Below are 248,125 nucleotides of genomic sequence, written 5' to 3' on the forward strand. Positions count from 1 at the left end.
ACATCATGTACAAATAAAAGAGATACTAGCTCTAAATGTTGATAATGAATTAATCCAAAAACGACAAATACCTAACTATGTGTTTATTTGAAGAGCGCAATTGTAAACAAGGGAAGTATCCCGATTGGGGAAGTATCTCTAAATCTAAACCGTAGGTTACACACAATTTATTTCCCCTAATATTAAATGTAATAAATAATAATAATTATAATCCCACAAAAGTTAGCAAAATGGTTAAAAAAAACTAATTATACAACAATCTTATTTTACAATTAACACTGCTAGACTGGTCTTAAAACTTTCTTTTTCAAATTGTTATCGAATCGTGTATATAAATTTTATATTCAAACAATCAACGGGTTCTTATATTTTATAAATACTATTGCTGAATCGGTCGTTCAACAATAGCACGCGTTCTACATCAGATTTTTTAAGAACCAATACCATGTGTAACCTAAAATGCCTAGTTTTAATAACCTTTTTCAGTGTAGGGTCAATTCATTTTTCATGCGTTAAGGCAGTGGTCAAGGCTGAAGGACGAGAAGTAACAGACCCATTTCATTTAACAATATAAAATTAAGAAATTCTTAACATGATAACCATATCAGCAGAATGCAATACATTCTTTAAACGTGCTATACATGTACTTAAATTCATCAGTCTCGGCTATTATCCGGGGCCTACTTCATGCATTATCCGGTGCCAGCAATCGACACATAAAATACATGTTTTTTCTACAAACTAAACCGTCACTAATCATGGCAATGATTTAACAATAATTATGCTGCCGTTTTCATCAGGAATCTAGCTCAGAAATTTGAATTTCATTGTTAATATGGACCAATATCTGCATTTTACTTCCGTTTCCACAGGTTTTGTGCATAAACTGTTGGACAATATAGGTTCCCACTGCAAATTGACGTTTTGATACTGAGCACGAGTATACAATTTACTGAATGAATGTCTTAGTTGTTCCGTGGAATATTAGTTTGGTGAAAAATGTTAACGTAAAAAATAGAATATTGAAATAAAAGAACACACTTACCTCAAAACAGTCAATATATTTCTGATATGATCCGATGCCGTTTCGGGTATTATCCGGAAACGTTCAAATGTTTCCGACATTATCCGTATTGGTTAGGCACCGTGATCCATAAAAGAGAATTTGTTTCAATAAAATTACCATTTGACTATTTAATAGTTTGGCCAAAGTTGTGTTAAAAAATCGTAAATTACGACCTGCTTTTGCTCCCTTCTAGCATTCAATGAATGTCAATCTGGGATTTTGCAAACAATAGGCTGCACAAATAATTGCGATGGAATTTGTTTTTTATTAGTCCTTGATATATATTTTTTTAATCGAATTCGCCCATCTGACCTGTAGATATATTTGTTTCAAGGAATTACCTTCCTTCCAGTAGCTGAGAATGCATTTAAGACAACTTTGGTACGTTAATTTTGTAAGGCAATTGAATGTTTGTGATTGACATACACATGAACATGTTATTTAGATGCTTATCAACATATTTTGTGTAGTTAAATTCATAGAAACGAATTTAATACACACCGTTAAAAAAATAATATATAAGGTAACTAAAAAAGGTTGTTTTAAAAACGATTGTCTGAGCTTTTATTAGTCATAGATTAAAGCATTTGGTCCATACGCATATCAAATTCACACAGCTTTCAAAGTTTGTGAAATACCTCAAAAATGTAATTTTAGGTATATCTAGATTGGTGATATTTTTCGTATCATATATCCTGCTGGAAATTGGCTAGGCGCTTAAATGTTCTTCACTGAAATGTTTGCAGACTAGACCATAGTGCAATTTAAGGAATTCTATAGTACTAAGTGTAAAACGGAACTATGAAATTGTCTTAGATTTGAGTTAGGTTTTTAATAATAAGCAGACTTCTCGTCGGCAGAATAACAATTGTTTCATCTAAAATATGACTTTTAAAGCCACACACTTTGCCTCTGACCTTGAAATGAAATACATGTTAATCAATACATATAGATGCAATTTGAAAGTGTGCGCAATTGTCATAGTATGCCGATTTACAAGTCCACACACTACACTGAGCAATATGCCGGACTTTACCAACACTTGCACTGTTTGTATGCGAAAAGGAAATTATATAATCCTCTGCCGGAAGCCGGTTAATTCACGAATGATGCTGAAGAAATATGGCGATAAACGATATATACCGTCCGTTTGTCCGACCATCTGTAACACATGTATAGGTTTAAATGGATCTAGTTAAGTGTGAAACATCAAATGAATTGACTTTACTTTGGCGATTTTAGGGGGAGCGTACGGGCTATATTTCAAAAACTATGTAAGATTTCTGAATTAAATTCATGCGTGTATATACATCAATTACAAGAACTGCGATGCTTAACAACCATAACCCTATATTTGCTTAAATTAGAGTTATTGCCCTTTGTTGTTTGTGCATGTTTTCCGTCTGTCTCAAATTTTTTCAGGGCTGTCTCAGAAAGTATGTTTTACCGTGATACTTCATGGATGTACACATAATGAGGAAAAGTGCCATACAAAAGAACCGTTACCCTTCAATTTCTTAACTGAGAGTATTTGTCGTTTGTTGTTTTTGAATGATGTTCGTCTTGCAAAAAAGTTTCAAGGGCTATAGTATATCTCGGACACTATGTAAGATTTTAACCTCAGTGTGTAGATATTATTTAGGAGAAGTGCTATGCACAAGAAATATACTCAAACATTTACTTAAATAAGAGTTATTGCCCGTTGTTTTGAATGATGTAACTTTTAAGTGCTTTATCTCAGATAGTACTATAAAAGATTAAACGTTAAACTTCGTGGGTTTATATATATCAATGATGAGACGTGCAATGCAAAAGAACCATAACCAGTTGTTTCTTTTATAACGGCACATTAATCGGTCCAGTTCGTGTTCTTCTTTTTATGAGAAATAAAATCTTTTTGGGGCGAGCGAGAAAGGACCTCGTTTTCCCAAGATAATGTTTTAAGAACTACATTATAATTCGATACACGTGTTTTTATTTACACTCTATCCAACATTTTCTTCGACCCGCTGAAACGGGTTTGAAGCGCGTGTTTTGGCATACCATACATGAGGACACAGGCTTCAGAGGGCTCATAAATACATTTGCAAGACTGATTTATTTGCCTGCCGTCGTGCACTTTAACAAAATATATGCGTTCGGCCATTTCGCTGCGCTTTTGTTGCTAGATTCAAATCAATTTAAATTAAACATATGAATATCATTTACTTTGTCTAATCAAAAGATTTTTTTCGCTATCATTTCTTATGATGAGTTAGAGAATTCTGGATATATACGTAGGGTTAAAATAAACTATTATTAACATATTAAAGGCTGAAACTAAATAAACACTTCCCCACCGTGAAAAGAGATTTCATGACAATGCCACACATTTAGCTCGACTACTAACATTGCCCTATTGTAATTGTCATTAGCATTTGTCCAAAAGTTACGAAATACAATACGCCGGAGAAGTTCGGTACCCAGGGGCGGTTTCAGGATTTCTAATTAGTGGGTAGATATTGAAAGATTTGCTGCGGGTCCATGGGGCCGCTAGGGCCCCTGGTGGGTGCAGGGCCAAGCCCTGCTAGGGGATCCAGGAGGGCGAAGCTCCCGGAAGCTCCACGATAAAATAAGTGATTTTGAAGGCTTTGACAGCCACTTCTCGAGCATGTAACGCCTTATGTACTTTCATCAAAGTACTTTCTTATAATGCCAAAAAAGTGCATAGTTTATACGTAATACGGATGGATATAGCCGGAAGAGATGCTATAAAGAAGAACACACTAACGGTTATCAGGCTAGGGAAATGTTGTGTACGAAAAAGAAGAAAATTGAGTTTAAATAGGTTATTTAGATCTAGTTAAGTGTGAAACATCAAATGAATTGACTTTATTTTGGCGATTTTAGGGGGAGCGTACGCCGCGTCCGGCCCCCCCCCCCCCCTTGGATCCGCCTATGGTACCAGCATATTGATATCACGAAAATGCCTAACTACCTTATCGATTTCTCATATGTATGAACTTATTATATATAAGATTTGAAGTGTATATCGTTCAAACAGTCTTCTGCATTTGCCATAATTAGTTGAACACGTACATTTAGAAATATTATACAGAGTAGCAAAGTTTAGAAGATCGCCGTGGCGTAGTGGATATGGTGTCCGCCTATAGATCGGGAGGTCACGGGTTCGATTCCCCACTGTGGGAACGTTCTTTAGATCTCCCCCATAGACACCATGGAAACGGACTCGAGAGCGTTTCATATAAGCTTAGGCTTGTTATGCAATCGAGCTTAAATAAATAGGTTTATAAAAAAAGTTTAGTAAAAATCCCGAATTTTGGCGTGAGAGGTACGACATTATGTTGTCCATGCGTTTATGCAAAGACCTAAACAATACATGTATATGATAGGTCTTTGGTTTATACACTATTTATCAAAACATTTTGTGCACGCGTTTTCTAAAATTATGAATTTCTATTTAAAATAAATACCACTTAAAAATGCGTGTAATATTGTAACTGTGATAATCATCATCGATAATATTTAAGTCCTAGATAAGGGTTCAAATAGCAGTATTTCTTTCGTTTATTTGTGACTTTCGTCTTTGTTGACGATGCTGCTTGTCTAAGTTATCATATCATAAACAATACTTCACAATGGCGACCTATGAAATAGACCGAGCAAGTCCGATTGAGGTAGCTAAATTTTCTCAATCGGCATACCTCGCTGATTATCATTGATAAAGGTAAAGGCAGCTTGGTTTCTCTTTCAAATTTATGGAGAGGTTCGGAACAGGAACCAGACACGAAACCGCCAGGTGGCACTTCAAACGCTGTGACGCTGGGAAAACCCAAAATGCAGTTATTTTTAGATTTGATCGATAATGTAACCCGCTTCCCAGTTTCGCTGAATGGGTTAAGGTTCCCACGGGTACTACTTCCCCGTACCCCGTTTTTTTTTCGCACCCAATTTTTTTTTCGTACCCATTTTTTTTTCGTACCCATTTTTTTTTCCTTCCCAAATTTTTTTTCGTACCCAATTTTTTTTTTCGTTCCCAAGTTTTGTTCGTACCCAATTTATTTTTCGTACCCATATGTTTTTCATACGTTTTTCGTACCCACAATTTTCGTACCTTAGTTTTCGTACCCATATACACAATTGTGGTGATGTATATGTAGATAAATTTAAATTGATGCTTTTATATCCATCCTCTTCAAAAACATCGTCACATCAGTACTGTCAGTACTTTGATTGTAACTCTAATATACGAATAAATAAATAAATAGCCATTACTGACGCCTTACAAGTAGTAATAACAACAGGAGGTTCATGATTGTGTAATTGGTATATATTAACAAAACATTTGTATATCTGTAACACATTAATATGTTCAATGGTTAGACAAGAAACGCCCATATACACTTTTGTGTGCATCAATGTAGCATTCTGTATTTAATTTACATTATAACCCCCACCAAGCTTTCAATATCTAGATCAAGTCTGATTGTTAGATAGTTTGACTATTTTTATTTTTCTTACGAATAGTAGACGTATATCTTTTTCTATTTACAACATTTTATAATAATGGTATAACCAACCAAAACCCTAAAAGAAATGAAAAATCATGTTCTCGACGCACAATCTTACAAAGGAGTTTATCAAATGAAACTGTAACGTTATGAACAATTATAAATATATTTAACTATATAAATTGAAAATTATAAATGATATTATACTTTCTTTTATTTTTACTATATGTCTTATTATAAAGAAAATGAATTTATAATAACATAATTGAAATGTGCTTAACATATTTTGCATACACAGACAACCCTTTACATGCGTTGTTAAAATGTTATAGATCAGTAACTTGAACTAAACAGATAAAATAGGTGATATCGGCAAAAATAATTGCAGTAGTAAGTTATAATCAAGTCCGACAATCTACATGTCCGTCGAACTGACCAAAGGTGATAATTATAAGTGCAATTTGGATGCCTCAAGCGTTATAATCATAGTCAGCCATCGATAACAAAGGTCGAATGTCAATAATGTGTCTACACGATTCCTGCATCATTGATTAAGTACACTTACTGAACTTAGCGATTCAACCAATCAATAATTAGCACGTGTGGAAACAGATACTAATAGCCCATCAAAATTATAGTTAGTTTTATGCAAATTAACCTGTAAATAAAATGAAGTTGTTTTGTTAGAATAGAACACTCTTCGCTTAGATTTTGAGGTGAACAGATAAGGAAAGATCCAATCATGTAGTTGTCAGACTGTATTTATAAATCTGAAAAAAAGAATTATATTAGATATTAAATTGGACTGGAATTCCACGTTGTAATACGGATAAACTGACATTAACGGAAAAGGGCGGACTTGCCCTATTCGCCATGTAACAAAATGCAGTTAATGCGAGTCACGTCATTATGGCGATATGCGCATGACGTGAAATCGAACGAGTAGGTGACAAACCCATTTATTTGCACATGTTTGTGCTCCTTACAAAATACTTTGTTCCTGTTTGAAAGTGCATTATAATGGGAAGCCCCGGGTGCGATTGCGGCGATGGAGCCCGTATTTGTACCTTACAATGGTCCCTGTTATGTTTACCCATGGTAGACATATGTAAACTCCCAACTTACCCGCAGGTATTTGACTGGCACCATCACAGCTCGATCAAATCCGTGCGGTTATAACCAACCACGCGATGAAAGCCGAGCCACGTGGTACAATAATTTTCCCGTTGTTATTTATACTTATTTTTAATTTAGGTTAAGTATTTTTTATGAACATAAACAGATGCACAATTTTCAAAATATAACAGAAAAAGATTTTAATTATATAATACTTAAAAAAATCCTTTCAAATCTAGTAGGATTTTCTTGTGATGGTAGAAATTGTATGTGAGAATATCGAACGACAACTGCGTGGAGATGCAAATTCAAGTATGTTTAATCAATATTGTTCTTCCGACATTTAGACTAACCTTCTAGTTTGACTGGCATGCTGGGAAGTAATCAATGACAAACATTAATTTGCGAACAGATTTTCATTCTCAAAGATACGACAACACATAATCCAATACTTGTTTGATTATATCATTTTTTGATTAACGGTCGGCTTAAGATAGATACATATAGGAAACTATCAATAGCGTTTGTGTCCAAATTAACACATACGCAAAACAAATTGACTATGAATTAGTAAATATATGAAACAAACAACGTTACGACAGCATTGAATAACACTGACGCCATGACGTCTGGTAAATAAATCTAAGAATACGTTAACAAACGCTTGGTCCACAATAAAAACATTCATTTTTATATGTAATATTCAACTTTAGTAAATGTTTTTCTTTTAATTTAAGATATCAATGAGTAATATATCGTGTTGCAGCGGAGAAAGGCTAAAATCTATTTCAGTAATAAAATTACATTTTAATATGCATTTTAAATATGCATTATAATGTTTTAAACCTTGGTTTGTAGCATTTTTATCAGTTACAACAGTATGTGTTATGATATATATAATCAATGATGATATAAGATTAAAAAAGAAAACAATACTAAAAATAATGTATGGAAAGATTAACTAACATAAAGAGAATAGTATATATATATATATATATATATATATATATATGTATATATATATATATATATATATATATATATATATATATATATATATATATATATATATATATATATATATTATAAGTGGGCAAGCATTATGGAAGAACTCTAGGGAGCCCAAATCACCTGCATACATGTGTTTTTTGGATGCACGCCAAGCGTTTGACAGGGTGTGGCATGATGGCTTATTTTACAAGTTGTCCTCTCTCACTTCTGATGATGACGCACATACGCCAGCCATCGACGCTAACTCGTTAGTGGCTTTTCGTGATGTGTATCAGAATGTTACAAGCATCGTGCGTTACCAGGGACTGCTATCAGGGCCACTTCCGGTACGCCAGGAAACTCGCCAGGGCGGAAAGAGCTCGCCGCTATTTTACCTCGTATTTATCAACGGTCTCATTTCAGAGCTGGAAGAAAGTGGGAATGGAGTGTGCCCATATGACATAAACATGTCCGCAACAACTGTTGCCTATGATATGGTTCTGGTGTAATACTCACGAGCTGGACTTGACAATATGCTCCGTATTTGCACCAGTTACGCCAATAAGTGGCGATTTTTATATAATGCAAACAAATGTTCTGTTGTGATATATAGCAATAAGACTTAAATCACTCGAAAGGAATTTTACCTCGGGTCAGAAACTATTCCTGTAAATAACAGTTACATTCATCTTGACATTGAATGTAACTCATGATTGTCAACAGGCAACTGCATTCAAGAAGAATGTTTGAAGCTCAGAGGGACATATATAAGCGTGTGAGCTAAAGGTATGGGACCTTAGAGACTAAGCCCTATCACTATGATATTCAATTCTTCAGTGTTACCTAAGGCTATCTACGGCAGTGAGCTTTGAAATAACTATTCATCAAGTGACCTATTGAAATTGCAAATTACTCAAAACTTCTGTTTCAAACACATGCAAGGATACCAGAAATGCATTTCTACGGATTTCTGTCTAATAACAATAAATGCTATATCAATAGTTTATATACTCGAGTGTCAGAAACTCAAATTACTATGACAAATTTGCAGATTAAATCCACAGTATCTTGCAAAAGATCTATTCAACAACTGACTTATACGATTCCTTGATATAGACCGTCAATGTTTCGACTTTATTCCTGATGTGTACACAATACTTCAAAGATACAATCTTACCAACTATCTACATTCATATGTTGAACACGGAACATTCCCTTCCAAGGGACAGTGGAAGCAAATCATTGAACGCAATATCGTGACGCGTATCAACAAAGACATTTTAAAACGTTTAAAAGCTAGAGACCCATGGGGCGTAACGGCGCATGTTAAAGAAACTAACGGTTACTCTCCTTTATGGTTAATTGCAAAGGTCAATAAGAAATTCTTAGCCTTTTGCAAAACCCTAATGAATGACATCGGCTTATTAATATCAAATCAGTTCATGCAGATCTGCAAACTTTGTAACCTCAGAACGGGAAGCATGATTATCCACAAGTTGTATTATTGTACTGCTATTGAAGCCGAACGTGAGAAATTGTTGACACTCATACTTGAGATTTGTGGGATTGAAGACTTTAAACGCTTCATCCAGATCAGTGCCTTTGAGTAATGTGTGAACATATTAAAGTTGTACAACTCAGAAACATTTTTACACCTTGGTATTGCCGTCTCAATTTGCAAATTGCTTCATTGATACAGCGATGATGCTGCCAATGATTAGAAATGTCCAGATGTATTATGTTGTTCATTTTTTAATGTTATCTCTTATGCGTATTTGATTGTCCATAACGTATACTGTGTCTTTATGTACATGTAAACGTATATATTCTTATGCGTGCGTGCGCGCGTGCTTGCGTGCGTGTGTGAACTTAAATCATTATCATTGACTTTATCATTGACTTTATTCATGTCATATACCTAACAATTATTTTTATATATACTCTAGTTATGTTCCTTATCTTTGTAAATAATATAATGTATGTATTGAGTTGCTTCAATTTGTTCTCTTGTTTGTGTATATACTGGATTGTATTTAATTGTTTATAATCTGTATTGTTATGCTCTTCATGAATGGAGGAAAATAAAAGTCTATCTATCTATTTCTTTCTCAATCTGGATTTTTCATTTCAGGATATGTATAAAACAATTAAAATTTTGTATATTTTTTGTGTATTTTATGTTAAATATATATTTTTTTCATTAATATACGAATTAAATTCACAATATTATTACCGTCAATGGATTTTAACGAGTTTATTTTAAAACTAACATTTAAGAAGTATAGTTTAACGTTTAGTTGTTGTTGGCCAAGAAAGGATGTCAACTGATCCCAAACAGTTTGAATGTATTTGCACTCCCAAAATAGATGTTCTTTAATTTCGATATTTTCACCTTAGAAGTGAAGTAATTTAGAGTTAGATAATTTGCATTTAAAAAGATATTTATTGGTCGCGATTATTCGATGTAGGTATTTGAACTGAAAGTTTCTAAGTGTGATGTCGATTGTTGTTTTGTACGACATAATATATATTTCTTTCCAGTTTAATTCATGCTCCTTGAATATATTTTGCCATTATATTTGGTATTGGGGTGGTTCGTTAATGATGTTTTTTTATTTGTATTCTGTATGTTTGTTCGGTTTTTGTTTTGTTGTGATTTTTTCGAGAAATTGTGTTCTAAGAGACTCACTAATGTTACGTTCAACTATTAAAGAGCCACCATATTTGGCAAGTATGTGCACATATACTCTTATTTGTGGTATCTAATATACGTTTGACCCAACTGGATTTGATTGCATTTATGAACGAATAAATGTCAGTCAGTTGGAGATCACCAAGCTCAACAGGTTTTATTTATTGTATTCGATTTATTTTGTCGGATTTTCCATCCAATAAGAACTCACAAATATACGTTTTTATATCATCAATGATTTTATTATCTGGGTTTGGAAGAACGATTAGTACATAAATTAATTTCGGTATTGCAAATGTTTTTAATACAGTTATATTCCAATTAAGGTAAGTTTTCGATGTTGTCACGATTGAAGACAGTTTTTGAATACTTGTAGTTTGGGTAATATGTTTTTAATATTGTTTCAGTTTTATTGTTTGTGAATGTAATGCCTAACGTTGATGCCTCGTTTGATGTCCAATGGAAGTTAATTTCCGTTTTAAGATGAATTTGTGTATGCCAATAATTTCCTACTTTCAGCCCAGTGCAGTCATGATACGGTTCTAAAAAGGGTAAGTGATTGTATCAATTTGTTAAAGTAGCTAGGATTATTATTGCAAAAATAAGTGGCGCAATCTGCGAGTATTGACTGTTTGATTTTTTCGCCTGGTTGAACGACTATACCAGTTATATTTGGGTAAGTTTGTATATAATGAAATAGGAATTCTTTACATTTAATAAATAACGACGATGAGACTGGACATCCATGTCTCAACCTCTTCCGATATTAAAACTGTCAGAGAAGAATCCATTGATTATAATTAGACTACTTATGTCGCTATAAAAATGTTTCACCCATTTCATCATATTTTCTCCAAAGTTCATTTTCTCTAAACATGTGAACATAAAGGAATGATCGAGTGAGTCGAATGCTTTTTTAAAGTCTGCGAAGAATATACGACCCGATTTATTTGTGTTATTAAAATAATAAAGTATAACGTTTATTCGATGATTATCGTTTACCGATCGAAAACGAAAACGCGCCTCCTGTATACAGGGAAGAAAAATAAAGATACATGTATATATCAAACGTATATGTCTTATTTACTTATTTTTGATATTAGCTAATTGAAATTATACAATTTATTTATTTATTTATTTACATTTAAGGTCAATAGCACATACACATATATGACACATAGAAATTATCACAGATTAACATAGAATATATCACAGATATCAAGGAATTAAGACTAGGCTGGGTTTTTTACAAGTAACAATTTAAGAGCAACAAATAAAACGCTGTTACTATATGCATACTTTTAACAATACATGAGTTTTTTTAAACAGTAGTACGTTCATATGAGCATGAATGCTGAGGACCTATGGATAACCCATTAAGCTGAAAGCTTCTTTCCAATGGGGTCCATAAAACAGACACTGAAAAAGAAAAGTGATACATAACCATATGAACACAAAAACATCAAAAATTAACAATTAAGATTTTGGTACAAAACGAGATTATTAAGAGTATGAATTCATCTTATTATGCGCAATATCACAATTAAACATGGATATTCACAGATGAGTGTTGCAACATAAGTATTAGTAAAATAAAAAAGTCACATTTACTTTCTGATACTTGTTGTTCAAGAAGTTTCTTTTTCACTAATTGTTTGAACCTGGTAATGTTTTTTACACTTTTAATATTGTCAGGGAGAGAGTTCCAGTCTCTTGGTCCAGTATATAAGAATGTCTGTTTACAAGAAGTATTATGGACACTAGGTAAAATAAAATAAAATGGCTTAGATGCTCTAGAGCTATTAACAAAGTTTTCCCTAAGATATGAAGGACATGTCTTATAATAGACTTTATTCATGTGATTAAGCCTTAGCTGTTTTACTCTATAGTTAACATTTAACATATACAGATGAACATAGTCCTGCCAAGTAATAGATCATCTTGTTCTGGAGAATTTAGAGTTTAGATTTTAGACCTTTATTTAGATCTTCGTACCCGGATGAACAAGAATAATCGAAATGACACTGTAAAAGTGCAGATGATAACAATTTATGTGTGTTAAAATCCAAACAATTATTATGTCTATACACAAATTTAAGTTTACCATTGACCTTAGGGATAATGTTTTGTACAATAGCTTCACCTGATAACACTACTGGAAGGCCCAAGTACTTAACTTGTTTAGTACTATTTATCTTATGACCATTACAAGTGACTTGTGTAGACTCTTGCTTACTTAAATTTCGTTTTGGGCCGAAAATAATATATTCAGTTTTCCCCAAGTGCAAGGATAACTTATTATCCAACAGCCAGTCCGAGCAATTTTCTAGAACTTTACCAAGTTTGGCAGATATAAAATCAGTGTCCGTATGGCTAAACAATATTGTGCTGTCATCAGCGTACAATATAAGTTTACAATCATTATTAATGCTAGTGACCATGTCATTAACGTAACATAAAAAAGCAGGGGGCCAAGTATACTACAATATAAATAAATCTGACACATATAGCACAATCTCTACTTCTTTCTGTCAACAATACAATTACTTATTGTAATTTTTGCTCAATGTATCGTCTTGTTAAACCTTATTTTAAAAAAACAACAGCTGAGCATGTTCTAATCGGGCGAATTCGTTCTGTTCAATCCAACAGGTTTCTCAGGCTGAGCATGTTCTAATCGGGCGTATTCGTTCTGTTCAATCCAACAGGTTTCTCAAACCCAGCTGAGCATGTTCTAATCGGGCGAATTCGTTCTGTTCCATCCCCCAGCTGAGCATGTTCTAATCGGGCGAATTCGTTCTGTTCAGTCCAACAGGTTTCTCAGTCTCTGTCTTCCTTTTCGAAAATGTTGATAGAAGAATCCATTATGGCCACAATCAAACGGGCAATGCACGAACAGATTTTTATAAAAGTAGTTATAAATACTCTGTAGCACGACTCTTGATGTAAAATTCATGAAGTGGGCACCACTTCAGACTAATAGTTGAAATGATGGGTTTATTTGTATGCAGACGCGTCCTTGATAACATTTTCAGAGATTTTGTCTTTTTCTGCGTGTTCCTCTTCGCGAGATTCAACTCATATGAAAATAAAGAGAGTTTTGTGGTGACTGATCTGCAGAACTCTGCCTGAACGTTTGTTACAGCAAGATAAACCGTGCACACGTTTGTATATGGTTTTCTAAATGAGACATAGTTTGTTGTATACAAACATGTATGAAATAGGGTCACATCAGAAGTTTCTGTGGTACTTGTGCGTGTTGAACGGAAGTGATAGCATATAAAGCGATTAAATTAAACCCACTTATTTTTAGCTCGTTTGCATAGAAAGCTTAAGGCTTATTTGAAACGCTCTCATGTCTGTTTCCGGTGACTAGAACCAGTACTTGGTGCCTATGGGGGAAATCTAAAGAACGCGCCCACAGTGTTAAAATATACAACATAAATTAACCTTACAGATAAAGCAACATCTCCCTTTTCTTTCCGCCAGCAACACAACTTCATATTTTAATTTTGAGAAGATTGAGAAGACTAGTAATAAACCTTCACGCATCGAACGTTATGAGAAGCAGACAAATTGCAATAGGTATCTTCCTCTGCAGTCCTCCTTTGCGGAAATGTTGATTAAGATTCGATTATTGTCCAAATCAAGCGGCCTCGCGAAAACAGATGGTCCAATAGTATTTAAATATGTGATGACTTAAGGTACAATAGGCATGGAGTGAGCACCAATTCAGACGAATGTAAAAATGATGGATGTATATATAGCCTGCAGACATGTTCTTGTTTACATTATTCGGTGACTTTGTCTTTATTAGGACATGTGTTCATCTTAACGATATTCAACTCATATGTAAATTAAGAGAGTTGTGTTCCTCTTCACGAGATTCAACTCATGTGAAAATAAAGAGAGTTTTGTGGTGGTGACTGATCTGCAGAGATCTGCCTTAATGTTAGTTGAATAAAGTAAGTTACACCGTACACACGTTTGTATATGATTTTGTGAATGAAATATACGTTTTTGTTTACAGCTGTAGGAAGAAATGTCTCGAATGATCAATATGATACCATATTCATCGCCTAAACAACATTTTATAGGAATTTTAAACTTAAAACAAGAGATGAGTTTGTTAGAAACACAATGCCCCAAAATTCTCCGCTTTGATTTTTTTTACATTTGACCTTGGAGGATGGCCTTGACCTTGACCTTTCACCACTCAAAATGTGCAGCTCCATGAGATACACATGCATGCCAAATATCAAGTTGCTACGTTCAATATTGCAAAAGTTATGAAGAAAGTTAAAATTTTGGTTAAAGTTTTGGGACACACACACGGACACATACAATGACAGACAGGCCAAAAACAATATACCCCCGATCTTTCGATCCGGGGGCATAAACAAATGAACAATTCTCATTTCTAAATATTCCTAGAGAACACAACATTATTCGCAATGATATCAGTAAAAATATATAACAATTAAATTACAGTGTACTGCTCTCTTCCATAGAGCAGCGTCCTCCAGAAATATCGATTTAATGCATTTTCTGCCCGCCTCAAGTCTCAAAACAGTCACACTTATGTTCGTTATGTTGAGCATTATAATGCAAACATTATTTTAGTCTCATTTGGGTAAGCTTAACGTATGCCTGCCTAACTAAAACAAGAAATTCGGGAGTAAAATTCTGATTGATATTTTTTTCAACACCGATGACCAATGTTCAACGCCGTTTCTCTTATAAGTGAAAAGGTATAACTATTAAATATGTTAACTCTAAATAAGACTTAACGTTGGTGCAAAAATTAAACTTCCTAAGGTATTTAACGTGATAGTATTGCGTCAATGTCAAAACGTTCAGCAAGGATAAAAAATTAAGTCCAACTCATTTGTTGTTTGATTTTATTGTGATTTATTCAATTTAAGTCTCGTAACAATAATATTTCTGTTTTGACATACGCTACTGGATTCGTGCAAGTGTTAGCAAAAATGAATATAATTAATATAAGTTCATAACAAGACCTGCACGTTCTATATACGACCATCAAACATGGACGCCAGAAAAGTAATAAAATTGTTTGTTGAATCGACAAAAGCACAACGAAGATGTGAGAGCCAAACCATTAGCAGTATTTTTCCGTGTACTATAGCTTACTACGTCTGGATAATAAAGGACAATAACAATGTCAAGAATGACTTGTAAGCTATCGTACATGTGTCAACTGATTTATCTGGAATAATGTGCGTGCACAATTAAGTCGTAGATGAAATTAAATTGAGCTGTAAAATGAATTATTGCAAGGCATTTCACGTAACGTGTTCAGTCAATCGAAGTTGAAACGCCTGGATCCTACGTGGAGATGACCCAAGAACCAGGCAGTCGTGCTCTGTGAAAAGAAGGTTTAATGCATACATGCGTACAGTGTCGTTCCAGATTAGCCTGTGCAGTCCGCACATGCTTATCAGGGACGAAACTTTCCGCCTAAACTGGGTTTTTGCAAAGAAAATACTTTTTGTAAACGAAAAATACCATAAAAGCGGAAAGTGTCGTCCCTGATTAGCCTGTGCGCAGTGCACAGTCTAATCTTGGACGACACTTTACGCGCATTGGTTGAACCCCATTTTCACAGAGCGCGACTCATAACCATTATTCAACATTGTTTCCATGAATTGTCATACTAATTTCTGACCTAATGAAACTAAGTAGTATTGACATGGAGTATCTTGCAGTCGTGTTCTCATTTAAATGGATAATATGTTTTTTTTATACGATGACATATTATATTTTGAACAATAAATTAAATTTTAAACACACAAGACATGATACCAGTTCAGTATCTATTCTTCAATTGTTTAGTGTTTTACGTTTAAACACGAAGTATAATAACCTTATCTTAACATTTTCCAAGTAATATTTCATCACGGTTGCAGAAGAAGTTACCTCAATGTTTCTTTTAAACTAGCAACTTATTCCACGTATTCACAAGGCATATGCGGTCATAATTTTGATTAGTCAATGAATTTTATAGATGCCAAATATATTCAATATATCGATATCCGCTTCTTGTGTTTGTATTTTTGAACATTTGAAGATTGTCAATTTTCCTGTACATACGGTAGTAAGTCACTCTTTCTTTACCAGACATCCATGCAGTCCGCGAAATTATGTTGTTATGAAATACGGTCGCTTTGGGTCAACTTCATTTTTCTTTAGGGAATAACAGCTCCAGCCATTGACGTCAAGCGGTGAAATTGTGCTTAATTTAATGAATAGTTCGAGGGTAACTTTCTGACGTCAACAACGTGACAATGTGTGCATATTATTAGTCCAGTTTACTGACCGCGGTGGTAAGACTAAAATACTGTTTGAATTGGAAAACAAATCTAACTACCCACGATAATTACAGGCTTAATACCTGAATACCTTGTAACTTGTCGACAATTACTATTTTATTGTTCTACACATTATCATAGAATTTCTGAATATTTATAGAAACTATAGATTACTGCCTGGTCGTTTTGTAATAAATCAGACAAGTCTTCTGCAGAAAATTAAATGTTACAAACCGATTACACAGCAACCTGTTTTTCTGTTTATCACAACTCAGTGTCCACTGTTTAGATAAGGAATTAATGAATCTTTATCCATAAAATGATTTATTTTTAGCAGAAATTAATATGATATTTTACGTTTGACTTTTTAATAATTTCCCAATGAGCATTGAGCAATTGCGCTTTATATCTGTCGTTCACGTTGTCTTGTTTTCTTAACAATTTTAAAGCCTCTAAAAATAAACGAAAATTTCGTAAAGTATTTCGTGACATAATGTAAAACCTAAACAATCAATGCCACAATTTCAACGCTAGATGTGGTATGATATTACATAGATTTTTGTTGAACAAAATGCTCGTTTTTATTTATTTGTGACACAATTAATCCATTTTAATTTACCGCGAATATATCTAATCATACGACACACGAACACTAAAGTGGTAACCTGATGTTGTTCATGTGTCGTATGAATAGATATCGTTGCGGGAAATTATATTGGAATTAAATATGCCAAATTTCGGCAATTGCCAAAATGAACACTGATTTTTAATAATTTAACTTTATTTTACGAAATATTGTACTAAATATTCGTTGATTTTGAGTAGTAATCGGGCTTTAAGATTGAATTCGGAAAAAAACCAGGTCAAACGTATGTGACCAAGTAAATTTAGAAACCTTTTTAAGCACCCTAGACTTATGTGAGACCTAACTGCCACGATACGTCTGCTTGGTGTTTGTCTTAAATATATCTAGGCCATCTAGGCAAATTACTTGTTGTGAAGTCACGAACTAGGACAACATGTTTAAAGTTAAAAAGCCCATATGCACTCAAAGTCAACGCATATTTTGAAGAGTATTTCGAAAAATAAAGTTAACAGTTGAATAATCAATGTTCCTTATAGCAATAGCCAAAATGTCAACGCTATATTGAAATGCCCCAGCATTTCTGATTGGCTTTAAAGATGTTTTTTTTAACAATTCTTACCTTTTGATGTTGTTGTTTTGTCATCTTAAACAGGCACCCAACGCGAGTGGTCACGTCCAACGTTGTTTTGTATAAACTGTGCTTATCAAATTTTATTATTTTATAAGCACAATTTTACACTTAATATGTATTTTATCCTGGGCTTGATTGTGTTCCGACTTTACATTGCAAGTAACATTACGACTCGCGAAATTTCATTACACTGATCCTTAAAGCATATATTCAACTTCTTACTCACGTTTGTGAATGGTAATATCCATTGCATGTAATTAATTTCTACTTAGTCTCCTTATATGTTTGTTCCTTTTTTGCTTAAAATGCCACTATCCATTAAGAAATCGTAAAACTCCTCTGAGTGAAATCACATTTTTGTCAGCCGTCAGCCATCTTACTTCCTGTGTTCGTAACGGTTGAATTGTTCCAAGTCAAGGATGTCGGCAACGAACAGAAAACGCCCACACTATTTCATGGTATAATACACCGCTCTTGTAAATGTCATAATTTAACTGCGCTTTATGTTTAATTCTTATTTTAAATCCAAGATGGCTGCCATTTGTCTGTTTTACTGAGTCAGTTGTTAAGTTGACGTTCGAATGTAGCTAAGTCATAATGACGTCATTGACCAGTTATTTCGTCACCGACCACTTTTGCCCATGTATTTTTGGTCATTGGCCGATAGTTGGTACATGACCACCTTACGACCATTTTTCGACCGCTTTTCGCCCCAGATTTATGGTCGATCCCATCTCAGAGTATATAAGGAGCCAATTTTTTGCTCCAAGACAGTCTCGCTCAGTCTTTTGATAGGAACCTACTCCACGTCATTTTAACAAAAAAATCTAACTTAAAAGTCTTTCTAGTACGTGGTTTGATTGCTATAACTTTTAAATGGTTTATTTTTTTTATACTTAATACTTTACTAACAGTCTAACATAAAAAGTAACTACTTAAGCGTAAGCCGTATGTATTGTATTAATGCACTTGTGTGAATTGATCTGTCTTTGATCAGCTGTTTATATTGAATATTTTTTAATATCGCCATATTGGGAATAATCTGTATCTGTTCAAGAGGATCAGTGTAAACAATACGCAGAATTTGTTAGCCAGTGGGTGCCTGTGTACGTGTATTATCAACTTTAATTGTATAATGTTTAAAGTTGAAGGTGAGCGGAAATAGTGAATAAAAAAACAGTTTTAAACGTTTATTGTCTTAGTCATTTTATTAACCATCCAGAATTTATCTGTAAAGTAACACTAAATAGATCAACGCAATCGGCAGAACGCTACATATTTATGGCGGTCAGCGGTGGAATACTGTTACATTCCTATAAAATCAGTATTCAGTGATTTGTTCCTAGTCTTCGAGAAGAATAAGAACGCTACCGAACCTATTTCGTTTATTTTAAAGGTCTGGTTTAGTAACACACAGTTAACTAACAACAACAAAGAATATAACTTTAATTGTGAACAGAAAATTGAACTCTTATAATTTTAAATCATTTATTGAGACATAAGATTAAACAACATAACATAAAATGGCTAACAGTGACCCTGAAGTTCAGTTCAATCTCCCTTACAATGAGGATGGCCCGGTTAATGCAGAGAGTCCAGGCGCCGGTTATATCGACCCGGAAACAGTATCAGAAGCCTCTGATAGCGATTCTACACACCGACCCATGAGTCTAAGCAAACAACCATCTCGCCGTAGATCATCTCGTGACCTCTGGAAGGCCGTAGATACGCTTCAGAGTTGTATCAGGGACCTTGCCACTGAGGTTAAGGCAGCTAAGGGGGCTCACCCAGAGGCATCGGCCAATGCGCAGACTAGCACCAGAGCTAGGCCGGTTGGTGATCGGGGTAGTTCATTGCAACAGCCTGCTTCGTCCCTCGATGGCACGGCCCTGATTAATGTCAACATGTCCGCCCTTAGACCGGATGCTCCAAGCTTCCACGCAGGGGGAGATAGCAATCAACCGTGGGCAGCACCTGCAAACCATCAGTTTACTCCGCCACCTCAGCGGGCTCCTCAACGGGTATGCATGCCCACCAACGAGCGGATCAAGGTGTCCCCATTCACCGGCAATGAAAACTGGCAAGTTTGGATTGCCAGGTTCGATACCATTGCAGACCGCATGGGTTGGGGAGACGAGCGAAGGCTAGACCATCTGCTGCAAAACATAGAAGGGCAGGCGGCCGAGTTTGTCTTTACGCAGCTTCACGCATCGGTGGTAAGCAACTACCAATCCTTGGTATCTGAGATAGGGGGGCGATACCGAGTGCTGGAGTCAGCACGCTCGTTTGCTTCTAGATTCAACCATCGAGTGCAGCAACACAGCGAGTCCGTAGAAGAGTACGCGGCTAATTTGAAGATGCTTTATGACAAGGGACATCCGCATCGGGATAGGCGCACGCGTGACGAAGATCTGGTACGCCAATTTTTAGATGGTCTCCTAGACCAGGACGCTCGTTTTGAAGTCGAGTTTAATAAAGAGCCATCCAATATTGAAGACGCCGTCTTCTATGCCGTGTCCTTCTTGCAAATCACTAAAAGCACCCATAAGGGCGATTGGAAGCAGCGACGGCCTACCAGGAGAGCAACAGAGTGCATGGAGGCGGACGACAAGCAGCGACATCGGGACACCAGGCAGCACGACAGTCCGTACAAGAGGCAGTATAAGACTATTGAAATGCGTAGTCCCAACACGGAGAAACAGCATTGGTCCAGCGAGTCGGCGATTGACCGCCAGGAGGCACTAATGCAGCAGATCCTTAAAAGGCTTGAATCTCTAGAGGCACAGAAATCGGAAAGAAGACCCTGGTTAAAAAGGGAGGTCGAATGTTTCAAGTGCCATGAGAAGGGTCACTACGCTAGGGAGTGTACAGCCACTAAACAAGGTTCGCCAAACGTCAAGACCGAGTTAAGGAAGACAGCAGACAACCATTTAAACGAACAGGGACCAGCCCTTGCGGCCAAAGGGAGGTCCCATTAGAGAGCTGCAAAGGCCATGATGGAAAGGAGGAGAAGCAACAGATCCGTAGCCGTACGGATGAAGCCGCTACCAAAAGGGATGTACAGAGGCCAAGGAAGTTGGCAGAAGGGGTTTATGTACACGGCAAGGTAAACGGTCATCCGGTAACGTTCACGGCAGATACGGGTGCTTCACGGACCATTATCTCGACGAGGGCATTTAATCAGTTGCCGGTCACTTCACGTCCGCTGTTGGACAGATCATCCCGATTGGTTGGTGCAAACGGGGCACCAATTAAGGATGCTGGTGAAGCGATTATGGATCTTGAGCTGGGCCCACTTTTACTGTCTGAAAAGGTCATTATTGCTGAAATAGAAGACGAAGCATTGCTGGGGTACGACATTCTTAAGGGAAGACACGGAGAACCAGCAGATATCTTGTTAAGCAGCAACAAGATCCTCCTCGATAGGCTCGAGATACCTATATTCCAGGTGGGCAAGTCCAACAGGGCCAGGCGCGTTACGGTAGCAAACGACATGATACTTCCTGGTATGGCCGAGGCAGTTGTAAGCGTATTTGTGGAGCGCTTCACAGACGATGACGAAGACGTCAACTCTGACTTCATAGTCGAACCTGTCCAACAGTTAGAGGACATGTATGCACTTCGAATGGCAACAACGTTGGTCAATGTCAATCAATCACCAACATGTAGTATCAGGATTTTAAATCCTTTCTCCACGGAAGTCATGCTTCGACAAGACACCGAAATCGGTAGGGCAGAAAGGATCGAGCGCATCGTAAGTGTGCTGGCCAAAGAAGAATGTACTGAAGACAAATTGAACCATGCACCCATCCGCCGAGTGAAGACAAGCCAAGAGTCTGCAAGGTCGGATCATATCAAAAGCATGCCGATGTCAGCGTCAAAAGAGATACCGAAGCACCTGATTAACTTGTTTGAGCGATCCACTTTGGGGAGTAGTCATCAAGAAGCCCAACAAATAGCAAGCCTTCTTATCAAACACAGTGATACCTTCTCAAAAGATGACTGGGATCTTGGTCTGACACATCTGGCCGAGCACGCCATAAACACCGATAATGCGGCACCTGTAAGACAAAGGCCAAGGAGAGTCCCACTAGCGTATGCCGAGGAAGAAAAGCAAGCAATAGAAGACCTCTTGCAGAAAGGTGTTATCCGTGAGAGCACCTCTCCATGGGCAAGCCCAATAGTCCTGGTGAAGAAAAAGGACGGATCGGTTCGACCTTGTGTGGACTATAGGAGGGTGAATGCTTTAGTCAAGCAGGACGGTTTCCCGTTGCCAAGGGTGCAGGATTGCTTGGACGCAGTAGCAGGATCGAAGTACTTCAGCAGTTTGGACCTTACGTCAGGTTATTTCCAGATTCCCTTAAAGGAAGCTGATATACCCAAAAGTGCGTTCGTTTGCAAGTTCGGGCAATTCGAGATGACCCGTATGCCGTTTGGGCTCAATAATGCTGCTAGTACCTTTCAGAGAACGATGGAGTTGGCACTCCAAGGCCTGCAGTGGTTGACCTGTCTGGTGTACATCGATGACATAATCATCTACCACGCTAATTTCGAAGGTCATATGAGCCGGGTGGACGAGGTGCTCAGTCGGCTACGGTTAGCCGGATTAAAGTTGAAACCAGACAAATGTCACCTGCTACAAACCAAGGTGCGATTTTTAGGACACATCGTGTCAGAAGAAGGTTTACAGCCAGACCCAACCAACGTAGCCAAAATTCTTGACTGGCCAAAACCAAACACCCCAAAGCAAGTAAAGCAGTTCGTGGCAACCGGGTCCTACTACAGGAGATTCATAAAAGATTTCGCTCGCAAGGCCCGTCCCCTGATACAACTCACTTGCAAGGACGCAGTTTTCCACTGGGATGACGCGCAAGAAGAAGCTTTTAAGGCCATTAAAGAGGCACTGGTGAGTCCGGAAGTGATGGGCTATCCACTCAATGATGGCGGAACATTCTTGCTTGATGTAGATGCATCTGGCCTGGGAATAGGTGGCGTACTGTCGCAAGAACAAGAAGGTCGTGAGCGGGTCATCTCTTACGCAAGCAGAGCTATGAACCGTGCTGAAAGAAATTACTGCATCACCGAACAAGAGTTATTAGCTGTAGTTTACTTTGTCCAGTACTTTCGCCAGTATTTGCTAGGTCGCCATTTTGTTGTCAGAAGTGATCACCAAGCCCTTGTTTGGCTCTTCAGTATGAAAGAGCCAAGCGGTAAAATCGCGCGTTGGATCGAAATTTTATCGCCTTTTGATTTCAGCATAGAGTATCGCCCTGGCACAAAGCAGGCACACTGTGATGCACTTTCACGGTGTGAGAGCCCTAGAGACTGTTCCTGTGACCAGGTGGACATGAGCGAGCCCCTTAGATGCGGTCCATGTTCGAAGTGTCAGCGCAGAGCGGAAATCATGCTGGCTAGCTGGAAACCCCATATTCTCGAAGATAGAGCAGAGGTCAGGTCAGGTGAAAAGAGCAGCGATGGTAGCACCCCGGGTAACATCTCAAGAGTGGTGACAAGAGCCAAGGCCTGGATGGAAACATACTCTCCACAGGAAATGGCAAGGCTTCAAAATTCTGATCCCTGCATCGGTCCTGTAAAGTCCTTGTTCAAAGAACAAAGAAGGCCGTCCAGAGACGATACAGCCTACTGGAGCCCTGAAGCACGACACTACGTTCTGATGTGGGAGCAGCTCCACCTAGACGATGATGTGCTGTACCTCAAGTGTCCGTTCAATGGAGTATCCGTCAAACGTTTGGTGGTGCCCACTCAGCTGAGGACCAATCTGATTGGCCAGATGCACGACACCGTTGTAGGAGGACACCAAGGTATCAAACGCACAAAGGCGAACATCACCAAGGTGCATTACTGGTACGACCTCAAGACCGACGTGAAGTTGTATGTCCAGCAATGTGATGTCTGTGAAGCAAATAAGAAACCACAGCGTCTACCTCGAGCTCCAATGGGCCACCTGAAGTCAGGAGCTCCATGGGATCTTCTCTGCATGGACTTCCTGGGTCCCCTGCCCGTAACATCTAGAGGTAACCGGTTCATCCTGGTCATGAGTGACTACTTTACGAAATATGTTGAGGTCATCCCCGTAGCCGATCAAACCGCGGAAACCTGTGCCAATGCGGTCATTGAGCATTTCATCGCACGATGGGGTTCGCCGCTGCAGATACACAGTGATCAAGGTGCCGCATTTGAGAGCAACCTCTTCAAAGAGCTGTGCAGTATTCTACAGGTTACCAAGTCGAGGACCAGTGCGAGGAATCCCAGAGGAAACGGACAAGTGGAGCGGTTCAATCGCACGCTAATCAAAATGGTAAAGTCATACTTAGCGGGGGAGCAGGCAAGCTGGGATCAGCACCTTGGCAGTCTCGCTGGTGCTTACAGAGCTACACCCCATGAGGCGACAGGTTTCTCTCCAAACATGATGGTCTCGGGTCAAGAAGTCCGTCTGCCAGCTGATCTCGTGTATGTCAGTCCTTCCCCCAATGTCATACCTGAGCAACAAGCCGGCTACATTGGACAACTACGAGAAAGGCTGGTCCGTGTCCATGAAATTGCCAGAAACCACCTAAAACAAAGAGCAAAACGCAGCAAGGCAGTGTACGACCAGAAGGCTTCACTCCAAGAATATAAAGTGGGCGACCCAGTGTGGTGTTTGAACGAAAGTCGTAAAGTTGGATCTTGTCCTAAACTCGAGCAAACCTATGAGGGACCTATGCTTATTAAAGAAAAGAGATCCGCAAATAACTTCATGATACAAATTGACAGAGATGGTCATAATAGACTTGTGCGTCATGATAAATTGAAGCCGTACAGAGGCAAAAACATCCCAGCTTGGGTGTTAAAAGTGCAAAATAAACTGAAAGTGAAGTGCAAAAGTAGTGTAAATTAGTTAATCAAGTATCGGTTTAGCAAGTGCTTTAAGTTTTACTTCGTTAGTATATGATTGTTCATACTGCAATTTGAATTTGTTGATACATGTACAATGTACTCTATAAAAATAAAGAGAAAGTAAAAAAAAAAAAAAAAAATATGATAGAAAAGTATGGTTTATAGCCAGTCCGTTTATCACAGACATGTGTATAAGAATATTAACAATAAACAGAATATTAACAATAAACAAAAAACTCAACAAATCGGCGTCAACTATATCACAGTCATAATATCACAGACACTTGGCGAGCTCGCAAGACTTAAATTAAATATAAAAATAAGTAACCTAAATGTTAATGGTATCACAGTCATCCACAAAAGTTCTTAATTCGTGAAAAAAGGTACCATAAAGTCAGCGTAATTAAAGGGGTCAAAACAAAGTGTTTTTGATCAAAGACAGATTGGTTCCCTCAACTAGACCGGTAACTCGCCCTTCATTCCATGATGCTATATTTGCAGGATATGGAGACAGCAAAGAAACCAAGGGTGCAGTACCGCTGCAAAAAATGTCAGAAGACCGACAGAAAGGGAAGACTGGTGGGCCATTTCTTCAAATACCATGTTACTTTTGATCAAGTACCTTACACATGCAGCCTCTGCAGCTTCAGATGTCAGACACAGCAGCACCTTCTGGATCACGTTACGAAATACGCACCCCATGTTAAGGAGGCGAAGATGAGGGGCGTAACGGATTTACGTCGTTATCTGAATAAATCAGATAACCCTTACATTGTCTCCGAGTTGGACATTGAACGTTTGGGAGACCCTGTATCGGAACCACATGCGGACGAAGCAGAAGAAGGGTGGTTTGATGTCCCTGAAGAAAATCCAATACTACCTGATTGGCTTACACCTACTCAGGCGCCTAAACTCCAGTCACCCGTCATGGCCGCGCCGACGGGTCTGAACATGTTCAGGCATCAACCCTATGTGCCCAACCATCTGCCGCTTCAGCTTCAAGATATCTCGAATGGCTGGTTCATTCAGAACCATATTTCTAATGAAGTCCCGGTCTACAGGCCTACACCGAAGGCAGCAGGTCAGGCCCAGCTATTCCAGCCTGCGAAGACTCCAAATTCTACTGCAGGAGCCAAGTTCGTCAAGTCGGTTGTGACACCTGGAACACCCATCCAGGATGAGATCGTCCTGCAACTGGATGACACCTCAAGCTTGGATTTCCTGGATGAAGAGCCTCTGGAGTTGCTGGCGCAAAAGGTGTGTAGTGGGTCAACAACGGCTAAAGGGGTAGATCCCGATGTTCAGCCTACTCCAGCCAAGCAGGTCAGACAATCTGCGTCTCCCACTAGATCCCTTCCGAAAGTCCCCGAGGAGCGTGTTGAAACAGCAGTGCCAACGTCCCTAATCCTGGGGAACATCCAAAAACTAACCTCGGATATGGCTGCAGGTGTAGAAAGGATTGTGACAGAAATGAGCCGTCATACCCGGTTGTTGGAGAGGCAGAACGACTTGCTGCACAGAGTAACCACGGCCGTGCTCCAGGTAAGGGACGACATGGACAGGTTGCGGCGAAGAGAGAACCGCTCATCAGTGAAAAGTGTTTCTAAAAACATTAGAAAGTGACTTTAAACACTCAGTACATGAACATTGTTTTTAATTATAATCTTTACAGTTTAAAGTTTAAATTTACAAAAAGACACTTGACAATGAAGAAGTGCCATTGTCAGGAAGTTCATATGAACAATCTGTTAATGTACTGTTTATAACATTACTTCAAATTTTAGTTTAAATGTTTATTCATAAAAGTTCAAACATATTTGAATACAGTGAAACCTCGCTATTAAGGCCACCAATATACTTTTGAATGTATACTTTCATTCATGTTTAAAATGAATTGAAATTGACATTTGTGAATTGGCTCAGGAGAGCCAATTTTGTGCGAGGGGGGTAATGAAATGCCCCAGCATTTCTGATTGGCTTTAAAGATGTTTTTTTTAACAATTCTTACCTTTTGATGTTGTTGTTTTGTCATCTTAAACAGGCACCCAACGCGAGTGGTCACGTCCAACGTTGTTTTGTATAAACTGTGCTTATCAAATTTTATTATTTTATAAGCACAATTTTACACTTAATATGTATTTTATCCTGGGCTTGATTGTGTTCCGACTTTACATTGCAAGTAACATTACGACTCGCGAAATTTCATTACACTGATCCTTAAAGCATATATTCAACTTCTTACTCACGTTTGTGAATGGTAATATCCATTGCATGTAATTAATTTCTACTTAGTCTCCTTATATGTTTGTTCCTTTTTTGCTTAAAATGCCACTATCCATTAAGAAATCGTAAAACTCCTCTGAGTGAAATCACATTTTTGTCAGCCGTCAGCCATCTTACTTCCTGTGTTCGTAACGGTTGAATTGTTCCAAGTCAAGGATGTCGGCAACGAACAGAAAACGCCCACACTATTTCATGGTATAATACACCGCTCTTGTAAATGTCATAATTTAACTGCGCTTTATGTTTAATTCTTATTTTAAATCCAAGATGGCTGCCATTTGTCTGTTTTACTGAGTCAGTTGTTAAGTTGACGTTCGAATGTAGCTAAGTCATAATGACGTCATTGACCAGTTATTTCGTCACCGACCACTTTTGCCCATGTATTTTTGGTCATTGGCCGATAGTTGGTACATGACCACCTTACGACCATTTTTCGACCGCTTTTCGCCCCAGATTTATGGTCGATCCCATCTCAGAGTATATAAGGAGCCAATTTTTTGCTCCAAGACAGTCTCGCTCAGTCTTTTGATAGGAACCTACTCCACGTCATTTTAACAAAAAAATCTAACTTAAAAGTCTTTCTAGTACGTGGTTTGATTGCTATAACTTTTAAATGGTTTATTTTTTTTATACTTAATACTTTACTAACAGTCTAACATAAAAAGTAACTACTTAAGCGTAAGCCGTATGTATTGTATTAATGCACTTGTGTGAATTGATCTGTCTTTGATCAGCTGTTTATATTGAATATTTTTTAATATCGCCATATTGGGAATAATCTGTATCTGTTCAAGAGGATCAGTGTAAACAATACGCAGAATTTGTTAGCCAGTGGGTGCCTGTGTACGTGTATTATCAACTTTAATTGTATAATGTTTAAAGTTGAAGGTGAGCGGAAATAGTGAATAAAAAAACAGTTTTAAACGTTTATTGTCTTAGTCATTTTATTAACCATCCAGAATTTATCTGTAAAGTAACACTAAATAGATCAACGCAATCGGCAGAACGCTACAATATGTGGTCTGGTGACAAAGATTTTACAAGATACAAAATTATCTTTTTTTTGTTTTTAACAATATATTACACACATGTTCATGTACCAAATTAGTTTCCGTGTGTCGTATGAATATATATCGTTACGGGACATTGAAATGGAATAAATTGTGCCACAAACAAATAAAAGAGAGCATTTTGTATCTCGTTAAATCTATGTTACCATACCATGTATAGCGTTGAAAATTTGACTATTGCTATAAGCAATCACTGATTGTTTATGGGTTAAGTTTATTTTACGAAATGTTTCGAAATATTCGTTGATTTTGAGAATTTATGTTAGTTTAACAATTATTGTTCCAATTGAGAAACTCAGTACTCAGAACACTCATAATTCCCATCATGGACCTCTTATAACTGTTTGTACCAAAAATATAGTAAGACGGGCAACATCCTTAAAGTGAACGTGATAACTTGGGAAAAAACATAACTCAATTAAATACGATATCAGTAAAAACATAATATCAGTTTTTTCCCCTTTGATCTCAGTGGAGCGTGCTCATTCGCTATGATTTGTTAATAACCAATTTTAATCTGCATACATTCACGCCATTTATTAATTGATTAGTTAATCAGCTGTCTGATAGGATGCAATGAGATAAATTGTGATGATATTCAAAAGGATAAATCAATGCGAAATAGTATAAATACTACTGAATTATGATTTGTTCATTAAAAATGATATTTTCTAGAAAACGAAAACACAACAGAAAGACGGTAAGAAATAACTTTACATGGAATGTCAGGCACTTTAAGCTCAATAACGATTTACTTTTTCGAATAGTTTATCTTAAAAATTGCATTAACTTCTAAAATACAATAACATTTTTCTGCACAAAAGTGGTTAAAGTAAAAAAAAAACTATAAGTTTAGACACAAATGAATTTTATTTTTGACGACTGTTCATTTTCTTTTATTTGATAGGGTTTACATGGGGCTTATCTTGACTTGTTTTGATGGGAAGTCATAATTAGGGGAAAGGATTTTCAATCCAATCTCTTTGAATAGGGTTTACATGGGGCTTATCTTGACTTGTTTTGATGGGAAGTCATAATTAGGGGAAAGGATTTTCAATCCAATCTCTTTGATGGACAACACATAATCCTTTAAAAATTTGACTTCACAACAAGTGTTAAAGTGTCATTATCTTCTAATGATTTAAATATGCAATTATTGTCTCATGTTCAGTCGTGTACTATGAGGCGTAGCAGACCTGTATAAGGTATATGGCAATCGTCTTCCATGAATTAGCAGACAACTGAGTCATTGAATGTCATCAGTAATGACTTCTACATGAGTAAGCTTATCTCAATAAGCTCATCTCAATAAGCTCATCTCAATATTGTGTCAATTGCTAATAGAATACAATGAGTATCTGTTTGGGCTGTGGGATCAGATATATCAAGCATACATGCGTTTTTCATTTGCTTAATAACATGCTAAGATCTGAAAATTTGTACTTATTACTAGGATAAGGACTACACACAGTTAAAAATTAGTGCAGATGCTTTACTGACGTTTTCTGTTGCGGAACCTAAACTTGTTTTTTCAATGCCATTTAAATTCCCGCAGCGTAAGTCGTATTACAATACTTATCGGAGTATCATGTTTCGAAATTGTTTTCGTTTTATAATTGGATGATTAAAAAACGAGGTTGTAAACAGTGAGTTTAAATTGAGTATTATAAAACATTCTTTATGTCACATGAACGTTTATGTTTGAAACCTTAAGGTGAAACATTCAACGATGACCAGAAACGATCTACCGTCCTTCTGTTTTCGCACGTTAATTGTTTCTTTAGTTTCAGGATTGTGCTATTTTCCATGTTGATTGTTTCACTTAATGTTAAACCTTATAAAAACTAAAGTAAATTTTTCACGTTCGGAATTACCACAAAAATTGCAAGATTAAAATCGCTTAGCTTAAAAATTGCTCAGATTGATATATTGATACAGTCGTAGCATAAATATGCCCTCCCCCAATGATAATATCTTTTGATCAAACTATTCCTGACAAAACAAACTCCTACACTCGGCTTGTATATCGAAATAAGGAACCATTAACGACGTTCTTGATGACGTTTGTGTCCATATGTCAAACAGTCAATCATTATTATCAGTGAATCAGTCATATATAAAAACTGTTTCTACAACATTATATTACACGAATGCATGACTTCTAATAAATAAATATAAGAAAACGTTAACGACTTTTCGGTCTTAATTGATAAATATCCATTTTAATATGACACATTCAACCTTTTCTAAATATGTATTTCGTTATGTTATATGCGAACGGGTGTAACATAAGTGAAATTAATAAAATCAATTTCAGTAATAACATTGCATATGTAACCGATGTACGATAAAACATATTACAATTAATCATTTCACATGTATGTTTTAAAGTATAATTGAATGAGCTGGTAAACCTTTCCATCGTTAAGTATCGTTGTTTAAAGACAATAAAACGAAAACACCATTTATATACGGGGGAAACTTCGAGTTATATACATTTATGTATATTACACGTATGTATATGTCCTATCTACTTATATTGAATAAATCAAAATACACAACATAAATAAGTATGACATTCAAGTCTTCATACATTTCTGTCAACACTACAATACAATGACATTCAGAGCTAAGTCTCCATACATTTCTGTCAACAATACAATACAAATCGTTTAATTTGGCTCAAATTATCGTCTGGTAGTAATATCTAGCTTTTTTGCACTCAGCGGACCATGTGAGAATCAGACACATTCGTTCTGGACGACCAAACAGTTGTCGGTCCTCTATTGACCCTCACTAAAGGGTAATAGCACAAACAGGGTTTCAACTACTATTTATACATTCTTTTAAACACTACTCAATATACAGAATGAACGGATTGGGTACCACTTGATACGAATGTACTGAAGTAGAAATAATGGGTTTATTCACCTGAAGACATGGTCTCATATACATTATTCAAAGACTTTTTCAGAATATGTGTTCCTTTTAACGATACTGAACTCATTTAAAAGTAATGGGTACTTTGGGCGGTGAATGATCTGCTATGATTTGCCTAAACGTTGGTTAAATATAGTAAGATAACACGTTTACACAGATAGGAATTTCTAAAAGAAACATTTCCTGATGTTTACAGTTGTTCAAAGAAGGGTCGCAAAAAGTGTGGTACATGTTGAACCAACATAAAACCATTTTAATCGATTAAGCAACAATCCATAAGTATGTTTACAAATTCCAACTTTACATAAAAGATTTCTGTATGTCCCCGATCGAACACACAAGCAACCATGTCGACACCAGTTAAGTTATTTAAAATGAGAATTTCAGTTTTTTTCGGATAAAAACCTTATCATTTGGTTAATTAGTGAAAGTATTTTTCGTTTAGAATATGTATTTGTGTAGACATAATTCTTCGCCATTATATGTACATGCATATCTTTAAAAACCTTTTCACGATTTGGTAAATTGACAAAATCGTAAAAAAAATGTTACAGATTTGCAAATTTCCGCTGTAGTTTTGATTTTTGTTCGAGGAAACAGCAATACATAACATTTACCGTGCTCACAAATATCAATTGTATGCATCTTATGACGATTTAAGAACTTGAAAATTATTAAGCGTCACAAACGCGAAACGATTAACTTATTTGGAGAATTTTGTTGTTTTCGTTATTGTTTGTTACATTACGGGCATTGCTTATATAATGTATAAAATGCACATGTAACTATATGAGAACCGATGGCCGAGTGGATTAAGTGCTAGATGCACATGCTTATCTGGGACGACACTTTACGCACATGCATAAAACCCCCTTTGCCTATAGCACGGATCAAATACATCCGGTGGTCTGCTAATATCAGGTCTATCCGTTTTCATTTGGTAATAACGGTATTCCACTGGCCCAAACTACAGCGTCATCTAGACAGGTCTAACGAGAGACACACTTATGTTCATTTTATTGAGCAATATTACCCACAAATTATGTGTGTCAAATTTTTGTAAGTTTGACATATGCTTATCTATGTTATTGTTTTGCTATTGTGTTAAATTCAGATTGGCGCCATTCACATCACCGTTGATCAATGTTCAACACCATTTATGTAGAGGCTAATAGCTTATTTGTTCTAGTCATTATGTAAACTCTTATAAAATTAACGTCACAATTCAGCAAAGAACTAAATCCCAATCCATAAGTTGTTGCAATTAAATGTGATATGAACAATAAACACATCTGAACACAAAACTCGTGTTGTGACGTTATCTGGATTTTATGAAAAGTGAGTGCCGACATGGATTTTAATAAAGTTAAAATTCCATACAAGACAAACACGCTGCATGTACGACCATTCATACATGGACACCATGGAGGTATTTGCATTGTTTGCGGTACGAAACAACATAGAAGATGCGAAGGCGGAAAATATGCCGTATTGTTGATTTTACTGGTCTGTGTATAACTAACAAATCACGTTAATTCTTTTCTTACAAGACATTCCTGCACCCCGATTATTGTATGATGTCATACAGCCACGTTGTGTCAATATGTATTTATTTTCTTTTTGGGACTAACAACTCCAGCCATTGACGTAAACCGTTGAAATTGCACTTTTGTCGATATTAAGTAATAGTTAAGCGTTCTCAACCTCCGAGCAGAGAATTGACTAGAATCAGCATAGCTGGATTGACAACTCTGCGTAGAGATTGAAGCTTTCTGACGTCAACAACGTTCCAGTCAGGGTGTTTTTGCATGTAAATTTATTACTTTTTAATTTGTCAATTAATATAATGAAGGAATAAATAAGCTGTCAGTTACATGAAAAGGTGTAAGCGTTAAATAGAGAATAACAGGTTACTTCCTGATCTTTTAGTTATATATCAGGCAAGGCTTAGAATAATATAACTGGGAGGCTTGCCTGTTTTTCTGTTTATCATACCTCTACGTCCCCGATTTTAAAGAAATAAGTATTTTTTCATTAAAGTGCAACCGAGCGTTTGTAATATGAAGTCCCCACACTGATCCGACATTTTTATAACCGTTCAAACGCGCGATTGCACTTTACTATAAAAATGCTTATTTGTCTAAAAAGATCATGATACCTATAGAAAACTCTTACGAATGAGCGGGTTCTCTATTTTATCCCATTAAAAATGGTGAAATATTTAAAAAGAGATCCTTACAAATGTTAACTGGGTCGCGTTTTATTCTCCCAACACAGGTCAGAAAAAGTCACGTGGTATAGGCACATATTAACCAAAACGAGTATTTTTATCTTACACATGTGTAATATACTTTTTAAGCGTTTTCATAGGCTTATTTTGGTTCGATTGACGAATCGCATTTTGTTATTTGCTAAAATGACGGTTCAACGTCAAATGACGTCATGAAATTTTAACAACATTCGGGATTTATCATTATGTTCGCGTAAATATTTATTTAATTTGCTCATTTAAAAGCATGTGATAAAAAAGATCTGACACTCGTTGTCATCGTACCATATTTTATTTAACTCGTTCAAGAAATTCGTAAGTAAGCTCGCCAAAGGCTCGCTTAGAAACAAAATTCCTGAACTCGTTTAATAAAATATGGTATGATATGACAACTCGTGTCAGATCCTATATATATATATAAATAAAAAGGATTTAAAATATGCACCTACGCCGAGGTTCGAAACCTGGACCTCTAGAAGTAAAAGAGCTACCACAATATCCAGCAGGATTGTAAAGGTGGTTGGTAGTTTAAAGGTTGGTTGGTAATTTACTTTTTTGCTTAATTATCGATTAAACGCCTTACAAAGGATTAATTGTGTTTGCGATTAAGAAGATCGATATCAATAAATGAACACTTATTTTCAACATTTTTCTTATGAGTATTATTTCGCTTGTTTAAACGTCTGTTGATGACGTCATTTAACTTCTGTAGTGCGGGCTGTGGTGATTTTTTTTTAAATAAAGTTGTTGTGATTTATTGTTTGTTTTGTTAAACCTGATTCATGTTGATAGAAATTGTTGACTATTACAAATCCCACGTAACTCTAAACATTGACTGATATAAGAACTTCCTGTTGACCATAATAAAAAATAATATATATCAGGCAACGTTATATAAGGCAGATATCAATGCGGTGGTATGATAAATTGCACTTGTCCTTTAATTGGTCTCTCTATAAATAGCTTACTACGTATAGTTATTTAGACACACCAACTATGTCGATAATGACTGCTATAGTATCATGTATGTATCTACTTTATTATGATAAAACTGTTTGATGATACAATGAACTCTGAATCATAGCTAGACTTTGCAATGCACGTGTGCAATTAATATTTTATATATGTGCGCAATGAAGTTTCAGAGGAAATTAAATTGAACTGTCTAATGAATTTACAATGCGTTACAGTCCGACAATCAAAGACGAGGCGACAAAATCCCATTCGCCTGTGGTGATTACAAGACATCAAGACAGGAATAATATCTATTATACAACAGGTTCGTCGTGAACTGTCATTGTGAATATTGACACCAATAAAACAAAGTATTTTTATTTTATTAGTCCTTGCAATCGTGTTCTAATTGAAACGGAGAATATTGTTTTGATACAACGACAAATAAATATATTAATTCATGATTAATTAAACTTGTAAACATCAAAACATGTGTAATCAGGTTTTTAAGGTATAAAAATGAAATATAATAAACTCTATTATTTCGTTTCCCGCGAAATAGTTTATCTCGGTTTCATAAGAAATTACATTTGATTCGTTTTGCCTTAAAACAGTATCTCGTAATCACAGGACGTATCTGGTCAAGCTTATAACGATTCTTAAATTAATGCAATCTAATTGATTCACAATTTAAAAAAATGACCGCGCTGTTTAATAAATCAGTGTCTGCCCCGTGTGTTTGTATTGTGTGTAGATTAAAAGGTTCTCAATTGAACTCCAAATATAGTTATTATTCACCCATTTTGTTGTACAAATTATATGTAGACATCTAATACAGTCACATGTTGTCAACGTAAGTTGTCTCCGGGGAATACCAGCATCAGCCATTGACGTCCAGCGCTGATCTTACGCTATATATTATTTATAATTTCTGACGTCAACCACGTTCAAGAAATAGTGTTTTAGCATAAAAGTTTAGTACAATCCCGGGTTCACTAATTTGTTGCACGATACATAAAAAGTAAGCTACATGAAACTTGGTCACAATTTATTGGCCAAGGTCTCAGTTTGTAGATCACGGGGTCAAGTAATGGAGACAAAAAAACACTGAAGTGGCAACCTTTATGATTTGTTTGTGTGTAAAATTTGTTCATAATGTTTATCATCATAATATCTAGGTAAATGCTAATTTTACGTCACAACTAATTATTGATACGGTAATCAGGAAACTCTTTGATATATAAATAACACCTTACATCTTTGTTCATTTTCTTTATAAACGTTCACTGATCAGGACCTATACCTGTGGCCAGCTTTAAAGCATGATTATGGCCATGTATGCACGTACACAAATCAAGTTAAGGTGTCAATGCAAGATAACACTTTTGATAGTTCTAACAACAGCGACATTGATGCGTACTCATTTTGCCATTAATGCAACCCAATAGGTCTACATGTCATTTAAATATTGATGTTTTTCATATATGTGTGTAAACATTTTGGATTGAACAAGTGCATATATCGTTACTACTACAGATATTAAATTGCAACTTCAAAACATTGGTAACATCATGAAAAAGCTGGATGTTTACATGTAAAAATTTAAAATATGTTACATTACACCTGTGTTTTTGTTTCTTGCATTTTATTCTGAAACGATGTATCGTTCATGCACATTAATGTCTTCATGAATATCAGGTGATATCCGATTAGCAATATTGAAATATTTATTCATACTATTGATAGCTACCTTCTGTGGATGCCTTATTGAATTTTACTCTGAGGATGCCTCGGTGATTTGTTTTATGCATGTAATGCGTTATTTCATTACATACGATAAGGCCAATAATAAATGTAATGTTTACGCGAAAAAAAGAGTGCGAGGAGACAGCTCTCGCAGCTCTCGCAGCTGTGTAAACTACTTTTGTCGAAACATTAACATTGGCTTCCGAGCTGGCTTTGCTGATAGTGCATTCCGCAAACATATTTATATTCGTTCAAATTAGCTTTTACTTAATACTATAATATAGACAATTGATCACATAAGACATATGATAAAACACTGACATGTGTTGAACGTTCTGATAAGTAATTTTTAAATAGAAATCAAGCGCTTTTGCATGGATTTCAAGGATGAACAAAGTACATTCTGTTGTTAAAATGAATTTAATTTAAGCTGGAAAGTTGATATTCAACAACAAAAATGTGATGATAATTTAACTTATTGCGACAAATTTAATTCCCGATGAATACGAATACTTCCACGTTACTATAAACAATTCAGTCGATAGAAAATCTCGGAACATGTCATACAGGTATCATGAAGCAACGTGATACATCACGTGACCGCAAAGCATAAGTGATTAGCACTTTTTCTCGCCGGCCGCCGAACAAGATAAGTGACCCTACGAAATAACATGCTTTAAATGTGTTTACATTTCCATTTCGTCCGAAATTCTTTTTGATCGTCTATATCCGTTTTGAGTTCGTCAAATGACAACACGAGGGCAATTGTTCCACACCTGTCACAAAACGATTTTGCATGACTAATTTATTTGCATGCAGACAAGCGATTTCTTTAAATATTCATGCGTTCGGCATTGTCGTCGTGCGTTTTAAGGTATACTCAAAGAAATAATTACAATTAATGTCTTGAAATTGATGTCACGTTAAAGATAACGAACTTCCATTCATGTCGCATTCTTGATATAAACGAAAGATGACTCTTCAAAATATGATTACAATATGTGAAGCTGAAACAAGGCAAATACCCCCACTGTCCATTTTGGCGCGTTTGTATTGTGTTTTTCAACAAAGATCTGTATTAATTTACAGATCTTGTTTCTGTACATAGAGTGTCCAAATTGAACGGATGTATGGTAAAATGTCCCGCATTTACCAGAATAATTGCAAGATTAAAATCATTTACAGTGGTCATTAGGATCATGACACAAATATTGATCCAGCCTAACCATTAATAGTGAGGTAAGTCGGAACTTACTTCCAAAATGGCGCCGTTTTCGTTATTTTCGCCAAACAGTAGCGTGTATTTTCATATGTCAAGCCACTTTATATTAATTTATATGAATACGTCCTTTTAGCTCTAATGAGCTTTTTGCTTTACTCGATTTTTTGTTTCATTACCGTAGACGTCGACGAGGAATAAAGAAAAATTGAAAGAAAACAGTTCACAAATTTGCTGTTTAATATATTTACCTTTAGAATTTTGAATGAACGATTATCATTTTCACTGTGCCTATACCACGTTACTTTTCAATATCTGCGTGGGGAGTAAAATATAAATTAAAGCACGACCCAGATATCATTTTCACTGATTACTTTTTTAATAGTTCAGTATTGTAATAGGATAAATTGGAGTGCCCGCTCATTCATGAGAGTTTTCTATAGGTATAATTCTTTATTTTTTAACAAAAAAGTTTTTTTCAGTTAAGTGTATGCGAGCGTTTGAACGGTAAGAAAAATGTATGATCCGTTCATCCTTTATATTTTTTATTTCGACACAAAACATCACCTCTGGTGAAAGTTAGCAATAAACGTTAACGGCGAAGCTTATACTATATCATTGTGTATGCATTTATAGTTTTCTGTTATACATTTATGAAAATAAGTTCAGGAATAAAATAGTAATATTATCAGTGTGGTTTAAGTTTTTAGAAGGATCTGTGTGGTATCCGTTTCCCTACAATTTACGGAAAAGGCATTTGACGGTATTAATTACACAATGTAATGTGCATATGTTAATTTTAACACATATGAACAAATAATTTCCAGGTTACAAAACGCCAATTATAGACATTGAGGATGCCAACATTTTAATAAGCGTTAATAAGAGTGTACTACTCTAGAGCGAAAGGTACATGACCCCCCCCCCCCCCCCGCAAAAAGCGCTTAAGTACCACGCAAGTTAAACACACAGAACAATCGCATATTGCATACTTGCAATATATGTGTAATGAAGTTCAAAAGGCAAAGCTGGCTCGATACCATTACATGCTCGATGAGACAAATAATATTTATATTATTGTGAATCAGAATACCTGGAGCGATTTGGAATACCTGACGCGAGCTGTAAAGATGAATATCAGTATACACTTTAAATTCCGAACTTACATATTTCAAGTTTATTGAAAACAAATTACATTTATTGCGTTTTGCAACACCGATACTGATACATACATGCAACTTTGATGTGACACATTTCGAACGACCTACTTTTAAACAAGTTCTGAAGATGATGAAGATGTCATAATATCAAAAAGTGACTTTTTATAAAAGTTTATAGAAAGATTTGTGCAAATGCAATACAAATTATTATTTCAGTAGAAGTGATCAATATATATACATGTACATGTTTATTATTACTCCGTTATATAGATGTAAATACATATTATTTAATAGAAGTGATCAATATATATACATGTACATGTTTATTATTACTCCGTTATATAGATGTAAATACATATTATTTAAGACTGTTATATTGAGGAAATATATTATTGTTTGCCTAGATAGGCTGTGCCATTTGCTCGTATGATTGTCTGTTAACCATTCGTAATCTTGTTATGTCTAATGCATAAGAAAATCATTCCGACTCAAATGAAATTAAATATTATGTATACCAGTGCTTCGTACTCTTAACGCTTATGCTCAGACATCGTTGGAGGAAATGACGTAGCACTATACAAAATTGTAACACTGTATAAAAAAACACTACAAACATCAGAAACCCGTTTCTTTCTGGCACATTCTATATTAACAAACCCTGTGATCCACGAATGGGAAATGATAACTCAGTCCTCTATTTGTAATTCCTTATTACGTTAAAGCCCCCCCCCCCCCCTGGAAATGATTTATTTGCCTTTAAAGACATAATCTGTGTGGTGAATGATCTGCTAAGATTTAACTTAACGTACGTTAAATACACAAGCTAACATAAGTACAATGTACGCATATGTTTAGGATTTTCTCAATGGAACATACTGAGATATTACCAGCTGTTGTAGGTTGGGTCAGTTAATTTTTTTGTGACACATGTTGAGCCAACATGAAACCCTTTTAATCTAGTAAGCAACAATCTACTATCATGTTAAGTAATTCAAACGTTCCAGAACTCATTTCTAAATATTTATGATCAAACACAAAAACAACCGTATTGCCATCAGAAAACATTATTCTAAAAGTAAACGTTTTCTTCGAATAAAACACGGTTTCTTCGGATAAATTTGTGTAAGTGTAATTGGTTTATAAAAAAAAATCGTTAGGTATACACATAGATAAAATAAAGTTCATAGAGAAAATATATATGCATTGAGTTATCTTCAGAAATCTTTCATGATTAGTTATTGGTAGTTATGTACATTACTATACATGATTTTTTTTATAGAAAACATTTTTTTCATTTCACCAAAATACGTATACCTGTATACTTCAACAATTATTCTTTAGTTATAACACATTTTAATTGAGACGTCTTATCTGTTGTATAAAGATGGTCACTCTCTTTTACTTTTCGCAATGTCCGTCGAAACCTTTTAACATGTTGTTGCCATAAGGTCGTATAACGTCTTTAGTTTAAGGTTGTATAAAGTGTAAAACGTTTGCCGAGTAAGGTCCGGTTTTAACAAAAAATCTCTCGTTAGATTCCACGCAATGCACAAGAAATGCGTGATGAAAAAAAAGATAAACAAACCGATGTTTGCCTGTCTTGATAAAATATATGAATACCGTTGGAATCAAAGCTTTTTCAAACACACTCTAGTGGTCGAATACGAACCACTATAATTATAAAGGTTATTGACACAAGGTCATTTACTCGCTTCACATGTTCTGGAATAAAAATGTCGTCTGTGTAATGCCTACACCTTGACATAGCGTATCGAGGCGAAAAGTCACAATTCCAAGTCATTCAATGTTATTATATTACTCACGACCTTTAATTTCAAGGGTTCATGGAAAATCCACGTTAGCTCACATTTTGAATTCATATATAGCGTTATGACATTTGACTTAAAAGCGATAACAATAAATGAAACGTGTAATATATTAAATACGAAATGATAAATAAGATCGAATTTATATTTTCTATTAAATCTAGACAACTAGTCAAACGGTCAGACTGGCACGCATTTATAACACATTCCTTTGGCCCGCTTACAACAAGCAATCCAGTTTCTATGGTAATTTCAGCGTTCCACTGATCCCCAGTGCTGTGTCCTCTAGGCACATTTGACTTATCTGTCTATAACTTGCTATATAGTTACGTCTTTTTATTTTACAACTGCAAGTTAGTAAAATTAAAACTGGAACCACAGCTATAATTGGTTATGCACATGTGCAATAATATTTGATGTATGTGTAATGAAGTTGTTCATAAAATTAAATTGAACTGTCCTGTGAATTACATTGCTTTACGAATAAAATACCTCGCCAATCAAATGTGATACGACTGGATCTCATGTTGAGATGACACGACAACAAGACACACACAATATACATTATGCTATTCGTTTTACGTGATCTGTCACGTTAACTATGTAAATACGATGACATATTTTAGATTCATAGATAATTAATTACTCTTAAAACTCTTAAGACATGATGCCAGTACGAAATCAATTCGTCTACTATGTACAAGGTTTCTACGTGTTAAAAGCAAAATATAATAACCGTTTCGTAAAAATTTCCTAGTAATATTTCATTTCGGTTTTATTAGAATTTACTGTATGATACTGTGTTGTTTTTCACTCGTAACACATGTCTCGTTTTCTAAGGGCATACCAAATCTCCTATATATGAATGATTTTTACGTGTTAAAAGTAAAATATTATAACCGTATCGTTACATTTTCCAAGTAATATTTCATCTCGGTTTCATTAGAATGTACTGTATGATAGTGTGTTGTTTTTCACTCGTAATCAATGTCTCGTATTCAAAGGGCATATCAAGTCACTCGTAGTATGATTTATTTATTCATTGAAATCAATTAATGCAACATTTAATTAACGTAATGAATGCACTATTTTATAAGTCGGTGTCCGCTTCGTTTGTATATATTTTATGTACATTTCAAGTTTGTCGAAATTACTGTCAATATGGTCAAACTTTGTTAACCAGACATACTTACAATCCGCGAATTGTATGTTGTTATCTCATACACTAACTTTGTGTCAGCGTAAATTTCCTTTCTGGAATACCAGCTGCAGCAATAGAGGTCAGGGGGCGACATTGCTCTGGATTTAATATGTAGTTTTGGACGACAACAAAGTGCAAGTCACTGCGTTTTGGCATACAAGTTTGTTACAGTTTGATTGCAGCTTTTTTGCACGATGATTAAAGTGTCAGCTGTGTGATACATTTTAAGAATAATATTGTTTTTAATATAATCTAAGTTAAAAGAAATTGAGGTAAAAATAAATAATTTAGATAATGGAAAAAGTTAAGGCGTTAAGTGACATTCAACACTAATTAAATACCTGAATATAATGAAATAATCTTATGTTAACAACATCAAGCTTAAGATTATAGAGTTATAGATGTAATTTGTGATTATACGTTTCATGTGTTTTTAATCTTTCTAATTAACTGCCGTTTTAACTCGATATTACTCTCAGCCCTAACATATTATGTAGTTCAAACTTCACATTAAAATCCAATATTATTATTTGCACAATACATGACTTGGGTAGTAAACATTCACACACATCTGCGACTCGTGTATACACCACATTACAAAGACGAATAAAAACAATGTGTCATGTGTCAATGACCTCGTGTTGATATCCTCTATGAAGTCGTTTGCAAACTGATATAAAGCGTGGGTTAAGAAGAAGCTTGTATTCCAACGGCTTTGGTAAGTGCAGTATATACAGACAAAGAAGCTTCGGTTTGTTTTACAAAATGTTTTAATACATATGGTTTCGTCGTAAAGCAGGCTCTTGCTTGGCGTTTGGTCGTTAAAACTCTAATAAACCCGGATACCGTATAACACAGACCTCAATCCACTTGACTTTTTAGTATGGACTTAAGGCGATTTAATGCACCCTTAAACAAAAGAAATTTGAGGACCTTCTTACAAGAAACTGTATACGAAATTCGACTGCCACGAAATGTCGTGCGTATCTGTCAAAAGAAATAAAACGGAGACTGAACATTTTAATTCAGCAGAAGCGACAACTCAATGCATATTTGGTACAATTGAATCGATGTCTCACTTAGAAACGCTGGACATTTATTTTAAATCAATAAAAGGGTTTTGCAAATGAATTTTGATTTATCTACATAAATAGAACATACATTACTCAGACCAAATAACTCAATGTATAGAATATCACTCAAGACATTTAAAGGCCCTATAAAGGTGACAAATCCAATTATTATGCATATAAACTTGTCTAATTTTTACCGGATTACAATTACTCTTGCATAAAAATTCTAATAACACAGCTTAGGTGCAACGTATTCAAGAATTATGGAAGATATACCCGTTTCATAATTGGAAGAAATGTTTACAACTTTACAACTAACGTGATGTGTAGCCACAAAGCGGTGAAGTATGCTAAAAATAGCCGAAATAAAATTCAATTTTAATTCTATTTTAAACAACTTTTTACCAGCAGAAAGTAACTTATTAGATCACTTCAAACGTTTGAACCATTTAGAAGAGACCTACTTTGTGAGTGATACCGGAAAACTTTGAAAATCAACGATATATTTTTGTTGACCTGAGTCACTTTCACTTTCACTTTCCCGAGTAAACAGCGATGTAACTAAACTGATTGTTTGTAAATACAATTGACTTGAAGGACACTGTATTTTGAGCTCAAAACAAGTTGTATTGCTTTTTTTCTATGGTAATTTCCAATAGCATATACATATTGTTTTTTGATAACCTTTATAAATAAAATATGAAAAAAAATATTTAAAAATCGGTAAATTATTACGGATCGTTACCTTTATATGGCCTTTAATGTTTCATTAATTTTTATAAACGTTTACCAAGTGTATTTTACCGAAATTCTTAAGACATGTATTTTATGGCGTAAACATCTTTCCACCAAAATGATATGTATTCAAAAATACACTCACACTATTGTGTTAAATAAAACGTATCGATGTAAATATTTTTCACTGATGTCGAGTCAGTTGCATTTGTGTTTGATCGGAAACATTTATAAATAATTTCAGTAAAGTGTGAAAATGTGATCATACCTATGGATTGTTGATTTATCGATGTTTTTGGTTACATGATTGTTCAACATGCACAACAAACGAATTTGCAGTGTCCAGACTTCCTCCAACGGTACACACCAATTCATTTTACATATAATGTACATAATTGTGTACAGTTTAATCAACGTTTAGGCAGATTTATGCAGATCAGGCACATCCACAAAGCCCTCATTAATGTCAAACGAGTTGAATCTCGGGAAGAGGAACACACATCCAGAAAAAGACAATGTCCCGGAATAATGTTCAAGAGAACATGCCTGCACTCAAATAAATCATTTCAATACACTGTGTGAGGGGTGTATAAATATACCTAAATATTAAAAAGCCGTGGAAGGAAGTCATTAATGGTTCCTTATATAGATATACCAGCTGGTTGTATGAGGTAAAGTGTCAGAAACGAATTGATCAATAATATAATCAGTGGGTGAGGGAAAATTAATACTTTGGCTGGATCGATATGTCATAATGATCTCATACCTTATGTTAATGCTTTATATATACTATCTTATACATGTATATTTATATATTTTTATTTATATGTATATTTATATTTATATTTATTTATTTTATTCTAGTGAATTCTTTTTCGTACCAGGCCCCTTTGATTGAGATCATTATGGAACCTTTCATCACAATTTCAGCACAGGAGAACAGAGGACAAATATAACTATTGGATCGTCCAAAACTAATTTCTCTGATTCGTATATGGTCCTTTGGGTGATGGTTTGGTACATATAGTATAGCCATACTCTTCATTGAGTCCAATTATAATATTAACTTGTACTGTTGGCAAAGGGGAAAATATTTCCTTTTTACTGTATTTGTCAGGTTGATCGATTTTGAAGGTTTTGATTTTGCAAATATCTAATATAATTAAATAAGACATATGCATACGCGTGATATATACATATCTCTCATTAAGTTTTCCCGTGCATAATGATTGTGTTTTAGTGTTCGTTTCTTAAAACAATACCTAAAAAAGCAAAGCAAAGTTTATTTCCATATTGTATCTTATACATTATTCTTTGTAATGGTTGCGTGCGTTTTTTTATCGTGAATTGGTGAACAGTGTTATTTTATTAGTGAAATAGATTTTAGTATTTTCACTGCTAGAGCACAAAAGATCGCCTGTCTCATTGAATTTAACCGAATTCATATGTCGAGGTGTTAAATTAAACATTAATCAAGAAAGAAATACTAATGAATGTAGAACAATCAGCCGTATTCCACGAGTTATGTATTACAGCTTTATGTGAATTTTGCCAAATTTCCGTGTAAGGAAATCATTAATGGTTCCTTATTTAGATATATCAGCTGGTTGTAGGAGGCTAAATTGTCAGGTATGAATTGATCAATAGATATTATCAGTGGGTTAGGGAAAATTTAATACTTAGGCTGGATCGATATGTCCTAATTATCCTAATAACTCATGTTAATACTTTGAATCTTGAAACTATTCTCTTATTTTGAACGTGAACATATAACTTCAGTTCTGTAAGAACTGTTAATGTTCTCATACCATTGGTGAGAGAACAGAAAAAGAGGAGGATACTGAATGGCTGGAAATCTCTTAATATGGAATCCATCTGTGTCAAATTTTGATGTTAATAAATTATGCCTTATAGAAGTAATGTAATATAAATCTCACTTTTTCTCACCTCGATTATTATCCAGTAATACCACATGCTAAAATTTATTATATATTCCAGGTTGATTTCGTCATTGGCATACGACAGACGAATGAACATTACCTTTTTAACGAGGGAACTTAAATAGAATTACACAAATATGTATTGCCATACAACCAAAAACTAATGAAATATATCTGCAGAAATAATTCGTTATGTATAGTCTTACTCCCTATTATCAGTACACTATTTAAGACAGACAGACAGACAGATTCTTTATTCAGACTAATAGAAAAGTACATCGTCTTAATACACAAATATACACATGATTCTCTGTCACGTGACTACGAATACCAATAAAGCATTACATAACATATATAATCAATTTAAAATGCAAATACAAAAAAAAACAATTGATGGTGAGAACACAGAATTTCTATCTAGCATTACATAGCATATATAGTCAATTTAAAATACAAATACATATTCAAATAAATACACACAATCGATGGTGAGAACAAAAAATTTCTATCTAGCATTACATAACATATATAGTCAATTTAAAATACAAATACAAATAAACACACACAATCGATGGTGAGAACACAGAATTTCTATCTAGGGGTGATGAAATCTTTTAAACGATATTATTAAGGATGTCATTTCTTATAACTAAAGCTTCTTTTATGTATTTACATACATTATAAATAATATCTGCCAGTTTGGATCCTCAACGGGTGTGCAGAAACTCTTAATCTTACGAAAAATAAACGAAGACGTCTGGGTAGTAAGTCCAAGTATTCTTCATATTCCAAAAAGGTTTTATATAGATTATACATATCTAATACAGGACTGTTATTTATTTTACCGAACCACTCTTGTTTAAAATTGTCTACAAGTCTACATTTGAAATCACTTATAAAACTATTTATTTGCACAACGTTTGGATTTTCAAATACATAACCAAATCCATAATTATTTAACATATTCTTGACATTTGTGTGACAATAGTTATAAACTTTATTACTATCGTTTAAGGCTTGTCTGTATACAGTTTGCATAATAATATTGTTATTGTTTATAACTTTAAACCAATATTTTATAATTTTAACAAATCTATTTATATACAATGCATATCTACCTAATTATCCATAAACAGCAACATTACATGTATTTATTTTAACCTGAAGCAATCGTTTGCAAAATTTTTAATGTATGCGTTCGATATCATCTGACTTCGTGAAACCCCATAATTCTGAAGCATAATTTAATGTAGAACCCACAAAAGAGTCAAACAACTGGCAGAAAATGTTTGTCACAGTCGTGGCATTTTGTCAATAGTGTATTCATGGCGTCAAGGGCTTTACCAACCAAATGTTCTTGATTTAATTTAAAACTTCCAGTATAATTCAGCACTGTACCTAAATAGTTAAAATTATCAACAACTTCAATAACATTACCATTGTATGTCCATTTTTCTTTTTTTTTAAATCCTCCTTTCTTCCTACAAACCATTATTTTTGTTTCTGCAGTGTTAACACTAAGACCCCAAGAGTTACAGTATAAATAAAAATTATCCATATGGGATTGGACTTCAGCAGATGACTTGCCTAAAATAGCCATGTCGTCAGCAAATAATATTAAAATCAACACAATATCATCTATACTCAATCCAGAGTTAATATTATCTTGTAAGTAAAGTTCAAGGTCTTCGACAAATAAAGAAAACAAAATCGGCGACATTACTTCCCCTTGTGTCAGTCCAACCACATAACTAAAATAATCTGAATTAGATGAACATGATTTACCACGTGACTTCTGAGCAATTTGCCTTGAATACCAGACTTAAACATTTTCAATTTAAAGATGAGCAAATATGACAATCATAACACCTAATATGTGTGACTACCAAATACAATTATGTTTGTTACAATCACAACAACTAATATGTGTGACTACCAAATACAATTATGTTTGTTACAATCATAACAACTAATATGTGTGACTACCAAATACAATTATGTTTGTTAGCATGTAATTATACTACCTAATACAATTGTGTTTGTTACAATCATAATAACTAATATGTGTGACTACCAAATATAATTATGTTTGTTAGCATGTAATTATACTACATCTAGACTATTTAAAGTCTCGCCTCTAAGTATGAACGCTTCGACCAAAAAATGTGCAATGTTTTTGAGTTTTAAAAGATTAGTACAAGACATCATTGGTATGTATTTATTTATGATAGGCCATGAGGTCCGGATATTATATTTTATGCGTAAATCGTTTTATAATGGACCACATAATAAAAAGTGATATTCGGATTCACAAACATTCTGGTTACAGAGTTTACAATTGCGTTCTATTCGTGACAACCTACAATATCTACCAACTTCTATTTCTAGACAACGAGAACTTAATCGAAATTGGCTCATTTGGATTCTCGACTTTTCATTAGATGTACAATCAAGATATTTTTCATATTCGAAGCATTATTTTAATTTAAAATAGAGTTCCATTTTGGACAATGAGGCTAAAGTATCGCTCCACTCTTGAACAAATTGGTCTTTAATTCTTTGGTCTATCATGTCAGTAATATCGCACGTGAAATCAGTTGTATAAAACATTTAACCCAAGCCAAGGTTTTCTAAAGTTGACAACAAAGCGTGACACCATAAATTATTTTTCGTACAATTGAAATTGGTTAAAACATTCATCTGTTCCATAAAGACGTTGTATAATAAAGAATGTTGGTTATTAACAATTTTCATCCAATAACGCAAAGCTCTAATTTTACATAGAACGGCTAGAGGGAATCGACCCAATTCACTAAGAACAGCTTAGTTAGAAGTAGATTGTTTTACACAAAGAATATTTTTACAGAATTTAAAATGTAATTTATCTATATCTGAGTTATCATAAATTCCCCAGACTTCAGAACCATACAGTATGATTGGTGCTACTAACGAATCGAATAGAGCTAGTTTGGTTTTGGCATCTAGTTTTACACGACTAAAGATAGATACAAGATGATGATATGCGCTAAGTGCCTGTTCATTTAATATCTTTACAGTATTAGACATATTTCCTGTGTAGAGGAATTTTATACCCAGATATACAAAACTGTCGACAATTTCAAGGCACTCGTTATTTATTGACCACGTGTAGTTGCATCTGCTTTTTCGTTTTTCAAATATGCATATTTTCGTTTTATTTACATTAATTTTAAGACCCCATTTAGAAGAGTAAAGGTATAAATTGTTAAGTTGGTTCTGAAGGCTTACTGGGTTAGTAGTAAATAATACATTATCATCAGCAAATAACAGCATAAAAACAGATAGCAAATGCAAATCATCATTTGTAAAATTTTGTACATTAATACAATCTTTAATATCATTTATAAATAGAATAAAAAGTAGCGGCGACAGAGGTTCTCATTGTTTTACACCAAGCGAGACATCAAAGAAATCGGAGTATGACATATCCTGGTTGTTTTTTATACATGACTTAACATTTGCATATATATATTTAATCATTTTTATCATTTTGGAACTCAGACCAGACTCAAATAATTTTATCCACAATGCTTCATGAATCACTGTATCAAAAGCCTTTTCATAATCAATAAAAGCACAATATAGCTTATGTTTTTGCAAAAAAACATTTTGTATTATACTATGTAGGATAAAAATACAATCCGTTGTACTACGTTTGTCTCTAAAACCAAATTGAAAAGGATTAAATAAGTTTTCGCCCTCACACCAACGGTTTATTCTGTTGCGTAGACATAATGAAAATATTATTGAAATTATATTAACCAGTGTGATTCCTCTATAATTGGAAGGCTCTTTCTTGTCACCTTTTTTTTAAATAGGTATGATTGCACATTTACACCAAGAATCTGGATAAATACTACGATCGAAAATGTAATTAAAGATTTTAGTAAGATATGGTGATATAAAATCATTAGAATCAATAAAGAAATCGGCTACATTGTTAAACAAGTCACAGTTTTTATTACGCTTCATTTTAGATATTATTTTCTTACTTCTTCTTCAGTAAATGCACAATCGAGCGTTTCGATTGAAGGCAACGCATTCAGGTCATAGGGGTCATTAATATTTAATGTACTGCTATGTAGTGTATTACATGATTGTTTAAAATGGTTTAAAAATTGATCAATGTTGATATCATTACTTTTTGGAACAAGTTTCTTTTTTTGTTTTATTAATATATCGCCAAAATTCTTTTGGATTATTTGTGCTTAGCTTAGCTAATGTGTTCTTTTCTTTATTGAAATATTTACGTTTTGTCTCCCTTTTAACGCGGCAATATTTATTTCTGGAATTTAAAAATCTAATCTTGTTAGCGTCACATGGACATCGATTATAAATTCGTTTACATTCATAAAACTCGTTTTTGTTTATTTTACATTCTTCGTTAAACCACAATGATTTCTTCGCACATTTAATTTTTCGCTGGTTACCGCCTGTGTGTACAGTTTTACCGTTAAGCTGAAATGAGATATCAAAATAGTTGTCGATAAAGCATCTATTCAGTTATCAATATTGTCACGGTCCGATAGCAATGTATTTGTTACTTCGTCGAAAATGTGTCTTTTATCTTCTAATTTTTGTTTTAAAAAATCTATGTTATTTTGTTTCCAATCTATTTTTATAAATTTGTGCCCTTGGTTGGTTGATGTACGTACATTTATCACAAACTAAAGTAAATTAAATCGGGCAGTGATCGGAAAATTCGGTCAAATCAAGTACATTCATATTACTTATACGCGTGTACATATTGTAGTTAACAATAATGGTATTCTCATTGCAAAAAGATTAAATAAGTTTGTTTAAATTCGTGGTAAATAATTTTGAAAAGCAACTCACTAAAGTAATCCCTCCATAGTTATTTACATCATTTACATCACCTTTTTTATGCAAAGGGATTATAATTCCTTCTGTCCATTTATCGGGAAAAAAGCCCGATACAAAAATACCGTTAAACATATCGCACAAATGTGCAGACAAAATATCACTACATTCAAGAAAATATTCATTCAAAATACAATCACTACCCGATGATTTATTGCGTTTTTAATAGTTAATTGCATTGTAAACTTCAACTGATATGGGTACGTCAAGTTCTGGGAATGCAGAGTTTTCCATGTTAAAATCATTATTTAAACAAAAACCTTCGGCTTCATTATTACAAACATCAGACATGTTACTACTGAGGTTTTCAAAAAACTTTGTAAACTGTTCAAGAGATATTATATTTTTTATGGCATTTTTTTAATTATTTGAAGAATCGCCAAAAGTCGCATGGTTTGTGCTTTCGTAAATTTTCAATTTCCAGCATTTTTTGTCTATAGCAACAGGCTTTCTTCTTGCGGACTAAGTCCTTATAATAGCTCTTACTTGAACACAAACGTTCTCTGTTCATAACAGTTTTAGCCGTGTTAAAACACGGAGAGCATCTTGGTACAAAATAAGTGCATTATTGCACTCTTGATCAAACCAATCAGCATTCTGTATACAGTTATTAACGTTGAAACTATGATTTGTTTTATAAACACATTGTTTAGAAAATAACGGGTCAGCAACAGTGCGAATGGTATCCGTAAATCTATTCAACACTTCATTAATTGACGTTCTACTTAAATAATCAATATGTTGAACAATAGTATTAAAAACAGGTAACATACAAATAATACCTGAACGAAACTGCCCTCGGAACGTATCATTCCATTTATAATTGACATCGGTATGACTGATAATCAGGTGGGGCATTGTTACATAATAACGAAAACTGCAACAGGGTGTGATCACTAAATACGTTTAAGTCGTGCACGGTAAACTCTGGTGTATTAGAAAAACTCTGTTCGCTTGTCAATAAATAATCAATAACAGAAGTACCGTTATGTGAATAAAAAGTTTCTTTACAACTATTGCCCACTCGTCCATTAACAATACGTAGACATGTAGATTTACATAAATCGAGTAATCTTACTCCATGACTATTCAGTGAGCTATCTACTGAGGCCCTAACAGAGACATTATCTGGGTGGTAATCAACATCATCATTAACAGTATTAGTTCTATCATATATATAATCGCATTTATTACCAACTCTACTATTCAGATCACCAGTGACAAAAACTTTACCAAAATTCCGAAAAATAAGTAATATCATTTTCTAAAATTTCGAACAAATCTACATTAAAGGTGTTATATATTGGACTCTCATGTCCCCATATGTACGTTGCACATATATAAAAGTCATATGAAGTATTAAAAAATATGTGGTCTAGTTTTCACCATATAATAGTGTCATAATGATTTTTAACAATAACAATTCCATCGGCTTATTCTTTTTTAATATATATAACAATACCACCACTATTTCTACGAGATTTTTTAGCTGGAATTTTCTAAAAAAAGTTGTAAGACAAGTATTCACTCAAATTAATATCATTACCACTATCAGTTCAAGATTCATACAAAAAACAAATATCATATGAACTCAACATATCTACAAATAAAGGATTGCTTTTCTTACAATTAGTAAGTCCATTGACATTCCAGGAAAGAATGCCAATATCTCCCCCGTCGTGCCCCTAGTCCCGCACTGGGCGCCCGTCGATGTAAAGGGTATCGTATGCGATCCATGAACGCTTCCCTTTCGCTTTGGCCTCCTTCATCTTAGGAAACAGCTTGCGGCGCTTGGAAACCACTTCCGGCGGAAACTGCTCAAACACATTGAATCCGATTCCATTCAAGTGCTTCCACTGGCGCCGAACTGTTTCCCTGTCCTTAAAAAAGGCAAATTTTGCAGTTATGGAGCGGGTTTTTCCAAAAGTGTGTTCCCCCGACGATCGATGGACCCTCTGATAGATTCAGCAGTTTCCTGAGCTATCCTAAGGGCGTCTGTTAGATGTTTCCTTAGTATTTTTCCGTGGTCTTAGATGACTCGTTTTCCGTTTCTGGCACGCCCGTTAAGATTAAATTGTTCCTTATACTCTGTGATTTAATATATGTGAGGTCATCACGTAGGCTGTCCCGTTCGCGCTCAAGCTCTAACCTACTTGAGACCTGTGCCGCTGCTATGTCGGCGCCCTCTAAGAAGTTTTCGAGTTTTGAAACGCGCTCATCGACCTTTTTTATACGATCTTCGAGAGTAACCAAAGAGATTTAATATCCTTTTCCAGACTTGCCATACGCTGGTCCATCTTATCAAGACATTGACGTTTGTTTTCGACTGAAGTTAGTAGTCCTATAATTCCTGCTAAGGACCTCATGACGTCCTGTAATGTTGGTTGACCTCCCGCCATGGCGCTGCCGTGTGGTGAGTTGCAGGGTTCGCCGCTGTTAAGGAAAACGCTACTATTTTTTAAATCACTATCTTCATCGCCGTATAGAATCGAGTTTGTTAGTCCAAGTATAACACTTACTGCAAACGAATTGTCCGAAATCTGGGCCTCACTGGACGGGCCTATTTGTTTTGGTATTTTTGTATTGTTCTGGTTAACACTATCACTTCCACTACTATAACGATCTTTTCTTTTATTATTTTTATGTCGCCCCAACAGAACTGACTTTGAAAGAAGAAATCCACTTACTTTGAGTTTTCAAAACACCGCGAACTTAGCTTAAATTATTTATTTTTTACAAAATCCGACAGAGAAAAAAAACACGTCCTTTTCCCACGCAATCACGTGACACACGTATTTAAGATCACCGCACGTAATCAAACAGATGCGAAAACAAAATTATGTTTTTATATATTTGATCTCACAGCTCAAACAAACAATCGATGTATTCCCTTAACGATTTCGTACCCTACATTGTGCTGAGTGAAACCTAATACAAGGGATTAATTGAGTCGTGTTCTGAGAAAACTGGGCATTATGCATGTGCGTAAAGTGTCACCTATATTAACCTGTGCAGTCCGCTTAGGCTAATCAGGGACGACACTTTCCGCCTAAACTTGATTTTCGGTAAGGAGGGACTTCCTTGAAACTAAAAATGCTATAGAAGAGGAAAGTGTCGTCCCTGATTAGCCTGTGCGGACTGCACAGGCTAACTGATTAGCCTGTGTGGACTACACAGGGTAATCTGGGACGACACTGTACGCACATGCATTATGCCCAGTGTTCCCAGAAAACGGCATAATTAGTAAGAACTATTTATGACTCAATCGTCAAGTCATGGCAGACGCATGATTATGTATTCTTTGGGTCTGTTTCTTCCTTATGGTAAAACATTGAACATATAACACGAATTGCAAATTTCAATTACTGCAGTGAGGCAATGTTTATACTAAAGCCATCGTTAAACATACAGTGATACAATCAAATCGTTGCAGGATCAATGTATTGTCCTTTCATAGAAAATAAAAATTCGTTACTCAAATAAATTGCTGTCATTGATGACTTCCAAGCACGCAAGTCAAGATCAACATGAACCACACTTGGAATTCATTTAGATCAATCGTGCAGGAGCTTCATGGCATACCCAGCGGCGATTGTGATCTCGGGACTTCCCGCCCAGTTTGGGTTCCAGACAAGATCAAAGTATTTTGCAAAGAGCAAACCCAGGTGTGGTTTGATTTAATAAGCGACTTTGCTTGGGTTAACGTAAAATACATGAATATTAAATGCTTTGAAAATTTCGGTGAAATGTATAATAATTATTATAAAACTTTCCTTTTTAATAAAATAAAGTAAAGATCATGCAAAATATTTATTTATAATTAATTGAATGTAGCTTCATGTGCGCACCTACAATTCCGAACGAATGAATATTTTATAAAATTGCTTATGTGCAGGCAAATATATCAGTCGCGCAAATGCATTGTGTGACAACTCTGGACAATGGCCTCCGTGTGGTGTTTAAAATGACACATTGAAAACGGAAACAAGTAATGAAAGATAACATTGGATGTTATTTATATGTGTCGTGCTGTGTGGAAATGGGTTTAATGCATATGCGTAAAGTGTCGTCTCAAATTAGCATGTGCAGTCCGAACAGACAAATCAGGGACGACACTGTCCGCTCTTATGATACTTTCCGTTTCAAGAAAGTCTCTTCTTAGCAAAAACAAAATTTAAACGGAAAGTGTCGTCCCTGATTATCACAGGCTAATCTGGGACGACACTTTACGCACATGCATTAAAACCCATGTTCATAAAGCGCGGTTCGTATCTTAACTAACGACATCTTGTTGAGAGAAAGTATTACATAAATGGGCGTATCCGTTATCACGTACTACATTCCTACGTTTGTTTTTATATGATATGTGCTTTAATTGTTGTCACCATATATAATTGTTAACACGACACTATCACCTGTCAATTATACGATTATATCATGCTTTATACTGATCATATATGAAAACAAACGTACATGTATATGACAGACCTCATATCGTATAGTTCTATTTATCTTAATTAGCGTACGTGAAATCATGTCGGACGCTATTATTAGTCATTTGTTATTCTTTGAGCTAACGAATAAACAATAATTAACCACCTGAAGGCCGGAAATCAACATAAACAACTTAAAGCATTTAATAATGGATTGCGCAAATTTTGTGTTAAGTCCACCATATTACTCTGTTTGATTTTTGTGAACATTAACAACGTTAAGCATTTAATAATGGATTGTGCAAATTCTGTGTTTAATCTACCGTCTTTCTCTCTGTGATTTATGTGCATTATGAAATGGGCTCACTGCTCATATTGCAACAGAACTCTGGCGTAAATGTGTTGACGTACTGTGGAATCGACCGATTGCTTCTTTGTATTTGGACAAGTTATGCACATCCAGACGCATGCAAAACGTTCGTTTCAATAAAAAATAAACCACCTCGAATATGTCAATAAGTGAACATTCACACTCATAATATGATCTTCACTTTCTGAATTAAGTATGAATTCAACACTTTCACCAAAATACTTGCACTTTGCTTTTAATGCATGCGACGTTTTATTAAGCATTATGGCAAATAAGGGTCGTAGACTTCTCTTCATCAACGAATGCATAAACGCATAACAGCTCATCCCAGTCAAGCCATCGCTCTCACGGGGTATATTATTACCTTGTTCTTGGTGACAATACTATTACCTTGTTCTTGGTGACAATACTATTACCTTGTTCTTGGTGACAATAGTATTACCTCGTTCTTGGTGACAATATTATTACCTTGTTCTTTGTGACAACACTATTACATTGTTCTTGGTGACACTACTATTACCTTGTTTTTGGTGACACTACTATTACCTTGTTCTTGGTGACAATATTATTACCTTGTTCTTGGTGACAATAGTATTACCTCGTTCTTGGTGACAATATTATTACCTTGTTCTTGGTGACAATAGTATTACCTCGTTCTTGGTGACAATATTATTACCTTGTTCTTGGTGACAATACTATTACCTTGTTCTTGGTGACAATACTATTACCTTGTTCTTGGTGACAATAGTATTACCTTGTTCTTGGTGACAATACTATTACCTCGTTCTTGGTGACAATATTATTACCTTGTTCTTGGTGACAATAGTATTACCTCGTTCTTGGTGACAATATTATTACCTTGTTCTTGGTGACAATAGTATTACCTCGTTCTTGGTGACAATATTATTACCTTGTTCTTGGTGACAATACTATTACCTTGTTCTTGGTGACAATACTATTACCTTGTTCTTGGTGACAATAGTATTACCTCGTTCTTGGTGACAATATTATTACCTTGTTCTTTGTGACAACACTATTACATTGTTCTTGGTGACACTACTATACCTTGTTCTTGGTGACACTACTATTACCTTGTTCTTGGTGACACTACTATAACCTTGTTCTTGGTGACAATACTATTACATTGTTATTGGTGACAATACTATTACCTTATTTTTGGTGACAATGGAAATTAGCGAAACTATTAGTACTATTGAATCGATATTCGGTCATACATTCAGCCGTTGTTCGAGGAATGTATCGTATCGTATAATTCATTAATATATGTATAACTTGTCAACATGTAGATCTTAAGAACGTAAGAGATGTTTAATCTCGGCATATTTATGTATTACTTTCAGTCTTTGAAACGTATGGTATAGAAGTAAATGCAGCAATGTACACGGTGTTTTATTTTCCAAAGTATCAACACCTATGGCATACATATTTCGTTCATCATTTGTATTTTGCCTGACAATCTTTCATTTTGCAATGATTCGTTCAAAATCGTCTTTCGATAAGAAACTGTCGGTAGGTTTGAAGTTGAGAAAGAATTTAGGACAAAATTAGGAGCGTAACTGGCATCTTAGTCAATTACAGTTATGTTGAATTCTTATAACAATTAAGAGCTTTCTATTTTAAGATGCTATAAACGGTTCCCGAATTTGCAACTTGAAAACTTTTCTTTTTTTAAAATAATAACGTATACATCATTTGTCTTACGAATAAACAACATTTTTGTATACACACGTGACAATAACATATAGGAGCGCATTTGCTAATTTAGCGATCCAAGCTTGGATCTGACACGACGATTGATCAAATCATACGGGATCATACACAATCATATACAGACGGTAGTAGGGTTAATCTCACGTCATTTAGTCAACGTTCATGCAAATCTTAGCAAATCAGTTTTCACCACTAAGCCCTCGTTTATGTTCAATTTCGTGAAGAGAAAAATACACCCTGAAAAATAAAAGGTCTCTTAATAATTTATAATAATAAATCAATCATTTCTATACATTCGTCTGAAGTCATGCCCATTGCATTTTATATAATTAAGGCCACTCGGTCAAATCGTGGACATGTTGTGTTCCTCTTAAACTCATCGTGTCACTCTCTCTTTGAAACTTTCACAACTGTATCTTCGTCGATGACAGAACTCAGATGAGTGGTTTGGAATGCGTGTTTTTTTAACACTTTTATAACATTATATTAAAATAAGGCAACAATCCTTCAAGTCTCTCTGACAAATTGGATGTTGGATGCAATTCTATTGCAACTGACACCAGCCCTTTCCCGTATAATCAAGAACTATACTGAAAAGCAATCAACTTAAAAAAATACCACATTCAGTCCAATAACATGCGTAGTCCATCAAATGACAGAAATACAAGATGTTTTTGTGAAACACAATGTCCCCCATATACTTAACGTTTGACCTTGAAGGATGACATTGACATTTCACCACTCAAAATGCGCAGCTCCATGAGATACACATGCATGCCAAATATCAAGGTGCTATCTGCAATATTTCAAAAGTTATGGCCAATGTTAAAGTTTGACGCAACATATATTTGACCTTTGACCTTCAATAATGACCTTGACCTTTCACCACTCAAAATGTGCAGCTCCATAAGATACACATGCATGCCAAATATCAAGTTGCTATCTTCAATATTACAAAAGTTATGGCCAATATTTAAGTTTGACGCAAATAAACAAACCAACAACCAGACAAGGCAAAAACAATAGGATCCCCCAGTATAGACTGGTGGACATAATTATTTATTTTGTTCATTGTCTTAAGTTGAGCGTGCGCATTGTTTGTAACTTCTTGTTAAACGAGAAAATCGTTATAAATTCATATTATTTATATTGACTGTCATTAGTACAACCTATCATACTGTGACGTGTTGTCCTCTGCGATTATTAATTGCTAAACAATGGGATCAGTTGCAATGAAGTCTGATAGGAAGCAAAGTGCAACAAAATCATAAACTGGCTCAAATAAAATATCTTTGTAAATAGCTTAAACTTCGAGAAATGCAAAAAAACAATCAATGACAAAAGGGTGTTATACGTTATACGTTTGTCACACATACAGACTCTGGCCTTTTATTTTTTATTTTGACTGTCTGTATTTGTTATTATCAAATATAACTATATTTTAGTTTTTGCAAGATTTGTTTTTATTAACACGTTTAAAACAAAAGGTATTTTTCAATGGATTTGGTACAGTGCCACAGTACACGTATGCATACACGTTTGTCAACCAGCGATCCTTCTGACCAGTGACTTATTTTAACAATTTAATAATAACTTATAGAACAAACACAAGTCGAACATAGTTAATTCTTAAACGCACAATTTTCTTCAAACCATCAATGGTATTTAGCAAAGCTAAATGCATAATTCATCGTTCGAGGCAAATTATTTATGACATAACATGTATATCTTCAGACAAAAGTATTTTATGATGAGCTGCTACATAATTCACTCCCTCCTTTGCAATTTAAAACTAATGAACTTAAGAGTAGAAGTTGATATTATTGGTATTATCTCAAATGACGTAGCCCATACCCCTCAGTGATAAACATAAGCTTTAAACCTACACAATCGTCATTCCGGTGATATGTAATATCGAAGAGTCAGCAAGTGCATTTTAAGAGCTTTGGAATATCAATATGACTTGCTTAACTTGTCAGATAATATAAGTTATGAGTTTATACAGTTTCGGTAGGTTCATGTGGCCTCCGCCCAACTTGACTACTTGATTTGCCCGAACAACAAATGAGTATCCTTAACTTGTTTAATTAAGTACATGTATTATATTACAAAAAATGACTTTGACAGACCTTAACTCCTGCATTAAATTTAACAATTATAGCATGTCATTGATGGTGAAATATCACACTTTCAATCAAAATGGATGAATGTAAATGCCGTAGGATAAATGCGTAAGATAAATGGACCCATAAACTATTGAATTAATAAATCACGGGCGCCACCTCTTTATTGCGATGCATTGATAAATGACCTCATAATACTTCCGAAGTGGCGCTAAGGACCGGATGTAATGAAATGTCACGGATAATTCTACATAGTGAGTTAGTTTTCTATGTTGTTTTCCAATATATTTAGAATTATTTTTTTTTAATCCGGCAATGTAGTGCGATTAAGCGAAGATTTATTAACCCACACGTGTACAGAAACATATAAAAATTAAAACGTGATCACCTTTATAAGATATGGCATGGAGCAGATTTTAACAGAAAATCGACGTATTTTGCGTGTGTGACTAGCACCGATGAAATCGCTTACATCATCAAACCATTGCTTTTAACATGTGTAAGTTGTTTCATGCACACAAACATTGGCTGTTGCCTTTAGCCTTTTAGTTAATTAAGCAATTGGAATAGGGAAAAATAGTCGTTTCGAGCAGAAGTAACCCCTATCATTTTTATTTTGAGAATTTAGTTATTTGATTAATTGAATATTACATTATTCGTATTTATATCGTACAGTAAGTTTTCTTTGGGTTATTGACTTCTTAATTGAGTTGGTTACTTATATATTTACGCCATATTGATAGAATTGTTATTTGTTCTGTTTAGATATGGGTTTAAAGCCACGCACCTTATTTGGCATAATAAATTTAAGTATAAATAAGAAACACATTTTATCTGTGCCAATTATAATATATGGTTGTTACAAGGTAGAAATCCGTCTTTTTTGCGCTTTAAAACTTTAAAATAATCGCGTTTGTCAAAATGGACGTATACGTCTAGAAATCCTACTTTCAGTTTTAAAAGTAGGACCGTTCGAAAAATAATACTGTAAAATTACTTGCTAACTAGGCTATAGATTTAATTTTATCTATGCCAATAAGAATAAATCTGGTGGTTACAAGGGAGAAATCCGTCATTTTTGCGCTTTAAAACTTAAAAATAATCGCGTTTGTCGAAATGAAAGTATACGTATAGAAATCCTACTTTCGGTTTTAAAAGCGTACCTACCGTTTGAAAAATAATTAATTTCTTGCTAACTAGTCTATAGATTTAATGACAATTTTGCACACTTTCAAATTGCATCTATATGTATTGATTAACATGTATTTCATTTTCAAGGCGTGTGGCTTTAAGTATTTTCGCTTTTAAAACGAAATATAAAAAAGGAACATTATCTTATATAATTCATGTGATGATTCATATATCGTGCATTGGCACCACCTCATGTCCTTAGCTCCACCTCTTCGACTTTGGCTTCACTCTTTTGGAAAAAAATTAAAAACATATCTATTAAGAAGTATCTGCAAGAAGCTAATGTGTTTGTGCATGTAGAAACAAGTATATGTTGAACGCAATCGTTTGATGTCGTTCGCGAATTAATCCGGTGGACATTTGCTCGTCACAAAAGCATAATACTATCGATTTGCTTGCAAACACTCCACCATGTCAAAACTTATAAAGGTCATCAAGTTTCCAAATGGGTTGTGATTGCATGTTTATGTACATTTGTGGATGAATTAATCTTTGCTGAGTCGCACGACATTGCCCGATTTTTTTAAAATTACAAATATGTTGGAAAAAAACATATTAAATTTACTCATCCTAAAAAATATTCCGTGAAAATTCAAAACATTCGGTCCTTAGCGCCAAAACGGAAGTAGCATTCGCTAATTTATTAATGCATCGCAAAAAAAGATGGCGACCGTGATTAACGGCCGTGTAAATCGTCATGGCATGGAGTGCATCTGCATTTTACGAAAACAGTCTATATGACCATGAATAGAAGAAAACAACAATGCAATATATTAAATGTACATGAAATAAGACAACTAATGTGAGATTAGTCATCGTTATTTTGTTTGCGTGATTAAAAAATGGATTAGTTGTCATAAACATGATATATTGTTGCGCAGTTTGATTTTGATGTTATACAATACAAAACTTTTTATAAGTTTGACAAGGCTGTAAATGAACATACAATCAATTTACAGCTATAAAGTACATTTTTATTAAAACACTCGTGTTAACTTATATTTGGGCCGTGCTCTGTGAAAAAGGAGTTTAATGCATGTGCGTAAAGTGTCGTCCCAGATTAGCCTGTGCAGTCCGCCAGGTTGACACTTTCCGTTTTTTTATATTTCCTGTTTAAAGAAAGTCTCTTTTTAGCAGAAATCCAGTTTAATCTGGGACGACACTTTACGCACAGGCATCAAACCTCATTTTCACAGAGTACGCCTCATTTATAATTGCTCGTAATTTAAATTAGTGATAGGACTCGGAATGCGCTAGGAAGGCAGTATCAACTTAGCGATAGACCAGCAGCATCTAAGGAACACCGAATAAATGCAATAAACCTTTTGCAGACATGCCTGATGACCTCAACAGTTATATTTAAGAAGAAGAAAAATATTTAAACAAAAACAACATATACGGCATTGATACTAATTGCTTTGTGTTGGTAAAAAATAATTGTCACTAAAATTAATAAGATCAAAGATTAATAACAAATGTCCATAAGCTCTTTTTACTATTCTGGACCGCATTATATCTTAATACATTTAAATGAGGAAAAACGTAGTACTACTTAAAATCATATTCGAGACCCTACCTTGAGCATGCAAACGATTTATAAATTTATGAAAACAACTTGGATATGAAAATGTTGTCTTCTACTATATTTATCAATCGGATTGTCCATCACAAAACTTCAGCGCGCCAGAAAATAACTAAATATTGGTTCATCCGATCGAAAAGTACCCATGTGTGACGGCTTTGGCCGATCAACATTGGCATTATATTATTTATGTACGCCTGGTTTCACAACTTAATTGGCACACATGAATATTTAACATAAAGTTTTATGTTTTAGAGGAACTTAATATATTTGTTCGAACTAGCAGGGAAACCAAATTAGGTTCTGATGTTGACATTATACCCTTTATTAACCTTATAAACTTATCATGTAGCTTACAGTTTATTTTACTGTCCAAAAAGTAAATGTATATTATTATTAAAATACAATAAACGTAAACGTCAAATCTAGTACAGTCCCTGGGCGACTCCCGTGTGCAAAAAAGAGTGAAAGCTGATTTATATATATAGTTTTTTAGGTAAATGTCTGAAGTGTCAGAAAATTTTGAGTGGACGTGCCGCGTGATGGTACGTTTTTTGCAATCCAAGATGGCTTCCAAGATGGCCGCCAAAAATGATAAAAAAATCCAATTATCTGTTTTTCAGTCTAAATTTTCTGAAATTGCAGTAGATTTTTATTTTTCATGAATAAACAATGGAAAATATGTTCTTTTCGCAAAATATGTCACTTGCTGCCATATTTTTTGGCAAATATTTTAAAAATGACAAAACAAAAATATCAAAAAAACTCGAAAAAAGGCATAAAAATTGAAAGTGAGTGCAAACTTTTATTTCTGTTGATTGTAATTTTGTAAATTATTTCAACTTTATAGCTGTATAGTGTACGAGCATCAATATTCTTTACATGGATGTTATTTGCATCTAAAACGGACACGGCGTTGTTGTTTTATTCCCATTTAAAGGTGGGTGGGGTAAATCAGAATTCAACAAAAAAATACATAACTGTAGTAGGGTCAATATATGAAAAAAAAACTGATACTGGTAGGGTAGAAGGTCCTTAAAAACATATCGAAAGTTTACCACAATCGGACTTCCGGAAAGATGTTTTTACAAGATGGCCGCCAAGATGGCCGCCAAGACCTATTAATGATCATAACAATGTAACTATACAATCAAATTTGATGAATTTGGTGTCTATACATAGGTTGCAAGGGGCAAAGAACACATTAAGATCATCAGACATTGTTTAAGTTTACAATAGTACACACAAATCCAACATGGCGTCCAAAATGGCCGCCAAGATGGCCGCCAAAACCAATTTATGATTATAACTATGTAACTATCCACTCAAATATGATAAATTTGGTGTCTATACCCAGGTTTTAAGGGGCAAAGAACACATTTATATCATCAGACAAAGTGTAAGTTAATTATGTTATACAGGAATCGAACATGGTGTCCTAAATGGCCGCCAAGATGGCCTCAAAAACCTATTAATGATCATAACTATGTTACTATCCACTCAAATTTGACGAAATTTGACGATTTGGGTGTCTATACATAGGTTTCAGGGGGCAATGAACACATTAAGATTATCAGACATTGTTTAAGTTTATGATATTGCACACAAATCCAACACAGCGTCCAAAATGGCAACCAAGATGGCCGCCAAAACCTATTTATGATCATTAAATATAACTATGTAACTATCCACTCAAATTTGATGAATTTGGTGTATATACCTAGGTTTCAGATAGCAAAGAACACATTAATGTCACATTAATATCATCAGACAAAATGTAAGCTAATTATATTACACAGAAATCCAACATGGCGTCCCAAATTGCCATCGACACAATACGAAGGACCACAAGTCCATAACTTTTTACTCAAACGCTATGGTCGTTATGTAAAAAGCCATAGTTTAGGAGACAGGGAACACTTTAATCGAATTGAGGTTTACACTAAGAGGTTGAATAATCATAAAATCCAATTTACGACATTTGGAAGAGAGAATGAACTAGCACATGACTTCATGATAGGATTAGGCTTTACTTACTTATGTAGACTTCATTGTTTACCGTTGCTAGAAAATAATTGAAGATTAATTACAGCCTGAATAAGCATGAGTTCTTTAAAAAGGTTAATATTATACACTTTGCGTTCCTTTGAATATTTATTTACATTAAAGCGGTAGTAGATGGTCCTATTGTCTCTTTCGGAGTAATTCAGAGTCAAGATGAGCAAATCTGTATCCTCGCTCACCAACGTTGTGGTGCTACGAAGGGATCGTTATACTGTTGCTTGAACAATTTTAACGTCTGCATCCCCTGAAGACAGAACTACATAACATTCCATTTCAGTCAGATCAATCATGCCGGCGTTGTTTCTGTCACGAGACAAAAAGTCTTCTTTTTTTACATGAGCATTCTCTTTCTTTGCGGAAACTCAGAATATGATTCACGTTTGTTTCATCGTCTCCGGTGCGTTTTGTCTTTGTTATAATGACCGTCTTCGTAGCCATCGAACCCCAGTGTCGCTTGTCCGTAATGCCTTTTTCTGAATCTACATAAGACTCGGCTATTGCGTTATATGAGTCGCCCTTCTCCATGGTCAACGATGCAGCAAAGTGCCACCATCATGCATCTGTTTCATGAATACAGTTTATCACAACCTCACATGATGTGTCTACAGCATACTCTCAAATTGCCTGAGCGATCTGAGGCTTATCTGCTGTACAAAGTATGTTCTTGGCTGCAAAGAAGGCAGCATGATGGGAGCTCAGTTCATAAGACAATACGACTGCAAGGGAAGGATCTCCAGATTTTGCAACCAACAGAAAACGCTCTTGAGTTTGATCAAAATCGCATAACATGTATCATCTGCTAGCGTCGTTTTGCCCCTAAGAACGGACGAGTACAAATCCTTGGCATGCAGGGGCGTAGGTAATGGGGCGGCATATTCCGGCTAGTCGTCGTTATATAAATAAAACGTAAAATCCCCCAAAATCGCAGCCCCAAAACCAGTATTTTTGTAATCACGCGTCGTCAGTGCAAAAGCCATGTGTCCCCTCTCCGTCTGCTTCGAGGTGCCAATAATGAAGTGTCAATATCCCTTGTTAAGTGTCATAAACCAGGGACCCGGGTAAATGTCATTGCGTTAATTGTTTTATTGTTCTTTTCCGTGACAAAAACTGTCGGTGTTTTGATTTAGGACAGGCTATTCTTTTAATTTTAATTGATCGCTTTATTTCAAAGGTAACTGCCACTTATAACAATTTTGAGTAAATATGCGCGTGATAAACATTAATTTGATTGAAAATATGTTTGTTCTCCAAGTATAACAGTTATGTTTTTATTAGAAGTCATTGAAACAATATCATATATGTAATTGCATAATGTTCAAAATGAGAATTCCTAATCAGCCTCAAAATGTTGCTTTTCCTAAGCGTACATTCGGGAAGAAAAAGTTAGAACAGCGTTCATTCAAATCTAGTTGGTTTGATTCGTTCACATGGCTCCACTACGATGAGGAATGTATATTAGTATTACGAAGGTGGACGGCAGCTTCATCAGTGACGGCTTCTCCAACTGGAAAGAGGGTCCCGTGAAGTTCCGGAAGCACGACGGCAGCGAGTGCCACAAGCAGGCGGTCGAGCGACTGGAGACGCTTCCCGCCACAACGTGTGACGTGGGAGCGACGCTCTCAGCGGGGCACGCTAAGGAGAAGGCCGACAACCGGAAGCAGCTGCTGCAAATCCTACTCAGCAAACTTATTGAGATTTCTGGGTCGTCGAATGGCGGCATTGGACAAACTGATTTCATGACAAACTGAGAGTGAGAAAAAAAAATCCAGCATTTATATCAACATGGAAGTTCCCCCAAAACGCACCATATTAATTGTAATGGTAAAATTGTTTGGAACCATGGGAGAGGACAACCCTCTCAAACGAACGCCTTTATGTTCCCAGTACAGAAACTGGACCGCCGCCCCAATGTTTGGAGGTTATATACGCCCCTGGCATTATCCAGCAGTGTCTGAATGTCTGGATCTTCCTGGGTCATTTCGGCTGAAAGCTGGCTGTGTATGCACTTTGCAACAAGACGATGGTCCCGTGGAGCCCTCTGGACAGCTTTTCGTGTCACTATTAGCACGATTGCATTTTCACCATAGGCAGCCTCAATTTCATACGTTTATGAAACATCCCATATTCTGAACAACAGTTTCATCTAATTTGTGGCTCATCAATCATGATTTTGGCAGCCTTCCAATACATGTGTTGGTCAAACGTTACAATGGTGTGAAGAATGTTGCAAGGTTGCAAACTAATGTTTATGTTGACAGAATGCACGCTTTGTCCCCATTGTACATATTAATCATATGCAAGAAGTTGACTGACAACATCCCAGTGTACTGGCGTTGCTGATGCAAGATACGCATCATTCCCTGCCAATTTAGTGATGCCTGAAGCTGAAAAATATCGATTCTCTTATCAAAATCCAGAAATCGCGGCAGGTCCAAACTAATGGACTTGCGGTCCTTCGTATTGTGTCGTTGGACACAATGTGAGATTTCAGTGTAACATAATAAACTTAAACTATGTCTGACAGTCGTAATGTGATTTTACCCCTTGAAACCGCGGTATAGACACCGAAATAATCAAAATAATCAAATTTGAGTGGATATTTACATAGTTATGATAATTTATAGGTTTTTGCGGCCATCTTGGTGGCCATTTTAGACGCCATGTTGGATTTGTGTGTACTATTGTAATCTTAAACAATGTCTGATGATCTTAATGTGTTCTTTGCCCTTTGAATCCTATGTGTAGACACCAAATTCAACAAATTGAAGTGGATAGTTACATAGTTATGATCATTTATAGGTTTTGGTTGCCATCTTGGCTGCCATTTCGGACGCCATTTTGGATTTGGGTGTAATATAATAAACTTACAATGTCTGATGATCTTTATGTGTTCTTTGCCCCTTGAAACCTATGTATAGCAAACAAAATAATCAAATTTGAGTGGATACTTTTAAAATACATAGTTTTGATCATTTAGGTTTTGGCGGCCATCTTGGCGGCCATTTTGGACGCCATGTTGGATTTGCGTGTACTATTCTAAAATTGAACAAGATCTGATGATCTTAATGTGTTCATTGCCCCTTGAAACCTATGTATAGACACCAAATTCATCAAATTTGATCGTATAGTTGCATAGTTATGTTGTGGCAAACTTTTGATATGTTTTAAGGACCTTCTACCCTTCCAGTATCAGTTAAAATACCTTTTGTAGCAACTTGTTGGTGGTTGAAGGTATTTTTTTCATATATTGACCCTACTACACTTATGTAATTATGTAATTTTTTGTTGAATTCTGATTTACCCCACCCACCTTTTAATGGCAATAAAACAACAACGCTGTGTCCGTTTTAGATGAAAAATTGCATCAATGTAAAGAATATTAATGCCCGTACACTATACAGCTATACAGATGAAATTATTTACAAAATTACAATCAACAGAAATGAAAGTTTGCACTCACTTTCAATTTTTATGCTTTTTTCGCCTTTTTTTATACTTTTTTGTCTTTAAAAAAAATATTTGTCAACAAAATAATGGCAGAAATTGACATATTTTGCGAAAAAAAAACAACATGTTTTCAATTGTTTATTCAAGAAAAATAAGAATCTACTTCAATTTTAGAAAATTGAGACTGAAAAACATTGGATTTTTAATCATTTTTGGCGGCCTTCTTGGAAGCCATCTTGGATTACAAAAACGTACCATCACACGGTACGTCCACCCAAAATTTTCTGACACTTCAAACATTTACCTAAAAAATGATATATAAATCAGCGTTCACTCTTTTTTGCACACGGGAGGTGCGCAGGGACTGTACTAATCGCCCTGACCTGTACGTTGTTGACGTCAGAAAGCTACCATGAGACTATAAATTAAATGCATAGCAATGTCAACGCTTGATGGCATTTGCTGGATGAAAGAAAGAAGAAAATAGTCTATTTCATTGTTACATGTTACAAGTACAAACATGTATCCAATCGATTTTGTACGGTTATCTTATTTGTTTTAAGTATTTATGACTTGTCAATCTTATATCACCTGATCGTATAAAAAAACTCGATGTCAAAGTGAACACGACTATATGGAACCACATGTCAAAACTACTTAGTTTTATTGATGTCAGTAGTTACCATGACAATTCACTTGGAACTCATTGTATAATGGATATTATGACTGTCTGGTTTTCGGGTCACCTCCACATGGGATCCAGTCGCGTCACTTTTGAATGCCTTAACTTGTTATGTGTTACGCCCTGTAGCTAATGAGACTCAATTTAATTTCATCTACAACTTCATTGCGAACACTTATCAAATATTCAGTGCACACGTGCCTACGTGCAACTAACATCAAGCTATTAATCAGTGTTAGTTGTACCAAATTGCGGTTGTACTAATATTAAGAGTAGAGGGGAAACTAGGCTTCTGGGACAGAACCGTTTCCCTTCCGTTTTCCTTCCGTGTCCCAGGAAATTCTATATATAAATGTATAGGTAAATAATATCTTTTTCAAGATATTATATATCCTTCCGTGTCCCAGGACATTCTATATATAAATGTATAGGTAAATAATATCTTTTTCAAGATATTACATATTTCCGAAAGGTCAAGCTCGGTGCAGCATCCCATTCGCAAACGCGGCGGCTCGAGGACTTTTGACCACTACCATTATTCGTGCATTTTACAAAAATAAAAATAAAATGAAAATGACTTAAGTATTTTTTTTACTATATAAAATGGATGACAAAACGGTACAAGAATTGATTCAACGGCGTATTCAGCAAATTGAAAATCCACCACCAAATGAGCATCTAAATAAATTTTTACAAGACTTAAAATTTACACAAAAATTATTTAATTGCAAAAAATGCAAAAGCCATAAACCTGTTAAAAACAGTTGGATTTATGATGAACGTGTTATGGATTTAGTAGATTTTAAAAAGGATTAAGGTCCATTTCCAAACCCTCACTTGGGTATGAAAATGACTATTACAAGTCTATTAGGTTTTTATTGTCAACCCATGAATTAAACGATTCGGGATATCCAAGCCACTTGACTAACGACTTGTCCCCGCGTTTTCTAATAACTTTTTCTATTCTATATACTTCTTGACTTGTTTTTTGAAGTTCTTGTTCATAAAACGTTCCCTGTATTTCCTCATCATTATAATCAGTGATTTTATACGTTGGCGGATCTGTATATTGAACTTGTGACACTGTAAACACCTCCTCAGTCCATCTCGGTGTATATCCTTTTTCAAATATTCCCTTTTTCTTAGTTATTCTTACCTTATCGCCGACTTCAAATATTGGCTTACCGTACTTTTGTGGGTGTTTGGAGTACAAATTTACCCAAACAACACTTTCATTTTTTTTATCACTAGCATCATCAGGTGTCATTTTGATTGATGAATGCTTTGTGTTGTTATAGTCATTGACCATTTCATCTAAGACATCAACATATTTTTTGGTAGAGTTGGCTGAAAAGTATTTGAACATTTTTTCCTTCATTGTTCTGTTCCATCGCTCTACCACGGAACTTTTCTCTTCGTTTTCTGTGGAATACAACTCGACTCCCAACGCCATAACGTTTTTATTGTAGAACTCCTTTCCTTTATCGACCCACAACTTTTGAGGTTGTCTGTTTTTAAATATTTTGTTAAATGCTTCAGCAACCTCAACTCCGGTTTTACTCTTTAATGGAACAATCCATCCATATTTTGAAAATACATCAATAACTGTTAGCAAGTATTTTACACCATTATTAAACTTAGCAAAAGCTTGCATGTCAACTAAATCCGCAGCCGATATGTTATCAATGCCATGGGCAACGACTATTCTTTTTCTAAAACGTTTTACAACGGGTCTATGCAGTTCGACTGCGAGCTGACCACACCATTTTATTTCTTTAGCCACGACTTTTTTTCCCATTATAACCCAACCCAAACTTTGCCTTGGTAGATATTATCGGCTTTATTATACTACGCTCAATTCTTTCACGGAGTGTTGGGTCTTTAATAGCATCCATTTGTTCAAGCATAATTTGATCAGCTACGTTTCTACCTGCTGTATCTGGAAAGTGTTGGTAAGCTAAATCATGAAGGTATGCGGCATTATCAACTCGATCAACTGGTTTACTCCAGTCTTTATATGCGCCAGTTGAAGTTAATCTCTCGTTTAAATTAGTTCCAGGTCCTGCAAAGTTCATTCCTGGAATATGCATTTCACCGGGAAATTTAGCCCACGGAAGCTTGACTTTACTCGTCACCTTATTCAACGTCGAAACCAAGTCTCCGCCAGTTTTAGTATGCATTTTTACAAACTGTGTTTTAACACAACCGCAAACGGAGCACTTTCCGCGAAGCATTGGTTTATTGTTCTTACTGACAACATTTTTTACATCAACTGTTTCAGTTTTGCTTTTGCACTTTACACAATACATTTTTTAATGAAAAAATAATTTATATTTAAAATGGAAGTTAAAGATCTTTCGTGGAATGACGTAAATACAAAAAGATACAACAGTAGACTTTTACCGAGATCAATACGAGGTCTTATTATTGGTAAAAGCGGATGTGGAAAAACTATACTATTGTTAAACCTTTTACTTCAACAAGGCTGGTTAGACTACAACAACTTGCAAGTTTTTGGCAAGTCGCTTTTTCAGCCGGAGTACAGAATTATTAAGAAAGCATTTGAAGAAAAGCTACCTAAAGAAGAGATTATAAAATTGTTTAACGAGCAAGACTATATAATGGAGAATGACGTTTCACCAGCTCTTTTAGTTGAAGAAATGGCTAAAATTTTAGATAAACCAGCTGATATTGAATGTAATTTTTTTTAAACGTCTGATGATGTACCTGATCCTAGAGACTTGTGCAGCTCTAAAAAAATCTAATGATTTTTGACGACCTTCAGTTGGAAAAACAAAACAAATGTGAAACTTATTACATAAGAGGACGGCACAGCAATGTAGGCTGCTTTTATCTTGCACAAAACTACTTTAAACTTCCGAGACAAACAATACGTGAAAATGCAAACTTTATTTGTTTATTTCCACAAGACATGAAAAATATTAATAACATCTACAACGATCACGTTTCAACTGATATGTCAAAAGAAGAATTTAGAAATTTTTGTAAAGTAGCCTGGGACCGTCCTCATGGATTTGCTGTAATAGATCTTACTAGTAAAAAAAATAATGGTAAGTATAGATCGGGATTTGACTGCTTTTATATGTCCGAATCAGTGTAAAAAAATAATACTAATATAAAAATGGAAACAACGCTATTAGAAAGAATTGCAAATAATACGGAAACAACTGCTAAAAATACAGAGCCAAAATCTTCGTTTTACATCTTGTTGAGTGAGAAAAGCACTTGCATTAAGACTAAATTTAGACCACTCATACAACTAGATAAAAACAAAAAGTATGAAATGGCGCTAGTTAATTTAGAAACATACTATTCATTTCCAAATATAGACTCTTCAAACAATAACTTTCGCTATAGCCCTAACAACGGAGATGATTGGTATGATATAAATATTCCCGAAGGCTCATACGAACTTGAGGACATAAACGAATACATACAACGAATAATGAGAGATAATGGCCACTACAACTCTAAATTTGATAAGTACGGCATAACACTAGAGCCAAACAACAGCACGCTCAGGCCTGTTCTAGAGATTAAAGCAAAGTATCAAATAGACTTTACAACGCCAAACTCTGTCAGAACGGTATTGGGGTTTAATGCAAAAGTATACTCATCAGGGTACAATGAATCAGAAAACATTGTTAATATAATAAGTGTCAATAGCTTGAAAGTAACTAGTGATATAATTGGTTCATCATATTCGAATGGTGTAACTGAAAACATTATATACAGTTTTTTTCCATCAGTTGGACCCGGCTATAAAATTATTGAAGTTCCAGTTAATTTAATTTATTTACCTATCACTATAAGCACAATTTCGTCAATGGAAACAAAACTTACTGATCAAACCGGTCAACTTATAAATTTGCGCGGTGAAGAACTTTCTATGAGGTTCCACATACGAGAAGTTTAAACTAAAAAAATTTTTTTAATCATATATAAAATGAGTCGTTTCGTAAATATAAAAGTAAATATTAGCGAAGGTCAGAGAGAAAAGATCAAAAAAGCTATTCAATCAGGAGCTCCCGTGTCTATTCGCCTATCACACGAGGATTTATCTGGAGAACACGTGCTAGCCCTCACTCAAGCACAGATTAACAAAATGACAAAAGCGTACCAAAGTGGTAAAGGAGTGACGATTAAAATGTCAAAAACACAAATAGAACACAACGCAAAAGTTGAAGGTGGATTTATTGGAGCTATTTTGCCGATGTTGGCTACCGCGGGTAAGTTTCTTATGTCAAGCGTTTTACCAGGACTTGCAACCGGTTTGCTAACCGGCGTAGGAGCCGCAGCCGGTAGTAAAGTTGTCGACAAAATTAGTGGATCGGGTGTTTTGTATTTAAAGAAAAACGGAAGCGGTTGTAAAGTAACACAAGCAGGTAAAGGATTGTATTTAGCTCCGTGGAGGAAAGGTAGTTCGTTAGGAGAGGGATTATACATGAAAACCGGAAAAGGGTTGTACATGAAAACCGGATCAGGATTGCTACTAGGACCTAATTCACCATTTAGCAGTATTCCAATACTAGGAATGCTGTTGTAAATATAAATAAAAATATTTACATATATAAAAATGCAAAGATCTAGTATGCCAATTCACAAGTTTATTCACAAGTATAAACAACCACCACCAGCGTCAGTTAAATGGTTGCCACACGAGAATCTTGCGCATCCTGCAGAACAACTGTATGGTAAATGGAGTATTTTAACGCAGCAATCGCTTACTATTAAACCGAGAGCAGCACTTACTATTGAATTAAAAATAGGTTTACGGTTATTTCAAGGTGTTTGTTCGGTATCGCTCAAACAAAGTTTAAAGGAAAAGAAATGTAGTTTACAAGATGGAATTATTGCTGAATCTGTTGACGACATAATTGTTACAATTCAAAACAACTCAGACGTTGCAGTTAATATTGTTGAAGGCGAATCTTTATGCTTTGTCACACATCAGTCGTTTTAAAAATATATTTTTGTCAATATAAAAATGGAGTATAAAGATTCTAAATGTAACGCATACGGTACGTATGCTAATGACGCTAAACTATATCCAGCTCTACCTGCTGTTCCATCGGCTCCTGAACTGATAAGAGTTGAAGGAACTGCTCAGTCATACAGACTTCAAAAGATTAACGAAATTCAAAAAGAAATTGCCACAGAGAGAGACAAGCGTGCTAACTTGTCTAAAAAGTATCACAGAGCAGTGAGAGTTATAGCAGGAGTGGACAACGTTTTTGTTGTTTTTTCAATGGTGTTAGGTGCTACAGGGATAGGGGTATTGAGTACAATCATTGCAGCGCCAATTGCAATAGCAATGGAAGGTGCTGCCTTAGGTATAGGACTATTGTCTATCGTTGGAAGTCAAACCAATAAAAAGCTATCAATGAAAGCTGAAAAACACGAAAAAATTAAAACTCTTGCGGATGCAAAGTTGAACACAATAAGTGATCTTATATCAAAGGCGTTAGCAGACGATCGAATTTCTGATGAAGAATACTCATTGATTCTAAGTGAACTAGACAAATTTAATCAAATGAAAGAAGAAATAAGATCTAAAATAAGAGTAGGTTTAGACGAGGAAACAAAACAGTCTCTTATTGCGAAAGGACGTGACGATGCAATTTTATCGTTTCAAAACATGTTTAGTAAATCGAAAGAGACGTTTATAAAAAAAGACGAACACCGCTCAAACAACGTATGACGTACGACGTAAGACGTACGACGTAAGACGTGAGACGTACGACGTAAGACGTGAGACGTACGACGTAAGACGTTACGAATCACGTTTTAAATCACGTTGAAATCACGTTTAAAATCACGTTTAAAATCACGTTGAAATCACGTCTAAAATCACGTTGAAATCACGTTTAAAATCACGTTTTAAATCACGTTGAAAATCACGTTGAAAATCACGTCTAAAAACATTATTATTTCTATTTAAAAATGTCGTTTTTAAAGATAACAGATCCGCAAAAAAGAGACTTTCTTGTGAAGGAGTTTCTAAAGTCAAAGCATAACATTCGTCAAAACTCTTTATCTGAAAAGATAGGAGATATAAGTTTACAAAGAGAACTAACAAAACTCTACAAACCTATCACCGACTCTCAAAAAGAGTTAAAAGAAGCAACGTCAAGTGCTATCCAAGCGCTACCTGCAGCATTAACAGCTACAGCACCTTATGCAGTTAGGTTCCCTCATTATCCAAGCATACAAGCAGAAGAGGATAAAGGACCGAAAGAAAGCTTAATAAAACTTGGTCCAATAGCAACGGAATTCTTGAAATCAATGGCAAGCAAAACACAAACCGATAAAACATTTGGTTTGTATGATAAAATCTGGTCCTTTTATATAGGTGATTCTAAGGTAACACTATCAGGGGATGATATTATTTTAGGAAACACCAAATATGAGGGAACTCCTGGACTGTGGGAACTAATCACCTCCAAAACTCCTGATTCCAATATATATTCCTCTCAGGATATTGACTCCTACGAAACAATTTTACTATCCACCAATGCAATCATAAATCCTGATACGGGAAAGGTTAAATCTAGTTCAGGAGAGAAGTATAAAAACATGATAAAACCTGTATACGAAAAGTATGTCAAGCCTACAAAAATTCCTTTAAGGACTCCGGAGAAGAAAGGAGAAGGAATAGCGTTAATGCCTTCTGATCCGAATACACTGGTTAACATGCTTTCATTACGAGTTGCAAGTTATAAAGCGGGCAATACTGGAGTAAAAAATGAAATCATAGACCTAGCAGATGATTTGTTGAGACAAGGGGTAATAGATAAAGAATATTAAAAAACTTTAATGTTGCTTATTTAAAAAAATGATTGTTACAACTAAACGAAGATACATAAAAAAACACGTTATTGGTGGTGCTGGAATATTTGACACTGCTGCAAATTTCGTTAAGCGAATAGTAGGATCAACGGTTGCAAAAACTGCTGCAAATGTCGCAAAAACGGTGGCTTCGAAAGTGAGTAGCGCATCAAAAACAGAACTAGGTAAAAAGGCTATCACAGCCGGAAAATCGGTTGTAAAAGAAGTTGGTTTAAAAGCTATCGATGTTGGAAAAGATGTAGCCATAGCTAAAGCTAAGGCTTTGATTGATGGATATAAAACACCTACCAATCAAGAATTAACGCAAGAATCGAGGGACGCGTTAGCTTCTCTAATTAATATGGGTTCCAATGAAGTGGACATTTACAATAGGTTTGCGGGTTCCGGCGTCGGGGTGAAGAGAGCCGCCGCAATCTCAATTCAAGATCTTGTAAAAAGTTTGAACACAGGCTCCGGTCTTCGTCTTGCTTAAAACTTTTTTCTTCGTTAATAAAAAAGTAACAATGTCAAGCGAAATATTAAATTTTACAGAACCTGCAACAGTTGACGAATCGATAGAAAAATATGAGTGTCACGAGTATGAGCCTGTAGCTCGTACGAATTTAAACTCAGCTGGTGAAATACGTATCAACATTGAGTTGCAAGACCTCTTTACTCATCCTGCGGAATCATACTTACAATTTGAAGGTCGACTGACTAAAGCCAACGGGGATCTATACACAAACGCAGACGCAGTAGTGATAACACACAACGGACTTATGCATTTGTTTTCACAAATAACGTATTCGCTTTCAAACCAAGAAGTAGAATCCTTGTATCATCCGGGACAGGCCACAACCATGATTGGATTGCTAAAGTATCCTGATGAGTTTTGTAAAGCACAAGGACTCAATCAGCTTTGGGCTAAAGATAGCACTGCAACAGCTGTTGCAGACAACCTATGATTTGCTGCTCGACATTTACACCTAATTCGAAAGCCAACCGTTAAGGGAACATTCTCATTCATTGTCCCGCTGAAACACATTTTTGGATTTTGTGATGACTATGACAAGATTGTGTATGGCTTTAAACATACGCTAACCCTCGTTAGAAAATCAGACGATGACGCAATCTTTAGAGCACATACAGCGGATGGAGTTCATGCTGCTGGTAAAGTAAACATTGACAGAATTTCATGGTTTATGCCTCATATCATACCTGCAGATATGGAGCGAATGCAGCTGTACAAAACAATTGAGGCGAAGGCAACATTACCCGTTAGTTTCAGAGCGAGACAATGCGACACTATTACAGTTCCAGAGTCTACTACGTTCAGCTCTCGACTAAGTGTTAAGACATCACCCGAAAAACCGAGGTACATTTTAGTAGGATTTCAAACTGATCGTGATGGTAATCAAGAAGCAAATCCATCACTTTTTGATCATTGCGATCTCAAAAACATGTACATTATGATGAATCAAGAACGTTATCCAGCTGTAGATTACAACTTGTCATTCCCAAATCAACAGTTTGCGAGAGCGTATTATGAAGCATCTAGATTTGGTGAAAAGTTTTATGGGATGGATCCGTTGATAACGCAGTGTAACATTACACCTATGGATTTCAAAGATCTGTATCCAATTATGGTGTTTGATGTTAGTAAACAAAGCGAAAGACTAAAGTCGGGAGTTGTAGACATTCAAATAAAAGCAATATTCAATAATGCAGCGCCACCAGGGACGGAAGCGTTCGCAGTTGTGATTTCAGATAAAATGTTAAACTTTCAATCTGACGGAACTAAAATGACTGTAGTGTATTAAGGAAAATAAAATGAAAATGGCTTAAGTATTTTTTTTACTATATAAAAAATGAAGTACACAAAGAAAGTATTAATTAAAATGCTAGAAAGTATTGACGTTCCTGCTACGACTGATCAAAGTATAATGGAGTTAATGTTGATTGCAAAGGAAAACGGACTAGATTGGAAACGAGAAGATGTTGTTATACCAGAACCTAATGAAAAAAGACCGCGAGGCAGACCTATACAGTTTTCACCTAAAGTAATTGTTAAATTAACGAATATTGAAACTGGAGAGGAAACAACCTATTACTCAAAATACCAAGCAATAAAAGCGCTTGGTTTTAATATAAAAAAGAGAAACAACGGACAAGTGGTAAATGGAATGAGGTATGAGGTCATGTTTTTATAAGCAAAACACATGCTTATAAAAAAATGAATTGACCTAAATATTTTTTAATATATATCAAATGAATAACAAAACTGTAAAAGAGTTGAAGAAAGCCGCAAAAGATCAGGGTATGTGCGGATATTCGAAACTCACAAAAGCTGAGTTAATAGCGAGGCTGAGCAGACGCAACGATGAGGATTCGGATGATGATGTTTGGGAAAATGCAAGGGAGGATGCAAGGGATAATGATGTATGGGAAAATGCGAGGGAGGATACAAGGGCTGAACCAGCTAAAAAACCTACTATGATAAATAGGTTATTTAATTGGGCTGTTAAACCTGTAAAGACTGTAAAGACTGCTGTAAAGACTGCTGTAAAGGTTACATTACACTAAATCATTGTGTATCCCTCCGTGGTCCATTCGAAAGTAGTGCCTATTTCTAAAAAGTTCCTTTTCTCTTCTTGAATATAAGCCATTTAACAATGTGAGACATGTCTTTTGTGGTTATTTGTAATATCCTGTATGTGTCTGGAGTACTTTGATGCCTTGGATTGGAAGCTAACTTAAAAGATGGACTTTTGAGGGTGTGTTTTCTATTGTGTGGGGCTTTTGTCGAAATTAGGATTCCGAAACACGTTTTTCTACGGTGGGTTCATTCGACAGCGATTTACTTTCTTAGAAGTTGCGAGACGGTATGTTTTTGATTGCAATTATTGGAAGAGGACAGATCCATCTTTAAAATGATACCAGGTTCGGAAAAATTGATACGTCGAAAAGGCAAGAAAAATGCTGTGAAAGTTGTCAGTTTTATAATGGGACCCTATGGGAATCGGAATTAGTGTAATATAACCTTAAAAAAGCACATTTACTGCAATGTCAAGGTCACATGGATTCGTCTGCAAGCGAGACAAGTAGAACATGAATTTTAATGAATGTTTTGATGATTTGGGTGCTAAAATAGATGAGAGATGTCAATATTTTGGTTCAAATGGATGTTTTAGGTGGTTTTGGACTGTTCCGGATGGGAGGGGGACCTGGTATGGACAAGTAAGGGTTACATTTCCAACAAATCTTGAATGTAAATATCATATGTCCAAAGATTGAAGTTTCAGGTGGAGAGCAAGATGAAAAATATGCCAAATCACATGAATGCAACCCATATATGCCATTTTTCTCTTTGTTTGTAGGCCTGACCATTTGTCCCTTGAGCCGCAGACGGTCAACAATCCGCTAGCTGTCTTGCTCTGACTCGTGCACTGGACATGATTTCAATGAGAGTCATCATACTGATTGTTTAATTCAAACATGAATTTCAGTTTGTTCGTTAAAGTACTAACTTAGCTGTGTATTTACAGTGGACGTAGTGGTGCGTCGCATGAGGTAGACTAGGTATTTCCATATATACACTATGTTTACAGAATTGCGGCCGGTGGAGCAACATAGCTGATGAGTTAATAGCGCTAGTTCTTCAGACAAATAACTTTATTTTCAACCTATAAAGCATATTTAGCTGTAGGTGGGGCCATTAAGCTGTAAGATCTGGCTTTGGTTCTGTTAAGCACTTCGAGTAATGAACTTCAGAGTGAAGACCATAGCGCCTTTTCCTAGTCAAGTATCGGGCAGCTGTATGTCTTCAGAAATGCACATGTCTTCTTTAGCATGTCATTGTGATTGCTTTTAATAAGATAGGCAATAAACTCATAACCTTTAGAAAAAGGAGCATCTGTAAATTCAGATTTCACTATTTCAGAGTCAGCAAGACCATGATTGAGCTTAAGGATTGTGCTGCGGATGCGGCCTGTGCAGTTCCGGGAGAAAGTCACTGTCTTGGGTATTGCGGTCTGGTATCAGGTAAGCACTATTGAAAGCCTCACTTTTTTGGGGGGTCTGAAGCCTTGTGCTGTCAATGCTATCTGGTTCAAGTACAATTAGAATGCATTCTTCAAGCAGTACTTCATCAGATATGGTTATCTCAAGCTTACAGTTCTCTGGCAGATATGACTTCGATGTGTTCTTGCCAGCAGAACCCCGACAGGCCAAACTATGCGTTAAGCACTATTTTCCACAGCAACCCTTGCAGACAAAAAACAATACTTGAAATTACTTCTGGCATTTAATTTCTAATTTCCATTACATCTGTTTTGTATGTTTGTTTGCTCTTTTTAACTCTGACATGCCATCTTGCTCGGATTGATAGAGCATACCTGTTTTGTTTAGAGCCGAGTCCCCAGCTGCTCGAGTTTGCCGTGTCAATAATGATAAAGCCATGGCATGATGTCTCCTTTATGTGTTTCCTTATCTCAGTGTTGAACATAAATGCCAGTTTCAGGGGCCTTAACATTTTATTTTATTAAAGGTCTGGATGATCCTTGCCTGACTCCGGGCTTGTGTACACCTCAATCCGACTCCCTGTCCGGTACCGAGGCCGCAGTGGTGCAGCGCTTGTGGACGATCCATCAACATCCTGAAAGGTCAACACTTCACCAAGCTGGGAAAATTGATCCTGATAGTCATCCCCAGGTAGTGAAATGAATGTACACTGAACTACAGAGGAATCACACCCAAATGACTTTTCCGACATTAGTGTGGCCCCTCGGGCAGGAATTTCTTAGCAAACATGCTCTTTTGCATGGGGACTGTGGCATTTTTGCAAAACTTAAGCTTTCAACACTGGATTTTAAAGAGAACACTTAAAAAAATGTAGCCAACAGGACTTATTTTTATGAGAGAGACTACCTGGATGAGCAACAAATGTCACATTGTGTCGTAAGCTGTTGAAGGAGCGATTTGCGCCATTTTAAGTGTTAATTTGGGGTAGCAGGCTTGTATCGGCTTTAAAGCTGCAAATTATTCCTCTCATCATAATAGCATTAATTATTTTAATTGCAATGTGTATGTTTAGATTGTAAGTGAAGCTTTTAATAATAATTTTCTTGAAAAACATGATTTTATATGCTGTCAGTGAGTTTTTTTTGTGAAAAAAGTGCTTAAAATTAAAAAAAAGTCTCCTTTTTCATCAAGAAAAGTACACTGATTCACAATCAATACATTTAATTGGGCCTTTTGCTGATATATTGGTGAATTTTGCATGCAATGATACCAGTTTTTGCCATAAAAGTTACGCGTAACAATAATTGGAGACACAAAATCAGCTGTCGTCACTTAGACTAAAAATCATGCATTCCGACTCTACTGCGGCCAATTTAGTCAACGCTTTAAATGGCCATTTTAAGGCCTTTACCCCCATCCGTATGCACTGAAATTGCATATTCATGGTGGAAATAGTTCAAATCTCATGTGGAGAAAGTTTGAAAAAGATAGGACAAAGTTGAGTTCCCTTAAAGGTTACATTACACTAAATCATTGTGTATCCCTCCGTGGTCCATTCGAAAGTAGTGCCTATTTCTAAAAAGTTCCTTTTCTCTTCTTGAATATAAGCCATTTAACAATGTGAGACATGTCTTTTGTGGTTATTTGTAATATCCTGTATGTGTCTGGAGTACTTTGATGCCTTGGATTGGAAGCTAACTTAAAAGATGGACTTTTGAGGGTGTGTTTTCTATTGTGTGGGGCTTTTGTCGAAATTAGGATTCCGAAACACGTTTTTCTACGGTGGGTTCATTCGACAGCGATTTACTTTCTTAGAAGTTGCGAGACGGTATGTTTTTGATTGCAATTATTGGAAGAGGACAGATCCATCTTTAAAATGATACCAGGTTCGGAAAAATTGATACGTCGAAAAGGCAAGAAAAATGCTGTGAAAGTTGTCAGTTTTATAATGGGACCCTATGGGAATCGGAATTAGTGTAATATAACCTAAAGACTGCTGTAAAGACTGCTGTAAAGACTGCTGTAAAGACTGCTGTAAAAAATAGCTATGATTGGGCTGTTAAACCTGTAAAGACAGCTGCAAAAAATAGCTATGATTGGATAATTAAACATACACCAGAGCCTTAAAGGAAAGCGATAAGCGAAAAGGCTGATGCGTTTAAAGCAGAAGTCGAATCTATTTATAATAATTACTATAAGAAGCAGCAAAGAAGAGAACGTGATATTAAAATTAGTGAAAGTGCCATAGTAATTAAAGAAAGTAAAACTGCACTTAGACGTTTTGCAAGGCAATATGTTATTGATGGGGTTGAAAAAAACTGATGCTCCAACATTTTTAGATATTGTTAAACCTGAAGTTGTAAAGTTTATGAGCAAAAATCGTCAAATAAAAATGAATCTAGTGCTAGTGTGTGAAATGGAGCGGCATTCCATGGAACATGAAACTGGTGTAATCGAAAAAATACCCTTTGTTTCGAGAACTGAAATAGTATTGGAGGGAACTGATGTTGCTGAATTATTTATCCAAATGGTAGATAGGATTTTGGAATCGTTTGCAAATTTTCAAATGAAGGGAAGCAATTGGAGACTAAAGTCCGTCATTAGACTGGAAATTAACACCGGTACGTATAAGCCATTAAAAGGTAAATCATACATTCCATTGCCGAAAGAGTTGGCTGCTAAAAAGGCAATTATTAACATAAAGAATGAAGACGACGAATGTTTCAAGTGGTGCGTCACGAGAGCATTAAATCCTATTGTAAAACATTCCGAAAGAATAACCGAACAATTAAAGGAACACGCAAAGTTGTTAAATTGGGCTGGAATTAAATTTCCAGTTGCAGTGGATGAAAATGTAATAAGTAAATTTGAAAGAAACAACAACTTGAGCATCAATATATTCGGTTATGATTCTAAAGAAAAGGATATTTACCCACTAATAATAAGTAAAAACGAAAGTGAAAAGGCTATTGATTTATTGCTAATTTCAAATGGAAAAACAAAACATTATTGCTTGATTAAAAATTTTAACAAATTAGCTTCGGGACGAACTAAAACCGGTCACAATAAAATGTATTATTGTAAAAGGTGCTTAACAGGTCATCGAACAGTTGAGGGTCTTCAAAGACACAATGAATATTGTTCATTACACAGCACACAGAAAATAGTGATGCCAGCAGAGGGAACCACAGAGTATTTCAAGCATTACTGTAGATCAATGAGGGTTCCGTTTGTAATATATGCAGACTTCGAATCGTTTATCGAGCCTATTAGTTCTTGTAATCCGAATCCTGCGACGTCGTTTACACACAAGTTCCAGAAGCATACGCCTAGCGCGTTTTGCTATCACGTGGTATGCTCTGACGGCTCATTGTATAGTCGAGAACCTGTTGTGTATTCAGCTAAGAATCAAACAGATGATGTCGCGCAATTATTTGTTAACTCTGTTGAACAAACCACTAAGGATATTTACAACACATTTAAATTTTCCAAGGAAATGATATTCACAAAAGATGATCAAGCTGAATACGATGCTGCGACCACATGTCATATATGCGAAGGTGATGAAGGCGAGTTTAGATTAGAAGGCAACACTGAGAGCTATACAAAGGTTCGCGATCATTGTCACTTGACTGGAAAGTTTAGAGGAGCGGCACATTCAAAGTGTAATTTAGGGTATAAAATCCCTAAATTTATTCCTGTATTACTACACAATCTATCTGGATATGACTGTCATCTATTTATTAAAAAGTTAAGTATTGGAGGACAAATTAGCTGCATTCCAAATAACGAGGAAAAGTATATTTCGTTCTGTAAGAAGGTTGTTGTTGACACGTATAAAAACAAAAAAGGACAGGAAAAGCCTATTTATCGTGATATTAGGTTTATTGATACCTATAGGTTTATGCAATCGAGTTTGGATGCTTTATCGGGAAATCTTGCCGATGATCAGTTTCGTGAATTGGCTAAGGTCTATACCGGTAATGAGTTTACACTCTTGAAACAAAAGGGCATCTTTCCATATGATTATGTGAGCTCTGTTGAAAAACTCGCAGAAACGTCATTGCCCCCAAAGGAAGCATTCTACTCAAAGCTCACGGGTAAGGCTATTTGTAATGATGATTATGAATTTGCAAACAAAGTATGGAAGGCTTTTGGCTGTAAAACAATTAGAGACTACCTTGAACTCTACATAAAGAGTGATGTCTTGCTGCTAGCCGACGTTTTCGAAAACTTCAGAGATGCTAGCAATAAGTATTATAAACTAGATCCAGCATGGTATTATACAGCGCCAGGACTATCTATGGATGCGTGTCTTAAGTTGACAAAGGTAAAACTTGAGCTTATAAACGATTATGACGTGTTGCTAATGTTAAAGCAAGGTATTCGAGGTGGGGTTAGTACAATTTCAACGCGTCTTGGTATTGGAAACAATAAGTATATGGGTGATGATTATGATGAAAGCAAAGACTCATCGTTTATCATTTATCTGGATGCTAACAATCTCTACGGGTGCGCGATGAGTAAGCCACTTCCAACAGGGGGGTTTAAGTGGATGAATGAAAATGAGCTTAACGATTGGAAAAACATGTTATGCACAGAAGGACATGGGTGTATTTTAGAAGTTGACTTGGAATATCCTGATGAATTACATGATCTTCATAATGACTATCCATTAGCCCCTGAAAACATTATACCTGAGGGATCAAAAGTTAAAAAGCTTATTCCAAACTTGAACAACAAAACCAAGTATGTAGTACATTATGAAAACTTGCAGCAGTACGAAAAGCTAGGGCTCAGAGTTACCAACATTCACAGAGGAATTAAGTTTGATGAAAGCCCTTGGTTAAAAACATATATCGACTTGAACACTGAATTGCGAACAGCTGCAACTAACAACTTTGAAAAAGACTTCTTCAAGTTGATGAACAACAGTGTGTTTGGAAAAACAATGGAGAATATCGAGAATCGTGTTGATATCCGATTGGTTAATAATGTTACACAGGCGGAAAAGCTCCTTGCAAAGGTTAATTTCGACCGCTTGACTATATTTGATGAAAATTTAATAGCTGTACATATGAGAAAAACCAAGTTACGTTATAACAAACCCATTTATCTTGGAATGTCTATTCTAGACTTAAGCAAGACAATAATGTATGAGTTTCACTATAACTACATCAAGGCTAAATATGGACAAAGGTCAAAGCTATTGTTTACGGATACAGACAGTCTTGTCTACGAAATTAAAACTAAAGATTTTTATGCAGACATTTCAAACGATGTTGAAAGACTGTTTGATACGAGTGAGTATCCAAAAGATCACCCCTCCGGAATTAAAACGGGTGTGAACAAAAAGGTTCTCGGAATGTTCAAAGATGAGGCAGCTGGAAAACAAATAGAGGAATTTGTAGGACTCAGAGCTAAACGTGTAAAATGTATGAAGGAAAGGAAAACAAAAAGTGTAAGGGGGTAAAAAAGAGCGTTATCGAAAACACCATTACACACAACGATTATAAAAACACGCTGTTTTCTCGCCAAGAAGTGCTAAGGTAAATGAACGTTATAAGATCATACGCGCATGAAATATATACTGAAACGGTCAACAAGGTAGCTCTTAGCGCAAATGATGATAAGCGTATTATACTAAAAGACGGTATTCATACAATGGCTTATGGACATTACAGTCTTAATAAAAAATAATGACAAACGTTAATAAATTAATCAAAAAGTTTAAAAGCGTGGGAGGACGTGTTGTACCCAACGTACCCATTTACAGTACGTTCTCTTCCACATCACAGCTTATAGATGCTGCTAAGCAAATAAAACAAGCAAATGTTAGAGTAAGGTATGTACGTGACAACTATCCACGTCATCCAAATATGCCGGGTACACACTGGACTGCGTGGATAAAAAACGGTCATGAAAAAATATACTTTGACACTTTTTCTTTAGAGCCACCTCTTGAACTTGTAACCTATCTAAACGAGCGAATGAACGCAAAACAATAATATATAAAATGAGTTTTAATACCGTTAAATATATTTGTGTTGAAGGGGTTGTATTACCAAACGAACCTCTATCCAATTTTCAGTTGATAGATGCTGCTAAAAAATTAAAGATTACAAACTTTAGGGGTGTCTACCTACGTGATGAACTTCCTAAACAACCTAAAAGGGTAGAATGCGGAATTTTAAATTTGGGGAACTCACAAGGAAATGGCACACATTGGACTGCGTGGATCAAAAACAATCAGCGTAAATATTATTTTGATAGTTATGGTTTAACCCCTCCCCAAGAACTAGTTAGCTATTTAAACAAACCTGTGTATTATAATAGCGAAAGAGTACAAACGGATGGTGAGGTATTTTGTGGTCACCTTTGTCTTTACATTCTTAAACAATGTGAGAGCGTAAGCTTACAACATGTGATAAACTCATTGTATTTTAAAAAAAATGTGTATATAAAAATGTCTGTAAACATATTTGGTAAAACAAACGTCGGATCGTCGCAAAGAGTGATTTCAGGAGGGGTTACATTATCACAAGCCATTAATACGTTCTTAAGACGAGATGGTAAAAATGCAGCTGCTGAAAATATTAATATGGATTCTCACAATCTAATCAATGTATTGAATCCTATTAATGCTCAGGATGCTGCAACTAAAAGTTATGTTGATAAGCATCTTCCATTAGCAGGTGGTACTTTAACTGGTATACTAGAAATGAGTTCTAACAAAATAAGCGGTGTTGGTGATCCTTCTACTGATCAAGATGCTGCAACTAAACATTATGTTGATACGCATATTAGCGAAGCTAAAGAAAACATAAGTGTTCCATGTTTAAGTGGATATATTCCTATTTTGGAAGGAAATGTTAGTGTAACTGGGTTTCGTGTTTCTTCAAGTGCTATACTAGGGGATACATTTCAACCATACCACGCTTTTAACAATCTTACTGATAATGGGTGGGCTACTCCGGGTTCGGGAAGTCTTGAAATTGAATGTCCTGAGTCCGTAAAAATTTGGAAAGTGGCGTTAATGGCTTTAAAGGGTAAAACTATTACAAAATGGGAATTTGAAGGTAGCAAAAATGCTAGAGAATGGCGTACTCTTCTTCACTCTAAGGATAAGCTGTATGGTACTAGTTCTGCTGTTACGTATTTTTCTATTCCACCTTCTACAACTATTGATGATTATACATTTTACAGACTTACTATAAGCTCAAGTATATCTACTGAGGAAATTGGTATTCAATATATGCAAATGTATGCTTTATCAAACTAATTTAATTAAATCACCCTTAATATAAAAAATGAGATTTTATCCGTTTTTTCTAGAATGTAGTAAGCGTGAAACTGATAAGGAAAATAAGAGGTATTTGGAGCTTCTAGGGTTTGGAAAATGTGGTATGATTATTGACAATGACGATGGAACGTCAACACTCGTTAAAGAAAAGGGAAAATTCAAAATCCCAATAACATACAGCGTCCAAATGCATGATGAACTTAATCAAATGCTCTGGACTAAAAACAATGAGTTTGAAAAGCTGGAAGCAACCATTAAAGAGTCAATGAAACAGTGGATGAACGTTAAAAAACGGGATCAACTTAGGTTGATTGATAAATACGTGTTAAAATTAGAGTGTGATATGAAGGAGAAAAAATATCGCAAAGGTGCTATTACCACGGCCTTCTTACTCGGAATGATCAAACCAAACGACATTGTTTACCAAGACTTTGAAATTAAACATATAAACACAATATTTTCAAAGGCCTTCACGAATAATGGTAGTGGTCAAAAGTCCTCGAGCCGCCGCGTTTGCGAATGGGATGCTGCCCCGAGCTTGACCTTTCGGAAATATGTAATATCTTGAAAAAGATATTATTTACCTATACATTTATATATAGAATGTCCTGGGACACGGAAGGATATATAATATCTTGAAAAAGATATTATTTACCTATACATTTATATATAGAATTTCCTGGGACACGGAAGGAAAACGGAAGGGAAACGGTTCTGTCCCAGAAGCCTAGTTTCCCCTCTACTATTAAGAAGACACATACATGATTTCAGAGCACTATTTCTGGACATATTTAGAGTTTATAGACTATAGGTAATTGGCTTGTTATACATATACCGGTGAACGAAAAAATACTGCATACTTTCCGCTTTCACAACCGCTATGTGCTTATTCATACCACAAACAATGCAAATACCTTTATAGTGTCCATATATGATTGGTCATACATGATTCGTCTATGTCTTGTTGTCATGACAAGTTTACTAAATTGTATTTTTTCTGCAATCCCGTTTATGTATTTCAATTGCTTGTGTTTATAGTTTATACAAATAAATAATTTAGTCTAGAGATTGTTATTTTATGTTTCACATAACAATTAAACAACTTATGAAATGCTGACCAGTGACATTGGCGCAATACTGTCATCTAAAATTACTATGGCAAGGCTCGCTTTTCACTAAAATAAAATCATTTTTTAGTTTACTTTTTTATATAGCCTTTCAAGAGAAACGGTGTTGCACATCGGTGTTTAGAAAGGTTTCAACTTAATTTAACAACAACAAAAAACAACAAACTTACAAACATCAGCCTGTCTTTACCTGACATTTATTACACTTGAACTTATATTTGGCTTAAGCTAAATAAAATATATGTAAGTATATCTGTTTTGAGACTTTTTACCGACGAAAAGAACATAAGATAAATGTGTCTATTGGACGCAACTCTATGGGCAATTGGTGACAATGTACAATATAGTTCGTCTAGACACTACCATGTCCATGCATATACATTACAAAGACGTCGCTTCTATTTCAGAACATTCACTATGTGTCAGATACCTAGTGTCGATAACATATATGTGCCATGCTCTGTGAAAAAAGGGTGCAATGCATGTACGTAAAGTGTCATTCCGGATCAGGGACGACACTTTCCGTTTTATGATATCGGTCGTTTCTTTTATGTTTTCTTTTCGTTTAAAGAAAGTCTCTTCTTAGCAAAAAATCAAGTTTATACGTAAAGTGTCTTCCCAGATTAGCCTGTGCGGACTACACAGGCTAATCTGGCACGACACTTTATGCACATGTATTAAACACCCTTTTCACAGAGCGCTACTCATATGTAGTCGTTCCGATCAAGCTGTATTTTCAACTGTATTCTTACAACATATAAAGATATATTAGCGTCGGTGTGTTTTATAATTAGGTTTTATTTAATCGTTTTATATGCTTTAACTTCAGTTCAACACGCACATGTAGCACATAAACTTCTGATGTGACCCTATTTTATACAGCTGTATACAACAAAGTATGTCTCATTTAGAAAATAATATACGCACGTGTAAACGGTGTATTTTACATTATTTAACCAACGTTCAGGCAGATCTCCGCAGATCAGTCACCACCACAAAACTCTAATTATTTTTATATGAGTTAAATCCCGTTATGAGGAACACAATTCTCTTTATTTTCAAAATTGTTAAAACTCGTGAAGATGAACCCACGGCCTGATAAAGACAAATTCACTGAATAATGCAATAATTTTTAACAAGAACATGTCTGCATGCTATATATACATCTATCATTTCAGTACATTCGTCTGAATCGGTGCTCACTCCATGCATTTTGCATCATAAGTCAAAACATATTTAAATACTATTTGACGATCTGTTTTCGCGAGGCACCTTGATTTGGATCATAATCGAAACTCAATCAACATTTCCGTGAAGGAGGGCTGCAGACGAAGATACCTATTGGACTTTGTCTGATTCTCATAACGTTCGATGCGTGAAGGTTTGCTACTTATTATATTACTAGTCTTCTCATAGGGCAACATTAAAAGATTATGTTGTTATGTTGGCAGCAAAAGGGAGATGTTGGTGTATCTGTAAGGTTTATTTATGTTGTATATTTTAATTTTGTAAAGACAAGTATATTCAACAAGATGGGATACAGGCTAGTTTATTCCATGGGGTGTTATACGTTAATGTCGGTATACAAATGGGATAAAAGTAAATAAAAGATATGTCTAAGACACATATTTACTTGTATCTCAGCCCCCCCCCCCCTCTTATATTAAACGCGGGTTTTCGTCTTTGTTTATTTACATAATGATAATTACAGATACAACTGCAACTAGTTGATTCAATTATGTTTGCGTATTTAATCATTTACATGTACAATAAAGTAATTATTAATTGTGATATCTTAGCCACGTGATAGGATATTTACTTTACCATTATCGTGTATCTGTGAAAGATATATTTTGTAATAACTGAAATAAGTTTTACCATTTTAATTGCTGAAACACAATATTTTACCCGCTTTTATTTTCAATATCCAAAAACAAGAATAACAGACGTTGAATTTAAGAAAATTAAAAAAAAATTTAACGAATTTAGGCCGATCAGTTGATGAGTTGAAGTAATGCTTTGTTAAGAAATTTACCTATTCATAGAAAAATAGTTTTACTTTTTGTATATTTGCAGACAAAAACCATTTTGAGAGTCATAAATTGTTCCTTTGTTAGGTGTATCAGCTGATTGTAGGAGGTGAAATTGTCAGGAATAGATTGATCAATTGATAGTATCGATTGGGGAGGGTATTTTAATACTTAGGCCGTATCAGTATAAATAGAAGGGCAATAATGACGATCATGTTATGTTTGATCTAAATTATTCAAATTGTCGAGTAATGAAACGAACGAAAATTAAAACAATATTCAATGCCCGATGTTATGATTTGTGTCAGACAAATATATGGATGGGACGTTTTCGCTGTGGGGATTTAAATGGCAGCGAACAACACAGTGATGTCACACACCAAACAAACTTCAGTAAAGCATCTGCACACATTCTTAGCTTTATGATAAGGTCTACTCTCTATTATAAATACATTATGGGAGACCGTCGAATGTAATTCAGCATATGACAAAAACACAATTATGTTTGCCATATATAATCACACAGCTCCAACAAACAACAATACATTCTCTGAAACATTGTTGGCCTCAATATTACGCTGATTGTACCCGTATAAAAACATGTATTCCTGATTGTTTAACAAAATGCATTCATGACAGACGCGCCTCATGTCATCTACGGGTCTGCTATTTCGCGATGGTGCAATATTAAACATATGATAATAATTTCATAGTAAATCGTTAAACATAACGTGATGCTATCAACAATTATAGGATCATGTATTTTCCTATGATGGAGATTACAAATCCGTTCCACAAGCTAATTGCAGTCATTAATGACATCCCATCACGCTAGTCTAGATATGGGTCTTGTCGTCGGAAGCGCGACATAGATTAGCAATATATTAACGTTGATGTTTCCTGGATATGTACCATCAATGTAAGACTATTCACCAGAACATTCACCCTTCATTTACTGTAGTGAGCAGAGCAACGACAAAGTTCAAATGGATAAAAATAAATAAATAACAATTCAGTAAGTAAGCTTACTTTTAATAAAATTATATTGGGTTATCATACAAGAATATACATGATCATATGAAAAGCGCTGACAAAGAACAACTTACGCTCCTTTTATTGAATTGGGATCTGTTGATTTGATTTTTAGTTATTTTGTTCTCGTCGTTTTAAACGTTGTTAATGCCTATCCCGGCGGTCTGTTTGCTTGGTCAGCTGAATTACCAGTACTAAATGTACATACTAAGTTGAGTAACTTCCAAATGCTCTAAAGGGGGAAATAAGAGAAGAAGAAAAATACATACAATACAGAATTGTTAAATGATCATTAAGTTGCGCTGTTTTAAGGAAACACGAGGGAACTAGTTCGAGCTTCCGACGCTGCCCGCAGCCAATCTCGCGTTTGCTAGTAAATATTCGGATATCATAGCTGGAATTTCACATCGAATGAATTGTCACACACAAAAGTAAAACGAACATTTCGTATCTCGTTAAATCTATGTTACCAGACCATATCTTGCGTTGAAATTTGGCTATTGCTATAAGTAACACTGATTTTGTATATGTTAACTTTATTTTTTTCGAAAGCGCGTACGAAGTATTGTGGGTGTAAATGGGGCTTTAAGTATTTTGTTAAAGTGTTTAGAAGATTTAATAATATATAAATTAACTGTTTCACAAACTATTGTATGTAGCTTAATGTTTAATAGTAAGAAGATAAATACTTTTTACCTGTTTTCGTAGCTAAACGCGGAATGCCTTCCGAAGTCCTTAAATAAATTTCATAATATTTTATTTTTACCACAACTCTGTTAAACCTTATTGATATTATATGCATAATTTTACTTTAGAACTTATCGTGTAGCTTTCAACCAATTTATCGTGTAAAAGGAAGTTGAAATGAAACGTACTAAAACAGTATGCCAAAACGCAATTAGTTGACGTCAGGAGCTATAAATTAAATTCAGCGCAATTTCACCTGTTGACGTCAGTTCCTGGAGCTTATATTCCACAAAGGAAACTTCCGTTGACACACGGTGACTCTATTAGATGATGACAAATATTTCGCTAACTACAAGGACGTGTGTTTAACAAAGGTTTCTATTTTTACAGTTATATTTACAACCTTACAATGTAAAAACATACATACACATGAAGCAGACACCGACATATTAAATATCTCGTTCATGAAGTTTATTAAATTTTGCATTACTTTAAATACATATATTAATGTATTGTATTAGGCGTGACTCATTTTGCTTTGTACATACGAGGCATGGAATACAAGTTAAAAGAAACACCCAAATGTAACGTCTAATTCAACCGAAATGAAATACTACGTGGCAAATGTAAAGAAAATGTTATTTTATTTAAATGTTACACTTAAAAAAGTGTTTGGAGTACACGAATCGATTTCATACTGGTACAATGTCCTATTTGTTTTAAGTGTATTCTCGAAATTGTCAATTCCTTTAAATACTTAGGGGTCAATTTCTTTAAAAACGGAAACTGGAACAGAACTCAAAAGAACATCTCAGAACACGCATCAAAAGCTATGCATAAATTATTTTCCGTGTTCAATCAATATGAATTTAAATTAAAAGAGAAACTCAAATTATTTGATGTATTAATATCCCCAATTCTCAATTATTCTGCTGAAGTTTGGGGTAATCATATGGCAAAAGACATAGAACTAATACATTCAAAATTTTTACGCAAATTATTGTGTGTAAAAACATCAACCAATCTTGTAGGATTATACGGAGAACTAGGTAGGATCCCGATGCATGAACACAGAAAAATTATTATGTTCCGATATTGGATAAAAATCTTAAATTTAAATGAAAATAGTATTCTAAAACAAGTTTATCTCCTATTGAAAAACGACGCCGACAACGGAATCAATTATAACAAAAACAATTGGGCGTCACAAATAAAAGAAATGTTAGAACAATTAGGGTTAACAAATTTATGGATTAATCAAGAACGTATTACTATATCATTAGAGGGCATAAAAATTAGAATATTAGATCAATTTAAACAAAATTGGTTAAGTAACATTAATCAATCTGGCAGACTTAGCACATATTGTATGTTTAAAACCAAATTTGAATTTGAACCGTATTTGCACATAATCAAACAAAATAAATATAGAATAGCACTAAGTAAATTCAGACTATCATCGCATAATCTAGAAATTGAACAAGGACGTTACTATAATATAGAGAGAGCAGAACGCAAATGCAAAATATGTTGTACAAATTTAATAGAAAACGAATATCACTTCATGTTAACATGCCCACTATACTCACATCTAAGAAGAAAATACTTCAAATCATATTACTGTAGATGGCCAACATTAACCAAATTTAAATCGCTCATGTCAACTACAAATAAATGTGAACTACTTCAAATTGCAAAATATATTTACGATGCAAGTAGACTAAGAGAAGAACTCGTAAGCATGTAACTTTCTGACAAAAAAAATAATTATCATTGCTTCAAACGTCAATGAAAATTGAATTACTAATTGACTTAACTAATTGTCTGTATATATGTACATTATTCAACTTTTCGCATCGATAACATACATCATTTTTATTTGTTGAGAGTGTATGTGAAATACTAGTTTTACTATGTTAATGTATATATATATGTACATTAGTCAACATTTTTCATCGATAACATGTACCATTTATGCTATGCTGTATATGTGAAATATTGGTACCATTAATACTACATTGTATATGTGAAATATTGGTTTTACTATATCGATAGTAAAAATAGTTTTCTCATTATGCCAAAAGCATGCACTATTGTAATATTTATATATTCTTAATAGTTTTCTCAATATACCAAAAAGCGATTTCGATATATTATGTTTATGTTAACAAATAAATATTTAATGACCATCAAGCACTAACATTGCATTCACGATCTTTGACCTGTAATACTAATATCTTTCTTCCTCTGTATTCAACTAACAATCACAGCAATCTTTACCTGAAGAATTACCATTTGCTTTATCTAATTGTAGGCTAGAAGCTTATTTGTAGCTTAATTGCCGAAATAAATGTTGTTGTTGTTGTTGTTGTTGTTGTATTTCCTTGTTTATAATTCAAACGATATGACCTCGTTTCCAAACAACATCATTGATTTCAATTTTAACGCGTCTGCAAGGAACCATTTACACAAACTAATTAGTTTCATTGGTTTCAGTAGATACCATGGCAATTCACGTGGAACATTTATTATAATGGATATTATGATTTTTTAGTTGTTGTGTCAACTCAACGTATGCTGTGGTCTTATAACCATTGCTTGCCTATACATGTTACGTGAAATGCAATATAATTGATTCATCATTTCAATTTGATTTTATCTACGACTTCATTGCGCTAACTTCTCAAATATTCATTGCACGTGCGGATATCAAAATCCAGCTATGATTCAGTTTTGATTGTACCAGCTTGCAGTTTTATCATTATTAGGAAGACACATACAATGTAATGCTATTGTAGCAGTCAATCTACACATATTCAGAGTCTAAACATATCACACCGTAATAAGTCAGTAAAATGAGGCGTGTTACAAAGTATACATAAATGAGCCTTGTTCTGAGAAAACTGGGTTTCATGCATGTGCGTAAAGTGTCATCCCAGATTAGCCTGTGCAGTCCGCACAGGCTAATCAGGGACGACACTTTTCGCCTAAACTTGATTTTCGGTAAGGTGGGACTTCCTTGAAAATAAAAATACCATAAAAGAGGAAAGTGTCGTCCCTGATTATGCCCGGTTTTCTCAGAACGCGACTCAAATAATGGAGGGGAACCTGTTTGTGCGTGGATCTTTTGATTTTGAATCATAAGGAACCTTAATTCAACAAGTCCATTCACGAGGACGGAGGATCGTTTCGAACGATTTTTTCTGATTCTCACAATGTCCGATGGTTGAACGCTTCCTACATTTAGTATGACCAAACTCTACATTGAACCTACGGTAATTATAATATTTTAGTAGTATTGTTGAAAGCCAGAAATGTAGTGGTTTTTTTTGCTGTATTTGTCATTATGTTGTATGGTTCAATTTTGTAAATATCCAAATAAGTAAATAGGTCATGTATCTACGTTGTGTTTGATAAATATTTATTGTTCAACAGACAATAGATATTGGTCATTATTTTTTAGGAATAGATAGAGAAATAAACATAATCATTGGTGACGGCATATTTATACTTAAACTGTATCATTAGCAATACGTGCGTAATTGCTAAACTATATTCTTGTTATCTTGAAATTATTGTGGTCATTTGGGACGCGAACAGTTTACTTCAGCTTTGTTTAGTTTTGATACAAATATAGTGGATAAAAACAAGAACTGGTTATTAGCACGGCCCATTGCTGAAAGAACAGAAAGAATCTTTGGAAAATACAGTCGAAACCCGATGGCTCGAACTCGCTTGGCTCGAATTTCCGGTTGGCTCGAACTCGCATCAAAGCACCGATTTTGTATGCCTATATATTCATATACAATTTTGTCGGATGGCTCAAACTCGCTTGGCTCGAATTATCGGATGGCTCGAACTGTTTTCACAGTCCCGACTACAGTTTTCACACGTTCTTTGTTTGTTCGGATGGCTCGAACTCGCTTCTGGTCCCAAAAAGTGATATTCGATTAGGACCGCTTGATTAAAGACACGCACAAATTGATTTAACTCCGATCGCATAAACTGTAAATCGATTATGACCGCTTGATTAAAGGCAAGCAATTATTGATTTAACACCTGTTTGCTAACATGTCATCGACTCAATCGTTACTTGATTTGAGTAAAAGGTGGCATTTGCATAAGACATGACGTTCTTGTAGATGCTTTATCATAATGACTGCAACGGCTAAATTGCTACAAAGCTTCGTTTTTCGACGACTGCTACGGAACGCAACACAGACGGACATAATGTCATTCTTAAAAAAATATAAATAAATAAAGGAATATACTTTTGTCTCGTATGTAATGTGTATATAGTGCGGATGCATGTTTCGTTCTATAGTGCTCTTTGTTACCTTAAAATGTGCTACGCTAAAACGTGCTGATAATTTACTAAATGATATTTGTTAATTGTATTTGTAACTGTTTTAATTATTCATAAATTAAAGTATTAAGTATATATTTGTTTCTTATTAACTTATGAATTCAAAAACAGTAAGTTGTGCGAAGTAGTACGGAGTTTAAGCAATATGTGTACTCTTCAAATGAAAGTTAAAAGGTACTGCAGACTTGTTCGTAAACAAAAGTTTATAAGAAATCGGATGGCTCGAATTCCGGATGGCTCGAACTATTGTTGCCGGTCCCGACGAGTTCGGGCCATCGGGTTTCGACTGTATAAGGTCATAGTGTCTCTATTGAGTATCGTTCATTGCGTGGTATATCTGCTGCAAATAAAGACGTTAATATGAAATATATACGTTAAAATAATCTATTTCAACTCGCTTTGTACAAACTTGGAAATTAAATCCTCCGCTGACAATAGAGAATGTACATTCAAAAATATGTCATTTCCGGTGTTATTATTGGTATATTACAAACAAATAAATGCAAATGTTTATTTCCGCCGTGGGAATGTAAGTGACACTGAACAAGGAAATGTCGCACAGCGTATTAACGTCTGTGAAGCACCTGCAATAATACTGAATCATGAATGGCCTTACTCCTTTTGATTATTACAAAATTAAAAATCCTCGGAAACACGTTGATGTTTGATTTATATCTTACCCCCCCCCCCCCCACACACACACACACAAGTAAGATGAGTGTATCCACATAAAGTCACGCATAACGGAGGACTCGTTCGTTGGCTACGTTATCGCAGGCGACGACGAGTCTCCTCATGCCTGATGGTAAAATATTGAAAATATTACAATAATTGTCTATTTCAATCACCTGCATTTATGACATTTGTATAGCAAAGCCGATCGTTTAACATATAGTCATATTATCAAACAACTATATGATTAAGTATTGTCCTAGCATACAGGCAAAATCCGTTCCGCAAATTAAAGGCAGTCATTTATGAAATCCCAACACGCAAGTCAAAATACGTACCACGCATGACCAGTGCGGATGTATATATGGGCTAAATTTTGGGTTTCATATTTAGGCCTCAACGTCAGAAGAGCAATACTGGTTTACACTATGGATCCAATGTAATACATTCTTGTACTGGGAATTCACAGCGGTCTAACCGAGTTATGACCTCAGTGAGATACCGATGCGGATCCCAGCGCAGGAAGGGCAACAGGGGCTTCATATGCCGATTTTGAGTCCGAGACAAACACGATCTAAGAAGTTAGTTATAAGCACGCACAGGCGTCAATAAATGGCTTGACTTGATACAGATTTTTTCGGCGTAAGCTGTATTAAGCCAGCTTTTCACCCTGACTTGACCTTTGTAAGTGTCCAATAATACTCAAATAAAATTTCCCGCGGCTAGGTACGAATGAATACACTTCATTTATTCGATTGGCTGATTTGAGTATAACACCAGAACATTGGAAACATATCCGCGTCTTTGTAACACTGTTTTTCTGCATGAAACAATTTTATCTCTTAATGAAAAGGCTCAATAGATAGAACAGTTTTACAATCAATTTTCGGCATAAATACAGTTTGTGCGTTCACCTTTTATTTTCAGAGAATTACCAGCGCAAAAGCGTTTATACTAAAGGCTATGTTGTCATATTTAGTACTTACTTGCATTGCATTTCAACCCGCGAGGTTTCGGGTCAAGTCGCGGCCATTTGTGAAAGTCAGAGTTTATATACAGTTCATCACCGGAGTTCGCAGAAGGGGTTGCGATCATTGTGTTACACCGGTCTTACTGACAATAACGTAGTGACTGTAATGCATTGCATTCCAATCCGCAAGGTATCAAGGTCAGTTTGCGGTCAGTTGCAGAAATCTTTATATAAACGCCGTCTCGTAAACTTTGTGCACTTGAAGTCTGTTTTGATCAGAGAGATACTAAATAAAGATATTCGGCGATATTATTGTGGTATGTCAATCATCGATTTTTAATATGGTTTCAACCATGATAAGGACCAATTTTGATAAAATTAACTAGAAATATTTATCCATTTAGACCAGTTTATTAAGCAAGAGCACAATAATTCACTATACTATAATTATGCAATTAAATAAGATTCGAGTATTGCCGGCTGACCTATATGCACTCGTTTATTTTCATGTTTCTTGTGTTTTTCTATTATGTAAATATAGATATCTAAGTAATAATATCACATAAAGCAAAATAAGCCACGAAATCTGGCGCAACACCCCGTAATTGATTTGCTTATGATGTAGCTAAGAACTGCGCAGAAAAAAGGCATCCGCTACTTTTTGATCTTTTGATCGTTCATAAACATCGACCACAATCAACGCCGTATATCTTTTTTAAAGATATTTCTTGTTTCATAATCGTTAAATACGTTAAAAGTAATTTTTTTGAGAGTTTCGGTTGACTATAATATTATTATAAAACGGTCTAATTTAAAAAGATATGGTTAAAGGTTTACAACACGTTTGAAAAAATGAAACTAAATATCTGATAATCGGATGTGCAATAAATGTAGCAAGCGTTGTTTGGGCTGTAATGTTGTATAGTTGTATAGCTGTACACATATAAGTATATTGGCATTTAATGCCTAGCCAATAAATGTATTGATTTCTTACAGATTTTTTATACACATATGCAGCACTTAAAAAGTCGCTTAAATGTTTGTATATACCTTCATACATCCTTTTAAATTAGATGTGGGCAAAAAATATATACATACGTCTGTAGTATGTGTTTATTTATTCGTTTATTACATTTAAACAAAAAGACAATATTAAAAGAATGAACGAAACAAATACTGCAGGTTAAACGATATTCAAGATCCTGAATACTATTTACACGCTGATAATGCGGATAATTGGATTACCGATAGCATTTCGATAAGAGACAAAAACATAAGCCACGCGCGCGAGGTAAGTTTCACAGTTTTTTAAGTTATATTCTATAGATTAGTTTGTCAGACAAGGCACATGGTTGAGTTGATCAATGGTGTATCCTTTTCTATTGGGAAGAACAAAAATCACGGACAAATGATAGATTCCCCCCCCCCCCAAAAAAAAAGAAAATTCGGTCCGAAAACAGCATGAACTGGATAAACAGTACACATTTCAACAAAATAAAAGAACTTTGAAATATTGCAAGAAAGTGTTTGCTATTTCAGCATATCGAGTTATCAATATGCTTTATATACTGACATTTTGATAGTATTCAATTAAATATAAACGAAGTTAGAGCATGCTTTAATAGGTGGTATTCATGAAGTTGCTTTGATTCCCGATAAAGGCCTCTTCGGTGACAGAGACTTTCAACAACCTTGGCACTCTGGTAACCGAGTTTTATCTTCTTCGTGAAATGCATTTATGTATATTATGGCTATTCTAACCAAAAATTATGAAGTACGAATGCATGTGCATAGTTAAGCGCGACACATTAGGAATCTATGCATAACTTCATTACAAACACACGTGCAATATAAACGATGGCGTTGTTCGTTTTCAATATTCACATAACTATCAATGTATAATATAAATATTATAATTGACATTTTAAAATAAGATTAAAATGCTTATTTCTGAAGAAATATATTTCAAGCGACGACCGGAAATAATTGTCTACATAATACACTTGTTTTTTAGTGATAACTTTAGATTCAGCGAGATGAAAATACAACGGCGTGTTTAATTTTACTTATGGCAGGGCTCAAAAGCGGGAGCGAAGGGGTCTTTAGGAGGCAGATATACGTCTTTATTCCTCATTAAATCCTATGTCGGTGCAGCTCATTTGAATTGCATCATCAGGACCAATACCAATGCGAAGTCACACACTTATTAAAGGGATCTTTTCACGCTTTGGTAAATTGACAAAATTGAAAAAAGTTGTTTCAGATTCGCACATTTTCGTTTTAGTTAAGATATTTGTGAGGAAACAGTAATACTGAACATTTACCATGGTCTAATATAGCCATTATATGCATCTTTTGACGATTTTAAAACCTAAAAATTATAAAGCGTTGCAACGCGAAACGATTGAATAATTTGGAGAGTTCTGTTTTTGTCGTCAAATTTTGTGAAACTACGAAAATTGCTTATATAAGGTATAAAATACGTCAAGTATGTGTACTCGGCGGAATAGCTCAGTAGGCTAAAGCGTTTTTACTTCAGGACTCTGGCAGGACTCCAGGGGTCACTGGTTCGAAACCTGCTCCGGGCAATGTTCTTTTCCTTTTTTTAATTTTATTCTTGATTTTTTACTGGAGCTTTTACGATCCAACGTTTACATTTATCAATATAAAGCATTTAATGAATAAGTTAAAAAATGCCAAAATCTGTGAAAAGGCCCCTTTAAGACAATAGAAAACTCCCTTTATCTGGAGCTCTGCTTATATGGAGCACGTACTTTAACGCAATGGTAACGTTAGCTTACCTGACTCTAAATCACTTTATGTTTTTAATTAAAAGAATTTCGGACTTGCATCTCTGCCGATATTTATCTCTAAGTAGCAGTTTTAGCAGAGTGATGTTATGATATATGAGATTAAAGGACAGAAACACTTACTGATGGGCAGTTCCCAGCTGATGAGACAATGGTTTGTGCTGTAGTATCTGTATTCTACACATCATATTTCTGGGCAAACAGTGACTTCCATGAAAGACAAGATAACGATTGAGAATAGAACAGTGACACTGGATAGACAGAGGACACCAGGAACAGACTGGGCCGGGACATGACCAGGTAGCATCCTATATTGCAGTTTTCGTGAGAAAAAAAAAACATTATTAAGCTACAGACTCCGATATAGAAGAATATCTACAGAGTCTCCTGAGAACGGGGGGGGGGGGGGGAAGGGGGGGGGGGGAGAGACTCGATCAGACGGATTTAACGACAACAACACGGCTAGTACAACGGACATTAACCGGCACCAAAATGCAGAGGTGAAGTTTAGATGTGGACATGTGTGCAACAACCGTACAGGCTTGCGTATTCATCAAGGGAGGACGGCATGCGGGAGCACGGCAAGGCAGCGGCAACGCTCGGATTTGACATCTGGTAACAAAGATGACAGTAATAATGTTCATTATACCACTTATGTGCATTTCGTATTTGATTTTTATAACATAAATGATGTGGCGACAATGCGATAGTACGATTGCGACAACGCGATAGTACGATGGCGACAATGCGAAAGTTATATCGTACTGTCGCCATCGTATTATCGCATTGTCGCCATCGTACTATCGATTTGTCGCCATCGTATTGTCGCACTGTCGTCATCGTAGTATCGCACTATCGCATTGTCGCCATCGTACTATCGCACTGTCGCCAGCGTATTGTCGCACTGTCTTCATCGTATTATCGCATTGTCGCCATCGTATTGTCGCACTGTCGTCATCGTATTATCGCACCTTCGCATTGTCGCCATCCTACTATCGCACTGTCGCCATCGTATTGTCGTACTGTCGTCATCGTATTATCGCCTTTTTTTCCATCGAATTGTCGCACTGTCGTCATCGTATGATCGCACTATCGAATTGTCGCCATCGTACTATCGCACTGTCGCCATCGTATTGTCACACGGTCGTCATCGTACTATCGTATTGCGCCATCTTACTATCGCGTTGTCGCATTGTCGCCATCGTACTATCGCATTGTCGCCATCGTATCATCGCACTATCGCATTGTCGCCCTCTGGATTTTACTGTGTTACCACGATGGCACTAACGGTATTCCGTTACAAATACTCCATGAGCACCGTAACACGAACAAGATATTGCTGTGCCTCTGACACTCAGTTTCGGGATTTATACGAAAATTAAATACACAGTATTATTCTTCTAATTATACGAGTTCTACTTATAATGGCTAGTACTCACGACTATTGAAACGATAAAACTCCCATTATTGTATATTACAATTTTATTGATATGAGAAATCGTATAAAAAATGTATTTTCTTGAAATAAATGTGGTGGTAGTAAAGGTTTAATTGAATTAAAATGATTCAGAGTTAAATGCCTCGTATGGCTTTCTTCGTGTCAAAATAAAAATATAACATGACTGACAACTGTTGAGGGATATTGTAACTTTTAGACTATCTTTTTGAACATTGCAATAGGCAATAGTATTATGTTATAAGTGAAATTAAAAATGGTTTGATGAATTATATTGATTCATATTTTTAGACTGGGAAAGTTGTTTCATATTTTCAGCGTCATAAATGTTAATGAAATTGTTCAATCACCTTACGTTTTTATCCAGAGTTCACTCAAACGGAATTAAAAAATGGTGTTTTTTCGATCAGTTAAAATAAACGGCCTTATTTATAATGATTTGAATCTAGCTAAGAAAGAACAACGTAAACGCCAGACGAATGAATATTTTATAAAAGTACTTGTCTACAGGCAAATAAATCAGTCACGCAAACAAATTCTTTGACACCTCTGGAACAATTGCAAGCGTTTGTGGTATGTCAAATGACGCGCTGAAGACGGATTGATGAGAACATAGGATAATTATTGCGTACGTCGTACAATTATCGTGGGAACACGAAACACAAAGTTCTTCTCGTTCGGCGGCCTACGTGCCCGTTTTAAGTTTACTCACCCGAGATGTTCCGAAAATGCTTGCGACCTCAACGTTTGTAGTAACTATGAAAAATTTCTCAGAAAATACGAACGCGGTAAAGACCAATTAATTCGCCGTAATAAATGGAATTCAGTGCTTAACATGCTCGTCGATATAATTTTATATTCTTAATTCGTAATTATCAAGTGGTCGAAAGAACTTTATATACTTTACTTACAAAGTCTATGTGTGAGCCATTATTGATAAGATGGTCTGAAAAGTTTCCTTTCATTACACTCGTACGTTGCATACATTATGTGTGCTTACTTTTTGTCACAATGTGACATTAGTTACTTGACACTACCGCCTGCCAATGATACCATTGTAGTCTGCCCTATATAAATGGCAGACCTTAAATCGCTTACTGCTATTTTTCCTGTAGCATCGTTAGTGAATTCGGTATGAAACCGTTATTATTCATCGCGAATGGACTGTAGATTCTGACTAAAAATGAAAAAGATTCCGCCGATGAAGTCGATCTTTTTAACGCTCTTCTGTATTTTGAAGGGCTATATCAGCCTAAGTTTAGAAACATTCAAGCACGATTAAGATTATCTGCTCATGTCCTATTTATAGAAACTTGTAGGCACCAAAACATTCCAAGAAATGAACACATTTGTAAATGGTGTACACTTAATGAAATTGAACATGAGTTCCATTTTGTTTTCATATGCCCTTTGTATGATAATTGAAGAAATACACTTTTACTTCAAATTTTTATAGAAGAAAACCATGTATGTTTAAACTTTCACAATTATTGAATAAGAGCAGAAAATCTATACTAATACCTCTTGCAAATTTCTGTATTAAAACATTTAACCAAAGAGCCGAAAATATATAGGGAATATTTTTTCCCAGAATTGCAATTTTGTATATGATATATCACTGCATATTTTTTTCTCAATCAATTACGGATTTGTATCATTCACTTAACTTTGTAAAAAACTAATAAAGAGCCTTGTCTTGCATATAACATTTTCACAACAAGAGGGCCTGAAAGGCCCAAAATCGCTCAGCTGAGATAACACGATATCATTGGGACAAATGTTCTGACCAATTTTCATGAAGATCGGAAAATAAATGTGGCCTCTAGAGTGTAAACAAGGTTTAACTATAGCCATATAAGGAAAAATGTCCCGCCCCCTGGCAGCCATGTTTTTAAACCAACCGGCATCATTTTGAACTCTTCCAATATATTATCAGGATAAATCTTCTGATCAAGTTTCTTGAAGATCGGACAGTTAATGTGGCCTCTGGAGTGTTAACAAGATTTTACTATAGCCATATAAGGAAAAAATGTCCCGCTCCTTGAAAGCCCTGTTTTTCAAGCAAACATAATTATTTTCGAACTAATCCAAGATAACATTGAGACCAATCTTCTGACCAAATGTCATGAAGATTGGACAATAAATGTGGCCTCTAGAGAGTTAACACCGTTTTACTAAAGCCATATTAGCCATGTAAGGAAAAATGCCCCGCCCCTTGGCAACCATGTTTTATATTATTTGGATGAATCTTCTGACCGAGTTTCATGAAGATCGGACTATAAATCTGGCCCCTAGAGGGTTCACAAGATTTTACTATTGCCATATATAGCCATATAAGGAAAAATGCCCCGCCCCTTCACAGCCATGTTTTTCAAGCAAACATAACCATGTTAGAACTCATCCATGATATCAATAAGACAAATCTTCTGACCAAATTTCATGAAGATTGGACAATAAATGTGGCCTCTAGAGTGTTAAGAAGGTTTTACTATAGATATACAAGGAAAAATGCCCCGCACCCCTGGCGGCCATGTTTTTCAACCAAAGGGCATCGTTTCTGAACTCGTCCTCCAAGATACTATTGGGATGAATCTTCTGACCAAGTTTCATGAAGATTGGACAATAAATGTGGCCTCTAGAGTGTTAACAAGTTTTTAATATAGCCATATATAGCCATATAAGGAAAAATGCCCCGCCCCTTGGCAGCAATGCTTTTCAAGCAAAGGTTACCATTTTGTGGCCTCTAGAGTGTTAACAAGGTTTTACTATAGCCATATAAGGAAAAATGCCCCGCCCCCTGGCGGCCATGTTTTTCAACCAACCGGCATCATTTTCGAACTCGTCCAAGATATTATTGGGATGAATCTTCTGACCAAGTTTCATTAAGATCAGACAATAAATGTGGCCTCTAGAGTGTAAACAAGATTTTACTGTAGCCATATAAGGAAAAATGGCTCGCCCCTTGGCAGCCATGTTTTTCAAGCAAACGTAACCATTTTCAAACTCATCCAAGATATCATTGAGACCAATCTTCTGACCAAATTTTATGAAGATTGGACAATAAATGTGGCCTTTAGAGAGTTAACAAGCCAAATGTTGACGGCGCACGACGGACGACGGACAAAAAGCGATCACAAAGGCTTACCATGAGCACGTTGTGCTCAGGTGAGCTAAAACGCATATATGAATAAGTAAAATGCATAAAAGCATTGTTATTTTGACGCAGGGGTATTTTTTTTATTGCCATATTGTAATGTTGAGGGTGAGCTGTATATGCTTCATTCGTAAATAAACTGGGTTGGTTTTCATGTACCTTTCGCTTTCTATAGAGTTACAAACTTAGTAACGCTTTCTTATTTAACCTTGGCATCCTTCATGTCTATAACTGGCATCTTGTTAACAGAAACAAGTTTTAGGCATATCAAAAAATGAGTGTGTCCATGTATGTTAAAGTAAACATGTACGCATAATACGTGTAAAAAAACCTGCGACTGCCTTAAAGAACGCTCACCAGATGCTAGCGCTAAGTAAGTGAGATAATATTTAAGACTATGTTTACCGGTATGTTTCATTTGAGCTAATGACTTGAAACTAATTAAGTCATCATACATAACACACTGGGTCAACTGCAAACGAATTTAAAATGATCATTTTTTACCTATAATAATGAAAGTTCTTCAAAACACTCCAACGTCTACGATCTTGAATTAAAAAGAACGAGGAAACACAAACATCGTAGAGCTGAGTTTAATTAAAATGAAATTTCATATTCATTAAAAAAAATAAAGTGGTAAACAGGATTAATATACAAGCTACTCTTTAGCGAAAATCACGAAAACGACGTTATTTTGTAAGTCAGTGCAAACTAACCTATCTTAAACACAATCAGCTTCCTTAAACGCATGCCAACCTAAATATGTGCCTATGTAGCTTTTCAATCAAAGTCTCAGCTTTAGAAGAAACCGTTGGTAAGTGGCAATGGGAGAAAGAAGTCCGCTCTTTATTATGAATGTTACTCACATCTCAGACAATGACTGATTAAGAGCAGGTTATTAACGAATGCTATTTCTGTTTTTGAACTTCCAATTTGGAAAAGTCTTTCTTGAAAGTGTTAGAGTCTACACCATTTATAGTTTGAAGTAAATAGAGAACACTAGGTTAGCGTTGAATACAGAGAAGTTTATGTTGCGAGGCTTAGAACACCTATTGGGCCGAGCAACATAAACTTCTCTCTATTCAACGCTAATCCTAGTATCCTTTTTATCCAATTGATTTTTTTTCAACGTGACATTTAACATAAATGCATCTAATAATCTTAACAATAATTGTATTTCATTTTTAAAAACGCTTAAATTCTAACGAATGTAACAATGCGTAGTGATAAAAAATGTATTTGTTCTGGTCTTAAAAACTTCACACAAAAACTGTAAAACGAGTAAAAATATCACCATATGCCTCGATTCAATTTTACGCAGCATGCAAATTGTAACACATTACGACCGCAAAAAGAAGATATTACTTTAATATAATTCATTTTATTTTCGTAAGAAAATGATCAAAATCCAATATGGCGGCGATTGCTCCTGACAACATGATGTCGATGTCAACAAACATGTACATGTAGATTTACACACAGAGTCGTTCTTAACATAAATTATTTAAAAAAAACTATACTCTCCTAATTGTTCATGGACGCTGCAGATTTTGATGGCGTCTAGATCTAGCCTTCACATACTGTAATTTGTGACCCAAACACGAGATAATCCGTAATAATTCTATTCAGCTTTGAAACACTAATCGAGGGGTGAACGGAAGACTGTTGTAACTCATATTAATTAAAGAAGGAAATACAACAGATTTCCGTTCAGCCCTCGACTTTTTGCAAACGGGTTGTTCTTACTGAATGGACTTACTTTAATAAAATAACAAAGACAAAGTTTATTCATCAAAGAAAATACCCCTACGTTTACTTACATCCAAAGCAAACCAATTCGAATAGACTACTGAACCAAAATACACACCCATCAGTATGTTCTACACACACAATTTCACATCCAAATAGGCACGCACGCACATTCTGAAAATCAATAAAACGAATAAGCTAGATCTACATGGAGATCTAAATCCTTCGTCTCACCGGTTCCATCCGAGGTAAGTAGTCCATAGAATATGCACATTTTCAGTATTACATCCAGGATACATTGACACGAAAAAAATGGCGCGTCTTCAATGTTTTATTCCTAGACATCGCATACAAATTAGTTTCGTGTACACCAAAAGATGAAATCACATATTTTTGGAAAATGACGCAACAAGCATGTCATTTTATGATGCCATCAATCAGCTGATTCATTATACAGGGTGATAAGGCGATTACCACAACTATTTCGCTCACCGTCAAAATTTTATACTTCTGACAATTGCACCGTATTCTTCTGACGAAAAGAAACATAGCGGACGAAGAAATATCAAGTGGGTGACAAAATGTTTTATTATAAGACACTGCAAAATGATTGCCACTTGCGAAGCACTCCATCGAATTTCTGAACAAATATGTCGTCTATTTAAAAATTTACCAGTCGTGAAATATTTAGACTTTGAAATAGTGTTTACAAAAAGTCGTGTCGCGCTCGACACCATTCGTACTTGTGAGAAAAATGTAATCATCAGATGATTGTCGATGTGTCAGACCTGATGTGACAGACTTAAATCATTGTATATATAAAAAGAACATGCCATACGAATCTGTTGTTTTCAATATCTGTTAAAGGCCTAATTTTTTGGTGAAAACATGCATCACTTACATTAATATCGATGCACCGCGATGCACCGCGCAACACTGATTATAAACACCGTATTTATATTCCGTGTCACTGAAATTCGTGGCACCGCTAACTTCTGCACATGGTTTTAAATGATCAGCTAGAACAAGCCATCGTGAGCTAAATTTATTTACGATAATCTTCCATTTATAAAAGTTACATGTCCGAGAATTGATCTTGAAAATGATGGCATGCTTGCCCCAAAAAAGGTTCACCGGGATTGTCTTGCTTTTCAGTACGTGGAGGACACATGTTTAAGTCTCATGTTTCGAGTTATCTATACTGTTGTGGTAAAATTCAATCATTATTGATAATTATTATTTATTGATTTCAGCTTAATAATCAGTAAAATTTATGTCCAGCTGCGATTATGGATAGGTATAAGCAAATGTTGGTGTAAATTTAACCGAAGGAAATAATACATTTAGTTATGTATAGTGTGCAAAGTGATGTTGCGTTGGTTAAATTTACTAAAATATAATTTTGATGTGTGTGGCCAAAACCAAAGATATATATCAAAGACTACTTATATCAGAAACAAAGGGGTTAAAATTATTTAAAAAAATAAAAATTGAGACTGTCTATAGAAGCCTGTGAGTGCTTGTCTGCATAGAAAAGACATTAAAGCGCGGTCCGTTTTAACGAGATGTAAAGGGTTCGAATCATATATAGTTATTATCGTCAAGTATTAATCAAAGCGCTGAAGGCACTGAAGATGTTCGCTATTGCATAATTGAACACGCAATTCATTTTTTAAAATCAATCGCACGTTTGAAATGAACACACGCCATTCAACTTTATAAAGTGTGTGTCATAGCGCACGGGTCGAGTTTTGTGTGCATTTTTATCATCCTTATTATTTCATAGAAATAACTTAGACAAAATAAAAACAACATGCTTTATGGACGTTCTGAAAGCATAGAAAGTATGATGGTAATGAGAACTTAATATAAAGAAAATTTGCAGTCACCATCATATTAAAGGAGTATTTTTTCTAATATCAAATAACTATCTCACCAAGAATATAACTTCATAAAGTTCCGTGTACAAAACTTTTAATTTTTGACACCATATACAAATTCAAAATATACAATAATATTTGTATCTTGTATATGGAGGAATAAAAGTATAAACACATTGCTGTTTATGCTTTTCTTGTTACCCGAGCAGTTCACACGGTGTCATTAACGCTGACATAAACATAGCTATAGAGCACTAATGCGCTTTCAGGCGTAGCCGTTTTACTAAGTTTTCATCTTAGTGACTTTTACATAACGCCAACAGACACGCATGAATATTTTCGAATATTTAATTAGCTGATTCGAGATACAATCTATGAATTTTTGCTACATCACTGCGTATGTGCTCAATTCAAAGGATGTAGCACTGTTCAGTGTAAGGAATTCCGGACTACTCTCTGTATGCTCAAACGACACAAATTGTGGCCCTGTTACAATAACGCGTTACAATCCATCTCGCATAATTTCACTTTTGCCTCCAAGATGAGAAAACAATCATTAGCGAAATAGTATAGTGTCACGATAAGTAAAAATCGTTTAATTATCATACCACAATGTTTGCCGTACTTGGTCAGCACGTCTGGAAATCATTCCTTAATGTGTGTATAGGCTGCCATTATTAACAAGTTTGCTATTTTGGATTCAATTTTGTATCAAAAAGCATTGTTCTTAAACGTGGCATTTTCAATTCGCAATGAGATTTGTAATGACCCTCGTCATGCGAAAATAGGTCTTATTCCATATGCGCCCATCATATAAATAGCCCACTCAGCTATCTATCCTTCTGGTAAGAAGAACATAACATATTGAGTAAGTTTATAGCGAACAGCATCGCCTATGGCCTGACTGCGCAAAAGCACATAATGGGATTAACAAACGCTTGCCGAAACGCATAAGACCCATTTTCGCATGACGGCGCTATTGACGTGTGATTTAAATGTGTCGAAAGAAAACTGCGTTTAAATCAAATATCAACATACGATATATTTCGATAGTGAAGAAAGATACTCATAACAAGGCATATGAGGACACATATGAAGTCCTCTCCCGTAATATATTTTTTATCTACTCACACTAATGTGTGGTTTGACAATGCTAACACACATTTTATGCGGTGAATATGCAACTTACAAGTGAAAAACACAACACAATAGTATAACTTTTGTTTAATTGTATATATATATATATTTAGAAAAGTAAATTGCAAACTTTATTTCAAAGTCAGCGTATACGCCGACTACATTTTTAAAAGATAGTTATTAATATAAATATATTTAATATAATATATTTAGTTGTTTTCAGTTTTAGCGATTATAAAGCATTTTCGAGGTTGCCTATAGTATGACTGTAGTAATTGATGAACTCATATCCAACTGTCTATGTATTGAGAACTGTGAATATAAACAAGCTAAACCTTCTACTAACCTTCTACTATTGCGTTGCTAGCATCCGTGAATACAAAAGATCGCCACTATCTGTTGAGAACCAGGAACGTTTTCCAGAAATACCCGCTGTAGTAGCATGAACGAGGTTACGAAACAGGTCATTCGTATTATTATTATAAATTGTTTGTTATATTTGGGTTTAGTGATTATGAAACATTTTTTTGTTTTTGTCTATCGTATCGCTGAAGTTATTGTTGAACTAGTGCTCAACGTTTTATAAATTGATAATATAAATAAGCGTTAACTTTTTCCCGAATCTATTAATAGCCTCAATTTACGACCTGTACTACGTCATTGAGGTGTATGTGAGAGCGTAACCTATTGCGTTGTTATCGCCCGTGGACTTTCCTTTGTTTATCGACAGGCGCATCTATTAATAGCCTCATATTATGAATGGACTGAGCAAAAATACTACGTCATGAAGACGCTGCAGAAAGTAGACTATTTTATTCATTCATAAACAATCTCCTCCGTACAATACGATCATTGTTTATTGATTCTTTTCTATAAAAGCACCGTTCGAAACTATTGCATTTAACACGATATTAATATAATGCTTCCATTTGTGAATGAATATAATTGGAGAACTCAAACCTCTTGCATAAATTATACAACTCTTTCTCGCGCGGATACGCGTAGTAAGCGGGTATTGGGCTCCTAGTAGCTAAGCCGTATCGACCTGAATTTTTGACTAACCACCTTAGACGGTCGCTAAGCGACCATCAAAAAAGAACGCATCACTAACCGTTATAGAAAGCGAAAGGTACAAACCCAGCAAACAAAACCAGATTACGCACAAATACCACGCCCGTGAAACACACAAAAACAATGGCACAGACGTCAAATATATGTGCATTGAAAAACAAAAATGTTCGATACTATTACAAGGTTGATGAGACAAAAATATTACCAGTATTGTGATTCGAAATAAATGAAGCGATTAGGAATACCCGACACGAGCTTAGAAGATGCATATCAGTTGATATTTTTGACGATGCTGCGAAGCATCGTCTAAGTTAGTATATCATGAACAAATTCTTCACAATGGCAACCTATGTAAAAGACCGAGCCAGTCCGATTGAGATAGCTCGATTTTTCTAATCGGCATACCTCGCTGATTATCATTGATAAAGGTATAGGAAGCTCAGCTATAAATAGGACAGCATATTCTGGGAAAATATTTAATAATAGTTTGAAAACGTTAATTTTAAATCAGTTATATTCCGTCCATTATATGTTTATAGATCAATAAAACAACTATGCATTTTCTGTATTGTATTTGACATTTGTCGTGATGCAGTAAATGAATTGCGAATTAAAACGTGTATAATTAACTTTCAACGCGATCATGAGCGTAAAGAAAACGAATTATTTCGAACCTGTCATTTGTAAACGTTGTAGGGACTATGGTATATAAACAGCATAATAGCCGAATCATATTCTGTGATACTCGCTCTTCTGCGTGCATTCTCATTTTGCACATTTTATAAACTTTTCAACCATAAATTACAGAGCCACGTCAGTGCACATACTATGTTTGACAATTCATTCGTTTGTTGGATATTGTTTGCTGTTTTAAACACATATTAGGTCATATCGCGGAGATTTAGTTAACCTTACCATGTGTTCATGGGCGAACTCACGTATTCGAGTGCTCTTACGACTATGTGCTCATACCCACTTTCGATCGGGAATCATCATTAAATTATTGCCGTTCTTAACGAACAAACACGCCTAAGCTTATTGAATTAGAGAAAAAGAACAATAATCAAAAGAGAAAAAGTATAAGTTCATGCACATGGGATTGTGAAATCACGTCCGTACACATAGCATCATTAACTTAGAAAAGGAAACAACGAAATATAAAGTTTGGTATGATATACATGTGAAATTAAAGAGCATGGTGTAATTAAAGAGCATGTCAAGTTTTGAATTTATATGCTGAAACGTAATGTTATAACCCACAAACGTTTTACTGTAACAGACAGTTTTTTAAGATAAGTGGTACAGAAAATACACGTTGAATACCTTTTTAAGGTATTTCTTGTTATATTTGATCATGAATGTAACCCGCCTCCCAGTTTCGCTGAAAGGATCAAGATCCCCACGGGTATTACTTCCCCGTACCCCCAATTTTCTTCGTACCCTACATTTTTCGTACCCAATTTTTTTCGTACCCAATTTTTTTTCGTACCCAAATTTTTGCTCGTTACCATTTTTTTTCGTAACCAATGTTTTTCCTACCCAATTTTTTTTCGTTACCAAATCTTTTTACGCACTTAACTTTTTTGGCATAATTGTTGTACTCAAAATTTTCGTACCCATTTTTCCTACCCAAAATTTTCGTACCCACATACACAATTGTGGTGATGTAGATAAACTTAAATAGATGCTTTTATATCAATCCTCTTCAATAGCATCGTCACACCAGTACTGTCAGTACTTTGATTTTAATTGCAAACTAATATTAATTGTGTATTGAATACAATGACATTACACGCGGTTTGTCAAAACGGTACTGATATGCATGTATGTATGTAACTTTGATGTGACACATTTTGGACGACATACTTTTAAACATGTTCTAGTTAATGAATTTATCTTAATTTCAAAAAGTGAACTTGTAGTGGATGTTAAGATTTGTGCAAATGCAATGCATGATATGATTTCATTAGAAGTGATCAATATATACATGTATTCTTTTTCTATTGTAATCATCTGTGAATTAAGGCTGTTGTGTTGAGGAAATAAAGTATTGGTTCACCTGGAAAGGTTATTTCGTTTGTTCCTAACATTACCTGCTCATCTTAAGTAATTTTAATGTGTCCAATGCATAATGAATTTATTTCGACCCAAATTAATTATTTTATCATGTATGTAAGTGCTAAGGACACTTGAAAATGTATGCACAGACACTTTTGAAAAAAAAATGACGTAACACGTATAATGGTTTATTTTAATATAAAATACACGTACGAAACTATCATCATGACATAAACGGAACGGAAAGTGTAATTTAGTAGAACTACTAGAAATTATATGACAGACTTGTCTATGAAGACGTTATTATAAAAACACTACAAACATCTGCTGTACATGAATTTGATGGTGTAATGTGTCTCAATCTGCTGCTTAAGTCAGGCTCTGTTGACGGATTCTTTATGAAATAGTCTAGTTAAACTTTGTGGTTCCATGAATGGGGAATTATATCTCAGTCCTCCTCTATTTTTAAATTCTCAAATACATATACTTCAAGGAAAGATGCCCTCATTATCGCCCTCTTAGGCATGCATCATCTGAAAATACGGTAATATAATGGTTAAACAAAAGCTCATATTTGAATATGGTCGGCACGTCATAATCTCCATTAAATATTACTGAAAGGGGTTGATAAACATTTTTTATTTAATGCTTTCCGGTGGTTTATAGAGAAATATCAGTGAATTAAAACTGATAATTTCACTGTTTCAAACAGTGAAAATTATCAGTGAGAATTATCGATAATTTTCATTGTTTACTGTGAAATGACGTCATTTTTTTGACGAAATGACGTCATTATCCCAGCAAAATTCGTTAGTTAAACTCTTGAACAATGTATATAAACTGTGAAAAATGCATTAAATAAAAAGAAAATTTGTTGGATTCGGTGGATTATCGACTTTAATTCACTCGTGATCATAGAAAACATATATTTTCACTCGTGGCTGCGCCACTCGTGAAAATATTATTTTCTATGATCACTCGTGAATTAAAATCGATAATCCACCGGATCCAACAAATATCCTCTATATTATCTCGTATACCAGGGACCCCACAACACATCCTCTTGAAAAAAAAAGTGAATTGATTCAGTTGGTCGGTAGTTTTTTTCGTACAGCATTATTATCATTCATTAAGTAACTTCTTTAAGACAACGCGTTTATTGCACCACATAACATGCCATATTGAACATATTGACATGACGCCTTATCAGTGATCGCTCTGCCCACTTAATCACGTGGCTCAGCGGGAAGAATACCTAGACAAGCTAACACCAAAATGGCTTCTTTGCCTATAGACTGCATATAGATTTACACGATATTCCGGATGATTTTATGGACTTGTTAAACACCATATTACACTAGAAAAGGGGTTGATGCCATTTAGTTATTCTGCAAATGCAAAAAATATACGATTTAAGAGAACATCAGCTATTTATAACGGGTAAATCGGTACATTAAACACGCTCTCAAACGCTTGCGCGCTTACCGAAATCGAACCCGTTATTACGTGTTATGGTGGTATTTGCAAAAAAAAACAACAACACTTCACCGGTATTTACCCGTGATATTAACAAAATTATTACCGAACCATTCGTCCCTACCCGTGTATTTGACACGAAATAGCGCTTTATAACTGGGAATTCTTCGAAGTTTTACGCGCTTTCTGACGCCGGGTGGGTACCTCAATCCCACATGTTATTGCGTATAAAAGTGATATTAATCATATTAAACATTGCTTATGGGACTTTTATCAATCACTATAATTTAAAGGGCAAAAACAACACAGTAAGTTTGGACATTTTCTGATATAAAATTAGCGTTGTACGAAATGGAATACGGTCAGGCTATTATAAATTAATAAGGCTACCAATATCAGACGCTCGCGCAGGTACCGACTTCCCCGAAGTTATCGCATTTATTGGTTAACTAATATCAGTAATAATAACTCTTTTACAATAGCATTTATCGACACGTCTTTATTAAAATAATAACAAAATGGTTTTCACTTGTTTCTGACACACACAGAAACGCGATTTTTTACGGGGATTTCGTAAAGTTACACGAATTGGGTACCAAAATTCTCAATTATTTTACATGCACACGTGACATAATACATACGTAATAATGCTTAGTTATTGCTTATATGACATTTCAAGTTTGTGAAATAAATTAATGTTCTATAAAGGGGATCTCGGTAATTCTTGAAGCTTCCACTCGCTCTTGTCAAGACCGAATTGCCGCGTTGGAAATGGTATAAATTTAATTCATCTAACTTATCTTTCTGGATACAAATGTCAGAGTTGCTTTAACCCTTTTGACACCGTTTTTGCCATATTTCATTTCCGTTTTTTAATCCGAACAAAATAAACGAAACTCGTTTAAAACATGAGATCTAGGCATTCGAGCTCCTAGTGTGGATAAAAAGCGTTTATTGGTGACACCACATGAGTGCAAATGTGTAGTTACCGTTAATAAGATAATATATCACATGTCACCTTCAAATAACATGTATGATGTCAATTAAGTGCATTACTATCAGAGTAATAAAACAGAGCATGAATGAGGCTCCATGCTGGGTTTTATTTCTCTTTAAGTAATGCAGATGAACCTCGCTTCTGACCTAGTAACTGATAAAACTATTTTTTTTTAAGTGAAATAGTATGTGATAATCAGATCGATAACATAAACTATTTAAATCTGCTAGTATATCCGATAAAAATATATTATAATTGTCTTTGACAGTGTTGACGTTCAGTTGTTTGTGGTGACGACCGCATGTATTTATGCATCTCTTACACTTCTCAAGATCTCTTTTCGGCTTTGGAAACGATATAAATTAAATGTCACAATCTCATCTTTCAGGATATCGATTGTCCGAGTTACATAATCCCCATTGACACCGTTTAACCATTTTTAATCGTTTTTTTTAAGAGGAAAACAAAAGAAACTCGTTGGAATAAAAGTGAACCTAAACATGTAGCTTGTCTATAAAATGGCGGACAGGTCGTTGCTAACGAGTGCGCCCGATTAATCGATCGCTGATTGGTGGGTCAATTCTAGTGGGCGGAGCGATCATAGACAAGGCGTCATGTCAATTGAAGTACGTGTATAGACTTTCGTGTCAAACCCTTTAACATGGGAAAAGCTGTTTGTCATTTGAAAGTCAGGTCCTAAAATGAGCTTTTACAAAAGTCAGTTCCAAATAAACGGGGGGGGGGGGGATAATCATTATAATTCGACGCTAAATGAATCAGTAGACATAAACATGCGTCAATAATAATATAATCGCGATTAGTGATAAATTTTGCTGTAAACATGCACAAATACTTTTTATTATACAAGAAAATGATATTCGAACAGAATCTCGAAGGCCAAGAAATTAAACAACAAATTTGTGGACGGTTTTGCTTCAATACATTTTTATTTCGACGTCTGTGGTATTGAAGCAAAAAACCAAGAGAGAACAAAACCGTCAATTTAGTTGTATTCCAAGCTTTGCGGTCTTGAAACAAAATAACGATTGGAGAACAAACACCGTAGAGCCGAAAAGCTGTATTCATGAAAAAGAAATATGAATATAAAGTGGCATACCCTTTTGAAAATATTGGCTCCTTCACGGAAAACACAAAACAACGCCATCTTGGACGTAAGTTCCAGTCTACGCATGCCCCCCCCCCCCCCGGTTTAAAGCTATACAACATCGTACGCCTAAATCATGTGCGCCCTTGTAACATATCTGTTCCATAGGCGCTCGATGTCAACGACAATGTTGTTTGTTTTTATTTATTTATTAGTTACCCGTTGTTTATTATAATGCATACACATACTAAATTAATAAAAATCTTCCAACAAAACGTCTTCTTAAAAAAGATAGTTCGTCTATATACATAGATATTGACAATATCTATACATACATAGTCGAACTATCTTTTTTTAAGAAGACGTTTTGTCAGAAGATTTTTATTAATTTAGTATGTGTATGCATTATAACAAACAACGGATAACTAAAAAAAAAATAAGTCAATAAATTAAAAAAAACATTGACATCGAGCACCTATGATCTGTTCTAGTATTCACCCCGTGTATAGTCGATTAGTATGACTATATAACAGGCTATAGAGTGGAAAATCAGAAAACGTCTCACAGTCAGGAGCGTGTTTTTGCGAAAGTTAAAATGCCCGGAAGTTGGCAGACGATATAGATAGCATTTAGTATAGGTATTATGTTTCGCGACTTGTCATGAAAGTTTGTGTAGCGATATGGTAGCGTATTCGCTCACGGTAGCAGAAGACAGGTTCGAATCCCGGCGAATTCAATTTTTTTTCTCAACTTTTTTTCTAAGTTTAAATTAGTTAAGACTATTGAAAACATGACGGATTTTTTTGTAAGCAATCATATTTATTTTCATATAAAATATGCCCAAATCTATGAACAATTCAACTACTGGTAAGCAAATTATGATTGTTGTACATAAATATGACATGTTTAATAAATTTATGCCACAACTAAAATCACCAATTGCAAATTGTAGAATGGTTGTATCAAATTCATTTGCGTGTGCAAGTGAACCTGGAACTTAAATTATTATTTTCAATCAAGGATACCTCAGAGAAAATTTCAATGCTCAAACTTTGTATTTTCTCTTCCTTTATTTTTCGAAATATTGTTACACCCCATTTGCTACCAAAATTTGTTATGGGATGGTGGTCAAACAAAGGGTAAAGAAAAGACGGTTGGCTACGTCGAATGCCTGATGATTCTTAATAATCCGTGTGTTTTTTAACTTTGATTGTGACGCGGGATACCATAGCAATAGAAAATATGTAAAGAAAAACAGACAATCAAAATGTCGTATATATAATAATACCTCTGAACACTACATGTATGTAGATATAATCAAAGACCTATCAATATACAAAGATAAGCGTTATCGGGTTATCGCGGATTTTCTCCCGGAGGGAACGAGATTTAGTCACGTGGCCAAAGGCTAAGTACAACGAATAGTTCGTCTGTAACGAGATCGTCAGTAACGTGTCGATTGATTCGCAAAATATGAACGGTTATCAAATCAAATGAACGTAACTTGCTGGTGTCTTTGGTGGTACAGAATACTGCTTTAAATAATTAAATGACCGATGCAATAAAAATAATCTTTATGGTAATAAAATTATTTAATTAATTTTAATGTCACTAATTCATCGGTTCAAAGAATCATCAAAAATTATTTATTCTAAATTTTAAGTCAAATAAGCGTCCAATTTTGCAGTCATGCATGCGGGAAATATTGTATGTACGCTAAAAAGAAAAATCTTATGACACATTAGTAATTGTTGTAGTTATTAGTAGCACAGATCTATCCTTAAACAATGTTTATTGGTGGATATTTCCGTAGAGATTCATTGATCTATTAATAAACATGTTTATTTAAGATCCGAGATTAAACAAAGAAGACGCCTAGAATATTGTAATAAAACGAAACGAGTAGTTAAAAATTCTTGTTATTTAAATCACTTTTCAGACATATTGAAGGAGCATTCACGGTAGTTTAGATTAAAACCGGCGCCAGTTGAACGTCTACTGAAGGAGAATCTCGGGAAGTTAGCAGGCCAGTGTAGCTTCAACAGGTGTCAGATTAGTACACTTGCATATTAGGTTGACAGATTTCGCACCTTGTTTAACATGATTTCCCAAAATAAGGCCCCGTGACCCCGGGACAGACCCCCGGGTTAACCTACACAACATTCCTACAAACGTATTAGTTTTAACATAAGAATATCATATCATTTTTCATGTACACCATATTCACATGGCAAAATATAACAAAACCGATTTTTTTTCATGGGATGATGATTTAGACCTCGATGAAATTTTAGGAGAATATACAGCAGACGAAGATGCTATTGATAATTCAAATGGGAAGCAAATTGCAATTTATATTTGTCCAGAGTGCAAAATGGAGTATAAAAGTATTTCCGGGTTCCGGGGTCACGTCTTGAAAAAGCATGACACAAATCTCAAAGGTACGCTATAACGGGTTTCCATGTATCTCTTTAAAATTCAGAAGTCGAAACAGCGGTTATTAAAATAGTTCTTGTTTTAGGAAATAGACCATTAAAGTAAGGAAAACAGGAAAAATTAAATACCTAACAATATACTGATACGTCTTTGGAAAAACGGACAAATTACGTAAATAACTTAAGCCCCGTTTTCCTATGCTTCTTTCGCATTTTGTAGCCTTACGCACACATTTAAATTCTCTGTAGACATTCAAATTATTATATACGTTAAAAGCAATAAAAGGTGTCCATGCTGAATTGCATTGAGCAAAAGTATACCGTAGTACCTAAGCAGAACGTATCCCCCATCGAGGGTAAACGTTGCATAGAATTAACAAACGAAAAAACGCATGTAAATTATTTGATAGTTTAATAGCATATTTAACAACATACAACATTACACAACAGTTAATAATAAATTAACGAAATACCTTTTTATTGAAGAAATGTTTCATTTCACGAGTGGCGTTTCGAGAAAACTGGACATAATGCTTGTGCGTAGTTTCATCCCAGATTAGCCTTTGCAGTCCACCAAGGCTAATCAAGGACGACCCTTTACGCCTTAATTGGTTTTTTACTAAGAAGAGACTTTATTTAAACGAAAAATGTCATATAAGCGAAAAGTGTCGTCCCTGGTTAGCCTGTATGAACTGCACAGGCTAATCTGGAATGACAATTTACGCAAAAACATTATGTCCAATTTTCTCAGAACGAGATTCATATAATGAAAGAACAACATTTCTGTAACATTTTTGTGTTAAACAGGTGACCAACGTGGATACTTTGCAAGATCTGTACAGATTAAAACAAAATAAATACGGTCAAGTCTAATACATATAGTTTATTCATATTAATTACTTCTTGCAGCTGCAGACTACAGAAAGAGTTCACAGCAAGTCTCCTACAAAGTTCCATTATCACAGAAACCCTGTCAAATAACAATGGCAGATCTGTCCAAATGACATGACTACGAGTTACTGGTTTTCTATGCACGAACAAATTGCATTTGAAGTCAGAGTGCACCTCTATGGACAGTTTTACGGAGGCAGCATCACCGTGCGAGTACATCTGCATCAATGTCAATTTGCTTCTGTCTTTACGAACCATGAAATCCTGACTGATATTTTCCTGAACTTCAGTCTGTAGTTTTAAAAAGTCAACACAATCAACCTCCACCTCCTCAATGTCACATTCCTGATGATTTAGTGTCGTTCTCCCATTTGCATTCTGTTCAAAGTCTTCCAAAAATCCACAATTCAAAATGTCCGTCTCATCTTCCAGGTTCATTATGTCTGGACCATTATCAATGAATCCTGTATTCAGCAACCCTGAATCATCATCTAAACGAACACAGTATTCCCCTCATCACAGGTTTGGACATAAACATTACTACATGTTGGACTGTTGCCAGAACATGAATCATTTGACAATCCCGATAGAGCAGGGTTTTTTTCTTCGATAGAGCAGGTATTTTCCATAGGTACTTCTGTGTACAAAAGCCCTTACTGCGTTTCTTCCACAGCATCCTGCAAAAAATAAATGTTCATATAAATGTACATATTATATGTGCAGATATGGTTTCATCAACATAAAGTATGCGTGAGAGAAATTGAAGTATGAACATGTAATAATAATCGTCCACATACTAATCGTAATAATAACATTAGTATCCTCTTAAACAAAAATGAGAACAGAACTTATTCATTTATTCACAATAAACAGTTTTGTTTTTCATGTTTAGCAGAAGCATAAGAAGAAATATTTATAAATAGTAGAAGAAGTAGTAGTTGTAGCAGCAAAGCAGCAGTAGCAGAAGAAACATATTTGCAGTAATAATTGTAGAAGAAATTCTGACGATTCATGATTTTTAGCAAAGGTTACTTATTAAATACTTAATGGTTAGGCCTGCGCTTTTAAATTATTGATGAATAAGCAATTGACGCAACTTACTATTGACCAAGGTTAAAACAATATAACACAGATTTCAATAAACCATAACGGTGTTTCGCAAAGACATATCGCTCCGATTCGCTCGTACCATATAACAAAGCGTTGCTTTTAATAAAGAGGAAATTGTATCATAAAATGCAATCTACGAGGATCAACCACTACATATAATTTAAAATCAACATTGTTATAAAGTGTAAACATTTCAAAGGCCGATCTTTTATCCTGGTCCGAAACTTATGTTTTATAGTTCATTTACATGTAATATCTGTTTGATCGGAAATTATACCCACTGGATGAACCGTCTGCTGAATCGACATTTAAAATTACGCATGCATTGTTATTCACTTAGCACCATAAAACTTTAGTATTGGTATTGTTAACAATACTTTTAAAGAGACATTTTATTTTCTTATTTGACTAAATTCGTTTTAATCGCTGATTGCCAATGTAAGAAAACCTTCAATAGGCGTATTTGATTGGAAAGGTTTTATTACAACCTTTGTGAAGATCAGAGTTCACTGAACCAGCGAGACCATCTTTCTTATTGTGTCCTGTTAAATCCACTTTTTACCTCCATATCGAATGTTGTTACATGCATATGCTGACGTTTGTTTTATTTATCTGATTATGCATTAGACACGATGTGTTTTTTTTCCGGTTCAATGATCAAAGCCAAATGATTTTTTTTAATTTAGTTATTTGTTTACTTTAAAAAGAGTGTAAAAGTGCACATTTATTCAAAATATACTCGCAAAATTCTCAAGACGATTTTATTGAAATAAGTCCTTCAGTCCTTAATAAGCAAAACATATTGAAGTAAAACAAACATTTTACAAGCTCAAAACAATCTTATTATGACAATATCAGAGAAACCTCTGGGAAAAATGAGATTAATGCGTGTGCGTTAAGTGTGGTCCTTTATAATCCAAATATTAATTTAAAGCGAAAATGGTCACCCCTAATTGGCCTGTCGGACTGACCATTCTTATCTGGGATGACACTACACGCATGCATGTCCGAAACATTTAAGTATATGTAATACAAGAAGAGATATCCAAGTGTTCACTAAATTAAGTGCTATGAGTTAAGTCTACCAATGTAGCAATATGAAAATGAAACAAAAAAAGGCTACAATTAACCAAATCTATCCACAAATAGCAAAGTTATTCAAAAAGGCGTCCAAGCTATTTTTGAAGTCTTCCCTTCTCAATGTGTAAATGTATGAAACATGTAAGTGTATGTCTTACACAAAGAGATATTCAAGTGTGTACTAAATATAGTGCTATGAGTTTAGTCTTCCACTGTAGCAATATGAAAATGAAACAAAATAAGTCTACATTTAACCAAATCTATCCACAAATAGCAAAGCTATACAAAAAGGTGTCCAAGCTAATTTTGAAGTCTTCCCTTCTCAATGTGTACATGTCCGAAACATTTAAGTATATGTCTTTCAAGAAGAGATATTCAAGTGTGTACTAAATATAGTGCTAAGAGTTTAGTCTACCAATGTAGCAATATGAAAATGAAACAAAATAAGTCCAAAATAAAACAAATCTATCCACAAATAGCAGAGTTATACAAAAAGGCGTCCATGCTATTTTTGAAATCTTCCCTTCTTAATGTTTCAATGTCCGAAACATATAAGTATATGTCTTAAAAGAAGAGATATTCAAGTCTGTACTAAATATAGTGCTATGAGTTTAGTCTACCAATGTAGCAATATGAAAATGTAACAAAATAAGTCTACAATTAACCAAATCTATCCACAAATAGCAAAGCTATACAAAAAGGCGTCCAAGCTAATTTTGAAGTCTTCCCTTCTCAATGTGTACATGTCCGAAACATTTAAGTATATGTCTTTCAAGAAGAGATATTCAAGTGTGTACTAAATATAGTGCTAAGAGTTCAGTCTACCAATGTAGCAATATGAAAATGAAACAAAATAAGTCCAAAATGAAACAAATCTATCCACAAATAGCAGAGTTATACAAAAAGGTGTCCATGCTTTTTTTGAAATCTTCCTTTCTCAATGTTTCAATGTCCGAAACATTTAAGTATATGTCTTTCAAGAAGAGATATTCAAGTGTGTACTTAATATAGTGCTATGAGTTTAGTCTACCAATGTAGCAATATGAAAATGAAACAAAATAAGTATACAATTAACCAAATCTATCCACAAATAGCAAAGCTATACAAAAAGGCGTCCAAGCTAATTTTGAAGTCTTCCCTTCTCAATGTGTACATGTCCGAAACATTTAAGTATATGTCTTTCAAGAAGAGATATTCAAGTGTGTACTAAATATAGTGCTAAGAGTTCAGTCTACCAATGTAGCAATATGAAAATGAAACAAAATAAGTCCAAAATGAAACAAATCTATCCACAAATAGCAAAGTTATACAAAAAGGCGTCCAAGCTATTTTTGAAGTCTTCCCGTCTCAATGTTTCAATGTCCGAAACATTTAAGTATATGTCTTACAAGAAGAGATATTCAAGTGTGTACTAAATATAGTGCTATGAGTTTAGTCTACCAATGTAGCAATATGAACATGAAACGAAATAAGTCCAAAATGAACCAAATCTATCCATAAACAGCAAAGTTATACAAAAAGGCGGCAAATATATTTCTGAGGTATTTGCATGCAAAACTGCAACTACAAAAAAACTTTCAGAACATTAACTTAAATTTCAAGTATATGTTTTACAACAAAAAATAAATCATTCTCAATATAAATAAATCTATGCTTGAAATTACTGTCTGTTATCCAAAAAATAACTGAATATTGCAATTTGTTTAATTTCTATTTACACTCAACAGATATGTACTGTGTGTGTGTTTTTTTTTTTATATTAAATACTCTTTCACAAAAAGTTGAAAAACGAACATTATATAAATTTATAACAAAGGCTTTTTATGGCGAAGACATTAAGTTAAATACATTCAAGACATTATTTAGTTTTCAGTTGTTTTAAGCTTACTCGTAAATGACTATGGAAACTAGTCGAAAGAAGCTGATTTGCGAAACCTTCCCCCACCCGCTTGCCACTACGTTGTATTTCAATATAGCGATATAATAACCAAATTATCTGCACAGTTACATCGTAATTAGATTAATTATTGACGTTTACACTTATTGATACAATACAGCGATGGGTGGTTAATTGATATTCGATAATACTAACCTTAAAGTCAATAAAGACAGGTGTGAAAACGATAACGATGATGGCAATTGTTTACACGACTCGGCTTCTAAATGGCGTCGTCTGCTCGATTGATGTCACGTGATCTAGATCTCGATTCCGCCGCTCGAATTTCCGATAATTTCTATTGGTCTGATGGATGTTACCAATCTTTGTATATTGATAGGTCTTTGCATAAAACGACTTGTAATTTCCTTCGAAACAAAGAATTTGCATAATTAAAATATATGTTCGTAACCTGTTTTGTACTTTAAAATGTGTAATGTACACTGAATCGAAGTAAAATGTAGTTTTATTTAATTTAAGTTACCGTAATAGGCTATTTTAACAGAATAACCACCTTATGCATTGCTTCAAATCAAAATATTTCGATTTTAGCTCAAAATAAACTTAAAGGTTGCAACTACGCGCATTTGTTATTAGTTTGTTATTGAAAATAAGTACCTACCATTACTGGATGTTCCGTTCTCTAATCCATAAACACCAGAAAATATGGAACTCGCCTGATTAAGTAGTGTATTTACACCATGTTTTCGTAGTAAAACATATACCCGACGTCGTAGCGAAACGGACTACGCTTTGACCTCGTCAGCCCCCAGTGAAATCGTAGTTGCAATAATATCAACTCCCAGCTTTTGAGCAGCGAGTATGTACGTATCAAAGCTCAAATAATTCAGGAACAAGTTGAAGATGGAAGGCACTATTCAAAAATAAATTTAAATCAGTAAAGACAATTCTTAATAACTGTGTAAAAAGGGGTGTACACAAACAAGCTGCAGTTTATATGCATATCCTTTGGCTATATAATAAAACCTATTTACTTTAAGCACCATTTTCTTCTATATTATGTAATGTTCTGAATTTTACAAACACCAGGTATATTGTCACCGACAACATGTGTTGCCGTTTTTAATTGGTCCATATTTCATAACAAATAATCTGATTGGTAAATACGATATAGGAAGTGGGCTGCAATCTAAAGGTAAACAATTTGAAGGTAAAATTTTATTTTTTGAATCTTCCTAAAATCGTAAATGTCATGTCATTCCTAGTAAATATTTATAAAATAAAGGTATCTGTTATCATTTTACTTTTAATATCTACATGACTTAATTGTTCGTTTGGAGTTAATTTGAAGTAAATTAAATTGAATATGTAATTCGGATCATGACATTTCGGATACATAAATATATTTTTACATATGTACAGTGCCGAATGATATTGCCATGACAAGCAGCATTTTTTGTGTCTTACATATTATATGCTACAGGATATAGAGGATATTTGTTCATGTCAGTGTAAGATCATTTGTTATTTCACTCTTGATCGTAGAAAATATATTTTCATGAGTGGCATTTATAAAAATATTCTTTTTCTATGATCAAGAATAAAATAACAAATGATCTTACGCTGAAATGAACAAATTTTCCGTTTCTTTGATGCCCCTTTTTCAAGAAAATAATTAACATCTGTTTCCCTTTCGCTGAAAAGTTACCCTTTCTCTGAGTTTCTCCTGTGGCGTGCCTCAATACATTTAAAAACACAAAATGACGTCATTAGTGTGACAAAATGACGTCATTATACCAGCGAAATTCTCCAGTCAAACTCTTTTATAATGTTAATAAACGGTGAAAAAGCATAAAATAAAAAGAACATTTGTTGGATTTGGTGGAATGTCGATTTTAATTCACTTATGATCATAGAAAATAAATATATAATTATTTATGATAATCTAAAATTATTATTTATGATAATCTTTCACCAGTGAAAAGAACAATTTGTTCTTTTCACTGCTGTTATTTCACTGCAGAAATGTCATATTTTATCATTAGGTATAAAAGAAAACATAATTCTACACAGCTGCAATTTATAAGCTTACTATAATTGTGTCACCATTATAATAATGTTGAATTGCTCATTAAGTTTTTGATATGTCATATCCAGAATCACCTTTATTGGATAGGCATGTCAGGCAATTTTTAAGATAGACTTGTATCTGTTAATCTAAAATATAATATGCTCAAATATACTCATAAATCTTTATAATATCAGAATGTAAGCTACTAAAACAGTTTTCTTTTGAGACAGAGTTGTGGGGACTTTATTCTCAACTCTGTGTATGTAGTCCACTTTTATGTCCCAAGAACCAAGTTTATCCCCCATGAATAAAAATAAAGAACACTACAAAAACGGTTTTGCTTTTTTCCTTCTTTAGCATGTGCCTTATTCAGGCTACTTCCCATAAAAGAATTTCTTTACAATGATGCTATTTTCCCCAAATTTCATGCTCACTTTGGGAAATTTCTTCACCTTTTTTAGTTTTGTCGATAAATTTTCCCTCAAAATGGCAGGCAAGGTCCTTTCCCCAAATCAATAAACAATCCCTGATATTGTGGACAAATATTATTACCTTTAAAGATCTTTACATATTATTTCCATGTTGTTTTACTTTTTTACTTTTAGGATGTTTTCTTTTTTAAATTTAACCATCAATAACAATCTATATCTGATTTATGACAGAAATAATAACAAAAATTGAAGTAAGATATAAATAATGTAACTTGTTACATATAAATTTAAAACCGCTGTAAAAAAACATGGTTGTGTCAGGTTAACTCTTTCAGTGCTGGAACCGAATTTTGAAGGCCTTTGCAAACAGTTTGGATCCAGACTGTTTGCTATTCTGATAGTATTCTTTGAAAAAAGTCGAAAAAATAATAATTTTATAAATTTAGCATAAGCAGACGACATTTTAGCAGACGACAAATTTCCCAGCATGCAAAGGGTTAAGGCAGTGGTTGGTACATGTGCCACATGGGTTCAATATTTGACAATATCAAGATTGTCCAAACACATGGAGGCTGAAGTCTTTGTCCAGAAACACTGAAGCATTACTTTTAACATTTAAATCTTTCCTGTGGTACTTTATCATGTAAACAATCTTGCTTTAGTATTGAGATTTTCTATGAAATAGTAGTTTCAATAATTAGTTTGTTTTGTTTCTGTCAGTGCCTTCAAGACATGGCAGGGCAAGTCCACGATCTAGAAGTCTGCGACAAAGAACTACATGAGAAGGAAGTTGAAGAGAGTGAAAGACATTTAGCAATAGTGCTGGAAGATATTTCATTTGAGAAACTTTTTCATTATGATTTTCTTAGGAATTCAAAATTTATGCATGGCTGGAAAAATGTCAGAGAAAGTGTTAACAAAGAAAAATTAGTGGAATCGTTTATAAAAGCTCAGGTATTCTTCTATAATAGGTAAGTTCTATAATAGGTAAGTATTCACATTGTAAGTAAATTGAAATGTTATGTAATACACTATTACATGATGAACTATAATTAAAAGGTTAAATAACATTATGAAAATAATATGTACATTTTGTATTATAGAATATGAACTGGGATGATTTGTTTATAAATGTGAATAATTTTGTTTGTATTCTGGAAGTATGTGTGTAAACAGAAGCCTTGCCATTTTCATTCGTGTTAACATTGCTTAGCATGGTGCAAAGTTCAAATAGCAAGTGATGTGCATATTTCAGCAGAGAGTTGCAAGCATGAACCAGGTCCTTAGGTCAAGGGTCAAGTTCACAATTATAAGTCAAAGGTCAAATTGAACATATTTTACATGTGCTTTCACTTAGCCCTGAACATAATTTTGTTATGGCTGGATTTTCAAATAGTTTGGAAGAAGTGATAAGCATGATGGGACAAAAAGGTGAAAGTAAACATATTGTCAAAGATAAAGTTTAAGAAATCAGTTATGAACACTTTGTCCTGAGCATAACTATGGCTAGCATCTATGGATTTTGAAATGTCTTGGCTTAATTTATTGTAAGCATGATCGGCTTGAGTGTGGTGCACAAGATCCAAGCACCCAAGTCTGAGGATAAGGTCATGATTCAAGGCTAAGGATCCAGGTAAAGAAGTTATTTAAGCACTTTTCCCAGAGCATACTTTTGTCCAGTATGCATGGATTTTTAAATGACTGGGCAGAAGTGTTTGACATGATGAGTCCGATGCTCCAGCTAGGATTTGAAAAGGGCATTTATTTTTATGTTATTAATAATAATTGTTAGAATATATTATTCCGATTATTATTAATCCATCCAAATAAAATGTCTATCATGAGTTATAAATTAATTACAATGAGATTTATAAATTATCATCTGTCAAAAAAAGATAATATAAATAAAAGGGCAAGGCGGGGCCTCGGAAGAGCAGGGCTGGGCTTTGGAAGGGCAAGGCGGGGCGCCCTTCCATTTAGGCCTAGCTAGAGCACTAGAGTCACAGCGTCTTGCAAGAACCTGCAGGTCTCTAGGTCCAATGTCAAGGCCACAATTAAAGGGCGAATTAAGGTATTTTCAAATGACTTTCCAAAATCGTTTTAATAATTAGAAGGAATTTTATGCTCAGTTACAAAGATCATAGGTCCACAGTCAAGGTCATAATTCAAGTTCAAACGTCAAACTTATGCAACTACTATTTTCTACTTTTTCTACTTTGTCCAAATAATAAATATGCCAAGAATGGACGTAATTTCTAATAATTTATAAAAAAAACTATGAATAATATCTTCAAATAACTGTAAAAAAGTGATCTGCATGAAGAGAATGATGGTTGTGCAGGAAAAACAAAAAAGGGTCAAGATCATAATTTAAGGTCAAATTTCAAATAATCGAAATCAATTTAGAGACTTTGTCCAATCGTTTGCTGAAACCGAACTTTATTTGTGTGTGTATCTTTGTGACTATGGCCCTCTCTTGTTGTCATATAAGGTTATTATTATTCCATATCATTATTATTCCTTAATTGTAAATGAGCATGCTGATTTGCATTCAGTTTTAGATTATTTTTGCTATCTTTGATAGATCCATTCCTTTAAAAACTGCTGTTGTCTGTTTGCAGAGAAATTGAGCTAGTCAACTATGAACGTTATGTGAAGTGGTTGGCTGAGAATAAAAGAGATGTAGAAAACACAGGTACTACTAGATATCAATCATGAGTCACGCTGTGGGGACATCGGGCCTAATGCATGTGCGTAAAGTGTTGTCCCAAATAATCTGTACAGTCCTCACAAGGTTATCAGGGACGACAATTTGGGTTATAACTGGACTTTAGTAATGAAGAGATGTCCTGAAACCAAAACTACAATAAAAAGAGGACATTTTCATTCCCGAATAGCCTTTGCGGACTACTCAGGCTCATTGGGATGCTTTATGCACATGCATTAAGCCCTGTTTTCCCATAATGCAGCTCATTATGTTAGTAATGTAAATTACAAGAGCAGCGTTTGTGTAACAAAATGCCCCCTACTGAAAATTTGAAGCCACACAGCAGGTATATACCAATGGAAAACATCTTGACAAAGTTACATTTTATTGATATTTGATACAGTTACAACCCTTGAACAGTATCGGAAAGTGTGTCGGAAAAATTCTGGACTTGTTATTTTTAAGAAAATTCCATATTCCTTTAATAAAAAATCAATGGACTGGATCAAACTTGATCATTCAGTCATGAATGTAGACTCACACATTAAAATCAGGTCCATATCTGCAAGCACTCTTGACCAGATGGAAACTATGGACCAGATGGAAACTCGAACTTGATATTTAAGTCATGTAAGAAGGCTCACATACAAAAAATCTGCTAAATATCAGAAAGCGTTTATTAAAAAAACTCTGAAAAACAGTTACTATAGAGAACATTTCTTTGTCTAAGGCCCATAACTTCGCCCAAAATCAAAGGACCGGAATGAAACTCACAGTTCATCTGTAAGTCATGTAGGTAGACTCACATACCAAAAATCAGCTGAATATATGAAAGCGTTGTTTTTTTAATCAGGAAAACGGTTATTAAACAGAATAGTTTTAAATCACACTTCATCTTTAAGTCTTGTAGGTAGACTCACTTGTTGCAATAATTTAACTCTCAGCTTTATAACCCAAAGGGTTGCTGAGATGCCCTAGCAAAAATTAGCTAAGGCTCTGGGAGTTTGTTTATATGGACTAGTAGATTTACATACCAAAAATCAGCTAAATATCTTAAAGCTTTTCGGAAAAAATACCCCAAAACAGTTATTATAGAGAAAATTTCTTTGTTAAATGCCCATATCTTTGCCAAAAATCAATGGACCGGATCTCGCACTTCATCTGTGAGTCATGTAGGTAGACTCACACACCAAATATTAGGTCAATATCTGAAAGGGTTTAGGAAAAAAGTCCAGAAAATGGAATGCCTGATGGACAGTGCAACTGCTACTAGTATATGCCAACCTACCAGGGGCAGAAAAAGTACCAGAGTAGTAAATTGTAACAATTATAGCGACACTTGTGCTGAGACTTATCTAAGAATAATAATAGGAACTAATATAAGCATATAGCTTAGATTAATAGTTTGCAAGCTAGCATCTAAAGTTGTCCTTTAAAGTGTGTCATAAATATTCTTTTGATATTTTTGAGTTGCTTCGTGCGAAAATATGTCTTATGTCATATGTGACCAGGGTTTCTCCAGACCAGCTTGCACAATCAATCAGCCTAGTCAGGAGCTATGATATCCACTTTAACTTCATACAAGGCTTCGTGTTCTCATTGGTGGAAAGGGTTGCTCCGGACTAGACTCCACGGATGTGCAGCTATGCTCTCCGCCTGCTGCCTAAGACCTATTTACGCATGACATGGCTAATTTATACATTTATATTTCTTACATGTGCCTAATTGCTCATTTTATCATTAATTTAGCTATATACACACAGAAAAAAATGTTTTACCTAATTAGAATAATATAATTGCACCCACTCTATACTTGTGGATGCCTAACCCAGCTTAAACCGTATTTGATTTTCAGTTCTGTTCAAATTGTGCACAGAAGAATCCCACCCTGAGACTTCAGCATCAAACAGTGAAGACCTAAGCAGTGAATTAGGAAATTATCCTCAGAGCTTCATGGAACTTGTTGAAATGATTCAAAGGGGTGAAAAACTGCCGAACACTGAAGATTTAGACATTGAACCTTTGAATATTGACCCAACCCCTGCCATTAGAGAACTGCCTTTAAAACCATGGGAAATAGAAAAACCAAGCTGATGCATTTCATTAGCCAAAAAGCGGTGTTTTTACAATTTAAGTATAGGGTAAACACAGGTTTTTTATAAACTTAAAATTTGCTAAGCCAATTAGTACATATCCAGAAAACAAATTTGCATCTTTTGTTGCAGAAACAAAAATAAAATTGAAAATAAGGCAATATCCAAAGTTTGGCAAACTTGGTGATAAGATGTACATATATAAGTGTCAAATACAGAACTATTGGTCTTGTAGCTAAAGTTATCTATTCAAAAACTACTTTCGCACAGACAAAGAGGAAATATTTTGACAAATGACATGCTGTTTCATTCCACACAAGTTTGAAATCCTTCAATGTATTATGAGGTTCAGAGACGTTCAGGGATGGACAGATTGGTGGGATTATATGACAGAGGCAAACGCCCTTGATACAACAAAATGGGGTTCCATATACCCTTAATAATCTACAAGTACTTGTTCTGCCCCCACTTTCAGAGGGTGATTGGGGATTTGCTCATGTCTTTCTGCCCATATATCAGTCTGTTGGATGTTTTATTAACCTGTAACTCAAAAACTCTAGGAAAGGACTACAACTTGCGCAGATTCTTATTTTGGTGTTGGTGTTTTAAACTTAACAGTAGTTGTGTTCCCTTTGTATGAAAAAAACATTGCAGCTTGTTTCATGTGTATCTAGTCTATCAAGTCTTGTTGATAGAGGGCTACAAATCAACAATACCAGTATGTAACCTAGAGCACCTCCATATTTTTGTTTGTTTTAATACAGGATTTTTTGTTAACCCTTTACCACTAAGAAACGTATTTTGACGCATTTGTAGTCCCTTAGAAAGTTAAATTTAACTAAAGACCTTTCTAACTATATTCAAGTTTTAAAAGCTTCATTTCCAAACCTTAGATACTGATGAGCAGCAAACAGCATAAAACCTGAATAGATTGCAAGTTACTGGCAGGCTGTTCTGGTTTTATGCTGTTAGCCATGTTCACTTTGCTTCTGAGTGGGAAAGGATTAACTTAAGTAACATATTAACCTGCATGTGAACTTTTGCAACTCATTTTGTTCAGATGTTCTTGATCAAAGTTATAGCCCTATTTAAAATAAAATGGGCACAGTTTATCGGATCATTTTAAAACTTAGTGATAATGCATGTGAGCATAATATTTCCACCAAATTTGACCTGCAACCATCCAGCCCGCCAGATCATTTGTTCGCCTGAATTACGGGTCTTAAATCATTAACAAGATGGCCCTAATTCGCTCACCTGAGAGGAGTCGGTTCATTCGATCTTTACCTAATGTCAAACTTGACCTAGATATTAACCAGACAAATATCCTGGTCAAGTTTCATCATTATTGATTATCGAACCAAAACTCTGGCGTAGGTGGTGTTTTTGTTTTTGTAAGATTTGAAATGGTGACCTATATTTTTAGTTGACCCCCCTTACCAAACATCAAACTTTGCTTACAAGGATTTTTTATATTATAATGAAAATTTGGACAATCTAAGGGCAATAATTATGGCATTAATTATGTGATTTGCTCATCATCAAACCTGACTGAGATCTTTCAGCAACTTTGATAAAGAATGCTTGAGAAATGTGAATGCTAGAGTGTTTACAAACCAATGTGGACGAACGGACAGCGCACTAAGACCAATCCTAAAAACTCACCTGATCAATCAGGTGAGCTAAAAAGTGTGTTTCACCGATCTGAGCCATTTTCCAACTTGTCCAAGAAATGACTAAAACCAATGTATTGACTAAGTTTCACGATGATTAGGCAAAATATGTGACTTCTATAGTGTTCGATCACAAGGTTTCTCTCTATATAGTAACATTTTGAATGGTGAAAGGTCAAGGTCATCCTTCAAGGTCAAAGATATAGCTTCAAAGCGGCGCAAAAGGGGACATAGTGTTTCCGACAAACACATATCTTGTTTTAAATATCATAGTAAAAAGTGTAGAATATTTATAATAACATGTTATATTTTTGTTGTTGTTTTTTAACATAAGCAATTAATTTTTTATTTAACAGTTTAAATTTGAGTAAAGAATTTGTAGTAGAATGTACTAAGTATATGTTCATAAAAAACAGTATTAAATCATGGTTCACATTGACCATTCAATGGTGCTGATCCCAGATGTCCTTATTTTATGTTTATAGTTGGTATTCTGTTATAAAAGAAGTGGATAATAACAATAATTTCTCTTCTGATAAGGTTTCTTCAGTTTCAGTTTTTGCTATATTAATTATTTTCTTACAACAGATGCAAAAGGCCGAAGTTGAAGGAAAGGGAAGATGTGAAAGAAAGCATACCAGTAGATGTTACTACAATTTCCCAGGACCATAATTATTACACGCATGACTACAGGGCTTATGATGACATTGATGCTGAACTACCAACAAAATCTAGTATGCTACAGAATTTTTTCAATTATGCTTACTTTAATACTCACACGAACACTCTATTATGTGAAGTTGGAATAAGACATCAACTTGGGAATAAATTGTGTTTTTTCAACTGTGCATAATATACAGTTTTACATGTTGTATTTATTTAGTTTGACAAATTATGATTAAAATAGATACTTGCATATATAATAGCTTCATTTAAATTGATTTTACTACAAAACTGGATTTTTTATGAATTTTTATTATAATCCTCATAAAATAAGACTGTGTCCATGCCGCGCATGAACACAGTTTTAAAATACAGTGAAAATGATCAAAATGCAATCACTGTTAATGAAAAAGTCATGGAAAATTGCTTTTTAAGCTTGAAGTATTGATAAAATAAATTCAGATCTTAAATGATTAGTTTTGTTTGAGAAAATCACTAAAAGGATATCCATTCTCAGTTTGATGTCTTAATCCAAATTCACATAATACAGTGTTCGTGACAAGTGATTTTTTTTTTACAAATTTTCTAATCTGAGTCCTGGGACTCAATAACTGGCAAATCTATGAGCCCCAGAAATGAAAGAATGAGTCCAATGATTAAACGATATTATTTTTTTAGAAATTTCAATGCATTTTTTGGACCCACATAATTCGAAACTTTGCATCTCTAGAGGTTTTTGTGATTACAGGATGCAGGACTTGGGTGTAAAAATCACTGATTTACATTCAATATACAGCAACATCTTAATAATAAAAGTTTTCATTAATTTTTTATTTGCAGTTCAAGAGTTAGAAAGGGAGATAGCCCGTCTAGAGGGTGAACTTGGCCGCATGAAATTGCGCCCATCCAAAATGTCGGTTCAGGACATTATTGGTGACAATGATAAGGTATTTGTTTGTATATTTGTAAAATGTACTCAATGAAAAAATACATAACAACATATATCATTCATTCATTCTGGATATAATACAAGTTTCTTTTTTTGTAATTGTTGTTCCATTTGCAATTCGGTACAATCCATCATTTCGATACTGTGCACAAGTATATGAATGACTTATTATGCCCCCAGTAGGGTGGCATATAGCAGTTGAACTGTCCGTCAGTCAGTATGTCAGTCTGTCCGACCTTCCGAAGAAAAAAAACTTAAACGTTGCCCATAACTTTTGCAATATTGAAGATAGCAACTTTATATTTGGCATGCATGTGTATCTTATGAAGCTGCACATTTTGAGTGGTGGAAGTTCAAGGTCAAGGTCATCCTTCATGGTCAAAGGTAAAAAATAAATAAAATATTTCAAAGCGGCACAGTAGGGGGCATTGTGTTTCTGATGAACACATCTCTTGTATACTTATAAGTGTATACATATAAGCTAATTGCTTTTCTTTTTAAGTTGGAACATATAGAATAATTATATCACTGAATCCGAATGATTTTTTGTTACACAAAATATGGAATAAAGTCAGTGGAGTACAAATGTAATGTTTTTTGTATTAAAAAGCTTTATTTGTATATCATATCTAATCCTTTTTATTTCCTACCACAGTTAAAACATTGCTCACTCACAACTCAATATGTTCATGTCACACTGTTTTATTTCAGATGCTGCTATACACATCTTTTCCTGTGGATGTCTTCCAAGTCCTGGTGGGTGTTCTGAAGAGGTTAGCTCCTTTCAACTACTATGCTGGCTGGACTGTTACCTGCTTCAGCCTAGAGGATCAACTATTAATCACCCTTATGAAATTACGTCTGAATTGTAAGGACTTAGATTTGGCAGTTAGATTTGATACAAGCAGAGGAACTGTTTCGAACATTATAAATACATATATTTCTGTGCTTCATGAAATATTGTTTGAAGGAATTTTACTTAAAGTAGGAATTCCAAGCCAACTCAAATGCAAGGGATCCATGCCGAAGTCATTTGAAGACTTTAGTTCTGCAAGAATTGCAATGGATGCTACAGAAATTGTGCAGGATGTTCCTTGTAACATGAACCATCAAACACTTTCTTATAGTAATTATAAAAGTAGACATACTGTAAAAGCTGTTACATGTGTTGCTCCAAATGGTGCATTAGTTTTTTGTTCAGATCTTTATCCAGGCTCTACATCAGATGCAGCTATTGTTGATCACTCGAAAATATTAGAGCAACTTAAACCAGGTGACTTGATTTTGGCTGATAAGGGCTTCAATATTTTTGATAAACTTCCTGCTGGAGTTTCTTTAAACATTCCTCCTTTTCTTTCTAGTAAAGGTCATTTCACAAAAGAGGAAGCTTTACTTTGCTTCAAAATTGGAAGGAGCCGAATTCATGTAGAAAGGGCAAACGAAAGGATAAAAAATTATGATATTTTAGATCATATTCCTGCACAATACAGACATTTATCGACAAAAATTTTTCAATTGTGTTGTTGTCTTGTCAATCTTCAGGCTCCTCTTTTAAAGGAAATAGCAGATAAATATGAAATTGATTCAAACTAGAGCTTTTACACAGTAAAATTGACCCAATGACCGAGTTTTTGACCCGGCACGGCCCATGTTCGAACTTGACATACACATCATCTAGAAAAAAATTCTGACCAAGTATGGTGAAGATCGGATGAAAACTACTTGAATAAGAGAGCGGACATCATGCTGAATGTTAAATAACGCACAAAGTGACCCTATGACCTAGTTTTTGGCTCAGCATGGCCCATATTCAAACTTTGCGGCGAGATCATAAAACTTCTGACCAAGTTTGGTAAAGATATTGGATGAAAACTACTTGAATAAGAGAGCAGACAACATGCTGAATGTTTAAAACGCACTAAATGGCCCAATGACCTAGTTTTTGATCCGGCATAACCCATATTCAAACTTGATCTAGACATCATCTAGATACAACTTCTGACCAAGTTTGGTGAAGATCGGATGAAAACTACTTGAATTACTTTGTGTACCTGAAAAATTCCTTCAAACAATATTTCGTGTAAATGATGCTGTATTCCTAAATCTTTTTGTAAAAAGAATGGATTTAGTTGTGACTTGTATGTACCATAAAGAGTTGATCCTCTTTGCTGAGGCAAGTTTCAGTCTAGCTAGCATAGTAGTTGAAAGGAGCAAACCTCTTCAAACACTCTGAAGACAGTGTGGATGAATGGTTATTACATTTCAGTTGGCAATTTGTATTTCTAATTTTAGCATATGCTTATGCCAATTTTATATGGAATGCTTGTATGCCTGTGAATTTTTGTGTGTATTGTTTATATCACAAATCATGCACATTTGGTTGTTCTGTATTTTTATTCCATAAACATCTAACAGACAGAAAGTATGACTGGTATATTCCACCCTATCGGAGGCATAGTTTGTATTTCTAATTTTAGCATATGCTTATGCCGATTGTATATGGAATGTTTGTATTTTTATGAACTTTTGTGTGTGTTGTTTAAATAACAAATCATGCACATTTGGTTGTCGTTCTGTATTTTTATTTCATAAACATCTAACAGATGGAAAGTATGACTGGTATATTCAACCCTATCGGGTGGCATAAAACACAAAGAAACAAATAAAAACAATTACATTTTATTGATTATGGCAACTCAGTTGACCATGATAAAGCTGCTGTTGAAAAGCATGCATTACTTACGACTTGAACAAATGAAAACGAGCGATGTGTTTGTGAAACACTATGTCCCCATTTATTTGACCCTGAAGTATGACCTTGACCTTTCACCACTCAAAATGTGCAGCTCCATGAGATACACATGCATGTCAAATATGAAGTTGATATCTTCAATATTGAAAAAGTTATGGCAAATGTTAAAGTTTGCACAAACAAACCAACCAACCAACAGACAGGGCAAAAACAATATGTCCCCCAATATAGTGTTGGGGGACATAAAAACAACATTCTGCTGAAAATGTAGAATTAAAGAATATCTGTACTGTCACAAAATGGTTCAGTTATCTTTATATAAACAATATATAAATAACCAACTAATTGGTAGTACATGTATTAACATATTTCTTCAAAGGGGCCTTTTCACAGATTTTGGCACGTGTTGAAGTTTGCCATTCAATGCTTTAACATTGATAAATGTAAACTTTGGATCTAAAAAGCTCCAGTTACAAAAAGATGAATAAAAACAAAAGGTGTAGTCCTCAACTGGGATCGAACCACTGACCCCTGGAGTCCTGGAGTAATAACATCTCAGATTTAATGTAACCTTTATTCGTATAGTGATGGTAAAAAGCTCGAAAAATAAAAATCAATCATTTTTGACAGATTGACCGACCACAAATGATCCTTTGCTATTCTGATCACTTGCAAGTCTTTATTTGTCCACACAACAAGATCGCATGTATTAGTTCCCGTTATGTGTAGCTGTCCTTGAATCTGATGCCAGTAGTTGTGGGCTTGCTTGAGGGAAAGCCGTCCATCAGAAGATTGATCTGAAATGAGTATGCATCCATGTGTAAGAAGGCAATTGTAACCTAGTAGCAGGAATTTCAATTGAAGCACAATCATGCTTTTTTATGCTTTTGATTTTAAAATTGATGGTCTTTTGACTCCTGCAAATAATCTGCATAGCATCATTTTGACACAAATGTAACAAAGAAACTAACTTCAAAATATATTTCTTATCATACAATTATTGTTTGCATAGTATTTCATTTTAGTATATGCAAAACAACATTTACAGACTATATAAAAATTATTCAGGAACCGATAACTTCATTTTTTGACCCCTGATTATTTTATTTGACCCCCGAAAAAGTCAAGCATGGGGTAATTTGACTCCTGGTTTACACAAATCTATTGAAATCCCTGTAGTAGTGTTATATACATAAAGAGATTGTAAAAGCAAGACCATCTTTTACATCACACTGATTTTAATTATAGGAATGGATGTAATTGCACGCTGTATGCAAAATGGGTAATTGATGCATATTTTTTAATTGTTTATACTATAAATGCATTACAACATTGAAAATGTAGAAATAATAGTTTTACCTAGGTAGAAATCCTTGATAGATGAACACGCCTCCTGGATAGTCATGTCTCTGGCAGTGTAGGGGCACTTTACTTCTATGATGTCTGCACTACATGTTGCTTGTCCATGTTGTTGATGAACTAAACCCCTAAACACGCCTTCGACAAAACCATCTGGTGATGCACCCAAGACACCAGACTCATGCAGCCAAATTCCTGTAATAAAATGATAGAACATAAGATATGACCTTAAAAATTACTTTTATTACAAAGCATAACTGCATTAACAGCTGAATAAGCACATTATGAAATTCTATTACAACTAAAGATCAATTCAAACTTATAAAAAACACATTTTTCACTTGCCTGTCGGGCGTACAGCGACTCCTCCAACCTTACAGTATTCAGCTATGCACACCTGCTCATGTGTTACCCCCCACTGCACAGGTGCCCTTTTTTCCAGGTTATACGCGCTCAGAAGTCTTTTTTTCAAGGACACTGTCAGTCTTGAAAAACATATACAAACACTTATTTATCTTGTATGTTTATTTACATTAAACAACAGTATAAGTAACGCTCGATTGGTCATTGTCGGCTCGGGTACTACTTACATGTACCCTGGGTACTCTTAAGTATACATATATGTACCCCGGGTACGGTAAATATACTTAAAAATACCCAGGCTATTTTAGACTGTACCCGAGTTGTTTTCCTGCCCAAAATCTGATGTCGTCATAAATGCTACCGATACCGTTAAACGATATTGTTTATCTTAAACAAACTTCTCTTCAATTAACCCATTCATGTCTAGCGTCCTGAAAAGAGGACATTGCAAACAGCGTAAACCCAGATGAGACGCCGCATGATGCGGCGTCTCATCTGGGCCTACGCTGTTTGCTTAATATATAGAAATAAATATACTTAACATCCCTAATTTTGGAAATAAATTGATCCAACTTAGAAGGATGGGATAGTCCACTAGGAATAAATGGGTTTAAAAAAACACTACATCACCATGCTTTTTGAGTATGAGTTTCGATGATATATAGGCCATTTAACAGAAAATAGGCACTTATGTTAACATAATTAATTTAACAAAAATAGTCAACAACGACCGATTTAGCGTTCAAATTCCCGGGTATGTTTAAGTATATTTACTGTACCCGGGGTACATGCAAGTATACTTAAGAGTACCCGGGGTAAATGTAAGTAGTATCCGAGCCGACAATGACCAATCGAGCATAAGTAACTGCAATGCATTAAAAACATGGCATAAAAAGTAAAGCAAGTCTATTTTGTAATGTCGAGAAACATGTATCAGAAGTTCATATTGACCACTTAGTTTAAATTTATATTAACTCACATAAAATGAAGACATGTGCGTCATATATATTAAAATTATAGCAATATGTACTAGCACTTACTTTTTTTTGTCAAACGCTGACAAGATATGTCCGAAGTTAGAGGCGGTAAATCTCAACTTGCGAACAGCTGCCCATAAGGCATTTTCCCTCTGTCCAATAGTTGCTGCAGCTGTTTGGTTGACCTTTTCGTGCGACACCAGCAACTGTCGTCTCAGCCATGTGCGGGGGTCCTCAGCTCCCAGATATTCAGGATGGATCATCAAGTCATCCAGGAGAGGCACTGGTACATCCGGTGTCTGTGGCTCCTCTGCCATAATCCAATGCAGAGCTTTAAACATAAAAAAGAACAGGTCAAATATTAGCAAAAGACCATTAAAATAATGCTCATGTTTTTTTTTTAATAAACAAGACCATGTAGTATTGATAATTTTTGACATACCAAGGATTTTTTGGAATTATTATTTATAAGTCATACTATCACAACTACATAATTGCCAATGAGATAGCTTAATAAGTAATATCTCACTATTTGTACAGCATATTTTTTTTACGTGAAAATTATTGCTTAACATATACATATATATTCAAACGCTTTAAAGCACATACCTGAAATACTCATACTAACTGGAACCGCTCAACAGTAACCAAAAATGCTAACAGGAAAAAATCATGATAACAGGAACAAAACATTCTAACAGGGACCACTTATGCGAACCTGTAAAGCGACCCAACTGTCCAAGTTGTTTATAAATAAAAGTTCTGTCATCATCTGAGACAGATCTGTTTAGAGCCCTGAGTAACGAGTAAAAAAAGGTACATTGCATTAAAAAATAATTATGAAAACAATTATTCTCATGAGTTAATGAATAGATCTAGGATGGTTCGAAAAAGAATTATATACAGTACACAATTTTATTATTTCAAAATAATAGCTTTGAGATGACATTTTTTAATCATTTTAAAATTCTTTTGCTCTTTACCTGTATCCAGGCTGATTTGGTGGATACATTTCAGCCATCGTCACAGTTTTCTTGGGTGGTGCGGATTTCGGACGCTTGATCCAGGAACACTTAATGTCAGTTTTGCTCGCTCTCTTGTATCTGTATCATGAATTAATTTAATAACAACTTTTAAAAGCTTTAAAACATACAAGACATAATTAATACTTATAGTAACACATAAGCATTTGCCTCTACATTCCCTGTGAGGATATTTGTGTTTATTATGAAAAACTTACAAATGTAATTGTTAGCTGAAAAAAGTATCATGATTAGTAAACAGATAATTATTTTCTCTGAGTATATTTACAGCATGTTTAAAACATAAACAATACAAATATATGTAATTTTATGCATTACCCAAACAGTAAAGCAGCAGCCACATGATGACATTTGAATTCCCTCATTGGACACTGACACGTCGATGATTGTATCACGCCATTGTCCTCTGGTTCAAGGTGAATCTAATGAAAAACATAGAACAAAATCAGAATGAGAAAATAAATAGTGTTTAAACCATTACGAGTACGATTAGCATTTTACTTTGTCATAGTAATTCGGATGTATATAACTAACCTACTCCTATAAATATGAGGTCGATTTGCATAAGCGGGGTAGCTTACGTCTAATTATTTGGACGGTTTATGGACGTTTCGTGCCACTGCCAGTTCGTGCCACTGATATTTGTGTGGAAAAGGGGTAGACGTTTCGTCCCACTGATAATATATAGGCAGATAGGTGTGAATAATGCCATATAGGTGTGAATGATATTGGGGTGTACATTAATGTAGAAAATTCCAACAATGTTAACAATTATAATTATAAATAACAAAAATAAAATGATTTATTGTTAGTATACAAATATGTGTACATAGTTCGTTATGTTCAATAAATATAAAACATAAAGTGTTTTTAATTTTTATGCATCATGTGTACCGGGTATGTGTATGTAAAAATAAAATAAAATAATATTTGTGCATAGTTCATTATGTTTAAAAAATATAAAACATGAAGTGCTGTTATTTTTTATGCTTCATGTGTATGCACTATATACATAAATAATAATATAACACAAATGAACAATAATACATTTTATTCAATAAAGACCTAATAAAATGAAGTTGGTCTTTTACTTGTAGGAAAAGCTTATGCTTTACTATCGACTCACAAACTATCAATTTGCGGTAAGTGCCTTTAAGTTATTAGCAAACAATGAATTACCGACTCGAACCAATTAGTAAACAACTCACCGCTTTAATGATGATTCAAACTGTGTAATGAATATAATGTTAATTTATTGAAAATGTTTTAATATATTTATGTAATCAATCTAGATATTGTTAAAATGTATGTATGCATTCCCTTTTGATATTGTTAATGTATAATATAAAAGAGTATAGTAAATCTTGTTTCGTTTCTTGTAATAATATACCGGTAATGTAAATTTATTGAAAATGTTTGAATATATTTATGTTATCAATCTAGATATTGTTAATGTATTATAAGAAGCATGTAAATTGACTCTTAAACATTTTTGTTCATGTAATTAAAAATAAATCTTGAAATCGCAGAATACTTTTAAAATGAATAAATAATCTTGAAATAAAACAATGTTGATTTAACATTGAACAGATGTTACAATCAAAGGTGCGAAAGTTACCCGTTATGATTCACACCTATACGGTATTTTTCACACCTATCCGCTTATATATCAGTGGAACGAAACGTCCAATGCCCTCCTACACAAATATCAGTGGCACGAACTGGTAGTGGCACGAAACGTCCAGCACCCATTTGGACTAATAACTAACCGTAACATTGTATGATGTATTTTTCATTGAAGCCTGGACGCTGGCACGGATTACACGCAGTTCGTCCATAAAGAATTTCAATACCCTGTCGCTTTCAACCGATGCTTCACTCTTTCGACTTAATTTAACGTGCGATTCAACGTAGTTAGACCAGTACATTATTGATATAGCCATTCTGATTTTTTGTATGTACCCGGAAGTTGGAGATCTCGTGAAATATCGGTGGTCACATGACGAGACTTACATACCCTATTGGTCTGATGGATGTTACCAATCTTTGTATATTGATAGGTCTTTGATATAATCCGGCAAGTAATTGTTCTGGAAGAAAGACTTGCATCATAACTCTGTGATTGCATTGATTTGAATGACGACGTTTTTTAAATCAACAAAAACTGATCAACACCAAGGCAGTACATATTTTTCTTAAGTTATCTCTGTTTTCCCCATTATATCGCCAAAGTTAGGGGAGGTAATACTGCTTGACATTATCTTCTTTGCCATACACAAGTAATTTCCCATTGATAAGGAATTTCAATGACAGATTTTTCAAATCTCGATTCCAACGTTGTTTTTTGTTCATGTTTAAAATCGTTTTGCAACATTCTTAAATATTTAAAATAAACTCAACCTGAAACACCGAAATAAACGTAAAGGGTCGGTCGGATAAGTTGAGGCAAACAACTCTTTTTACGTCTTAAATTAAAGGGACAGATTTTGGCATGTATTGAAGACTGTCATTAAATACTTTATATTTATAAATGTAAACATAGGATCTTTAAAGCTCCAGTAAAAAATAACAAGAATAACATTTAAAAAAAGAAAATAAACGTAACCATCAACTGGGCTCGAACTACTGACACCTGGTGCCCTGGAGTAAAAATCTATCGCTTAGACCACTCGGCCATCAGTGCTCATAAAAAGAGTAACGTATTTTATACTTTATATAAGCAATCCTCGTAGTTTCATAAAATGTAACGACAACAACAGAACTCCTCAAATTATTCAATCATTTCGCGTTGCAACGCTTTATAATTTTCAGGTTTTTAAATCGTCAAAAGATGCATTTAGTTGATATTTTAGAACATGGTAAATGTTCAGTATTAACTGTTTCCTCACAAATATTATAACTAAAACGAACATTTGCGAATCTGAAACAAGTTTTTTTATTTTGTCAATTTACCAAAACGTGAAAAGGCCCCTTTAACGCCGAACACAGAATAAATTATTTAAAGCCCGCCATTGATTGATATTTACAAAAAGGACAGTAAGTTTGATTCCCAGCCGGCCTACGTTGGTTATGAAACTATTTATACAATTATTATCTCCGTGCCTATGACTTTTAAAAGTAGAGCGGTTGTAATTATTAGTATAACTTTTGTTTATACAAAGTACTGGTAATTCGTCCATAGGAAGATACTCTGCCACCGTGAAACCGTGAATCGAACGCCGTAATATGACATAACATTTATCAGTCTCACTTTATTTTACGTCGTTGCTCCTTTCGTAACATGACATGGTTGCGTAAGGGGAAAATGACCCAAACCAGTTTTTCGACGAGAATCGTGAATTTATATCACGACGAGAGTCGGTATTCGTGTTACAGATCAAAAAGTAGTATTCATCCAAGACACATTCAAATGGAATGTCAAAATAAGGTGTCGCTTATCGCGGGACCGTGCTACCGTGATCTCGAACTGTGTTGGGGATATATAAATTGAGTAGTAAGGACCGAACACACCAGTATTAATTGCAGTACTAGTTCGTCGACTGCCAGTTCCACTCAAAATGAAGGTCACCATAGTTGTTCTCGCTGTTTGCATCGGTATGTAAAAACTATTTGTTCGTTCAATCGTTCGTTCAATCGTTCGATCATGCGTTCGTTCGTTCGTCCGCTCGTAGCTCGTAACCCCACAAACGGACCCAAGGCTTGTCAATAAAACATTTTTGCCGGATGCATCCGTTAATGTCAAATCCATGTATTTACTGAAACTTTTGTTATAACTTGTTTATGTCTCTTATTCGTCTTTTGGCGAAAGGCGCTTTTCGTTTGTATCATGGTTATGACACTGCTTGCAAAAAAAAAAGAAAAATGATTCGTGGAGTTGTTTCATATTTCAAACCATTTCAGAAGTGTCATTGACTTTAATGAGTCAATTATGTATCTCTCTCACGAAAATCTTGTCGAAAGAAAATTTCTCTTCGTCCGTCCGCCTCCCACCTGTAATCCCCTCTCTGTGTCGCATGATCGAATAGTGCCGACCGAACCAAATATGTTGTAGTTTTTTAATAAAAATAAAATATATCGTTATACTAGTACCTTACAAAGGCACTACACACTCAGCTCAATCTCGTTTCAGCCCTCGCCTATGCCGAGGAATGCCGAGACACCGGTGACTGTGGTCACGTGACGTGTCCAGAGCAAGACTACGTTCTGGACTGTGCACACAGGCAATGCACGTGCACACACAGTGAGTAGTCGGGTTTAGTTAAGACCTATTTATTTTAGCTCGTTTCCGTTAAGAACTTCAGGTTTATTGAAACGCTCTCGTAACATGAGTAGTACTTGGCGTCTTTAGGGCCGATCTAAAGAATGACCCCACACTGGGGATCGAATCCATGACTGGTTTGAATGTGATGATGTAAGCCCGTATATACTCGGACTAGTTATTGAACGAAGTGTGCAACGAAGTAAGGATCTTCATGGGTTCTCACTTGACCTACGTCTGTCTGTAAATCTTTCCGGTTGGCCATTGTCTGTTAACAAAAACGTATCATTTTTCAACGTGCAACTCGTATGATAGCATACATAAGTATTGGTTTGATCGAAATAATGACATGAATTGCCTCTTTAATTACGCTTGCTTAGTTTATGATGATGTTAATGATGCTTATCTGGATGTTTAAGTTGACGCAATCAGCCCTCACGTGCATTATCATTTCCTGCTAAATAAACCAGAACCATATAACATATATATTTAATATTGAATTGTAGCGACCGCCAGGTGTGTTGCCGCTCGTGACTGTTCGGGCCAGTGTGACCGCGACTGGCACTGCGTTGACGGCCAGTGTCGCTGCGGGTTCGGATTTGGAGGTGGTCCCGTGGGCAAATAGACAAACACGCTTTTTTCTGGCGTCACCAATGCATTTCGTGTGTAGTTTGTGATGAATGATAGTCATTATTATAGTGAACTGTGAATTAAATGTGTTGTTTTTATGATATAAAAGATTTGTCAATAGACGTTTTATCTTCAGTTCCCGTCGATTCTCGCGGCCTCCGGGATTTCAATCCCTCGAAAATCCAGGTGGTCGGTTTATTGCACGATCTTTGTTTCTAGTGTTTAATAATGTTCATGTACTTTATAATAGACACACGACTGTTGGTAAAACGTATTATATTAATGCCATATCTCAGATTGCGTGCATTTGATTATGCAAATCTGAACCACCGGTTTTATTATCCCAAATAAAATGTATGTCGTGAAAAACGGGTCGGGTTTTAGGCATAACCAGAAGAAATATAAACCTGTTAGTATTTTTAATTATTTTGTTAAGCCAAGCGAACTCTCATATTAATGTGTCCCAATTCCATGTATAACCTGGCGCTCAATTGACCATCGTCGCCTCAGGTACTACCGGTACTTTAAAGTTCCCCGGAGTACCCGGCTTCCTAATTAGTTCCGTTTTGCGACAAACAAGCAAGCTTACATGCGCCGGGATCGGGCATTGAGCCAAGGGTTTCACAACGGAGAGCCGCTTAGTATGTGCGTTAAGATCGGCTACCGTATACTTACCCAGAAAAAGTGCGGATAGTTTAACTGACCGCCGCGTTATAATGGATACACTGTTAATCAAAGCGCTGAAGGCACTGAAGATGTTCGCTATTGCGTAATTTAACACGCAATTCATTTTTGAAAATCAATCGCAAGTTTGAAATGAACACACGCCATTCAACTTTATTAAGTGTGTGTCATAGCGCACGGGTCGAGTTTTGTGTTCACTTTTTATCATCCTTATTATTTCATAGAAATAACTAAGACAAAATAAAAACAACATGCTTTTTGGAAGTTCTGACAGCATAGAAAGTATGATGAAAATGGTAATGATAACTTAATATAAAGAAAATTTGCAGTCACCATATTAAAGGAATATTTTTTTCTTATATCAAATGACTATCTCACCAAGAATATAAATTCATAATGAAAGTTCCGTGTACAAAACTTTTGATTTTTGACACCATATACAAATTCAAAATATACAACAATATTCGTATCTTGTATATGGAGGAATAAAAGTATATAAACATTGCTGTTTATGCTTTACTTATTACCCGAGCAGTTCACACGGTGTCAACAACGCTAACATAAACATAGGTATAGAGCACTCATGCGCTTTTAGGCATAGCTGTTTCAGTTTTCATCTTAGTGACTTTTACATAACGCCAACAGACACGCATGAATATTTTCGAATATTTAATAAGCTGATTCGAGTTACAACCTCTGAATTTTTGCTACATCACTGCGTATGTGCTCAATTCAAAGGATGTAGCACTGTTCAGTGTAAGGAATTCCGGACTACTCTCTGTATGCTCAAACGACACAAATTGTGGCCCTGTTACAATTACGCGTTACAATCCATCTCGCAGAATTTCACTTTCGCCTCCAAGATGAGAAAACAATCATTAGCGAAATAGTATAGTGTCACGATAAGAGAAAATCGTTTAATTATCATACCACAATGTTTGCCGTACTTGGTCAGCACGTCTGGAAATCATTCCTTAATGTGTGGATAGGCTGCCATTATTAACAAGTTTGCTATTTTCAATTCAATTTTGTATCAAAAAGCATTGTTCTTAAATGTGGCATTTTCAATTCGCAATGAGATTTGTAATGACCCTCGTCATGTGAAAATGGGTCTTATTCCATATGCGCCCATCATATAAATAGCCCACTCAGCTATCACTCCTTCTGGTAAGGAGAAACATAACATATTGAGTGATTTTAAAGCGAACAGCATCGCCTATGGCCTGACTGCGCAAAAGCACATGTTGGGTTTAACAAACGCTTGCCGAAACGCATAAGACCCATTTTCGCATGACGGCGCTATTGACGTGTGATTTAAATGTGTCGAAAGAAAACTGCGTTTAAATCAAATATAAACATACTATATATTTCGATAGTGAAGAAAGATACTCATAACAAGGCATATGAGGACACATATGAAGTGCTCTCCCGTAGTATTTTTTTATTTTACTCACACTAATGTGTGGTTTGACAATGCTAACACACATTTCATGCGGTGAATATGCAGCTTACAAGTGAAAAACACAACACAATAGTTTAACTTTTGTTTAATTGTATTTAATTATTTAGAAAAGTAAATTGCTAACTTTATTTCAAAGTCAGCGTATACGCCGACTACATTTTTAAAAGACATTTATTGTTATAAATATATTTAATATAATATATTAGGTTGTTTTCGGTTTTAGCGATTAAAAAGCATTTTCGAGGTTGCCTATAGTATGCGTAGTAATTGATGAACTCATATCCAACTGTCTATGTATTGAGAACTGTGAATATAAACAAGCTTAACCTTCTACTAACCTTCTGCTATTGCATTCGTATTATTATTATAAATTGTTTGTTATATTCGGGTTTAGCAATTATGAAACTTTTTTTTGTCTATCGTATCGCTGAAGTTATTGTTGACCTATAGATAATATGGGTCTTTGATATAAATAAGCGTCAACTTTTTCCCGAATCTCTCATTTTACGACCTGTACTACGTCATTGAGTTGTATGCGAGAGCGTAACCTATTGCGTTGTTATAACCCGTAAACTTTCCTTTGTTTATCGACAGACGCATCATGAATGCCAAAACAACCGTGAAAAAGAACCACGTGACCAAATAGGACGCAAAACGCAAATACCATGCGACTACGACTTTTATTATGTAAGAAAGCTCCGCAATTCCTTTGAAGTCGTAGCCTTGTGATTGCTATTACTTAAATAATTGACCTCTAACTGAAGTAAGCAAAGGAAACGCAGCACCTTATTGACCCATTCCTTCTATGTGCGAAGGCAGATTGAATTTTACTAATGTATGGTTTGCCTATTATAACACACATTATAATGCGGTAAATATGCGACTAACAAGTAAAAAACACTATAATTAAACTTGTGTTTTGAATTAAGTTATTTAGAAAACAAAATTCCAAACCTTATTTCAAAACAGCAAGACTACCTTTTTTAGAGAATATTATTGTTATATTTAAATGTTTTTTTAACAGTTTCAGCGATAATGAAACATTTTTTTATGTTGTCTATCGTATCCCTGTAATAATTGTTGAACTCGTGGTCAACGTATTATTAATTGAGACCTGTGAATATAAACAAGCGTAACCTTATACTACTGCGTTATTCTCACACGGACTCCCCTTTGTTTATCGCCAGCCTCAGATTTATGAATGAGCTGAGCGAAAATACTACGTCAGTCACGCACACGCAGCAGAAAGTGGACTATTTTAATCATTCATAAACAATACCTCCGCGACACGTACAATACGATCATTGTTTATTGATTCTTTTCTATAAAACACCGTTCGAAAATATTGAATGTAACACGATATTAACATAATGTTGCCATTTGTGAATACACATAATTGGAGAACTCGAACCTCTTGCATAAATTATACAACTCTTTCTTGCGTGGATACGCAACCGGGTATTGCGTTAATCATACCTAGTCGTATCGACCTGAATTTCACACTAAGCACTTTAGACGGGCGCTAAAGCGCCCATCTAAAAAAACAATTGAAAACCAAACATTTTCAAAGAACATTGTAATATTCAGCATCCGTTGAAAAAAGTCTCCTTTTCTTGTTTTTTTGGTTTGTTCAAACTTACATTTGAACGTCTCTTCCTTCTGAAAGAAAAAATATCAGAATAAAGCGGTGCCAAAAGATCATAAAGATGCGGTGCTTTTACGGACATTGTTGAGCGGTGTTCATATTTCTATAACGTCAGTGTTGAGCGGTGCATACTTGTAAATGTAAAAATCTCAGTTATATTCAACAAAGCATGCCATAATGTGTTGTAAATTGATTCTTCTACCATAAAATACCGTTTAACAAAAAATCTTTCATTTAAAATGTTTAAAATCAGCAAAAAAACACACTATTTTTCGCGTCACGAAAGTCACTTCTTTCACATGCTCAAGTTGTTTTTACTATTTTGAAATGAATATCGACTCAATTTTGATGCGGTAAACGGCAATTAGATGTAAAGTATATACTTCGTTCGATGTAATATCTTTGTATTACAAACTTACCTTCTTTTCTCGTTTTTTTCTTTCATTTCTGGACTCGCCAAAAAGTTTGCGGCCATGTTTTTGACAGAAGGATACGGTGCTCTTGTCAGAAGTATAAAATTTCGACGGTGAGCGGAAAAGTTGTTGTATTCGCTTTATCACCGTGTTATACGGATGGCAAAAATTATGTCTCTTGACTAGATCTAAAGGTTGAAGGTCTTATAATTTGAAGGCTATTTAAGTTTTCTCGACTCTAGAGATTTCTTATGAAAAATCATTAGTAGTAGAATAAAAAGTAGTCCGTGCACGCGACAGGTATATTCAACAAGGTGAGATACATGCTAGTTTATTCCATAGGGTGTTATACCGTCAATGTCGATATAAAATGGGATAAATGGCGATCTACTATGCACATGTTTTATTGACGTACAAACGAGCGACTCGGCCAATTGAAGGCATGATATTTGGCATACAAATACGTAACCATTAATACAATTTGTGTGTATTTTAACAGACGTTGAGCTGTGTTGTGAGATGTGGACGGACCAAACGGTTTTAAGCAGTGACACGTAATTGCTTACACAATAGTTTTAACAACAAAATTAAGTAATACATTGTATTTTATTAATTGTTACAAAGTGTACATTAAATACGTTCCCAAAACTACGCATAACAAATGCTTATCAGCAACTACATAACATGTATATGGCGAACAAAAACATTCAAAGACATTACAAAATTTACCACTGTTGTCTATGGATGCAATCTAAACTACACTAACTAAAGTAATTCTTTTAACAAAATCTTAGATGAATTTTTAACGGATGCGGGCATCTCTCGGTAACAAATTCCAGTGTAATAAATTGCGTTGTGTCAACGATCCAAATGGTCAGTTATTGAATTAAAGAAGAAACAAAAAAACATTGAAAGCAAAATCAGTTTGTAACTTTCCATTCTCAACACTATTTTCGATATGGTTTGTGACAGCTAGGAGGCGCAGATCAGCAAATAATGTATAACCAAGCCTTGCTCTAAGAAAACTGCACTAAATGCATTTGGGACAATACTTTTCACCTTGACTGGATTATGGTTTAGAAGAGACGTCTTTTAATACTTTCCCCATCAGAAGCAAAGTGAAACCAGCATAAAACTCGCAGTCTGTTCAGGTTTTATGCTGTTTGCTACTCATCATTATCTAAGGGATGGAAATGAAGTATTTAAAACTTCAATATATTAAGAAATGACTTAAATTTAATTGGATTTTCTAAAGGACTTCAAATGCAAAATGCGTTTATAAAGGGTAAAGGGTTTAAAAAATTGTCCCAAAGCGGTACCTATCGTGCCTGATTAACATGTGCAATACTGAACGCTCATGCATTGAGCCTGGTACCTATCGTGCCTGATTAACATGTGCAATACTTAACGCTCATGCATTAAGCCTGGTTTTCCAAGAGGAAGGCTTACTTTAATGGATCTCATAGGCAATTGAGGCTAAGTTATTATTTACATGCATAACATCAAGGCAACTGGGTGTAAAACATTAAAACTTGAAAAATTACATTGACATTGGGTTACTTTTGGCATTAAGACAAATTTGCTATGGAAATGTTAGGATTGTAGAGGATGTAAATATCAAGATAAACAGATAATTTGTATCAATTTTTAAACACTGTGTACTCGATTATTTTCACACAAAATGGCACAATGATGTATCACACTTTAAATCGATGTTATTATAATAAACGTAAGTAAAGTTTTCTTAATAAAGAACAAGAGATGTGTTTATCAGAAACACAATGCCCCCTACTGCACCGCTTTGAATTTATTTGTTACTTTTTACCTTGAAGTGACCTTGACACTTCACCACTCAAAATGTGCAGCTCCGTGAGATACACATGCATGCCAAATATCAAGTTCCTATCTTCAAAATTGCAAAAGTTATGGCCAATGTTAAAGTTTGGGACGGATGCACAGACTGACAGACAGACAGACGGACAGACAGACAGTTCAACTGCTATATGCCACCCTACCGGAGGCATAAAATTAGTAAACAATTGAAATTCAACCAAAAAATATACAATTGCTTTGTCAACATTTTCAGGTTATCAGTCATATTAGGCAGAAATAATTATTTACTAGTACCAAAATAAAATAACTGTTGGAATGTGTCTGAGACTTGAAGTATCATGCATTTGACTTCATTTTAATAAATATATATGTCTTGTTCTGAGAAAACTGGGCTTAATTCATGTGCGTTAAGTGTCGTCCCAGATAAGCCTGTGCAGTCCGCACAGGCTTATCAGGGACGACACTTTCCGCCTTGATTTTCGGTAAGGAGGGACTTCCTTGAAACTAAAAATACCATTAAAGCGGAAAGTGTCGTCCCTGATTAGCCTGTGCGGACTGCACAGGCTAATCGGGGACAACACTTTACACATATGAATTAAGCCCAGTTTTCTCAGAACAAGACACATATATTGAAATAAGATTAAGATAAAATTTATCCTGAGCATACAAAGCTTTTAAAAGAATGAAATGCAAGGAACAATAAAACCAGAACCTTGTTATGCATGTCAACTTTGTTGTGTTAACTCTCAAAATTCAGTAACAATTTGTATAAATTGTTTTTATTAAATTTGTATTGTTTTGCATTATACGTAAATGTGACAGAGATTGTCTACTTATAGTTTCATATACTTGTTTTATTATATTGACATCTATTTTTGGCCGGAGGCATTTGTTAACATATGGTAATAAACAAGTAAAAAGAAACAAAAACACAAATAAACTGGTGATTCAGTGGTAAACAGTGAACAGATTTGCATTAAAAAATCTTCCTATACCTGTAACCGATTTATAACCAGAATGGAGAAAATCTATAATCTTTAAGTAAATGTAATGCCGTACGTTTGATACTGTTTTAATGAATGCTGAAAACCAATTTTAAAATAATTAAATTATACACTTCCGAAAGGATGCTGTGCTGCTTCTATCCAACATGTCATAATAATACACAAAATATTTAATGGGGTACAATTTGACTTCAAACAAAGTAACAAAGAATTATTAAAATAAAGTGAGCAGACGTTTCAGTTAAATGATACCAAAATCAACATTTCCACATTGGTGTATTTGGAAATAATCATGCATGTGCTACCTGTAGATTGGTGAGAATACCAAGGACAATTGAACTCCTAACTGTATGATTTCAATGAATCTACCTGTAGATTGGTGAGAATACCAAGGACAATTGAACTCCTAAATGTATGATTTCAATGAATCTACCTGTAGATTGGTGAGAATACCAAGGACAATTGAACTCCTAAATGTATGATTTCAATTAATCTACCTGTAGATTGGTGAGAATACCAAGGACAATTGAACTCCTAAATGTATGATTTCAATGAATCTACCAGGATGAATATGCACATGCACGATATTTGATAAAATTGTTTGCTTTTGTTTTGCAGACCAAAACAATACATAATGCCGCTATAGCTAATGATATAGTTTAAAGTATATTTTCAGTAAATGATTACATATTATAATGTAAGACTACAAACAATTGAACTCCTAAATGTATGAAATTTATGAATCTATCAGGATGGAAATGAACTTGCACGATATTTGATACAATTGTTTGCTTCTGTTTTGCAGACAAAACAATACATAATGCCGCTAATAACATAGTTTAAAGTATATTTTCAGTAAATGATTACATATTATAATGTAATATTATCATCAATAGCCATGTTATGCAGTCCTTTACCAAATAGTGAAGTACTTTGGTTATATAAAGGGCAGCTCTAACGAGCAAGGGGAACTCTATTGTTTTTAAAACAGAGAGGAACTCTTAAAGAAAGTCGTATGAAAATGTAAATACATTACTTATTTTCAAACAAATGAGTTAATTCTTAACATACAAAAATATATTCTATTTAAAAAGATTTCAAAGAAACATCCTGATATTTTTTTTATAAAATCAAAGAATTTTCTCCTAACTGAGATTTTTGCTATCCAGTTTTGGCAAATAAAAGCCGATTATTAAAATGTGCCATAAAATGTGAAAAAGTGGTAAAATGCATGTGCGTACAGTGTCCTCATAGATAAGCCTGTGAAGTCTGCACAGGCTCATCTGGGATGACACTTTATGCACATGCAGTAAACCCCCTTGTCACAGAGCACGGTCCAAATATATGTTCAATTTCTGACTAGATGGATGAGGCTGTAAATGATCAAATTGTGTGTTTTCTACAACTTAAAAACTTAATTTAAATATTGAATAACATTTTAAAAACTCCAAAATGCAACATACATGTAATAACTGTTCATACATTAATTTTAATCAACATGGTCTGATAAAGCACATTTAAAAATGAGGATTTCTTTACATTTGCGATTTAAGTACTTTCTTGCCAATGTCTACGTATTTTATGGTACGCTTCATAACAATGAATAAATTGAAAGCATAATTATGAGGAAACCAATTTAACAAGTTCATGTATATATGATAACAACTTGCTACCCAGTCATTTGAAATATCCATGCACCTGTTTCACTAATGGTAACAAACAGCTGACAGTTTGCTTTTTTTTTTCAAGGTTTGAATAAGGCCCTTTAAAATAGGTCATTTCTTTTCAATAACTTCGCATAAAAAAAGGTACATTGTTAGTAGAACTGCTTAAATTTCTGTTGTTCACGTTTATTTTTAATGATTTTCAATGTAATATGAATTTCCAATGGCATGATGCATTAATCTTCCAAATTATTTAGTTAATTCAAGAACAAATTAGGGTCAATCAACTTGAAGGAACAAAAAACCTTCTGTTTATGCATCATTGCAGAAATCATAACAGAATACATGGTAAAGCATTTTTGTCATTTTAAGTATATAAACAACAAAATGTCCTTGTGAACGAAGTAAAATAGAGACCATTTAAATTAACAACTACATGTTCGAATAAATATACATTCAAAACTATGGTAACTATCACAAAATAATTCATCATGCACTGCACCAGAATCTAAAAAAGATCTGATTCAAGAATGTATTAGAAACAATAGGAATACATGTAAGTTAATTGCACTAACATAATCAAAGATGATATGAAAGGGTTTGATGTAAGAATACATCATGACGGAATAGGTAAAGGAAGGAATATGTCACAGAACAAACATAAAGAAAACAAACCAAAGTTTAAAGAAAAATATATAATACTATGTTACTTGCAAAATATTGTAAAACAATTTATAAACATATGACCACACACATGAGCACACAAATGTTTAATGTGTCAAAAATCTATTGGCATTTGCTAATACTTAATGGACACAAACTGCTACACAAAGCTATAGGGCAGATCAGTCGTCTTCCATGGTACCCATACAACTAATAATAGTGCATACTTTCAAATGAAACAGTTACCCTAATGTATTTTGTCAATGTACATGGTCAGGTCAGATAAAACATGTTTTTTTAATCAGCACATTTTATATTCCAACTGTGAACTTGGTTCAATTGAAAAATAATCACATAAACATGAGCATGTCAAATACCATTACACACATTAATAAACACCAATAAAAGCAGACATATTATTTGTGAATTTTAACACTGCACATCAATCAGTTTGAACAACTATGTGTGTACAAATTAACATAATAATGGCCCATTTTTAATATAATTCACAACAAGGGACAAAATTGTCACAAAACCAGGTTTTCATTGTGAAAAAAAAATCTGATAAAGGGAGAAAACTCAAACTGAACTTTTGAAATGACCAAAAAAAATTAACCCCCTTTGTAATTTTTTTTTTTTTTTAAATCTATTTTTAGTCGTGGCGACCTTGACATTGGAGATATTGACGTGATTCTTTCGTGGGACACACCGTCCCATGATGGTGAACAAATGTGCCAAATGATTTTAAAATCTCACAATGAATGACATAGTTATGGCCAGGACAAGCTCATTTATGGCCATTTTTGACCTTTGAACTCAAAGTGTGACCTTGACCTTGGAGATATCGACGTAATTATTTCGCGCGACACACCGTCCAATGATGGTGAACAAATGTGCCAAATGATTTTAAAATCTGACGATGAACGACATAGTTATGGCTCGGACAAGCTCATTTATGGCCATTTTTGACCTTTGAACTCAAAGTGTGACCTTGACCTTGGAGATATCGACGTAATTATTTCGCGCGACACACCGTCCAATGATGGTGAACAAATGTGCCAAATGATTTTAAAATCTGACAATGAACGACATAGTTATGGTCCGGACAAGCTTATTCCGCCAGCCAGCCAGCCAGCCAGCCCGCCCGCATTCGCCAATCAAATAACCAGTTTTTTCCTTCGGAAAACCTGGTTAAAAACCTATAAGGTCCCTGCAACTAGTATGTTGATGATAAAATGTTATACCAGTTTTATAGCTCACTTCAATCAAGCAAGTGTAACTTGATAAATTACCAGCCTTCATGCCAGGCTTTCAAAGCAATCAATTGCATGAAAATCTCTCTTCTTAAGTATCTAATACAGAGAGAAAACGGAGAGAAAATGTTAGATTACAACTTTAAAACTTCTATTTTTGAACAGATTTAAATTTCTCCCCACAGAATTCTCAGATAACAGAACACAAACCAGTTTGATATTGAGCCATATTAGCGTTTTATGAGATTCTAAGACTTTGAGAAACTGATACATGTACTTGTGGCTATACAACTTGATTCTAGCAATTTTAAATTGATTTAATCTACATGTCAATACCTTTGACATTAAGTTTATAAATTACAATTCATTTTTCATTTTGTAGCAAATGAGGCATTAAAATGATACTTGAAAGCTAGCATGAAATGCTCATGTTTGAAAAATATAAATAATCACTTACTTGTATTACAACAATATTTAATTATTCAAGAAGTAATGAAATGCCCATTTTATGATTTTCACTACAAAATGTAATACAGCAACGAATATAAATAATGACATAAACAATAATTACAGAACAGAAACGACAATTGAGATTCTACTGTTATATGCTTATTCCTAGTCTAGAGACAGGCTATTTATTGTGCACGTTTCCAAACATTTGTCTATTAACTGTTATAGTGTCAATAGAAAAAAAGGCTATTGCAAGTATTTGAATATACATAACATTTGCTTTTCAAATATCCAATCCATACAAGGACATGGCTGTTTGAAGTACTTGAGCCAACAGACAAACCTTTGTTGGTTGTAGTAGTTATGTCCACATACAAAACTTGGTTGATTGTAGCACTTAGGTCCGCATACAAAACATGATCTTTAAAATATTTATGTCAACACGAAATATACTGGTAATTTTTTGAAGTCCATGAGTCCACAGACAAAAACACGCCTGTTTTTGTCACTAAGGTCCACAGAAAAACCTGTCTGTTTCTAGTAACTGAGTTCAGTAAGAGAAACTTGAACTAAGTCACTTTAGTCTAAGATAAGAGTCGTAAAATTAGCACATTTGAAAATTTTCCTTCGACAATATACATATTTGTAGAACTTGAATCATAAAAAAAACTTGACTATGGACAGTACAGAGGTCCACAGAAAAGCTAAACCAGAATAACTTAATTCTTATGAAAAACGTGTCTACTTGAAGTACTTAAGTCCGCACACCATAAGGAATTTTTCGATGAAGATTTCCGAGTCTAAGACGGCAATATGTGCGGCTCTACCAATGATGGTGTTTGCAGTGCTGGGCAGGGCGTGGAATACGTCGTAACGGATGAGCTTGCATTTCGGGTTGTTTACGATAGGCGTAAGAATGTTGGCGACCATTTCACCGTACACTGAACCTGCCAAAATGATTAACAAATATAAGAAATCATGCAATTTGTTACAAACTTTGGTGGGTGATAAGAGAGACATTCTTGAACATCTGCAATGAAATCAGCCATGTTCTGGATGAATTGGGCTGAATGCATGTGCATAAAGTGCCGTCCCGGATTAGCCTGTAAAGTTTCAACAAGCTTATCAGGGACAACACTTTCCTTATAAAGTAGATTTTTTTAAAGAAAATACTTTCTTTAAAAGAACAAGAGATGTGTTCGTCAGAAACACAATAACCCCTATTGCGCGGCTTTGATTTTTTTTTTTTTACCTTTTACCTTGAAGGATGACCTTGACCTTGAACTTCCACAACTCAAAATGTGCAGCTTCATGAGAACGCCGCTTTGAAATTTTATAAAAAAAATTACCTTTGACCTTGAAGGATGACCTTGACCTTGAAGGATGACCTTGAACTTCCACCACTCAAAATGTGCAGCTTCATGTTAACGCTGCTTTAAAACAATTTTTTTTTTTACCTTTGGCCTTAAAGGATGACCTTAACCGTGAAGGATGACCTTGACCTTGAACTTCCACCACTCAAAATGTGCAGCTTCATGAGAACGCTGCTTTGATTTTTTTTTTTTTGTTTTTTAACCTTTGACCTTGAAGGATGACCTTGACCTTACACTTCCACACTCAAAATGTGAAGCTTCATGAGATACACATGCATGCCAAATATCAAGTTGCTATCTTTAATATTGAAAAAGTTATGGCCAATGTTAAAGTTTCGGACGGACAGACGCCATATATTTGACATTCGTCCTTGAAGGATGAACTTCACCTTCACCTTTCACCACTCAAAATGTTCAGCTCCATGAGATACACATGCATGCCAAATATCAAGTTGCTATCTTCAATATTGAAAAAGTTATGGCCAATGTTAAAGTTTCGAACGGACAGACGCCATATATTTGACATTTGACCTTGAAGGATGACCTTCACCTTCACATTTCACCACTCAAAATGTTAAGCTCCATGAGATACACATGCATGCCAAATATCAAGTTGCTATCTTCAATAGTGAAAAAGTTATGGCCAATGTTAAAGTTTTTTTCGGACAGACGGACAGACTGACATACACACATACTGACATACTGACTGACGGACAGTTCAACTGCTATATGCCACCCTACCGGGGGCATAAAAATTCCATTAAAACAGAAAAAGTCGTAAAGGACAACACTTTTCCCTATTATGATATTTTTCGTTTTAAATGAGATCTCTTCTAAAACGAAAATCTAGTGTAGGCGGAAGTGTTGTTCCTGATTAGCGTGTGCACAGGTTCATCTAGGACAACACTTAACCCTTTCAGTGCGGGAACCGAATTTTGAAGGCCTTTGCAAACAGTTTGGATCCAGATGAGACGCCACAGAACGTGGCGTCTCATCAGGATCCAAACTGTTTGCTATTCTGATAATATTCTTTGAAAAAAATCGAAGAAAATGCTAATTTTAGAAATTCAGCAGACGACATTTTAGCAGACAACAAATTTCCCAGCATGCAAAGGGTTAAAGCACATGCATTCACCCCATTTCACATAGAGAGGCTCAAACTTATGAAAGGATACCATTGCAATGTAACTGTTTCATTTCATGGACCATAAATTATAGGGGTTACAATTTTATATTTAGTCACCCTCTGAGAAAACAGGGCTTAACCCTTTACCACGTAGATATGTATTTTCACGCATTTGTAGTCCCTTAGAAAGTTAAATTTTATTTAAGACCTTTCTTACTAGATACAAGTATCAAAGGCTTAATTTCCAACCCTTAGATACTGATGAGCAGCAAACAGCATCAAACCTGAACAGACTGCGAGTTACTTGTTCTGGTTGTATGCTGTTTGCATATAGCCATTTTCACTTTGCTCCTGAGTGGAAAAGGGTTAATGCATGTGGGTTAAGTGTCGTCCCAGATTAGACTGGTCGGTTTGTTAATTTTGGAAAGGAAATTGAAAAATATGGCCATAGATATCCAAATGAAAAGAACATACAAAACCAACACACCATGGTGCAAAATGCTTATTTTTAAACATATCTTGACTGATGAGAATAACGATGTAAACCAAATACAAATTGACTGAGTCTTCAGAAAAAGCATCATGCAATAAAAAGGATTGCCCCTGATTTGTATGTTCTGGTATAAAAGCAGTGAGGAAATGGTAGGAAAGATAAATTGAACTGTCATAAAATATTATCCAAATCAAATTGTGTTATAGATATAAAATGACAGATTGCAAATTAATTACATTACAATTAATTACATTATCTTCAGCACAAAATCAAAATAAAATAACCTAATTCCTGTGTAAGTTTGAAAAGTGTTTGAATAATGATTGAAATGTGTTGTGATATGTATAACAGATTACATGAAATGTGTTGTGATATGTATAACAGATTACATGAAATGTGTTGTGATATGTATAACAGATTACATGAAATGTGTTGTGATATGTATAACAGATTACATGAAATGTGTTGTGATATGTATAACAGATTACATGAAATGTGTTGTGATATGTATAACAGATTACATTATAATATGAGTATCATCTGGGAAAACTGCCCTTAATGCATGTGCGTAAAATGTCATGGCAGATTAGCTTTTGCAGTCCCCACAGGCTAATCAGGGACAACACTTTCCCCTTGTATGTAATATTTAGTTTTTAATGAGGCCTCTTCTTAAACCAAAATCTAGTGTAGTCCAAAGGTGTTGTTCCTGATTAGCCTCAGCAGACTGCAAACGCATACTGGGACGACACTTTACGCACATACATTAAGCCCAGTTTTCCTAAAACAAAACTCACATTATATCAAAGGAAGAGGACTCTTGATGCAAACACAACATACCTAGTCCAGTGCTGTCCCTTTGAGCCGCTTTGCACATCTCTATGCGAGAGGAATGGTATGGGACGTAACGGTCCTGAGACGAACCGACCAGTAGTACATGCTTGAAAAATTCTAGACCTGAAAACAAACAGAACATTATCATTACATTGTGATCCATTAAATCCAAACAACAAACATTTAATAATCTTCACAAGACAAATCGTTTCAACGGAAAATGCTGCCTTAATATGTACTTTTTTTCTTCAGTTTTAAATAGCACATGATTCTAAAAAAGTCATCTTCAACTGATTTGGTAATCAGTTACGGTGAATTAAGTAGGATGAAATTGAATGCTTACTGTCTCAAAGGACAGGTTCTTGCAAATACTTATATTATTATGAAGAGATTTCCTGATAGAAATGAAACAAAACACTGGCACTCATGTTAACCTGCAGCACAATCATTTAAATTAGTTTGCAGTATTCACCAGTATTCCAGTCAATGGCAGTCAGGTAACCTACCCACACTGTTTAGGGGCTAAGCTAGTTTACCAATTTAAACTGTACCTTCTTTCTGTCCATTCTTGAATCAGAGGTAAGGATAGAACACTTGTATTACCCTTAACCATTCCAATATGCACTTTTGCACTTTTGTAATTCCCTAGAAAATCAGACAAAATTTAAGACTTTTTTTACTAGCTTCAAGCTTTTTTAAGCATTTCCAACCCTAAGGTACTGATGAGAAGCAAACAGGATACAATTTTAACAGACTGCAAGTTACTCACAGGCTGTTCTGTTGCATATAGCCATTTATACTTGGCTCTGAGTGAGAAAGGGTGAATGACCCACTTCCACACAATTTGTATGGCCAGGCAGGGAATCTTTTAACACCAAATCATCCCCAAACAAGATGCGTTTGTGAAACACAATGTCCCCCTATATTACGTTTGACCTTGGAGGATGACCTTGACCTTGTGAAGGATGACCTTGACCTTTTACCACTCAAAATGTGCAGCTCCATGAGATACACATGCATGCCAAATATATAGTTGCTATCTTCAAAATTGCAAAAGTATTCATAAAATAAGCGATTTGGGCCACATATATTTGACCTCTGACCTTGACCTTTCACCACTCAAAATGTGCAGATCTATGAGATACAAATGCATGCCAAATATCAAGTTGCTATCTTCAATATTGCAAAAGTATTCATAAAATGAGCGATTTTGGCCACATATATTTGACCTCTGACCTTGAAGGATGACCTTGACCTTGACCTTTCACCACTCAAAATGTGCAGCTTCATGAGATACACATGCATGCCAAATATGAAGTTGCTATCTTCAATATAGCAAAAGTTATTGCAAAATGTTAAAGTTGGGCCAAACAGACCAACAGACAGACAGGGCAAAAACAATATGTCCCCCACTACTATAGTGGGGGACATAAAAACTCATTGCCCTCAATTTGAATGAAATGTGTTATTCCAGGAGTCTTCCAACTCGGCTAGACCATTAAACAACTCACCTGGTTTCTGACTGAGTTGATAGAGGAAGGAGGCACGGGGGTCGGTGCTGTCCTTCAAAGACAGCTGCAGCAGGGAGCCAGACTTCTTCCACTTCTGCATGAACCACATACCTGTGCGGGAACCAGACATTGTATGATTCTGTGGTCTTTTTCTGGTCATTTTAGGATAAAACAAGAGATGTGTTTGTCACAAACACAATGCCCCTTACTGCCCCGCGCTGAAGCCATATATTTGACATTTGACCTTGAAGGATGACCTTGACCTTTAACCACTCAAAATGTGCAGCACCATGAAATACACATGCATGCTGAATATCAAGCTGCTATCTTCAATATTGCAAAAGTTATGGCCAATGTTAAAGTTTTCGGACAGACGCACAGACTGACAGACAGACGGACAGTTCAACTGCTATATGCCACCCTACCGGGAGCATAAAAATGCAATTTTGGATTTGGGATTGTTTTTGGTGAAAAGTCGACTGAATTGGGAATTTTTTTGGGGGGGGGGGGGGGAAATTAGGATTCTTTTACAACTTGTGTTTATGCATGGGTCTTGCCGACATCTTTTTCTGGGAACCGGCGATTGTATGATTTTCTTCAACCAGCCCAGTGCCCCAGATAAGCTGCGTATCTGCGTCTTTCACCCTATTAAAATGTTTAAAAACGCAAAGAAATAAAATATCATGCGTATTGGAAACGCAACCAAATTGACGTTTACGCAAATTCTTCAAATTTGATGCGTACGATACAATAGCTTCGATCGGAAAATGCTTTGCTCATTTTCGTTTTTTTTTTTTTGGAATTATTATCGTAACGCGGCGACTCTTTCATTCAGCAAGCACCAGGATGACGGAGAAGGAAAACAGCTACAGTTATTCAAACGCTCTGCAGACTAAATTTCATAGTTAAATAAAGTGTCTGACCAAATCATTTACGACAACATACATCCGTTTTCAATCTGACTTAATCCGTTGCTCATTGTGCATGTATTTGTAAAGCGTCTGTAATTTCAGTTTCTATTACTATGCCAAATAACAATTTCAAAGAGAGGTCGAGGACGTCCGCGATTGTTGCGCAAAAATATCAGGCGATCGCAAACTTGTTTGAACCAAGAAAGCAAGAGTCAATAAGTGCCGAAACATTCATTTGATCGATTTTGATTATATGTTTGACAGTTACACAAATGTTTTAAGTTTAAATTATGTAAAGTTTCAAGGATTAAATATGTTATGAAACATCAGTTTATTTAAGTTAAATAAGAAAGTTTACCGTTGTATTGAATCAATGCAAGTGTGCAGCTTCATCAGAAGTAAAGCAGTAATGATTTTAAGGTATGCATTTTAATAACTCATTTCACCCTATTTCAAGAATGAAATCACCCTATTTTTCAAAATCAATGGGTGAAAACCCTATTTCCTAAATAATTATCTGGGGCACTGAACCGGCCATTGATTTATTTTGTGGGAACCAGACATTGCAATATTTTGTAGGAAACAGCTATGGTATGGTTTTGAATGGTTGAGGTATTTTTTGTATATCTGCACATTAAATTACTTTTCCAAACAAAGCACTCTCACAGATTTTTCTGTACACAGAGAACAAAATCATCCTTTTTAAAATAAACAAAAAACAAAAGAAACAGAAAGCTTACCAGTACAGTCCTGAGCAAGCAAAATACAGTTCTTGTTCCATTATCATTTTTAAAGAAACGTAATGTTGAAACCAAAATCACATTCATATTTTCATTTATAATCTGCCAACATCCTTGTGGTTTAACTTATACCAATCAGACCAGTAAACCATCATTGCATATAAAACAAACTCAAAACAAAATAAAAAATCTTTAAATACTGAACTGACATGTGGAAACCAATGTATACCTGCCGTTATTATTACTGACAGAATTACTAACTAATATATAGCTCATACCGTGCAGTGCTTCTAGTTTAGTTTCAACCAATTTATTTTAGCTTGCTAGATGCATCCAATGCTTTTGGCTCATTATATAAATACTTTCAAGTCCATTTCCTGGGAAGAACAAGTACTCGAGAATGCTCCCCTATTGAAAGTAAGACCTGGGACCTCCTAAGTTCTAAGGCAGATTCCACATAAAAAAGACCATTGCAGCCTTTTTCAACCCAAAACATATAAGCCCTTCGCGGGGAAAAACTGGCTAAATGCAGGAGTGTGAAGTGTCCTCCTATATTAGCCTGTGCAGTCTACACCGGCTTGTCATGTACAGCCTTATTCTATGAAAACTGGAACTTAATGCTTATGTGTGAAGTGTCTTCCCACATAAGCCTGTGCAGAGGACAACACTTTCCGCCTTGACTGCGTTTCCACTAAGAAAAGACTTTCTTTAAACAAACTAGAAAGTGTCACACACATACCCATGTTTACGAGGCCACTAGTACACACACATACCCATGTTTACGAGGCCGCTAGTGCACACACATACCCATGTTTACGAGCAGAGCTACAGATAACATGCCTATCTGCATATTTATGCATTGAAACATTATAAACGCTTAAAAAATTGGCCTAGTACGTAACATTATGCAATACAAATCTTGGTACGTTTTTTTTATCAATTAAAGTGCGTAACCGGTTAAACAATCAAGTTTAGTGTTAAGTGTAAGTGCACCTTTAAATCAAAAGAAAGGAAATCAAAAGAACCATCAAATAAAAATAGCAGCCCATCATGTTCTAGGTTCGAAAAAGGGACGTTTCAAGCCAACAGAGGCTCCTGCAGGAAGTAACTGTATATCACAATATGCCAATAGAGATATATCTTATGATGCTTTTAGACTTGTTAAAGTAATTTTAAGCGATCACATTGTTGAAGAAGTTTATAGTTAACTTACATAGACGACAGGCAGTGTGACTTTATTTCAATTGCACAAGCAGTGCCATAACCTAATTAAATTGCATGTACTATGTAAGTTTTTCATGGAAATTGAGAACAGCTCTCAATATTTCTAAATACCCTTTATGGCTGAAACAAAGGAGTAGAATACCATTTAAACATAATATCAGGGGGTAAAATACGCTTTAGACTTAATCCTTATCTGGAGCTCTGTTTACAAGGCTGCTAGTGCACACACATACCCATGTTTACGAGGCCGCTGCTGTTGAATAGAGTCCCCAAGTGAGGCCCAGACAGGGAGAGGAATGTGTGCAGCCTGGGCAGCAGTGGGAACATATCCTGATGGGTCAGCGCCGACCTGATGATGATAGTGCCCAGAGAGTGACCGATGAAACTGCAAACACATGAACATAATATAGTAGAGCCTCATGGGCTTAATGCTTTTAGGCCCACGTCCTCACAGCCAGCCTCATTTGTAAATTAAGGAACAGTGCTTCATGTGCCAGGCAAAAGGCATGCAACAGTTACTTTGTGTCATAAACTTATAATGTGCAAATAGCCAATCTTCTCATTGTTGATAAATATACTATTCATACACTACATAATTATGACAGTGACATAAAAACACAAACAAATAGTGCATTTATTTTATTTGAAACTGAAATGTATTTGTGTTTACGTTCAAGTTAGTTGTAGAAAATCCTACTTTATTTCAATCAAAAAACAAAGACAAGAGGGCCAAGATGGCCCTAGTTCGCTCACCTGAGAGGAGTCGGCTCATTCAATCTTTACCAAATGTCAAACTTGACCTAGATATTGTCCAGACAAACATCCTGGTCAAGTTTCATCATTATTTAATCTGCGAGTCATGATCAATATACATATGAAGTTTCATGATCCTAAGCGTAAGCATTCTTGAGTTATCATCCAGAAACCATTTTTCTAAGTTGAGTCACCGTGACTTTGACACCCATTGTGTGAATATGTGAATACGTTATTTGGCACTAAGACCTTGACCTTTGACCAAGTGACCTGATAAAAAATAGGGGTCAACTGCGAGTCATGATCAACATACCTATGAAGTTTCATGAACCTAGGCCTAAGCGTTCTTGAGTTATCATCCAGAAACTATTTTACTATTTCAGGTCACCGTGACCTTGACCTTTGACCTAGTGACCTGAAAATCAATAGGGGTCATCTGCGAGTCATGATCAATGTACCTATGAAGTTTCATGATCCTAGGCATAAGCGTTCTTGAGTTATCATCCAGAAACCATTTTACTATTTCAGGTCACCCCGACCTTGACCTTTGACCTAGTGACCTTAAAATCAATAGGGGTCATCTTCGAGTCATGATCAATGTACCTATGAAGTTTCATGATTCTAGACATAAGCCCTCTTGAGTTATCATCTGGAAACCATTTTACTATTTCTGGTCACCGTGACCTTGACCATTGACCTAGTGACCTGAAAATCAATAGGGGTCATCTACGAGTCATGATCAATGCACCTAAGAAGTTTCATGATCCTAGGCATAAGCGTTCTTGAGTTATCATCCGGAAACCATTTTACTATTTCGGGGTCATCGTGACCTTGACCTTTGACCTAGTGACCTGAAAATCAATAGGAGTCATCTGCGAGTCATGATCAATGTACCTTTCATGATCCTTGGCATACGCGCTCTTGAGTAATCATCCAGAAACCCTCTGGTGAACGGACAGACCGACATGAGCAAAACAATGTACCCCCTCTTCTTCCAAAGGGGGGAGAGGGGGCATAATGAGAAAACTGCCCCCCTCCCAGCAGCCATGTTAATCAACTGACCGGAACCATTTTTGAACTCAACACTCGTATCAAGGAAACAAATGTTCTGAGCAAATTTCATGAAAATGGGGCCAAAAATGTGACTTCTACTGTGTTCACAAGTTTTCACTATATACATATAGAGAAAAATGCCCCACCCACTGGCAGCCATGTTTTTTCACCAATCCCGACCATTTTCAAACTCATCCGAGATATCAATAAAGCCAATGTTTTGACCAACTTTCATGATGATTGGGCAAAAATTGTGACTTCTAGAGTGTTTACAGGGTTTCTCTATAGCCAAATAGGGAAAATGGCCACTATATACATATAGAGAAAAATGCGCTGCCCACTGGCAGCCATGTTTTTTCACCGATCTCGACCATTTATGAACTCATCTGAGACATCAATTGAACCAATGTTTTGACCAATTTTCATGATGATTGGGCAAAAGTTGTGACTTCTAGAGTGTTTACAAGTTTTCTCTATAGCCAAATAAGGAAAACTGCCCCGCCCACTGGTTGCCATGTTTTTCAACACACAGGAACCACTTTTGAACTCAATCAAGATAAGACAAACATTTTGACAAAGTTACATGAAGATTTAACATAAAATGTGACTTCTACAGTGTTTACAAGGTTTTTCTATTTTTTTACCTAGTGACCTAGTTTTTGACCCGGCACAACCCAGTTTTGAACTCGACCGAGATTTTATTGGGGCAAAGCTTTTGACCAAGTTTCATGCAGATGGGACAAGAAATGTGGCCTCTAGAGTGTTTACGAGCACATGTTTACGGACGGACGGAGTACTGACATACGACGGACAAAGACCGGTCAGAAAAGCTCACCTGAGCAATCAAGTGAGCTAAACAAATGAAACTACAAAAATATATTATAATCTTGGTTAATATTAACCTGTACTCAGAAAATAATAATTCTGCAGTGGAAATGAAGCCTCATTCTTAGATAACTGGGCATGTGCAGTCTGCACAGGCTAACCAGGGATGATACTTTACGTCTAAACTGGATTTTCATTTAGAAGGGTCTTTTAAAAGCAACTTATTCCATAAAAGCTGAAAGTTTAGCCTTTACCTTTTAGGCACATTAATAAAGCTAAGAATTCCCTGAATGCTGCTTTTGAACTTTTAAATAATCAGCTTACCTTATACGAGCAACTTTCAGCGAGTACATGTCGATGTGAATAACAACCTCTGCAACAAGTCGCTTTGTCATCACATCAAAATCTGCGAATGTGTCTGACTGGTTCCTCTCTGACATAAGGAACTCGAGCCGGTAACCAGGCAGTGACATCTCCATGTATGTCTTCACAAGACGAAGATCTGCGCTGTTACCTGAATTTTCCCATTTCAGTACATTAGGTTTAAAGGTTTTCATTGGTTATTTTAGCAATCTATACTTGATAATTGATCAATCATAAAATTGCACAGTATTCACAAAGCATTAAGGTAATATCTTCTCACAGGTCTTTTTGTTCAATATATTTTAATATATATATCATTTATAATATATATTATAATTAATATAATATAATATAATATATACTATAATATAATATTGGATTTTTTTGTTAAATATTTATAATTATTTCATGAATTGTCTATACATTTTGTACTTCCATAATCACTGAATAGGAAATATAGTGTACTGCATTTAACTACTATCAATGTACTGCATCTAACTACTATCAATGTACTGCATCTAACTACTATCAATGTACTGCATCTAACTACTATCAATGTACTGCATTGAACTACTATCAATGTACTGCATTGAACTACTATCAATGTCCTGCATTTAAAGATTAAACATGCATTGCATTCAGCTACTATTAATGTACTGCATTGAACTATTATAAGTGTACTGCATTTGACTACTATAAATGTACTGCATTTAATTACTATCAGTGTACTGCATTTAACTACGTAAATTGTACTGCAGTTAACTATTATCAATGTACCTCATTTAACTTCTATCAATATACTGCATATTTAGACGAAAAACTAAATTTTAAAGAACACATCAAAATTAAGTGTCGTACAGCCATGTACAACTACATTAAAATCAAAAACATAAGGAAATACTTAACAAAAGAAGCAACAGAAATACTTGTTTTGTCTTTGGTAATATCCCATCTGGATTATTGTAATCTGATCTTGTATGGAACAGCTTAATGCGAAATAAACAAAATGCAACGTATCCAAAACATGTGTGCCAAATTGGTACTCGGCCGACAGAAATATGACAGTTCAAAAGATGCTTTATATGAACTTCATTGGCTACCAGTAAAGGCAAGGATAACATTCAAATTACTGGCCTTCATGTATAATTGTTCTGTTGGTCACGCGCCAAAATACCTTACAGAACTTTTAAAAGAAAAAGTACCAGCACGTAACCTACGATCTACCGTCTTGTATAACGCATGTTATGATGTGAAACGCACAAAGAGAAAAACATTCTTGGACAGGAGTTTCGGAGTTGTTGGTCCGAAACTGTGGAATGACCTTCCATCAATCATCCGGACTTCGGCCTCAATAGACATTTTCAAAACGAATTTGAAAACATTTCTCTTCAGAGACTTTTACAACCTATTTTAATTTGAATACCTGTGATTAAAAAAAAAATCGAGACTCATTTGTACGGGCTTATTTGTCACTAGGACTCGGAGGACCAAGAAATTAAAGAATTGTGCGGGCTTCTTTGCTCGAAAAGGATATTTATTGTACAAGTGACTGTTTACCAAGAATCATTAGGGCTTCTTTGCTCAATGATTGAATTACATCAACCAGCTTTCTTTTAGTCACGCTTAGGCCCTCTAGTTGTGTCTTATAGCCACGCTGTAATTTTAACCTTGTTGTGTCTTGTAGTCACACTTGGTCAGTCTATTTGTGACTTGTAGTCACGATAGTTCAAATAAGGTTTAAACCCAAAAGAAGTGTCCTTAAGGGTGACAGGTGACTAAAAGCTGTGGGATCCGACAGCCAGAGTGCAGAAATATCCTTTAACGTATCCTTTTAGTTAATGAAAAACAGTGTCTGTATGTTGCCAAATATTTGCTCATAAAATCATTATTATTGTCTTAACCCTAGTTATATCAATTTATTACATAATATTTTACTTTTACTGTGTTTTAATAGTTTAGCCGGTATTGTTTTATTGCTTAAGTTTCTTACAGCATTATTATTTATATCACACATATTTAGATCATTAATCCTTTAATTAATGCTGCATAATATTATATATACCCCTAATTTTTTATCAATATTATGTACATATATATGTTTTGTACAACGCCATTGAATATAATTATATAAATAGGCATTTCATCAAATTAGAAAGTTTCAAGTTTACTGCATTTAACTACTATCAATGTTCTGCATTTAACTACTAAAAGTGTACTGCATTTAACTACTTAAAGTGTACTGCATTTACCATCTAGTCCATGCACACAGACCACAAGATGACAGCCTTTTTGGTCTTCATCATCCGTCGAGTTTGGGACGTGAAAGTAAGGAATCTGTGAAGCCAATGTTGGCTTTTCACTGAAGATAAACACATTGCAAAATTAACAGAGACTGGGATAAAGGTGTGCAGTGCGTTCTTTTCCCATCAAAACGAAAAACTGCGCATCATTTCTGTAATTCGATGCGCACCATTACGCAATGTGATCCCCGTTACATAAATCTTATATAAGATAAACTACTCTTACACAAATTATTTGTTCGCTCTTACTCAACCTGCGAGATCGTTCATGAAGAAAACGAGGTAGATCGATCCCCTCGTCTTCACAGTATTATGCTTGTTAAAGTTGTTGACTTATGTTGTCATGAGAACTCGTTGATTTACAACGCAAAACGTATTATTATAATTAATATATTTAACAAAATTGTTGCATCTGACAGACTCGGAAATAAATTTGTTGGGGTCGCAATTTTACTGACGCTGATTTTCCTATTGTCTGTATTTTTTACCCGAAATAAATCTTGAGAAAGTGCCCATTAAACTTTGTTTTTTCATAAATGGGGCAGTAATCCCATTTGAGAAAAAAACATCCCGATCTCTGAATTAGTATTTCCTTTTCAATATTGGAATATCCAGCTACACTGTAAATTCAATACAACGTGCTTTGTTAAAACGTGGGATCCAATATAACACCAGTGGGTCTTGGCTCCAGTTTTTTATCCAACCTTCCATTTCGGTCTCAAGCATTTCTTGAAATTCAAATATGGCGGGGCCCATTGTGCTGATTGTTTACCAGCTTAATTATAATCGATTGAAGACTAACCATTACTGGAGAATGACAGTTTAAGTGTGATAATATAATGTTAGATGAAAACAAAGGTGTGCATGTGTTTACCCATGTTTAATCTCTTATAATGTTTTTTTTAATGTTCTAACCATCTTTTGAATCATTAACAGCTTTGACAAGTTTAACAAGGCATGTTTGATTTCATTGTTATTTGTAGAGAATAGAAGTCTAAATATTGTCTGCTAAATGTAATTGATAATGTAACAGGCAAAATAAATTAAATAAGTAATCTCGAGGATTTAGTAATATTCAAAAGCAGAGTTATTATTTACAGAAATTCAATTTCATTTTCGCCCCGTTTTCAAAAGTCCCTGAGGTGCATGTTTTTTGCATGTTTTTTGCATGACTGCGTATGACGCAATAAAACTGTCTTTGTATCTCATTGCATTCAATCTAAATTTAAATTCACTCGTTTATTGGTTGTTTTAATTAAATCTTAACAGTGACCCATTAATCCGCTGTCCCATACGTAACATAGTCAGTGAATAACAATCGAGTACAGGAGTCCATCTTAGTTTTCATTGTGATTTATTTTTGTTAATTAATCTTTACCACAAACGCTTTCGAATGTTTGTAATGTACAATATCTGAACCACATCAAAGCAAGGACTGATTGCCTTGCTCACAACAATAAGTAAGTGTGACCTATCTGACCGGTGGTCATATGTGGACTGACTTCCCTACTGAAGTGAATATTCAGAGCTAACAAACATGGCTGTATACAAAGTTGATTGGTCAATATAACTCCGTCTTTGTACTTGCTTATTGTTGATTGGCCGATTCAATGATGTGGTAGGAAACTTGCCAGACACAATAATTACCTTTGACCTGTTTGACGGAGATTGTTGATGGTTGATTAGATTGTAATTCTCAAGGCAATTATACTGTATTTCAATAGGCGATCATTTTCACATCCATTACATATTTTATCTGTCTTGGCATCTGGTATGTATAAAGCCTGAATACATTAATCTATGTACATTTAGGTATGAATTATTGTGCTTTCTTTTTAATGTTGTGCAAAATATTTTAATCAAAATTCTTTTATTGTATTTATACTTTTATATTCTTCATAATTGAACATCTATTAATAACTTTCAAAATTCAAGAATTCAATTTATATGATTATGGCTGTTGTCTTAAAAGATTTATTAATAATTTTCTAAAGTTCAATTGTTTTATGTAAACAATAATGCCCCCTCATATTCGTTAGATTACACATTATGCACAACACACTTAACACTTCTGAAAAATGGCGTATGTGTTTATGAAATTCTTAAACAGATTTATAGTAATAAATGGCCAGATTTATTTTTTTGAATTAATGTTGTTATTATATTGGATTATTGGATATATATATATATATATATATATATATATATATATATATATATATATATATATATATATATATATATATATATATATATATATATGCACATTTATTAGAACAGCATTATGTATATAGTTATCAATACAGTAGGGTTTATATGCATGTTTTGGTGAATAAAAACACACATGGCAATAAATGAGCTCAGAACTTAAAATGCTGATCCGTTTATATTGCAGTGCTGTGGCTTAGACCCTGTTATGTGTTACATTGGAGTTACAGTGTATAATCTTAAAATCATAGTAGGTAAATAACAACATCTAATCATAGTATTTAGAAACTAAAACCAGCCAACTATTAAACAAAACTTTACAGCCAGATTTTTTTTAAATGTTACTATAATGTTGTCATGAGAATGAGATGTTGACATACTATTGTTTTTGTGTGTTTTTTTTACTAATTATATCAATTCAGATTTGTACACATTTAAGCAAATTATTAATTGAAATGTACAAAAGAAGAGTTAAATGTAACAGTATTATGTTGTTATACTTATACAAAAGCGTGTGATATATAAAATTTGGAAGAAATAAGGAAATAAGTCCAATTTTCTTTCTTAAACACTATAATATCTACAATTAGAACAGCATAATAACAAAGTAAGCATAATTCTGAGCAGATTAAGAATGAGCAATGCTTATTAAAATACGCCATCACTTCACACATCACACGTCAGGCTCACATAAGAAAGACAACTAAGAAATAAAAGGAATATTTCTCAGTATTGCATCGGAACAAGTGTTTTACACACATGCAAACATGTCCTGATGTATTGATTACAAAAATATAGGTTGTGTCAATAACAATTTAATAAATGCATCAGTGTTCATACTATCTGAAAGTTAAATAATATATTGATTAACAGAGGGACATAACTTTTGAGTTTGAATGGGAATTAAAAGAATTGGTAATATTGGCCTATTTAGAATAATTAATTTTTTTTGGAAGATAAAATACAAAGTGCTGCACATATGACAGTAGAAGAGAAAGTGTTCAGCAACATGAAAACTGACAGACAGACAAATACATTGGCAAAATCATTCAGGCATGCATAAACATGTTTCTTTTTGTTTAATCAATTCAATTCGATTGGGCAATAATTTACATAAAATTTATATAATAGAAACTTTACAAATACCTTATACTTTACCATACAATACTAATATAAGAGATCAATGCATGACTTAGTCTAGAAGTATTTTGCACGCAATCACTCCATAATATTAATCTGCTTCATGCAAAAATGGTTCCTATGCAAAAAGCGGCCAACGTAGCTCCAACGCAGCTTGGGCATTCCCACAATCTGGTCAGGAGCTACCATGCCTGCTATAAAGTCATGGGAGGTTTCCAGGCATGAAATTCCATTTGGCAAACATGACTCAATTAAACCTGCTCAACAAAGCATGAAATCCCATTTGGCATAACATGACTCTATTAAACCTGCTCAACAAAGCATGAAATCCCATTTGGCATAACATGACTCAATTAAACCTGCTCAACAAAGCATGAAATCCCATTTGGCATAACATGACTCAATTAAACCTGCTCAACAAAGCATGAAATCCCATTTAGCATAACATGACTCAATTAAACCTGCTCAACAAAGCATGAAATTTCATTTGGCATAACATGACTCAATTAAACCTGCTCAACAAAGCATGAAGCTTTATACTAAAGCATGTTGATAAAGTAAAAAACAGTATTTTTTCTTCAAATTTGGCTCATGTCTCATGTCTGATTACAAAGAATTGTTTTGACTTTTTTCGTATAAAACAAAATAAAGTAAGAAGTTAAGATATTTCTGTAGTCTAAATTTTTTATAACAGGGATAAGTTAACGCTAACAATTTTTTAATAAATTAAACATTTTTCACATAAATAACTTTTTCCAGGAACCTGTGGCATTGCTGTTAAAATAATTCTAATTAACAGTTAGTGTCAGCTGACATAACCTTGTACCATATATTGAAATATAAGCGATCGCTTTATATAAGGCTACTGATCAAATTTCTAACAAAAGCTAATTCTTTCACAATTCTTTTTCAAAGTCCTTTAATTATATAAAGAGTACCACACCATTTTTTGTGCTATCATTTTAAAACCCTCTGCATCCAAAGCTTTCTTTTAATAAAAGATATGCATTCTGTTTATAACTGCATGACTGTGTATTTTTGTGCACTCTCACACTAGTGTAAAAACATTACCTACCCGTTCTCAATAAGACTGTAGGGAAAAAGTTTAAAATAAGATGGTTAATAATTATTTGTGCCTAATTAGGGAATCAAGAGACGCACTATGGTGGGTTAAGAGAGAAACTAGTATAATACCTGATATAGAGGGATATTTAGCAAGTACAATAGTTTTAAGGTCAATACATACCATGTGGTATTTATTGTGTGGGTTATGCATTTAAGTTATCAAGGTAACATGAGAATGATTAACAGAATGAACAACCTATGGAAAACTATACAGGATAAGAATTAAATACAACAAGAGATGTGTTTGTCAGAAACACAATGCCCCCTATTGCGCCACTTTGAAGCCGTATATTTGACCTTTGACCTTGACATTTCACCACTCAGAATGTGCAGCTCCATGAGATACACATGCATGCCAAATATCAACTTGCTATCTTCAATAATGCAAAAGTTATGACCAAGGTTTAAGTTTTGCCGCCACTTTGAGGCCATATATTTGACCTTTGACCTTGAAGGATGACCTTGACCTTGCACCACTCAAAATGTGCAGCTCCATGAGATACACATGCATGCCAAATATCAAGTTGCTATCTTCAATATAGCAAAAGTCATAAGTAAAGTTAAAGTTTAACCAAGTTTAAAGTTTTATTGGGACAGAATGACAGACAGGCCAAAAACAATATACCTCCGATCATTTGATCCGTTGGCATAAAAAGGGAACAGAAATAAAAATACACATTTATATCAATTTTAAACATATTTATAAGATGAATCTGGCAGCAATCTAATGGCTCTAAGCTTGTGCATTCAGGGAAAATATGAGCAGCAGCATGGGAAAAATGGTCTTATGCCATATGCGACCAGCAAAGCTCTAGACCAGTGTTCTCCATGAAAATATGAGCAGCAGCATGGGAGAATGGTCTTATTGGAGTAACCAGTTATATTTTAAAAGAAGGCAGCACCTGAGAACAAAAACGGGCATTTTTTGCTCTGTTTTGAAATGATACTTGTGGGAAAAGTAGCTGGCACCAAGATTGTAGGATACCGGTGAAATCGCCTGCTGCTAGTGCTTTCGGAGAACACTGTCTAGACCAGCCTACACAACTAGGTTGTATGATCTGGAGCTTCTCTGTTTGCGATTAAGCCTTTCTCACTTAGAAGCAAAGTAAAATAGCATAAAAACCAGAACAGCCTGCGAGTTAAAACTCTATAAGGGACTTTAACTTTCTAAGGGACTACAAATGCGTGAAAATACGTATTTAAGAAGTAAAGGGTTAAGTCACACAAGGTTTTGTGCTCTCATCAGCCCGACAATCTAGCTCTTGACCAGACAGCGAAGATGCTCAAGATGGTCTAAAGATACACTGGTGGCATATGGCATTAGACTGATTTCCGCTCAAATCTAATTTTGAACTAACTAAACGCTACATACACTGTAAATGCTTTCAGTCGCATCAAGAATACTCTAAAAATGCTTTTTAAAGTGGAATGCTGCTAGTTGATATTTTGAAAATGACAATGTGCAAATAAGGCTTAGCTGTTCTTTAATATGTAGTTCTGGTGGATAATTTCATGATATTTCAAAATGAACATTGATTAATAACCAATTCAATCATCTGTATTGGCATCTAAATCTATCTATGTGTGTGACACACCACCATTATACATTTGTCATTTTTTATGATTTTCTAAAATTGCACATTGCAGCTGAACTTAATCATAAGCATGCAAATACCTGTACAAGTTTCCCTGATATTTCATCCTGCTTTTGAGATTTTCCCTCATTTCGATGAAACTGAAACAATATTTTTTTTTTGAATCACAACAATTAACTGTTAAATGAAAAAATGGCAAAAGTATATTATTTTTTATGTCTATTTTTGCATGAACAGGTACCTACTAATCAAACAAATCTTTATGCATAAACATAACCTAATTATATAAATGAAAAGCTGAAAATGCACAATATGTAATGTGAAACCTTCTGCCTAAAATTGGTTAAGAAAAACATAAAAGCTGCCTCATTATAAGGTCATATTTCTTCAAACAAAAACATTCAAATACTGACTTAACATTGAATGATCAGTATTTGATTTGTCATCACCAAATTAATTTTAATATCTTATTTAAAACTCTTTTAATTTCAAAAGAAATTGGACCCAATTGCCAATAAAATGCGCATCTCCTCAAAGGTAGTTAAGCTTCCCATAAAGCTTCATTGAATTCCAGTCAGTAGTTTGGGAGAAATAGCCCGGACAAGAATTGCACTATATGTACAGTTTATAGAAAGTTTCAAAGGGCCATAACTCTGTGACAAATCATCCGACCATAACCTGCTGATAATATGCACATCTCCTCTTGGTAGTGAAGCTTCCCATAAAGTTTCATTGAATTCCCATAATAAGTTGCTGAGTAATAGCTTGGACAAGAATTGCACTATATGTACAATGGAAAATTTCAAAGGGCCATAAATCTGTGAAAAATCATCCGACCAGAACCTGCTGATAATATGCACATCTCCTCTTGGTAGTGAAGCTTCCCATAAAGTTTCATTGAATTCCAGTCAGTTGCTGATAAATAGCTCTGACAAGAATTGCACTATATGTACAATGGAAATTTCAAAGGGCCATAACTCTGTGAAAAATCATCCGATGAGAACCGGCTGATAATATGCACATCTCCTCTTGGTAGTGAAGCTTCCCATAAAGTTTCATTGAATTCCAGTCAATAGTTGCTGAGAAATAGCTCTGACAAGAATTGCATCATATGTACAATTGAAAATTACAAAGGGCCATAACTCTGTGAAAAATCATCCAACGAGAACCGGCTGATAATATGCACATATCCTCTTGGTAGTGAAGCTTCCCATAAAGTTTCATTAAATTGCAGTCATTAGTTGCTGAGAAATAGCCCGGACAAGAATTGCACTATATGTACAGTTAATAGAAAATTTCAAAGGGCCATAACTCTGTGAAAAATCATCCGACCAGAACCCGCTGATAATATGCACATACCTCTTGGTAGTGAAGCTTCCTTTAAAGTTTCATTGAATTCCGGTCATTAGTTGCTGAGAAATAGCCCGGACAAGAATTGCACTATATGTACAATTAATGGAAAATTTCAAAGGGCCATAACTCTGTGAAAAATCATCCGACCAGAACCCCCTGATAATATGCACATCTCCTCTTGGTAGGGAAGCTTCCCATAAAGTTTCATTAAAATCCGGTCATTAGTTTCTGAGAAATAGGCCGGACAAAAATTGTGCACGGACGGACACACGGACGAAGCGGCGACTTTATGCTCCCCCCAAAATAAATTTTTGGGGAGCATAAAAACTATATGAAACAATGAATTAAAAAACCTCAAACAAACATACAGGCACATACTTAATAGTTTTTCGTTGCACTTTTTCCACCAGTTTCGGATGGTCTTTCTTTGGTGATTCAGCCAAGCGTGACATGTCTGGGAACGATGCAGATGAGGTCATGACCTCTGAAGATTTCTTATTGTCCAGGCTACCTTGTGATACCTAAGTAACAAAAATATAATGTTTAAAAATAAAAATGTAAATTTCTAAATTAAACAGGCACCTTAAAACCTTAATGAAATAAGTTCATATGAGTAAACGTATGAGCCTGCTCCATGAAAATGCGTTTGAAGGACGACACTTTCCGATGATATGCTATTTTTCATTTAAAGAGAGTCTCATCTTAGCAAAAAACTAGTTTAGGCGGAAAGTGTCTTCCTACATAAGCCTGTGCAGTCGGCACAGGCTAATCTGAGACAACACTCTAGGCGCATGCATTAGACCCCCTTTTCAAGAGCATGGCTCATATAATTTTGTGGACAGAAATCTCATAAACTGAACAAAATTGCACTGCTTAGTTTATAATTAATGGCTTACTGTTCAGCATATTAATACACAAATTGTAAAATCCAAAAATTAGTGAGAGCAACACTAAAATAGAATTAATAAAAAGAATTAACAGAATAACTTTTGGTTATCAATTAACACAAATTCCAAGTTTTAATGCTAATAAGTTTAAAGAATGTCATATACAAGTTCTAAATTTCAACCTAATAATTATTTTTCAATTTCATTCATTAAGTAAATTAATAGATAGGAACATAATCTGAGTATTACACAGTATTGAGATCCTTGGAAGGCGGCTTTAACAGCCTGTTTCTTATTAAATTAATTAGCCTTGTTCTGGGAAAATTGGACTTAATGCATGTGCTTAATTGGACTTAATGCATGTGCTTAATTGGACTTAATGCATGTGCTTAATTGGCCTTAATGCATGTGCTTAATTGGCCTTAATGCATGTGCTTAATTGGCCTTAATGCATGTGCTTAATTGGCCTTAATGCATGTGCTTAATTGGCCTTAATGCATGTGCTTAATTGGCCTTAATGCATGTGCTTAATTGGACTTAATGCATGTGCTTAATTGGACTTAATGCATGTGCTTAATTGGACTTAATGCATGTGCTTTATAGGACTTCATGCATGTGCTTAATTGGACTTAATGCATGTGCTTAATTGGACTTAATGCATGTGCTTAATTGGACTTAATGCATGTGCTTAATAGGACTTAATGCATGTGCGTTAAGTGACATCTAATATTAGCCTGCGCAGTCTGCACTAGTTAATCAGGGTTGACACTTTCTGCCCTCACTGGAATTTTGTTTAGAAGAGACCTCCTGTAAACACAAAACTCCATAAAGCAGAAAGTGTTGCCCCTGATAAGTCTATGCGGACTGCACAGACTAATCCTGGATAACACTGTGGGTACATGCATAAAGTTCAGATTTCCAAGAATACAGCTAAAATTAACAGCAATCAAGCATAAACCAAAATCTGTCATTAAGACCACGCATAACAAATTATACCTGTAAATGTTCAATTGACTGCGGTAAATAGGAATCACTAGACGCTTTTTGGTTATTTCGGACGGAAATTACAGAAACAGACACCCCAGATTCGCTGAAGTCTGTGACACTCTGATTAAACTCAGAAGGCAGAACAGAGCTGCGTGTGTACTCTTCTTTCAGGAGTTCAATAACAGTGACTTCATCTCTGTCCAACTCTTTATCTGAATGTCCATCGATACTTGCAGTGTCCTTAGAATACAGCGTTGACTGGTCCTGTATTCCAGTGGACCCCTTTGATGATATTGTGGATATTGACAGAGTGCCTGTCTGACTTATACCACTATCTAGCGACGTCATGCTGTCTCTGGGTACGCTATTAACTCGTCTGTTTTCAGCACCACAATTGATAATAGTTATATTGGCACTTTCTCGAACTGAGTGATATCTACTAGAGTCTACGCTCGGGGACTTTAACCCTGGACTAGTCAATAGCATTGCATTCTTTTTAAGTATATCTCTTACTGTTAACCCTTGCTTAGACTCCCGATCAAGCTTTGTGTCATTGCAACTATCATTTTTCTCCAAAATTACACTATTTTTCAGTGAATTTTCCCCGCTTTCACTTTTTGCGTGATTCTGCTCATTCCCACCATCCATACATACATCATAGCCATTTTGCACACAAGTTTCATCATCACTCCTGTCACTGTCATGGAGATCCTTGTCATCCAGAGTTGTTGTCAGAAAATTTGATAAGTTTCTATGTAGGTCATCCTGAAAATCCAAGTGCTTCTTAACAGAATCATCAGTCTCGGTATCACTGTCATCGTTATTGGCTCCCCCATCCCTCATGATTCCACTCTTTACACTCTGGTCCCCCACAAACCCACTGTCTTCGCTGCTCGATACGTCTGACTGCTTTGGCGTACTGCTTCGCAGATCGTGTATCCTTAAATTGTGCATTTTCGCGTTTATATCGCTGGCTGTGATATTTTCACTGTGGGGACGATTCAAAGAATGCCTAACTGGGTCAGTGTAGGCTCTTTTTAATCTCCTTGGCAATTCTGCGGACGCAGGCGCAGCACCTTCCACACTTACATTTGAATCTGAGCCGCCAAAATCGACAGTTATAATGGACTTTTTACCTTTGTCCTTTTTCTTGGCACGTAACGACCGCCTCGCCACCTGCATATATTCGGGTAAGGTCCCTTCACTACCACGACTCCAGTCCCGTTCTAACAACGGCAATGACACTGAATTAGACATGATCTGACCCTGTCTGGGGGCAGAGCTGTTGGCAGTCAAAGGACTACTGCTAGCAGTTGAAGGGCTAAATGTTCCAAGCTCCAGCGAATTCTCTATCACTTTACTATGGACGTTAGGAGAGGCAAAGGTTTTCTTGTAGCCCACAAGTGTCACGTCTTTCTTTACATTAGCGTTGGCATTCTCTGCGTCTTGGAGATTGAAGGAGGACGGACGCTTGAATGTGTGTGGTTGGATGTTCTTGATGATATTTTTACGCCTGGACTTCTGGCGGGCATCTGGCGTAGTCATTTGAGCGAAACTGGGAGAGAGCGACTGGGACCTTGAACTCTTGCCATCTGTTGCGTCTGAAAAAATATGATTTGTTTAAACATGGGGTTATGGGGAATTAACTTAAAATTCATTGAAACTGAGAGAGAGGACATGCATGTGCGTAAAGTGTGGTTACAGATTAGCCTGTGTTCACTTCTGCTGTCTGTTTTTTGTTCTGTTCAAAGGAAATCTCTTTTTAGCAAAAATTCAGTTTAGGATTAAATGCTTAAATTTAAAAATGTAAACATTTTTGCTAAAAAGCTCCAGTATAAAACAAAAATAAAATTAAATAAAGACAATAAGTCCACAAATGGGCTCAAACCACTGATCCTTGCAATTAAAGTCTAGCGCTAAAACCACATCTGTACTGGGAGAGCTTGAGAATAGTTTCATACTTAATGTCAGCAATCCTTGTAATGTCACAAATTATAACGATAAAAACAAAACTCTCCATATTATTCAATTGTTTACCATTTGTAACGCTTTATTTTTTTCAGGTTTTGTAATCTTCAAAAGATGCATATGATGAATACATTACAGCATGCTAAATGTTCAGTATTACTATTTCCTAGCAAATATCATAACTATATATATATAACCAAAATTTGCAAATCTGAAACAATTTTTTATTATGTCAATTTACCAAAACGCGAAAAAGTCCCTTTTAGTGATTTAGGATATAGTCTCATATTATTCTCTACTTCATCACTTCATCAGGAAACTCTATTAAGGGAGAAATTCTTGTAATTATCTACTACTTTTATAACATACAACTAACTGTAAACATAAAATAATCAAAACTGCAATCACAGCCTTGGACCACTCAATAAAAGCATTAAACATATCTGGTCTATACCTGTCCCAATTGGGTGGTTATTGAGAATGTCCACAAATATGTCAAGCTTAATGCACGTGCATAAATGTCAGCCCAGATAAATCTGTGAAGCTCGCAAAGGAAAATCTGGGAAGACACATTCTGCTTGTACAGATGTTTTTAAAGATGTCTTTTGAAAACTAAAATCGATTTTATTGAGAAAGCCTTGAACCCAGCTGATATCTTTTCAATACCTGTCCCAATAGGGTGGTCATCGTAGATGTCCTCGAATATGACTGGTAACGTGTTGAAGTCGCCATCCAGGTCCAGGCACTCGAGATCAAGAGGAGGTAACGTCTGCAGGTACATGGAACTGCGAACCATGGCGGCCAGGTCAGTGTGTCCGTGGAAACTGTCAAGGATCAATAATACATTATAAGAGCATCACCATGGAAACACTGGACTTAATGTTTAAAGGCTAACCTGGGACAACACTTTTCTGCCTAAACTGAATTTTCTGCTTCAAACAAAAAATAGCATTTGGGCGAAAAGTGTTCTTTCTCATTAGCCTGTGTGGACTGCAAGGCTAAACTGGGATAACCATTTATGCACATGCATAAGTGCCCAGTTTACACATAACAAGGTTTGTATGTAATCACTCCAATAGAAACCTGTAAGCTACAAATAAAGCTGAAGTATGAACTTGTTTTTACCTGTAAATTAGCTGCATTAAGTTCAATACATAAAGATCATCAGTGATGCAATGGGTACCTGAGAATGCTGCCACTCCCAAGGATATGACAAACCTATCAGCTGTGCTCTTTAAAAAGTGGCTTTAATGCATGTGCGTGTCTTCCAGATGAGCCTGTGAAGCCTGCACAGGCTAATCAGGGATGAAACTATCCGTTTATATGATATTTTCTGTTTAAAGAAAGTCTAGTATTAACAAAAATCCAGTTTAAGCCGAAAGAGTCGTCCCTGATTAGCCTGTGCGGATTGCAGAGGCTGCAGATTGCAGAGGCTGCGGATTGCACAGGCTGCGGATTGCAGAGGCTGCGGATTGCAGAGGCTGCAGATTGCACAGGCTAATCTGGGTAGACACTTTACGCACATGCATTACAACCCCTTTTCACAGAGCACTGCTCATATAATTCAATCAAATGTCAGTATAAAAACGAATACAGAATTTTACAAAACATCTGGATAACCACAAGAAACATTCTTTTTTTATAATTTCCAACTTATTTGCAGCCTGTAACAAATTTCTCACCTTGGTTCGTAACAAGCCAGGCATTCATTTTTCTGGTACTCATGTGTGAAAAAGCCTTCAGCCATTCTCTTCACCTGGAACAAAATAACGGTTGAAAACAGAAAGAAACATTATTAAACCTTTTTTTGCTTCAATAAAAGAACAGAACCCAACCCCATCTCAACGGGCAAAGGACTTGGGAACTACAAACTTGTAATAAATTATTTTAAAATTGCATGCTAAATGATGAAGTCACAGTATTAACAAACTTTTATTTCCACATTGGAGATTTGACCTGAGCAACCTTGACCTTTGAGTGATGACAAAAGTCCAACAGGAGACAAGCCATTTGCCCATGTAGAATATTTGTGGTATGTTATTTTCCAATTCCATAACAAATTATAGAGTTGATGTCTAGACAAGCCGTCTAATTCTCAAATGTGACCTTTTTTCTTGAAGTGTGACGTGACCTTGGGAAAAGATAGATGCTGTTTCCACATTGTGAAATTGTGGGTAAATTATCTTACAAATGCATGAAGACGGATACAATTAAAGTATGGACAAAGACATTTGAGGAAAAATGTAATCTTTCTAATTTTAATGTGTAACCTTCACCTTTAAGGTTGGGAGATGGTTGGTACACATGATGTCTCAACGAGGCTTGGTGAACATTTTGAATACATTTCTTTTAAACTTGCATGATAAATGATTATATTACAGTTAAGACAAGGTGTTTTATGCAGAGCTCCAGATAAGAGGCGTATCTGCGTATATACGCATTGAAAAACATACAAAAACGCATTAAAAATCGACCCACTGCGTAACAAAACGCAATACAAATCTTGGTACGTATTTTAAATCGATTAAAGTGCGTAACTGATTTAACCAATTATCAAGTTGACTTTTTAGTGTAAGTTTACCGTTGAATCAAAAGTAAGTGAATCAAAATAATTTTGTTATAAAAATGGCGGTCCATAATGTTTGTGGATAAGAAAAAGGGATGTTTTAAGCGACCAGCGGCTTCTGTGGGTATATTTTTAAAGAAAGTCTGGTCAAATCGTCATTTAAAATCATTCTGTTTGCATTTAATAATATATATAACCAATAATAATATTTGTAGATTAAACACGCCATTTACTATGTCAGATTTCTATGGAAAATACCCATAAATATTCCTTAATACTCTTTATGGCTGAAACAAAAGAGTAAAATACGCTTTTACAATAATATCAGGGGGTGAAATACCCTTTAGACCAAATCCTTATCTGGAGCTCTGGTTTTATGTCCACATTTAACTTTTGACTTCTAAGTCTGACCTTCGGAAGAGAAATGTGTGTTACAAGCAACATTCCATTGCTTCATAATGTCGTAAATTACTTTTAAATCACTTGATGAATTATGAGGTAACAGTCCGGACAAGCAGTTTTCAAAACATATTTTACTTTTGAACAAACAATGCCATCTACTGAAAAATCCATCTACCCATGATGTGTGATGCTCCTTTGCTAAATGAAAGATGATGCCTTTATTGCATCAGGTCTAATGGTAGGACGCAAATTACATTAATTTTATCCAGGGTCATCACAATATGTTACATTTCTGATGTACCTACTCAAGTGCTGTGATGCTCCTTGGTCAGATGAAAGATAATGCCCTTATAGCATCAGGTCTAATGGTAGGAAGCAAATGACATTAATTTGATCTACGGTTGTCACGAGATATTATGGGTTCACCTACTCGTGTACAGTGATGCTCCTTGGCCAGATGGAAGATGATGCCCTCATAGTATTAGCTCTAATGGTAGGAAGCAAATGACATTAATTTGATCCACAGTCGTCACAAGATATAATGTGTACACCTACTCGTGTGGTGTGATGCTCCTTGGCCAGATGAAAGATGATGCCCTGGTCGAGGGTGGCCGTCTCCAGGAACTGGGTCCAGAGGATCACGTTGGCTGCACACAGCTGTGTGATGTCCCTTGTCCCCGTCTGGATCAGCTCCTCCTCATTGTCGAACTCCTGGATGCCGTCCATGATACGTGCCAGCTTGTGGTGACAGTTGATGTGCTCTGGGGAGAAGAATGTTGTTTGAAGAGTGATTATTTTACCCCAAATTACATCCTTTTACAGGCTGTTTCTAAAAGGCAAAAAGGAACTCTTTTTTTCACTAACATCTGACAAAATGTTCTAATAAAGTCAATAATTGGAATCTTGCGTTGAACATTCAGTGATATAATTCTATAGTACTTTATAAAATAAATTGAAAATGCAGATAAACATGCACATATTGGAATACTGTTCATATTATATATTATCATATTGATATTGTTTCAATTTACCCAATTTCACAGTTTATCAAGCTATTTTTCCTAATCTTAAAGGCATAAGACAGGAAGTATAAAGCATAAAAAATCACAAAAGGAGGTTTTATGCTGTTTGCTGCTCATAAGGATGTTATTGGTACAGTTTATGTTCTCTGGGGAGTTTTACATTTGATTCCCATTCAGAGAAATCTGTGCTTTATGCATATGCGTTAAAGTCATCCCAGACTAGCCTGTGCAGCCCACATGCTAAAGAGGGACGACACTTTTTGATTTTTTGTTTACAGGAAGTCTGTTTTTAAAAACTCAAACTTATACGTAATCTGTTGTCCCCAATTTGTCTTCAAAGACCTCACAGGCTAATGTGGGACAACACATGATATTTTCCCACTCAGAAGCAACGTGAAAATGGCTTTACGCATACAGCATAAGACCAGAACAGCCTGACAGCAACTCCCAGTCTGTTCACGATTCATACTGTTTACTGCTTATCAGTTTTTAAGGATGGGAAATGAAGGTTTAAAATATCTTCTTAATAGAAAGGTCTTTAATCTAATTAAGACGTCTAAGGGAACTACAAACGTGTCAAAGTGAGTATCTGAGCGGAAAAGGGTTCGACTAGGGCCCATATTCACCAACCCTTTCTTAGACTTACAATGAAGGATGGACTTGGAACCGCGAACAACACATTCAGCTTTTGAATACATACAGGCTACAAATATTGTTTAGGTAATAAATAGTTCTAAATGAAGAATTACAGGTTTTTAATTCCATTCAATATTTTACTCTTCTTTTCTATCATAACATTACAGTTTAAAGATTTTTTTATTTTCAGTCTTAAGTCCAACAATTAGTTGGAGAATCCTGACCCAGGTTAACATTAGAATCAAGATATTGCTATAAGCCTTATGTAAGTGTATAAAAGAAAAGAAACCCCAGAAGCTCTGTACAGGAAAATGTTAATAATTGACTGATCAATGTAAAGGACAATTTTTTCGACAGAAGATTCAAATGGACTGATAATCCTAAAGGTGGAACCGTTGTTTTGCCAGATTGGTTAAAGCATATGTAGAATGATGTCGCATAATTGGTGTATTTCATGTATATTCCTTGTTCGGTGTAACTGAATACATAATATCTGTCTTCATGAAGAAATGCATAAATGGGCATCATATGTCATCGTCAAATTAGATGAGAAAAATGCACCAAGTTATTGCCCATGGCTAGGTTCACTAATTAGTTATGTCTATGGTAAGCACATGCAGCACTGTTAATTTGTGTATATTTTCATGTAAAATGACAGGTGAACTTTCATATATGTAGTTAAACAAACGTGGTCTCGCCTAATTATTGGCATATATATGCACAAGATATGTAAGTCACACATAAAGCCATCCCGTATCAGGTAATTCAACTCATGTTAAAGTCAATCATCCAGACAGCCGTCACCCAATTTATTTGTCCATTATTGAATAAATTGGCATCTGCGTTGTATGAAGAGGAGTCCTAAGTTTGACAATCGAGTAGGGTAGTCACGCTTTCTTGACGTGGCGGCCAATAGGCCGCGGCGCTGTAAAATTGTACTCCATGAACATTAGAAGCGTTGTGTTAGAAATTATTTAACAGAAATAAATCTCTATGCAAACAGAAATGAACTTTAGTTGTTACTGTGTGTTTTCCACAAACGATACAATTACGCTACAATGATGCTCAGCCAATGAAACTAATTAAGAGCCCAGGTTAATGTCACGGCATATCATAATTATTTACTTTGGACCAAATCTTTGATTGTTGACTCTATATGCTTAAGCTTATTTCCAACATAGATATTTCATATAAATTGTTCACAATTGTTTCCTGCTTTCATTCAAAAGTAGATTGCCCAGCTCTAATACCACCTTTTGATATTGACTTGCCCAGACTTCAATCTACTTTCTGTAGGTCAATTGACAACCATTAATGTGTGCCCCTTTAATGGCATGGTCAGATTTTCAGCTTTTAACATGTCCAGCTTTTCAAACAATAATATCAGAATGAGTGCCAGCTTCTCCAAATTGTTAACTGCAAATAACCGTTATGTTTGTGTGTAGATCTAATGTGGTCCATTTTAAAAATGATAGAATAAACTCTCAGCAAAAACAAACAAACTCAATGATATATTTTCTATTAAGTAATAGTACTTATGTGTACTTTTTCGTTAATTAAAGGAAGTAATATTGGAACCCCCACAAAAGATGAAACTATCATACCCCTCTTGCTTTGATCACCAAATGCTACCAGTTAAACAGCTAGATCTGATAAAGTTAACCCTTTGCATGCTGGGAAATTTGTCGTCTGCTAAAATGTTGTCTGCTGAATTTCTAAAATTAGCATTTTCTTCGATTTTTTTTCAAAGAATACTATCAGAATAGCAAACATTTTGGATCCAGATGAGACGCCACATTCTGTGGCGCCTCATCTGGATCCAAACTGTTTGCAAAGGCCTTCAAAATTCGGTTCCAGCACTGTAAGGGTTAACAACAACTGGTTAAGCTATACAGGCATTCAAAAGAAGGAAATAATTCCCCATAAAAAATGTGAAATAATTCCCCATAAAAAATGTGAAATAATTCCCCATAAGCCTCCCAGGAGAAAACACAAGGAAATGCCCAATAAAGACAGCTTGATTTTCAACATAGTTTTTTTTCACTATTTTGGGAAATAACGCGTACTTTTGCCTCAAATAAGGAAATTAATGTTGTATATTTTAGGCTAACAAATACTTAAAAATTGATAATAAAAGTGATTTCAATATTTCCCAAGTTTCAACTTATAGAGCTAGATTTGGAGATAATTTTGACATGTTAAGACTTATTATAATTATTTTTTGAAATCAAAAGGGAATTTTTAGGTCCCATTTGGGAACAATATATACTTTCTTCCATCGGGAATTGGTCCCCCTAACAAACCAAAAGGGAATTTTTAGGTCCCATTTGGGAACAATATATACTTTCTTCCATCGGGAATTGGTCCCCCTAACAAACCCAAAGTTGAACGAAAATAATACACTGCTCACCAAGCTGGAACTGAGATCTGCAGATATCCTTGAGGTAGAACTCAAAGGTGGTTTGAAGACTCTCATACGCTGACAGCAGTAGGTTACATATATGATGGTGCATTGACCAGGCTGAATGCAGATTCACCGGTGAACACTGGTCCGGATCCTGTAAACAATCAGTCAGATGATGCATGTGCGCCTTGCTCTGGGAAAACAGGGCTTAATCAATGTGCTGTCAGTGTCATCCCACAATAGCCTGTGCAGTTTAAACAGGCTTATCAGGGATGAAATGTTTAGCCTTAACTGGATATTCTCTTACAAGAGACTTCCTTTAACAGAATAATATCAAACAAGCAGAAAGTGTTATTCCTGATAAGCCTGTGCTGACTGCACAGGCTAATCTGGGGTGACACTAAACGTGCATGCATTAAGTCCTGTTTTGCACAGTGAGGCTCACATTTAGGTATGTGAGTGTACTTTTATGTTGATGAGGTTCTTCTGCACTTGAGGCTGCATTATGCATGGACCCAGCGCTCAAGTGCACGTCCTTGCATTCCAGGGAATGTCCTGGTACTCTCTTTTTTATAGACACATGAAAGTTGGGCAGTACCTTGATTTTTAAAACAATACATACAAACATTCAATTTACATGTGTTCCAGTACTTAAGAGAAACCAGATTACCATGCGACTAGCATGAGGAAACCACAGCCATTTGGCATGGTTACATCCATTGAAACCACAAATAGGGCTGTCACGATACGCCGTGAGCGTACCGCGGTATATCGTGGTACGGCAACACTGTATCGCGATACATACCGCGATATTTTACAGAATATGTATCTGTGAAGAAAACAGCAGAATAACAAGTTTTACAAACGTTATTAAACTCAATAATCAGAAAACACTGGTATCATAGTATGACTAGAAACTGTAAAAGAAACTGTAAAAGAAACTGTAATAAACTTGATAGAAGTAGTCATTGTTATTGTTTTTCGCGTCTTTTTCTTAAATGTCCGCCATGTTGTTTACAATAGCTGTGACTACGATCTATGTAAATCGAACGCTTCAAGGGCATGTTCAAAATGCGGAGTCAGCAGGCCCAGTATTGAAAATCCGTAGCGTTCTGACTCTTCCTCGACTTATTCATAAACTTAAGATAACATGATTCGGAAGTGCCATGCTTTGAACGATCCATATACTAAAGAAAGAAAATAAGAAATAGAGTAAACATCTTTTGGATAATTATGAACTTATTTGCAAAGGAAATCTGTCCCAAATTCCAAAAAAGGTACGGACCCATACCTTGCCGTATTTTAAACGTGAAAGTTAGACATCTACCAATGGAAGCGCTTGCTTGACCTGGATATTAACGGATTATTTATTTAGCCCTTTTGAATCGCTTCTACAGTTTTCAAAACAATATCTACAGTCGAAACTGACCTAACGGCCAGCTGAATTTACCGGTCAGCTGCAGACAACGGTCAGTCTGGAATCCCCCCGACGAAAAACACTCTATATTACACTTGAATTCAACGGCCACCTGTCCATAACGGCCAACGGCCACTACATTCCACTCCGAAATTCATGTTTGACCTGAAATCAACGGTCACGCGTCAGTTGTCTCGAGCCGCGAAAATTAAAAACACAGCACATCATGTGTCCGTCTATTTTGCGGTAAAAGCGTCTGATAGCGGTAATTGTCTTTGATATTATAAAAGCGGCCCGCTGCGAGTAAACAAACAATTTGTGCATCCATGACCGGTATGTAAAATTGTTTCACCATTATTATTGAATTTTCATTTTGATTGCATTAAAAGACCAATTGTCTGCAACTCATTTTGCTACCAGTTGTTTATTAAAAATATATTTTATATTCGTTACTTTACATGACTAATCCACTCCTCTAAGCCGAAATGATCCGTAAAACAAAATTGTGTCTTTGTGTCGTATGAACGAATCTGTACTAAAACTAAATTTAGGTTCACATCGTACATGCATGATCAGTTGTTTAACGAAAAGAAGGTTGATATTCAAATGCATTTTTTTTCTCTCTCCGGGATAGTGTTTTAGTATGTTGATGCTGAATTAACAAATATAAGTGTACATTGTATATGAAGTGAAAATACCAAAAATAAACAACGGTTGCGATAGCCAGCTATAAACTGTTAGATGCCCATAATTTCACTTTAAACAGGTGACATTAACAATAACAATGTGTATTAATAGCAATTATCGTCTGCATGCATAACGCATTAGCGCGTGACAAAGTCTATTGATCTGTATCGCTGATTAAGTGTTAAAAACAATATTAAGCTGGCGAGTGTTTTTATAAGAAGGCGATAAGAGGATTAGTGATCAGCTTTAATGGCAAAACATGGACTGATTTGCAACATTTAAAGCGTCTGAAAGCGGTAATTGTCTATGATATTATAAAAGCGGCCAGCTGCGAGTAAACAAATTATAAGGTGTTGAGAAGGTTTTTTTCTGGGATAATTGTGGGTGTATCTTCTAAAGAAAATTTATCACAGTTTATGACTTGTTGAAAGTAATTATCGCTAAATTAAATGACCGCTATTTCTTTGAATTAGAACGGTACAATTACACCATACTATCGGTTTATGACACCGAATCCGCTTTTTAGACTTTTACGGACGTTACGTCAACGGAACGTGACAAGCTTTATTTACTGAATGAATGAGATGCATGAGAAAACAATTATACCAGCGTTGATAAAGTAATTGTTTAATTTAACATTATGAAATAAAATCAATCTTAAAGATATTATTCTCTATTATTCAATGTACACGCGTAAGTTAATGCTGTTATTATGCTTTGTTAATGCAATGAGCATTTGTTTTACACTGTATGCAAACGGCTGGATGGGGTAACGACGTAGTAATACTACCAACTGACCAACCTTCTTAAAATTGTGATCCGAATTCAACGGTCATCTGTGGACAACGGTCACTTTGATCATTTCCCTTGACTGACCGCTGAATTCAGGTTTGACTGTATATCAAAATAATTATGTAATGTATTTATATCTGTGCTAATATATCAATATAAAAAAAACGGTGCGATTTTTTTCATGACATGCACCGCGATATACCGATATACCGGTGAATCGTGACAGCCCTAACCACAAACATCTGGCATGGGTACAACCAAGGAAACCACAACAATCTGGCATGGTTACAACCATTGAAACCACAACAATCTGGCATGGTTACAACCAAGGAAACCAGAACCATCTGGCATGGCTTCAACCAAGGAAACCACAACCATTTGGCATGGTCACAACCAAGGAAACCACAACCATCTGGTATGGTTACAACCAATGAAACCACAACCATCTGGCATGGTTACAAACAATGAAACCACAACCATCTGGCATGGTTACAAACAATGAAACCACATCCATCTGGCATGGTTACAAACAATGAAACCACATCCATCTGGCATGGTTACAAACAATGAAACCACATCCATCTGGCATGGTTACAAACAATGAAACCACATCCATCTGGCATGTTTACAAACAATGAAACCACATCCATCTGGCATGGTTACAAACAATGAAACCACATCCATCTGGCATGGTTACAAACAATGAAACCACATCCATTTGGCATGGTAACAACCAACCAGACTCGCATTAGTCTAGGTCACAGAGGTGTGAAGCAGGTGAACAAACACCTTCAGTCAAAGCCCAAAATAATGTCAATGACTAGAAATAATGTTAGAATGACAGGGATGACCCCCAATATATTTCACTTGACACAGAAACAAGTGTTGTTTGCCACACATGCGAACCCTTTACCACTTAGATATATTTATATTCCCGCATGTGTAGTCCCTTAGGAAGTTAAATTTAATTTAAGACCTTTCTTACTAGATTCAAGTTGTTAAGGCTTCATCTCCAAACCTTAGATACTGATGAGCAGCAAACAGCATAAAACATGAACAGACTGCAAGTTCCTCACAGGCTGTTCTAGTTTTATGATGTTTGCATATGGCAATTTTCATTTGGCTTCTTATTGGGGAAAGTGTTCACAGTTAATACAGCATTTATGTACAAGTCCTTTGTAACTCTTGCTACACATAAAGCCTATTCCCAGATGTGACATCAAACTTTAAGCAAGCACCATAGTTGGTGCATACCACATGTCATCTTAAACTGATGAAACAGTTTACCAATGCACTACGTAGGAATAGAACTTACAGTCACATGAATATAAACATTTACTGATATGATGCAAGGACAAGGCACAAACTGCATGTGTCCACAAGGTGACACGTACCTTAAAGCCACAACTGAAACTCACTGTCTAGACTGGATTTTCTTTCAGACAATACTTTCTTTACCCCTACAATGTTTGTTTCAACGTACACTTTCTGTCTAGACTTGATTTTATGAAGAAGAGACGTCCCTATAACCTAAAATGTTTGTTTCAATGGACTATCTCTGTCTAGACTGGATTTTCATTAAGACGAGACTTTCTTTACAGGAAAAAATTCCATAGAAGCGTAAAGTTTCATCCCTATATAGCCTGTGCTGAATACTAAACGCACTTGAATAAAGCCATTTTCTTGAGACTGGATCAAATATTTGTAAATAGCCATTCATTAAAAACCTGTCGGCAGGACCTGATTAGTACCATTTACTAATAAACAAACAGTCAAGTAAGTTATCATACATTCATGACATACATTTTCTTCTTCATCACTTACGGCAGATATTGGCCTATCCCCAAAATACACAGTTTCCAGCGTAGACAGCTCTGGATTGCGGCTCGACCACGCAGAGCGGGGCTGCTTTGGTACGCTGCAAATGCAAAAATACCATACAATTAAATGACTCCATTATGGGGGCTTAATTCATGTGCATAAAGGGTTGTACCAAATGAGACTGAGCAGTCTGCAATGGCTTACATGTATCACAGTGAACACTTCCCTCCTACACTTGACTGTCAGTTAACAAGAGACTAAACTAAACAAGAGGGCCAAGATGGCCCTAGATCCCTTGCCTTTTTTTACAAGGCTTTGTTCATTGCTTACCGGTAGTTGAAAATTCAGTACTATAGAGCATATAAGATTGGTTCTCTTCTGTTTACTTTTGCAGTGTGAGCATATGATTAATTCTGATTGAGTACTGTCCATTTGCATGGGTTTTTTGCAATGCAAACATTTGCAAGTAATGCTAATTCTACATGTGTTCAAAAGTTTTTTGTAAGATTTGTAACTAGAAATGTGGCCTCTAGTGTTTACAAGGTTTCTCTATAGCCAAATAAGGAATACTGCCCGCCCACTGGCGGCCATGTTTTTGGATGGACCGGAACCACTTTTGAACTCAGTCAACATATCATCAAGACAAACATTTTGACCGAGTTACATGAAGATTGGGCATGAAATGTGACTTCTACAGTGTTAACAATGTTTTTCTTATTTTTGACCTAGTGACCTAGTTTTTGACCCAGCATGACCCAGTTTCGAACTCGATCGAGGTATCATTGGGACAAATCTTCTGTCCAAGTTTCATGAAGATCTGACAAGAAATATGGCCTCTAGAGTGTTTACAAGGTTTCTTGATAGCCAAATAAGGAAGACTGCCCAGCCAACTTGCGGCCATGTTTTTCAACGGACCGGAACCATTTTTGAACTCAACCAACGAATCATTAAGACAAACATTTTGACAAAGTTACATGAAGATTGGGCATAAAATGTGACTTCTACAGTGTTTACAAGGTTGTTGTTTTTTTTACCTTGTGACCTAGTTTTTGACCCATTATGACCCAGTTTCAACCTCGATCAAGGTATCATTGGGAAAAATCTTCTGACAAAGTTTCATGAAGATCAGACAATAAATGTGGCCTCTAGAGTGTTAACAAGGTTTCTCTATAGCCAAATAAGGAAGACTGCCCCGCTCACTGGCGGCCATGTTTTTCAATGGACCGGAACCACTATTGAACTCAACCAACATATCATTAAAACAAACATTTTAACAAAGTTACATGAAGATTGGGCATGAAATGTGACTTCTACAGTGTTTACAAAGTTTTCCTGTTTTTGACCTAGTGACCTAGTTTTTGACCCAGCATGACCAACTTTAAAACTTGATCGAGGTATCATTGGGACAAATTTTCTGTCCAAGTTTCATGAAGATCAGACAAGAAATGTGGCCTCTAGAGTGTTTACAAGGTTTCTCTATAGCCAAATAAGGAAAACTGCCTTGCCCACTGGCGGCAATATTTTTCAAGGGACTGGAACCACTTTTGAACTCAACCAACATATCATTAAGGGGTGTTATGGCAGTTTATTTATCCGAGGATATATTTATGGCAACATCGATGATGCTATTATCACTACTCAATATTTTTGTTATCACAATAATCAGAAATGATCGAGTTGGTTCATAATATAATTGTCATTGGTTCGATCCCAGGTGGGGTCAACTTTTTTTATTACTTTTTTTACTTTCAGTAATTCCATTCTTGTTATATACTGGAGCTCTTTAGTCCTTTTGTTTACATTTATCAATTAAAAGCATTTAATCACAAACTTCAAAACATGCCAAAATCTGTGAACAAGTACATGTAAGTTATGAATGATTAAGGTCGAGTTTGATACTGTAGTATGGCATTATGTTTGTGATTAGATATTGTCTTTTATTAATGTCTCTTGGTCATCTGTTGTTATCCCAGTTAAGATTGTACAAAATTTCTGATGTTTATGCATATTTCTAACAATCTATGTACCGTTACTTGGGTTTAACCTAATTGCTGTATTTTATAAATTTGACGTTGACCGTAGGGATAGTTAAAACAAAAAATATCTGTTACAAGTGCGGTGACCCCCTTTTTTGTTTATGTTTTATGATGACAATTCGTAGATGAACATATTTGATCAGTTTCACAGAATTCTATTTGACAGAATTTTTTTAAATTCCATTAATGTGGTTACAATAGTAAAAATTTACGTTATTTTGGGTGACATAAAAGTTATAAAAAATAAATTTCTTAAAATTAAACTTGTGTACTCCATTTTATTGGTAGTGTGTGGTTTAATTAAAAGAGTTGTCCCTCTTTTTAAGAAGAATGATAAGCTTTGTGTTGGTAATTACAGACCTGTCTCTATTTTAAATATCATTTCAAAGATACTTGAACGTGTTGTGTATGACCAAGTTGAAAAGTATTTCCAAGATCAAGACTTATTGTATAAATATCAGTCTGGGTTTAGGAGGGGTTATTCCACCGACACATGTCTTATCCACTTATCTGACTTCATTAGACGTGAAAATGATAAAGGTAATGTCGTAGGCATGGTTCTTTTAGACTTACAGAAGGCTTTTGATACCGTGGACCACTCGATACTTTTAATGAAACTCCGTGCTTCTGGTCTGGGAGATGATATAACAATGTGGTTACAGTCATATTTGTCTGACAGGAAACAGCTTGTTGATGTGTCTGGCACCTTTTCGTCGTCAGAAAACATTTCCTGTGGTGTCCCACAGGGCTCCATTCTTGGTCCCTTGTTATTTTTAATCTACGTAAATGATATGTCAGCTGTTGTTAAACATAAATTACTCTTGTATGCTGATGATTCTGCCATTTTAGTTTCGGATAAAAGTATATCTACGGTTGAGAAGATGCTTAGTGATGATCTAAAGCAAGTCAGTGAATGGTTAATTGACAACAAACTGTCATTGCACCTAGGTAAGACCGAATCAATTCTGTTTGGTTCACGGCAGAAACTCAGGTCACAATCCTTTCTAAATATTTCATGTGATGGAACACCCATTTCATCTACATCATCAGTCAAGTATTTAGGGGTTACAATTGATCAAAATTTGTCTTTTACTTCTATGGCAGAGTCAGTCATCAAGAAGGCCAATGCAAGGTTAAAGTTTTTATATCGAAAAAAGGAATTTTTATCCACAGATACTAGAAGGCTTCTAGTCATGTCTTTAATTCAGTGCCACTTTGACTTCAGTTGCTCTGTTTGGTACACTGGTTTAACTCAAATGTTAAAAAACAAGTTACAGGTCACCCAAAATAAACTTATCAGGTTCATATTAAATTTACATCCTAGGTCTCACATTGGTAAAGAACATTTTACTAGACTTAACTGGTTGCCTATTGAAAGTCGAGTAAACCAGATCACACTTTGTCATGTTTTTAAAATAAGCTCTAAGTTTGCTCCGCTATATATGGAAGATAATTTTACTCCAGTCAGTAATATTCACAATAAGAATACTAGGTTCAGAGTTAGAACACAGTCAGACTCTCCTAATACTGATATAAACATGCATGATTGCAATAGGTTTGCCATTCCAAGGGTCAAGGGTTCAGGCAAAAAGTCATTTGCTTTCAATGGGTGTACTCTCTGGAACTCTCTTCCTCAGCATATCAGAGATGCCAAAAGTATTCCATCTTTTAAACACAGTGTTAGGGAGCATTTTTTAAGCCAGATAGATTTTTAATGTGCATCTCTTTAAGATTTCTTACTGTTGATTTAACTTGAATGTCAATATAGATAGATTTATTGTGTCTTATCTAGTTGCTGTATGATTATTCTTTAGCTTGGCAAATAATTTTATGTTAATTTTTAAACACTTAAATTGTGATAACTTCTTAATAATTGTCTAGTCTAGAACTTATCAGAATATATTCTATGCATTTAGGTTAGTGTAACTTAAATATGTCACATGTCTTTCATTATTATTCACTGTGATATTACTATATACTGTGATATAAAACGTTGTCTCCTATGTCATACAATATTATAACTAAAGGACCACAATGGAAATAAGGGTTTAATTGCAAACCCTTTATTGTGCAATCCTTAACGTATAATGTTGATTGACATGGCTTTGTTTATACATGCAGGTTGTTTTTTATTACTTATTGTGTGTATATAACATGCTGCCATGTAAATCTATGCATTTTATGTTGAAATAAATCTATCTATCTAATTAAATGGCATATGATGTATCTTAGCTTATATAATATCTACATGTTGCCAATTTTATAGGTTATTAATACTTTCTAAGTAGTTATTCATTCATTGTTGTTGCAATTTACAACAGTCAACTTTAAATTAAATTATTTTAATTTAAACCTATTTATTTTAGCTCGATTGCATCGAAAGCCTAAGACTTATATAAACGCTCTCCAGTCCGTTTCCTGGGCCTAGAACCAGTACTTGGTGTCTTTGGGGGAGATCTAAAGAATGCTCCCACGGTGGGGATCGAACCCGGTCACTAGGCAGACACCATATCCATTACACCACGGCAACCTTTAAATTAAATTGCAGTTATCAATATAGATCTGCTGTTTTAAACATCCTTAGCCCTTTAAAACCACGTGACAAAAGGAGGTATTTCTCATGATTATTTTGCCATTAGGTTTTAAAGTGTCACCTGCAGCAAGATGCAAAAATGCTTCAACAAGCACCAAAATGTTAATACTATTCGACTAGGTACCTTAGGAAAGGCTGGTGTATGGCAATCAGCGTGCCATGGACGGTGATCTCCACACAGCAGAGGTGAAAGTAGTCAAAGAGCAGCGGCGCGTGGTGGTGCAGCCCCTTGGTGGGGCTGAAGTGCAGGTTCAATGTCCGCTGACTCACACACTCCACCTTGCCCTGTATGGTCTCCGCCCTTGAACGATAGGACACTGAATATTCAAAATGTGGGATCTCTGTTGTGAAACTTGGGAAACCTTAACTGAAGCCTGAAAACTCTACAGTGACACATGGGAACACCATAGAAAACATTGAAAAACTTTATAGCGAAAAGTGGGAACATTAAAGACGAATGTGCAAAAGGGAACACTAAAGTGAAATGCACGATAAATATCGTGAAAAGTATGAGCTCTTAAGAAGTTTTTTAACCTTGGGAAGCCTATGGTGACATATTTGAAGGCTTTGGTGAAATATGGGAAAGCTATATTGAAATATTGGAAGGCAATTGTGAAATATTGGAATGCTATGGGCAAATAATTGAAGGCTATAGTGAAATATTGGAAGGCTATGGTCAAATATTGGAAGGCTATGGTGAAATATGGGAAGGCTATAGTGAAATATTGGAAGGTTATGGTGAAATATTGGAAGGCTATCGTGATATACTGGAACTATGGTGAAGTATTGGAAGGCTATGGTAAAATATTAGCAAGCTATGGTGAAATATTGAAAGGCTATGATGAAATATGGGAAGGCTATAGTGAAATATTGGAAGGCTATAGTGAACAAGGGCTGTTTGTAAAACATGCATGCCCCCCATATGGGCCCTCCGTTGTAGTGACAGCCATTGTGTGAATATGTTTTTTGTTACTGTGACCTTGACCTTTGACCTAGTGACCTGAAAATCAATAGGGGTCATCTGCGGGTCACAATCAATGTACCTATGAAGTGTCATGATCCTAGGCAAAAGCGTTCTTGAGTTATTATCCGAAAATCATTTTACTATTTCGGGTCATCGTGACCTTGACCTTTGACCTGGTGACCTCAAAATCAATAGGGGTCATCTGCAAGTCATGATCAATCTACCGATGAAGTTTCATGATCCTAGGCATATGCGTTCTTGAGATATCATCCGAAAACCATTTTACTATTTCGGGTCACCGTGACCTTCACCTTTGACCTAGTGACCTCAAAATCAATAGGGGTCATCTACGAGTCATGATCAATGTACCAATGAAGTTTCATGATCCTAGGCCTAATTGTTCTTGAGTTATCATCCGGAAACCATTTTACTATTTCGGGTCATCGTGACCTTGACCTTTGACCTAGTGACCTGAAAATCAATAGGGGTCATCTGCAAGTCATGATCAATCTACCCATGAAGTTTCATGATCCTAGGCGTATGTGTTCTTGAGTTATCATTCAAATACCATTTTACTATTTCGGGTCACCGTGACCTTGACCTTTGACCTAGTGACCACAAAATCAATAGGGGTCATCTGTGAGTCATGATCAATGTACCTATGAAGTTTTATGATCCTAGGCCCAAGCGTTCTTGAGTTATCGTCTGACAACCACCTGGTGGACGGACCGACAGACCGACGGACCGACAGACCGACATGAGCAAAGCAATATACCCCCTCTTCTTCGAAGGGGGGCATAAATATTGGAAGGCTATCATGAAATATTGGAAAGCTGTAGTGTAATATTGGAGGGCTATAGTGAAATATGGGAAAGCCATAGTGAAACATGGGATGGCTATATTAAAATAGGGCAATACTACAGCCAAACATGATAAAGATATAGCAAAACATGAAAGAGCTGTAGTAAATAAAAACATCGTTGTAAAGCATGGGAACACTAAAGTGAAACACAGGGAAAAAGAAGAGAAAAATGGGAACACTATCAAAAATAATTATAATATTCAAGCCCATTGTTTATTTCATTAAATATTATCAACCCAAGCAAGCATGATTGTAATGATGTCAACATTTTATCAAGAGGTTTTCCATAACATCCTGATTTTTTAACTGTTCAATGTCCAGTTATGAATGTTTTGGTTTCAAAATACCCATGAACTATTTATACTGTGGGCATTTCCAACAAAATTGGTAAATGAGATTATGATTGTAAAGAAAAACAGGCAGCCAAATTTTATTTAAACAATTCCAGTAAAATTGTGTGTAGTAATTCATTTATAAAGTTAATTGGGTGACATTTTCTATTTTTAGTTTATAACAATTGCAGACAAGGACTACACACTGCGCAACCATGTAAACCAATGTCCATTACTTCCAAAGGGCAATCAATAAATTTAGCTGTGTTTTGAGAATACTGGGCTTAATGCATGTGAATAAAGAATCGTCCTAAATTAGCCTGTGCAACAACACTTTTTGCCAACAGGATTCCAATTCAGATGGAAGAGCCGTACCTTATTCGCATCTGTGGACAATGCAGTCTGATATGGGACAACCATTAATGCACAATGTTTAGTCAAGTTTCTCCAAGAAAGTGGCTCAATTTAACAAAGTGATAAAATACTACAAGAGGACAAGTACGTACGAGCAGTGTTCCTCGGAGAACCACAGTTCCACATTGAGCATAATCTCCAGCTTGGAAAGCTCTTCAAGCAACTGAAAACATGCAAAAAACAAGCATGTTAGAAACAGGTAAGAACCTCGCTCTGGGTTAATAGGGTTATATACATGTGCATACAGTATTGTAAAAATAAGCCTGTGCAGTTTGCACAGGTTATTCACGGACAAAACTTTCTGTCTTATCTTTTTTACCTTAAGAAGAGACTTCCTTGAAACAAAAAATTATATAACAGAAAAAAGTTCATTCATGATTAGCCTGTGTGGACTGCACAAGCTAATCGTGTATGACACTTTAAGCATTTGCATTAAACCCTGTTTTTCCAGAGTGCGGTGGCTCATGAAAGAAAGCCATGCTTTTCAAATTTGACCAACAACAACAGTTGCTTGCTTGAAAAAATCATAACTGTTTCCTGTCATGTTTTTTTATTTATTATTTGCTTGTTCATAATTCACTTGAGATAGTTATAAACAAGAATTTGAGCCTTGGAAAACTGGGCTTAATGCATGTGTTCAGAGTTGCCCCAGAAGAACTGGGCTTAATGCATGTGTTCAGTGTTGCCCCAGAAGAACTGGGCTTAATGCATGTGTTCAGTGTTGCCCCAGAAGAACTGGGCTTAATGCATGTGTTCAGTGTTGCCCCAGAAGAACTGGGCTTAATGCATGTGTTCAGTGTTGCCCCAGAAGAAATGGGCTTAATGCATGTGTTCCGTGTTGCCCCAGAAGACTGGGCTTAATGCATGTGTTCAGTGTTGCCCCAAAAGAACTGGGCTTAATGCATGTGTTCAGTGTTGCCCCAGAAGAACTGGGCTTAATGCATGTGTTCAGTGTTGCCCCAGAAGAACTGGGCTTAATGCATGTGTTCAGTGCTGCCCCAGAAGAACTGGGCTTAATGCATGTGTTCATTGTTGCCCCAGAAGAGCCTTGGAAAACTGGGCTTAATGCATGTGTTCAGTGTTGCCCCAGAAGAACTGGGCTTAATGCATGTGTTCAGTGTTGCCCCAGAACAACTGGGATTAATGCATGTGTTCAGTGTTGCCCCAGAAGAACTGGGCTTAATGCATGTGTTCAGTGTTGTCCCAGAAGAACTGGGCTTAATGCATGTGTTAATTGTTGCTCCAGAAGAGCCTTGGAAAACTGGGCTTAATGCATGTGTTCAGTGTTGCCCCAGAAGAACTGGGCTTAATGCATGTGTTCAGTGTTGCCCCAGAAGAGCCTATGCAGTCTAATCAGGCACCCACTTTGCACTTTTATGGAATTTTCATGTAAAGAAGTTTCTTTCTAACAATATCCAGTTTATAGGGAAAGTGTTATCCCTGATTAGCCTGTGCAGACTGCACAGGTAAATCTAGGATGGCACTTTACCCACATGCGTTAAGCATGGTTTCCCTACAGCATGTCAGCTCAAATACTAGTTGTAATGGTTACTCATAACACAGAGCACAGAACCCAATAGTATTTTTTGCACAGCCTTTATAACATACAATTTGAAAGTGCCATTTACACTTTTTTTCACCATTTTGGGAATATGGCTTGGGAAAAAATAACAGTTTTGACTCACATTGGGAAAATGTTATTGTTGTGTTTTTGCTAACAAATAAAATTAAATTAAGAATTAAAGTGATTTGCTCACTAAAGTTAAGTTCACTTTATACAGATGGATAGAACGATTATCTAAAACTTGAGAGTTGTTTAAAAAAAAAATTGTTTACCTTTAACTGGGAATTTTAGGAAGTCATTTGTGGGGAAAAAAATGTGTGAAATTGGGAATAGGGCAAAATGTAACCCAAAATTTGACCAGAAATAAAACTGATTTCTTAAAGACAAACCTTTGTGCTATTGACAAGCGTATGGAATCTGTACAAGATGACGTCATTGATGGCAACATCCTCGTTGCGATACAGGATCTGGAATGTGCGACTCACAGCCCATTCGCTGATCACGTGAGCAGGGATCTCATTGTCCTCATCTGCAGGAAGAAATTATTTGCAAAAATGTCTTCCCAGATTAGCCTGTGCAGTTGTCTGGGATGTCACTGTATGTACATGCAGTAAACCCATTTTTCACACAGTGAGGCTCTTTGACATTTTCTTCATTAAAATTTGTTGCTTATAATTTTGTTTGAAAATGTTACACAGTAAAGCAAATTTTCATATAGTGAAATACCACTAATAAGTGTGTTTTTTTAATATTATTTCTGTTTCTCTGTTTCTGATTTATAAGCCAAACGGGATCATTTTGAGAGCACTGATTCAGTGATTAAATTCAACTGCTTTTTGGAAAACAAGGCTTAATGCATGTGCATAAAGTGTCATCCCAGATGAGCCTTGGCAGTCCGCACAGGCTAATCAGGGACTACATTATCTGTCAAAACTGAGTTTTGCTTACAAAAAACTTTCTATAAACAAAAAAGATGCGTTTGTGAAACACAATGTTCCCCTATATGACGTTTGACCTTGTAGGATGACCTTGACCTTGACCCTTCACCACTCAAAATGTGCAGCTCCATGAGATACACATGCATTTCAAATATAAACTTGCTAGCTTCAATATTGCAGAAGTGACATTACATGAGCAATTTTGACCCCATATATTTGACCTTGAAGGATGACCTTGACCTTTCACCATTCAAAATGTGCAGCTCCATGAGATACACATGCATGCCAAATATCAAGTTGCTATCTTCAATATTGCAAAAGTATTCATAAAATAAGCGATTTGGGCCACATATATTTGACCTCTGACCTTGAAGAATGACCTTGACCTTTCACCACTCAAAATGTGCAGCTTCATGAGATACACATGCATGCCAAATATCAAGTTGCTATCTTCAATATTGCAAAAGTACTCATAAAATGAGCGATTTTGGCCACATATATTTGACCTCTGACATTGAAGGATGACCTTGACCTTTCACCACTCAAAATGTGCAGCTCCATGAGATACACATGCATGCCAAATATCAAGTTGCTATCTTGAATATTGAAATACTGCAAAAGTGTACATTAAATAAGCGATTTTGACCCATATATTTGACATTTGACCTTGAAGGATAACCTTGACCTTGAGCTTTCACCACTCAAAATGTGCAGCTCCATGAGATACATATGCATGCCAAATATCAAGTTGCTATCTTCAATATTGCAAAAGTTATTGCAAATGTTAAAGTTGGCGCAAACAGACAGACAGACAGACAGACAGACCAACCAACCAACCAACAGACAGGGCAAAAACAATATGTCACCCACTACTACAGTGAAAAGAATCTTCTCTGATTTTGTCTTGTACAGGCTTATCTGGGACAACACTTAAGACACACTTACTTGGACCCCTGGGACAACACTTAAGACACACTTACTTGGACCCCTGGGACAACACTTAAGACACACTTACTTGGACCCCTTTTCCCAGGCTCACATTCATTTTGTATACAAATTGTATGAACAATGTTATTTGGTGCATAAGTTATAATACTAATAAAAGCAATTTTTCGATGCATCATGTTTATTTTTCTGTTCTGTTTTATTAATACATCTAAGGATCATCTCAGTACAAACTGAGCATTGTTTTGAGAAAATTTGGGCTTAATGCATGTTCTTTAATCGTTGTCCACACATGCTAATCGGTGTCTTTTTCTGTTCTTGGTGAAAATCTAGTTTAAGCGGCATGTGTCATCCAGGATTAGCCTGTGCCAAGTGCACAAGCTTATCTTGAAGGACACTTTACACACAAACACAAATTGTTGTTGTTAGAGCTTTTAAAGCAGATTATCACAACAATAAGATATTACCAACATAAAATCATCAGGTTTAAAGATGTCATTAACTTGTACATTGTAATTGTACAAGTGAAAGTATAAGATGCTTTTATAAGAATTAAAAATAAACATTTTGAACAGGAAAGCGAAGATATATTATTTTCAGATAACTTGTTTGTAATAATCTAGAGCAGGAATTAAAAAAAATGTAATGCAGGGTTAAAAGACAAGCAAAACAATGAATGTTATATATATCAAGCCTCAGTAGTAATCTACTTTGAATTACAAAATAAAATGTAAATGCTTTCATCAAATTAAATATTTATTTGCCATAGCATATTATAATATGTCGTTTAAAAAAAAATAAAGTGCAAAAATATTTTACTTTTTTATTTTATTTTTAATATGTTGATTTCCAAATGTCCATTAAAAAATTATTTGAAGAGAAAAATGATACCATTTCAAAATGCATTTTGAATTTACCAGTCTTCAAAAATACATTTGACTTAACCAGTTTCTGCAAAATACAGAAACACAAGATAACTACGTCTTGTTCACATTTGTAAATAATTGTACACGAATTTGCTTACGCCTTCATACCTAATTGATTCATGTTGTTTATCAGATCATGAATGAACATTTTTATGTAGTATACATGAGCCATACTCAAGGAAAACTGGGTTTAACGCATGTGTGCAAAGTATAAATGTACTAGATAAGTCTGTGCAGTCTGCACAGGCTTATCAGGGACAACACTTTTTGCTTAAAAGTTATTTTTTGTTTATAAAAACCGTCTACTTACCAAACAAATAGTCTAGCCATAATGTGTCACCCCTGATTAGACATTGCAGAGAGCTAATTTGAGATGATACTTTAACCCTTTCAGTGCTGGAACCGAATTTTGAAGGCCTTTGCAAACAGTTTGGATCCAGATGAGACGCCACAGAACGTGGTTACTCATCTGGATCCAAACTGTTTGCTTTTCTGATAGTATTCTTTGAAAAAATTCGAAGAAAATGATTATTTTAGAAATACAGCAGACGACATTTTAGCAGACAACAAATTTCCCAGCATGCAAAGGGTTAATTAAGCATGGCATATGCATTAAGCACAGGTTCCTCAGAGGGCAGCTCATAATTATGTAAACATACAATTTGCAACTGTGAAGCAAACAATATTACATGTGTGTGTGTGTGTCAAAACAGGTAATTAAAGCAGCGCCATTACCAACAATTTAGATCCCCCTAACAAAAAAACACACTTAATCTGTTTCTAGAGCACATTAGTGAGTGCGACTTCTGCAAAAACAATATTGCAATGAACCCTTTTCCACTTGTATGTGTTCTTTCATGCATTTGTAGTCCCTGAATAAATTTAATTTAATTAAAGACCTTTCTTACTAGATTCAAGTTTTTTAAGCTTTATTTCCAACCCTTAGATACTGATGAACAGAAAACACCATAAAACCTGAACAGACTGTTTCTTGCAGGCTGTTCTGGTTTAATGCTGTTTGCACATAGCCATTATTACTTTGCTTCTGAGTGAAAAAGGGTTAAATCTTATTATCCTTAAACCCACAGTTCAAGATGGACTTAAACGCACATTGTAGGCAGTTATTTCTAATATCATAATTTCAACAAACTGTTCAACATATGAATTTGGGATTACTGATAAGTACTTTATAAACATGCCAAAGTTTTTCAAATACAGAGAACATTCAACAATGTCCATCATGTTTATCTTGATATTAGTAAAGAAATGCATTATAATCCATTTCAAACACAATATCCGTTCTCCAAGAGTTAATAATCACGACAAGTCAAGGTACCTTTGAAGTAGGGTCGCGCTTTATTATAACCAATATCTGCAAAATAATTAAACATCAAGCTGAAGATAGCATTTGTATTTATCTGAAAAATTCCAGCATGGGTTTGTTCTTGATAAGCCTGATAGACAAAGACTGAGCATTAGCATTGCTGCTAAGTATATCTGATCTTGCACAGGGAATTTTTGCCTAAATTTACAGCCTTTTACAGGCTGTTTTCCAATGGAAAAAAAGTAATTTTTTCACAAAAAATCGGACCAGAATTTCCAAACAAAGATGCAAAACTTTTCCAACAAATATAATAATCGGTTAATTGAGGTAATTATACAGCAATATAATTCTGTTGCAATTTATAGTAAATTTTAAAATGCAGTTCAAAATGCAATTATAAACAATTGCAATACTGTTATTCATAATAATATTAATAATGTTTCATTTTTCCCAATATCATGGTTTATGGCACAATTTTTCCGAATTCAAAAGGCTTATTTTGTTAAATATAAAGCAAAAAAATAAATAACTGCTGCATTCTCAAGACTAGTTTTCAAAATGTGCATATAATAATAACATATTGACCCTATACTAATGCACAATCATAATTCATGTCTTACTTGTCAAAACGTCTATGTGCTCCACACGACATGAAGTTTTCATATTTTAATATTTAAAATTGCCATTATAAGTTAAACAATTAATTTTAATTACACAAAGTGTTTTTCCCAGGCTGTTTTAGCGTGGCGCGGCGCCATGCCCTTTTTTTGTTGTGCTAAACTGCCCCCTTTCAAGGCCATTTAGCGCCATGCTGCCCTTTCCAAAGGCCGCCGCCCTGCCCTTTCATGAGCACCTGCTGTTTTCGGCCCTTATTGATAACATCTTAATTGCCCCTTGACCAAACTTATAAGCTGACTAGTATCAGATTATGGCCCCAAGGCAGCAAAGATTCGTGCTGTTGTGAATTAGTCATGCGTGAATAATCCCGTGTCAATATCAATCGATAATGTCAGAGGCTATGTTGTACCAAGCGCACTACCGGTAATCGGTCGGTGATGTGTACTCCTCCACGATAAAATCGTGGACTGTTACTTCGGACACTATTGATGAAAAACTTGATGTTATCCTCGTGGAAATTGTGCATTTCATGCATAATTCAGTTATATCAAAACATATATTTTTAGGCATATTTACATTTAAAAAAAAATACAAATTAATTCTGTATTGTGGTTCATCTTCAAGATAATTAATTATTGAAATAATTACTGAGATGTATACTAATAATCTAATCAATGGATGTGTGTCATGGAAACGAGTGTTTGCATATTGTTAGCGATCAGTTTACTTGCAATGTTAAACATCTTACAAGCTTATCATTAGAAAATGGGATAAGACAAACATGGTTTCATTTATATGTTAGTGCATCTGTGTATATTCAGATTCATATGCATATATTGCTTTATTATGTTTGTCGTGCTGTACAGTGTATTGAAACAGCATGGAACTTAAATGTACATTGCCGGGTAAATATATTAATATAAATTAAAGTAAGTTAAATACATAAATTACCATAAAATGTGCTTGTTTATATTTTGTTTTTTTTCCACAACTGCCTCTGATGCGATTACATGTTTCTCCATAATTAAGGTATTCACGGAACGTTTTTGCCCTTTTTTGCCTGAACGGCGCGCTAAAATGCCCTTTTTGAAAGTAATGCGCCATGCCCCTTTGCCCTCTTGGGAAAAACACTAACATGTAATAACTAAGTTTTAAGGAAACCTTTCCAGAAAACAATCATGATTGTAAAAGTAACAAGATGCTGCATTCAATAAACTCATATGTCCCCAGAGGAAGGATTGTCGGCATTGATTTGTTGGTTTATTTAAAATAAGTCTAAATACAATGGAATGGATGATGATGTCATAGGAAACATGTTATTTTGGGTTAACCTCGTACAGACAGAAGAAAAAACAAAGACTGGGCCAATGGCAATATGCCTCCCGGAATGTGACGTACATAAACATATGAGTCATGCTCTTTGAAAACAAGGTTAAATGCGTGTGAATAAACTGTCTTTCCAGATTAGCCTGTGCAGTCTGCACAGGCTAGTCTGGGAGGGCACTTACTGCCTTAACTGGATTTTTTATTTTTGTCAAGAAGAGCCTTTCTTTAAACAAACAATACAATAATAGTGGTAATAGTTGCATCTGACACAGGCTGCACAGGCTAATCTGGGATGACACTTTACACACATGCATTACACCCCCTTTTCACAAAGCGAGGCTCACTCTTAATAATTTCTTGCTGATGAGAACAATATTGCAATGTTTATCTCAAAACTGTATCAAGTAACATCAATGATTATGTAAAAGAATTTCTGTCTATTTGCTGCCTACAGTCGGCAAATAGAAGCACTTAAATTGCATCAAGCTTCAATGCATCTAGCAAGCACAGTTTTCATTAACTATCAAGAACATTGATTAAGCTTTTATTTCACAAAACATAATTTCCAATATGTTCTAATCCTGGTGAACATACTGTAAACACCATTGGATAAATGTAGGCTGATCATTAAAGGTTTCCTTGAGTGTATCTGTTAATTGATTGGACACTTTATCTTAGCAACAAAATACGTTATGTACTTGCTAGCTACAAAAGATCATACATGTTTTAGAAAGAAATTTACAGATTGTTGAAGTGTTTTCAAAAGTGGCTGTAGAAACTGGTACACAGAAATCATATGTTAAATAAAAGGTCCAGAATGGCTAGAGGTCGCTCAGATGCACACAATTACTTTCAGAATGAAAATAAACATACCAATAATTAGAACTAGATAGAACAAAGGTAACTGGAAAATCAAGAAAAGGGAAAGAAATTTCCTTACTTTGGGTATTCAACTTAATGTAGAAACAAAATTCATGCCATGAAAACATGTGTGCTTAACAACTCGAATAAACAATATCATATAAATAAGAGACGCATTAGGAAAACCTGGCTTACTTCAAGTACATAAAGTATCATCCTAGATCTGCCTGTGAAGTCTGCACAGGCTAATAAGAGGTGGATGACACTTTATGCTTGTTTGGTGGTTTTTTGTTGTTAAAAGGAAGTATCTCTTTAGCAAACAAGATGTGTTTGTGAAACACAATGTCCCCCTGTATGATGTTTGACCTTGAAGGATGACCTTGACCTTGTGAAGGATGACCTTGACCTTTCACCACTCAAAATGTGCAGCTCCATGAGATACACATGCATGCCAAATATCAAGTTGCTATCTTCAATATTGCAAAAGTATTCATAAAATAAGCGATTTGGACCACATATATTTGACCTCTGACCTTAAAGGATGACCTAGACCTTGACCTTTCACCACTCAAAATGTGCAGCTCCATGAGATGCACATGCATGCCAAATATCAAGTTGCTATCTTCAATATTGCAAAAGTACTCATAAAATGAGCGATTTTGGCCACATATATTTGACCTCTGACCTTGAAGGATGACCTTGACCTTTCACCCCTCAAAATGTGCAGCTCCATGAGATACACATGCATGCCAAATATCAAGTTGCTATCTTGAATATTGAAATATTGCAAAAGTGTACATTAAATGAGCGATTTTGACCCATATATTTGACCTTTGAACTTGAAGGATGACCTTGACCTTGACCTTTCACCAATCAAAATGTGCAGCTCCATGAGATACATATGCATGCCAAATATCAAGTTGCTATCTTCAATATTGCAAAAGTTATTGCAAATGTTAAAGTTGGCGCAAACCAACAGACCAACCAACAGACCAACAGACAGGGCAAAAACAATATGTCCCCCACTACTATAGTGGGGGACATAAAAATCCAGTTAAGCCAAAAAGTGATGTCCCTGATTAGCTTAAGCATACTGCACAGGCTAATCATGGACAACATTTACAGACACATGCATTTAGCCCCATTTTCCCAAAGTGAGGCTAAAATCCTTTCCTTAACATAGATACTCGCTGTAATTAAATATACAATGAAGAGCCAAGATACTAGTAAAATATATGTAAAATGCACACTTCATAATTGTAACACATCTTAATTCTTGATGCCAGATTTTCAGTGGAAAGAGCCTGTTTAGCTTTTTTTCTTGAAAGCTGACCTACTTCATATACAGAAAAAATGACACAATAATCTAGAGACAAACATATCACCCATTATTTTGGTTAAGATACTAGAAAAAAAGTTCAAGGTGACATATGCAATCTATAGCCAGCAGATACTTGTGAAATGGGCACTTTGACATTGAGGCTTGATTTCCAAGTGAGACATAGCAAAGATTTCAATTTAAGCTGTGAGAATCCTGCTTTCTGATGCAAGCATTTTGAAATGTTTACTTCTGCAAATAATCTGTATTGCATGAGTTTGCTGCAATTGTTTCAAGAAGCTAGTCCCAAACTATATTTTATATCATACAATTTCTATATCTGCATTGTATTTCACACAAGCTTATGAAAACAACAGGTGCAGGCAATTTTAACAAAATTCGCCCCATTGGTGTAAAAAGGTACCATGTGCCTTCTAATTTCAATGTCACGTGGTACCTTTCTGCACCAAGGGGGTGAAATATGCAGAAACAAAATGAAACACCTGATATGAGAATTTTGACCACTAAAAAGTTCAAGCATTTGGTAATTTTACTTCGGGTTTTCAAAATCTATTGAAATACCTTCCGGGTATATAAAATAATATTAGGCCACAACAAATTGATGATGTGCTCTATGGATTTTTGCCAACCAGACATGGAGCAAGCGAGCGAAATAAAAATAAATTTATTTATATTCCATTTTTTTTTTAAATCGCAGGCGAGCGAAAAGCGCAAAAAAAAAACAACTAATAATGTTTTTATAAATTGATACTATATTTTAACATAGCACATATATTGGTCTAATTTGAGTGCCAAAAAGACTAGTATACATTCTAGTATAATGACAAGTACTATTATATATATTTATAACAATAGCAGTACAACAATAAGAGGGAACAATTGTTAAATCAAATCAATATAAACAAGCAAATTTGTTGAATTGATATCCCCCGCCAATATACTTCTGGACACAACAGTTTTCTGGACGGATGGACAACGGCAAAGTGCATCATCCTCTTATCCACATATATACTCATACCAAGTTTCGCTGAAATCCGTCAAAGCACTTATAAGATATGGCTCACAACATGCACACAAAAGCATTTTTTCAAGATATAAAGGGCCATAACTCCGTTATTAACAGATGGTGTACAATGCCATTTGGCATGCATCAACCTCTTATTCGTATATATATACTCATACCAAGTTTAAATGAAATCCGCCAAAGCACTTCCAAGATATGGCTCCGGACACAAAAGCATTACATCAGGATACAAAGGGCCATAACTCCATTATTAACAGATGGTGTGCAATACCATTTGGCGTGCATCATCCTCTTGGACTTCATCATCATATATTTGACAGCATTGGGCTCACTGTTAACACTAGGATTAGGAAGGCGCTCATTGTTTATAGTAAACTCGACAACTCTTTTGTCCAATTCCACTGCGACACTTAGTTGCATGTTAATGTTCGACATTCTGATTTATCACTACAGCCTTGTATACCACAAATTGTTACCGCATTGACGCATTTATTTATATGGAGATATTTCGCATCCCGATGCAGATGCTGCTGCGAGAAATAAAGCACAAAAATTATCAGTAATAAGATGATTGATTGCAAAAGTTGCACTGGCGGAAAAATTACGTTTCCGTTAACATCTTTCCCTGAAACAACGAGGCAGACGGACGCCGCAATTCGTTCACCATAAACCAATCAATATCGGAAAGCGTTAAAACAGTCTATATCATAAAATACGTAGGCTAAATTAAACTAAATCATTGAACGAATATGTGCGGAGCACAAATTGTTTCTGCGGGCGCAAAATAAAAATAAAAATATTTTTATATTGTTTTAAGATTGTTAGGTGCATCCATCGAACATGTAATCAATTTGTTGTGGCCTTACATGTAAAATATACAAAATATTAAAAACTCTAGATTTCATCTTAAGAAAAACTCTGTTTTACCATACCATTTCCCATTTGTTTAGGCATGTCAACTTTTGCTTATACAAGACAGAACAAAAAATCCAGCGATGAGCTGAAACCCGTGCATCTAATAAAGCAGTTTGTTTTCTTGATTTGGGGAAAAATCATTATTGACAAAACTGAAAAAGGGGAAGATATTGTCCCAAAGTAAGCTTGAAACTTGGGGAAAATTGCATCATTTAAAAGAAATATTCTTAGGGGAAGGAGCCTTAAGCTTTTGGGAAAGGGTCTATATAAGGCCCTTGCTTAAAAAGAAAAAAAGTCCTGAATAAAGAAATGTTTAACAGAAACAAAAAATTCACTCTCAAGACTTGAAATACAACTAAACATTGCAAAAACATAACAAGAGGGCCAAGATGGCCCTAGTTCGCTCACCTGAGAGGAGTCCGTTCATTCAATCTTTACCTAATGTCAAACTTGACCTAGATATTGACCAGACAAACATCCTGGTCAAGTTTCATCATTATTGAACCAAAACTCTGGCGTAGGAAGTGATTTTGTTTTTGTAAGATTTGAAATGGTGACCTACATTTTGAGTTGACCCCCCTTACCAAACATCAAACTTTGCTTACAAGGATTTTGTATAATATAATGAAAATTTGGACAATCTAAGGGCAATAATTATGGCAATAATTATGTGATTTTGCTCATCATCAAAATTGACTGAGATCTTTCAGCAACTTTGATAAAGAATGCATGAGAAATGTGAATGCTAGAGTGTTTACAAACCAATGTGGTCGAACGGACAGCTGACAAAGACCAATCCTAAAAACTCACCTGATCAATCAGATGAGCTAAAAAGTGTGTTTCACCGATCTGAGCCATTTTCCAACTTGTCCAAGAAATCAATAAAACCGATGTATTGACTAAGTTTCACGATGATTAGGCAAAATATGTGACTACTATAGTGTTCGATCACAAGGTTTCTCTCTATATAGTCACATAAGGAAAACTGCCCCACCCCCCTGGCAGCCATGTTTATTGACCCATCGGGACCATTTGCAAACTCATCTGAGATATATATAAAACCAATCTTTTCACCAAGTTTCATGATGATTGGGCAAAAAATGTGACTTCTAGAGTGTTCACAAGCTTTTTTTTACTATATAAATATAAGAAAACTGCCCCCCCCCCCCCTTCGGCAGCCATGTTATTCAACTGACCGGAACCATTTTCCAACTCAACTCTCATATCAAGGAAACAAATGTTCTAACCAAATTTCATGAAAATTGGGCAAAAAATGTGACTTCTAGAGTGTTCACATGTTTTCACTATATACATATAGAGAAAAATGCCCCGCCCACTGGCGGCCATGTTTTTTCACCGATCTGGACCATTTTCGAACTCGTCCGACATATCAATAAAACCAATGTTTTGATAAACATTCATGATGATTGGGCCAAAATTGTGACTACTAGAGTGTTTACAAGGTTTCTCCTTAGCCATTTAAGAAAAACTGCCCCGCCCACTGGCGGCCATGTTTTTCAACGGACCGGAACCACTTTTAAACTCAACCAACATATCATTAAGACAGACAGTTACTTTTTAGACAAAGTTACATGAAGATTGGGCATTAAATGTGACTTCTTCAGTGTTTTTTCTTTTTTTTTGACCTAGTGACCTAGTTTTTGACCCAGCATGACCCAGTTTCGAACTCGATCTCGATCCAGATATCATTGGGACAAATCTTCTGACCAAGTTTCATGAAGATCAGACAAAAAATGTGGCCTCTAGAGTGTTTACCTACAAATGTGGACGGACGGACGATGGACAGAGACCAGTCACAAATGCTCAACTGAGCAACAGGTGAGCTAAATCATGAGCTGTCACCATAGGATGACATATGCCCCCTATAAACGCTTTGATAGAAGTTATAGCATTTTTTGAAACCTAAATGCAGATTTCGAAACCTAAACGCGGACCTTAAGTTCAAGCATGGAGCGTATATTGACAGGAGTTGAAACGAGTATTTGATCCTTACTGTAGTCAATTCAAATTTATGCAAAAACTAATCATCCGATTGTAGTGGTTTATACGTTATCTTGTTGCTTATTAATTCCTCTTTCAAAAAAATATAACTTTTAGTATATTTCCGTTGTTATTAATGGATGTATAGCGAGTTAAACACCAGAAATAAACATTTTATGTTTTACCCACACGCGTTTATCCTTGTCGATACTTTGTTATGTAACCAGTAGCTATCGATAAGCGTACATCGAAGAGCCGAGGTTATACATTTTTATGTACGTCCACTCAAGTCTTTTTTCTAATTTTACTTTTACTTCTCGGCTGATTTTGACAAATTATACATCATTAGAAAGCCTACATTTCGTAGTTTTCAGATATATAAATATATATGAAGTTTTACTTCTAATTTGGGCAGCCTGGCTAGTTATAACTTTAACTTTTACAAATATCATACCGTTTTAGATTCTATATTTACGGTAAACATGGTCGTACTTTATACAGATTTGTAACCTTTATATTAGGAGTTCAGTTTTTAAAAATACATCTTGCTTAGGAGAATAGAATTCTGTATACGATAGAAAAAAATGGGTTTAAAAATGAACGTAAATAAGGAAGGACTTTGTACGAAAGTAGCTTGCGGTCATAACGCTCCGAACTGATGCTACGGTCTTGGCGATTATGCTTTTGTTTAGATACCGACCATTTAATTTCCGTTGCCAGGATTATTATATTTTTTATTGAATACATTTTTCACGAAACATATCAATAAATCTTACTATTAATGAAGCTTAATAAATTAACAATTTCAGCTCTTGTTTATAACACTGAAAGGGTGATAATTGTATATAAGACCTCGTATCTAGCGGACCCTCTTGATATTTTCGGCCTTGCACACTTTAAATAAAATTGGTGTGAAAAACATTTGTTTGTTGTTTATTAACAAAGAGGTTATTATGTATAATGACATGAAAGGTGATGTACCTTAAATTATCAATTAATTAAACTTATTTAGAGATTCTTGAAAATCACGGTCGGTGTTACACAGATCATTTCGTATTTTGACATCTGAGTGCATCATGTCAAACTATTCAAAATCGGATTTTTTCACTGGGATGATGACAACTTAGATTTAGACGAATTGTTAGGTGATTACACATGTAGCATTGATGATTCTGAGAATGTTAAACCGTGTAAGAAAGTAAAAGTGACAAAAGCAATCGAATTAGTAAGTGTCTACCAGTGTACAGAGTGCCCAAAAACTTACAAGACAATGTCTCGTTTTTCGGGGTCATATGATTTCCAAGCACAGATACGAAAGAGTGAATGGTAAATATTTCATTTGTTTCATCATGCTTATTTCATCGATTGCATCTGAATCGGAGGGCATTATTGCTAGTGGTAAAGAGTAACAGAGCTTGTTCAGTTTGACAAAGGTAGATTGTTTTTTACTCCATTACATGTTTGTTATAATCATTTTTGATTTTAGTTGTCTTTCTCTAGGAATTAATACAAAAATAGAGAGGTCATTGTTTGAAGCTTTGACACCTTGAATAAGCCTCATCAGGGGTGTGAGTGCTTGATTGTAATACCCATTAATGGCACGCTCCCAACCAGCTCTTGTTTATAACACAGACAGGGTATTAATTTTATTACGAGACAGCGTATATAGCGGACCCTCTTGATATTTTTTGGCTTTGCATACTTCAAATAAAATGGGTGTCAAAACATACATCGTTTGTTGTTTATTTTCAGAGGTTATTATGTATAATTATATGAAAGGTTATTTACCTTAAATTATCAAGTTATTAAAATTATTTAAATATTCTTGAAAATCCCGGCCGAAAAATATCAAGAGGGTCCGCTATATACGCTGTCTCGTAATAAAATTAATACCCTGTCTGTGTTATAAACAAGAGCTGAAATCGTTAATTTATTAAGCTTCATTACTAATTAGATTTATTGATATGTTTCGTGAACAAAATATTTCAATATATTCCATAAAAAGTATAATAATCATGACAAAGGAAATTAAATGGCCGGTATCTAAACAAAAGCATAATCGGCAAGACCGTAGCATCAGTTCTCTGCGTTAGGACTGCGCGATACTTTCGTACGAAGTCATTCCTTACTTAATTTCATGTCAACCGTAAATCTAGACTCTAAAATGGTGTGATATTTGCAAAAGTTAAAGTTATAACTAGCCGGGCTTCCCAAATTAAAAGTAAAACTTCATATATATTTATATATCTGAAAACTACGTAGCGTAGGCTTTCTAATGATATCTAATTAGTCAAAATCAGCAGAAAAAGGAAAGTATAACTTAAAACAAAAGGGCCTAAAAGGCCCAAAGTCGCTCACCTTAATTCAAAGGAACTGACCTGTTCTGTGCAGCCCAAGATGTCATTAGAACAATATGTTTTTACCAACTTTCATGACTAGTGAACAGGGTACCCTGGCAGCCACGTTTTTCAACAGAACAGAACCATTTTCATACACATCCAAGATATCATTTAAACAAATAAACTGACAAAGTTTCACGAAGATTCATAAGTCCATATAAGGAAAAATGCCCCGCCCACTGGTGGCCATGTTTTCCAAGCAACTGGAACCACTTTTGGAACTTGTCCAAAATATCATTGGGACAAAACTTCTGACAAAGTTTCATGATGATCGTACAATAAATATGGCTTCTAGCGTGCATGTTAACAAGGTTTAACTATAGCTATATAAGGAAAAATGCCACGCCCCATTGGCGGCCATGTTTTTCAACCAACCGTAACCATTTCCAAACTCATCCAAGATATCATTGGGACAAATCATCTGACCAAGTTTCATGATGATCGGACAATAAATGTGGCCTCTAGAGTGTTTACAAGGTTTTACTATAGCATGATATATAGCCATATTAGGACAAATGCCCCACCCCCTGGTGGCCATGTTTTTTTAAGCAACCGAAACAATTTTCGAAATCATCCAAGATATCATTAGGACAAATCTTCTGACCAAGTTTCATGAAGATCGGAAAATAAATGTGGCCTCTAGAGTGTTAACAAGGTTTTACTATAGCCATATAAGGAAAAAAGCCCCGCCCCCTGGCAGTCATGTTTTTCAACCAACCAGCATCATTTTTGAACTCATCCAAGATATTATTGGGGTGAATCTTCTGACCAAGTTTCATGAAGATCGGACAATAAATGTGGCCTCTAGAGTGTTAACAAGATTTTACTATAGCCATATATAGCCATATCAGGAAAAATGCCCCGCCCCTTGGCAGCCATGTTTTTCAAGCAAACGAAACCATTTTTAAACTCATTCAAGATATCATTGAGACCAATCTTCTGACCAAATGTCATAAAGATTGGACAATAAATGTGGCCTCTAGAGTGTTCACAAGGTTTTACTATAGCCATATATAGCCATATAAGAAAAAATGCCCCGCCCCTTGGCAGCCATGTTTTTCAAGCAAACATTACCATTTTCCAAATCATCTTAGATATAATTGAGACCAATCTTCCGATCAAATTTCATAAAGAATGGACAATAAATGTGGCCTCTAGATTGTTAACAAGGTTTTACTATAGCCATATAAGGAAAACTGCCCCGCCCCCTGGCTGCCATGTTTTTTTCACCAATCTGGACCATTTTTGAACTCGTCCAAGATATCAATGAAACCCAATGTTTTGACCAAGTTTCATGATGATTGGGCAAAAATTGTGACTTCTAGAGTGTTCACAAGGTTTCTCTATAGCCATATAAGGAATACTGCCCCGCCCCCTGGCGGCCATGTTTTTCAACGGACCGGAACCATTTTTGAACTCAACCAACATATCATTTAGACAAACATTTTGACAAAGTTACATGAAGATTGGGCATCAAATGTGACTTCTACAGTGTTCACAAGGTTTTTCTTTTTTTTGACCTAGTAACCTAGTTTTTGACCCAGCATGATCTAGTTTCGAACTCAGTCTAGGTATCAATGGGACAAATGTTCTGACCAAATTTCATGAAGATCAGACAATAAATGTGGCCTCTAGAGTGTTCACAAGGCAAAATGTTGACGACAGACAAAAAGTGATCATAAAAGCTTGTTGTGCTCAGGTGAGCTAAAAAGACGTGAGTGGGTACATCAAAATGTATAACCTCGGCGCTTCGATGTACGCTAATCGATAGCTACTGGTCATGTAACAAAGTAACGACAAGCTATTTGCTGATACAGTCCTGTTTCATATCCGTCTCATCTAGAGTCCTTGGTTCAAGGTCAAGGTCACAGGGGCAAATAATTTTGTGCGTATGGAAAGGCCTTGTCAATATACACATGCATACCAAATATGAAGGTTATCTCTCAAGGGACATAGAAGATATGAGCATTTTTTGAAACCAAAACGCAGTTTTCAAAACCTTAACGCGGACCCTAAGTTCAAGGTCAAGGTCACAGGGGTAAACAATTTTGTGCGTATGGAAAGGCCTTGTCCATATACACATGCATACCAAATATGAAGGTTATATCTCAAGGGACATAAAAGTTATGAGCATTTTTCGAAACCTAAACTATATAAATATAAGGAAAACTGCCACCTCCCCCTGGCAACATGTTACATGACCTTAATTCATGATAGTTTACGAGCCTTTTTACTATATAAATATAAGGAAAGCTGCCAACTCCCCCTGGCAACTATGTTTTTCAACGGACCGGAACCATTTTCAAACTTAACTCACGTATCTAGGAAACAAAAGTTCTGACAAAATTTCATGAAAATTGGGCAAAAAATGTGACTTCTAGAGTGTTCACATGTTTTCACTATATACATATAGAGAAAAATGCCCCGCCCACTGGCGGCCATGTTTTTTCACCGATCTGGACCATTTTCGAACTCATCCGAGAAATCAATAAAACCAATGTTTTGACCAACTTTCATGATGATTGACAGTGGTTTTTTTTTTAAATGAAATATTCGGCGTTATTCGGCCCCATTCCCCCATCTGTAGAGTATATATTTTTCCCCCAAATATTTGAAAAATTCCCCTCTCGGAAGTGTAATTCAATTTTAATTTAATTTAATGCCTCATTTAAATAATTCACAGAAAAGCCAAGAAATGTTGATCTTTGAACATGAACATAACATGTTGATGAAAAAAAGAGTTGGAATAATGTTTTTCTCTATGTATGGTGAATTTTATATTATTAAAACTTGTTTTTGAACTGCCCCACCCACTGGCAGCCATGTTTTTCAACGGACTGGAACCACTTTTGAACTCAACCAACATATCATTAAGACAAACATTTTGACAAAGTTACATGAATATTTGGCATGAATTGTGACTTCTACAGTGTTTACAAGTTTTTTCTTTTTTTTGACCTAGTGACCTAGTTTTTGACCCAGCACGACCCAGTTTCGAACTCGACTGAGATTTCATTGGGACGATGCTTCTGACCAAGTTTCATGAAGATCGGACAATTAATGTGGCCTCAAGAGTGTTTACAAACAAATGTTAACGGACAGACGGACGACGGACTAAGACCGGTCACAAAAGCTCACCTGAGCAATCAGGTGAGCTAAATAGTAAAATCACTTGGGTCCTTGCAATGAAAGTCAATGAAAGTAATGGGAAAAAACTTACCAGTCAGATTGTAAATGTACCTCAATAAAAGCATAAATTGAACTTAATTCACAGCAACAGAAAGACAATACAATGGGTTTATATTTACCTTGTGATTTCTGAAGAGTTATTTCTATCTTCGATGGTACTTTCGGTGGTGTTTGAAGGGCTGTGCGTATCTGATAATACCTGAAACAAATGCAAGCAAAGCTGCTCTGTAGGTCACAACTTACATTCCTGATATTATGATTGAAATTATTTGCTGTATGACATAAATTTCATTTAATAAGGCACCAAAATGATGAGTCAACACATAGTTTTTGTGTTATAATCACCTGCTACATAGCCCAAATTGCAACAAGGTATACTGAAATCTGATTGTGAACAGCATCTTTTCAATGTACATATAACACATACATGTACCATTACAGATGTCACAGCACAATAATGACAGATGGTAGTTTTTTGCAAATTAAAACATGTATCTGTTGAGGAGGGGGTGTCATAATAAAACAGAAAATGACAAAAGCTTAAATATTATTATTATAAATTTGAAAAGAAAGAGCTGTTCTAAAAAAATCTAAAACTTAGTAGTTGTCTCAATGACAAAATACTTTTATAAAAGAACATCAGCTATAAGAATAAACATTATTGAAACTGAGGTCGCACCCTTTATAGGGTGCAGGATAAAAGGGGTTCACAGGGGTTTTCACACAGACTGGACAGAATGTTTACAAACTGTTAAGAACTTAATTTTTGCAAATATCTTTTTTTTTAAACATTAGCAATAATTTTTAGTGCATGACAGACAGTTTTAGTTTTTCTTGCAGTTTGTGCCGATATCTAAAGATTTAAGGATAAAATCATTGAATACATCTGAAATCAGTTGCAAAATTTTACGTTGTGTATAGCATAATTGTTTACATGAATGCGTTACACATAAAATTCTAGGTAAAAAACATGGGCTTATTTAATAAAGTAATTCTGATGTATTTCACATTTCCTTAAGCAGCATAAAAAACTGTGTTTTATGCACAAGTTTAAATTTGTAAGAAATTAAAAAAAAAAAAGTTATTTAAAGAAAAGCACTACATTATGATGAACTACATACCAGTGTGTTTACATCCATAAACGTTCAATTGTGAACCCCACAAAGTAATCAGAATCAGATCTTGCACCCTGACCCGTGGAAATGTCAAAGCGAAGAATTGGGTGTGAATTAGGAATTAATCACAAAACAAACTACCGTCTTTATCCTGATAAAAGCTCCCTCCCTAATAAACGCGCCCCAATCGTATAATAAAATGTAGGAGTGATCAAAATAATAGCGCCCCCATTTCTCGGCTGCTAAGGGGTAAAGTAATTGCATTTTATTGACGGGAAATTCTTTTGTATATCAACAAGGTACATGTAATTGGCAAGAACCTTATAGTAATAAAACTTTAATTATAATAATAATAACATATATATTTGGAACATTTCGATGTTAGGATTAAACTCCAACATGCAGGCGATTGTATCGGTGTTTTCAGTTTTAAATGTCAAATTCATGTTACGATTTTTTTTAAACCAAGCATTTAAAATACGGATTTACCCAGGTTGTTCAATATGCGGTACGCTGGGCCGAAGCACGTGGCTTACATTTTATACATACCAGGTAGATTGTTAATCACTTTGTGTAGACACAATGCAGGGCTTAACTTATTGAAAATTAAATTTAGGATCTATTAATTGTGTTGCTATAGTTGTTGTTTTTTGTTGTTGTTTTTTGACAAATAAATATAATAATAATTGTAATGTTCCTTCATTTCAATTAGCATGATATTCACAATGAATTCACATTTAAATCTTAATGCGCGTCACTATCAACATGGGTGCTTGTGTAGTGATCTTCGCTGTCTACGTCATCGTCTGACTCCGGGAGTTCGATCCCTGTGGTCGTCCCGGTCTAATTATCTGCATATGTTCTTCTGATTAATTTTATTGCTAGGCCCAATTCAACCAGAAAATATTTTGGTCTGGTTTATGAGGTATCTAAAGTAACCATAAATCTCCACTAATTAACACTGTTGCTATCTCAGTCACGCGTACTGTTACAGTTCTCATTACGGTCTTATCGACAATGGCCCTTTCATCTCGCATGATAATCGGGTGTTGTATTCAGGTAAAACTAATTGTGATATGTTTACGATTGCTCAATGAACTTGGAACTTTGCAAATACCGGTAAACACATTTTAGAAGTTAGCTCGTATTATACCTAAAGGGGGGTGAAATAATCGCGCCCCTTAGTGATTTGCATCGCGCCCTGGCGCGGTTAATAGGATAAAGACGGTATTTATTTTTTCAAATTATTATTCAATAAATGAAACATTTTAGCCTCCCTCTGTTTAAAGGGGGTTAAATGCATGCCTGTAAAGTGTGGTCACAGATTAGTCTGTTAAGTCTGTACAGGCCAATTAGGGACAACAATTTCCTCATTAACTGGATTTTTGCTAAGAAAAACGTTCTTTAAACTAGCACAGGCTAGTCTGGGATGACAGTTGATGCACATGCATTTAACCCCCTTTTCACAGAGTGCAACTCATTATTAACTTATCACAAACCCGCGCTGGAAGAGGTCTACATTGTAGAACTTGTTGAGTTCCACAGAAAACTCCAGGGTGGCTTGTAGCTCCGTCATGCTTGCACGTGCACTGTGCCCCTCCCAGTCAACAAGAGGCTGAAAATAGAACACTATTAAAGCTGAGGATGATACAAATGTAATAGCACAAACACTGTAAGAGCTGAGAATGATAATAGCACACACACTATTAGAGTTGAGGATGATAAAAACACACACGCGCAATTAGAGTTAAGGATGATAATAGCACATACACTATTAGAACTGATGATGATAATAGAACACACACTATTACAAATGAGGATGATAATAGCACACACAGTATTATAGCAGAGTATGACAAAAGCACACACACTTTTGGATCGGATGATGATAATAGCATAAACACTGTAAGAGCCGAGGTTGATAATAGCACACACAGTATTAGAGCTGTATATGATAATAGCACACACACACGCACTAGTAGAGCTGATGTTGATAATGGCACACACACACTAATAATATGTGACACTATAAGAGCTAAGGTTGATAATGGCACACACACACACACACTATTAGAGCTGAGGATGATAATAGCACACACACTATTAGAGCTGAGGTTGATATTAGCACATACACTACTACAGCTAAGGTTGAAAGTAACACACATACTGTTAAAGCTAAGTTGAAAATATGCACAAACACTAAATTCTTGCTAAGGTTGAAACAAAAGATGTTTTTCTAAAACATGTTTTCTCCCAATGTTTAGTAGTAAATATAGTGATCAACTGTTAAAAGATTTCCTAAATAGTGTATCCAACTGACAGAGAGATAGGCAGATGCAAGAAAGATATCCCCACTTCATTGAAGGGATGAGTACTTAGCCTAGCTAGAGGATTAATCAGTTATTTATCATGTGACTGAGAAATAATTCTCTTATTGAAATACAAATTTACTTTCTTTTATAGTACAATGTACATCTAGTTGATATAATTACCACAAATACATTTTTAAAGATGAATATCTGAAGTATTTATATATTATAGATATATATGGCACAATTCCTCTATCCAAATTGAAACAAAATTGAGCACAATTTTTTCTTTTTTTAGCAACAGTTAGCTTGACCTTGACCAATCTGGCCCCAAATGCAACCCATGCAAAGTCTGTATGTTAGCTAGAAAAGGGGGCATACGCCTGCTTAACCCTTTACCACTTAGATACATATTTTGACACATTTGCATTCCCTCCCAAAGTTAACTTTAGTTAAAGTCCTTTCTTTCTTTTCCAACCCTTAGATACTGATGAGTAGCAAACATAAACAACCACTGACCCGGACAGAAAGACTTATAACTTTAACCAGCCGTTAACCCTTTCCCACTCAGAAGCAAAGTGAAAATGGCTATGTGCTAACAGCATTGAACAAGAACAGCTTTCGAGTAACTCGGTCTGTTCTGGTTTTATGCTGTTTGCTGCTCTTTAGTTTCTAAGGGTTGGAAATGAAGCCTTCAAAACTTGAATCCAGTAAGAAAGGTCTTTAAGTAAATTTAACTTTCTGAGAGACTGACTACAAATGCATCAAAATACGCATCTAAGCTGTTAAGGGTTATAAGATGAATACGCTCTCACCTTTGCCAACATTTTAGGTTAAAGTCAGGCTAATATGTGTTAATCATGCACAGATACATGTACTATTAATTCACTACTTTACATTTATAATAAACAACATTCACATCTCTTTAGAAAATGTTGGGAGTATTAATGTAAATATATACATATGAAAGCCCACATCATTTGTAATGATGTTAACATATTTGTGCACCTGTCTGTAACTTGTACTTAGAAAGAGGAGCATCACACTGCACTCTGCCAGATTTTGAATAGAAAAGCCATACTATAACAGAGTAATACAAGATAATTCTCTCCACACCTGAAGCTAATTTCAACATCATAAATCTCATTTATTCCTGGGAAACTAAGAATCATCAACCCGAAAACTGATTCATTCTTTTAGGTATAGTCTATAACGTTTGACAGGGAGGTCTATTAGGATCAAAATTATAAAGTATATTTGTTTTACTTGATTTAAAATGAAATGAAAGAATATGTTTGAAGGTTCTTCAATCAAAATATCAGTGATAGTTTTCTTAAATTAAGAATGATACAAGTTTCATAATAGAACTTATGCATATTTGATAGGTCTTTAATAGTCCTAAAGACTGATCGATAGTATAGAATTGTTTATAAAACATTCATACAAAAAAACTAATTCTATGGTGGATCTGTTTTAAATGCATGGCCATTCTTCCTTTTAATTTCTAATGCTTGTAAAACTTAATCAGACAATAAAGCAGAAGCAAGTAAAATTCTCATATGGATTGTGAAAATAATTGAGGCATATCAGCCGTTGTTATTTTTTGTACAGGTAAGTACTTCACCAAAAAGTGAACATGTTTATGGCCTTCCTCTTAATTTTGAAACCCTTTTGTTTTAAATGCAAAATTATATTGGCTGTGCATTTATTTAAAATAACATGGTTAATGAAATACAGACAAGCTTTTGTGTGGTGAAATTTGACCTTCAAACTCTGAGTGTGACCATGCCCTTTAGGGTAGGGACACAAGTGTAACATCATATACATCTTGATGATGTCCTTGTGATGATGTGTGCCCATTTTGTTTAATCCATCAAAATGTTTGAATTTGTGGCTGAAACAGGAATTTTCAAACAATTTTAAGGCCAAATGTTACTTTTGACCTATATGTGTGACCCTGACCATTAAGTTAGGGGCTGGGTGTTCTTTAGGACATGCAATCTTATCATGGTTTACATTTGTGCCAAGTCATTCTAAAAACCATCAATATACAGGGGTTTTTCTGCCTACTTTGGGAAAAGGAGTCTGACCAAATTGGGAATTTTTTATCAACAAAATTGCCCATTTTGGGAATTTTTGTTTCGTGAAACGGCTCATTTTGGGGAAAAAAAATGAATTAATCATGCTTAAATAAGTCTGTGGTTTAACAATTTTCTTTATATAAACACATGCAAAACAAACACTGCCCAAACACAAGTTACAGCAACAGTTTTGGCCGAGCTAAAATAGAGCCATGGGTATTTCATTTCATACTTTAATGTATTAAATGACGATTGAACTACAACTTTCTTACAAGGCTCTGAGCATTCAGTTGCCGATTTTGTGATTGACGGCCCTGGCATTACTTCTGTTGCTGTTACATTTTGCTGCGTATCGTCCGAGCCTGTCTGTTCAGGGTTACTCGCGGCAGTAATTTCGGAAGATTCTGAGCGTTTCGAAAACATCGATGATATCGTTACACATCCTTTAGCGTCTATTTTTTGTGTTTTTTAATGTAATATTTACTATTAAGCGAAGCCATGATTAAAAATAAGCGTCTACAGATATGGTATAGAATGTGTATTGTGCGGCTCTATATACTCTTGTATAATGCGGAACAGTTTGAACGTCATCGCTGAGAGTAAATGCATCCGGCAAATACACCAAAAAATCTGTGTCACTAAAGGCTTTATTGAGTCGCGAACGAAGGGAAGTCACTCTTTCGATATAAATTATGTTTACTTTTTACAATTTTGGAAGATATTATTTTTTGGAATTGGGAAAAATGCAATCAAAATTTGATTGGGAACGGGTCCATTTGCTTTGGGAATGCCTGCATTTCCCGGAGGCGCAGACGGTGCTGAAAAACCCCTGATATATGATGGCAAAGTTTTGCCTAATACAATTATGTTCAAGCTGTTTATTGCCAATTTTGAACTTTGACCTTTGAGAAAGGGAGATGATTTTTACACACGAACATAGTCTTATGATGGGGCAAGTTATTTAAACATTCATCTTTATATAATGCAAAGTTATGGCTAAGACAGGAAATATGGCAATACAAAAGGCGGACTAATATTGTGTTTCCTACATAGTGCTTTTTTGAAAGAGGGCTAAGGAGAAAACATAATATGAAAACATAAACATAACATAACAGCTCAAAGCTCACTAAATATCCTGACCAGTATTTTCCCTCTTTGGTGAATGGGGCTGGGTCACTTCCAGGGGAGACTTTAATACACAATTCATGGACTCATATATTTACCTTTGCACAACAAATCAATTTATTTGCAAACAATATTACACCACATATAAAACATAGAGACATAATCCAATACAACACAATATTACACAATATATTAAAATACAACTCTACTCAATAATACAACATACACGAAAATAATTTCATGTACATTGTATTATGTACACAACATTAAACACTACAGTCAGACTTCTGTTTGTTATATGTCCTAGAGCTGCAACAATTCAATCCGATGCATCGAAAATCGGTTCGAAATGCGTCGATTCGATTACGATACCAAACCTACCAAATTCGATTCGATTCTTTAACATATAGACATATATATAAATAGATACGTAAAGCTATCTGTATTCTGACTATTTGATACGGAAAGATGTAGGTTTTATCTTAACCTGTAATTACGACGCGCGCGATTGGCTGCTTATTACTTTAGTCATCCAATCAATAAGCGCGTTACGGTCTACTATCGGAAAAAGCGTCAAAATGGCTAAAAAAGTTGTGGCTGACAAATTGAAATTATCAGATGCGCCTAAGAAGCTTAAATAAAAAAAGTGGCAGTATTTTGGGTTTCGGAATGGTAGCCCTCCCGATAAAGCACAGTGAAAACTGGGCTTCACGAATGAAACATAACGTTGATTTAGCAAGACTAAGAGGTAGCACAAGTGCAACTACTCAAGTCGCCAGCCAGAAAAGTAGTTCTGTTTCTGTTGGGAATTTGTTAAGTTTATTAGAGAATGTGCTTTGTCCTACAGGTAACAGGTGATGCTGTCACGGCACATTGGTAGACATGCTTGTAGCGGTTTTGGATATAAGTATAATAGTGATAGTTCTATCACTCCACTGATTCCAGATGTTCCTATGATTATTTATTTAATTTTATATTATTGTGTATTCAACACAATTTTCTAGTCAGAAGTATTTTATATTAAAATTGAGTCCTAATTTGCTTTTCTTATTTATGTGTTGTATTGAAATATTGACATATTTTGAAAGACAATTGGCAGTTTCTTGCAAAATATTTCTTACAAATGTTAATTTAACACACTTTCAACAGTTTTTAAAACACTGTTGAACCAACCAAACTATATCAAACAAACACACAATTTGATAAATGCCCAAGATATCTAGGTATGCGACACATTTGAACAGAAATGTTTATTTACAGGCAGAAGAGTGAATATATGATAAAACTAGGTTTGAAGATGAATCGAATCGAAAAAATCAGTATCGGAGTGTCTGAAATCGAAATCAAATCAAATCCAGCTGTTGGTGAATTGTTGCAGCTTTAAAATGTCCATGTTCCTATTCAGACGTCTTCGTTGTGGATTGGGTCGTGTGTTGAATCGGGCCCATGGCCTGCGATATTGCTACATTGCCTCAGTAGTTGCGTGGTGGTGATTTTATCGTCCTCATATTTGTCCCAGGTGTCGAATAGTTTTCCGTGGATTTCCTTGAATTTCCTTCTATGCACACGGGCAAGCGCGTGCTGCATTCGCGACATTTTTGCGACATTTTCATTTGGCTAGTCTACAACACCCTTAAGCTTTATCATTTTACGATACTGTCTTAGACTGATTCCTGTGTCACAAGACAGATGTTGCCATTGTTCACATTGATCACACGATATTGCGCTATCACCGTCATTAATGTTACGCTCACAGTGTATACATGGATATTCTGAAGCCATGATTGGATTTGTGGTTGCAATGAAACAACTCCCCTATTATATACTCTTGTTTAACAGACGCTATTTACTCTGTATGTATAAATACACACAGTGTGTATAATCCACGCTGCCAATTCAAGCCAACTTCTTTAATTGATGGCAATTAATGGCATGTGCCGCTAATTGATTGTTTGCAATGCACAAATTAATATGTTTGCATTATCAAGTCATCAGTCCTTGGAATATCTTACGATTGTAGATTGGTAGTTGATAGGGTGTTGACGTGTTTTCATTTGCTCCACAAGTATGTGTTTTATTTATATATAACGCGACCAGAGAAAGTGAATGTTGTGATAGAAAAAGGATAATATGCAAAGTGTTATGCAAGTGTTATATTTTTACGGATAAAATCAACAATAAAGACAGAAAAGGGTACTTTTCAGGGCTCAACATTAACCTAAAAACCAACTTGCACTGCCGAGCAAGTAATTAAAAAATCGACTTGCCCTGAATGTAAAGCCACTTGCCCAAACATTAAACATCACATTAACTGTAAACCTCATATTTTTTAATAAAGATCAAAATGATACACCACAAAAACTTTTTTATTTTTGCACATTTAACAAAATGATTACAGCAATTTAAGTCTAATTAAAGTCTTAATGTAGATTTGTGCCAATGTTTGATTATTAATGAAATAATTAGTAATTCTCCTCCACGTCTTAGTCAGCAAACACAGACTTACAGTTATTTGTTAAGTTAAAGCTAAAGCCAACTTCTACTTGCCAGGGGCAATAAGACAACCGTAAATGTTGAGCCCTGCTTTTAAAAGCATTTTTAATAAAATCATAGACATTATTGCCTGTTCCATGTGAATATTTTTTTTTCTTAAATATAAAATTACACTGACAATATTTTACAGTTTTAGCTGGTACTTACTACTACTAAAACAAATACGATTCATTTATGACAAACAGTATGCTGTTTAACATAAGTCAAACATAAATCATTTCAATTATATATACAATTAAAACCATCATTTGTTACAATACTCAACTCAATAACACTCAAAAATAACATAAACACGGATATATCAGTGCTTTCCACAGGCAATTTAATGGTCCCTCAGCGGGCGCTTGAATTTCGAAATCAGAGTCCGCAGGGCGCCGTCAGTTTTCCAATCAGTGTATTCTGACAGTTATTGCAGCTTAAGATCAAAGCGATATCGACTTCGCCGAAAATTTTGAAAGTCGGTTTACGATCTTTTGTCGCTTCACCCAACTAAAGCCCGCCTAAAGGCGGAGCATCGCAGTATCAGAAAATCAATATTGGCCAATGCGAGCGCACGCTTTGTATGAGCGACAGCAGTAGGCAGGCAATACCTGCAGTTAAATCATGCAGACGACTTGTGACGTACATGTAATTGCCACAGAAATCTTAGCCAGTTACTTAGAAGACTGATGATGGCAACCAGCCGTAATCCTCGTGGACAACGTGAATTTCATGCATAATTCCGTCAAAACATTTATTCGACTCGTAAAATGTTTAAACAAATTATCGTTGATTCATAACGCATCTGTTAATATTTGTTGAAATCTCAAATGGGAATAATTTAATTTGTAATCCGAAACCCATTCCCATAGGTAAATGCGTTTTTAATCCGAAACACACTTCCTAATGTCAATGTTACCACAACGTTGAAATAATCTTGCTTAAAATTAGCAGTGCAAATTTATTTTTTGTCGAATCTTTTTCTCAAAAAAAAATCACGAAAATTATGCAGCATGTACAACGTCGCATCATTTGCATAGAAAGTGTGCGTGTATTGAGCGTTTTAACAAGCACACAACACGTCAGGAAATTGATGCATGTTCAGAGGCAATATTTCATCAAATCTATAAATAGTCACGTACAATTTATTTGATACTATAGAAAAAAGATTTGTGTTAAAGAAATAGTTGAGAGCTTTTATCATAAATATTTACCAGAAAGTGATTTATAAAAACAGAATAAACGGGATTTTCAGGTAATAAATAGAAACTTGGAAAGAAGTAAGTATACAGTAATAGAGTCGGGTTGAAATGGATGTATTGGGAAATCGTTCAAGTCGGGATTTTACTAGCTATGTTTAAAAAAAGTTTGAAAACAAACAATATATATATTTTTAATGACTAGGGAATTTTCTTGGCAAGTCATAGCGCACCAAATGACATCTTTTGACGCTGTTTTTCTTTGAGTTATAACGCACCACAGAACGTCAATAGACACGTTAAATTAAAGAAAAAATCAACGTCGGGAGGGGACGAAAATCCTGTGGAAAGCACTGTATATCCCAATATATTTATTAACAAAATCATATTCAATAACAATATCATTTTATTCTATATAATATATCAGTGTGACGAAACCCCTACTGCCCTCCTTCATAAAATCAGTGTGATGAAACTGCATTGTGATGAAACCTCCATCACCCTCTGTGACGGTGTGTTGCCTTTTCTTAGTTGCATTGGACCAAGAACACTAACAGTTACAGACAATAGTTTGGAGCACACAAAATCCAGTGTTGCTTGTCATTTAATTATATATATTTTTAACAGTAGATCACTGTCCTCTACTTATCATGCTTGCCATTTGGTTCAATATTTCAATCATGTTTCCGTTACTAGACAGTCCGAAATTTATCCTAGTATTGAATAACATTTCACATGTCAGCAAATCAACAATAGAATTTAAATTATAAAGCATCCAAACCTTTAAAAAAATATGTTCATGATAAGTTTGACATACAAATGTTCTTACGGAAACATGTTCAGCCTTTTGCAAAGTTAAAAAAAAAAGACACTACCCCACCCGATACAGTTAATTGCCTAATTATAGGAAGAATGCAGTAAACAGAAAATTTGCGTCTTACGTAAAGAAAACTTATTCAAATATTAAAAGTTTACCTTTTTATCAATCAATTATTCTACATGACTTCCAAGGCAAAGGATATTTTTATTTCACTAAATATCACTCACGGTTTGTTTTGAGGTTATATTACACTAATTCAATTTCACATAGGGTCTCATTATAAAACTGCCAACTTTCAAAGCATTTTTCTTGTATCTCCTATATATCAAATTTTGCAAGACCGGTATCATTTTAAAGATAAATTTGTCCTCTTTCAATAAATGCAGTCAAAAATATATGGTTTCGCAACTTCTAAGAAAAGTTAAATTCGCCCAAAGGCAAGCACCCTCGGGAAAGTGAAATTTCGACAAAAGCCCCGTACTTCAATAAACGCACCCCAAACAGTGATCTTTCAACGTAATCCCCAATGAAATGCGTTAAAATGTTGCAGACACACACAGAATGCAGGAAATAATAAAAAAAGCATGGGTGCGATCGCTAAATTGCTTTTAATACCGAAGAGAAAAGGAACTCTTTAGAATTAGGCACTACTTTCGAACCACGGAGGGATACAAAATGATTTAGTGTAATGTAACCTTGACACTCGTAATGCTTGCACGCATTGTCTGACCTTGTTTCCAGTAGAAGTAGTTGTTGTAGTAGTAGTCGCTGCAGCAGTTATAATAGCACTACTAGAGTAGTAGTCAAAATTCAGTCATTGGCGTGTGATTGTTGCGAGTATGGTCGTTTGGGTTCACGCTATTTTACACCCTCGTGTTAGTGTTCAAGTCAAATTAAGATGTTTATTCGGCTGAAATTCCATGGTATAAACACATGTTTTCTTCTGGTTCTAAGCTCAGGATGGAAGCCCATATTTTTGTTATTTTTTATTTTTTTACATGCTATTATCTATAATAGAGATAATGAGTTTAACTTCGTTTGACGTAAAACTATACCATCTTTACTATAAACTAGGGTCGACTTCGATCGCTCACTTTAGTCTGGAAACGGAAGTTGTAATACGCATGTTTGGTAGGGTAAGTGATGGAATGCGCTTTAGTTACCTGTCAATAATACCCGCAAGGGGAGTTAGACAGTATAGATAGACAGACAGACAGACAGACAGATAGATAGATTGGGTGTGTTATTTTATAATACAGTATACTAACTATTTTGAGTATACTCTCTGAAAACAAAAACATCATACAGTACCAAATTACATGGGAATACCAGAAAACATCGACGATTTTCGTGCACACTATCGAGTAACAAGACATTTATTCGATATATTACTTGAAATGACAGTGCTGTTTAGTAAAGCTTGGAACTTCATGTACATTTCCTGAATAATTTTACTTCAAGTTCAACTAATTTTCCTGCGCCTGCTATCAAATAAATCATGTTTTACTGAGAGATTTCTGAGTGTTTCTTTAAAAAAAATCATGTAAGAAGACTTAATTAATCATTTAATAAATACTTAAGGCTCGCTCTGTAAAAAGAGATTTTAATGCATGTATATAGTGTTGTCCCAGATTAGGCTGTGTAGTCCGCACAGGCTTATCAGGTGCGATACTTTCTGCCATAACTGGATTTTCGCTCATAGAACAATACGACAAAAGCGGAAAGTGTCTCCCTGATTAGTGTGGACTGAACATGCAACCTGGTAAAACAATTTAGGCGCATGCATTAATTAGATTATAGCCGTCTAAATGCTCTTTACTTTTGATTCATGACACAGTTACATGTAATAATTTATGATTTGTCCATTTTAAATGATGCATATTCTATTGTACTTTTATTTTAATAATGTGTCCACTCAACATTCTTGCAGTCATGTTTTGCTGTGTTATATAACTATATAATAATAAATAAAACTTTAACAACTAGCTTCTCTTTTCTTCATGTGATTTATTTATATATTTTAAACCAGAAGAACAACAAAACCCATAACATAATGAACGCAAAACATGATACCCTATATTCACGGAATAAAACAATGTTTGACAAAATTCAGAATCAAGGTTCCCAATTTTCAAAAAAATTCCAAATCAAAATATTTCCTGGTTCCATCAATTATTTATCAGTGAATAAAAAACACTTGTATCATCTATATGTAAGGCTATTACAATAAATGGTTGTTAATAGACTGATAAACAATTGAAAAAGTCACATAATCTACAGATTATAGTGTAATAACTCTGAACTCGTCGGTGGGTAACTCACAACTGGCTTTATTCATAGATTCACATATCTATAAACCTCAATACAAATAACTCATGACTGCATGCTTTAACAAGACAATACGAGTTGTGTCCCTTACATTACAATACATGACATCCCCTTTTTTTTCTTTTTTTTAAAAATTATAAACACATGATACATCAACTACTCTATCGTTACATATGTGAATAGGTTTATGAAAGAGAGCAAATAACATAACCTGTAGTAACACATTATAAACTGTTCTTTTTATAAAATCATAGTGGGAATTTCTTTTAAACCTCTGAGCGTTAAATTGTTATTTAAAATAGAATATTCCATATGAATAAAATGCACTTTAAGTAATGAAGAACTTCTTTTAAATTAAATATGCAATTGAACTTCATAAAATCAAATTAACAATAAAACAACATGTAAGACAAAATTATTCACTAAAATACATGTTTGCTAACTTTCCAAAAAAATTGTCTCTGTTATCTCGGATTCAAGCTTGTTCAGGACAAAATGACAAATGCCAGATACAGTAAATGTCGGGTTTCAGCTGAGATATGATAACAAACTGTGTTTACACCGAAAACAAACTACAAAGTAGATACACCCAAAAATAATTAAGTATTGGATTTTTTGTGAAAATTTCATGAACATTTTGTTGTTTGGAGAAAAATCAAAGCGCTGAAGGCACTGAATCTTTAAACATTAACCAAGAGTTTGATATGATAAAAATAAATGTGTACAAACTGTTCCTTGCTCGTTATGAAAGTACAGTTTCAAGAACATTATGCATTTACTACCACAATACATCTTACTTATACAAATACCAATATTACCGAATGATAGCTATTAAACAGTTTATTAATAAGTTTATTTTGCACTACAATAAGGCAGTCATATGACACATGTTTTGCACTTCACATCTTACACATAGTCATTTAACTAGGGATGTCAACGAATATCCGAATATTCGGTCCCGGACCGAATATTCGGATACTGTTTTCCGAATCGAATATTCGGAAGAAAAAATAAAAAATCGAGTAATTTCAAAGACTTTGTATTCGTACAATTTGCTCAAAAATTGTCAAAACAATTGTTCCTCGTGTCATAATGTTTATTCCGATAGGCGCGATAATGCTCCGCTATGGTGATGACAGTATACCGGTCATAAATCCCGCTTAAAGCCAGACACTTTGTGTCAAAATTATGATAGTTGCAAATCGCGTCGGCAATCAAAACACCGACCTGCACTTGATCCAATGACTCGAATTACATTTAAAATTATCAAAGATTAAATGAGTAAAGGAAAAGCCAACTTTGTGTAAAAAACAAATAAGACCGTATGGCAATTAAAACACCGACCCGTCTCGATCTAGTAACTCGAATTACATTTAAAATTATCAAAGATTAAATGAGTAAAGAAAGAGCCGACTTGGTGTGAAAAACAAAACAGATCGTATGGTTATAATCACTTTGTCCAATCAAAAAAGCTTTTAGAAAATAATTTACTCAACCTCTAATGAGTATTTGCGTATCGTATGGTCCAAACATAAATTAGTTACTCAATATTCAATCAGGTATTATACTTAAAGAAATGTTTTTGGTATTTCACCCTCATTTAATTGAAAATATTATAATTGCTACACGCATAAAGTAAATATCTGTCCAAGCAAAATGCCACCTACGCCTTTCGCTGATTGAAAGTATTTCACGACATCATCCGATAAGAAGTCGCCGATCCAAGCGTCTTTTAAACGTGGCAACTTTAAAAGACTGACTGTTTAGTCTGTTAAACAGGTTCAAAGTGTGTTGTGGCTATGTACATAGTTCGTTTAAGTTCAGCTTTAATTATATGTAGATCTAACTGTTTTGTCATGTAATTATTTTGTCGTCATGTAATATTATGTTTCTCGTTCTATTGTTGATGTACGATATTAATAGTTTAAAAACAGTTTTTGTCATTCAATTTTAACAATAAAAAGTAATCAACAAAATCAGCTTCGAATTAGCGACGGCAACGCTGTGTCAATATTAAGTCACTTACGGTGAACTTCCGGTAAAAACGAAAGTAGAATTCATGGAGTAATGGTACGGTAAACAAAGTTGACTTTTTTCCAACAGATGTTGACCGAATATCCGAATATTCGTTCGGAAGGGTGACCGAATATTCGAATACCGAAATCGGTATTCGTTGCCATCCCTACATTTAACCGTATCGGTTTGTGAACTTCTCTTCCTGACCTCGTTTTCTTTCTAACAGTGTCTTGTACACTCTCTTTCCCCGGTTTGTCTCGAGTATCGCTCGATCTCGCACTAGAACTGTTTTCGTGATTTGGAGTGGTTGATGGTTGTTCTGCTACCGTCTCTGTTGGCGCTGTGGGTGCCGGTATGTACACGTCATTGTTTGTGGTGATAATGTGTGGTTTTTCCTTGGTTTTCATTAGCATGTCCGTGTTTCGGCGATATTCGCGCCCCGATTCGCCTGCCTTAACTATATGTGATCGCGGGTATTCGGACGGTTTCACATACTCTGCCGGTTTCCAGCCAGATGAGCTTTAATTCTTACTGCGTCCCCTGGCTGAAGATTGTCCTTGCTCTTTGCGTGTTGGTCGTAGTAGAATTTTTGCTTTTCACGAAATTCTAACAACTTCGGTGGGACATTTTCACTGGTTGTTTCTGGTTGTCGCAGTGTTTGTTTCATAGGTATTAGTGTTTTTGCGCGTCGACCCATCAAACGTTGCATCGGTGATCCGATGTTATCGCGTGGTGTGTTTCTTAGTTCTAACAGGGCTAAGTAGATGTCGTTCCCTGTTTCGCTACACTTTTTAATTATATTTATCACTTTTTGTACAACCTTTTCAGCAAGGCCGTTTGTTTGTTGGTGTAAAGGCGACGACGTAATATGGGTGATGCCACATTTTTCGATGAATTCTCGGAATTCAGCACTGGTGAACTCTGGACCGTTGTCCGAGATGATTGAATCCATGATTCCATAACGAGCCACGTTTTGCTTGATGTGTTTTAAGATGGTGCTCGTTCGAGTGTCTCTTTGCAATGGTGCTACTTCAATGAAGTTGGAGAAGTAGCCTACAATGATTAGGTAATTGTTACCCTCTAGTTCGCATAAGTCCATTCCAACTTTGCTCCATGGTAGCTCAGGTACTGGTTGGGTGATCATTGGCTCCTTTTGGCTCATCTTGCGATGCATTAAACACGCACTACTCTTGCCAACAAGATCTTCAATTTGTTTGTTCATGCCGGGCCAAAATACTAACTCTCTCGCCCTCTTTTTACAGTTCACTACCCCTAAATGCGACGTATGTATCGCTTTCAACGTTTCTGTTCTCATTTCTTTCGGGATACACACGCGTTCCCCTCGGTACAGAACTCCATTGTAGATTGATATTTCATCGCGGTAATCCCACAATGGAACGACTTCAACTGGAACTTCGCACTTCGTTTCTGGCCATCCTCGAATGATAACCTTTGCCAGTACTTGGAATTGTTCATCCGCTTGTGTTGCACGTGTAATTTTGTCATGGTTTGAACACGACAGCGTGTGGAGCTTCAAAACCATCAACTCTTCATCGATAGTTTTCTCATCTTGATTTTCTAACGGTAATCTGCTGAGGCAGTCTGCTAGACCCATGTCCTTGCCGCTTTTGTGCACGAGGTTGAAGTCATACGGTTGAAGCTTCAAAATCATTCGTTGAATCCTTAGCGGAGCTTTATGTATTACTTTCTTTAGGATCGACTCCAACGGTTTGTGATCAGATTCCACTAGGAAACTATCTCGGCCATATAGCAGTTTGTGGATTTTTTCACAGCCATATACAACGGCTAGCATTTCTTTTTCGATCTGAGCGTACCGTTGCTCTGTCGGTGTGAGCGCACGTGACGCATATGCCACAACACGGTCCTGTTGGATTATTGCGGCTCCCAGGCCTCTCTTTGATGCGTCTACTGTGAGTGTGACAGGTTTTTTCAAGTCGTAGTACTGAAGTACTTTTGTTGAAACAAGAGCTTCTTTTATTTTATTGAACGCGCGCTTCGCTTCGTCACCCCAGCTCCACGTTTCTAGCCTTTTCATATCGCGCAGTGGTGCATTCAACTCACTGAGATTTGGGATGAACTTAGACACATACGATAACATGCCTAACACGGTTTCCAGCTCACTGAAGCTTTCTGGCTCTCTCATGTCTGCTATCGCCTTCACTCTTTGATCTGTCGGTTTAATTCCGTCTCCAGTCAGTTTATGACCTACATAGTCCACTTCCGGCTTGGCAAACATGCCCTTTTTCTTATTCATCTTCAGATTAATTGAACGTGCCTTTTGAAGCACCGTTTCCAAACGCCTGTTATGTTCTTCCAGTGTTCTACCATGAATCAAAATGTCGTCAACAATTATTTTTACCCCGTCGATGTTACCAAAGTTCTGTTCCATGGACCGTTGGAACACTTCACTCGAACACTTCACGCCCATCGGCATCCGCAGGTATCGGTACCTGCCGAACGGAGTATTAAACGCTGTGAGCTTCGAGCTCTCTTAATTTTATTTGGTAATAACCCATATTCGCGTCTAGCGTTGTAAAGTATTTACTCCCATTCAATCTTGTGGCAACATCATCAAAACTGTTCATTGGATAATGTTCTCTTCGGATTGCGCGGTTTAAATCTGTGGGGTCAATGCATATTCGCACTCTTCCGTTTTTCTTCCTTACGCACACCAAACTACTGACCCATTTCGTAGGCTCTGTTACTTTAGCAATAATGTTGCATTTCTCTAAGTGTTTTAGTTCAGCTTGCAATTGTTCACGAATCGCGACTGGAACCGGTCTTGGTGCATGAACTACTGGTTCTATTGACTTATCGATTGTAATCTCGTACTCGCCCGGTATACACCCAATCTCTTCCCCAAGGACGTCACTATATTTCTCAATGATAGATTCTGTTTCAAGTCTTGCGGTGTGTATTCTCATGATAAGCCCAAAATCAACTGAATCATCCCTTCCAAGCAAGTTTATGCCTCTTGGAGTGTTCATAATCTGGAAATTAACCGAACGCTTGATATTTTTATGCTCGCACAGCAATGTAATCATTCCTAGCGCCTTCACTGCTGGCCCATTGACACCGCTAATAATAACATCACTTCTTGTGATTGGTGCAACCTTTTCAAGAGGCTTCGCTGTTCCATATGACATGACACTGCACATTGCGCCACTGTCGATTTCAAATTTTACCGTTTTACACCCTATTTTCAAGTTAGCGGACCATTCATGGTTATCTTCACTCGATGTTGCGATAAATACGTCGTTCACATCCGCATGTTCAAACTGGTTAAACATTTCCTCGACCTAGTCTTCCTGGGCTTCTGTGTAGTTGACACGTCGTTGACCTCCACGGCCCCGATATCCACGGTGGATTCCCCGATCACTTCCGCGATTACGCAGTCTACGTCCATAGCCACGTGCCCCTCTGTGTGATATCCCCTTTTGTTGATGCGATGCCCCACCGACTGCAGGACATAATTTGGATGCCTTGAAATGGCCAAACTCACCGAAATTGTCACACTGTTTTTGATAGGCGGGACATTTCCTTACTTCATGTTTTCTGCAACACTTGGCACAGTATTTTTGTTGCTTATGAGGGTTTTGATGCGTTCTAGCGATGTTTACGTGAGGGCTTTCGCCTAGTGATTTGATGTGAGATGTGGTCAATTCTATTTGCCTACAAACCTGCACGACACGTTCGATGGTAAGTTGTGTAACCGGTATCTCCATTAGCTTTGCACTACACATTGTGTCATTCACGCAATTAATGATCATGTCACATATTAACCCTTCTTTTTGTTCCCCATATTGACAGTGTTCGACCTTTCTTTTTAATTCCGAAATGTAATCCATTATTGACAGGTTACCACGCTTTGTGTTGAGGAACTCTTGTCTTTTAATGTTACGGTAATTATGTACTCTGAAATGTCTGTCAAATTTTGTGAAAACTGTTTCTAGATGGTATTTATCCTCGGCTGGCACTGCCGCGACTCCAGCATCCTGATTGGCAACAACTTCCGGCGCCCACGCGAACGAATCGTAAATTTTACGCACTCTCTCCCCATGTTGGCAAGTAGGACACCAACATTTCTTTTTTCCAGGCTTGTCGTCCAGACCTAGCGCGTCCAAATGAATTATGAAGTCCCGTTTGTAGTCTTCCCAACTTGATGCACTTTCTGACGGGTTAAATTCCGGTAATGGCCTGATTCCCTTCGAAGCCATTTCGCCGTTGTATAAAATGAACCTTTTACAACAGATTTGCAACGTACGATTTTCATGCAATCGCCTGATTGCGCCGATTTTTAATAAATTTCTGACACCATGTAATAACTCTGAACTCGTCGGTGTGTAACTCACAACTGGCTTTATTCATAGATTCACATATCTATAAACCTCAATACAAGTAACTCATGACTGCATGCTTTAACAAGACAATACGAGTTGTGTCTCTTACATTACAATACATGACAATAGAGCATTATGCGTTGATTTCATTGTTCATGAAATAAGAACCAATATCATAATTATGATGTGCAGCTCGCTCTCAACATTGCCATAGGCAGATAATAGCTAAAAGAGATAACAATTCCAGTTCATGTTAATGACTATTGATGGAAGATCTGGAAAATGCATAGCATGCAATGTTTATGCAGTAATTTACTACTGCTGCTACTGCTGCTGCTACTACTACTACTACTGCTACTACTACTACTACTACTACTACTGCTGCTGCTACTACTGCTACTACTGCTACTGCAGCTACTCCTGCTACTGCTGCTACTACTGCTACTTCTGTTACTGCAGTTACTGCTGTTACTGCTGTTACTGCTGCTACTGCTACTGCTGCTACTGCTGCTACTACTGCTACTACTGCTACTGCTGCTACTCCTGCTACTGCTCTTATTGCTGCTTCTGTGGCTAGTGCTGCTACAGCTGCTACTGCTGCTGCTACCGCTGCTGCTAATGCTACTGCTGCTGCTGCTACTACTACTACTACTACTTCTACTACTACTACTACTACTACTACTACTACTACTACTACTAATAATAATAATAATAATAATAATAATAAAAATACTACTACTACCACTACTACTACTACTTCTACTACTGCTACTGCTACTGCTTCCCCTGCTACTGCTATTACTACTGCTACAGCTGCTACTGCTGCTGCACCTTCTGCTATTGCTGCTACTACTACCACTGCTTCTACTTCTGCTTCTACTGCTACTCCTGCCACAGCAGCTTCTACTACTACTACTACTACTACTTCTACTACTACTACTACTGGTGCTGCAACGGCTACTACACTGCTACTGCTACTATTACTACTCCTGATTCTGCTATTACTAGAACTACTACTACCACTACCACCAGTCCCACTACCACAACCACTACTACCAGTCTCACTAACTCTACCGCTACTACTACAACTACTACAACTACTACTACTACTACTACTACTACTACTACTACTACTACTACTACTACTACTACTGCTACTACTACTAATAATACTACTAATACTACTATTACAACTACTACGAAAAAAAAATAAAAAATTATATTATTGTCTCTCCTAGTACTACTACTACTACTACTACTACTACTACTACTACTTCTACTACTACTACTTCTACTGCTGCTGCTTTCTCTGCTACTGCTGCTGTTGCCGCTACTCCTGCTGCCGCTACTGCTGCTTCTGCTACTGATGCTGCTGCTACTGCTTCTACTGCAGCTACTACTACTATTACAACAACTACAACTACTGCTACTGTTGGTGGTGCTGCAACTGCTTCTACACTGCTACTGCTACTATTACTACTCCTGATTCTGCTACTACTAGAACTACTACTTTCAATACCAACAGTCCCACTACCACTACTACCAGTCTCACTAACACTACCGTTACTACTACTACTACTACTACTACTACTTCTACTACGACTACTACTTCTACTACTACTACTACTTCTACTACTACAACTACTACAACTACTACTACTACAACAACAACAACTACTACTACTACTACTACTACTACTACTACTACTACTACTACTACTACTACTACTACTACTACTACTACTACTTCTACTTCTATTACTACTACTATTACTACTACTACTACTTATACTACTACTACTACTACTACTACTACTACTACTACTACTACTACTACTACTACTACTACTACTACTACTACTACTACTACTACTACTCCTACTACAACTACTACTAGTACTACTACTGCTACTTCTACTACTACTACTACTACTACTACTACTACTACTACTGCTACTACTACTACTACTACTGCTCTTATTGCTGCTTCTGTGGCTAGTGCTGCTCTGTTGCTGTTGCTGCTACTGCTGCTACTGCTGCTATTACTACTACTACTACTACTATTACTACTTCTACTTCTACTTCTACCACTACTACTACTACTACTACTACTACTACTACTACTACTACTACTACTACTACTTCTACTACTACTACTACTACTACTACTACTACTACTACTACTACTGCTACTACTTCTACTGCTACTACTACTACTACTTCTACTGCAGCTACTTCTGCTACTACTGCTACTGCTGCTACTCCTTCTGCTGCTACTGCTGTTACTCCTGCTACTGCTGCTACTGCTACTACTGCTGCTACTGCTGTTGCTGCTACTGCTTCTGCTACTGCTGCTGCTGCCACTGCTTCTACTGCAGCTACTGCTACTACTACAACAACTACTAATACTGTTACTACTGCTACTGCTGCTACAACTGCTGCAGCTGCTGCTACTGCTGCTACTACGCTGCTGCTGTTGCTACTGCTGCTTCTACTGCTGCTGCTGCTACTGTTGCTGCTGCTGTAATTGCTGCTACTAGAGCCGTTATTTTTACTTTAGCTGAAAAATTTACAATAACACCTTGCTTGCAGATGAAAAAAATACTTCCACACCGGTCGACACACGACGTTCAATGTCTTTTTCGAAAGAATGTCGTGTGTCGACCTAGTGATTTTTAGGTCGACAGGCGACATTTTCGCGATATATCATATTGACTGTCGCATGATTGTCGCGCATCAAGAGAGCGTCGAGAGAATGTCGAGAGAGTGTCGCGCTCGAAGGTCGACACACGACATTCAAGCGACATTATCTCGACGCTCAATACGACGCGCGACAAATCAGTCGTCAGTCAAGATTTTCTGCGATATTTTTTTCTCTAAAACCCAGCGCGATATGCGACACTCAAATATTGACTGTCGACTTATTTGTCGAGAGAGCGTCGAGAGAATGTCGCTTGAATGTCGTGTGTCGACGTCGAAGGTCGACACGCGACACTCAACTTGGCCTTATCCGAATTCCGTAACACAGTACACTAGTTTTAAAACGGCAAATAATATTAGAGCTATCATATATGCTTGTAGTTTGAAAGACCTTCTTGTTATTTTCAGAGATTCACTTCACTATACACGCACTCATCGAAGAGCACGTACATTATAAAACGTTAACTATATTTAAAATAAAATGTTCGATGTATCCCCGTTACCCGTTACTGCAGTAAACCGGTTTTATTCACCAGATCTGAGTATAAAGTTCTTCACCAAACCACTATAAAACTGATGTCAAGTTCTAAAGCGCGGGATTCAATATCAGGGCGCATAATTAACGGGGTTTTCAGTGTTTTTTCACACGGGCTGGACAGAACGTTAAGAACCTCATTTTTACAAATATCTCAATTTATTGCAAAAACATTTCGTGCATAAAATACAGTTTTCTTGCAGTTTGTGCCGATATTTTAAGGTATAAGAATAAATCATTGAATACGTCTGAAATCAGTGACAACATTTCACGTTGCGTGAAGCATAATCGTGCAGTACACATGGAATTTTTTAACAAGAACGCATGCTTATTAAATAAAATACTTACCGGGTGGATGTATTGCACATTGCCATAAGCAGCACACAAACCTGTCTTATGTGCACTAGTTGAAATTCTTAAGAAAAAAATGTCTTAAGCAGTTATTTGGAAAAAAACCAGCACTTACCGAAGTGTTTACATTCATTAATATTAAATGGCAAAACCAACAGTCACGTGATCCTGCATGTTGAATATGTCTGTCTTCTGGACGGAACAATAACGGCGAAGCTAGTGGACTATTTCCTATCAAAGGTCACATTTCATCATCGGAACCCACGGTTTTGACAACGTTATCACTATATATCAAATATTATAATCAACCAAGAAGAAAAGCAAAGCACATTTGAGTAAACGTGGGTAACTAAGGCTCTATTGGTCATTGTCGGCTCGAGTACTACTTAAATGTGCCCGTGTACTCTTAAGTATACTTGAATGTACCCATGGTACGGAAAATATACTGAAACGTACCCGGGAATAATAACGCTAAATTGGTCGTTGTCGGCTTTTGTTTCAAATTAAGTTTGTTCGTATTTATGTCAATATTCTGTAAAATGGCCTCTGTATTATCGAAAATCCTGCTCAAAAAGCATTTTGAGGAAGTTTTTTTTCAAAGAGAATTTTGTTTGGTATTTCGAAGCGCGTTTTACGACATCGGTTTTTAGGCGGGAATAAAACTCGGGTACATTCTAAATTGACCGGGTACGTGTTATTATATTATCCGTACCCGGGGCACATTTAAGTATACTTAAGCGTACCCGGGGTACATGTAAGTAGTACCCGAGCCGACAATGACCAATCGAGCGTTATTAAGATGGTCGAAACTAAAAGTATACTGTAACAGATATATTTCATAATTCGGCTTACACCCCTAGAGGTTTAATTTCTGACGCATTAAATCCCCAAACCACATTAGTCAATTATAATACCGTCCAGTCTATCATTCGTTGACACCCTTGTTCTAGACTTATAAACGACTTTGATAAAAATATCTTTAGATCGTGCTTTTATTGTAAGTAATTTTGCACCATCTCGTTGTTTATGTGACTTTTTTTCAATTCCACATTGACGGTAAACTCAAAGACGTATATAGGAGACAAATGCAATAAAAATGTTCTTACTGACGTGGATGAGTTCTCTTTCTTGTACAATGTAATAGTTTCACACACAAAGGCAGTCTTACTAGTTCACTTATTTTTATTGTAATCATGTACATGTATACATATAGTGACCTTTACAACCAATCCCCATCTTCCTCCATCCTTTTTCCAAAAAGGAAAAACAACAGAATATTTTTGAATAAGAATGAGTTGCACAAAGTGGGTAGAAAGCATACTGGACCTTTTTATGAAAGTTTAATGTGTTTCCATTTTTTTTTCGAATATATGAAGTGTATCATTGTTTAGGGCTATTTCTTTTTCAATTTGAATCTTCCTACTTCTTTCCTCGGTGAACGGAAGAAACCCCCTTCGGAAGAAACCCTCTTCCCAAAAAACGGCACAGCGGAATAAACTCCCTTTCATATTTTGCATACGCGGAATAAACTCCCGCGCTAGTTTTGCATATGCGGAATTAACCCCCATCCATAGCGGAATCAACCCCCTTCCATAGCGGAACAAACCCCCTTCCATAAAGAAAGAATATGCACGTTTTTGTAAAATATTTTGTGAATACGCTAGCTATTCTTACGACACAGGAACAGTAACTCCGATCCTTATAAAAAGACGAATAGTTCGGTTATTGTAGGAAAATACGTAATATCGTCGTCACGATCGGCGCGGGGCGCTTATTTGTCGTTGCTGCATTTTATTAAATTCGTCTTCAATGTATTTTTTTTTGCATATGTTGGGTAATTATAACATATTTTTATCAATATAGTACAATTTAACACATATAAAACTCTTATAATCTCAGTTTAACGAATGCAAGTAAAATTCACACGATCATTTAAGCATTATCAAGTTGTTAACAAACTGCCGGTACACTTCTTTAATCAGCACAAAGCAGTTTGGAAATAAATGTTCACACCTTCATTTTATTAAACAGACGAATTAACAACTTGTGAACTAACGACCGGTACACTCCTTTAATCAGTTTTTCGCACCTTCTTTTAAAGTGATATTATGCGCGTTTTTCACTGTTGAATTGAGATTCACAGCTTGAATATTTAATGTGTATCATTAACAACTTGTGAACAAAAGGCCGGTACACTTCTTTCATCCGATTTTTGCACATTAATTTAAAGTGATATTATGCGCTTTTTATATCCCCTTCGAAGAAGAGGGGGTATATTGCTTTGCACATGTCGGTCGGTCGGTCTGTCGGTCCGTCCACTAGGGGGTTCCCGGATGATAACTCAAGAACGCTTGGGCCTAGGATCATGAAACTTCATAGGTAGATTGATCATGACTCGCAGATGACCCCTATTGATTTTGAGGTCACTAGGTCAAAGGTCAAGGTCACGGTGACCGGAAATAGTAAAATGGTTTCCGGATGATAAATCAAGAACGCATAAATAGGATCATGAAACTTCATCGTTAGATAGACCATGACTCGCAGATGACCCCATATTGATTTTCAGGTCGCTAGGTCAAAGGTCACGGTGACCCGAAACAGTAAAATTAATTCCGGATGATAACTCAAGAACGCTTTTGCCTAGGATCATTACACTTCATAGGTACATTGATCATGACTCGCAGATGACCCCTATTGATTTTCAGGTCACCAGGTAAAAGGTCAAGGTCACAGTGACACAAAACGTATTCACCCAATGGCTGCCACTACAACGGACAGCCTATATGGGGGGCATGCATGTTTTACAAACAGCCCTTGTTTCACTGTTGAATTGAGTTGAAGCTGAAAAGAAAAGAATCAACATGTCAATATACTGTCCCGTAAATGATCCGTATAACAAAATTGTGTCTGTGTGTCGTATGAATGAATCTGCACTTAAACTAAATTAAGATTTCGAGATTTCGTACATCGATTCATTTCGTCAATTGTCAGAACGAAAGTACGGTTTTTATTCCAATGCATTATTTTCTCTTTCCGGGATATTGTTTTGATATGTTGATGCTACATTAACAAATATAAGTTTATATGAAGGGAAAACACAAAAAATAAACAACGGTTGCGATACACACTCATAAAGTTTAAAACATAGCATATGCTGTTAGATGCGCATAACACTTTGATAATGGATTTTGGATACCACTTCGGAAGGGGGTTTATTCCGCCTGTCTAAAAACTTGAAGGGGGTTGTTCCGCTATGGCGTTTTTAGGGAAGAGGGTTTCTTCTGCTATGGAAGGGGGTTTGTTCCGTGTATGCAAAATATGAAAGGGGGTTTGTTCCGCTATGCCGTTTTTAGGAAAGGGGGTTTCTTCCGAAGGGGGTTTATTCCGGTAATCCTTTCCTCCTGCTCCTCGACCTCTTCTCCTTGTCCGCTCCCATCTCACTCGCATCCTCCTAATCCTTTTCTCTATTCTTCGCTCGCATCATCATCATCATCATCATCATCATCATCATCATCATCATCATCATCATCATCATCATCATCATCATCATCATCATCACCACCACCACCACAACCATCATCATCATCATAATCATCATTTTTGCAGCATCACATAAAAACAACAACATGAAGAATAACTTCATTCAAATCATGATTATTCATCTACTAAAACCATTTTGTTTACTATTAATATTCCATTGAGTCATCAAACCACTCCGCAAAGAGCATGCTCTCTTTATGTCTCTTCTATTTTATCAAAGGACTTCACTCCAATCTAGTCCTATTGATTGCGTCATAGAATATTTAATGTTTGAGTAATCTTGTGTGCATAATAAACCACGTTTACGAAAACATAAACTGTGTCAATAGGTTTTAATTGGTCTTTATTTAAATATTGTTTTATTGGCATAAAATCGTTTATAGGAAAAAGACACTTGTGACTTCTGAAGGATATCGGTCTTGGTACTTTACTATCAAACTTATTAAATGGATTAACTAGTTTTCAATACTAGGGATTTGTATACAAATGTAACTAGCGAAACCTTAAAAAGAGCATTCGTTTGAATGAGAAAATAAACCATCTATACACTTATTACGAATTGATATATGCGATAGATTGGATAGTAATCTTGTTTGCTACCAGTGTATTGATAAATAACATTATATGTGTGTATGATCGCGTATCAATGTGTGCATCATACTAAAATGGTATTATTATCTTTATAAAGTTTAATGTCCGTTTAAGGAAAAGACGACACTGGGATTAATTTCTTTCGCAAGTAAGTTTGTTTTGCCAAACATTTTGTAGAATATGATACAAACACTAGTAGGTATATTGACATTAAATATGGGACAGATGAATTTTATTTCACGTTATATAAATACGTCATCTGTTGTATAATTGTTATTTCTTTAACAAGCCTTTCACTGTAAAAGTATGCATACTAATAAACATTTGTTACTTTTTAAGAATGAGGCAAACAAACAAATTAAATTATATATAAATACAAGATAAATAAAATATGGCCAATAATAACACAAATAATATGTAAACCAACTCATTTTTAATAACATTAAATACAAACAGGTCTCAGAAATTATTTCAGTAATTAATCAAACCATTAAATAGATAAAGACGATTGTATTCGTGGTTTGCCATGACGTCAGAGATTAGTTTTTGTTTCATTGTAACCAGTTAAATCTCAATAAAGGCTGCTGAAAGTTTGGTTTAATTTAGTTTTTAGTGTATATAATGTATCATGTTAAAACCTTAAAAAAAATATTCGCGTCATTTGTAGATTCAAATTCACGGCGAAGATTAACAATGCATTTTAAGGAGCACTTAAACCCTGACCCATTCAATAACACTTTCAATTTATCAGCATATTGTTATTTCCGAATCTCATAACTAATTGAAGACATCTAGTATAATAGGTCACACCACAATTATAATAATAAAAAAATAACGCAATAACTTGTATTAGGTGGTAAATGATAAAACGGGTCCATTGCATTAAGGGGTTACATAACAGAAAAGCGCATGTTGGCGAAGAGTTGTTCTAGTTAGAGGTGAACAGCCCATATGTGTTTGGACATTTACGAAGCCGACAAGTATGCCTCATTTACCGATATACTATTTTCTGTCTGACATATTCAATAACAGTTATTTTGTTTATAATTCAAACAAACATTTTGTATTTGACAATTATAAAAAATAAGTTATTTGCAAAACAACAACAGCCTGATAAATATATGACATATATCTATATGGAAACAGGCACATTCCATGATAGTTCAGTGCGTACGAAGTTACATGTAATCAAAAGCTATCACGCTATAAAAACATCTATACTTTTTACAAGCAAAATAATACATAGCTAAGTCTCAA

The 248,125-nt window shown here is 35.4% G+C and overlaps 5 protein-coding genes and 2 long non-coding RNA genes across 17 annotated transcripts in view; 3 read left to right on the forward strand and 4 right to left on the reverse strand.

Annotated features, from left to right (window-relative positions):
- Positions 1-118,559: 118,559 nt before the first annotated feature.
- On the reverse strand, positions 118,560-123,544 carry LOC127874300 (uncharacterized). The gene is made up of 2 exons (XR_008046793.1): positions 123,338-123,544; positions 118,560-119,732 (listed from the first exon to the last, which is right to left on the reverse strand). It is a non-coding gene; the product is annotated as an uncharacterized LOC127874300 (long non-coding RNA).
- Positions 123,545-124,227: 683 nt separating this feature from the next.
- LOC127874298 (uncharacterized) lies at positions 124,228-136,292 on the forward strand. Of its 5 annotated transcripts, none has more exons than XM_052418538.1 (6): positions 124,228-124,337; positions 126,365-126,615; positions 128,266-128,339; positions 130,207-132,851; positions 133,621-133,727; positions 134,441-136,292. In XM_052418538.1, exons 5-6 carry the CDS (start codon positions 133,671-133,673, stop codon positions 135,320-135,322), a joined length of 939 nt encoding a protein of 312 aa, XP_052274498.1. In that variant the 5' UTR covers positions 124,228-124,337; positions 126,365-126,615; positions 128,266-128,339; positions 130,207-132,851; positions 133,621-133,670; the 3' UTR covers positions 135,323-136,292. The 5 variants fall into 5 exon arrangements, with proteins under 5 accessions (XP_052274498.1, XP_052274497.1, XP_052274499.1 ...); XM_052418537.1 differs by having other exon boundaries at positions 124,283-124,352; XM_052418539.1 differs by having other exon boundaries at positions 124,283-124,352; positions 126,365-126,598.
- Positions 136,293-136,392: 100 nt separating this feature from the next.
- On the reverse strand, positions 136,393-142,245 carry LOC127874297 (uncharacterized). Of its 4 annotated transcripts, none has more exons than XM_052418532.1 (8): positions 141,993-142,245; positions 140,542-140,645; positions 140,164-140,283; positions 139,899-139,975; positions 139,244-139,511; positions 138,186-138,325; positions 137,841-138,035; positions 136,393-137,278 (listed from the first exon to the last, which is right to left on the reverse strand). In XM_052418532.1, the coding sequence occupies exons 1-8, from the start codon at positions 142,164-142,166 to the stop codon at positions 137,055-137,057; spliced, it is 1,302 nt and encodes a 433-aa protein (XP_052274492.1). In that variant the 5' UTR covers positions 142,167-142,245; the 3' UTR covers positions 136,393-137,054. The 4 variants fall into 4 exon arrangements, with proteins under 4 accessions (XP_052274492.1, XP_052274496.1, XP_052274493.1 ...); XM_052418536.1 differs by having other exon boundaries at positions 140,542-140,639; positions 141,896-142,132; XM_052418533.1 differs by having other exon boundaries at positions 140,762-142,132.
- Positions 142,246-143,649: 1,404 nt separating this feature from the next.
- On the forward strand, positions 143,650-145,231 carry LOC127874299 (serine protease inhibitor Cvsi-2-like). The gene is made up of 3 exons (XM_052418542.1): positions 143,650-143,817; positions 144,353-144,463; positions 144,988-145,231. Exons 1-3 carry the CDS (start codon positions 143,781-143,783, stop codon positions 145,104-145,106), a joined length of 267 nt encoding a protein of 88 aa, XP_052274502.1. The 5' UTR covers positions 143,650-143,780; the 3' UTR covers positions 145,107-145,231.
- A 4,671-nt stretch (positions 145,232-149,902) lies between these two features.
- LOC127874296 (protein FAM135A-like) lies at positions 149,903-230,736 on the reverse strand. Of its 4 annotated transcripts, XM_052418528.1 has the most exons (22): positions 230,602-230,736; positions 221,880-221,995; positions 219,385-219,464; positions 205,606-205,641; positions 201,850-201,989; positions 199,989-200,059; positions 197,449-197,625; positions 192,699-192,792; positions 187,985-188,132; positions 184,472-184,677; positions 182,631-182,704; positions 181,615-181,772; positions 178,990-180,581; positions 177,485-177,627; positions 175,834-175,893; positions 174,109-174,123; positions 169,635-169,744; positions 167,347-167,536; positions 164,625-164,776; positions 161,517-161,627; positions 160,012-160,128; positions 149,903-157,129 (listed from the first exon to the last, which is right to left on the reverse strand). In XM_052418528.1, exons 2-22 carry the CDS (start codon positions 221,954-221,956, stop codon positions 156,924-156,926), a joined length of 3,957 nt encoding a protein of 1,318 aa, XP_052274488.1. In that variant the 5' UTR covers positions 221,957-221,995; positions 230,602-230,736; the 3' UTR covers positions 149,903-156,923. The 4 variants fall into 4 exon arrangements, with proteins under 4 accessions (XP_052274488.1, XP_052274490.1, XP_052274489.1 ...); XM_052418530.1 differs by lacking the exon at positions 205,606-205,641; XM_052418529.1 differs by lacking the exon at positions 174,109-174,123.
- Positions 230,737-232,755: 2,019 nt separating this feature from the next.
- Positions 232,756-239,262, reverse strand: LOC127875305 (uncharacterized). Its single transcript, XR_008047352.1, has 2 exons — positions 239,200-239,262; positions 232,756-232,804 (listed from the first exon to the last, which is right to left on the reverse strand). It is a non-coding gene; the product is annotated as an uncharacterized LOC127875305 (long non-coding RNA).
- A 7,369-nt stretch (positions 239,263-246,631) lies between these two features.
- Positions 246,632-248,125, forward strand: part of LOC127874302 (phospholipid phosphatase 1-like) — a 35,535-nt gene continuing 34,041 nt past the window's right edge. The window contains exon 1 of the mRNA XM_052418545.1: positions 246,632-247,016. The gene's annotated coding sequence lies outside the window, so the exon portion shown is untranslated. The remainder of the gene's footprint in view (positions 247,017-248,125) is intronic.

This window comes from Dreissena polymorpha, chromosome 3 (genome assembly GCF_020536995.1).
Source record: "Dreissena polymorpha isolate Duluth1 chromosome 3, UMN_Dpol_1.0, whole genome shotgun sequence".
Classification (NCBI taxonomy): Eukaryota; Metazoa; Mollusca; class Bivalvia; order Myida; family Dreissenidae; genus Dreissena; species Dreissena polymorpha.

Bases quoted from the DNA above. Each gene is read 5' to 3' on its own strand.
- LOC127874298 (XM_052418538.1), top strand. From the start codon at position 133,671: ATGAAATTGCGCCCATCCAAAATGTCGGTTCAGGACATTATTGGTGAC. The intron at 133,728-134,440 runs GTATTTGTTTGT...GTTTTATTTCAG, and splicing joins TTATTGGTGACAATGATAAG to ATGCTGCTATACACATCTTT.
- LOC127874297 (XM_052418532.1), bottom strand. From the start codon at position 142,166: ATGGCTATATCAATAATGTACTGGTCTAACTACGTTGAATCGCACGTT. The intron at 140,646-141,992 runs GTTAGTTATTAG...GTTTTTCATTAG, and splicing joins ATACATCATACAATGTTACG to ATTCACCTTGAACCAGAGGA. The intron at 139,512-139,898 runs GTTCGCATAAGT...TTATGTTTAAAG, and splicing joins ACAGTTGGGTCGCTTTACAG to CTCTGCATTGGATTATGGCA.
- LOC127874299 (XM_052418542.1), top strand. From the start codon at position 143,781: ATGAAGGTCACCATAGTTGTTCTCGCTGTTTGCATCG. The intron at 143,818-144,352 runs GTATGTAAAAAC...ATCTCGTTTCAG, and splicing joins TGTTCTCGCTGTTTGCATCG to CCCTCGCCTATGCCGAGGAA. The intron at 144,464-144,987 runs GTGAGTAGTCGG...ATTGAATTGTAG, and splicing joins GCAATGCACGTGCACACACA to CGACCGCCAGGTGTGTTGCC.
- LOC127874296 (XM_052418528.1), bottom strand. From the start codon at position 221,956: ATGACGGAGCTACAAGCCACCCTGGAGTTTTCTGTGGAACTCAACAAG. The intron at 188,133-192,698 runs GTAAGTGATGAA...GATTGTTTACAG, and splicing joins GGGATAGGCCAATATCTGCC to GATCCGGACCAGTGTTCACC. The intron at 181,773-182,630 runs GTGAGAAATTTG...GATCCTTGACAG, and splicing joins CTGGCTTGTTACGAACCAAG to TTTCCACGGACACACTGACC.